The sequence below is a fragment of the Notechis scutatus genome, chromosome 1 (assembly GCF_049901735.1).
Source record: "Notechis scutatus isolate UNSWTSFEM ecotype Mainland chromosome 1, rNotScu1.2, whole genome shotgun sequence".
NCBI classification, from domain to species: Eukaryota; Metazoa; Chordata; class Lepidosauria; order Squamata; family Elapidae; genus Notechis; species Notechis scutatus.
This window is the reverse complement of record NC_142009.1, coordinates 48,629,013-48,857,091: the sequence shown is the minus strand read 5'-3', so window position 1 is coordinate 48,857,091 and position 228,079 is coordinate 48,629,013. Positions and strand designations below refer to the sequence as shown.

Below are 228,079 nucleotides of genomic sequence, written 5' to 3'. Positions count from 1 at the left end.
TATATTAAAGTATATCAGAATTTTGTGGTGAGGAGATGTAACTTTCTGTCAATTTGAACCCTGTAGCTCTTCAGAAATAAACCAACCGATCATTATGTTAGAAAGAATCCTTCACAGAGGAAGGGTGGATGAAATTAATGATGAAGAACATTGTAATCAGAGATTATTAATTATAAATATATTTAGAAGGCTACTGTCCTGACAACAAGCAAGCAAGAGTTCTACATAATATATTTTGGAATAAATCTACAATTTAGGAATTAAAATTGAGGAGCAATGCAAACTTTAAATTAGCATTTTTAATCTGCAACACCCCCTCTCCATTAAATATAAATGTTTTCCACCATAAGGAAACAAAATTGCATCATACTTCAATCATTTATTGCTCAATACTAAGTTAATTAAAATTGTTGATGTCAAAAAGGAGAAATTAATTTTCATTTAATTTTTTAAAAATCATTTTTATTTTTTAATATTCTTTAAAAAAAAAAAGTTAAGCCCACCTGGATAACAAACGTGCTCATTAGTCCAGTCCATTTAGTTTCTATTTACTAGGAACTGAACTGACCATAAAAATTGCTCTCCCCAAAAAAACCAAGAGTGAATGCTGCTGTCTCTTTTGTGTTTCCTAAAATTATTGCAAAAATTGTTTTAAGTTTTTAAAATGCAATGCTTTTAGGAAAGACCAAAACAGGATTGCAGTTTTAAAAGTTCTTTTTTGCTGCATTTACAATTATTTTAAAAATCTCAACAGAAAGTTGCTCCTTTGAACTATAATTCTTTATATAATCCTATAAACTCAGTATTTATTCAGTGATCAGAGATTGTAATGGAATGTGTGGATGACCTTGGGGAATGAGGAAAAGAGGAGACAAAAGAGGCAGGAACCTCTAGTGCAGGGGTGGGCAAACTTTTTGGCTCGGGGCCGCATTGACTTTTAAAATTTGACAGACGGGCCGGGTCAGCACAAGATTTTTTGGGAATCGTCCCCCCCACCCTTCCCCTCTTCTCCCCCTTTCCCTCCCCTCGGAGGCCCCCTGAGTCAGGAGTTGCTACCGCTGGCGCGCTCTGCTGCTCCAGTCCCGTGTTGCCTCGGGAAGGGAAAGGCAAAAAGGAAGAGCCGCGGCGGTGCTTTGCAATGGGAACAGTGGCACCGGAGGCTCATGCTCAGCGGCTCCTGGTTTTGCCTTTTCCTTCCCAAGGCAACGCGGAACTGGAGCCGCACGGGCTGTGCCGGGCGGTAGCAACTCCTGACAGCCCCAGCCGGACACCTGAGCGGAGCCCAGGCGAAACTGCCTGTTGCTGCTGCCGGAGCACCGCCGGTCGCTTACTCCAAGCAGCCCGCCCGCCCGCCGGGCTCCCCTCTGCTGCACGGCTCAGGGCCAGGCGCAGCGCCCGCGAGTTAAAAGGAAGCCGAAAAGCTGCTGGGAAGTTGCTCGGGTGCTAGGAGCAGGCTTTTAAAGTGCCGCCCGAGCAAAGTTTAAGCAGCCCGCCTGCCCACCGGGCGGAACCCTTCCTGCTCCTCGGGGAAGACGCTCCAGCCTGCAAACTTTGCCTTTGCAAAGTTTAAGCCTGGAAGCCCCGAGAAACCAAGCAACTTCCAGCAACTTTCGGCTTTGTTTTAACTCTGGCGCTCGCGCTGGCTGATGGAGGGGAAGCCCGGAGCCTCCTCCAAGCAGCCTGCCCGCCCGCCCGCCGGGCTTCCCTTCCACCGCGTGGCTCGGGGCCAGGCGCGAGCGCCCGCGAGTTAAAAGGAAGCTGAAAGTTGCTGGGAAGTTGTTCGAGTGCTGGGAGCAGGCTTTTAAAGTGCCGCCCGAGCAAAGTTTAAGCCTGGAAGCCCGGAAATCTGAGCAACTTCCCAGCAACTTTCGGCTTCCTTTTAACTCGCGGGCGCTGTGCACGCCCGAGCCACACGGCGGAGGGAAGCCCGGAGCGCCGCCGGTCGCCTCCTCAAGCAGCCCGCCCGCCCGCCGGGCTTCCCCTCCGCCGTGTGCTGGGCCAGGCGCGAGCGCCTGTGAGTTAAAACAAAGTGGAAAGTTGCTGGGAAGTTGCTCGGTGCTGGGAGCAGGCTTTAAAGTGCCGCCCAAGCAGGACCGCCGAGCCGGGAAACGGGCACCAAGGCAGGGCAAGGCTCCACCAGCAGAGGCCTAGCTTTAGGTGGCTCCAAGCAGCCACGCCCGCCCGCCGGGTGGAAGACACTCGGCGGGAAGACGCTCCAGCCTGCAAGCTTTGCCTTTGCAAAGTTTAAGCCTGGAAGCCCCGGAAAAAGGGGGATCGGGCGGGACTCACCTTCGGAGAGGTCGCACTCGAAGGTGATTTCAACTCCCAGCCGAGGCCTTTGCAAATTTCTTTTCTTTCCTACCCTAGATCGCTCCGCACTGTTTTGCAGCTGTGGGGGCCACGCAGCACAGGGCAATACGCCACGCCCAGCGATTTTTTTCAGGGGCGGGCCGGATTGGACAGACCAATGGCAGCGATTTTTTTCAGGGGCGGGCGCATTGGAGAGACCAACGGGCCGGATGTGGCCCGCGGGCCGTAGTTTGCCCACCCCTGCTCTAGTGGCTTAAAAATTAGAGAAAGTAACTTAGGAAGGCTCTGTCCTAATGGATCAAGCAGTTAAATCTGGTGGCAGGAAGTTTGTCCTTTCAGATTTGCAAAATTCTATTAATGTAGTCTTAAGGTAAATGCAGTTTTTTGTTTTTTTTGCTACTTTCAGAGAATTTTAAAACTACTCATCTCACCAGTAAGATGTGATTCTATTTCTTTGGGCCATTCTTCTATCAACACTATTTTTGAGAATTATCTATAACATCAGGACCATTATCACGGTCCTGATCAGTCATGTCAGTTACCACAATTCCGATATCTTCCAGCTTCTCAAGAAGCACATTCATCATTGTGTCATCAAAAATCTACAAAATGTTCTCTGACAGTCATCACTGGAAGGACATTTTCCCTAGTTTCTCTGGTTACGACATGTATCATTTTCCATATGACTGCTGTCAGATTTGTGATCCTGAAGATCAGAGTAGAATCTTGTTGACTTCAGATTTGTCACAAACTTCTGTTTAGTTTTTGTTGGTAGAAACTCCATGGTTTTACTTTGAATTTTTCCAAAATCAGTGTTAGGTGTAGATTTTAGCAGAGATGGTATTTCTAAATGTACTCTTGAAAAACAGCCATCAACAAGCATACTTTGAAGGATGTTGTGAACATATATTTTACTATCCCATCCAATTTACAATATTCTAAGTGCCCCACCAACCTTTTTTGCTACCTATCAAAGACCACTGATGTCTTTGACTTTTTCCTGCTTTTATACCCTCCCATCAATCTCCATTATTTCTGCCCAGAACAACCATGTCTGTATCTGAAAGTAAAAAGTGCTGCTTCACATCATGTCTACAAAACACTCATGTCTCTATTTAGATATAAATCACCAAAAACTAGCTATTTGTACAAGAAATGGGTCATGCACAAACCATTTTGCACAACTTAAACATTCGGCATACACTACCTATCTGTTTTGTCAGCAGCAGCCTAACTTGGGAATTTCACACTAATTTTATTAGATGCAAATTTCTATTTTTATTGTCCTGGGGAACATGAAGTTTTTCATTTGTGAAAATGAAAATGAAACCATGCAGTATAGCAAAGTCCTCCATTTCATTGGATCTAAGGATTTAAGGAATTAAACTTGGCAGTAGTTATTCCTTGTGTCTCTACCATGTTCTATTCTGTCTACACTTATAACTTATTTTAATATATGCTGATTAGTGTACATTCAAAGTGACAATAAAGTTACTCTCTAATTACATTTGAAGACCAGATATGGATTCTGTATTCACTGTATCTGCATTCTAACTGAACATCAAGTACAGTATTTTGTCATCATTTGCACCTTCACTGGGGTTTGAAAGCTCACCAAAAAAGCACAAGTCTATGTATCTCAGGACATCTATTCTTGTTCAGATACAGAAAGATACTTGTGTTTCTTTTCCTGAATGATGCCTCGGAGGTGATTTCCAATCCCACTCATGATCAATGTTCTCTATCAACAACAGTGGTTTAGTTAAAGCAACGTTTTAGTGAAGAAGATAACCTTAAGAACCCAACTCACCCCTACTGTCTCCTCTGTCTTTGACAGATGCTCATCAGTTGTCTCGAATAGATTTTGGGCAAGCAAGAGAAAGCTCCCTGAGAAGCTGGGGTTCATTGGTCCAGGCCCCTGACAATCCTGTAGACACACTACTTGCTGCTTTCTATTATTCCCTTTGCTCTTTTGTCTCACCTTGTTATATTTTTGTGCCCTTTTCCCTCCAGCAAAAGCAAATTACTATTTCTTGCTGGAAGAAATAGAGCATACAGAATACAAATACTCCTGTAACAGATGCAGCTCTCTGTATTCTAGATCATAATAACTCTTCTTCCACAGTCTGATTTTCATATGCTGGCATTCTTAGCATCACTTCAGGAGCTTGGCATAGATCTTAGCCACACACAATGTTAAAAGGAGGATTTGTTGCTACACTTCCCAACAGCAAAGCAGCAGGAAATAGCAGAGAAAAAGGCAAAAGCAAGAATAGAAGAATTATTTGCAGATGAGAACTTAAACTGGGCAAGGCGAATTCCAAGTCAAGCAGTCCAAAGCAAAACTGAAGATTTGCATTGCCAAGACAAGGGAGAGATAAAGTCTCAGTCAATTAGCCAGCCAGGATCATAAATAACTGGATTCTGGGCAAGAATCACAGAACATGAAGCCAGATGCTCAAGGTTCTTCTAACAAGGGAACACTGTTACTCTGAAGTTTAAATTCTCTCCCGGCTAAACATCAAGCCAGCAGAAAGTACTGCATTCAAATTACTAGTTTCTCCTTAATTTGTGCTATGAAAACATGATACACTGAACAGGCTCTGATATGACAAAAGTTTGCAGAATTTTCTAATCTTTGAAATGCATGATAAAAGTATAACATGATTTAAGCAGTGAGGTGCAAGAGTGGATGTCTCAAAACTCCTCCCCTATAAACCTGCTGGGTCTTCATTCCCTGGGGGTAGCCGCTTCACAGTTCCTGCTGCTGTCACATGTCTTCAAGGAGGTAACTCATCTAGTATCCACCACCAAACTTCAGTGTGTGACAGAGCAAAGTGACTTTCTTCTGACGATTAAAATGGCAAACATTTGATAATGTGACCTCTTAACTATGTAGAATAAATACATGGTCTACTGGATTCAGACATTCCTTCCTAATCTCACAAGAAATAAACAAAATACAACTTTATTTCAAAAAATGCAAAATGTATTCTTTTTCACTTTAAATTTTATTAGGCAAGCATTTGATACTGCAGGTTACAGAATTGCCTAGATTATGACCAATGTCTTACAAATAAATTAAAAGAAAAAGTCCAAAATAAAATGTAATGCTCTGGATAAATCACAAGATGGCTCCTGTCTGTTACAAATAGATATTTATCTAAAGCTCAGTGAAATGCTGCACACATTTCACTGCACATTATAAAAGCTAAACAAATATAATTCCATGCATGCAGTCTGAAGAATGGATGAAGGCTGAAGTTCTATAACAGAGATACAGAGGCTTTAGGTCTAGGAGAACACAATAAACATAATTTAAGCACAAATTCTTCACTACAAGAATTTCTACATAAATAATATTTTAGAAGCAAAAGCTTCTCTGATTTAAGTCTAGAGATTCTCAGACATCCAGGTCAAGGTGCTTTTTCAGGTGACAACTGGACTTTCTTGTTTTTTCCCCCCCTTTTGAAGACGTTTTGCTTCTGCTCCAAGAAGCTTCTTCAGCCCTGGCAGGATAGTGGGGAATGGAAGGATTTATATTAGTTGCAGACAGCTGCTCATTTGCATCCTTTTAGGGGGTCCTTGAAGCACTCTGTGTTCCCAGATCACCTGAGCAGTGTTCCTGGTTCCTGTAGTCTGCAATTTTTCCTCTGGAAATGCATTCATATTCCCACACCATTCAAAAGCATTTATCCCAAATTATATAGATAAAAATCTGTAGTCATCCAGGTCATTCTCTGCTTTATTTACCTGGACCTTCTCCGAATACCTGGAAGTGCAAAATTTTAATCAGAGATGATAGTTAATTTTGTACGGTATCTCTTCTAGCACCCATACACTTTAAAATAGCTTTGTTCCTTTATTTTACAACAGCCATTGCTTTTTTATAGCTGGAAGAAGGAGGGGTTCTGGTCACTTTTAGGTGAAATGGGTGGCATACAAGTCAAATAAATAAATTGAAATTGTATTCACAATAACAAATGTTGCTATAATATAAATATTTAAAATATAGCTACATTAACTAAGCTTGTTGCAGAGATATTTATCTAGAAAAATGATAAATAGGATGTGAGAAGTATGATTTTTTTCAAAATACTTTTATGATTCCCAAAACCTCCCAAACCTGAGAAGCAAAATTATGGAAGGGGGCTTGCAGGATTTAGAGGAAAAATAAATTCCTTCAGATGTTTCAGACAACATTTTAACCCTTAAATCCCTGAACCTCTTTTCTCAAGTAGGACTTATCTTCACCTACTTTTTAGAGAGCTGTCCCCAATTATCACACTAAACTGAAGTGGCCATCAAGCCTAGGTAAATGTTTAACCACGGGTGCAAATAAACTAAAGAGTACAAAAGGAGAGAGGAAAACATGGTTAATTCCAAGCAGTGTTTGCTGTGAGGTTGGAATGCATTGGGCACGGGAAAACTGACTGTGTGAAGCTGAAAAAGAAAGCTGCTGGGATCCTGGATCTGGGTCTTTGGACTGCTTCAGTTTTGGAACAATTTGATTTTAGAGAGAGATTTCTTTCATGTTCATTTGATGTTTCTGTGTAGGCTTTATTGGCTTAGATCCGTGGGAGAAGCCAAATACCAATAGCACTTAGACTTATATACTGCTTCACAGTGCTTTACAGCCCTCTCTAAGCAGTTTACAGAGTCAGCATATTGGCCCCAACAATCTGGGTCTTCATTTTACTGACATCAGAAAGATGCAAGGCTGAGTCAACCTTGAGCCTAGTGAGATTTGAGCCGCCAAAGAAGTAGCCTGCAGTACTGCACTCTAACCACTGCGCCACTGTGGCTCTTCTAGGACTTAGATGTACAGCTAATGGAAAGCATCTTTTAGGACATCAGATCACAATGGTGATGATGGCAGATAAAAAGACATGTTCATACAGATTCCTTGTGCGATTTCTTAATCACATTCCCACAACCTCACTGGTTTCAGAGTTGAAGATTTTATCTCTCTCCTGTTTCGAACTATCTGAAAAGAGACCAAAACAGTGTCGTCTTTTGTAAATCTGCAACTATGCAGACCTTGCAGGGGACTGGTTTCCGTATCATCCAAAATTAGAGGAGGTAATATTCCAGTTCCTAATGTGAAAAGGTGCCATGGATCTGACTGGCACAGGTGGCACATTCTGGTAGCTCTTGGCAACACTTTAAATGAAAATTCCAGTTTGAGCTAAGGGGCCCTAAAGAAAGCAACAGGGCAGTCATAAGAGCAATGAGGAATGCTCTTTTTAAATGCAAGAGAAAAACAGTCCTTTCTCAACTCTCCTTCCTTTGCTTATTGTAGTGAAGACTAACACCCAACACGTGGATTAGCAATGGGATGCTAGCAATGTATTTGATTTCTCTTTCATGGGGAATGATGGCATGTAGACTTTTGTCCCTTTGGAATCTGCGGTAGTTCAAAGAATTGATCTTTGCCCAGATAACTTTAAATATACCCCCCCTTGGTTATAGAAGTGAACTAATTGAGTCCTAATGTTCCTCGCACATTTGCAACATTACAAGATCTGCAGAAGCGAGGATGGAGGGATTTGGAGAAGAAACCACACGTTCCAGGCTATTTTAAAGGGTAAGCCCTTCGTGCTTAATTCGCACGTGAGCAATTATGCCTTTATTTTATTTTATTTATTTATTTTATTTGTCAATTGTTTACAAGATAATAAGTATAAGTGTATACATAGTTATGAATACATGAAATGGGTACATATAAGAAAAATAAAAGAAACAATAGGACAGGGACGGTAGGCATGTTGGTGCGCTTATGTACGCCCCCTAGAGACCTCTTAGGAAAGGGGTGAGGTCAATAGTAGACAGTCTAAGGTTAAAGTTTTTGGGGTTTGGGGAAGAAACTAGAGAGTCGGGTAGAGTATTCCAGACATTGACCACTCTGTTGCTGAAGTCGTATTTCCTTCAAGTTGAAGCAACCCCTGTCCAAATCAAAGGGATAGCGGCAGGAAGTTCAACTATTCTTGAGGAGGGAAGTAAACACAGGGTACCAATGCGTGCTGAGCACCAAGATCAATGCGTGCTGAGCACCACTGCTGGAAGTGCAGCAGTGGGGAAGCCACGTTTCCACTCCCGCCCCGCAATCCCGGGCGCTTTGGATTTCGGCGGGCGAAACAAGGCGGAGAGATCCAAAGGAAGGCGCTGCAGCCCACGGGTTTTACGAAGGTCCACAGAATCCCACCGGCCACCGAGCAGAGAGCGGCCCTTCGCCTCTCCGGTCCAGCGCAAAGCGTATTCGGTGAGGAGGACGCGGAACAGCAGAGGGCGCTGCCGGACAGGTCCAGGCCCGGTGGCGCGGAGCGGCAAAGAATGCAGCGCAAGGGAGGGTTGCTGACTGCTGGGCGAGCAAGAGGAGCTGATGCTGCAAAGCCGCCCGCCTTTCCCGGTGGGGACCATGAGGAGCGCTGAGCGGGAAGAAGAGTGGAGAGGCTGCGCTTAGCTTGGCCGACCCCGGTTAGCCAGCGCGCTTGACTATGGCTGGGGGAAGGAGAGGGCTGGTGGCTCCACAGAACACCTTCCTGGAGAATATCGTGCGGAGGTCCAACGGTAAGGAGGAAGCCAGCCGGGGTGCGAGGGCGGCTCGGCTGGGGTGGGGTGGGGAAGCAAGGACCCGCAGAGCGAAACCCGAAACTGGGGAGGGGATTCTCCAATGCGGGGCTGCACTCGTGGGCTCCTCCGGGCGGTTTTTTTGGGGGAGGGGGAGAAAGAGGATGGGCCAGGCTGGCTCCGAGCGGGGTGGGGACGCGGCGAGCTTTGGGCTGAAGTGATGCTGCCTTTGGATGAGAAAGCTTCCCCCAGCCAGGCATCGCCTCAAAAGTCCTGCAGAAGAAAGTGCCCGAAACGTTCTGGGAGGGAGAAACCCGCGAAACGTAGCTGAACCGAGGACAGGAGAGGCTTGCAGGTGCCTTTTGGGCAGGCTTCTTGCTCCGGGTCGGGTTGGAAACCCAAACCACCTCGGATCGGGTTTTGTGCCCCGGAGCAAGCGTTGGGGAGGGCTGCGCACACACAGACTGGTTGCAACGGGCTCTTGGCGCCCCCCCTTTTTTTCCCGCGGGGACCTCTTCCCGTTGCCCGAGCCTTTCCACTTTCCCCCAACCCGATTTCTCAAGGGCTTCCCCCTCCCTTAGCACCGAGATTTTGGCGCTATGCAGACCTGGGAAGTCTTTGCAGAGGCTGTGGTGAGATCCTCGGAGAAGAAGAGGAAAGCGAGGGGAGGGGAGGTGACGAGGATGGGGAGACCTTCTTTCAGTCTTCCTTTCAGACTTCACATCTCTTACAGACGGAAACTATCCGGAATGCTCTCCAGAATCCTAGCTAAAAACAAATTCATTAAAAAGTGCAGGACTGAAAACGATCTGGTGATGTTCTATTTCCCCACCCCACCCCATTGATTCAGTATAAAACCACTGATTTCTTGATTTGTTTTATGTCATTTAAACACTTCTGCAGTGTAAGAACATCTTGGAATACTGTTGAAGCTGAATACCAAGCATGTCTAATCTTGATGGACTTATGTTAATATCTTACTGGCCTTTCTTCCCTTTTCTATCTTTATTTCCTAAGTATCCATTCTTGTGCATGGTGAGACTTGCAGATTTCAAATGAAATTCTCTAAATCTGGACCATGTTAAAAGTCATATTTATTTGTTGGGTGGTGGTGGTGGTGTTGATGTTATTTTGAAGATGTGATACTATTCAGACACTTCAGGTGGGCTCTATAAAAAGAAATTAGATAGCTTTGGCCAAAAGAATTGTTGACATTCGATTAAAGTTAGCATCTAGAGATGTTAAAACATAGTTTAAAAAAACACATTTAATTATACAACACCAAATAACCACTGCATTTTAAATCTTTGGAAGCAGAACTAGAAGATGAAAGATTGGAATGATTTAAAAAAAACACCTGATTTGGGAATACATTTCCTCCCTCTCATTTATGTGTCATAGAGGATGGTCTACAATGCTTCATCTATTGAACCCTAGTTTAAAAACACCAAGCAAATCAGTTCTCAGCTTGACTGCTACAGTTAGGTGTGGCTATCTCTCTGCATAGGTCTGCTTTAAAAGATGGTTTATTTAAGATGGTTTATTTAAGATGGTTTATTTCCAATTTCCCACTTCCCCTCCCACATCAATACTTTATTGCAATTGTACTATAGTGTCTTAAACAGCTTTCAGAACTGGATGGAAAGTGGGAAGAGGAGGATAAAAATGCTGTACTGTACTTTTATTATATAATATGTATAAAAAGCTTCTTCCAATCCTGAATGATAAGCTGTTCAACATTTTCTTCCATCAATTTTTAAGGGTATTGTAGCCCTCAGCCTAAACATGAACTAGGTTCCTTCCTTCCTGTCTGATTAATTGCTGGTATATGAATGAATTGGGATTCTTGGCTCAGGTATTGATGAAACAGAGTCAGGGCTGGGCTCTATGTAAGAAGGCAGACTGCTTCTGAATTTGCTGGAAAATATTTAACAGTGGGGTAATCAAGCAGATGTACTACTTTAATAACTTCCAGAATTGCTTTGCCATGATTTTAAAAGAAGTTACTTTGTGGAAGAAATAGATTTGATTTTTCTGCACACAAACCATAACCAATAATGTTAGCAATTCCGTGTTCTTTTAAAATTCACAGTATTAGTCTCTACAATCATCTTCCCAAGTGAAAGTTTTCATATGATAGCAGAGGGGAAATAGAATTAGTCATTAACCCAACATTGGCAAGTATGTTAAATTTCTTCAGTTTATTTCATTGTTGTTAGATGGACATACCATTTAGCTAGTGCCAACTATTTTAAAAGGAACAACCTAGTGGCTGTCTTTGGTGTTTGAATAATATTGTCATTAAAATGCTATTTTGAAGAAAGCTCTTAGTAGAAATTGGCATGGCTATTTTTCTAATTTCCTTTTCCAATAAAAGGCTGGCTGGAAAACTATTGCCCTTAATCAACTTCTTCAATGGCCACCACAAAGTTCTTAAGTGGATTCTGGAGTTCTTTAATCTAGAAGGCTTTATTCCATTTAATTTTTTCTCCCAGCAGTCTGATATACTCATTTTTGCAATTTTGTTCAATTTCTCTCCACCCCAGTTTAGGATTTATTCACTGTAGCTGTTCTGTAGTTCTGAAAATAGTTGCATTCCCCCAAGCCAACTGATACTATCTCCTCCTTATGTTTGGGTTGTACCCTTTTAAGTCCCTAAGACTCCACACATCGAAAATAAGCCCCCAATTAATATATAAGATCATCAGGAGTCATTAAAGGACAGCCTGTTTCAGTATTCTCACATTTCCATCACTTAAGGAGTATCATCATTGGCCCTGCTGCAGAATCTTTAATCCTTGCATTAAAATTATTTTTATTAGATGATCAGATAAGTTTTGAAATTTTAACTGGGCTGATTAACTTATGAATATTGTTATTGTGCACTGAATATTTGTGATATGCGTGTAAGCAAAGTGTCCATTTTTCTTTATTTAGGGGATTGGGTCAGTGGAAAAGAGATCGATGAGAATGAGGACTTGGATGGGAGAACATTTGGATAACATCCAACTTATGGGCTATAGAGTCTTCATCTAATAACCCATTATATAAGCATTCCATATCCTTGATCTTAGATTTCTTTTATGGCATCCTCAGGTCATTAATTTCTTGGCTGTAACTGTAAGTCCTTCTAAACAAAGAGTGGAAACTATGATGGCAGTTGGTAAGGCTAGACAGCCATTTCTCTGAAATACTTTGATATTTTCCAGTAGGACAAGAGGGAGGGAGGTTGAAAAGCTGGAACTTGTTCAATTGATGGTGAAATAGTCTTTACTTGGAAATAGGGAATGTTGTGGTTCCTCTGAGGTAAAACAATGGTTCTGTTCACCTGAGTTCTGATTAGCATAAGATGAATGAAAGCAAACAACCTACCTATTTTCCCCACTTCAAAAGCTTTTTTTTAAAGACAGCCTCATAAAATCTCTAGTTGAGGGGACACCATTCACTGGCAATTCATGGGCAGTAGACAACTTCCAGATTCCCAAGACTCTTTGTAGTAATTTGATCTATGGAAAGAACATTCTGCCTTTCCTTCTGTTTGTATGAGGAAGGAAAGACAGTGCGAAGGAGGAAGGATATTGTGGGAAGAGAGAGAAAAGTGATTGTCCAACCCAATACTGGCTCTGAATTTGGGTTCTGTTCATTTTTGCCCACTATCCTAAAGGTGTTTTTTCAAAAAGCAACTGGACTTCCTTGGTTTTCCTTGAAGACATTTCACTTCTCATCCAAGAAGCTTCTTCAGTCAGAACTAAGGAAGTTTCTTGGATGAAAAGCAAAACTTCTTTAGGGCAAAACAAAAAAGTCCAATTTTCTTTTGAAAAAGCATTTTTGGCGCAATCATGACCTGGATGACTGAGAATCTCCATAGACCTTTTTGCCCACTGACATGTGACTTGACTTTCATCAGATTATTCCAGTAAGAATGCATCTTTGAACAAGATAACATTGATCATTCCCAATCAGAGTGTAGAATAGAATAGAATAGAATAGAATTCATTCTTGGCCAAGTGTGGTTGGACACACAAGGAATTTGTCTTGATGCAAATACTCTCAGTATACATAAAAGAAAAGATACATTCCTCAAGAATGTACAACACTTAATGGTACAACACTTAATGATAGTCATAGGGTACAATAAGCAATCAAATCATACTAAGAAACAGTCAATATAAATAGTAAGGATACAAGCGACAAAGTTACAGTCATACAATCACAAGTGGGAGGGGGTGGGTGATAAGGAGTGATGAGAAGATTAACAGTAATTGTAGTGCAGACTTTGTAATAGTTGATCAGTGTTGAGGGAATTACTTGTATAGCAGAGTGATGGCTTTCGGGGGAAAAACTGTTCTTGTGACTAGTTGTTCTGATGTGTAGTGCTCTATAGCGTCATTTTGAGGGAAGGAGCTGAAACAGTTTATGGATGTGAAGGGTCTGTAAATATTTTCACAACCCTCTTTTCGACTACTGCAGTATACAGGTCCCCGATTGAAGGCGGGTTGGTAGTAATTGTTTTTTCTGCAGTCCTCTGAAGTCTACTGTCTGTCCTGTTGGGTTGCAGTAAGTGTAAAAAGCTGACATATAAAGGGGGAAAAGTGCCTTCCTAATGCCTGCATTAATTAGGGTGGGACATGTTTTTCTAACAAATGGGAAAACAAGAGGAACCATCAGCTAAGGACCAATCCAATGGCAGTGAAGCTGGAATCACTGATTGGTGAGGTCAGATCCAATGAGAGTAGAAAGTGATGAAACTGGGTGGAGTTTGCAGCATTGCAGGACTGCATAGTTCTCTCTCCCCACCCTAGGCACAGAGTCTTAAAATGTAAATCCACGAAAAGATAAATTTTTGGATTCTTTTGTATTTCAGCGAAGTCTCTGGGAACTGATTGGTATCATAAAAATCTCCCTCGCAAGCTTTGATTTTTGACTCCTTGTCTCAAAAACCTTAATTCCAGATTTACTACATTTTTGTGCAGAAATGTTAATATGCCAAGGGACTGTAGGCAATCTTTTGCCTGAGTGCTTGAGTGCTTGTACTAATATTAAAAAGCCTAGGAATCAGTTTGAAGAATAAAGCAGCATTTGGGCTGGGGGGGCGTTTGTTCCCAGTGAGTAAAAAACCAGACCAAAAAAGGTGAGAGCTTGTACAAATGGCCACAAGACAGCCACCTGGTAGATATGGAAATTAGCTTGATTTTCAAATAAATAAATAAACCACTGAATTGTTAAATCCCAACTAAATGACTTGCTCTACCATTATTTTGAGATGAAACTGGACCCATCCTTGTGGAATACTGAAATATTGTTGCTATTATTTTGCACTGCTACTACCGTGTTTCTCATATAATAAGGCCGGGTCTTATTTTTTTGAGCCCGAAAAAATGGCTAGGCTGTCTTTTTGGGGGTGACTTAATTCCCCCTTGCATCTTCAGGCAGGCGGCGACGGCTTGGATTGACCTCGGTGTTGGTGGGGCACTTCGTATCGGGGTCAATGCAGGCAGCACCATATCCGGTGTGCAACAAAAGTACTTCCTAACGGCAAGCCCCCCACCATTCCCCCATTTCGCATGTTTTAATACAGGCCTTAATTTGGGGGAGGGGCTTAATTTCATTTCATGCCTATAAAACATGCTGGGACTTCCTATTGGGGAGGCCATATTGTTGGAGAAACAGGGTATAAGGTTTTACTTGCACTGTGGAACTTTCTACACAGTGAGGAAAAGTTAAATCAGTGGGCTGAGAATTAAGAGCAGCTTTTATTCTGCTAAAGTTCTGAGATATTTTTAGACAAAAAAATGAAATCATCCTAAAATAAGCACTTCCGTTGGCTGATTAAACCGTAAGTTTATTGGCCACTTGCTTCAAGATTTCAAAGAGATTTGAAGGTGTGTAGGTTTGTTTAAGTGGTATTGATTAATGTATTATACTGGCAGCTGTATGGGGCTGATATTCCCCAGATACTACCCAAAGAAGCCATAGCTTTTTTGCAACTGTGCCAAGATGCCCTCCCATCTGGAGAGCCAATGTTGCTTCTCCTTTACCAGATCTGTGGAGTTAAAGTTCCTGTATTTCTAGTTAAAAGGTAGTGTCAGGATTGGGAAATACCCTTTGACAATTGAAGGTCTAAAGTTAGTCTGAAAGTTCAGGTGAAGAGTCCAAAAGCATATGAGGAACTTACCTGTTTTTTAAAAAACAGAATTTGACACAGGGAAGCCAGAAGTTTAAAAGAGATGGGGGGACCCCCCCCCAGCTAAAGGTTTATTTTGGATTAGATGAAGTAACAATGTGATTTTATGAATACAGTTTTACAAGTTATATGAATTACCTAATTAGAAGACAGTCCTTGCAGAGAATTGTTGTCAGTGCACTGATGCTTATATTCCATAAAAATATCTTTGGGTTTTCCATGAGAGGAACAATTGTGTGTTTTGGAAGGCTTTGGTAAATCTTCGTAAGATTTAATATCCATCTGTCATCATTGTAGTCTTCTGAAGTACTGTGTCCCAACCTTGGCAACTTGTAGTGGTCTTCAACTCTCAGAATTCCTCAGCCAATCCATATATCTTCAAGCTGCCAAGGTTCAGAAATACTGTCTAAAGTATTTCCTTCTTTCACCACAGGCCTCAATATCTATTCCTGGGCTTATAAGGTAACTAGACTTTGGCTCCATAACCAGACCTCTTTGTAAGTTAGTTTTATGTATAGGCCCTGTTTGAGCTCAACATATGGTGAAATACTGTATTTGATCCTAGCTGTTACATTTTGCAAACAATGGATTAAGGATGATTGCAATGTATAAACATGATAATTATGATTTATTTAAAAATCATAGATAAGTAAATCATGAATTAATATTGTTAGGTTAGCCATATAATTTGAGAACTAGCATCTATTCCACACTGAAGAGACTGGACAGCCATTTATCTGAAATAATATAGAATCTCCTGCCATGGTCAGGGGGTTGGACTGTCAAGCTCCCTTCCAACCCAATTCCAATTCTATATTCTGTTCTACATAGAACAATAGACTTAAACAATTTAACTTATTTGCAACATACAAATGACATTTTGCAGTAGATTCCTAAATATCATACATCACTGACTAATTGCAGTATAAGTAAAATATTTCATATTTACAGTTGGAGGTCTGCCTAAATATAATAGTTTTTTAAAAAAATATTGGTATGATAGTTATTGGAATTGAATTTTTATTGCAAAGTTGGAGTAAAAGGCTAGTCCAAAAGAAAAATAATTGGTAAGCTGTCCAATCACTTGCTATACCAAAGTAGATCACATACTGATAGCAAAAATAAAAGAAATGCTTTAATAAGCTCTTACCACAAAGTACCTATTATTAGTGTATATATCTAGATTGCTTGACATCTTGAAAGCAGTCAAAGGGCAGAACCATAAGAAGAGTGCTGCGTTTATGATTAACTTAATTGTGTTATGCAAAAAAAACCAAACATGGATTATTTGTGACCTTGAGCTATTTATAGGACAGTCTGAATTTTTTTAAAAAAACCACAGCCTTTTACATCTAACATTTCTATTCTTCTTTCCATTAAAGTCATTGTTAGTGGCTTACATCTTAGCACCAAGAGCTTATAAAAATTCTTGGTATTAAATTCCATTAATTTTCATGTTTAAAGTTGTTATACTATTAGTCTGGAAGCTATGATGAACGAAGTTCAACTCATTTCTGAATGAACTAAGTTCCAGTATAATTTTTAGCATTCAGAGAAGCTAGGGTTTCCAGCAGTTCACAAATTTTAGTCTGGCTCAAATAAACCCTATGAAACTTAGTATGAATCCAGCCATTGTGGTTTACAAATCCTTAGGTCATCATCTACCATAGAGTGTAACTCCATCCAATGTTTGTTTATTTGTTTATTTATATCCCATCTTTGTTATTTTTAAATAACTCAAGGTGGTAAACATACCTAACATTTCTTTCTCCTATTTTTTTTCACAACAAGGTAATGTTGTGAGGTAATTTGAGCTGACTGAAAGCCAGGCCTGAAGTCACCCAGCTTGCTTTCATTCCTAAAGTGGGACTAGAACTCAGGCCTCCAGGTTTATAGCCTAGTGCAGGAGTGTCAACCTTGCGGCCCATGGGCCTGATGCGTCACACGCTGGCCACGTCCACCCATTTTAGCAAAAGGAAAAAAAGTTGCAATATGTCACATGACAACAACATGATGCTGCGAGTTTGACACCCCTGGCCTAGTACCTTAACCCTCAGACCAAATTATTTTGCAAATAATTAACAGTCCTATGTCCTCTGACTGAATGCTTTCACATTACTTGGGATCACAGAATTCTCAAAGTTGTAGTTTCAACGTATCTGGAAGATAATCCCTAAATTATATAGACAGGAAATGTTTTTTGTGACAACAGACTTATAGATTATCATTCAGTCGCTAATCACAATAAAAGCAATTTCCTTAATCAGTTTTGTATTTCTGCCTGTGAATCATCAATTTTAACTATTTTTGATACGTGCCAATAAATGATGTGATTGGGTAATCAGAACCTATTACTTTGTATAAAATTTTGGAGTAATTAAATCAAGGGATATACTAAAAGCCCTTTCCTTTCTTCTCCTTTTATCATTCAAGGGCATGGTTAAATTGAATTCAGATCACATTCAAGCCCAGACTAGACCTGACAACAACAAGCATGTTTTAAAAATGCAGATCATTTGTCTTGATCATTATTAGGATGTTGGTTGGAATGGGGGTTGGGGGGGGAGGTTAATTCTTTCAGGGTGGGGGTGGGAAATGGCTCCTTGGAAGCTTTTTGCTTCATTAGCCCATGTTCTGGGGCTTTAAGATTCTCCCTCTCCCCTCAAAATGTTTTCCATTTCCCTTATAAATAACCCCTTTGTACTTATTCCCTCCATCTCCCAATAAGCTTTATATTCCTTCTTACTTCAGACTGGCCTTTAGATGTTGAAATTGATGTTCAAGGAGAGCCACTATGGGTTTTCCTCCAAATGTATAAGATTTTGGAGATTCAGGATCATTTTTGACAAGGTATTGCTGAACGTTTCACTTAGAAAGAAAATGAACTATGTTTTCTGGTTGCAAAAAATGGATACAGTTTATACCTAGAAGTGTAGAGTTCCTGATGGTGCCAGCTGTCAACAAGAACCTGACCATCTGTGACTGAGGAGACTGGTATGTCTACCAAAATACATGTTCTGTAGCCATAGTATCCTGTTTTAGTTTTATTTCTAATATATAGAAGAGGATGTCCCCATGAAATTTGCTGCCTCAACTGTTTGCATTGCTTCAGAAAAAGTTCTTTATAGGTAAGAACTCAGATGAATAAATAACAGCACTACTGTTTTTCAGGGTATTATTTCCTGGGCAAAATCAACACTGGAACTTTTTTTTAAAAGAAAAGCTCAGTTTCTTCTATTGGTAAGCTTATATACAGGAATAGCCTTTTTTTTTTAAACCTTTAGAGAATTGCTGATCATTCTTTGATAAGTTCTTGTCCATTAATTGGAAATTAACTAATTGGAAATTAGTGGAATACAACACTAATTAAAATCTTTGCTTAAGTGCCTGGATGACTTGTGGATTTCTTTCATATGGGTCCTGAAATGGCTTTGTTTTATTCTGAACTCAAAACCAGAGTTTATTTATACATGCAACTGTTCCATGGTACACTTACTTTTCAACTTTCACTTTTTAAAAAAGAAATAAAAAGGCAAATTTAAATTATGGTATTTAAGAATCGATTGCATATCATATCTTAATTTGTTTTTGAAGGCTGCAGATTACTCTTATATGGCAATGTATGCTTTTGTAAATTCAGTGAAACTTTACTTAAAAAGAATTTTAAAAAAATAAGGTCTCCTGCTTGAAAGCTCCCTTTCAACTCTGTTATTCTGATACAGTTTTTCTAATAATGTAGCACAGCAGGCTTAACATGTATCTTGATAATGCAGACACCTGACACCAAACACTAGAGGGATCTGTTTCCATACTGTTTTACCAAGCACATTCTCTTTTATTCTTGTTGGAAAGGACTGAAAAGCAATGTACATTGTATTTTCTGAACATATTTTCTTTGGAACAGCAAAATCACATAACACATTTTAAAATGAAATCTTTCATTCCTATCTTTATTTAATTTTTTAAAAGACTTTTTATATAATTCTTTTAAGTTAACTCCATTTCAATTATCACTTCCCCCATTTTCTGTGTCAGATCTCATTAACCAATACTATAAAGGGAAAAGACTTCAAGGGGATTTTGTCAACTTGATATTTATTATCACTACTCCAGTTTCTCTCAGTTACTAAAGCATTAGTTATGGTCTACAATACATGGTATTAAAAGAAGGAAAGAGAAGCAGAAAGGCAAAACCCTTTAAGCTCTCCAGGTTCCCACTGTTTCTTCATCCTCCATGTCACATCATATTTTTCTTCCCCGCCTTTGATCTACTTGTGCCTCATGATCACTGTGTTTGTTTCAGCCCATGGGATGGAAATAGCTGCCATGTGTAGGAAATGTGAGCTGATGCCGTCATTATCACCCAGTTGATCTATTACAGAGGTCCCCAAACTTGGCAACTTTAAGACTTGTGGACTTCAGCTCCCAGAATTCTCCAGCCAGCATAGAATTCTGGGAATTGAAGTTCTCAAGTCTTAAAGTTGCCAAGTTTGGGGACCTCTGGTCTATTGCAATGTGCTCGGTTTCATTAAAGACCACTTGGAAATTACAGTGAGATAATCCAGAATATAGGAACCCTTTTACTAACTGGCATGTAATTCTGGAAAAGCAATGCAACAAGCTTTTTACTGGCTGTCAGATGCAGTTGAGAGTGCTGGCTTTCACCTCTATAGTCCTTTACGGCTTGACACCTGAGGGCCGACAGGACCATCTGCTCCCATGAGGAACCTATTAGATCATCTTGGAAGAAGATATTCTTAGTTCTCACTTTTGGCAAGTAAAGAAAGCTGTAGCAGGTAGTGCTATGTTTTTAGCTGTTTTGCAGAGTGTTCTATTTAGATTTGGACATCTTTTATTTTTCACATTTCTTACTGAATAATTCGCTCTTTGGGGCTTGGTTTTATTTTAATTGTTTTTAATTTTGAAATTTTACTACAAATGTTTTAAATCATGTATGTTAGATGAGCGTCCAGAGTTGATTTGGACTGCAGCAGGATATATAAATAAACAAGTTATTGGAGCCAGATGGTGAAAAGTAGCTCTATGGAACCAGGGACAGAAAGACCAATCGGCTTGCTGTGCTTCAAGTTTTATCATGATAGGGAAGCTGTTTAGCAAGAATGGGCTTCTTTGGAATTAGTAGGCATAAAGGATCTACTAACATACTCTGAATGTTCTCAGGATATGATTAATTTCTGGGTCTTGACCTGTTCTATTAGGAGTTGTGTTTGTAGCAAAACTATTTGTTGAGCTGGCCTATTTTTTGACTGGCCTGACAACAGACTCCAACCCACTATTAACAATTGACTAGCAAGGGAAGAACCAGGGTCTATTGCTATAGAAAAGGAAAGAACTGCAACAATAAAATCTAGTGCTTCTGGGATTGATATGAGTCCATATTCTTAATTCCAGGAAACTCAAGGACTCTTAATTTGGTCAGAGGTAGCCTGAAACAGCAACATTCAGGAGGTGCATTGTTATTGGGTCCTTCCATTTTTCATGCCCAACAGCTGACTGGCTTCAACAACACCTTTCTTGGTAGAGACGTGTGTGTATAAGTAAGAGAGAGAAGGACATCATCATGGTTTCCGCTACTGTGGTGTTCCCTGCTGAGAAGCAATTTAGGAGGAGAGAATCAATCCTCCTTGCCATCATTTCTCCCCCATCAAACTGTCTGCTTTGCAAAGAAAATAGAGGATGCAGCTGTTTCTCTCAGATACATAGCCACAGTGATCCAGGGATGGCCTATCTATTTGAGGACTATCTCAAATCATTTCTGCAAACACTCAGCCTTCATTTCTCATCTGATAAGAGAAAACGGGCAAGCCATGCAGATTGTAGGAGTTCTTGATTCCTTCGGTCAGATTTCATGTACATATTGGTAACTTTAACAGGGTTATTGATACTGTTCTGTACAGCTCTTTAGCATCATTCCCAATTCAGATTTCTTGGACTGTAAAGGTGAGAGGAGAGAGATGCACTTCCAGACTTTCAAGATTTTGTTACAGTAATGAAGCCTTACAATAAAGTTAAAGCTAGCAGTTCTGGGTGGTGCACCTTGTCTTTTGATTCAGCAAGGCTGACCTAGGGAGAAAAAAAGAAAGGATCATATTCAGTAATAGAGAAGTTGGGGGGGGGGGGATTTGTAAAGTCTTAAGGGCACCAGAATAAAAATTGTGTTGGCTTTTCTTGAAGGCCTTTTAGTTAGGCCATGGGTGTTGATTTTAAGCGACTATTTTAGCCAGAAGCTATCTGCGCCTAGTAAAATAAATGTTTCTCTTGTTTCTCTTCCTAAGACATATTCTCTTATAGGGCTTGAGTTTGCTTTCAATTGCCAGTTTTAGAATAACATAAGAATGATTTTCTTGGTCGAATTAATATATTTCTGAATATAGTGGATTTGGAAGGAGTTCAGGGAACCTTGATGCTTTTGTAGGTTATAAGAACTCCCTCAGCAAGTAAGACTTATAATGGGCGACATATGTGCAGGCCTCTTTGCTTACCATGTTTTTATGTTACTTTACAACACTGATGGGTTAATTTGGGGGCCCTTGAGATTTCTGAGTGTTCAGTATGTCCAAGGCTACAGTCCTGGGAGATAGTGTGACCCCCCAGCACCTAAGGTGGAAACAACTCTAGAAAATAACTCTTGGTGGTTGACTTTGGTGGTCCATGGCAGGCTTGAGCATTGGGCCACATCCAACATGATGCAGTTCAGTGGTGACAAAAGTAAAGTCCTGCATTTAGCCAGGAATAACCAAATACACAGGTACAGAATAGGCAGTACTTGGCTCAACAGTAGCAACTGTGAGAGGGATCTAGGTGTCCTGATGGACTACTGCTGCATCAACAGAGGGACAGCATCAAGATCACAAGGAGTGATAATACCATCATACTTGTTCTAGTTAAACAATATAAAAAAGATGCTGAGGCCCTAGAAAGAATGCAGAGAAGAGCAACAAAGTTGATAAGGGGTCTGGATGAATAGCTAAAGGTACTTGATATGTCTAGCCTAACAAAGAGAAGAATTAGGGATGCCATGATAGCTGTCTTTTAGTACATGAGGGGCGGCCACAGCGAGGCGAGGGTTGACTTATTCTCCAAAGTTCCTGAGAGTAGGACAAGAAGCAATGGGCAGAAGCTTGTTTAAGAGAGATCCAATCTGCAAGTGAGGAGAAATTTCCTGACACAACAATTCTGCCTCCCAGAATCTCTTCAAGAAAAGATTGGACAGCCCTTTCACCAAATTGGTATAATTATTGTCTTGAGTGGGTGATTAGACTAGAAGACTTCCAAAGCCCCTTTCAGCCCTATAATTCCATGATTCTAAGCCAAGGTATATCAGATAACAGATCATCAGAGTTGGAAGGGACTTTGTAGGTCATTTAGTCCAGCGGTCACCAACCGGTGGGCCGCGGCCCACTGGTGGGCTGTGAGAAAATTTTGGTGGGCTGCAGAGAAATCTCACCCCCAGAGCACCCTCCCCAAAGCAATTAATCCAGGCTGTGCAGAAACACAAGGCTGCGCCGCCCACATGGCCCGCAGAAACCCTCCCCGCCCACTCACTCCTTACCCAGTAAACTTGCCTGCTAAATTTTTATTTTTCCTTTTTCCAACCATCAGCTGTTCTGCTGTGCCCGGAGATTTAGATTAGCTAGGAAGCAGGAAATGGTTGGATTTCTTGCTTTCTAGCTAGTCTTTAGATCTTCGGCTCTGCTTTTAAGTACAGCCGAACCTCCCTTAGGACTGAAGGTTTGCTTGCAAGCAAATTCATTGCAGACTCACAGCAAGCAAATTTGAGAGACTCAGCTAGCCGATGGCAGATAGATCATTGAATGATTCTGTGAGCAGCTCAGTCTGCCTGCTTTGCCTGATTTTGGGAAAAAGTTGCTCTTTTTTTTTAAATAAAAAATTCATTTACATGCATGGTGTGTTGTGAATTAATTTTGTGAGTTTGCTTGCAAGCAAATTTTATGTGACAGACTGAGCTAGCCAATGGCAGATAGATAGATTTCTGAATGAATCTGTGATTCTGTGAGCAACTCAATCTGCCTGCCTGCTTTGCTTGATTTTGGGTAAAAGTTGCTATTTTTTAATAAAAAAATTCAATATTTATATAAATATTTATAATATTTACATACAAGCCATGCCCAGCCAGTCACATGACCATCAAGCCACATTCACAAATTAGACCACACCCACATAACCAGTTAGTGGTCCCTGAGATCTAAAATTATGAGTTTGGTGGTCCCTGAGGTCCAAAAGGTTGGCGATCCCTGATCTAGTCCAACCCCCTGTTCAAGCGTGAGACCCTACACTATTTCTGACAAATGGCAGTCCAATCTCTTCTTGAAAGTCTCAAGTGATGGCTCTCCCACAACTTCCGAGGGCAAGCTGTTCCTTTGGTTGATTGTTCTCACTGTCAGAAAGTTTCTCCTTATTTCCAGGTTAAATCTCTCCTTGTTCAGTTTCCATCCATTGTTCCTTGTCTCGCCTACAGGTGGTTTAGAAAATAGCTTGACCCCTTCCTCTCTATGGCAGCCCCTCAAAAATCACTTCATAAAGAATGGGTTTCCTAAAGAGGGAGATAATTTGAATGTCTGTGATTTATGACCTTGGGAGAATGATGAATTTATCTACTCCTATTATATAGCTGTTAAAGATAGCAGACATCACTATATCACATAACGTTAAATTTCCAGTTTAACTCTACACTATGGGAAAAGCTTCATTTCATTTCTCACCAGATGATGATGGTTTTAATATTGCAGTAAAAGGATAACAACTTCATAATCACTTTCTCCATACTATACTTCACATAATTTTAGACATTTTATCTGTCTATATATGTCAGTCTGTCCTATCTCTCTATCTCGTTATCTCGCTATCTAGCAAGATTGTGGAACAGGAAGGTAAAATGTGCTGTTCTAGAAGTGCACATAATTGTCCATGATGTTGCATTCTGTAGAATATACTTTTCAAGGGCAGCTCCATGTAGAACATGTTGCAGTAGTCCAATCTGGAGATGATTAGGGCATGAGTGACAATAAGCAGGGTCTAATAATCTAGAAATGGGCCAAATGGTTCACAAGATGGAGATTTCTATTATATTTCCTCTTTATTCTTACTTTCCTAAGATAAGTGCCTTGCTTAGCGTGTCAGCCTTCAAGATTTTCTCCCTTTGCTTTGTATCTTTTGGCTGTCATAAGTAACGGGGGGAGGAGGGGGGATATGGTTATGGGAAGTGAGCTGGAGGTGTTACAAAACAGAACTGTATAAGCTGGGGGGGGAAGGTTCTTGCTTAGGCTTCTATCCTATGCTATGCGCAGCCGCAACTCTTTATCAAAATATGTCAAGGTCAACGGACAGAGGCCTCATCACCACCTGGAGATGCCCACATGATGATATACACAACTTTTAATTGGATGAGCAAATTGAACTGTTGGGGGTGGGAACGTTGCTGTTACTTTGTATATGTGATTTACACACCCATTTTCTCAGATTCAGAATTCTTTTGTTGCTACCACTTGATTTCCAGTAAAAGATATCTTTTCTCTGATTAATGGAGTCTAAGTATTTTTTTCTTGGATTTTGAATGGGGCACCAGCTGACATTATTCTGAATGTCCATGTTACCAGCCCACCCGGAGAATTAATAAATTTTCTTCCAAGGGGGTCTGAACACAATGTCAAATCCAGCCAGTGACCAAGAAGACCTGGGAGCGACTGGAGGACAAGATTTCATGCTGTTAGAGGCGGCAGGGGAAGCTGACTTGTTAGCAGAATGAAGTCTTCACGAAAAACCAGCTGTAAAACCCAAATGGTCACTGGGAGTTGTCTGGAAGGATCCTGAGGAAAAGCCTCCTCCAGGAGTGACCACTACCCATTGGCGTGGAAGAGAGGAGCCATGGCAAGAGAAGGAAAGAAATAATTTTTTACTAACTCAAGCCATGCATCTTCTGAATGAAGCTATCGGAGAACCTCAAACTGATCAAAGGTATGAGGGAGAGGAGGGGGAGGCAGCCCCAGACAGAAGAATCAGAGCAGCCACCCCCTGGGCTGGCGCAAGAGGCAGCAGCAGCCCAGAGGCCCCCAGCAGGGGGAGTAATTGCCAGAAGACGTTGAACTCCAAAGGTGCCTCCATTGGAAGTAAAATATGGGGGGGATCCCAAGGAGTTAGGATTCTTCCTGGCACAAGTCTGGAGCCATATGGAGGAATATGGAGGGGATTTTTGCTCAGAAGCAGCCAAAGTTAGATGTGTTACAAGAGCTCTGGAGGGAACAGCTGCAAAGTGGATGGTGACTTTGCATAATGATAATACCCCTCAGCTGATGAATTATGACCTGTTCATGACTGCGCTGCGAGCCAGGTTTGAAGACCTACTTGCTGAACGTAAGGCCAGAATTGGGATGAAGACCATAAATCAGGGGCAGAGATTAGTGGCCGATTACACCCAGAAATTTAGAGAGCTGGCGTGTCATATTCGAGGCTGGTCCCAGGGAGCCCTGATAGAAGCTTTTAAAGATGGGTTGAATGAAGATGTATATCAAAGCTGTATTGCCAGAAGAGACCCCAGTGAGCTGCAGCTGTGGTACGTGCTGGCAGCAGAGGTGGAAATTGATCTGACCCGAAACAGACACTGGGAGGGTCTTGGTTGGAGCAAGTCCTACCCCACCAGCCCTCAAGAAGCCTTAAAACCTCAAAAGGGAGGAATGGCGGCAAAACCCAAGACCACTGCATGCTTCTGATGTGGGAAGGAAGTCTGAGCTGCAGACTGCCGTGCCAAGCTAGAGCCAAAGGGGGCACCAGGAGGAGGAAGAAAACCTGAAAAAAATCCCAGCAAAGCCTCGCGAAACGGCACTTAAAGCGGAGGAGGTCATAGAGATCACCCCTCTGAAAGGAGAGGAGCTGGGAACTCCAACCTCTTCTGAAGAGAGTGAATCCGAATCAGAAGACGACTCACTGGTAAGTCCAAACAAGGGCCCTATGACCATTCCAGTGAGATTAAGGGTACCCACGTCGGGAGCCAAAGGGGATATGCTAGCCTTGTTAGACTCTGGGTGCACAAGGTGCGTAATCAGCTCGGAGGTAGTAGAGAAAATGGGCTTAAGGCTAAAGACTTTAAAAACGCCCATAGCCTTTTGCCAACTGGATGGATCGGTAGCTTGGGGGCGGCCCTGCATATTTCATAACAGAACCAGTAGAAATGATGATGGGGAAGCATAGAGAGACTTTGTGTTTATGGTATCCTGGGATGGAGCACCCCCTAATACTGGGTTTGCCCTGGCTATGGAAATGGAACCCCAATGTTGACTGGAGGAGGGATCATTGCGCATACGTACTGACCAACCCCCAGAAGGGGAGGGACAATCTCAACCGAAACCCAAGAATCCCACAGACCTGGCCTCCACTGGCACTGAGAATCTGAGGGGGGAGGAGAAAATTCTAGAGGAATATTGGGACTTAAAGGGGGTATTCAGTGAGAAGGCCTCAGACAAGCTCCCCCCCATCGCTCAACAGATTGCAGCATTGAAATTTTACCAGGGGTGAAACTCCCAAAACCGAAACTGTACTCAATGACACTGTGGGAGCTAGAATAGCTGCGGTCATTTATCGATAAAAATTTGGAATGTGGTTTTATCCAACCTGCTAGACCCCGGGTAGCAGCCCCAGTATTGTTCCGTGAGAAGAAAGATGGCTCCCTTCATTTATGTGTTGACTATAGAAACCTCAACGCCATTTCGGTGGAGAACGTGTACCCCCTCCCCTTGATGAAGGATATGTTGGCCCACTTGGCCAAAGGGAAATTTTTTACGAAACTTGACCTGAGAGAAGCATACTATCGAGTTCGAATTAAGGAAGGGGATGAATGGAAAATTGCTTTTAACTGCCCAATGGGTTGTTTCCAATTCAACGTTCTTCCATTTGGCCTTCATGCAAATGATCAATCAGGTGTTGCATGAACATTTATACAAAGGGGTGTTGGTTTATCTTGATGATATTCTTATCTACACGGAGACTCGTGATGAACATGTGAAACTAATGCAGTCAGTTCTGGAAAAACTTTGAGCTGCTGAGCTGTACGCAAAGTTGTCCAAGTGTGAATTCCACCAGGAAAAAAATGACTATTTAGGCTATCGCATATCACATGATGGCATAGAAATGGATCTGGGGAAAGTTCATGCCATTTTGGAATGTGCCCCTCCCCATACCAGGAAGCAACTTCAAAGTTTCTTGGAATTTGCTAATTTTTACAGTCAATTTATCCCTGCTTTGGTGAAGATTGCAATGCCTATCACAAATCTCCTAAAAACCAAAGGGGTGGTGAAACCGAAGCCTAGTAAACCACTGGAATGGTCCATGGAATGTCAAGCCGCTTTTGAGAAGCTGAAACGACTGTTTGCTGCTGAACCAATATTCAAGCACCCGGACATGGATGCTCCTTTTGTAATCCAAGCCAATGAGAGTTACGTGGCAGTCGGGGCGGTGTTACTACAAGCAAACGAGACGGGGACTCTGCAGCCATGTGCATATACTTCCCGTAAACTTTTTAGTACTATCAAGAAAATATTTTGCTAAATGTTGTTCAGTTAATTAAAAAACTCCTATCCACCTCCAAATTAGTAATGAAGTTGCAAAAAATACTTAAGACAGAGATCCTGTAATCTTCCCACTGCTTGGATGTTTTGGAAGACAAAGTCTTCCAAAGACGCATGAGAAAGCTGCATGCAATTTGGACTAGGCTGATCATTCGAAAGAAGGCCTAGTACAACCAACAGCTGCTTTGCAAAGGGTGTGCCAGTTAGGTGTGCTTCATCAGCAGGAGGAGGAAGAAGATAGGGGTGGCAGGGCTAGAAGAATGCAGGACTGGCAGAGATGGTGAAAGCGGTCAAAAGGGGAAAATGGATGGTGGGATAGGTGGACAGGGAATTGAAGAGGAGGCAATCTCTTATTTTACTGCGGCTTGAGGCTGGGAGAGATCAATATGTGAATGACTTGGATCAGGGTGGGTCCTAGCCTAACAATTGGTGTGATTCAGATAGCAACAACAGCTGGGACTGCTGGGATTCCTGTTGCTAAATGATGTGATTATATGGCATTGTGTTTTATGACTGCATCACTTAGTGATGGAAATTCTGCTTTCAACTGCTGTTGGTTAACTCAAGGACCACCTGTAGTATTGCCTTTTTAGTATTCCAGTTCTTGCAGCCTAAATTAGTGGAACCATGTAAGCAGCTAATAGGAGTTTTATAGGATTTGGATTGCATGAAGACAATTTGGGAGAAATTGTTTGAAATACACTTTACTGTTAGTGAAAAATGCTGCAACAAACTAAGTAAAAGTGAAGAGATATAACAATGCAGGAGTGAAGTTATAATGTCTTGCTGTTATATTGTCATCATACATAAATGATGGGTACATAAAGTTATTTCTAACAGTTGTAAATGAATTTGACCACTGGATATACATCACTAAAGTTGTGTTTGATTGAAGTTTGCATGCTTCGTGCATGAGAAAAACTTTTCATGGGAAAAAGGGTATTCTTAGTTTATAAACCTGAATGTTCCAATTTCCCTGATTTGTGACTTTCTGTTGCTGATGATAGCAATAATGTCTCATCTGACTCCATATGAATAATATTTTTATTTTTCCAAAAATGAAATGTAGAAATAGCAACACAGAACTGTATAAAAATCTTATGGTGCATCTTTGTCATTATAAACATGTTAGGCCACCCCTAGGAAAGAATCTCAGCTCTTTTTATTTGGAAGCTTCTCTACATACTTAACAAGCCATTTGCTTTCAAATGTTTTATCTGCATGGAACACGATTGCTGTAGTAGTTGACTATTTGAAAAACATCTCCCTGATAAATCTATTCAAACTGCATGTTGATAGTGGGTAAAGCCCTGAGCTCAAGTGACCAGTGGTCCTCTTCCCCTTTCTTGGTTTCCTACTCATTTACCTCTTTCTCATCCTGATTTTTCCTTTCCTTCTTGACTTATTCTCATCCAAAATAGGCTTTGAGAGAGGAACATGTCACTGGCCAGAGGCTCAAGCCAACTTCTTGCAGGCAACATTTGGGATTTGGCTAAAGGCTATAAGTTGCTTGCCTACCCTTAGTTCATTAAATGAAAAGTATTATTGCTGGTCTTAGAGCTACTTTTTAGCAGATTTAAGTGGTTTTAAGATTTAAGTCCTACTGATCTTGGCTAAATATTCCTTATAGAGTTTCTCTATAGTATGATGCATTTATAGGCTCAAGAAGCTTTGACTGCTTTTTCTTCACTCATGGTTTGGGATCAGGGTTGAAAATGATTGAAAGAAATCCCCAGCAACTTTTTTTCCACACTGTCTATAAAGTTGGGAGGGGGGGACATCTCGAGTGTATTTGGGGAAAACTGTTTATAGAGCCAAATATATCTACTAGAAAAAAACCCAGCACCCTTTAGACAACTATTTTTTCTGATATTGCTGTACTTTGCTCCCCTTTGCTCCTTCTTGGTTTATTTCCCTAACTCATTTGCAGCTTTCAGGCAAGGAGATATTCTTGCAAGGAGTTGGAATGCCAGGAACTCCCACCTGGGGAGTTGATAACTGATACCAACTTATCAGCCAAAGACACATTAATGGCTTCTATAGTGATACACCAATGACCCTAGGTTCAATATATTGTGAACATCCTCATTTTGCTTGATATAAAACTCATTGCCAATCATAGACTGTCAACAATACTCAGATAAGTAGTTTGATGCAGCATAATGCAGCTTTTTGTATTCTTAAAACAATAGTCATTTACTGTAGTTATATCAATTTGTATGCTACCTCAAAAATAACTGTTGCATTGCAAGGATCTTGATGTTGCATATATTTACAAATATAACTCCTGGCATGCATACTGCACATATTGACTGCCACTGAAACATAATAAATTGTTACACAAGCCAAGATAGTTCTGAATGTTTATGTTTATCAAGTAATGTATCCACATTCAGTAACTATTTAAAAGAAAATAGATGAGCTTGTATTGATTAATTTCTGGAAGCAATATCAGCCTTGTGATATTGGGAAGCATTTTAACACATCAAAGTTATCACCTAACCATTGAACAGTGAACAAACCAAAGCAAAAAACGGTTTTATAAATCTTATTTGTGGGAAATGGTGATTTTGGGAAGAGTTTCATATCCTCTTCTAGTGTTGTGCTAAAATAATAAAAGATCACAATACAAGTAAAGTCTTTCTTTGCTTGTTTCTGTCCAGAACTAACAATTGCCTTGCTTTGTTAAGAATTTCCCATCTTTTCCACAGATTAATATAATTGTCTTTAGATTTTTTTTTAAATCTCAGGACTGTTTGATCTTCATTAATTATTGCTATTGGTTGGAATTAAGCTTGCAACAAAATATAAGAATAGTTATTTGGGCTTTAATCCAATTAGTAAGGTAGCCAATTATAATCCAAAATGAAAAATAAAAATAGTAGAGAGTAAAAAGCCCAATGGTAAAAAGCCCAATGATAGTAAAGGAAAAAGGAAAAGAAAAAATTCTTCAGGTTCTTCTGGACCTTAATCCAATTATGAAATAATCAATTATAATCCACAATAAATGATAAAAATAAGAAGAAGGAAAAAGCCCAATAATAATAAGAAAAAAAACCAAAAGAAAAGTGTCTTCAGGTTCTTCACACCTTAATCCAATTGAAAGATCTCAATAATAAAAAGAAACCAAAATAAACCAAGAACATGGATAGAAGAAGCAAAAATCCCAATGAAAAAAAAGAAAAGAAAAAGAAAAAAGAGAAATTCTGAGGCTTTCCCTTTAAAATAAAAAGCAAAAATAAAAATATTGCAAAAATAAAAGTTTACAGTAAAGCTGTTAAGGAGGGGTAACACAACTAAAAGAAAATAGAAGAAAACACACTGCATTTTATTTAATTATCCAAAGCTCTTATTATGACTCTCTTCTCCACAAACTTCAAAGCCAAGCTTCAATTCTATTAGGTAACACAACACTGAAAAAAGAAAAGAAAAAGAACTTATGCAGCCTAGCGTTTTCTTAAGTTATTAAAATATTTGGAAAACAGTAGTCTTCATTGAGAGGGGCTTCCTCCCCCCTCCCCCATTTGATCCTGTGAATAAAGAAACATTTCAGAAACACTTCATATGCATATATGAAAGGATATAGTGTGAGGACACACATTCTGTAATAATTTATAGGCTGTTATATAATGGTTCAATGACAGAAAACGATGTAGCCATAGAGAATGTGACATCATGTGCTACATTCTATCAATGACTTTTGAAATTCAAGATAATATCTTGAGAATGACATTGCTGGTTAATATTAGTTATGCTTGATGTACATTATATTGCCTTTGTTTCCTGAGAAGATCATGCTGCCAACACATGATTTTTCAGACTAGCTATAGAACAGGGCAAATCATCAGGGTGCTATTAGGTAACAGGCTGAGCTCAGTTGCTGACCATTGCTTCTTATGGTGATTATGGCTTTGTTAACACTCTTGCCATCATTTGGATTAAAATTTCTGGCAGTGCTTGCAAATATTTTGCAACAAATACATGGACTGCCAAATATTGAAATAGAATTGTACTATAATTGGGTTTAGAGGTGCAGCTGGGACTTCAGATGTTGTTAGGTGGTCTCTCATTTTATGAATATCTGCATATCCAAGACAAACCAGGTGCTGACATAAGGCCACTATGCTCCTGCCAGAGCCATCAAATTTTGCTACTCTCTGAATGGTGATTTAGAGCACTAGACTTTGAGCCTAAATCCCAGTCATAAAGGGTTGACTATGCAATATAAATTCATGCCAAATTTGGAAAAGAACTTGGATTCAAAAGTGGCCAATCTGCTAGTTTGGCTTCAGATTTATTTGACAAAATTGGCGGGGAATACAGTGGTTTGTGTTTGGGAAAAGAAATTGAAAATATACTGTACTTTCTAAGGTCAATGATTTACAAATATCAGAAATCCATTATAAGGTCAAGAAATGTAAGATTTTTTTTTTAAAAAAATAGTATTTTCATATTAATCCTACTACTCATTAATAACTGGTAAAAATGCTGTGATGATTATCATTGTTAAGTATCTTGTTTCACATATGCAAAATTAAATTGTAATACTTTATTGCAATAAAGTAATGAATAATTATATTAAATGATTACTAAGGAATTAAATCATGATATGTAAATTCATTGTTCCTTCTTTTATAGAACCTAGTTTTCTGTATGCTTCCTTTTTTCTAATATTGCCATTATTTTCCTACAAAAATGGACTTGGATAAATTTGTACTTATAATATCACTACACCTGCTACCCAGCCTCCTTTAATTCTTTTAAAATAAGATATACCCACATCTGCAATCAATCATGAGTAATTATGTGAATAGACAAAAAAGAAGATGGGTACACTTCAAAATATTAAGCCTACAAATTAGGCCAAGAGCACGGAAGCTCTTGCAGGAAGCTCCAGCTGGCCATGTGGCATGGGGTATTTTATGTCTTCGTGGGTCCTTATTTCATTTTGTAGAAAATAAAATAATTTCTGATTCCATGCTTCCTATAAGTTGTTGGTTATAGGAGAAGAGTGATTTTTTGTGGCCAGCTCTCTTTTAGAGAAATGTATTTTATTTATTCTTATTCCTATTATTCTTATTAATATTATTTACCAATCTTTCCACTGAGGAACCACTTCTTGGTTTCCACAGTAACCCAGGATCTCCTGGGACAGTTTATAAAGTCAGCTGTTGGGGAAAAGCTATGCTGTATAAGTCACTTTCTTGATGCATGCCCTCTTTGAGTCAACGGGCTGCTAAACTTAGGATAGGCTTTTAGCCTGTATCAGAATGGTTTACTCAGTCTCGGGTTTTCTCACTGCCCGTGCCTGCATAGCACCACGAAGTGGGGGAGAACTACGCAGGGGTGGGATTCTACCAGTTCACACCTATTTGTTAGAACCGGTTGTTAACATTCTAAGCAGTTTGGAGAACCGGTTGTTAGAATAAATTACTGGCCTAATCCTGTAAGGAAGGCAGGAAGGAAACATTCTGGTGTTGCTTACAGAAACTGCCTCTCCGTCAACCCTTATTACATTCTTGGCAGGACTAGACTTCCTGTCTCAGGAACCTCTCTGGAGTTTTTTTCCCCTCTCCTTTGCTGGTACTTTGCTTGCGTGGAGTGACCAATCAAAGTCACAATGGCACTGAAAAAAGTGACTTATGACCATTTTTCACACTTGCGACTGTTGCAGCATCCCCACAGTCATGAGAGGCTAGGCAAGGAGATGCGTGCCTTGATGTAAGTGATGTTGAGTTGGCCACACCCAGCCAATAACATAACCACAAAGCCACGCCCATCACCTAAGCCACGCCCAGAGAACCGGTTGTTAAAAATTTTCAATCCCACCCCTGGAACTACGTATCAATAATGCCCACAGTAAAGATGATGCCAGACAAGTGAAAGCACAGTGATAATGTCAAAATATTAATTCATTATCAGTTCAGTTTCCAACAAGGACAATTGAAACAGCATCTGAACTGCAGATGCAAAATAGCAATCTGATCAAGATAGGAATGAAAGGGATGAATCAATCTCTTTCTCCACTCTCTGCAGTTACTCTAATGTTCTTTTTAAAAAGAAACATACATAGACATTGTGGTGAGGCAATTAATGCCGTATCTAATTTAGCCATTCGTTGCTGGAATGAAAGCAAGTCTCTCAGTCCAAAGACTATTCTTAATCTCCAAGGTGGGGAACATATATAAGATTACCAGGTTTCTCTAACTCTTTTATAATATTTGACCTAGATAAGAGAACAAGGAAGAGTCTATTGTATAATCAATATGCCATGGAACTTCTTTATCTAACAGAACTGTTGTTTCAAACAGATACAAATTTTGTCCTGGGTAATGCGCAGATAGTGGATTGGCCGGTTGTATACAGCAATGATGGATTCTGCAAGCTGTCAGGATACCACCGAGCAGAAGTTATGCAAAAGAGCAGCACCTGCAGGTATTTCAGTACAGGCTTATTTACAGTTACAGGTTTGTATTTCTGTAAAGTGACTGGTAATATTTCTGTGTTCTTCATCAAGCAAAATGAGTCCCTTGGATTTTATGTGTGCTGTCGAGATCAGGGAAGGAGCAACATTCTGGATCTTTTCTATCTTCCAAGAAGCTTACATATAAGGTGTTCCCACCTAAAGGAAATTGCGTATGTATCTTCAAGTCAATCTTGATTCCTGGCAACTACTTCTTGACAAGATTTTGGAAGTCTTTTGACCTTGACTCCTTCCTGAGCTGAGAGAGAGTGATTGGCCCAAAATCACCTAGCTGGCTTTGTGCCTATGGCAGGACTAGAACTCACATTATCCTGGTGCCTTTACCACTACACCAAATTGGCTTTCATTTGCTCAGCCAGAGTTTTGTAACAAGTTACAGGGTTGAACTAGGATTTGGAACCAATTTTTCTTAAGGTACAATCTACAATGAGTCTTGATTTCCCACTGATAAGTCATACCTGTAGCCCTACCTTCAAAATGTAGTACTCATCATATGTTAAATTCACAATCCCCCTACATTCCCAGATTTTATGGCTCATACGTGTCATAAAGTTCTTAATGCATATGTATTGAGCTTATTCAGATGAACTTCTGACCTAGATTTCCTAACAGAATAGTCGTACTTTCTTTCTTTACTCTCCCATCTTTTACCATACTATTAAATGGTATAACTGTAATTAACTCCTATGTTAAATACTATTGAGGAGCAGATTATGCAGTTTTACATTCTTGTGCTTTGTAAAATGCCATGTGTATGCCCACAATGACATGTGTATGCCCACATACCCTCCTTCCCTTCCTATTTTCTCCTTCCCTTTTCAGTTTGTTGTGCAGCCATATTGTTCAGTCTAGCCCTTTACCAACTGGATTCAGATTTCACAGTGGAGTTGTTAATATTAAAAAAAAAGTTTCTCTCAACTTGCTTCAAAGTGGGCATATTCAAGTTGTTTTCTTGCAAAAGTCTGGAACTGGTTTACTCTTGCTTTCTTCCAAGATATTTTTAAATATCCAGACAGTGCTGTGGGACTCCTAGGTGTTTATTTTAACCAGAGTACTAACCATACTGAACTTGCTTTCGCTTTTTTGAGGTTATCTGAGGTTATTTAGGTGCTGCTGCTGTCAAAACTCTAAAATCAGTTTTCTGGGAAGAGGAGAAGATGGGATCTTTGCTACTCTTGAAGAAAGAGTGCAAAGTTAATTCCCTGTGCCTAAATAAAACACAGTATGAAATTGCTGTGCTAAACTCTTTGTCCTAGCTGACTCCTTATTTCTTTGATTCTTCCCACCCTTCTCCACAGTGGGTAATGTAGCACTACTGAGCTAAACAATTATTGAATCTCCCTTTTTACACCAATCAGGTTTTTATCTTTTCTCTTGCTATGAACTTAATGTAGTTTTGTAGCACGTTAATTGCCACTACTGGTTGCCAAGAATCTTGGGGAATTACACTTTTGGGAATTGTCAATAATCTTCTATTTGAGCATTCCATAGTCTTTTGTCTTGAAAATTGAATTCCTTAGTTCCCCAGGAAGAAATGGCTTCTAAGGAGTGCACATGGAGTTGCAAATACACACAGAGAGAGATGGCCCAGCTAAAGGAAGCACATAATATGTAGAGTCAGTATTTATTGTGAAATTCTCGTCATATAATGGCTTTCAGAGAGGAGTCTCTTCTTCTAGTTCAGCTGTATCCAAAGACACCCAAGGAGACTTCTACTCAGGATAGGATTTCATCATAACCTTCCCTCCACACTATCTATATCTCTTCTGAAATGTCATCTAACCTCTACAACAGATTTGGGAAATTATAGGAGGAAAGGGGAATTGGTCCCACCAACAGAATGAGGTTTTGTAGCAGACAAATATCATTTAATAACCTCACTTAACAACAAATTGTTATTATGGTTCTTATATTTTTAAAAAATATTATTGAGCCTCTCAGTGTCAATTGTTGATTGGAGTGGCATGTAAAACAAACCAGCCAATCCTATTCTCTGTGAAAGTGAGTTCGGAAAGAGTACTCAAAGAACATTTAATACAATTTAAGTCTGTTGTGCCTTGAAGTCTTGCTTGTGATTTTCATCTGCCTTATTTTGTTTATTTCCTTGCAGTTTCATGTATGGAGAGCTGACAGATAAAGACACAATTGATAAGGTTCGGCAAACTTTTGAGAACTATGAGGTGAACTCATTTGAAATCCTGATGTACAAGAAAAATAGTAAGTTAACTTTCTGGCTTCTTTTTCAACAATGTTTCCTGAAATGGGTTTTGCCACTGTTGCAGGAATGGCTCTTGTAGGTATTTCTCTCCCTGTTCTTTTTCATGAATAGTTTCCCAATGACAGGTGTAGTTCTGTCCTATTAAGAAAACAAGCAGGTTACATTGGAATGATTTTTGCAGTGCTAATTGATTTTTCTACTTTTCACTCCAAGATGAATACATTTTTTTCACATGGAACACCCTTCATATCCAATGATAAACTGGAAGATCGAGTAACATTGGTAAGGCATATGCTAAGACCTGGGCTACCTGGAACTTAGAAGTTCATCCTAAGATTTCCCAAACAGCTTTTACTTAGGGAAAAAGATGTATAAAACAAACTGAATTCTTTCCCCCAAGAAAGTAGCTTAATCATTCATTTCTCACATTAATTCTCTAATACAGGGGTCTTCAAACTTGACAGCTTTAGGACTTGTTGACTTCAACTTCCAGAATTCCTCCTCTAGTCATGTTAGCTCAGGAATTCTGAGAGTTGAAGTCAACACGTTTTAAACTTGAAGACCCTTGCTCTAATATAATTATCCAATCTCATATTTTTCATACTCATTCTGTACCTGCCTCTCCCCAACCCCCAGTTGTCTAGTAGAGATATCAAAGATACTTGCCATGGAAACAGTTTCCCAGAGGGATCAGTGGTGGTATATATTCCAATCTCTTCGTGTCTACTTCCAGTTAAAAATCTACACAAAAAGCCTCTTCCTTGGGAAGGCCACATTTGGAAAAAGAATCCATAAGTTTTTGAAAGTTGTCCTGCATTATACTAAAAAAAGAAAAAGAACTTACATATGTATATGTATATTTAAAATGTTTATACAGATAATTTTTGTAGCAAATGATATTGGAACATTTCATGTAAAACTAAATATATCTTATGAGATTTACATTGATAACCAAGTACGTTAGGAAAAGCAATTTCCATTTGGAATTTCCCATGATGGAAAAAAATAGTTGATTCCAGTTCATCTAACATTCTGATACTGCACGAGTCAAAAAGAGGGCTGTGAAAATATTTACAGACCCCTCACATCCCGGACATAAACTGTTTCAACTCAAAACAACGTTATAGAGCACTACACAAACACAAGAGCAGTTTTTTTCCCGAAAGCCATCACTCTGCTAAACAAATAATTCCCTCAAAACTGTTCAACTATTGCAAAGTTTGCACTACTATTACTCTTAATCTTCTCATCACTCCTTATCACCCATCCCCTCCCACTTGTGATTGTACCTTACGATTTATATTGACTGTTTCCTAGTATGATTTGATTGCTAATTGTACCCTATGACTATCATTAAGTGTTGTACGTTATGATTCTTGATTCTTAACGAATGTATCTTTTCTTTTATGTATACTGAGAGTATTTACACCAAGACAAATTCCTTATGTGTCCAATCACACTTGGCCAATAAAGTATTTTATTATATTCTATATCACCTTTTGCTAAGAAAAAGAACCAGTGAATCCTGGTCTGTTGTGCCTCTTTACTTCTCTCCATAAACTGGTAACAGAGTTGATTATTTCCATGGCTGTTTATTTTAGCAGAAGGTTTATCCTCTCAGGCAAGTTGTCTTTCACAGTAGTATAACCACTGTGTCTAATCTTTTGACTGAAGAACCCGAAAGAAACTACCAGAGGTTCCTGGCATTTGCTAGCATAAGAACTACAAATTAAAAAAACTGCTTAGGGATAGAAAGAATGAGAGTATATCAGCCTTCCAACTTAATTAGCCCTGACTTCCCTGCAGTGATCACCATAAAGTCTCAGCTGTAATGTACTTATGTGAGGAACTTCAAAATAAGTTACACATCACATTGACTAGTAGTGGCAATCTGGATACCCTGTTAGATTTGCTTGGCCGTTTTCGAAGATTCAGCACAACTCTTACAAGAACTGTGTAAATACTCAGCATTGTACCATTGCCAGCCCTATTGTTATTTTTATTTAATTTTTTTCTCTTTCTAGCCTATCAGGTTATAGCAAGAGATGTTGCCAACTCTGAGACAGCATTCTGGAGTCCTATTGCACGAACCTGTTCATTGTCAATCTGTAAGAAAGTCCAGGAGTATCAAGAGAAGGATTTATTTGTACTCTACAATAATCTTCCACATCATACTTAGCATTAAAAGCTGCTATAAACTAAATCAGAGCAAGTGAATTGGGGTTATTGGCAGATCAGAAGCCTAACAAAAACATCGCATTAAAAGTGGTTGTTGGACCACATCAAAGAATATCTAGTTCCATATTATTTTGCCAGAGTCTCAGTAGCTGCACAAAACATATACATTGTTCTGATCATATTTCCTCACAATTGATTTCATTAACTAGAAGTATGTGGCTTCAAGTTTGCAATCTATCCAAGTTGGTGACCATCATATGGAGTAGAAAAATGTAGTCATGTGGAATACTTCTTTTTATCTGACTTGCTTTTTGTACCATTGAGTTTTATCAGAAGATGCCATATTGTTACATTTTTCATCCAACCATACAAAGTTTTAACCCCATTATCACATAGAGTTAGAGCCAGTGGATAAGGTGGGAGTGTGTATGGTTATAGTTTTTCTTGTTGGCCATTGCAAGTTGTATTTGGATACAAATGCTGAAAAGTACAAATGCTGAAAAGAACAAAGAATAAATTAGGCCAGGACAAAAGCTTCCACTGAAACTGAAGTTTAAAATGAAATAAAAACAAATGCAATTAATTACTTCCCATGTATATAAAAATATATTTTTGTTTAGGTATTCAATTTCTATAACCTCCCAACTCAACAAACTGACTCCTATCCCATCATATTAAAACTTGCAATTTAGTGGCAGCTTTTGGAAGAGCTATGGACTTAATAATAGGTTTATGCATTTTGTTATGCATTGGACAGAGCTAGGGAAACTAGGGAAATTACCTACCCAATACATACCTAACTGTGGAAATTCAGTTTCCACAGTTACATATGTATTTAGACTAGTCATTTTTTCTCAGCCCACCTATCTCATAGGATAATCATTCTGAACAATAACCTGGCAGAAGAGAAAGTACTATGACTGAGCAGAATATATATGAATATATATCTTGCTCAGGTCATCTGGTGGGCTTTAAATTGAATATGGAATAGAAGGGAGACGATACCCAGAGGCATCCTAAAAACATAAGCCTGGAGTTATTATAGCTCACAACAAGGAATGACGTACTAAGAAAGAAGAATTTATCAGGAATACACCAGGAGAGTTATTAAGTAATGGAACAAACTGCGTCTTGGACTCATGACTGTTCCATACTTGCAGGTGTTCAAGCAAGGACAGGAGAACCAATTTTCTGGGATGGTATGAAGACTTCAGCCGTAGCATTGGATAAGAAGAACTCCAAAGACTTCAATCCTACAATGAGTTCCTTAAGCCCTGTACCAGCTACCCCACAAAATGGATTCAATGGCAAAACTCATAACATCTTTTAAGATGTCCAAAATGATATTCAGGGGGCTGAAGACATGTCAAATACTAATCCCAAGAAGCCCCATATCATAGTTTTAGTCTTTCCCTAGAGCGGTTAATCCCTAATTTATATTCCTGTGCCTTAAACACATTCAGTTGTAAAGGATTTAGGTAGGTAGGTAAGTAGATAGAGATAGATGATAGATAGATAGATAGATAGATAGATAGATAGATAGATAACAGTATGATGTACAACATATCCCAAATGCAAATACCATATATGGGATCTCACATTGGATGCAGTTAACAACATTAAAATTGAACAGTGCTTTACTTTGAGTGTTTCAAAAGGCAATTCTATCTCTTATGTTAGCAGCATTCAGTATTGTGCTTTACTATGCCAATATAATTAAGAGAAGTATTATACACTTTTAAGCAATTTCTGTCAACTAAAAAAAAATACTCATTTTTAGTAGCCTGAGCAGTCTAGATAATGGTGTCTCAATAACTAAGCCTGGAACACCCCAAGGCTGAGAAGCATAGATTAGTATAAATGTATCCTATTTTATTGTCCATATTAATGGTATAGTATTTCAATCTGCTGGGGATAGGGAAACTAATAGATAGGTTGATGAATACTTTCCTTTTAGAAAGATCAATACAGAATATTGTTACCAACTTTGGTTATAATTTTCTTTAATACACAAAGGGCTTTTTTAACATAACTTTTTCTCTCTCTCCTCATCACAACTTTGACTACTTTATATATGTTTTTAATGTAAATTTTTTGTAATCTTTTTTAGCATAATTCCTCTTAAGTTCTTTGTTGCATAAATTTTCCCAGTTTAAGGCTGATTTAAATTTGTAATACCCTCTTTTGGTACATGACTTACCCATTCTTTTTCAGATGTATTTCTTTCATGTTATTTTTTTGTTTGTGGATTTTGGATCAGAGCAAGATGGAGAGTAGTGCACTTTAGTCAGTGCTGATGTATCTATTTGGGCAGATTTTTCAAACTGTTCCTCTTAGAATTCTATGACAGAAAATGTTAAGGATGTGTGTAAACTGAAAAAGCATAATAAAAATATTAATTTTTAAAAATTACATGGCAGGTTTTATGTTTAACCATTCCCACGAATGGATAATGTCCATTATACTTAGCGCGTAGTAGGTTTGGGCATTGGAGTGTGACTTCTAAACCCAGCATTCCTGGCTTATGCCTAGTATTTTGGAGCTTTCATTTTTGGGGGTCCAAAATAGCTTAGAACAAAGTTGTTTCGTCAAAAATTAGAAATATCTTGGTTTATTTCAGGTGCCCCTGGTTCCCAAACACAGCAATGATCTATCATAGAACTGAAAAATATAATTTAAGTCAAAGAGCTTGAAGATGAGGCAGATTTATGAATCAACAAGACAGAAGTTTATACTGGGTGTGGATCTTAATCCAATCCAGAAAAAAGATCATTCTTGGCCTCTTTCTAGAGGATTTTTGTTAAGCTCTCTGAGTTCATCTTCAATCCAATGTTTTTTTCTGGCAGATCTCAGCTCTGTAACTAGAAAAACAATGCCAGGTATATAGAATCAGTGACCTAATTTACACGTTATTCAGAATTAGGATAGTCTCAGTGAAGAAATCCCACTTGTTTACCACAGAATATACATAGCCCTCTCAGTGTGTCTGTTTGACCCCAAAATCTTTTTAACAGTTGTATTTCAGCGGTGGTCTTTTATGACGTGAATTTCTGCAGTCTATGATTGTGACTGAAAATCAGTTTTAAAAGTGCCATGACAGAAATGTAATTTCCCTTAATGAGCATTCCTTTTCCTTACTCCCTGTTTTAGTCTCAAACAAAATTTGAACATTTTTGAAACCCTACAAAAATTTTAACCTTTCTTCTGTATTTAGGCTACTTTTATAATCATAGAATGTGGGAAGAGCCTATTTCTTTGTGTTCTGATTCCTCTGTTGATCATCTGAAGGGCAGGAGTATGATTCTGTTGAAAGGTTGTGCCATTGGAAAAATCTTTATATGTAGTATCTTCAAGCAAATGATGTAGTGTGGGACAACTCTGTTCAGTATGGAGTCAGGGCAACTGAATGGAGTTGAGTGTTTACTGGCTGGATGCCCTTCCTATTGCCAATGCAGAGTTTGCAGCTGATATTTACTCGTTGTGCCCAGACTTTCCGCTACCTAGAATTGAACTCACAGCCTCCTGATTGTGAGGTGAGAGCTCTACCTCTAGGACACTGCACCACTCCCACTAGAAATGGAAGAGGAAGTATGAGTATTTCAGGGAGAAATCAAACCCTCAGCTACTTTGTTTAAAAGAATAGAATAGAATCGAATACTTTATTGGCCAAGTGTGATTGGACACACAAGGAATTTGTCATGGTGTAAATATTCTCTCAGTATACTGAGAGTATACTGAGCGTATCAAATTAAAATATTAATTTGTTATATGAAGATATATTTTTCTTCATGCAGAGATACATTTTCCATGGAAAGAAATGTCCAGACACTCTTCCCTTGGCTTTCAGTCTAAACTAGTACCATTCACAAAAACAGTGCTTTGTCTGCCTTAGCCTTTTCTCCAGGTCTGTGCTGTATGGCTATCCAGCTTCTTTGGGATATGTGTATTTCTTCCATGAAAACAAAATTCTTATGCTGAGAGTGATTTTAGAAATTGTTTTGAATCAGTTTCCCGTTTCTCTTTGATTTTATCCAGTGGAGAAAAGATATGTAAAACATTAATTATCCTTTTTTTTCCAAAGCAGTTTTTCTTGCACATTACATCTATGTAAATATCTTCACAACCTTAATGTAATATCTGTAAATATCTTCATAAGCTTAATGTTTTAAAAAAACTGTACTCATGCACAACTGCACATGAAACTATGCTTTTTTAAAAAAATAACTTGAAATGACAGCCAAAGTGGAGAGGAAATTAAAACTCTGGAATCATTAAATCCCTTTGCAGGCTGAATTTATGAAAAATCAAACCACACTAAACTACTTGAAATTGCAGAATTTCATTTATTATTCTGCCAACTTTTGAACACGACTTCTATTGTAGTTTTACTGGTTGTAAGAATATGTGCTTATGGTAAATAAATATATGACTTTTCTAGCTTTGCCTATTTCCTCTCTAGTGAAAACTAATGTCACACAGCATTGGTTTTTCTTTGCAAACACTCTTTTATTTCTTTTGTTTGCAAAAACAATGCTATAGTAAGATGCTGTTCAGTTTTTATGTTGTTGACCAGTTTTTTTACATTGCTGTCTCTCCAGGGACTCCTGTTTGGTTCTTTGTGAAAATTGCTCCGATTCGAAATGAACAGGACAAAGTTGTTTTGCTTCTTTGCACTTTCAGTGACATCACAGCTTTTAAACAGCCTATTGAGGATGACTCATGCAAAGGTTTGCTATTTACTTTCTCTGTTGCATATGAAATATAATTTGCTTTGTGTAGAGTTGTAATTGCAGGAATGCTCTTATCTTGATGGCAAACCTCAGGTAATGAAGGTTCCAAAGCAAATACAACTCAGGCAAACAAAATCACTAATGCAAAGAAGGATTAGAGAGAGGAAGTAAACATTTGTTAGACTTTAACTAGAGATAATTAATTGTGTTAATTACTATGCTAAACAGTAACGAAAGCTAAACAGAAACTAAAGTTAACTAATGTTAGAGGAATACTAAAAATGTGTATAAATGTAAGACTAGACTCCAATAAAGTTCATCATGATTCATTTGATCATGATCAAACACCTCGACTGCCTCGTCATTACAACAGCTTTGCATTTCAAAATGGAATAGTTCTCTTTCAAAGATGTTTTGGTTTTAGAAGATCTGTTAAGAATACGAGTGAAGCTAGTGAAGCTAGTGCAATCTGACTCTGAAGGTTAAACGTTTTTTGAAATACACAGAAAACTACTGCTTCTGGCCTATACTCTTAATAATAATAATAATAATAACAACAACAACAACAACAACAACAACAACAACAACAACATGTCAAGGCTATGCCAACAAGGCCTCCGACAGTTCTTTCTTTTCTTTCAGATGTTAACAATTGATGGAACCAATGGCAAAGCCATGAAAATTTTCTGATGATATTTCTTGCAGATCAAGGCACTTGCAGCCGTGATCAGCAGGTTCAAAAGCTATCAGCTAAGGCAACATTATCCTTTCAAGTTACATCTCCATGTCTTGGACCTTGAGATTGTTTTTGAGATTGAAGAATTACATTTCCTGGTCATTCCCTAGAACAGATCATATCCCAATCCAATGCACTTCCCTTGTGACTATCTTTGTGTTTCTGTTAGGCTATACAGTCTTTGAAACCTCATATAATATTCCTTTTTTTCTTGCGTTTTTTGTTTGTAATGTAAGCAGGATCAATTGTGAGATTACTGAAAACAACTGAGATCATTATTAGGTAATTTGCGATGTAGACTAGAAACTGGGAGAGTTCTAATCCTGCCTTTAGCATTAAAGTCAGCTGAGTGACTCTGGGTCAGTCACTCTTTCTCAGCCCAACTCATTTCACAGAGTTGTTGTTGTGGGGCAGGGGGTGGGGGGAAGGAGGAAGAAGGAGTATTAGGTATATTTACCACCTTGAGTTATTCTTAAAGTAATAAATTCATGAGGGGTCTGCTCTCTGAGCTTGCTTGTTTTCTTGCAGGCTAACTAGATAACATCATCATAGTTAGGGTAATAAAATGTCTGTAAGAAAACAAGCAAGCTCAGAGAGCACCAAGGACCCCTTATTTCAACCCTGAACTGCAAATATTCTCCTTTATTAATCAATTCATTTTGTAAACGCAACCCTTCTATTCTGAAAAAAATAGTTTCTAAAGACTATGCCCTCCTCACACCTCCCAGCAATGAGTAATCCAGGTCAAATTACACAATACTAAAATAGGGCTATCCCCAAATATTTAATCTTGTTTTCTTCTGTCACACTTTGTGAATCGTATGGGGCTTAGATTGGGGTGTGCCCTACCAGTAAGACTTAGGCTACAATCAGTAGGGTTAGGTCTTTCTGTTGCACTTTGATGGAATTATCAGTGGCAGTTAGCATAAATCTGTAATTTCCATACAACATTGTTGTATGCTATATAATAAATGCTATTGTCAAAGTAGAAACTGTTTTTGTTGCATATATAGATCACAAAAGTTAGATGTGATATTTGACAGAAAATGACAGTAACCTATTATTTAGAAATGGCATGAGAAAGCAAAGGATGAAATTAGATTGCCTCCCCCATAAACAATCTGCTTGTTTGTTCTAAGGCATTATCCATTCCAGACATAATAAAAAGTCTAACATTTAAATAAATCATATGTTTCTATTTATAGTTTCTGTTGTTGTTACATAAAACATGAATTGGTTGGCTTTAAAAAGCTACCTGATGCTATTTATTCATTTAAAACATTTATATTGCTGTTCATCTTTCACACAACTCTGGACAGTTCCCAATAAAATAATTTTAAAAACTCTAAAATAAACTCAATTGAAAGAGTAAGCACAAAAACCTGGTACCAATCCATGCAAACATATCACTGTTTAAACTCCCAACACTTGGGAGATTATATAAGCTAATTAATTCAATCAACTATAAATTGAAGAAATTTACTTTTATATTATTAGCCAAAGAAAACCATGATAAATGAGAAAATATTGGGACATTTCCAGCAAGAATACTGAACTCTAAGAAGATTTGGCAAGACCTTGGGAAATTTTGGCACACATTAATTAAAAAAATAATAATATGGAGAATTACCATACTGTATATACCAAGTAAACTAGAGGTGCCATATTATCGATTCCTGGTTCAGTATCCCACAATTTAGGTTGAGCTGTCTGCTTCATACAAGACAAAAACATGCCAAAATCTCCTCTATAAATACCTTAAGGACATTCTAGAGTATTTCAGGTTTGCTTGAATTGTTTACTGCTATCTATAGTGCCACTTCCTGAAGGCTGAGTAATGAACATAGTTTGCTGAGTGCTGGCAGTATTATTGAGCTGAAGATGCAATGGCTGAACCCTAACAACTTAAACACATACTAATTCCAGTATTTGGATTAATGGTTGACGAGTTTAAGATGAATTCCTATAGTCAGAGCTGGGTTCTGAACTAATCTTTGTCCAAAAGACCAAATTCAATCTGCATTGAATGGCAGTTCATGAATGGCTGTTTAGTGTTAAGTCTGCTTAGATCAACCGCTAAATTTCTAATTAGCCACTTAGGGTAAACATGCAGCCATAGTGACACTGCAGAAAAAGACGTTTACTTAAGATATTTTGGTTTAAGGTTGTTTATTGTCCTATTTATAAGTTTGATTTTTAGACATTTTTCCCTCCCTTCAATTATGTATGATTCCCAGGGAATGCATGGAGTTCAGTTTTCATGACAAGATTTTTCAGAAGTGGTTTGCTATTGCCTCCTTTGTAGGGCTGAGAGAAGATGACTGACCCAAGATCACCAGCTGTCTCTGTGTCTAAGATGAGCCCAGAACTCATATTCTCCCAATTTCTAGTCTGATGCCTTAACTACTATACCAAAATGGATATTTTAATCTTATTATTTATTCTTCGTAAACCACCAAGAATCTTTTGGATTATGGCAGGATAGAAATGAATAAACAAACAAATAAATACCCGATTAACATCTAAAATGTCAACATTTTTGGAAATAAGGGGACTAGGAACATGGTCTTCAAGTGAACCAAGATCCTTCCCTATTGATTAGAATTTTTAAAGGAATTATTGAAAACAGCTGTTTCATAGAGTTATGAATGGAAAATCTGGGAATAGATTTTTAATTTTACAAAACAATATGCTATATTTTGATACTGAAGTGTTATGTCTCACCTGTACAAACAAAGTAATGTCCAAATTTCCAACTGAAACACAAATAAGCAGGCAAGTCCGGTAATTACAGGGTTAAATTCCTTAAGCCGATAACATTCTTGGCAGTCTCACGCAAGCTGTCTGCCAAGTCTGATAAGGAAGCAGGAACATAAATCACAAGCTGTCGCCACACACAGGATAATTCTGAAGCTTCTCTCACTAAATAACACGTTGTCCTGAACAAGAACCCAGAGCTAACACACCCACTTTTATTCCCTGTGGGGCGTGTCAGTCCCTCATCTCATTCTCTGATTTGTCCTTTCTTTCTGCGTTGCATCTCATGCTTTTGCCTGCGTCTTTGCCTCACATCAAACCAACATTCCTCAGCTTGATCCTCAGTCAGAGGCTTTGATATGCCCTCCTGGTTATCTGCCGACACCTGAGGCACAACCAGGGAGGAAGGTCTTGCTGAAGAGGAAAGTCCTGGGGAGGAAGGCAATTCCAAATCCTCTAACAAAGCAGGCTCAAACCTCAGAGCCAAATCCTCCTCTTCCTCATTGTCCAAGTCTGTGTCCTCTAACAAAGCAGGCTCAAACCTCAGAGCCAAATCCTCATCTTCCTCATTATCCAAGTCTGTGTCCTCTAACAGAGCAGGCTCAAACCTCCGAGTCACAATATTGAAGTGTAGCTGAGATTCACACAATGGATTCATGTTTACTTCCCATAATTTCAGGCCATCTTTTATCATCAACTACCTTGAACTGCACCTAAAGCATGTTATAATCTGATCTTGAAACTTCAGGTTCAAAACCAGCTTTTGTATAACATGGATGTGAAAGCCTTTTTTTTTTATTAAGGAAAAGATGTCCATTACACTGGACATTTACTGACAAGTCCTGTAAAACCTTGGCAGGATTTACTTCAGAATAAATATGGCCAGGATCAGGCTGCAAAGTGCCCTGAAGTGCATTGAAGAACCGAGTTCCATAGTTGTTTAGAACAGGGGTACACTCTGTAACACGAACTCATGGACCAAATCACATTTTAATGTCATCTTTCTTGAAATTTTTGCTTTTAATATCGTATCGATTCAATAAAATAAATTTGAAAAAGAAGTGTTTTCTTGACATTGGCTTTTCGTGTCACAGAAAAAGTTCATTGCATTTTTCATCTTGCCTGGACGATGTGAATAATCAGTCCCTGTCTACTTTCTATAGAAGAGAGATAGCTCTGTCTCTCCTTAGGATTCTTTCCTGGTGTGTTACAATAAGATTAAGTGGATGTAAACAAGAATTCTGCATTCTAGGATGAAGTGGAACATCCTCAGTTCTAGTTCGATTATAAATGTTTCTGATTCTGGCCTCCCTTTTGAATTTCCTTTATTCATTATTGCTGTTTTATATCCATGATAAAAATGTCTATTTCTGTTCTTCTGCAATATCTCTTATCTGGACCAAACAATGCTTTTCAAGGACTTAGTCAGATGAAAGTACAAAGATACTAGGCTGCCACAGGGGAGCTCTTACTTTAAATATTGTCTTATATTTGCAACCCTCCTAACAATTAAAGAGCAAGAAGATCCTTTTAAAAATTAAACAGGAATGCCCCCCTCCACAGCCACTTTGTGTGTGTTTGTGTGTGTGTTGTGCATAAATAAAATATTAGTAATAAAATAGACTTATTTTCACTCTACTCTTTCCAAAACATAATAAAACAAAATATAATCTCTCCAAAACAAAACAGACACAATAAAAAATACCATTCAAGTAAGCTGGTTTGTAAAATAAAATATATAGTATATATAAAAACAATTTACTCACAACAATGAAAACAGTGCATAACAAGTGACAATGCTTAAAACAAAATAGCAACAACAAAACAAAAACAAAAAACCTCACAAGGAAATAATAGAATTAATATAAGGGAGCAAAAAGAACAGTACAGGAATTTCTTTTTTTAAAAAAAACCCTGCATATGCTATTCAGTACCATGGTCAGCGCCAACAGTTAGTACTCCTGTAGCATCTCAGACAGCAACATTTTATTCTAATGAGCGATCTTACTTATTTACTGGTGTTTGTAGATATGTAACCAGTTTGTAAACACTGTACACTCACATATGTCCAAATGTGTGGCAGTAGAAGCATGCTCACAGGATAATTGCTAAAGTGAGTTTTTTTACATAGTAGGAGGACAATTTGAAATAAAACTTTATAACTTTTCTGCATTCGAATAATGAATTATTCATTTTAATTATGCAAAAGGTAGCTGCATGAGAATGCCTAGGACCAGATCTTCACACTCAAAATTCATTGCTTATTACTGCTTATTATTGCCCCAAGGGGATGAGGGATAAGCTATTTGGCCTTTGTTGTTAGTACTTTTCTTAATTCAGTGTAAATTCACTGCATTGTTTTAGGTCAAAGCCTTTTTTTGTTCAAATTCTGTCGAACTGAAGTGGTGGTAACTATTGTGTAATTTCTTTAGGTTGGGGAAAGTTTGCTCGTTTGACACGTGCACTAACAAGTAGCCGAGGAGTCCTGCAGCAGCTTGCCCCCAGTGTGCAGAAAGGAGAGAATGTTCACAAGCATTCCCGTCTAGCAGAGGTAAAGTCTTGGTTTCGTGTTTCTACTCCATCTGAATGTTATGAATGTTGTGATAACTTAAAGAGCATCCACTCTGTTGGAACCAATAGCTTCCCTTCAGAAGTGTTACCTGCTGTTGGGGAATCATCTGAGAGTTAACATTCCAAATCAAGGAGATTTAAAGGTCCATGGTCCCATAACACGGATCCAATCGTGAACTGTCTGTTAAAGGCAAGATGAACAGTTTTACACTTTACCTTGGAGCTTCAGTTGGAGCTGGGCTGCTTTGGAAGACAGGTTTGAATTCTGGGGCTCTTTAAATCAGGGGTTGCCAACCTTTTGGACCTCAGGGACCACCAAACTCATAATTTTAAATCCCGCAGACCAGAGACCTTGGGAAAATCCCCTCAAAAGTCTGCAGGAAAATTCCCCACCCTGTTTTCCTACCGATCAATCATTCTTTATTTGGGATTGCAGGATACCTTCTCCAGCTCCGTTCTCAGGGGGGGTGGAGAGAGAGAGAGAGAGAGAGAGAGAGAGAGAGAGAGAGAGAGAGAGAGAGAGAGAGAGAGAGAGAGACTTACTTACTTACTTACTTTTTGGCTTCATCCAAGGAAAGCAGCAGAAGCAGCAGAAGTCTTCCTTTCTCTTCCCCAAACTCCGCCAGAAATGAGTCTTTGCTGGTGCAGCCTCTTGGAGCAGGATGCCTTGCACAATCCCAAAGACTCATTTCTGGGTGAGTTTGGGGGAGAGAAAGAAATACTTTTGCTGCTTTCCTTGCATGCAGCCAAAAGCAGAAGAAGAAAGAAACAGAAAGAAGCAGCCCAGTGGCCTGGTGAGGCGTGTGGGGCAAGTTCCCCCTCCACCCTTTTCCCCCTCCCCTCACTACCTCATGTTGTTTGCAATGCAAGGGACGCAAGCCTTGTGTTCCCACAGGCCATGTGGGCAGCACAGCCTTGTGTTCCTGCACAGCCTGGATTAATTGCTTTGGGGGTACTTGGGGGTGACACTTCTCTGCAGACCACCAAAATTTTCTCACGGACCACCACTGGTCCACGGTCCACTGGTTGGTGACCACTGGTCTAAATGATACTAAGCCCTCTGTAACTAAGAAACATTTTTTCCCCTCTCCAGCTTAAGACTCGGTTGATTGTCTTTTCCTTCTATACCAGTTTGGAGCTGAAGATGAGAGTGGGCAGTTTTCTCTTACCATAGATTTAGGCTGCGTCCCAATGTTCAGTACCCCCTGGTTCATTAAACTGATGTTTTAAAATGCTTCAATAAAAGAACTGCTTAAACTTATTCAGTGAATAAAAACAATTCAGATACAAATTGGATGCTCTTATACAGTAATTCAAACATATTGGTGTATTAATCAATGCATTCTATAGGAGTGTAATTTAAAGTAACAGATCATGTGCCCCACATGCTATTTGCACTATAAGAGTGAAAGAAACCTACTGTAAAAAATCTAGATTTAATTTAGTTTTGCCATGTACGAATGCTGCTGTTTCCACCATTGAACTCACATGTTAACCTTTGGATTATCTGATAGAGAATACAATTGAATCAAAATTTCACAGGTAGGTACAATTCCCTGTTAGGCCAGAATATTACATTTATGAGGCTGTAGTGGTATTCCATTGCGTTCCTTTTTATTATCAAATGAACAGGCAAGCTGCACTGATTCTTCCCATAAAAGCTGTTTTATGTACAATCTTCCACAGCTAATCTCTTTCTACATACTTGTTTTTTTCCCAACACTGGAAGCAGGTTATAAAATTTTTGCATGCAGAATCACTATCCTGTCTTTGTAGACTCCTTTCAAAATCCTAGTAGTGCCCTACTGATTAGTTCTGTGCCAAGACTGTTAATCACTGGAATTACAGTTGAGATTGGAGTTATAATTCTTTTTGCTTCATTCCTAGTTATTCCCTTTGCAGTTTTATTTCTTGTTATTTTGGATTCATTCTGCCTAAGCTTGTGAACTGAGACTGGATTGTGTTATAGCATAAACTGTGTTATGAGCTGTATTTGGGGCACTTAATAGAAATATGATACTGCCATTTTGTGTGGGAGAACATATAGGCTGTCTTCCCTGATGTCATCTTGGCATTCTGTTTTTGGCATATGTTAATTGATGTTTCCTGTTTTGGAAAAATGTGGGTGTTATTTAGTGAGCAACTTATGAATAACAACAGATTTTGGGGGAGTATTGCAACATTGCCTCCCCTTCCCCATGATGCTTCAGCTATGCTTTTCATGCTATTACTAGAAAAAAAGTTCAGACAAAACAGTAGCCTACTTAGCTGGAAAAATTGATTAACATGGCTACAATATTTCTTTGCCTGAAATTGGTGATATATATAGCATAGCTTTTAATAAACATAGAATTCCCTTACATGCAAACTTGGGCATATATATGGGTTTTGGAACTGGGCTTATTTGCTTAGTTCAATCTGAATGCAATAAGTGTTAAGATCTGGTATAAATTGTTTTTGTATGTGACACCTCACTTGAAGGGGCCTTTTGGTTTTTGTTTGACAACTATGTACTAACTGGTGGTGCATCTGACAAGACTTCATATGAAATTAAATTAGGACATCTGGTGAGTTAATTATAAACAATAAAGGTCAAGATTATGTTTCTGCACATATTAATTGCCAGTTAAATATTGCACTCATTATTTCAACACCACTGAGCCAAATTCTATTAGAATTCATCAGGAATCAACAGATGTTGCAAAGAAAACCCAATGGGGAAGAGGGAATCAAAAGAAATATGATTAATAACAGTAATAGCAGTAATAATAATATGTATCCATCTTGCAATTCCCTTTTTTGGAGAAAATAAATTTATGTAAAATACAGACATGAAATAAGATATAGTAAGCAAAAGAAATTAAAGGCATAAATTAATGAACATATACATAAATTTAGTTTATAATTATTATACTATAATCTAGTTTACATCATTCAGTATGTTTATCCATACTTTTTTATCCTTCAAATCTTCTTTGATTTTACTAGATTCATTTCTTGCCTTTGCCTTCAAATTTCCCACTTTACTTTTCTTTTATTTGCAAATCTCATCAACTTTATCCATCCATAATTTTCCGAATGATTCCCTTTCCCTTGATGCTATTCACTCTCCCTTCATATTTTTGTTTTGCAACTTGATCCTTGTTCATACTTTTTATATGGTCTAACTAAGTCAACTACTTCTTTCCATCTGGTTGTTCACATTTCTATTTAATCCATATTCATTCCATACTCAGTCATCCTTAACTCTTTCTCTTTTTGTTTTCTCATACCCACTGCTTAAGTTACTCTTTCCCATTGTTTCCATAACCCTGAATTAAGGTCCAACTTCAGACCAAACGTATCTAGCTTCTACCACCTTTGTAAGACCAAATTTCTTTATTAGTAATCATTTTCTTTGCCTTGCCTTTAATGTATCTGTTTCTTCTTTCGTTCTTGTTAAAAAGTAGCATCCAAACTGGAGAGAGAATGATTTATACATGCTAATGTAATTTTTAAAAAAGTTTTGCAAACTGCTCTGCAATTTTTTCTAAAAAAGATTTTTCCTTAAATCAAGCTTAATTCCTGATGTCTTCATCTATCTATCCATTGTTTTTGGTAACAGAGCTTATAGTATTTATATTTAATCTTCTATCCAAGCACTACGTGAGAACAATTCTGCTTAGCTTCCAAGTCCAAATAAATTAGCCAGGTGCTATTACCTACTCAGGTCCTATTAACATACTTTGGAAATGACTTGAAAGAAGTGCTTCAGATCTCACAAAGATGTGAACACTTCTTCTCTAGTCATCAAAGCCACCCATTTTTTCTGGCTTTTAAGCAAGTTATGGCTATTTTAAGAGTCAAATTATTATTCAACTCCTTAAAGCAGCAACAGCATCAGAAACCTGAACAAAATAGTGTTTTGTAATGAATAGCAAAGAAGTGCTGTGCCTGTGTGAAGTCCAAAGGACTTTTGCATAATTTTCAAACAGTGTACATTTTCAAGCAGCGTGCAATTCAGCAACAGTGTATAATGTTGCTCAATTGGGCCACCTGGCAATATTCTTTCATAGAAACTTTCAGATGCAGAGCTGTCGTTCTTACAGATGTTATTTAACTTCACTCCTACTTGGATTCAAGTTCATGTATTCATATTTGTGGGAAAATGAAATACATCCATACGTGACTTGCTCCGCTTTATAGTTCAGCTTGTAAAAAGAATGCTAATATAAGAATAATGCCCACACATAGAATTGGAAAATAAACTACAAATCTATTTGTAATAGATTTATGAAATTCAGTGTAACCTTCAATAGATGGCTGCCAACATTCCCAGGAACAAGAAGGAACCCTGCTTGCATTGCTATACCCATTCATGTTTCATTATTTTGGACAGTTTTAATTATTATTGTTTAATGATATGATTTTTTCAGAATTAATACAACAATACCCAGTATACAAAAAGCCAGAAATATATAACCAACATCTTGGTTCTTCTTCTTCTTTTGAAATACATTTAGTATTGTTCTGGATTTTAAATGCAAAAGAGGATGCTTAGAATATCTGATTCCCTGAAACAGCTGCACTGAATCAGAGCAGGCCTGGGAAACGGCAACCAATGTTCATGCCCCAAATCTTAGGTTGTATGTCAGTATGCAATTTCCACACAAACCGCATCCCCATGACCTAATGCCACTGACAGGCAGTGAGGCCCAGGTTGAAGAAGAAATGGTCATTCCTGCCTCAGTGGATACTTCTGGTGTAGCAGCCATGAACAAGGGAGATTGGAGGGGGGGGGGGCAGGAATCCTCTGGCTCTTTTTTTATCAGACATCAATAGAACTGGGCAAACTGCTGAGTCTACCTGGTGGGTGGGAGGTATAATTCTCTTATGACTTGCCTGGCCCATCCTTGACAGTGGGAGAGAGTTATTCTAGCAGAGTAAGTGATGTACAGGAATTTAGTTCTAACCTTGGAAAAGGATTCCTCCTCTTCCTCTTCCTCTTCCCCTTCCTTCCTTCCTTCCTTCCTTCTTCCCTCCCTCCCTCCCTCCCTTTTTTCTTCCATCTCATATGAAAGTAACTCTGGGCAGTGTACAACACTGTATAAATACATAAAAACAGTCATAATTAGAGAACAACTATAAATTACACAGGCACACAAAACTGGAGAGAATAATGCTAATTACAGTAAGAGAGCCATTGCATATTTTCCCCAGTCTCCTGGTAGTCGCAGTTCTGATAACCTAGCCAGGTCTTGAGAGAACTGTGAAATGTTTAGAGGAATGGGCTAATCTGACTTCAAGAGAGAGAAGATACCTCTATCTCTTCTCTGAGGCAGAGAAGGCCCATTTCCTGTGACCTGCCAAATTTAATTCTCTGGCGAACCACAGTATACTGTCTCTGTCAAATTTAATAGGGTGGGGCAGATGAAATAGGGAAGAGGCAGTCTCTCAGATAACCCAGCCCCATGCCATGAAGGTCATCTCAAAGGACTGACAGTCCAACTGTTTTTTCCTCAAAATGTATCTCTTTCTCACTGTGACATATAGGTGTTCCCTGTGTTGTGACCTAGGTGCATTGCCCAAAAGGGATTTATGAGAGCATACAGACTTTAATGTATGTGTTTTATATACATAGATAATATCAAGGTTAGATATTAGTTTCGACACATGTTCCTGCATTCTTATTTTGATCTTATTTTGATCTTCTCCCTCCTGTAAACTTCCTGGAGTTGCTCAACTAGATAGATTCAACTAGATAGATTCGGCATAGATACGTTGGAGGTAATTAGGTAAGTAACTAATATATAAATAGCTTCCCACAGGTTCTAGTCCTCTAAAGATATTTGAACAGCGCATTTCACTGGCTTAAAAATAGCAGTGCTGATGATATATCAGGCAAACCTTAAAGGGAAAGTAACTTTTTAGGAAAGATGGTCCATGTAAGTTAATATGAAAATGTTTTGGGTTTTAGATTTCAATTGAAAATTGAGTTTACTCTTTATTTATTTATCTCCCCCCCACCCCAAATTTCTATAGGTCTTGCAGTTGGGCTCTGAAATCCTCCCGCAATACAAGCAAGAAGCACCAAAGACCCCACCTCATATCATTTTACATTATTGTGTTTTCAAGACTACTTGGGATTGGGTGATTCTGATTTTAACTTTCTACACTGCAATTTTAGTCCCTTACAACGTCTCATTTAAAACCAAACAGAACAATGTGGCCTGGCTGGTAGTGGACAGCATTGTAGATGTCATTTTTCTAGTAGACATTGTGCTTAATTTTCACACCACATTTGTTGGGCCTGCTGGAGAGGTGATCTCTGATCCAAAGCTGATCCGCATGAATTACTTGAAGACCTGGTTTGTAATTGACCTTCTCTCCTGTTTGCCATATGATGTGATCAATGCATTTGAGAATGTTGATGAGGTGAGTCTATAAATTTTGTTTTAATGTTATTTTAAACCATGATCCAAAACAAAATGAAAAGAGACCAGTTTTCTGGATTTATACCAGCTGTTCTTTGTTCACATATATGATTACATTAATTCTGTTTTGCCATCCTATACTACAACTATAAATTTATAAGAACTTCAAATATAATCTATGTTTCACGTGAAATTTATTTTTAGGCTCAATTGTTTTCTTTAGGTATTTTGAAATAAAGTTGTAAGATATATAGGCAACTTGAAACTCATACGTAGGTGAAAGAATATGGGAATGTTTATGGTGCAAGAGAGTATCATCCATTTTGCTAGAATGTGATTGAAAAAGGAAACCTTTGCATGTGTGTGTGTATGTGTGTGTGTGTTTGTCAAGTCTTAAAAATAAGATAAAAACTATTAGTCTATAAACTAATAAAGAAGAGAAAAAAAACCCAAAAGAAGGCTAAAAGTGAGCAGGTTTTTTTTCTGTTTTCCTTTCAATGTTAAATTCGACTTTGAATTATTTTAGTGTTTGTAATATTGATATCCTAAATTGTAATTAATATTGGTAGAATATTTTTTTTCTATATTTTCTATATTTTCAAAACCCTTAAGCTATCTGAATAAGAGAATGCCAGTTATCTTTGTATGACTGTATTGATATATTACAGTGTATCAAAATTTATAATAACATAGTAAAAAGGATATATAAAAAAGAATTTTTAAAAATCTATCCTGGAGCTCTCCAGAGATTGTTGAAGGTGTGGGAGGCCTGGAATGAGTGAAAGTCTGTAGAATATTTTCAATTTCACCCATTATGTCTAAAATATATTTTTCTATTGTATGTCCAACATGTGCTAACTAATTTATAGCTTTTTCACAATTGGCTAATCCTCCCACCAAATTATTTAAGTAATATTAAATAATCTTTTCTATTAGCCTATAATATTTGTTCTTGTTCTTAAAATTCTAACAATATATTATATAACCTTTCTGAACATAGTTTGAATAATTTATCAATATATTTAAAGGTATTTATGTTTTGGCTCTAAGAATCTTGTTTAAATAGGGTAATGATAGTGGTCTCTTGCTTGAAGAAGGGTGTGGACTAGAAGACCTCCAAGGTCCCCCCCAGCTCCATTCTGAATTGAAAAATATTATTTAAGCTAAAATTTAAATACTTCAGAATACTACTGTGTCAGGTTCATAAATTCTATGCTTTTGTTGCCTTTCAATATTCTTTCTGTTTATCCTGCTTCTAAACATTCTTGTCACAATATTTTGTGCTCCTAAGGATAAGGTGAGTTGCATTTAAACTTACAAAAAGTGGCATGTTAAAAATTTGAGACAATAAAAGAAAAAAACAATAAAAGAAAATCTTGGTTTGCTATCAAATGAGTAGCTTTCAAAAAAATCTTCCAGGAAATCAGGAAATACTGAAATAAGCTCTGGAAACATCACCAATTCAGCTTTGGTAATTTCATGGAGCACAAGGTCTATATGGGTATTGCCTTCCTCTATTCTTTATAAGCTCTCTACATGAAAGGAAAAAATCCAGAATAGTCTTTATCGATCTCAATGAAGACAACTACAGAAGTTTTATTTTTTAAATGTATCATCTCTTCCAATCTACTTGCATACTGCTCAGCTAATGCCCAAGACTATACAGTGAGAATATTAAAATCACTGCATCAAACATATAAACATAGTGCTTGAAAGATACTGTATGGCTGATGATGTTTAGGACACATATCCTAAAACTAGATGCAGCAGAAAACTAACAAAAACCCTGATAGTTACCTGGGAAGCATAAAACCTTGATAAACAGAGTTCATTGCACCTCTGCCACTGATAACAGAACAAGCTGAATGAGAATGTAAAATTGCTAGATCAATGCTAGATGTCCTCAGGCCAAGTCAGAACATGTTTGTGTTCTTAAGTCCTCTACTAGAGGGGAAAATTAAATGTCTAACTCTTCCCATAGGATGCATCCTTATGGAAGCTTCAGCAAAAAAATGTAGCCCTGGGAAAACAAAACACAATTGCTGTAGCTACATGATGTGTATCTGAAGCACTAAAGAGCTGTGGCTGTTCAGGAATATGTTTGGGGGTGTGGAAGATCAGTGTTTCTTGGTGATGCAATTATGTTCATGTATTTTTATAGGAGTTTCTTTTTGGGCTGATCATGCTTTTTATTCAAAGCTAATTGCAGATGTGGCTGCTCAGAGACTTTGGGAATTGGCTGGTGTAGAAGCTGTAGTAAATGAATAAATGCGTTGAAACAAATAAATCATTATATGGCATATTGGAATAGTCTAGTACATAGAACTAAACCATGGTAATATTTCCCATGACATGCTAAATCACAGATTAGATTAACTGGTTGTTTGAATTCAGGCTTGTTTGAATTCAAGTATATAACTAGTGTGGACTGTAAAAAAGACTCAAGTTGCCATAATCCACTCCAATGCTTTGAAGGAAATATCACTCTGAAAGATGTAGAAAATTGCAGATTGAAAAAAAACATAGATTTCAGTCTTTTAAAGGGTATGACAGAAGTCCTGAGGAGAATTTTCTGTGGAAAATGATTAGAAGAGCAGCTGCTCAAATCCTGCATTCAATGTTTGTGCATTCATGTGGGATGAAAGCAGTGAATTTATTATTTTGAATTTTTGAGCAGATTTTGCTACTCCCAGTTTCTTCTTCCTAGAAGCTTCATGTTCCAGTTCCTGTACAATTGCTAGAACCAGTGCCAACAGACTTTTGAGACAAAATAATCAGATAATTAAATTAAAAATATGGTTTATTGGCAAGTAAGTAGGGAGAGGAGAAAAATGTCCTTAAAAAATAAATCTGGAGGCTGCTTCTTTTAGCTGTATTGTGTAATACTTTTATGTTACAAAAAAAGAAGATAGAATATAATATGACTAGAGGTAGAACTGAAATGGTTTCAATCATACTAATCAAATGAGCTAAGGACCTTAAAATCACACTCTGTTCCTTTTGGCTTTTTTCTTTTGTATTGTAAGGGAACAGCAGGTGTAAGCTGAGTAATTTAGTTTGGATATAATCATTCCCTACTCAGAATGGATGTTAGTACAATCTTTGCCAGTTGCCTTGTTTTTAGAAATGCTTCACTATTTATAAAGTCTGCAAGAATACTGGAATAATAAAGCCTATGGGATGTGTGTATGTGTGTGTGTGTGGGAGAGACCTTACGAGTTATTATATATTATGTAATTTGCAAACTTGGCCTCATTATCCAGAACAATGAGTCCAGCACTCAGAAAGGTTGATGCTCAGTAAGACTGATCCCTATTGAGAGGATCTTTTTTCCTACTTTCTTGGTAGCATACAGTTCAGTCAGAAAAATGAGCACTATACAAAAAAATGAGCACTACAATGATTCATCACTTTTGAGACAGTTTGGGCCCTGTTGAGCACTGTAAAAAGCTGTACCTATTAAAGGGACAGTTCTTTCAAATTCTTATCTAGAATGGTATGGGGTATGCTGCTTGTGTAGTGGGTTGGACTAGAAGACAACTCTTATTCTGTTAAATGTGCCCCATTAACCTGAGAAGTGTCTTCAGCTTACTTCTGTAATCTTTGAGTTGCTGACCTGAAAAATTACAATTCTTTGTGTAGGCATTCAACAGGCAGTCATGGCATCTAGCCTAGTTGATTCACACATTGGCCATTCATGCCAGATGAAGGCTGCAGAACATGGGTTTGCAGCCTTCTTTTACATAGCTCATCTTTTTTTCCAACCTTACACTAACTGCTCATTAATTCACTTAGACATGGCTTAGCTGCCTTCACATCCCCTTCTCTATCCAGTGCAGTACCTGCCTCCTGGTTGTTGAATTTCTTGGTTATGTCACATGGGATACATCCTAAGTATAACTACATCCAGATTGAGCCAAGATGTAATTTTAAAATTGTAGTTTTCCTTTATTTGTCCTGGCATGAGCAACACTATTTGTTGGCCTGCTGAAGTTGCTAAATTGAGCATCATCTTTCATTCTTATTAGATTTAGTGGCAGATAACATTTTCTTGCCCAGACAAATCAGAGAAATAATAATGGGCTCAGAAGGATTATTAATTCATTTATAAACTTCCTCAAATGTGAAAGCAACTCTGGATGAAATACCATGCTCTTCTCATTACAGCAGAAGGAAACAATGGATATGATTCCATGCTCACTTAAACAAATAATTTAGAACATTAATGGCTTATAGATAAGGACTGGTTTTTGTGTGGCTGGTGTAAGCATCTGGTGTGAACTGAGAAAATTGGTTAAATCCAATAGTTTAAATTAAGTACATTGAGTAAATACTACTGGTTGCATTTACTATTTCTTCATTAATTGATATGATTCCTTTCCCTTGAAAGAATATGCTTGTCATGATTAACCACATGGTAGAATAAAGATAAGCAGCCTATATAACTTTTACAGACTGTTTAAAGCTGAATAAATTAAGGATTAAAATTATATCCTGGGGATAATACTATACAGTATATGGTAACATCAATTGTCAAAGAAGTGCAGTTGATCTTGTTAAATTGTATATTATTGTACTTTGAAAACTCACTACCAAAGCAGCACTTTATACAACTAAGAGCCTTCTTGTTGTGACATTGAATCAACCACAATGATCTGAGAGCCTACTGTGTAGCGCACATAAGCCACTGTACCTATAGCACTGATCCAGAAATGGACAGTGTTTGCCTCTGGATTGAGGAAAACATAAAATTTTTGGGAACTGCAAAGAAAGGCTTATAGTTTTAGTAACTGGGTAGCCAATCTTGTATTATAGCTCAGGTCAATGAAAACAAATCCTCAGAAAAACAACATAACTGAAAAGTTTAAAACAAACCTATGAAAAGTCATTTACAATTTTGCTTATAAATATGATGGGAATCTAGCAACTGACCAAATACAGTATCAATACATAAGTAGGCTATTGGCTTCCAAGATTTGCAGCAAATCATTACATAATTATCTTTGAAACGATAATGCATCCTCATATTATCTTTGTAAGCTGCCCAGAGTCACTGAGAGTGAATTGGGCGGCTGTATAAATTTTCTTAAATAAAAATAAATTTAAAAAATTATGAATGGTCAACGAAGTGATGGCATGAAGCCAACCAGCAATCAGTTGAGTCACTAAATGACTGAGAGAAGTTTGACATTAAGATTTAGGTTCAACACCTGCTTAGTCCTGTAATGATGCTATGGGGGAGTCCCTCAGGGGTTTTGCTGGCAAATGTGAGAGATGAGTGACAACAAGGAAAGCAAAAGGATGAAACAGCTTCTGTTAAGTGTTGCTAATAGCCAAAGGAGAACAACTAAGTCCAAGCGGAAGATGCCAGTGGAAAGCATTAGGATGAGAAACATGTATTTCTGTATTTGGTTTGTACAAAAAGTTCTTTGAGAATGTGAACTTTGAAATGTATCATGGGCTTGACACTTTTAATTTGATTCAGTAAATATATAGTCCCTGCTTTTTATGCTATCTTAAAATTGCTCCCATCATGTCAAGTGCAGAACGTATTAGATGAAGCTCTTTGTTTTGCATTTTATACGTATAAGATTTATGCTTTTTAAAAAAGGCCACCTTGCACAACAATTGCTTTTGGAGTGATTCCTTTTTTTCATTACATTTGTATGTTCACCTATCTTGTGAAAATGACTGAGCAGAGAGTTTAAAGTGTGAATGTAACAATAAAATATAGAGATATAAACAGAACAAAAGCCACACAAGCAAAACAGTGGCAACCGAAGATAATCTATAAACAATTTATGCCTACCAGTTGCCTGACAATAGGAGATGTCATCTCTTTAGTGTGTGTGTTTGTGTCTCTGTGTGTGTCTCTGTGTGTGTGATACAAACAAATCAAAATCTAACTGCAGCTAAGCATAAATTTCTGCAGCAAGCAAAGCATTTTACAGTATATTGCTTTGGTTGGCACTAGAATAGAGCACAAGCACCTCAGGCAAGTTAATAAAAGTTAGGCAGCACAAATAATCAACCCAGCTGAGTGGATTCTGGGTCTGAAGGCAGAGTTACGTCTGAATAAGAAGCAGCAGTAATGCCATTAGAACCCACTGTGCTGTCAGAATGAAGTCACATGGATCATGACTTCACAGTGCAAACAATGCAGTTATATAATTTGCATCAGTTGGATCATGGCAACCTTGTGCAAATTACATGATCCCATATGAGATAGCATTTTTCCCTTTCACCCACCTGCAGATGTCCATGGCTGGAAGGTGCATAATCTCTCTTCTAACTATGGACAAAGCTATCCTCAATTCATTCCTGTCATTTCCATCTCTGTTGGTAACTTCTTTTAAAAAAATGCACATAATTCATTTATGTTGTTTTGTTCATGGAGTCCTTGTTCATTGAACGGATGGAGTCAGCTTGGTACATGTTTTTGCTTAATCTTTACCTTCTTACAATCAGTTTTTAAATGATAGTTTAAATGCTCTTTCTGCTTGTTTGTGTGCATTTTTTCCTCTTGAAAATTACCTTGAAACAGTCTGAGAAGTACAAATGCTGAAAGATAAGTGCAGATGAATAAATGCAGTTGTCAGGCAAAGCAAGGCAAATGATGCCCAGCAATCAGTAAAACAATTAGCTGCTATATTTGAAAAAAGAGTCCCATTTTGGTATTTGAGGCTTGCACGCACAACATCTCAGCAGAGGACGGGCTCCAGCAGGGAGAGCAAGTGTAGTGGTGTAGCAATTAAGGTGTAAGGCTAGAAACTGGGTGACTATGAATTCTAGGCACGAATGGCACCTTGGACCAGTTACTTTCCCTTAAACTGCACAAGGAGGCACTAGCAGAGTCTAGTCCAGGTAGTCAAAACAAGTCACACACTTGACTTGAAAGCACACACATACATCTAAGTAACCAGAGTAAGTTCACCTTGAGGTTGTCTGCCACGTTCATCCACAACTCATCTTCACATGCTGACCTGTTCCTACCCATCATGGTGACTTAGATAAATGATTGAGTTCTTCTATGGATGCATGACAGAAGAACATGACTAGATTGGTTTAATAATTGAAAGCCACGTTGAGGCTCTTTGGGCCTTCAGCCCATAGTACTTGAGGCCACAGTATTTGAGTATACCACTAGATAACTATAAGGCATTAAAGGAGAAGTTAAATTTGCAAGATTTCATAATGGTCAAAAATAGTGAGATGAAAAGTGTCTATATATTCAGAAGCAAGAATCTACCATCAAAGATTTTTAATGCTTGTTTATAGTTTTATTCTCTGAATACATAAACCATTTATACTTCATCAAATACAGAATTTGTAAAATTCCCTGTAGATTCAGATTCACTCAGGGCTTCAAAATATATGACACCGCCAAAATCAGTGATAAGAGAGTAATAGGAAAAATCAAATTATGATACTGAACAAGGGTATAGTAAATTAATTCATAGTTAATTCTCAGATGCTCCCATTTTGAACGTGCGTGTAAATGATTTCTTAGCAATCCAGGCTTGGATTATTTACAGCATTTGCTTGTAAAATGCCTATCAAATCCACATCGATGGAAGAAGATGAATATGGTTTTAAAACCAGAGCAAGAAACATCAATAAACTGCATTATGCTGATGAAACTATTCTGCTGAATGAAAATGAAAATGATTTTCAAGCTTTAGTAATGAAAGTCAAGGAAGACAGTGAAGAAATGGGATTAAAATTAAATATGAAAAAGACCAAAATAATGACAACAGATACAGCAACCAATCCTGGATTGATAGTGAAGATACCAAAAGAGGGAGATAATTTTTGTCTTTTTTTCAATCGACTATCCATAGTAACTGGGACGCGGTGGCTCAGGGGCTAAGGCACTGAGCTTGTCTATCAGAAAGGTCAGCAGTTTGGCGGTTTGAATCCCTAGCGCCGTATAACGGAGTGAGCTCCCATTACTTGTCCCAGCTTCTGCCAACCTAGCAGTTCGAAAGCATGTAAAAATGTAAGTAAAAAAATAGGGACCACTTTGGTGGGAAGGTAACAGCGTTCTGTGCGCCTTTGGCATTTAGTCATACCAGCCACATGACCACGGAGATGTCTTCGGATAGCGCTGGCTCTTCGGCTTTGTAACGGAGATGAGCACCGCCCCCTAGAACCGGAAACAACTAGCACATATGTGCAAGGGGAACCTTTACCTTTACCTTTATCCATAGTAAAGGAAGTAGTTATCAAGAAATATTCCATAAGTAGAAAGCAAATAACGCCTCGGAGAAAATATTCAGGTGCCATGATTTGTAGAATACCTACCAAGATAAGAATTTTGCAGCCAATGATTTTCCATGTAACATTCTGTATAGAAAGAAAATTGATCCTTTTGAATTCTGATGGTGGAAAAGACTTCAGAAAATACCATGGATTGTCAAAAATACAAATGGATTGTAGAGCAAATCACTCCAGAACTTTTGATCGAAACACAAACGATGATGCTTAAATTACCCTACTTTGAATAATTATATAAACAACCTGCTTTTTTTTTAAAGAAGTCCTTCACAGTGGGAAAAGTGGAAGGAGAATAAGAAGAGGATTGTTGGCAAGATGGGTAGACTCAATTACATTGGACGATCCAGAGGAGTAGAATGGGAGACATCAACCTGGAGAAAGGCTATTTTAGTGGCTGCTAAGTGTTGAAAGTAACTTGACAGCGTACACTCAATCAGTCAAATCCACACATATATCATAGTAGATTCAGAGAAAGGAAGTTTAATAGGTCAATTTTACTCAAAATCTCTTGAAACAAGGATACACTGTGCATCTGTTTTACTTTCTGCTGGCTAATTGGATTCTGCTGGCTCCCACATCTGAAGATTTGGCTGAGGAGACAGAGAGTTAAGGCAAAGGCTACTTTTAATCATCCAGAACAGGAGTGCTGTTTTCCAGGAGGTGGATTTTCTATTTGACAGCCATTCCACCTCCTAGTTAGAAATCCAATTATAAATCTTGCCCAGCAGTAATCTATGGAAAATCTCCCCTGTCTCACAGAGTTACATTACTCTCATTGAATGTTGAAGGACTTCATCTTTCCTGGAGTTACATCATGTTTATTTGGTGAGGAATCCAGGGATTGATGCTATACAGTCCCACTTACATCAATTTGCCACATCAGGACCAGCAGAAGGGGCATATTGCAGGTCCCATCAACCAAGGAATTTCATTTGAATCCAGAGAGAGACAGCCTTTTCTGCTTTTGTACCTACCCTCTAGAACCGTGATGGCAAACCTATGGCACACATGCTGGAAGTGGCATGCAGAGCCACTTCTGCCGGCATGTGAGAGGTTGCCTGGAAGAGCCCCACTGTGCATGTGCGTGTCCCCCCGCTAGCCAGCTGATCATTGGGTATCTGCTGCGCATGCGCGGGGGAGACGCGTGTGTGGGAGATGTTTGCGCAGTGTGCAGAAGCATGCAGTGTGCGGGGGGGTGTCGTGTGCACATGCACAGAGGTGTGTGGTGTGTGGGGGTCATGCACGCATGCACAGACGTGTGTGGTGCATGCGCAGGGGTCATACACGCATGCGCAGGGGGTGGGGGAGTCACGCACACATTGCATCATGAGTGCAGGCACACGAGCGTACACATGTGCGTGCACTTTTGGCATGTAACGTGGAAAAGGTTAGCCATCACTGCTCTAGAACCTCATTTCTCCTAAGGTGGGATTGATCCCAGCCCTTCTGGCCTTCCAGAAGGCCCTTAAAACTTGGGCCAAGATGCCACTGGACTGCGAGGTCCCAAGGAAATATGCATGACATTAAATGGTTATATTGTCTCTGTCTTTTTATTACTGAATTTTAAATGTAATTTTTTAAATTTTTAATTGTTTTTAATGGTAGAAGATTATGATCTTACCTGTGGTTTAACTGTATGCCACCCATGCAAGTGAGATGAGTGGCCATATAAAACAAGTGAATAAACAAATAGTTGTAGTAAGCTTTGCGATAACTGGTAATTGCTAGATCTGCCCTGATTTTTGTGCCATTTGGTATACAGTTACCTGCTTCCGATGTTTGGTTTTGTATGTCTGCTGCTGAAGGAAAGTATTAGTGACCTGTTCAGTGATCACTAGGTCAGTAGAAGTGTTTGTGGCCATGGTTTAAAATACAGAAAACATAAAATTTGTCTCCAATATAGTGGAAGTAAGGAGTCACCAGAATTAATTGTCCTTTTTTTTTTTTTTGCTGACATGGCAAATATTGCCAGAAATTATTTCCCAGGACATGAAGAGTCTGATAGATTAACTGTTGCGAAACTGTGAAGCAATTAGAAAGAATTCGAGTGACTGCCATGGATCAAATACAAGCTATGATCTGGGTTCTTTTTTTTTTTTTTTTTTGCACCTCTTGCTTAATTTTCTGAACTTCATTCTCCTCTCATTTCTGTTAATATGCCAGAACCAAGCAAATACAATGCTTGGCTGTTAACAGTGGGAATAAAATTTCCCATAGCAAATGATGCAATTTACCTTAGATAATTAGGATTCTCTTATTTTTTCCAGTGGCTTGCTTTTCCTGCTGCACTCAAAATGCTTAATGCCTGTAAACTGCTAAAACAGGTGTTAATGAAATAATGTAGATAAATAGTTTGCTTTCCTTCTGCTGTGTGTGTGTATGTGAGTGTGTTGGTGTGTTGACTGAGCATTTATTTAATTTAATTAACCGAAGGCTGACTCTCTGTTCAGAACCTTAGGGAAGGAAAGCATTCTGATTCATTTTGACTGGGTTCTTTCCTGTGAGTATTTTTGTGGTTTCAAAATTGTTTTAAATTTTGGAATGGATGATTTTTCCAAAAAGTGATTGAATGGTAGCAATTAGCATGGACTGCTACCTTTCCTACTCTAACAACGGAATAAGAGATTCATAACTCATACTGAGTTCTGACTGTTTCCAGTGGCTAGAAAATGCATTTCATTTTGACTTTTGTTTCTGATTAAATATTCAGATGTTGGGATGCAAAGAGAAAGCTGGAATTTGTGATCTGATCTTATTCTGTGTGTGCCATTGTGAGTACACATGGCAAGTAGAGAATAGAATAGAATATAATTCTTTATTGGCCAAGTGTAATTGGACACACAAGGAATTAGTCTTGGTACAAAATTTGCACCAAGTAGAGTCAGTAAAACTAGCTGTGATATAGGATATGTTTTAGTTATGGACTGGGCTGTTTATTTTTATGTTTCGACTAATGTGATATTTGGGTCTGAATAGAGTAGCAAAAATCAACTTCTTTAGAAAGCAATTTTCATTCCTTTTTCTTTATCTATAAGAAATAAAGATTAACATTTTTTAGTGAGCCAATATAACAGTCTCAATCTGGAAGAGAGATTTAGCCATTAATACACACATTCCCACCAAAATGTGGAAAGAACTTAGCATCTCTCCAGTACTGTAAGTCAGAGGAAAAACAAATTTATCCAGAGTCAAATGGCTAGTGATAATAAACCTAGTCAGCTCTTCCCAAGAGTTGTAGACAGGAGTGAATTATATGGTAGAAGAGAGATTTGGAATTAACAGGACTTAAGTCATCATATCCCATATATACATACTATAAAACTATTAAAGTTGGATATAAAGTTTAGTGAATGAGCTATATATATTTACCCACTGCCCAAAATATAACATCTTGTAGTCTATATCCATTGAATATGTAGCTCTGCTTTTCACCATTTCTAATTTTAATTAGTAAATAGCAATCTTATGATAAAAAATTAAGAATTCAAGATACATGTTTGTAGAAGGCCATCTACTAAGCCTAGTTTCAAGCCATAATAATGGCATATTAGAATTCAACTTATCACCAGAGTCACTCGTATTTATAGATACAGATTGCTAGGTAGTGTCTAAAATAATTGTGGTACAGATTTCCAGTACAAGTAGACTTACGGTCATAATTGAGTCCAACATTTGTGTTGCTAAGTGAGACATTTAAGTGAGTTTTGCCCCATTTTATGACTTTTCTTGCCATGGTTGTTAAGTAAATCACTGCAGTTGTTAAGTGAATCTGGCTTTCCCTCTTGACTTTGCTTTTCCGAAGGTCACAAACAGTGATCACATGACCCTGAAACACTGCAACCATCATAACCCAAACCGGTGGCCAAGCATCCAGACCACAGGCATGTTGCAATAGTTGTAAGTGTGTAAACAGTCACAAATCACTTTTTCCGGTGTCGTCGTAACTTTGGTCACTAAATGAACTGTTGTAAGTTGAACACTACCTGTACTGACCAATGGTATTAAAAGTTTGACGTAAGATGGTATCTTCTCCTAGATAGGTTTTGATTAGACAAGCACTTGTAGATTTCTTCAACACTGGCCCTGGAATTAGCTTTGCTCGAAGACCACAAGGTAGCTTAGGATGCACAAAGAACACTTGGTCTGCAGCACTTGTTGCTATTCCCTACATAGGACACCTGGGGAAATCAACTCAAAATGCTTAATGAACAGCCTGGTCCTGACCTATGGATATTTAATGTCTTCCTTTTTTGAAATTCACTTAGAATTCAACCCAGGCCCTCTGACCTCTTGGCTTGATTCTTAATGATTTTATTTCTACTATCTCCACCTGTATATCTCCATGACCATATGGAAATTTTTCCCTTTCCTCATTTACCAAGATACCACTATCGCTTCCTTCAGGCCTCAGTGTAGTTATCTATTGAAATAACCCAGTAAGAGCAGTTTGGTGAACTTCACAGCAAAGAGAAGGTAGATAGCTTTCCCTGACTGAAGATATTTCAGTTATATTTTTATAATTTTACTTTATTAAGTTTGAATTACAGCTTTCCTGCAAACAACTCATGGCAGCATACATTATTCACAAAGGGGCCTGTGGGGTAAGTTAGGCTGATGAGAAATAATGATACCCTCAAACCACACAATAAAGCCTTGCGGTTCAATGGAAATTGACTTCTCCAGGCTGACTATTTAACAAGTAACGTCAACTTGGAATGATTGAATAAGTCATATCAGCAGTAGTGAGAAATTAGAATTACCCGCATCAGGAAAGGCTATTAATCAGGAGAAACTCTTCAGTGATTTAGTGCCTGCTTTTTTTACTTTTGGATTCACCAGAATATTTTATTGCTGGAATTCATTTCATTTTTATAGCATGGCAGCAGATTCAATTTCAGGATTTGAGAGCAGTTGAATTCAGGAATCTCCATCACACTTATCCGAAAGATGGTTTGTCCAAATAACTTTTTTGGTTATTTGGTTATTATCCTTGGAAACATTTCACTTCTCAGCCAAGAAGCATCTTCAGTTCTGTTTAGTTGTGACATGAACTGAAGAAGCTTCTTGGATGAGAAGCGAAATGTTTTTAAGGAAAAAAAAAACACCAAGATAGTCCAATTGCCTTTTAGAAAACCATCTTTGGGACAACCATGACCTGGGTGATTGAGAATCTCCATAGACATTATGATAATGTTTAATTTAGACAGTGCAATAGGGGAAGTGCTACTTAATATTTCTTGACACACTGATACAAGATTGCTAGCTTAAAACTTTTCTCTTACCCTTATAGAAGTGACAGATCTGGTATTTTGATACTGCTTTTCCAGAGCATGATGCATTCCACTGAACAAGCATTTCAACTTCATTGCAATAAATATGGCTTCCTCTAGCTGAGAAATGTTCATGTGAATGGAATCTCCACTTACAAATTATTTTCTAGGGGTTAAGTATTGCAAGCCATGTAATGACATCACTGGAAGGGTTGAGATTGGAATTCTAGACTTATTTTTTCCAACATTTTAATGGTGGAATGAAGAGTGGTTTAGTTAAAGAGATCCATTAAGTTACCGGAAGCTTAGCACATCTTTTTCTTTTAGGGTCCTGTGAAAATCTTGCAGGAGCAGAATGAAGCAATAGGTTGCCCAGTCCATGCAAGTAATAGTTCAGCTGCTAGTTGCAAGCATTAAGACAGGGGTCCCCAAACTTGGCAACTTTAAGACTTGTGTACTTCAACTCTATGGTAGGTAACCCAGAAGCACAGTCAGAATAACCAGGATATAACAGGCTTATATATAAAGTGAGAGTTTGTGTAGTTACACAATACTGTAAACAGACAGCTGTGTTTTATTAATTATAGTTTAATATCCAGAAAAAGATGGCACAAGTCAATTTACAAAGTTTGTCTCTAATATCCAAACTGGATGGAACAAACTATGTTTCATGGTCTATGAAATGCAGCCTACTTCTACGAAGAGAAGGTTTGTGGAGTATAATTCAAAACCCACCAGAGGTAGATGCATGGGATCCGGAGGATGAGGATGATGCCCAGAAAATACAAGAATATCAACTGAAGAATGAGCAAGCTCTCTGTATAATAGGACTGACACTCTCTGACCAGCAGCTTGTCCATATTCGTGGAGAAGAAACAGCTGCGAAATGTTGGGAGAATTTAAAGAAGATTTATGTTCGAGACAGTGTAGGAGCACATATAAATCTTACACGAAAGCTGTTTAGAACACATCTTCAAAAGAATGGAGACATGCTGAGTCATATAAACACTATGAAGAGAATTTTTCAGGAACTGCATGAAAAAGAACTTATCTTCACAGAACTACATCAAGTTTATATAATTTTGTCTTCGTTAGATGAGAGCTATGACGACTATGTAACTTCACTTGAAGTTCTGCCAAAAGATAACTTCACATTAACTGACATTACTGGCAGATTAATTGAAGAAGCCAGGAGAAGGCTTGAAAGGGATCAACTCAGAAGGGAACAACCCCAAGAAGAAGAGAAAATATCTTCGTCAGCATATACAATTAGAAAATGTTTTAATTGTGGAGGAAAAGGACATTTGGCTAGATTCTGCAAGAAAGCAAAAAGCCAAAATGCCAGCCAGAATGCTAAAAGGCATCAAAAGGATAAAAAATGCATAGAGTTAGCCATGTATAGCAACGAAAATGTGAATAATAATTTATGGGTTGTAGATAGTGGAGCATCGCACTGCATAACGAATGATAAGAAAAGGTTTGTTAAGATGTCCACGAGTTCACAGCAGATATCGTTAGCTAATGGCTGGAAACTGAAGGCTAAAGGTGAAGGTATAGCACATTGTTCTTGCATAAAAGAAAATGTAAAAATGTTATATGTACCACAACTTAAGTTTAATTTGCTTTCGGTTAGAGTTTTGGTTAAACTAGGTTATGTAATTACCTTTAGGGGAGAAAGTTGCATAATAGAAAAAGAAGGTTAAAAAGTGACTGCAACTTTAAAAGGTGAATTGTATGTGTTAAATGATAATTCATTAGAGGTAGCTAACACAGTTTATAATAATGCTAAACCTCATGATGAGTGCATACATTTGTTACACAGACGTTTAGGGCATATAAATTTTAAAATGCTCAAACAAACGGTTGAACTATCTAAAGGTATAAAAGTGAAGCCTTGCAGTAAGTATTTGCACTGCAATACTTGTAGTCAAGAAAAAGGCAAGGTAATACCAGCAAATAGATTAAATGGATTTAAGACAAAGGAGCCTCTAGAGGTCGTATTTGCTGATATTATAGGTCCTAAAAAACCAAGTGTGGGAGGTGCTCGTTATATACTAAGTATAATGGACCATTATTCCAGATATGGTTTCTGTTATCTAATGAAGAGCAAAACGGAAACATATCAAAATTTCTTTAATTGGCTTAAATTTGCAGAAAGAAAAACTAAAAGGAAATTAGTAACTCTTATAACTGATAATGGTACGGAATTTATAAACAATAAATTCAAAAACAGACTGAAGATGGCAGGTGTTGAACATAAAAAGTCTGCACAATATAGGCCACAACATAATGCCTTTATAGAAAGACGAGGCCAAACAATACAAGCAATGGCTCATACTATGCTGTCAGATTCAGGATTACCTGAAACTTTGTGGGGAGAAGCAATAATGTGTGGTAATCATATATTGAATAATGTTGTTAACTCAACAACGGGTGAATTACCATTCACACGGTGGCATGGCAGAAAACCTGACCTAAGCTACATGCATACATTTGGAGCACCAGCATGGGTGCATATCCCTACACAACTGAGACACAAGGGGCAGCATAGGGCTAAAAAGTTATTCTTTGTAGGTTATGAATCTAATCACAAATCATACAGATTCTGGGAAAAGGGTACATCTAGAGTTTACTGTAGTGCTAGTGCACAATTCCTGGAACATGTAGGATGGGAAAAACTGGAGCAAGATTCAAGTAAGGAAGTAATTATAGAAACCTACAAAAGACTAAAACCACATATCAGTAATAAGAAGAGTACAATTAAAGAGGAAGTACAGGAAGAGCATATAGGACCAGAACAGGAAGAAATACTAGAAGAGAAAGAAATAGCTAACCAGGAACAGGTAGTACATGAAAGTCCACCTGTAAGCCCTGTAATACCTAGACGGTCAACACGTGTAACCAGACCACCTGACAGGTACCAAGCAAGTGTAGTTTGCCAAGTTAGTAAAGTTCCAACTACTGTTGAAGAACTTAGGATGTATCCTGCAAAGGAACAGGAAAATTGGCATAAGCCAATGGAGAAGGAACTAAATTCATTAAAGGAAATGAAAGTTTATGAAAATGCCAAATTACCTCCAGGTGAAAAGTCCATTGGCTGCAAATGGATATTTAAATTAAAAACTGGTAAAAATGGGACTGTTACCCATAAGGCTAGGTTGGTAGCTCAAGGATTTAATCAAACTACATATGATTATGATGAAGTATTTGCACCGAATTTAAAGGCAACAACCTTGAGAGCAGCTTTAGTGTGGGCAGCTAAGAAGAATTATATTATAAATCACTTAGATGTAGAAACTGCCTATCTGCATGCACCATTACAGCACACTATATATTTAAGGAAACCAGTAGGACTTAAGGATGATAAAAATAATAATGACTGTTGGAAACTTAAAAAGAGTCTCTATGGATTAAAGCAATCTGGTTATGAATGGAACCAATATATTGTTAAGGAGTTAAACAATATAGGGTTTAAAGCAGGTTTAGCTGATCCATGTTTATTTAAGAAAGAGACAAATGGAACGGTGTCATTATTATTGTTGTTTACAGATGATATTGCTTTAATTACAAGGACTAATAATGAAGCTACTGAAATAATATCATTATTAAGTAAGAGGATAAAATTAAAGCAATTAGGAGAAATAAGACAGTATTTAGGATTGACAATAAGTAAAACCAAGAGTGGCTTTAAGATATCTCAAGAAGATAAAATTTACCAATTGCTAAAAACGTATAAAATGGAACTTTGTAAGCCGGCAAAAACTCCAATGAGTCAGGAATTTTGCCGAACTGATGCTCAAAGTTCAAAATTCGATAAGACTATTTATCAGTCATTAATTGGTAGTTTATCGTATATTAGCAATTGGTCAAGGCCAGACATTACATATGGCGTTAATCAATTGGCAATATTCAACGCTGAACCCACTGAACGTCACTGGCAAGCACTAAAGCGTATATTAAGGTATCTTAAAAGGACAATGCACTATGCATTGTATTTGGAGCCAAAAGATGATCTGATTTTAAGTGCATATGTTGATGCAAGTTTTGCAATAGACAAAAACACTAGGAAATCAACTTCAGGTACGGCTATACTATTAGGAAAAGCACTGATTGGTTGGAGGTCAATTAGACAGCAACACATAAGTATGTCCACAATGGAAGCAGAATTTTCATGTCTATCTTTATTATGTACTGATTTAATTCTGTATAAACAGTTGTTAATAGATATGGGAATAACTTTTAATGATGCCATTGTAGTGTATGAGGACAATCAAGCAGCCATACGGTTGGCTACAAATATTGCTGTAAAACGAGATCTAAGCATACAGATCTTAGATATCTGAATGTAAGACAATCTGTAAAAAATGGTTTAATAAGATTGGAATATTGCATGACTGAGGAAAATATTGCTGATCAGTTTACAAAAGCCCAAGGTGCAGTAAAATATAAAGAAAGTTGTGACAACTATGGTTTGAGGATGTAAATAGATATACCGTGTTTCTCCAACAATACGGCCTCCACCAATAGGAAGCCCCAGCATGATTTATTGGCATAAAATCAAATTAAGCCCCTCCCCCCAAATTAAGGCCCATATTAAACATGCGAAATGGGGGGAATGGCGGGGGGCTTGCCGTTAGGAAGTACTTTGTTGCATGCCCGGATATGGTGCTGCCTGCGTTGGTGGAGCACTTCATATCGGAGACCTTCCGCCACCGTTAATTTCCCTTCTCCCTTGCTGCCGTGGCGTTACAGCAACGCGCGGCGTTTGGCGCAGCCACGTGCAGCCAGTCAGGGCTCCTCCCTGCAACCGGAGCCCTGAGGAGACACTTAGCTTCAGCGTTCCTGTGGCGCCTTCCCTTTGCCTTCGATGGTAAAGTGAATTATTTTAAAAACCTCCGCTCATCCTATCAGGGCCGTGCGAGCTGAGCAGAGCCGGGAAAGCAAGCCGCGGGTGTTTCCTGGTTCTGCCCAGCCCGCACGGCTCTGCGCGGCCCTGGCGGGATGAGCGGAGGTTTTAAAATAATTCACTTTACCTTCTAAGGCAAAAGGAAGCGGCCCACAGAGCGCTAAGCCAAGTATACCAACAACAAAAGGCAGATCCTCAAGGTGGGCTGGAGGGAGGTGGCTACGTGCCCCCCAGGCTGCTTCAATGCAAGGTCCTGACTTGCAGCATCCTGCCGTTGCCGCCGCGTCCTCCCTCTCCGACTGCGAAACTCGTGTGCTTCGCCAACGCTCCGAGCGAGGCGAGCTCTTTCATACATAGAGAGAGAGGAAAGACGCCGGCGTGCTCCGAGAGGCTGGCTCTTTTCTCTAGCCGAGGCTGACAGGAAGTGCCTCCAGGGCCGTGGCAGGCAAGCCGCGGGTGTTTCCTGGTTCTCCCCAGCGCGCGCGGCTCTGCCACGGCCCTGGCGGGATGAGCGGAGGGCCCGGCGGGGAGGCACTCGTTGCCTTGGTGACATTTCGGGTGCCTCCGCCGCCTCCTCGCCCATTGCAGGTGGCGGCGGCAAGCGGCGGCGCTTCGCTGAGGGAAAAAGAAGACAGCGCAGCCACCTTGCTTGCTTTCCCACCTGCCCGCCCCAGATGGCCTCAGGAGCTGCCGACCCCTTTTCTCTAGCCGATTCTGACTGAATCTCTATCCCACTCCTTTATCCTCACGACGGGGTCGGCAGTGACGCTCTCTGGTGCGGCCACCTCAGCTTGCCAGCCTTGCCCCGCTATGAGACGATACTGTGACAGCCGCTGCTGCCGCACTCCCTTCTCTTTCCTCGCCTCTCCTCCCTTCGCCGGCAGGAGTGTGCGCGCCTGCTGCCACTGCCGCCGCTCCTGAGGCCATCTGGGGCGGGCAGGTGGGAAAGCAAGCAAGGTGGCTGCGCTGTCTTCTTTTTCCCTCAGCGAAGCGCCGCCGCTTGCCGCCGCCACCGCCACCTGCGATGGGCGAGGAGGCGGCGGAGGCACCCGAAATGTCACCAAGGCAACGAGTGCCTCCCCGCCGGGCCCTCCGCTCATCCCGCCAGGGCCGTGGCAGAGCCGCGCGCGCTGGGGAGAACCAGGAAACACCGCGGCTTGCCTGCCACGGCCCTGGAGGCACTTCCTGTCAGCCTCGGCTAGAGAAAAGAGCCAGCCTCTCGGAGCACGCCGGCGTCTTTCCCTCTCTCTCTATGTATGAAAGAGCTCGCCTCGCTCGGAGCGTTTGGCGAAGCACACGAGTTTCGCAGTCGGAGAGGGAGGACGCGGTGGCAACGGCAGGATGCTGCAAGTCAGGACCTTGCATTGAAGCAGCCTGGGGGGCACGTAGCCACCTCCCTCCAGCCCACCTTGAGGATCTGCCTTTTGTTGTTGGTATACTTGGCTTCAGGCGCTCCTGTGGCCGCCTTCCCTTTGCCTTAGAAGGTAAAGTGAATTATTTTAAAAACCTCCGCTCATCCCGCCAGGGCCACGGCAGAGCCCTACGGGCTGGGCAGAACCAGGAAACACCCGCGGCTTGCTTTCCCGGCTCTGCTCAGCTCGCACGGCCCTGATAGGATGAGCGGAGGTTTTTAAAATAATTCACTTTACCATCGAAGGCAAAGGGAAGGCGGCCACAGGAACGCTTGAAGCTAAGTGTCTCCTCAGGGCTCCGGTTGCAGGGAGGAGCCCTGACTGGCTGCACGTGGCTGCGCCAAACGCCGCGGCGTTGCTGTAACGCTACGGCAGCAAGGGAGAAGGAAATTAACGGTGGCGGAAGGTCTCCCGAACATCCAAGCTGTCGCCGCCCGCCCACCCGAGGATGCAAGGGGGAAATTAAGTCACCCCCCGAAAAGACGTCCTAGCCGTTTTTTCGGGGGTCAAAAAAAAATAAGGCCCGGCCTTATTATGTGAGAAACACGGTATATATTATTATATTACCCAAAAGGGGAGAATGTTAGGAATAACATAGGTTACCTAACTTAGTTTGGGTAAAATAATATATATAGACTATGATAGTGTGTGTCACTTTAAATGCAAAGCATGTAATTTTGGGTGCGGCTGTAAATCGCCATAAGAGGGAGCAAGAGAACCTGAACTGTATTGCTGGTTTACTGGATTCCTTGCTGACGATGATGGATTGTTAACTGCGTGTTTTTCTGCTACTGTTGCTAAAGAAGAAAGGAGTTTTTACTTCTTCTTATCTCATACTGCGAAGAGATAAATTACTGGACTGATATTTTGTAAGTTTAATGACCTCTTTTTCGACACTGGACTTTGCAACTGATTAATCCCCAGACGGACTGAACTAAGTGTATGATATATGGACTGTTTGACTATGCTAACAATCTTACTGGAATAAACTATTTAACTAGCACATTGTATCTGTTTTACTGAGTGTAAACTACAACAACGTTTATCTCATATATTTGCCTGCCTGCCTGACTGCCGTGCAGGTTCTGCTAGGGTGTATATCCCTAACAGCTATGCTGTGCTGGCTGGAGAATTCTGGGAGTTGAAGTCCACAAGCCTTAAAGTTGCCAAGTTTGGAGACTTCTGCATTAGGAGAACAAAGCCACCTCTTATATTATTTCTACTACTGCCCACAGGAAGGATTAAATAAAAGTTTGGAATATGTTTGAATGGACCTAGTGTATTATAGACAATCCATCACTGTCATGTGATTAGTTCTTAGACCTAAAGTGTTTCTATGATTTGAACCTCCCTTGAAGGATTAACCTCAAGTGGTAACCTGAATCTCATTTGTAACAAAAATATTAGCCACAGTCTTTGGGAATAAATAAGATTGTGTATGTGTCAAGATGTGCCTGAAAAATAGTTATCCTGGTGATGCTAGGCAACATTTAGAATTGCAAATAAGCCAGGATATTCATGAACAGGAATTGCACCTGCTGGAAACCACTTTTCCCAGCTTGATTATTCCCTTTTGGCTTTCACGTCCTTGTCCTGTCTTAAAAAGACCTCTGCGTAACACCTACAACCTGCTGTGACAAGTTTGCAAAACATTTTAATGATAAAAATAGTTTGCATGTGTTCTGACTCATCCTGTAAACCTGAGCATAACCTGAAAGCAGGTTTGGACAGTGGAAACTGACATAGCTAGCTGTCCAATATAATGGATGAGTTTCACCTTGACCTGTAGACATGGACAAGCTGCTTGGAAGAACTTCTTGTCTTTTGCAGTGACAGACTGATGAGCTAAATTATGATGATGATTAATGCTTTCTTGCAAAAGGCTGTCTAATCCTTTAAACAGGAATGTAATAATGCAATTTTCATGGGTGGTAGTGGGGGGAAGAAATAATTGTTATTCTAAGATTTTATTTTTTATTCAGGGCTGTCAAGAAAATGGCAACCATGTAATTATAAGTTTTGGAAGCTGATCATCTGGCTCTTTTGCAAACCAGTTTACTTTAGGGCAGGGGACAATTGACAGGCTTGATGAAAAAAGTAATTTTAATCTTTCATTGATTGATATATTATGTTCTATCAGTATCAACTTTTAGCAACCTGTATTGGACAGAAGAATGGTCTTGAGGGACAGGAGAAGAACCACTCTCAAGATAATGGTTAGATAAAAGAGGATTGAGTCAGGGCTGGGATGCTACCAGTTCTGCCCGGTTCAAAAGAACCAGTAGCTCTGAAGAGCAGCAAACTCTGAACCAGTTCTGTGTTTGCTGCTGTTTGGCCCACCCGCCCTCCTGGGCTCTTACCTGTCCTTTATTTCCTGCTTTTTCAACCTCAGCTGCTTTCCGTGGCACAGCTGAGGTTGAAAAAGCAGGAAAAAAGAGGTTTTTCAAATGCTGTGCACCTGTGCGCAGCGCTTTTCAGCTGTCCGTGAAGCGCACGCAAAACATAGTCACCGAACCAGTAATAACACCGGTTGAATCCCACCCCTGGATTAAGTCCAGGACAAAAATGTAAGCTGAATAAATGTCTCAGACAGAACTCTCCCTAATTCTCATGAAGATAAGGGGGTGGAGGGAGAGGAGGATTAAATGCATTCAGTCTTGCAAAATTCTGTTATTATAACTTTTCACTATTATAAACATCTCCAAAGAACTAGGTCTTTGCATAATGTATCTGAAATATGATAATGTGATCCTGGTCATCTGTGCCTTAAGTGAGAACTCTGGATTGATTTATTCATTGAACTGTTTGTTTGTTTTCTTGGTTGTCCATGGGATTCTCAGGAGTCTTCTCCAACACCAAAGTTCAAAAGCATCAATCTTCTTTCAATCTTGCTTTTTTAAAGTCCCAACTTTTGCTTCCCGAGATGCCACCGGGATAACCATTGCTTGAACAATTCTGATCTTTGTCTATAGCTATCATGGCATCTGAATATCTTTTTCATCTCCTTCATGGCTACTTTATTAAGTGCTAGTTTGCAGTGTATTTTTGACTGCTGGTTCTTCTATTGATAGATGATCTTCAAAGGCAGAAGCTACCCATCATTTCAATATTTTCATTGTCTATTCTGGGACTGTGTCTGTTGTGATTATTTTGATTTTTACATTTAATCCTTGTCCCATTTACCACTGTGCCCTTTGACTTTCATTACTAGAACTTGCCGATTATTTGCATTTTTAGCTATCAGAATAATTTCATTATCATAGTGCACATTATTGATTTCTTCTTCCAATTTTCTTCTTTCAATTTTAAATACATACTCATTTTCTTCCTATCCAGCTTCCCTTGATATATATTCTGCATGTAGGCTAAATAAGTAAAGGGAGGTTATACAGGCTTGTCTCATTCCTTCGGATTACTTCTTTGTATAGGCTTCCTGCTTTATAGATGCTTCCTATCAGACTTCTCAGCTGGCAAGGCAAAATACTGCAAGATTTTTCAGGACATGAAGACTGAGACAAGCAGATTTATTGTAGCAGAACCATGAAACCATTATGAAAGAATTCCAGTTCCATTTATACTGCAATGAAAATCCAATTTATTTTGCTTCTTTGTCCTGCATCCTCTATGTAAATGGCCAGATGCAATTATATTTTCTGTGAAAGTGCACTTTCTGTCCATTCCTTTTTAAATAGTGCCTTGATCCAGGACTGGGTTGTTTACTTTTGACCTGCTAACTTTCACACCTCCATGCGACCTACCACTATGAAAAGTTAGATTGGTGGAACATGGAAGGCCCTACATTGGGTAGCTCTTCAGTTACAAACTTCTTCCCGAAGAGATGTCCTGACACATTTCTTAGTTTGAGAAATGCCATTAAACATTTTTGTTTTACTGTTAGTGATAGCTTTTATGCAGTTGTATGTATTATTTCTTTTGGCTGTTTTGAATAACTACTTTTTCTCTGAATCCTAACTGATGCATGAAAAAAGAAAGACTTGATTTGCACAAACCTTGTGTAGCCCTATTTCACTTCAGTACCACAATTAATGCATGCTTTAAGACAGGGCTGTCAAACTCCCAGTTCTTGGGCCAGATGCATCATGCACTGGCCACCCCACACCCAGTTTAGCGAAGGAGAAAAAAGTTCTGATACGTCATGTGACGCTGACATGACAACGTGAGTTTGACACCCCTGCTTTAAGCCAATGTTGTTTAATACAATTTTGGCTGACTTTAGGACTGTACCTTTTAAGTGGTGGCATCATTATTTTATTTAGTTCTTTATTAAATATATATGCCACATATATAAGTCACCGGGAAGGTGAATTGGGGTGGCTTAAAAATAGTAAAAAGATGAACATAAAAACAGTTAAAACTAGGAAGACTTAAATAAGAACTAAAACCAAGGGGATGGATGGCCCATGGTGAAGTTTTCTTACCCTGTCAACCACATCCAGTGAAGATGGATCCCCATCAGGTCCCAAGCCTTAAGACCTCTCTGGAAGGCCAGAAGGGTGGTGGGTAGATCTCACCTCTGGTGTCAGAATGTTTAACAAGGCTGGGACCATACTGGAAAAGGCTGTTCTTCGGCTGAAATTCCTTGGTAGATTGAGTTCACAGCAAGCCCCTTTTCCTGGAATGGCCGGCATTCTGTACCAGCTGTAGCTTCTGAATGCTTTTGAAGAGGAGCCACATGTAGCCCTTTAGCACAAATCCACCCTGTGTTGAATTTAACAATAAGGTGAAGGTAGAATAAGCATTTGCAGAAGGGATAGTAACTTTGAAAAATGTTAAGACTGTGCTGATGTGTTAGATTGAATTGCTATTATAATTTAGTTTTTCATACATTGTGGTGTGTGTGTCTGTGTGTGTGTGTGTGTATGTGTGTTTCCATCTGTTTGAGATTATAGTGCTCTTGCAGAATATGTCCCATGGGTCACAGGGGAATCTACTTTTTCATCAGTATATATAGAAATATGTATAGATGCTTCTAAATCTTATATTTTAGTGATATATTAAATATTCTAAAGAATTTTTGATTCTATGGCATGTATCCTGTTTCTCCAACAATACGGCCTCCCTCAATAGGAAGTCCCAGCATGATTTATAGGCATGAAATGAAATTAAGCCCCTCCCCCCAAATTAAGGCCTATATTAAAACATGCGAAATGGGGGGGAATGGTGGGGGGGCTTGCCGTTAGGAAGTACTTTTGTTGCACACCCGGATATGGTGCTGCCTGCGTTGACCTTGATGCAAAGTGCCCCACCAATGCTGAGGTCAACATCCAAGCTGTCGCTGCCCACCTGCCTGAAGATGCAAGCGGGGGGAATTAAATCACCCCCGAAAATATGGCCTAGCCATTTTTTCAGGGCTCAAAAAAATAAATAAGACCCAGCCTTATTATATGAGAAACACGGTATTTCCTTAAGAACAATTAATGAAGAAATGAAGAAGCAAACTACAGTGATGATTTCTTAAAAGTGCTCAGTTCTATTTTTGTTTGCCAGATCCCCTTTCACCTAAATTAAAAAAGGGGCTGATAGAAGAACCCAAAAAGGAATTTTGTTCAAAGAATTGCTGGCATCACTGAAACTTCTTTATATACTTAATTTGTTGTTCCTTTGGTTAAGCTTGCTTTAATCATTTAATTGAAATTGTTAGGTTGTTGTTTGTTTGGCAGAAGTATATTGAGTTTTGAAATATGGTGCGGAAGTAATTTCAATTAGTCCAAATAGCATTGTCTTCCTTTAATGTACAAATTATTGATTATAAGGCTATAAAGCAGATTTCTTCAATCTGGCATCAACCATCAATTTGTATGTACAGTGAAAGTGCTGCTTAGAAATACTGAGACTTATGCAAAATAGCTGGAGCATTACAGGTATACTAGGTTGCAGAAAGGTAATGTATTATTAGTAACTTTTATTATGGAATTATTTGATTCAGTGAAATCAAATGCATTTTAATTATTTGATTCAATGAAATCAAATGCATAGTTTTTGTTGAAAACTATTTCTAAGAGAAATTGAGGAATATTTTTATGATAGTGATCAAAGAAAAGTCTTATTAAATAAATACTTAAAACTTTTGTCGTTAGGATATTTTAGGATGTTTTCAAAATTGAAAAGGTACATAGGAGATCCTAATATGAGGATAACTCCATGATTTGTAGAACAACGTTGACTACATAACTGTATAATTGTTCAGCATCTTGTGTTCCAATCCAAACTAAACATTCTTTTTAAGTTCTGCTGAAACAACTGAAACCATTTAATTGCCAAGGAAATTAAGTCATGTCAGATGTCTTAATTCCCTAAACAATCTAATTTTCTGACATTTGGGATCTAACTCTTCATCCTTCTCACTTATAGGATGTATCAAGGATAAAGCTGACTTTAGGTAAATTACTTATTTGATCTCCATAAATTTAATTTTGCAACTGTAATGGGACTTTGAACCTACGTAAATATGTAGTCCACTTATTCTTCACAAAAATAGTAAATTATAAAATAATACTAAATACTAATGGGTTGTTTTGCTTTGTTCTTTTAGGGCATCAGTAGTCTGTTCAGTTCCCTTAAAGTAGTCAGGCTGCTTCGACTGGGTCGTGTGGCTCGAAAATTGGATCACTATATTGAATATGGAGCAGCTGTCTTGGTTCTTTTGGTGTGTGTTTTTGGCCTTGCAGCCCATTGGCTGGCCTGCATTTGGTACAGTATTGGGGACTATGAAGTTATCAATGAGGATAAAAACACAATTCGAAACGAAAGCTGGCTCTACCAGCTAGGGGAATCCATAGGATCGCCCTATCAATTGAACACAACAACTGGAAAATGGGAAGGCGGACCAAGCAAGGATTCTGTTTATATCTCTTCATTATACTTTACAATGACTAGTCTGACCAGTGTTGGATTTGGGAACATTGCACCTACGACAGATGGAGAGAAGATCTTTGCTGTTGCTATGATGATGATTGGCTGTAAGTATCAATGTATTAATTCTTAACTTAGTCTTTCAAAATGCATGATTTTCTGTAAACTGGGCTAACTGTTCACAGTTGTAGTCCTCTCCCCTAGGTCTGCTGGGGGAATCCCCTGGAATAACAAGACATTGAAGTTATAGGAAAGATTTAAATTTTCCCTTTTCCTTCCCCCTGGATCTTATTCACTTCAGTAAGATGAAGGAATGATTATTCATCTTTTTTTTTTTTTTTACTATCAGCTCTTCATGATAAATCAGAATCCCCTCCCCAATTTATTTTTGTAACAAACAAGGAAAAGTTAAACTTCAATATTTTATTTGGCTGCATGATGAATGCACCATCTTTTGCAACCAAGAGGAGAGTAATGAGGAACAATTCATTCCTTCAGTCACCTGCTTTGTCACCTGTTCATTCCAAGCTGTGACAAGACTGGGCTGTATAGCAGAGTTTCAGGGGGAAAAAAACCCAAGCTTCCTCTGAAACTGCATTGCAGCTTCCTAGGGTGGGTCAGTCAAATAGGCACCCACCACAGGAAGCTGCAATGCATTTTGGAGAGCTCTAGGGCCAATACAGAATGGTCCAATTTTATATCTTTATATAAAGATGACGATCAAGAAAAAAACAACAGATAATTTGTTTATGTTTTGCAACTGCAACCTACCATGTGGCAGGCTGATAGTTGATTACATAGAATGTGAATCTAGTAAGCATTCAGCAAATAGTGAGAGGGAAGATTGGAACAAGAGTAAGTTGACTTTGGAATAGAATTAATTCTAGTAACCACTTTCCAACAGCATTTATTTCCTGCTGAAATAGCAGGAAATATGGCTTTTTATGATAAAAAGGTCTGGCGGATAGATATTAGAATTAATCATGCCCATGATGGCACTGAAGGCTCATTATATACCATGAAGCAACCTCCTCAGACACGTACTGTATGACGTTTCCTGAAAAAAAAGTAAATTTATTAATTGAGGTTATACTGGCAGGATAGCGAGGCTTTTGTGGCTATCAAACATTTTAATTGGAGTGATTTCTAAATGAATTGGGACAGTCTTAATTTACTGGCATTAATTTACAGTAAATCTTAAATATTCTTAAACAAATCTATAAGTGTAAACATTTAGTGCACTTGTATATTATCTTATTTGAAATGATAATGGTGGTGGAAATGTGTGCCCAGAAGGGAGCATTTTTCATTTAAAATATTAAATACAAATGCCCAAATTGTCCTGTTAAAACAGACTGTGGTTGCAGTAGAAATTCTGGCCTGTTGGTTCCTGTATTGTGCCCTAGGACATATGCAATAGTCCAGGGGTGTCAAACTCAAGGCCTGGGGGCCGAATCCGACCTGTGGGGTGCTTAGATCTGGCCCACAGGGACGCCCTGGAAACAGTGAAGGACTAGCCCATAGTGCCTTTGCCAGTGAAAATGGAGCTCAGGAGGGCTGCATGCAAGCTCCATTTTCACTGGCAGAGGGTTGCAGGAGCCGTCGCAGCCAAAAATGGAGCTCAGGAGCCCGTTTTCTCTGACAGAGTACTCGGACCACCACAGGTACCCCCAACACAAGTGATGTTGAGCTGGCCATGCCCACCTTAGACACGCCCACCCCATCCCCCTGAAGTCGAACACAATCCTGATGCGGCCCTCAATGAAATCGAGTTTGACACCCCTGCAATAGTCTGTTCAACAAATAGTGCCATATATAAAACAACAAGGCACACATCTGTCTCAGTGAAGTGTGATTACTTTAATTCATAATTACCCTGACCTTTTCAATTTTCTGTAGCAGTGTTCTGTGCCTGACAACTCCTTACAGTATCAACTCCAGTCTTTTAATCAGCATTGACAAGAAAAATAACACGACTCTCAAATAATTCACTGGAGTCCAGTGAAGTTTTGTTGTTTGTGCAGATGTTTTTGTTCAGGGAAGATTCTGCAGTTTTTAATCCATCTAGCAGAAAATCAAATACAATAATATCACATAAAATATTTCCAGTGAAATCAAGGCACTTAACTAATAATATATACATCTTTGTATATTATTCATGGTTTTTTTTAATAGAACTTAACTAAATGGGCATAAAACTTAATCAAAAACTTCAAAGCATTTAGTATGTGTGGCCAGAGTAACCTGCATAATGTATCATCTGTTATGGATACATTTTGATGGTTGGGAGGAATATGAAGGGAATAGTTGTAACGAATGGAAATTGTGACATTCTACTGTGAAAACAAGTTCCCTTTGTCTAGTGTGCAAAACAGTAGTGTGTAAAAAATTATTTAAGTATTTTTCTCTCATTCATTGCAAATGCAGTAATAGCCTATCTGCATAAGCTACTTTGTAAAATGAAGCTCATGACTCACTGAGAGAGGAAAGGGGGTATTAGCAGATAATGCTAGAGGCATCATGAAAGAATTTATGCTGAAAATTAATTTAATGCTTCAGTACTGGAACAGAATAAAAAAAAACTTGTAGAAAATTTCTAGATCACTGAAACTAAAAGTGCTTAACTTGAATCTGTAGTAGGCATATCTGTCCTATAATGCTGTATGGATTTTTGGATTGAAGGCTGTATTGGTTCCAATATTTTATGAAAGTTTTAGGAAACTTGACAGAGAACTGACCAGCTTATGTAGTGCTGTATTATCATTTCTTAGAAATTTTTTACTAAAGTTGAATACATTTTTGTACAATGGAGTCCTCAGTGCCCTCCAGAATTTGATTGTTTGCTTGCAGATGTTTCATTACTCAACTAGGTAACATCATTAATATTAGTGATTGTGGGTTTTGCTCCCTATTTATATACAGTAGCTTGCACTGCCTATGTTGATAGGGATGTGGTTTCTCTTTGGTAGTTCCTTGATTAGGGTATTGTTTTCTGCTTGATTATTTGTTCTAGTGTTGTTAATTCCTGCTTATCTGGATGTTGTTGCTGGAGATAATACATTCTGGTCTTTTTGTTTCCTTGTTAGCTTTTTTATTGTCTTTTTAAAATGGCAAATAAATACAGCTTATCTCTCTGTGTCTGTTGAGGATTGATTTATCTGAATGCCAAGTTTCTAGGAATTCCCCAAATCCAAGCAATTTGGATTTAGGTTGGCCTAAGATGCTCATGATTTCCCAACTGAAATTATGGTTTAATCTGTGCATGTGTTATGAAATTAAGGAGCTTTCATTATGTCTTCTGACTGCTAGTTGGTGTTCATGGATGTGCTCTGCTGCTTTTCTGCCTGCCTGTCCTACATAGTGGCTGTACGCTGTAAATGACTCTTTTTTTCTTTAGCAATTTGGTCTTTTGGTTTACTAAATGTATTTTGGATGGCTACAGTTTTGTGTGCTATGCTGATGCTGTGTGATTGTAATAGGGTGTTGGTTGTTTCTGAGACATTTTTGATGTATGGTGGTATTATTCTTTTCATAGGATTGGTTGATTGTGCTATAGTGGGTTGAATGCACAGCATTTTTTTTTATAAAATTGCATGGGTACCCATTTTTGTTGGAAGAGGTTGAATAGATGATCTGGATGCTGCAGTGCAATTTATTGATTTATTTTATTATATTTTATACTTCTTAACCACCCATCTCCCTCAGAGGACTCTGGGTAATGAACATCTGAATAATATTCTTAAGATCACCTCTTATGGGAGGTTGGATTGTTACTTTCATAATGGAACACTTGGTTGTATGGGTTGTTTTTCATAGACTTGCATTAATCATTGTTTCCTCTGCTGATTAAGATACCCAGGAAGATTAGTGTAGTGTTCTTCATCTCTTCCCTTGTAAATTTTATTCCTTTGAAGATGCTGTCAATTGTTTAATATGTCTTGTCTAGTTGTTCTACATACCAGATCAATATTTTTGGTTGTATAAGTGTAGGTGATATAGTTTTTAGATTCTACCTACTCTACCTACTACCTACTATAATACTTACAAGTGGTGATAGCATGGGTATTCTTCTGATTTGTTGTTATATTTGTCCATCAAACTGAAAGTAGGTAGGTAGTGAGGCAGAGATTGATGAGGTCCATGATTCAGGATGTTTCAATTTTGGTATATTTGGCTAGATCAGGTGCGTTGTATAGTACTGCTACCATTGATTGTATGCAATGTATACAATCTCAGAAGGCTGTGATTTCTTAGAATGATACATTCTTTTTGTGATGTTAACTTTTTATATCACTTAATTAAATAAACATATTGAGTAAACTGGGGATTTTTCTGTAACTGAAGTCTTTTCTTACTTCAGTTACAGAAAAATAACAATAGCAATAGCACTGAGACTTATATACTGCTTCACAGTGCTTTTACAGAGTCAGCATATTGCCCTAAAAATCCCAAATCCTTCAGTCCACTCAATATCTTGCAGATATTCCATTGAAACAGGAGAAATGAGAGACTGTACTCGAATGCATACTTTTTTGATAGTATTGAATACAGTGGGCCTTCCATCCAAGCCAAATAGTAAGCAGATTGCATTTTTAATATTCATTCAGAATAACTGAGGTCTATATGGTTTATCTTACTTTCCCAGTTACTTATGTGTTTCATCTCATATTTATCTTAAATTGTTCACCATCAAAGTAAAAATGGGAGACCAACAGAGAAATGAATATTTGTTCAAATATTACAGTTTAGAAGAAAGAATGCAACAGCCAAAAATGACTAACTTTTCAACTTTAGGTACATTGGTGGTACATGTAGATGAATTTTACCAGAGCTAGGATGAGGGTGGAGTTGGGGCTCCATGATTTCTTGGTGGCTTTCAATATCATTGACCATGATGTCCTCCTGGACCAGCTGCAGTGGTTGGGAGTGGGATGCACTGTGTTGCAGTGGTTTGCTTCCTACCTCAGTGGTTGTTTGGGTCTGGATGCAGCAGAATAGACTTTGGCTCCATCCTGATAAGACTGAGTGGCTGTATCCCACGCCCACCCTTCAATCAGGGTTGTTTTCATTGTTGATCTTGGATGGAGTAACACTTCTCCATTTAAAACTGGTAGGCACTTTGAAATTCCTTTGCAGCTTCTGCTGGGAGAGTAGGTGGCAGTTGTGGCCAGGAAGGTTTTTGTACAGGTTCCTCTTCTGCACCAGCTGTGTCCTTTCCTCAACCAGGAGACCCTATAGATAATTGCTTATGCACTGGTCACCTCTTGATTGTAATATTGCTGTGCACTCTAGATGGAACTTCCCTTGAAGAGCATCCCAACGTACAAAATACAGACAGCTTCCTGGTATGTCCATGTGTCACCACTGCTACATGAGCTGGGCTGGTTGCCAATTGGCTTCCATATGTGCAGTGAGTCAAAATGCTGGTCATTACCTTTAAAGCTCTTCATGGCATAAGGCCTGGATACCTGAGAAATTGCCTATGTCCATTTATTTCTGGCTGCCCAATACATTCAGACAAGGTAGATGTGCTTCAAGTCCTCTTTATTAAATGTTGTCATTTTATGGGACCAAGGAAGAGTGACTTCTCTATAATGGTCCCTGCCTATTCCCCCAGAGATATGGATGGTACCTTTTCTCCCAGAGTTCCAAAATGGTAGAGGGATAAGATATTTCATATTTTCCATCCCTATATAATGCATAAAGCAAAGAGATGGATGAAAAATAAATGATGTTACTTGAAAATATTTTATTCTGCTTTTCTTTTGTTGCTGAAGCAAGGAATTTTTCTGGAACAACAATCAGGTAATATAAAATTCATCCCCACACTTTTTCAGGGATAAAGTACCTAATTTCTCTGCCTGAATTCATATAATATATCCATATATTGTTAGTACTGAAGAAATGGGGCAAATAATAGTGAATGACAAAACTTAAGTCTAGTTAGACTCATTCAGTATCTCTATAAGAGAACAAGAAGCAGAAAGAAGAAAATTAAAGCGGCATTAACTTTGGGAAAATCTTAATTATGTTTTGCCAGTCTATAAGATCATGCAGTTGCAGTGAGTGAGCAGGACTGGTGAGTGAAGGAATGATTGTGACTCCAGGCTAAGGTACAATTCTATGCTTTCTTTTGTGATAATAAATTCTGCTGAACAAAATGACATGTGCAGCATAGTAGAGTAAATAACCATGGCTAATGTTAATGAAATTATTAATGGATTTATTCATGGTGCTCAGCCATATCTGTTTTAATTATGATTTATTAAATAAAACACTGTTACTGAATTAATACAACACTCTAAAACATAAATTGCAAGCATTTGCGGACGACATGATTTTCTTCATTGAAGAACCAATAGATAGGGGACTAAAATTGATGAAAGAACTAGAGAAATTTGGAGCAGTAGCAGGACTTAAAATAAACAGGAAAAAAACCAAATTAATGACTAAAAATTTAACAGAAAAACAGAAAATAGAATTAGAAGAAACAATGGAAATACAAGTGACAAAGAAAGTGAAATATCTAGGAATTTGGCTAACACCACACTGTAAGTCACTTAAAGAAAATAATTATGACAAAATGTTACATCAGGTAAAGAAAGATTTAGAATCATGGAGTAAACTTCAAATTTCACTATTAGGTCAGATTGCCACCATTAAAATGAACATTCTCCCCAAATTCCTATACATATTCCAAACGATCCCAATTAAATTACACAAAAAGTTCTTCGAAGAACTTAACAAAATAACCCTCAAATTTATTTGGCAAGGGAAAAAAACCAGAATAAATGTAAAAGCAATGCAAGATATGAAGAGCAGAGGAGGGTTAGCAGTCCCAAACTGGGAGTTATATTATATGGCCACCTCGTTAGTTTGGTTGAAGGACTGGGTGAATTTAACTAATAAAAGAATATTATTTCTAGAAGGCCACGACTTACAAAGGGGGTGGCACGCTTTCTTATGGGATATAGGGAAAACCAGTCAAAAATATTTTCATAGACATTTAATTAGAGACGCACTACTAACAATTTGGAAGAAAATATGGAAAAAACATTACATAAAAATACCAATATGGATTTCAACAATGGAGGCGATGATTCACCCAAACAATCTGGAAATTACTAAAATGATTAAATATAAAGACTTATTGGACCCACAAGGAAATTTGAAATTGAGGCAGGAAATTCAGGACCAGGGACAAAAAATTGATCAATGGGTTTACCTTCAGATTCAAAGTAGGTACAAACAAGACAAGAAAGAATTTGGAATTAACAACAAACTTCAACAATTAGATAAAATTTTATTAGGACCGGACAAAAAAAAACATAACAAAATTTTACAATTATTTACTAAGAACAGAATTAGAAGAAGAAATTGTAAAAGGAAATATGATTGCGTGGAGTCGGAACGTAGGACGTAGTATTACACTAGCGGAATGGGAAAAAGTTTGGGGCAGGAATAATAAGATCAAAAAATCGGTAGCATACAAGGAAAATCTTTATAAAATGTTTTATAGATGGCATCTCCCTCCTTCGAGACTAGCAAAGATGCACCCCAACATGAGTCCGTATTGTTGGAAATGCAAGAAAAAAGAAGGAACCTTTTTCCATATGTGGTGGACATGTACAGAAACCCAAAATTACTGGAAGAAAATCAAAATGTGGTTGGAAGAAATTACAAAAGAGCAGATCGAATATAAACCAGAGTCCTTCCTACTAGGGATCTTTGACAAACAAATTTCCAAAAAAGCTAAATACATAACAATACACATCTTAACCGCGGCCAGATTAGCCTTCGCTCAATACTGGAAACAACATCAAATTCCACCAGATGAAGTGATTATTGATAAAATTTCAAAATGTGCAGAAATGGACAAACTGACTTTGGCACTAAAAAACAAAGATACTTCACTATATTATGATAGTTGGAATTGTTGGTATAATTGGATTGATCAAAGATAAATTATATACCATAAAGCATAAGAGGAAATATTAATCTATAATAATGAGATAGCGATATATGTATAGAATAGGTGTGTGTAGATGACATAAATAAAAGGTTATGAAAAAAGATCTTACAAACTGTAAAAATAAGAATGCTTTTAACCTTTCTTCCCTCTTTTTCTTTCTTTTTTCTTTCTTTTCAATCTTTTCTTTTCTTTCTTTCCTTCCTTCTTTTTTTCCTCTCGTTTATTTGTGTATGTATCGTTGGTTGTTTTTAATTGTAAAAACTAATAAACTGTTTAAAAAAAAAGAATTAATACAACACTCTAAAACATAAATCATGGTTTAACAGAATAACAGAGTTGAAAGGGACCCTGTTCAGGCAGGAAACCCTATAAACATTTCAGACAAACGGTTGTCCAATCTTTTCTTAAAAACTTCCAGTGTTGGAGCATTCACAACTTCTGGAGGTTTCCACTGACTAATTGTTCTAACTTAAAGGAAAGTTCTCCTTAGTTCTAGGCTTCTCTCCTTGCTTAGTTTCCATCCATTGCTTCTTGTCCTGTATTCAGGTGCTTTGGAGAATAGATTGACCCCTTCTTCTTTGTGGCAGCCCCTGAGATATTGGAGGACTGCTATCATGTCACCCTTAGTTCTTCTCTTCATTAAACTAGGCATATCCCATTCCAGCAACCGTTCTTTATATGTTTTACTCTGCAGTCCCCTAATCATCTTTGTTGCTCTTCTCTGCACTCTTGCTAGAGTTTCAACATCTTTTTTACGTTACGGCAACCAAAACTGGATGCAGTATTCCATGTGTGATCTTTATAAAACATTTCTGGATTCATACGTGGACACTACTGAACCCATTCATTATACAGACTTATTAATATGAGTGATTATGTAACATCAGGTTAGTGTTGATTTAGCAATCCCATGGATATATTTTCTTCACAGCGATCTGTTCCCAACCTATAGCTACTGTAACTGCTTGTAGTCTTCTCCTTCTTTCCATCCTTGCTAGCTCAGGCCTTCTCTAGAGAGCTAGGTTGTTTTTGTTTTTGTTTTGCATTAGTACTAACCTGTAGTACTAACCTTGCTTTTGCAGTAACCTAATGTCTACTTAGATATATTACTACATAGAAACTTTTTGTTAAATCTCTTAAGTTTTTCCACTGGAAAAATGAACTGGGAAGGCAAGTCATTTATTAGGCTTCTACTTGCAAAGGCTGAAATGGAAAGAATGTAGATTTTCTCCCTGCTTCAGAATGGAGGTATAAGAAAATTGGTCTCAAGTGAAAAAAACATGCACCTGAAATCTTGAACTAAAATAAGAATAGCCGGAAGGACTGAAGCTGCAGATTTTTTTTCTCATCTTCTCAAAGTCCTGAATGTCCATAGTGAGATACAAGCCTTCTGAATACCTATCGAGTATGAATGGAAGTTTCCCTGTGGAAGCATAAAACTGGGGAGGGGGCAATTTTCCCTGGGATTGTGAAGCAGGAAAATGATGGGTTGTACTACCTCCATACTGCAGTCCTATGCACAATCTCTTTACCCATAACTTTTATTTTCAAATAAAGACCATCCATCCATGGTAAGAACTGCTGAACAGCCCTTTGTCTGATGAAGGGGAAAACTACATCTTTTCAGAGAAGAATAAAGGACTATGTACAGATTCTTAGCAAATAATATTTCAGATTCCACACACGGGGTGGCTACTAGTTCTTTAGGATAAAACGTTTATTATTTTGCAACAGAATCTTCTTTGACATTTTGTGCTGGAATTGTGACTTGTTTTAAGCTTTAGTTCTGATTTTCTACCTTCTGTTGGTTGCTGTTTAATTTTAATTTCAGTTTCCCAAGTTTTGACTTGTCCAGATTGTGGTCCAGGGCCCAGCTGTGCATTTAATGAATCTCAGGTGGAGAAGAAGAAGAATATCAGGCTTGGCTATTACTCTGATATTAATAACACTGTTGATAGAACTGCCAAGGGTTAGTAGTGAGATGCTCAGGTTTCAGGGACTGATACCTGCCAGCTGTCAAAAGCACAGGGCCAGGCTGAGAAAGAGATTGCAGTACAAAGATCAGGCCTAGTTTTGTTAGTTGTGGGATCCAGGTGAGACCAAAATATGGATGGGCCGGGAAACACTGGTCTTGAGTTTCAAAGGCAAAAAGGATGAGTTTAGGGAAGAAGTTTACAGATGAAAGTAGGAACTTGTACCCATACAAGACAGGCAGGCAAGAAAGGAAGGAAGGAAGGAAGGAAGGAAGGAAGGAAGGAAGGAAGGAAGGAAGGAAGGAAGGAAGGAAGGAAGGAAATAAAATTGGCTATTTTGTTGCTGGCATTTTCATCTCAGGTTGTCAACCTGGCCACTTTTCTCTCATCTTTTTCTCTTTCTTGCTTTTAACTTACCAGACTTTCTTGACTTTGCTGACCCTGCCTAATTATTGGAGAAAAGTGTTTGATCTTTCCTGGGTTTTGCCGGAGGATTGAAAGCAGTGTGCAGTTAATTGTAAGCATTGCAACTGTTGGATGCACAGGGTTGGCAGCTCTGAGTTAATTGTTGATGCTGGCATGCTGCAATTAACCTCATTAAGATTTGAATTACATCTAATTAAATTCTTGTCTCTGACAAGAGCCATGTAATTTTTTTTCTTGTTGTGCTTTTTTTCAGAGAGGGGTTGTTCTGAAACCTGCTGCTTTTTTGAGGGTAAATTAAGAATGGAAAAAGGGGGCTTGCTTGCCAGATAATCAAGACTAAAAGTGCCACTGACTTAATAGGTTTTTTTTTTTAAAGGAATATTTCCCAGTTTGTGCTAAGGATTTTGTAGAAGATTTTGTTGATGCTACCTAATATCTGAAATAAATAAATCATGTTATAGTACATTGTATTAGGTATGACTTTTAAAAGGTACAATGTATAGTGGCTGTGAAAAACTCAATTTTTGGAAGGAATATAGACCAGTTTCACACAGTAGTGAGTTTGGTTGGTATTAATATAGCACAATTAACTATACAAATTAAATCAGTAAATAAAATGATGCATGAATTGACCCATTGTGTCTTAGCAGGATGGGTAAACTAGGCCATATGGGTTATTCAGCAACAATGATTTAAAAATTCTGGTTTATACCTCTAGAAGTAAACATCAGCTACAATTCTGGGGACTGAAGTTCAGTACATCCAGGAAAGAGTCCTTCAGCACCCAGATTAAAGTACTTTGGAGATAATTTTGAGATTAAATCGAATGAACATTCTAAATTGGGTTTTGATCAATTAGTTTGTATTTGAGGCAAAATCAAGTTTATGTAAGTCATGAAACTTGGAACTTGATTTTAAAATATAAGTGTTTAAGAGTGTCAGATGGTGCTCCATTCAAAATCCAAGAAAAAAATACTAAGACTCCATTAATTAGAGAAAAGATATTTTTTACTGGAAGTCAAGTGGTAGCAACAAAAGAATTCTGAATCTGAGAAAATGAGCGCATAAATCACATATGCAAAGTGATGGCAACGTTCCCACCCCCAATAGTTCAATTGGCTCATCCAATTAAAAGTTGTGTATAGCATCATGTGGGCATCTCCAAGTGGTGATGAGGTCTCTGTCCATTGACCTTGACATATTTTTATAAAGAGTTGCGGCTGCGCATAGCATAGGGTAGAAGCCTAAGCAAGAACCTTCCCCCCCAACTTATACAGTTCTGTTTTGGAACACCTCCAGCTCGCTTCTCATAACCATGTCCCCCCTCCTCCCCGCATTACTTATGACAGCCAAAAGATGCAAAGCAAAGGAAGAAAATCTTGAAGGCTGACATTCGGCCCTCCTGCAAAAGAGGCGTTAGTCCTATAAAAGATAAAAAATAGAAAATAACAGAAAATATACACCATAATACTATATTTTAGGGTTTATCAGGATATTTAGTACGAAATGCCTTGACAAGCTTAGGAGCTCTAACATCCTTCTCATACACCCATTCGGACTGGGAAGGAGGAAAATGTTTCCAAACAACCAAATATTGGAGTCAACTCCTTTGTTTTCGAGAATCCAAAATTTCTTTAACTTCAAAATGTTGTTCACCTTCAATTAGCAATGGCACGTGGAATCGACCTGAGTTGGTCTCAAGTCAGGGGTATGTTCAGGTTTTAATAAACTAAATGGCAGACAGGGTGGATCCGTCAGAGGGTTTTAGGTAATTTCAGTTGGACTGCCTCAGGATTCACAATTCATTCAATTGGGGAAAGATCCAACATACTTAGGTCCAAGCTTTTTTGACTTTTGTGTGGTCTGCAAATATCTGGTGGATAAAAAGACCTTGTCACCAACTTGATATGGTTTTTGTGGAGTTCTCTTTTTGTCTGCAAATTTTTTATGGGCTTGATGAGCATCATCTAATGCTTTACAGGTAACCGGCCAGGTAAGTTGGACCTGTGTTATCCATTCATCTAATGACTGAATGTTAGGTTTCTCCTGTGGAAGCTTGAGTATGGGTACAAAGTCTTGTCCTCCACTTTAAATGGAGTAAACCCAGTACTATTATGTACCGAATTGTTATATGCCACCTCAGCGAATGGCAGTAGGTCAGCCCAATCATCTTGCTGATAATTTATATAACATCTAAGATACTGTTCCAATACCAAGTTAGTTCTCTCACAAGCCCCATTGGTTTGTGGGTGGTGGGTGGAGCTTAAGCCCTGGGCAGAGCCCAATAACTTCAGGAATGCCTTCCAAAAGTTTGAGGTAAACTGGACACCCCGTCTGAGATTATGCGTTCAGAAACCCCATATAACCTGTAGATATGTAAAATAAACAGTTTAGCCAACATTTTCACAGATGGAATTTTCGCACAAGGTATGAAATGTACCTGTTTGGAAAACAAATCTGTTACTACCCAAATAACTGTATTTCCCCCACTTTCAGGTAATTCCACTATAAAATCCATACAGATTTCCTTCCATGGAGCAGTTGGTTGAGCCACATTTTGTAGTCCTGGTAAACCAGCAGGCCGTTTGGCTGAGGCACAGATAGGACAGCTAGCCACATAAATCTCAATGTCCTTTTTCAAGGTAGGCCACCAAAATTGCCTTTTAACCAAGTGTAAGATCTTCACGAATCCAAAATGTTCGGCAGCTTTAGAGTCATGAGCTTGCTGTAATATTTGGTTTCTCAGTTTTGCTGGCACATATAATTTGGCCCCCACCCATGCCAATCCATCTCTAACCGTACAGTTATTTGAGTGAGCAAGGAACCAACCATCAAGTTTTAGAGCCTCTTTTAATTGTGCAGATAAATCATTTGATAAATCAACTTCCTTCTTTTTCTGGGCTCTGGTAACCACTGGAGTCGCCAACTGTTTGGTTGGGACAATAGGCCATACCATTTCTTGGCGAGCACTATTATAGTGAGGTAATCTAGATAAAGCATCCGCCATGAAGTTCTTCCCCCCTGGAATGTACTTCAATGAAAAATTAAAGCATTTAAAGTACTGTGCCCAGCGAACTTGCTTGGGAGACAGCTTCCGAGGCATTTTCAAAGCCTCCAAATTTTTATGATCTGTCCACACCTCAAATGGGTGTTTTGCCCCTTCTAGGAAATGCCTCCAGGTTAACAGAGCCCAGTGAACTGCAAAAGCTTTTTTTTCCCAGATGGCCCATCTTCTTTCAGTTTCAGTTAGTTTACGGGAAGTATATGCACACGGTTGCAGAGTCCCCGTCTCGTTTGCTTGTAGTAACACCGCCCCGACTGCTACATCACTTGCACAGGCTTGGATTACAAAAGGGGCATCCATGTCCAGGTGCTTGAATATTGGTTCAGCAGCAAACAGTCATTTCAGCTTCTCAAAAGCGGCTTGGCATTCCATGGACCACTCCAGTGGTTTACTAGGATTCGGCTTCACCTCCCCTTTGGTTTTTAGGAGATTTGTGATAGGCATTGCAATCATCGCAAAAGCAGGGATAAATTGACGGTAAAAATTAGCAAATCCCAAGATACTTTGAAGTTGTTTCCTGGTACGGGGAGGGGCCCATTCCAAAATGGCACGAACTTTCCCTGGATCCATTTCTATGCCATCATGTGATATGCGATAGCCTAAATAGTCAATTTTTTCCTGGTGGAATTCACACTTGGACAACTTTGCGTACAGTTCAGCAGCTTGAAGTTTTTCCAGAACTGACCGCACTAGTTTCACATGTTCATCATGAGTCTCCATGTAGATAAGAATATCATCAAGATAAACCAACACCCCCTTGTTCATGCAACACCTGATTTATCATTTGCATGAATACTGCAAGGCCCCCCTGTAGCCCAAACAGAAGAACATTGAATTGGAAACAGCCCATTGGGCAGTTAAAAGCAGTTTTCCATTCATCCCCTTCCTTAATTCGAACTTGGTAGTATGCTTCTCTCAGGTCAAGTTTCGTAAAAATTTTCCCTTTGGCCAAGTGGGCCAACATATCTTTCATCAAGGGGAGGGGGTACACGTTCTCCACCGAAATGGCGGTGAGGTTCCTATAGTCAACACATAAATGCAGAGAGCCATCTTTCTTCTCATGGAACAATACTGGAGCCGCTACTTGGGGCCTAGCAGGCTGGATGAAACCACATTCCAAATTTTTATCAATAAATGACCGCAGCTCTTCTAGCTCCCGTGGTGTCATCGAGTATAGTTTCGGTTTTGGGAGTTTCACCCCTGGTAAAATTTCAATACTGCAATCTGTTGAGCGATGGTGGGGAGCTTGTCTGAGGCCTTCTCACTGATTACCTCCTTTAAGTCCCAATATTCCTCTGGAATTTTCTCCTCCCCCCTCAGATTCTTGGTGCCAGTGGAGGCCAGCTCTGTGGGATTCTTGGGTTTCGGTTGAGATTGTCCCTCCCCTTCTGGGGGTTGGTCAGTATGTATGTGCAATGATCCCCTCCTCCAGTCAACATTGGGGTTCCATTTCCATAGCCAGGGCAAACCCAGTATTAGGGGGCGCTCCATCCCAGGAGCCACAATAAAACACAAAGTCTCTCTATGCTTCCCCATCGTCATTTCTACTGGTTCCATTATGAAATATGCAGGGCCACCCCCAGCTACCAATCCATCCAGTTGGCAAAAGGCTATGGGTGTTTTTAAAGTCTTTAGCTGTAAGCCCATTTTCTCTACTACCTTCGAGCTGATTACGCACCTTGTGCACCCAGAGTCTAACAAGGCCAACACTTCCCATTTGGCTCCCAATGTGGGTACCCTTAATCTCACTGGAATGGTCATAGGGCCCTTGTTTGGACTTACCAGTGAGTCGTCCTCTGATTCGGATTCACTCTCTTCAGAAGAGGTTGGAGTTCCCAGCTCCTCTCCTTTTGGAGGGGCGATCTATACAACCTCCTCCGCTTTAAGCGCTGTTTCATGAGGCTTTGCTGGGTTTTTTTTAGTTTTCTTCCTCCTCCTGGCGCCCCCTTTGGCTCTAGCTTGGCATGGCAGCCTGCAGCCCAGTGACCTTCCTTCCCACATCGGAACCATGCAGTGGTCTTGGGTTTTGCCACCATCCCTCCCTTTTGAGGTTTTAAGGTTTCTCGAGGGCTGGTGGGGTAGGACTTTCTCCAACCAAGGTCCCCCCGGCGTCTGTTTCAGGTCAGATCAATTTCCACCTCTGCTGCCAGCATGTATCACAGCTGCAGCTCACTGGGGTCTCTTCTGGCAATAAAGCTTTGATAAACATCTTCATTCAACCCATCTTTAAAAGCTTCTATCAGGGCTCCCTGGGACCAGCCTCGAATATGACACACCAGCTCTCTAAATTCCTGGGTGTAATCGGCCACTAATCTCTGCCCCTGATCTCTGTCTTCATCCCAATTCTAGCCTTATGTTCAGCAAGTGGGTCTTCAAACCTGGCCCACAGCGCAGTCATGAACAGGTCATAATTAATCAGCTGAGGGGTATTATCATTATGCAAAGTCACCATTCACTTTGCAGCTGTTCCCTCAAGAACCCTGGTAACACATATAACTTTGGCTGCTTCTGAGGAAAAATCCTCTCCATATTCCTCCATATGGCTCCAGACTTGTGCCAGGAAGAATCCTAACTTCTTGGGATCCCCCCCCCCCATATTTTACTTCCAACTGAGGCATCTTTGGAGTTCTATGTCTTCTGGCAATTACTCCCCCCCTGCTGCTGCTGCCTGTTGCGCCAGCCGAGGTTGATTATTGGGTGGCTGCTCTGATTCTTCTGGTGGGCTGCCTCCCCCTCCTCTCCCTCATACTTGATCAGTTTGAGGTTCTCTGATAGCTTCATTTAGAAGATGCAGGGCTTGAGCTGCCATGGCTTCTCTTCCACGCCAATGGGTAGTGGTCACTCCTGGAGGAGGCTTTTCCTCAGGATCCTTCCAGCTGACCTTTGGGTTTTACAGATGGTTTTTGCCAAGACTTATTCTTCTAACAAGTCGGCTTCCCTGGCCTCTGAATCTGTCCTCAGTCGCTCCCAGGTCTTCTTGTCTGGCTAGAGTTTTCAGACCCCTTGGAAAAAATTTTTATTAATTCTCTGTGATGCTGGTAATCTGAGATTCAGAATAATGTCAGATGGTGCTCCATTCAAAATCCAAGAAAGAAATACTTAGACTCCATTAATCAGAGAAAAGATATCTTTTACTGGAAGTCAAATGGTAGCAACAAAAAAGAATTCTGAATCTGAGAAAATGAGCATGTAAATCACATGTACAAAGTGATGGCAACGTTCCCACTTCCAATAGTTCAATTGGCTCATCCAATTAAAAGTTGTGTATAGCATCATGTGGGCTTCTCCAGGTGGTGGTGAGGTCTCTGTCTGTTGACCTTGACATATTTTGATAAAGAGTTGCAGCTGTGCATAGCATTGGATAGAAGCCTAAGCAAAAACCTTCCCCCTCAACTTATACAGTTCTGTTTTGTAACGCCTCCAGCTCGCTTCCCATAACCATGTCCCTCCTCCTCCCTCCATTACTTATGACAGCCAAAAGATGCAAAGCAAAGGAAGAAAATCTTGAAAGCTGACAAAGAGGCTGCATTTGTTGAGTCAGAATATTGGTCTATGGAATTATTTACTTGAGTGGGCAGCAGCTTTCCATGATTTCAGACTGAAATCTATTGCCAGGGATTTAAAGTTCTAAAGTACTGGCAACTTAAATCATGTTTTTAATATGTAGCAAATATATTTAGCAGCCTTTCTTCTCACATATTATGAATAACAATAATGATGGAAATAGAAATATTAAATCAAGCACAGATTTTTGCAGACAGAAATGTACCTACACTTGTGCTGACAACCTGGAACATTCTTTTAGAGTGTCTGTGTTGAAAAGCATAGACAATTCACTGTTAGAAGTGCTTGTGGGGAGAGGAGACATTCAGGACAGAATTTATTTTTCCTTAAAAAGGGACTATAGCCCTTATGAAACTCCTATGAAACAATATCATGGGGAATAATTCAGATTATTATATTTGTTGATGCAAGAGACACAGCAATTCAGCGTGCACCTCACTCCAGTTCAAAAATTGATAAAGAACATTTACTGATGTATTGCCCATGAGAAAAAATATATTCCAAATCCATTATTGGAAAATACCTTAATTTGATGAATGGTCAGTATATAACCTAATTGCAATTGGTCAACTTCTCAAGAATACTCTCTTAGTTGAGATAGTTAAAACATCCTGGAAAAATACGATAAGGATGATTAAAAAAAATGTTGGCTTATGTTTAAACCACACTTCCCCTAATTGTGAGCACTTTTTGTGGAGTATTGAGTGGAAAGTAGAATCTCTAAAGGACAAAGCTGTATTAGATTGAACTATAGATTAGTCCAAAGCTACTCAGGAAGAAGGGAAAAGCAACCAAGTAGTAATTTGTTCTTTCTACCTCTTGTGAAATACATAAATCCCTTGAGATGAAAGGTGTTCTACTCACTGTTTCTTTTTTATTAGCAAGACAAAATATGAAGCAACTCTGAAGAGGTTTGAGCAATGGGGCATTTCTTCTCAGGAAAAGAGAAATGCCGAACATTACAGGGTGCTGTTCAAGTGATTTCAGATGAATTTTGCACACAAGGTCAAAAAACCAACATAAAGGTTTTCTGCAGATGATTGCCAAAACCATGCTGAAATTATACTGAGTGTCCAAATGTGGAATTGTGTGGGGGGTTTCCCCCCAAAGGGGGTTCTTTTTGTTATTGTTGCAGTTGATTTGTTTCTGACAGTAACATTTGCCCGATGTAGTGTAACTCTTACTGTTAGCCTCTCTTGTTCTTACATGTCACTCCAAGGGTGTGAGTTGGGGCTGAACTATAAATAAAGAACTAAACAGCTTGTGGCTAACAGTTCACAGAGCACCAAAGCATCAGGTCTGGAAACAATACTGCTACCAGTAAGGAAAGGATTATCTATCTGCAAATAATTATTTCTTGCCTGCCTTTTGCTTGGATGGCCTAAAAAAGATAGCTGCATTTGTCCTTTGAGAGATAATCAGTGTCTTGGGGAATTGAAATCCCTGTATCAAATGAAAGAATTCTGCATTAGATCCAATGCACAAAGAGAATTTTCAAGTATATCTGTTTAAGTCTCAGAATGCCTATGCATCAATGAGGTAGAGTCTAAATTCTGAAAAAAATAATACTTCATTTTCTCATTCTTCTCTGCAGGTATGTAACCAAAAAGTCATTCATGCAGAATTTAAAAGATCATGCCCATCTCTGCTTTTCAGCAGACATCGGATTGGAAGTGAGATCTTGCCCAATTATATGCCTTTGGAAAAACTTGTTTACAGAACCTGGGTTTTACAATATGTTACAGCAGCTCTTGGATTCAAGTTAGAAGAATATCAGATCATGAAGGCTAGTGATAATTAGGGATCAAAAAGCCTAATTGAACAACTTTCATAAAACAGATTCCTGGAAAAATGGCTCTTTCTCTCTTTGTTTCATCTTAGCTTGGTTCTTAATAACAAGTAGGAACCTGGAATACATAATATCCTTCCATCTTTAGCTAACATGCTTTATCCAGTGAGGGAGAATTGCAATTGTGAAGTAAATCGAGAATAGTGCTAATAGAACAGTGTCTAGAATGTGTTTCTATTGATCTTGTGAGTCGTTAATTAAATCTGGACAAGTGTTAGCCATCATTGCTTTATAAGTCACTTTCTATTGTTGAGCAAGAAGTAAGTGTATAAAGAGAAGCCTGGCAAAATTGGTGGTGGTTGGGATCCTCTGACAATCGGCTTCAAGGAATCTTTGGTTGGCTGCATCATTTGTTCAGCCTGACCGATCTTTGTGACAATGGGATGCGATTGTGACAACTTCAGTAAGGGTCCTAACCATAAAATCCACAAGTTCAAGGATTATTGAAATTCCCAAGCTTGGAAAGTCCTGTGGTGGATGATCATGGTTTGGAGATCTGCTGTAATATCATCAATAGCCACTTGTTGCCAGATTCAGGTTAGTTCAACATTTGCAAAGGCTTTCCTTCTGACAAGAACATCGAACAGTTGATGGACCTCCGTCTATATATATGGATATTCTTTTCATAGCACACTTATGTTCTCCATGTATTTCTTGTTAGATTTCAGAACTGGTACAGTTTTTGATTCGAGAAGTCCTTGTTTGACAAAATTTTCAACTTCTTCAGTTTTTTCCCCCCCAATGCTGTGCAAAAGGCATATTTTTGGCTTTGACACAGATTGTTGCAACAGATGAATCCAATTAGAATGCCAATGGCTTCCCTTTTTAAGTTCCTAGTTCCCCAGAAAGTACTTTGGGAATTTTGTCAATAACATGTGTAAGCTAGAAAGTAGTAATGAGAAGAACCCCTGGGATTATGAACCAATTTCTCCCTAAAGCATTTCTGAGTTTCCTTTCTGAATGATGATGATTGAAAGTTTCCCCTGGAGGAAAAAAAATATATAACAGTCTTTTCTTTTTCATTGTAGTCCTGAAAAAACATGGTAGCAAAGCAACAATTAGATAGGAGGAAACTCCTGAAAAGATGCAGTAGAAACTATTCTTGTTTATTATGAATACTGCAGCTCCAGAATTTACATAGGCCCGTGATGGCGAACCTATGGCATGCATGCCGGAAGTGGCATGCAGAGCCATCTCTCCAGGCACACCAGCCGTCACTTGTTGCTCTTCAAAGTTCCAGTACATGCTTGCGTGCCAGCCAGCTGGTCTTCACGCACATGGGAGCACCAGAAACTTGAAGAGCAGCTCCCCAGCATGCATGTGCTAGCTGGCCAGCTGGTCTTCATATGCTCATGCACTTTAGAAACTAGAAGACCAGGTGGCCAGCGTGCATGCATGCTCCAGGGAGCTGCTCTTCTGGTTTCTGGCACACATGTGTTTTGGCACTTGGTGCCTTTTTGGCGCATGTGCATACCCGTTTTGGCACTTGGTGCCAAAAAGGTTAACCACCACTGTCATAGACAATCAATGAATACTGTTGCAGAGGTTTCTTGTCACAGAGATTGTGCATGTTATATACCTGCTGTTCTTCATCATCAGTAAAGTTCATGTAAGACCTCTTTTTGAACAAAATCTGCATTCCATCTCTCTAAATCTCTTCACAGAGCAGCGATCATCCAACCCATTGTAACCTAAAGAGGCTTAGTACACGGGTCCTCGACTTACAACCACAATTGAGCCTCCAATTATTATTTTTTTTGCAAAATGAACTTTAGTTAAGTGAATTTCCCCCCCATTTTACGACCATTCTTGCCATAGTTGTTAAATTAATCACTGAAGTTGTTAAGTTAGTAAAAAGATTGTTACGGGAATCTGGCTTCCCCATTAACTTTGCTTGTCAGAAAGTCGCAAAAGGGGATCACCAGATCCTGGGACACTGCAACTGTCATAAACATGAGACAGGTTCCAGGCATCTGAATTTTGACCACATGACCAAGAGGATGCTGCAGTAGTCATAGATGGGAAAAACAGTCATAAGTCACATATGGCCAGGGGTGGGATTCAACATTTTTAACAACTGGTTCTGTGGGCATGGCTTAGGTAATAGGCATGGCTTGGTGATCATGTGACTGGGTGGACGTGGCTTGGTGGTCATGTTATTGGCTGGGTGTGGCCAACTCAATATCACTCACATCGAGGCACGCATCTCCTCGCCTGGCCTCTCATGACTGTGGAGAGGCTGCAACAGTCGTAAGTGTGAAAAGTGGTCATAAGTCACTTTTCTCAGTGACATTGTAACTTTGAATGGTCACTCCACACAAGCAAAGTACCAGCAAAGGAGGGGAAAAGAACTCCAGAGATGTTCCTGAGACAGGAAGTCTAGTCCTGCCAAGAATGTAATAAGGGTTAATGGAGAGGCAGTTTCTGTAAGCAACACCAGAATGTTTCCTTCCTGCCTTCCTTACAGGATTAGGCCAGTAATTACTGGTTCTCCGAACTGCTTAGAATGTTAACAACCGGTTCTAGTGAATAGGTGTGAACTGATAGAATCCCACCCCTGCATATGGCCTGATATTGTGGATTGCCATTCAGCAGGGTGTGGAGACAGAAAGAGCCTTGATAGAGGACTGCTGTGATCTTACTTTGGTCTTGCCTGATGTTGTTGTAAACTTGCTTTGGGTAGGGTCTGTGGTGAAAGGCTGTCTGTAATTGTAATGGTATGGTGAGACTAACAATAGTGGATGACCATATAGTAAGAGCCCAGGTGACACAGTGGTTAAAATGCAGTACTGTAGGCTACTTATATTACATTATAATGGTAATTTATAGCTCCCATATTTTTCCATTTTCAGACAGACCTTGTTAGAAGTACTATTGTCATCTTAAAATGCAATGAATGGATACAAGATTTATTACATTGAGACGTATATCTGAACATTTTCCCTCCCACCAACACAATCAAAATGAAGCAGTTTGAGAAAATACTGTACCTTTAAGACTTAGCTAATTTAACCAAGGTTAATATAGCAATAGCAGTACCACATAGACTTATATACTTCTCTGTAGTGCTTTAGAGCAATCTCTGGGTGGTTTACAATGTCAGCATATTGATGTCAACAATCTGGGTCCTCATTTTACCAACCTCAAAAGGATGGAAGGCTGAGTCAATGTTGAACTCAGTCAGAATCAAACTCCAGGCTGTGGGCAGAGTTTTTCTCAGCTGTTCAGCCGAAGTCCAGAAAGAAAAGGAAATAAAACTCCATGGCAAGTTGAAAAGTCTTTATTCGTCCATATATTGCTCCAGGTTCAGGTAACAACAAGCATCAAAAATGATAGTAAAGTCAGCTCTGGCGTACCTCGCAGCCAGAGCTGTATTTATCCACCAGATAATAATGTAATGGGTTTATCCACCATCTGGTGATCGCTACTGCTTAATTTCTGGTCACTATGTAACCCTCAATACCGTGCATTCTTCTATTAATTATCCACCCCCCTTTACCATCTCCTCGCCACAGCCCACTTTCCATATTACACCAACTCCCCTGTGCCCTCCCAGTGTAGTTCCCCTGAGGTCATTGTTTTAACGGCCAGCATGTTCATCGCTCTGCTGATAGCCGCCCGCAACTTGTGTTAGTTCAACATCTGATGTCATCGGGGCTCATCGTTCATCTCCATCGGCAATTCCGACCTGATGTCGGTTGGCCGGCAGGTGCTTCCTACTGCGGTAGAATACTCAGACGCAGCGGAACGCTTGATGTCACGGCTCCAGCATGCCATGGGGACGTGACAGTTTTCCTGCAGTACTCCATTCTAACCACTCTACCACCAGGACTCCTTAATACTCAGGAGTAACCTGCATTCGTGGTATAGGTCTGCTTTTATGATATGTGGCAATAGACACCTTGATCAGGATGTGGATAGAAACTATAAAATGGATGAATGATGTGCAACATAGGGTAGAGGATAGGAAAAGAACAAACATGTTTTAGATTTCAAACCAACCAGGAGGCCAGTGAGAAAGCATGGTGGAAGCTGAGCAAAATATATGAAGGGCATCTGGTCACTTATTCTTAAAGTGAAGCTACTTAGGGAAGCCCTTGTTAACTTTGGAAATAACAGTAATATAGGAATTCCTACTCTTCTTGCCCAAGAGGATTAAGTAACTTTTTAGACAAGATGTAAGAATGGCAGGAGAGAGTAAGATCTTGTTTGCTATTGAACAATCATTCTGCATGCCTGACAGGCATTTTTAAAGTGTGCTGTGCATTGGGGTATGAAACACGAGATCAAAACTAATCAGTTTCTTATTAATTCAGAACAAGTTTAATTCTCCTGCTTTGGGCCAATTACCTAGCTGATTTTTCCAAGATATGTAGTGCAGAATGTAATTTGTTCATTATGCAGAACTGAATGGACAAAGTGTTTGCATGCATGAGCTTGTAAATCTTTCCCTAAGATCTGTGATAACGATAGTGGGCACAAGAGTTTACATTTTAATGGAATCAACAGTATTTTGCCTCTTAATAGAGTCAGTATTCTGCTTTTATTTATTGCATTTGACCTATATAACTGGAAATAGAACAAAAGATCTCTCATACGTAAGATTTTTTTTAAAAACGTGCTGATACATAGGATAGTTTATAGACAAAACTGTCAGAAGTTCAAGAAGCGAGTATTATTTAATAATTGTCTCATTAGGTGTTTTCAGAATATTTTTTCATCACTGTTTTTTTTAAAAAAATAGTTTTTTCTGGAGAAAGAAGCAAAGAGACATATTTAATAAATTTGTTAATCTGTAGTTTCTTCAGAAATTTTTGTACTTAAGATAAACATAAGAAAACTGAGTAAAAGACAGCCCTTTTTACTCTACAATTTGTACTGTATGTTATTCCTTTACAGCCCCTATTCGCTGCTAATCTCCACTGAAGACCCCTGAAATTATTGTCTTGTTTTCTGTTAAGCTGCTTGTTTAAAATAATATTATTTTTATTATATTGAATATTTCTCTATTAAAGTCTCAAATATTCTACTATATAAGGTCTGAAATTCATCTCCTGATATGGTGACACATCACATGATGAGATACAAGACAAAAGGACATTAACGTTAATATATTGGAACGTCCTGAGGTAACTGAGAGTAACACATAACAAGGTAGAGGAATAATTCTATTTCTAGCTGCTATTTGATTATAATATCATATATGATCTAGATTATTTAGACTCAGTTTTTAGCAAATGCATACACATAATTAAGTAAGAGAAAACATTTCTTACCAGTCAATGGAATTCTTCATCTGTTGTTCTAAAAGTTTTTTTTTAAATGAAATAAAATTTAGGACATATGATTTATAACAAATTATAACCTCTTGGCTCTTGAGTTGCAGGTATTACTGTTATCACATATTTCATTTTTTAAATTGTTTTATAATTTGTTAACTTTTAAACCAGGAAATGCTATGCTGATAAACTGTTGTGTTTTTAACTTGTTTTGGGTTCTATTTTTGGTGAATTAAGCATAGGATCTTGGTTTTCCAAGTGACTTACAGTTTTGTTAAAGATATTTTTTAAAGAATAATAGTAAAATACAATTACTAAATAACACAGGAAAAATAGAAACACAATAAAAACCAGTACTCTGCCATACAGCCCTCATTAGTTATATCATGCTGATATCTACTAAATCTTGAGTGATGTTCCAATTACTATATTTTGAAATATCAAAGGTCATAAAGAACCTGGGTCTTAGATCTCACACCAAAGCAAAAGTAAGAGCAAGAAAAAATATTAAATTGTGATGTTATGCAGTATTATCCAGGTATTCAATGAAACAATACAGTTATAAGAAAAATCCATTATTATACTGCTAAGAAAAAAAGTTTCTGGACTTTTTTAAAAAAATTCTTCAGTAAAATGGGTGAAGGGAGGAAAATATAAGAAGCTTAAAACAAATGAAGTCCAAGAGGGGTATAACAATAGAATGGAAAATATAGTTATTTTTAACTTAATGTCATGTATGGTCTTAGCCATAGCTTAGCAATATATGTAAACTACACTACTCTTATTTATCAACAGATCATAGTTTAAAAGAGTTTTGGGACACCCTTGGGTAGTTTGAGATTTTAAAAATCTTTTATGAGAGTACAAAAGTTACAGTAGGTGTGGAAATGATGTGAAGTAGTTGAGACCTTGTCACTTATGTGTCTGGGCCCAAGATACTATTTTTCTGAATTTGTGAGGAGGTTTTGGAGTGCTCTTTTTGGTTAGCTTTTTTTTTTAAAATGACACCTGTTTAAATATTATTACAATATTTTCTTTAAAACATCCAGCTTTTCAGACAGCTCTTTGTGCAATCATGCTAGTCTCATCAGGTGTTTCTGGTTTTTCTTTTTTAATGGTATTGTTTCTGTTTGGGCCTTTAGCATCCCATTTTCAGAGTTTCCCAAGCTTCCTGAATGGTTTTCTCCAGTGGTGGGATTCAAATTTTTTTTACTACCAGTTCTGTGGGTGTGGCTTGGTAGGCGTGGCTTGGTGGGCGTGGCAGGGAAGTGGAATACCACCTCTGCTCTCCATGGTCATGTGATGAAAATTCAGAACAATTGGCAACTGACTCATATTTGTGATCGCTGTAGTGTCCTAGGTCACCTAACAAGCAAAGTCAATGGAAGGAAGCCAGATTCACTTAACAACTGGGTACCTAATTTAACAACTGCAGTGATTCACTTAACAACTATGGCAAGAAAGCTAAAATGGGGCAAAACTCACTAATGTCTCACTTAACAACAGAAAGTTTGGGCTCAATTGTGGTCATAAACCAAGGACTACCTGTATACTCATTCACATAGACATACACATATGCATGCCATTTAGATATGGGGCACCCAATTTTAGGACAGTGCAAAATTAAAATAGAATCACAGCTCCCAAGATTCCTTAATATGGGATAATGACATTAAGGATGATTAATTATAACTGAACTTTTCTCGCTAGGATTTCCATCCATAGAATCTTTCCTATTCTTTCTCCTAGTTTGTTGAAGTCAGCTCTCTTAAAATCTAGAACACTAATCTGACTGGGTAAAGTTACCCTTACTGTCTCTTATGACATGGTCACTCTCTCAGAGTTCTTACAACTTCTACTCTCATCCCTATTAGCAAGCATCAAGTCCAATATAGCTGACCCTCTACGTCTCTCTTCCCCCTTTTCGATAATAAAATTGTCAGCTAGGAAACTATTCAATCTACCAGTTGCTGCAGAGTTTCTTTCCCAATTGATGTCAGGGTAATGAAATTTCTCCATGATCACAGTGGTGTGTTTTCTGCACATCTCAGCTAACCGCTCTGCAAACAGTTTACCTATTTCCTCTGTTTGGTTCAGTGACCCGTAGTATACACTTAAAACAATGCTATTTCTTTTTGCCTTAATTTCACCCATATACTTTCAAGAAGGCTTTTTCATCCTTGGAGCAAGGCAAAGTTTATGGGGAACTGTAGTAAATCTCTGTCAATACTCAAAACCATTCTGCTTTTCTAGAAAATTCTGTATCCAAGGGCTTCAATGGCTAACCAAAACCTCCTTCAAGAATTCCTGAATGTGCATTTCACACTATCCCTTTAATTTTGCAGTTTGGGAAAAGCAACAACTGGAAAGGAAAAACTAGAGTTGTTGGCACAAATGATCAAAACAGCATCTCATTGGAGATTTAATTTCAGCAATGTAATTGAAAATGGTCCATGCATTACTGTCTATAAACTGCAAAAGGAAAATGATACTCTTAAATGACTCTGGCTTCATTTAAGTAGTGACCTGTTCATTAGCACTGTGAAATAGAAAAGGAAATCCATTTTAATGTTCAAGATGATTTAATTTTGTAATACATAAAATGCTGCAAGTCATACATCTATTGTGCCACTATTTTTGATATTTTGAATTTTACTGCCACCTTCCCTTCGTGGTGAATCTGCATAACTCTGCAACAGCCAGCTTTCTCCATGGCTTTGGATAAACTCAACTGCAAATGTTATCACACTGATGATAATGATAATCCTGTTGATGCTAGATCAGGAAGGATTAAACATGCCAAAGAAAAAAGGCACCATGAGTTTTCAATGGGAAAAATGCTTTTCTACAGCTATAGTTTTCTAAGCTGTAGTTTTTTCTAAGCTATAGTTTTTCATTTTAGAATGGAATGGAATGGAATGGAATAGAATAGAATAGAATAGAATAGAATAGAATAGCAGAGTTGGAGGGGACCTTGGAGGTCTTCTAGTCCAGCTCCCTGCTTAGGCAGGAAACCCTACACCACTTTTCTGTAGAAGTGGACAATTGTTTACTTATGCATTACATTATTCATATGAAAGCATGTACTCTTTTGTGGTGTCTTAGTTGGTCCTTGGATGGAACAGGACCAGGAAATTTCAGGGCTATCAATAGATTGGGAAGTAATAAAACAACAACAACAACAACAACAACAACCACCCAGAAGAAGGCAATGGAAAGAAAAATGCCTGGCCATGCTAGAGTATTCAGATTTACTGAATGAAGGGGCCTTGGAAGTCTTCTAGTCCAAAAAGCAGGAGATCCTATACCATTCCAGTGGCTGTCCAGTCTCTTCTCAAAAGCCTACAGTGATGGAGCACCTACAACTTCTGACGGCAAGCTATTCCATGGATTAATTGTTTAACTGTCAGGAAATTTATCCTTAGTTCTAAGATGCTTCTCTCCTTGATCAGTTTCCATCTACTGTTTCTTGTCTAGTGCTTGGAAAATAGATTGACCCCTTCTTCTTTGTGGCAGCCCTTCAAATATTGGAACACTGCTATCATTGCCACCCCTAGTCCTTCTTTTCACCAGACAAGACAAACCCAATTCCTGCACTGTTCCTTGTATGTTTTGGCTTCTATTCCATTAATCTTCACATTCATCCAAGTTGATTTAGATTTGAGGGAATGATTGTCATCACTACTTTATTCAACTTTTTTCAATTTGTATAGTTTGGCAATCTCAGTTTGCTTTTATCATTGAAACTGTAGATGAAAATTGTAGTTGTTGATCCCAGTTATGGCTCTGGAGTGTTATTTGTATTGTATTGTATTAGTTTTTTTAAAATAATTCATTATTTCTACTATGTGTGTAGCCCTAGATTTTCAGGTAGGGAAAAGAATATAGAAAATGTTCTAAAGCAGGGGTCCCCAACCACCGGTCCGCGGAACAAGTCCTACCGGGCCGCTGGCTTGCTGGGTGCCGCCATCTTTTTTTGATGAAAAAGTGCTTCCGGTGAGCTTTTCCAGATAGAAAGCTCACCGGAAGCATGTTTTCATCAAAAAAAGATGGTGGCGCCCAGCTGATGCCGGTACCGGGCCTCGGCGCCCAGCTGATGCTGTTACCGGGCCACGGCGTAAAAAAGGTTGGGGATCACTGTTCTAAAGGAAAAAAAAGAAAATAAATAAAATAAAAACCAACAATAATTCTCCTCCTCCTTCTGCTCCTCTCCCACCCCCAACCTGGAGTCCTTCAGAAGCATGGCTCTATTACGTGCAGAAATGCCAGGTCAGGAGAGGCTGATCTCGTTTTCAGATCAAAATGCTTGCAGAATGATGGGGTGTCTTACCAGATATTTTTCCTGCATAGTACACCCAGACGAAACACCTAACTAGGCAGAGGCATTCGCTATCAGGTGGCTATCCTCCTTAAGCCATGAATGCAGTTCCAAGCTCATCCAAAAATTCTGCTGAAGTATAATATTTAACAAGTGGATTGAAATGATTAAATATATATTAATTTAATTTAATAAAAGTAATTTGAGTTTTTGGCCTACTTAAACAACCTATAAGAGTGTCCTTCCCAATGTGGGTGATTTTCAGAAGTCAGACCTGGTAGTACATGGATGTCAGTAGCATCAGGAAGTCTCAGACTGTAATCTAGATTGAGAAGTGGGAAATCATCCCAATAGGATTTGCATTGACAAATGATTTGCGAATTCTTGCCAAGAACATAATGTGGAGGCACCCATGAAGCCACAAAAGGTAATGCTTAGTTGAAGGAAAACATATATTTATTTTTTTTGCCTTCCAGGGTGACACAGGATTATCTGTTTAACTACTTTGTAAAAATGGGTGAGATGATAAATAATTTAATTTTGGAGGATTACATTTCTGAGTTGGTACTATCAGAAGATATTTTGTGAATCATCAATGATATTCCAGGTCCGTTATTAGAAACAGCTGTGTGGTTAGGTAATATATATGGGTTTAATGGAGTCAAGCTGGAGTATGCTTTTCTGAGATGGCTTAGGTATTAGATGCCATTTGGAATTGTAAACTGTAACTATAATTTGAAAGATAAGCATAATTCCTTCAAACCCGCTGTTGAAGCATTGTTGTGGCAGATCGTTCTAGCTAGATGTATATGTGATGGGTGCATTCTAATTTAACCTTTTTTTATAGTTGTGATATCACCACCAGAATTAGAACTACAGATTGATTGTGTCCTTTTGGATTGTCAATCATGTTTTTTATTACATTGATATGACACAATGATGAATGGCAGTTCTAATATTGCATATTTAACATTCTCTACATTAATTTTTAACACTCCTGTTAAAACTGGAAGGAAGGGTAATTTAAAATCTTAGTAGCAAAATCTTCCCTGTTTATGCTTGGCTGTTACAAGTTAGACTGAACCTCCCAATCTCCCCTTCTCTGGCTAGGTGAGGAATTCTTAGCCTTTAACCAAGGATTTTTCTTACGATAAGATTAATCTAATGATAAGAAAATAGAAAGGAAGCTGTTTTAGATCTTTCTGGTTAAAGCTCAGAGATACAGAAGTTAGAGAAGCTTTTGCAAAGCCTGATATTCAGGGAACAGCTGTGCAACCAAAAATCAGTCCAAAAGAAATCAAGTTACTTTTAAAAGTCAGCCTACTTTTAAACCAGATGCTGGGTTTCAACACACATTCAAAGTTTATTGCAGGAAGATGCTTTGAAAGAATTCAATTATATTAGATCTAACATATTACTATGCTGGAATGGCCCTTTGGTTTGGTCACATGTTTTACACACAGAACTTTGTCACAGACGAACACAATACAGAAGCCTGATGATGGCAGATGAGATTCTGCCAAAACGTTGCTACAACTTTAAAAGCACAACTATAATGACGTGGGAAAATACCTGAACAAAGCTGAATACCATACATACATACATACATACATACATACATACATACATACATATATATATATATGGTATTCAGCTTTGTTCAGGTATTTTCTCACGTCATTATAGTTGTGCTTTTAAAGTTGTAGCAACGTTTCAGCAGAATCTCATCTGTCATCATCAGGCTTCTGTATTCTGTTCGCCTGTGAGTCAGACTTTTACAGTTGTTTCAGTTTTAAATTTGGGGCTAGCCTACTGCTGTGCCAGAATGGTTTTTTCTTCATCCTGATTGGTTGGGAGTCTTGGTCTGTGTTTATTGATCTTGGAGTTTGCTGTGTTCTGCTTGATTGGTGTTTCTAATATCTTCTGTCTGTTTTGTCTTGGTTGGCTGGCAACATTGTGTTCCTGTATTGGAGGCTTTTAGTGCAGCTTGGCTCCGAATAAATGGACGGCTATCATTTGTTAGGAAGCTAGGTTTCATCTGGGTGCCTGGTTAGGGTGTGTTTGAGCTTGATGTATCAGGGGGGATCTATTTGTGCCCAGGTGTTTGCCTGGCTTGTGGTGTGGAGATTTTTTTTGTTTGTGAGTGCAGGCTTCCAAATAACTGACAGTCTGGTGGAATCATCTCTTCTATTCATGCTTTCAGGTCTTTTTTCAATCTCTATGGCTTCTCTGATAATTCTGTGGCTGGGGTTTTCTATAGTGGCTAGGGTTTTGGTGCCACTGAAGTTGATGCTATGACCTGTGGCTTTCATGTGTTGGACTAGTGAGGAAGTGTGTTCCAGCTTTTTTACTGCATTTTTGTGTTTATCCAGGCGGGTACTTATTCTTCTATTGGTCTGTCCAATGTATGTGGCTATGGAACAGCTGTCCTGCCCTACATAAGAGGTACTACAGACAAAATCAATACTTTTTTCCCCCTCCCCCCCCCCCCCCCCCCCAAAACCCACCCCCAACCTAAGATACTACACAGGCATCACATCAAGACTGCCTTCAAAACAGACAGAAAAATAGCAGCCATCCTTAGAAACCCGAAAGATAAAATTGACCTGGAAAACCAAGGCATATATGAAGTCCCCTGTGCATCATGCCCGGCCACATACATAGAACAGACCAATAGAAGAAAAAGTACTCGCCTGGATGAACACAAAAATGCAGTAAAAAAGCTGGAACACACTTCCTCACTAGTCCAGGTTGATAACAATTGTTTTTTCCTCAGGTCTAATTATCCATTGAAGTCTGTGTCTGTCAAGAAGGCATCAGTAATAGGGAGGCAGATGATCCCTTTAGAGGCATTGGCAAAGACATCAATTCATACTGTACAGGAGTATGCAGCAGTCTTCAAAAAGATCCCATTTGTTAGCTTTTTTAGACAGAAGACTAGCAAACACAATCATTATGAAAGGTCCCATTTGCTAACTTTGTAGCTGTGCCTCACATCAGCTGAGTGCCAGATGGATCGTGGTTAAATTAAGCTTTTTTGATTAGAGAGGAAAAAAAACCATCTGTATTTATGGGTGACTGGAAACTCCTTATAGACTTTTTGCATGAAACAGAAAAAATACATTTATTATTTTGATTTTTGGGAAAAAAAATGGATAAAAGAAAAATTGAGCTGTTTTCTAATTATAGAGTAAGATACAATATTGTAATTATATTTGTATTTGCTGCAGCAGAAATTGGAAGCTTCTTTCTATTTTTGGGTCTCTTTTTTGTACTTTCCTTTCCTTCCTTCCATTTTAAAATCCTTTATTAGTTTGTGTTAGTGTTTATGTTTTTTGTAATACCTTTAATAAAAATATTTATATACAAAAAGAAAGAGTTTGGTACAGTATACATTTCAATACCAAAAAAAAAAAAAAAAAGAGAGAGAGATTTAACAAAATGTGTAAACTATTGTACCATATACTTAATTTCACATGCTAGCAAAATAATGCTTAGGATCATCCAGCACAGGTTAGAGTCCTCTATGGAAAAAGAGATGCCAGATGTTCAAACTGGCTTTAGAAAAAGCCAAGGAACTTGAGATATTATTGCTGACGCACACTGGATAATTGAGAAAGACGAAGAATATAAAGAAGTCACAGTGTGCTTCATCAATTGTAGAAAGACCTTTGATTGTGCCAATCATGTCAAGCTGTGGAAAGTGTTCAGAAAAAATTGGAATCCCATAACATTGACCATTGACAACATCACAAACTTAGATACAAATCAAGAAACCACATTATGAACAGAACTTGGTGAAATACTCTGGCTCCAGGTTAATTAAGGAGTGATCAAGGCTCTATAGTTTCCCCTGATATATTCACCAATACACTGAACATAGGGATGCTGGATTGGAAGAAGATGAGCATGGTTTGTGATGACCCGGGGCATGGCACATAGGCAACACAGTCACATAAGTAAGAAAAGTCCCTTTAATACCTCCAACTTTGCCCCCAATGTCCAGTTATCTTCGGCTGGAGAAAAACCTCTCCCAAGAAGAGTCTTTAAGTGGAGGAAATTCAGTCCTAAAACAAAGTACATATAAACTGTAAATAAAAATCCACACAAATCACGCTGCAGCAATTAACTGGACAGGGCAGGATAAGGAATTGCAGATTTCAAAGGCCAACAAAACACATACAGTTGGGAAGGCGCCAGGAACCCAGATAAGCCTCAACAGAACAAGATAATACACGATTTGTTTCCAACAACTTGCTGTGCGCAAACTCCCTTTTTAAACACTGTGTTCCCAGCTGCAGCTAATGAAGGGAATCAGGGCCCTTTCCTTCCCCGTAAGCCACGCAACTCACATTGATCCCTTCTTTGTTCCTCCCTGCGTGCCCTAGGATGAAGAGGGGGTGGGCCTGGATCTTCCTCTGAATTCCCTCTGCCTTGCTCTACCTCTCTCCTGCTTTGCCCAGCCAAAATGTGCCCTTCCCCAGTTTCTTCCACAGCCAACGGAGCCACACTCCTACTCTCTGTCAGCTGCTTGGCCTCGCCCTCGGAATCAGATTCCAACAGGGCCATGACAGTTTTAACATTGGAGGAGGAAATATGTATAACCTTAGCTATGCTGATTACCCTATCCTGATAACTGAAAATGCAAAGGATCTGCAAGTCCTAGTTATAAAAGTCAGGAGCAAAATGAAAAATATGGGACTGAAATTAAATACAAAACAGACTAAACTAATGACAAGATGTACAACACAGGTAGTCCTTGACTTATGACCACAAATTAATATTTGGTGCAGCAGCCATGGTGGAGGTTTTTGAAAAGGTACTAAAATGCTGTGATGATGTATCATACAGCGAATGTTCATAAAAAGATTCCTAAGATAAATGATTGCTCAGTGTCCTGCTTGTTCAGATGGTGGTGGCTTCATTATCAGGCCACTCTGATAAATATTTCAGACATTGTTATTCCTCCCTCTATTCTGAACATTTCCTGAGAAAGTAATAAATATTTTTAAAAAGTGACAGTATCTTTACTGAGATCTGGATTGAAACTGAGATCACATTGAATTGGTCTTTCTTTGCTCATCCTTTCCAAAGGATCCTGATTCAGGCTTTCTCAATTTTGCTTTCTCTTAGGTAGTTGTTAGGAGGTGCTGTTAGGTAGTTCTCTCGCTTTCTCTTAGGTAGTTTCTACCTGAGAATCATTTCTTAAAATTTGCATCTTTTATGTTTTCCTGTTCTGAATCTCCATCACGTGAATGCATGTGTACAGCACCTATCAATTATTTTATCTTTTATCTTCAATTCTGCTATGATTTTTTTGATATCTGTATAAATAATTGGCTGCTGAGCCTAAATCAAGACCATCTACCACTTTTCAGTTAATGATGCCTTCTTATTGTTGCCAAGTCATAATGCAATTATTTCTGCTCCATTGCTATCTATTTAGTATCCAGAGACAGGATACTCTAATTTAGAGATCCATGCCCTCACAGTTAGATTACTGAACTGACACTGCATGCTACATCTTCTACCTTTAAAAATGGTCCAAGAGTTGCATTTGAATGCTGCTGTCTGGTGGTTGTTTGGCCAAATATATTCTCAAATTTCAGATGTGTCAAAAAGATTGAAAATGCTCATCTACTTGTTTGATGTATTTTTTGGCACTTTTAAATTTATCCTTTTATTTCCTTTTTCCCTTCATGATAATTTGTATTTTAATGTTTCTTTTTGAAATTGAATAAAGATATTTTTTTTAAAAAAAGAAACTTTCACTAACCAGAAAGATTCCCTGGGAGTTGGGTGGCATATAAATTTAATAATAAAAGTATTAATAAATTGATATACGTATTAAATACTTGAAAGATTGTCTTCCCTAAAATTCTTTACTATGATAAATTGGGGAAGACTTGTTTATGGGTCTCACTTGGTTATGGGTACATAAAAAATAAAATCATTGCTGTTAGTACTATTCTGTGATTTTGGCTTGTAGCATGCTGACTCAAAGAAAGCTATATTGGGAAGTGCTGTCCTGTCTATTAAATTCTCTTCCAGGAGAAGCATAGTTGGCTTTTAGGTTTAAAAATAATTTACAATACTGTTACTAAGACACGTGCAGAACTTTAACTGCTTCACAATCAAACTGGCTTCAAATGAACTGCATTCATGAACTATTTGTTTGTTTGTTTGTTTGTTTGACAAATTTATACAGCCGCTCAACTCATACAAAGGTGACTGCAGTCGGCTTATTGTGGCAATAATATACCTAATGTCACATTTTTAAACATTTTATCAGCCATTGGGCCATTTTCCTTACAATTTATGGCAATTTTTCTCTGCATTATGCTATTCTCTTTCAGAGAAAAGAGCACTGTACAAATAATGTCCCAATTTAATCCTTTTTCCATAAGCAGTTTGCTGTTTTCTCTGCTGAATGTACAAAAATCACACGGTCCCAATAATACAACTAAAAGTATGAAACACTGAGATGAGATCATGTACCTAAAATCTAAAAAAACTTGGTAGGAAGTAACAGTGGGCTGACTTTGGCAGAAACTTAGCAGGGTTGACATTGTTTAATATAGAATGGGGGACCACCTAGGTCTATTGACTAGAGTGGGATATAAAATTATTATCATCACCACAGCTGTGGATAAAAATAAAATATCTTCAATCACTTTGCCAAGAAGAATACATGGATGCTGGCACCAAGAGCTAAGTGCATTCAAGGCCTTCTTTTACCTTCAGCCATAATAAAGTTGGTAGATGCTTGATTTCAAGAGAGAACCTTGTTATGTAGAGAAACCTCACAAACAAAACCTTTTCTTTCTGATTAATGTTAAATGAAATTCCATAGGATGTCCCAAAGTTAAGATAACCGTTACTTAGTCTCAGAGGAATTGGACAATTCTATATGGGGAGGAGACATGTTGTTGGTTTAAAAAAACAAGATTTCTAGAATGATTGGCCATTTGGATCTATCCGTTTCTATTGAGATAATATTTAAATGCTGGTCATTCATTCTTGATTATTTTTATCTCAGGGATTAATCTTATTTTCAAGAACCTATTGCCTGTGATCCTTTCAACTCTATCAAAAAGAAAGATTCAAGATATTTTGATGCCAACTGCTGCACTTTAAATTGTCTAGATGGTTGCTATATAATAAATCATCTCTGTATTAATGCTGATGCACATCATATGACAACATCTTAGAGATACTTAAAAATGGCCTAATATTGGCATAAGAAATTGGTCAATGGGCATTTCCTCATGGAACTATTTCCACTCTCCACCTCCTTGTAAGCATTTCAAGGTGAACTTTGCAATCCACTTCATTCTTCCTGCCAACAAGGAATTCTGGATTGAGGACTACAAAGATGACTTTTGAAGGAATTTACAGTTAGTAAAACTGAATTTAAGCCCAGGAAAAGAAACAAATGTTGCAAAGAAATAAAAAACTTGATTCTGTGGGCTCCCTGATGCTCTCCGAGCTTAGTGGCTTTTTTGCAGATGTTTCATTATCAAACTAGGTAACATCATCAGAAAATTGATTCTCTGATATAAGAGAGGCTTTTAGGCTTTCGGGATTCTGTTACTATAGCCTGTATTAAAAAATAAAGCTTCAACATGTCCTCTGGAGTCTATTTCCTGACTTGTCCGAATTTGAAGGGCTAAACATTGAGAACCCTGAACCACTCAGTGTGGTCTCCAGTAGGAGACTACAAAATTATAGGTGGGATTCAAACACTTGAATTCCCTACAGAAAGGTACAAAATAAATAACTGGCTCCCCCTTGTGCTTTCAGCATATATTGTTTGTCTTTGGCCAATCCACAAAATATCTGAGCGGTTGACATGAGGGGAAAGTTGTCTGGTTGTCTGGTTTTTCTTGCATATAAATTTCTGTTAAAGGCTGTGAGGATGGCATGACACCATAAATTTGCAACCCCGAGTAGGAACTTTGTCCAACATTTTAACTATGGTTCCAGAATCTCTCTGTGTGGAGAAAGCATGTTTAAAGGCTTGTATTCAGAGATTGGATTGATACAAGAGTTGGATCTGTGCATAAGCAGAGATGGTCAGGGCCCAGTACATTTTTACAGGCATTGTAAAACTGACTAGAGGGATCAAGAGGTGATTTGCCAATAAAGTTGCCTGTGAAATCTACCAGGAAGCTCAGGTGGTAGGGAATAGGGAGAGACAATAGTTCTCACAACTGAAAAATCAGCCTCCTCCCAGTCAAGATCCTACATGGAGTTAAAGCACACCTGAGTAAAAAGAAAATGGCTTCAGCTTCCCTTGGAAGAAACTACAGACACAGCACCAATGCTGGCTTGGCTCAAATAATTGTAGTGGTCAGGCCCTAAATATACTTGTAGGTATAATGCAGAGGTGGTATTCAGCAAGTTCTGACCAGTTCTGGAGAACCGATAGTGGAAATTTTGAGTAGTTCAGAGAACTGGCAAATACCACCTCTGACTGGAGATTTTACATTATCCTTCCCCCGACATGCCAACCAAGCCACGCCCACAGAACCGGTAGTAAAAGAATTGAATCCCACCACTGGTATAATGCAATCCAGGAATAAACCCATTGGGGTTCAAGTCCTAATGTCTCCTAATATAGGTTGAAAAGGATGAACTAACAAGCATGAACTAAAAACCCTACCTTCTCATCTTTCAGCAAAGTGATGACTACCTCTCTTATCATAGCCATTTTGTAAATTGGCAGACTTCTGGGCAATTATTTTGTGAAAGCATTCAAGACCTGCTTTCAGAATTTCAAGTTTGCCTATCAGTCCCTGCCCATCCCCAATCCCCAATGGTTGGACTTAGCTTAACAGTTTCACGTGAGCTTTGAACTGCACAGCTGGCTGCAATATTTCAAAATCTTTGGCAGAATTTTCCACAGCAATACTTCCTGAGATTCCTTTTTAGATGGAATTCCATCTCTTGCATGAAAGAATCAGACGTTGTTGTATAAGGAGGCTTGTTTCTGGATCTGACATCTTCCTGAGTCCCACCTTCTCCTGTTGTGGCTGCTCAACTGTAACACTCTCTCTAAGCACATTTATTTGACTTTTATTTAAAATAATCTGATCTTCCAAGTGGGAAAAAAATCAGAGACTTTTCATGCTCAAGCCTACTGAAAGGCTTTCGTTGAGTTGGTTTTTGTTGAATTTCTGTCCATTTTTTGTACCAGACATTTTAAACTTTTGTAAGACTCCATGAATTTCTGTTTGGGAAAGGCAAGCTTACAAAGGTTAATAAATATATGCATTATTATTTACAGCATTGAAAGAAGCCTGTGCCTGTGTATAGTTTAGTGAATGGGAGGAAGTGATTTAAGGTGACATCAAGCCTGGATTGAATGAGCAGCCTCCAGGGTTAGAAAATGTCTCCCTAATTGCACAGCTGTGAAGTTACTCAGTCAGTCATTTAACATAAAACAAATTGAAAATGGCACTCTTAATTGAAACAAGACAATTTTTATCAAGACGAGGCATCCTTCTTTTATATAATACATGTAATTTTGAAAGGACATCTCTAAAGGCTTATACCAATAGGCAATAAATGGCATCAGTGCTTAGGGTTGTAACAATTAAGATAATTTTTACTGCAACTAATGGAATTGATGCTATTTTCTCCCACAAATACTGCAATGAAGTACTGCAGTTGGCAAACCATCTGCCTCTTTCAGAGAAGGCCCACCTTCATTTTGTTTTCCCTTCCCCACCTTCTTCTATTTGCAGCTCTGTTATATGCAACCATTTTTGGGAATGTGACAACTATCTTCCAGCAAATGTATGCTAATACAAATCGATATCACGAAATGTTAAACAGTGTCCGGGACTTCCTGAAGCTCTATCAAGTGCCCAAAGGCTTGAGTGAACGTGTGATGGATTACATTGTTTCTACCTGGTCAATGTCCAGGGGCATTGATACTGAAAAGGTGAGGTCCCTTGAGAAATCTAGCATTACTTAGCTTTTCACTGCTCTTTACTAATATGGTATATTTTTACTACCACCCTGATTTCTTGTCTTATAGAACAGGGTTCTCTAGTCTTGGCAACTTTAAGACTTGTGGACTGTTGATAAGTAGAACAATTGGTTGATAAATACAGATCTTGAGCCAGCTTCTCAAAACATACAATACAAAAATTGAAAAATGTTACAAAATGAATAACAAGTGTGCATTGTACTCTGTAGTTAGTGCTAGTGGTTATGTTACATACTTATCTGGGCAAATCTGTTCAAATTTCATATATCCCTTGAATCTCTAAACCCCAAGATTTTATTTTATCTACTGCACTTAAGAATGTAAACTAAAGCTAATAAAGAGAAAGATTAAGTCTGACCTTTTTATGGTTGTGAATTAATTTTTGAAATATAATAGTTAACAGGTTCAAAATATCAGTTGGAAGAGACTGTGATGATCAGTTATATAGCAACAAGCTTATTGGTCAAATGAAACAGAGTAAGAGTTTTAGTGCCGTTTTATTATACTTATTTGTATTTATAACAAGTAAATATTTTATTAATTCGTTCTCTTTTTATAGTTAATCTGAAAATAAGTTTGACTTAAATCACTGTTTTCTTTCTGGCCTTGTAAAACTATAATATTCTGAAGTTACTTTAATTTATTGTTAAGCAAAATGTGGGAAAACCCAAATCAAACAGGCTTTGTTTCTTTAATTTGCCTCTAAATCCTTTGACAATCCTTTGCTTAACATTTACAGTAATCAACAGAAGAGAATAAGCTTTCAGTTCTAGCTAGAACTAACTGATTGTAAAAAAGAAAGAATAAATTTGTTGGCAAATACACTAAGGATTAATTAATATAAAGATAAATCTCACAGAGGGTTTAACAGGTTCTTTGAGGCTTGTACACACTTATTTTTGGTCCTGTTGTCCTAGGTTTTACAGATCTGTCCTAAGGACATGAGAGCAGATATCTGTGTACATCTGAACCGAAAAGTTTTTAAAGAGCACCCAGCATTCAGACTGGCTAGTGATGGGTGCCTGCGAGCTCTTGCAATGGAATTTCAGACTGTGCATTGTGCACCAGGAGATCTCATTTACCATGCGGGTGAGAGCGTGGACAATCTGTGCTTTGTGGTTTCAGGATCCTTGGAGGTGATCCAAGATGATGAAGTTGTTGCAATTTTGGGTAAGTTGTACTATATTCTATTTGTGCTTATATCTGTGTTGAGATACAAATTGTAATTCTGCTGGTAGAAGGTTCACAATATCTTAGCAATGTGTACATAGATTACACAGCAATAATTAGTTTTGGAACTGAAGTATAAGACAAAATGTCTGCTTGTTAGATTTGGCCAGAGCATCCGTCCACGCTCTTTCACACAGCAACGTTTCTTTAATGAATGATAAAAGAATAATGGAAAGCTAAACTTATTGACAATTTTTTTTTTATGGGGATACTCTATTTATGAAATATCCTCTATAGAAAAACTTACATGGCACCTATGCTAACTTCTCTTTTGGCCCTTTAGTTTTCTGAGCACTTTAATAACTATAGTAATGTTTTTGGACTTTTATTGTTTTGGTGCTAATTTTATTATAGGTAGTCCTCAAGTTACAACCAAAATTGAGCCCAAAATTTAAGTTGCTAAGTGAGAAATTTATTAATTGAGTTTTGCCCCATTTTATGACTTTTCTTGCCACATTTTTAAACTGAATCGCTGCAGTTGTTAAATTAGTAACCTGGTTGTTAAGTGAATCTAGTTTCCCCATTTACTATCTATCTATCTATCATCTATCTATCTATCTATCTATCTATCTATCTATCTATCTATCTATCTATTTATTTATATGCTTACAATATAATAGAAATAAGAATAATATAAATATTTAAATATTTAAATAAGTTTAAATATAAGAAATAGGAACTAATAATTGGGGACAATAGGACAGGACGATAGGCATGATTGTGCATTTATGCACGCCCCTTACAGACCTCTAAGGAATGAGACGAGGTCAATAGAGGTTAGTTTGAGGGTAAAGGAGTGGGGTTTGTGCAGGTGACAACAGAATCAGGTTGTGAGTTCCAGGCATTGACTACTCTGTTGCTGAAATCATGCTTCCTGCAATCAAGTTTGGAGTGGTTTACATTAAGTTTATATCTGTTGTGTGCTCTTGTGTTGTTGTGGTTAAAGCTGAAATATTCATTAACTGGTAAGACGTTGTAACATATGATTTTATGTACTATGCTTAAGTCCAGTCTTAGCTTAGTTCAAGGCTGTCTAAGCCTAGAATCTCAAGTCTGGTGCTGTAGGGTATTCTGTTGTGAACAGAGGAATGGAGTATTCTTCTGGTAAAATACTTCTGGACTCACTCAGTTGTATTTATGTCTGATATACAGTGCGGATTCAAGACAACAGAGCTAGAATTCAAGTATTGGTCTAGCAAAGGTTTTGAATGCCCTAGTTTGCAAATCAGTACTACCAGAGGAGAAGCTTCATAAGATTAGATTTACAACTCTTAAAGCCTTTTTTTGAATCATGTGACCATGGGAAAACTGGAACGATCATGTCTTTTTTATTTTTAATGGTCACTAGGTGAACTGTGGTAAGTTGAGGACTACCTGTATTAAGCTTTTCATTTATTGCTATTACTCCCTTTGTTAAAATTTATTTATTTTTCATTGTGATATCTTCTGACATGGTTTTGGTCTTGTTTTAGTCTAGTGCACACAAGTGCATCCGTTGACTGGAGGCACTAACAAAAGCTGGAAAGACATGACACACCTCCCCAACTCCTGTCAGTTGCTCAAATCCACTTACGTAGTCCTCCAAAGTCAATAAATGGACAGGCACCACAAAACTTACGATCTCTGTTAAATAGTTAACTGACAAAATACTGACATACAACCCATGCACGTGCACAACATATGCATGAACAGAGCCTCAGTCAGTGTATTTTGATGCAATCAAAGTGCTAATAGAATATTTGAAGCTCAGGGTTGAACTGTGGACTCCTTGGTACTCTCTAACTTTGGTTGTCTTCTTGCAGAAGTTTCATTTCTTAGTTAGATAATGAAACATCTGCAAGAAAACAATCAAGCTCAGAGAGCACCAAGGACTCCACACTCATAATGCTAATAGGAAGGGAGTGATGTCTACATTGAAAACATTTGCCACATTTCCGCATGCTTCCAAATATAGACAAACAACATTACTTGGTAGAATTACTGGCACTCCAGCATAAGTGATTCAGGGATGCTTTGTCTGCCATGCAGTTTTCTGGACCCAATAATCCCTGGCTGTTGATTTTATTATGGTAAGGAAAAAACAATTACTAATAACTTGCCTTCAATTGAGGACCTGTATATTGCATGAGTCAAAAAGAGGGCTGTGAAAATATTTACAGACCCCTCACATCCCGGACATAAACTGTTTCAACTCCTTCCCTCAAAACAACGCTATGGAGCACTGCACACCAGAACAACTAGACACAAGAACAGTTTTTTCCCAAAAGCCATCACTCTGCTAAACAAATAAATCCCTCAACACTGATCAACTATTACAAAGTCTGTACTACTATTACTGTTAATCTTCTCACCACTCCTTATCACCCATCTCCTCCCACTTGTGACTATATGACTGTAACTTTGTCACTTGTATCCTTATGATTTATGTTGACTGTTTCCTAGTATGATTTGATTGCTTACTGCAACTCTATGACTATCATTAAGTATTGTACCTTATGATTCTTGACTCTTGACGAATGTATCTTTTCTTTTATGTATACTGAGAGTATTTGCACCAAGACAAATTCCTTGTGTGTCCAACCACACTTGGCCAATAAATAATTCTTTTCTATTCCAATCTATTCTATTCTTTGAGCTACTGGTATATATCTACTTGCCTTTTTGGATCAGAATGGGACAACTTGCCATGACCAACTTGTGGCCAACTCACTGCTGCCAATTTGCCATGGCCCATTTGCTCTGGCCAGCTTGCCATGGGCAACTCGTTATGGGACAATTTGCTGCGGCCAATTCGCCATGGGAAAACTCATGGCAGGATAATTCAACAATTTAATTTCATTATTTAAAATAATTAAAAAATATTTTATTTTTTGTCATTCATATTTCATTGTGTCCCTCCTTTTGCATCCTTTCTTTAAAGGTTTTATTTCACCATTTCTTGTATTGAAATTTTTGTAATGTATGTAATTTTTGTCCACAGCAAGTTATCCCATAGCGAGTTGGCTGTGGCAGTTGGGTTGTTTGTTGGGTTTGTAATTGGGGGGTTGTTCCTCTGGTTTTTGATATCACAGAAAGTTTTGTGGCTACCTTAATAATAGAGGAGAATTATGAGGCTTTGGGGAGGGAGGGTTGGTAACTTTTCTTCTGTTTCCCCTGTAAACCTGTGAATTGAAGGTATATTTTTCCTCAGCCTTTGGACAAACTTGATTTATAGTAAGTTTATTATACAAGGGAACAAAATGTATTCAGTTAGCCAAGAAGAATAACCTAACCAAATGAAATATTGTTTTAGGAGGCACAGCTTCTTACTTTCAATATAAAGTTGGTTGCAGTGGCATCTATTTCATGTGAGGTGACCTGTCCTTTGTATTTTAAAGATATATATTTTCACAGATAATAAAGCTAGAGTAATTAAAATGCAGTTCTTTTCGCTGTTGCAAGGAGGAACTGTAGACATAATTCCTAACAAAAATGATATTAAGTTAAAATAAAACTAAAGGAAAGATTGTGCTTTTATGAACACTGTGCACAGTCACACTTCCTCCTAACTTTATATTGTGGTCTGCTGGAGGCTTGCGATCTGGCAGCAGAGTCGGACAGTGGGGAGGAACATGGGCCAGTTCTGAGTCTGGGGAGGACTTGGACGAGGGATCTGCATCCAACACAGAGATGGGGCCAGGGACTTCTGAGAGTAATGTGCTGACTCTGGAGACTCTAGAATCTGACATAAGCGAGGCAGTGGAACAGGGGGAGCCTGTTCCCAGTGTGCGCTTGCTCAGAGCTGCCAGAAGGCAAGAACAATTAAGACAAAAGGGGCGACTTGGGATAAGGCTTGGACATGATTGTCCCCTCCCATAAGACAAAAAGGAGGAGCAAAGGGACATAAGCCTTTGCAGGAAGCAACTTTGTTCATTCTGATTGGTTTAAACTCTGAAGTTCTGTGTTGACTTTGTGCTCTGTTTGGCCTTGTACAGCTAATTGGCAATTTAGTCGTTGGCAGCATTTCAAGGGAGAAAAAGGTGAGTGCTTATCAGCCTTATCCCGAAAAGACTGTGGCAGATTTCTATTGGATTATTCACAAACTGTTTGGGACTCATTATGGGCTGTGAATGAATATAATTCACAGCCATTGAAATAAAAAGAGGGGTTTTGGGACTAAGCTTGTGGTTGTTACTGTCTAAGGAAGCCTTAGTCAGAACACCTTAGCTTAAAGGTACCAGGCTAATAGTTTTTGATGAGCATCTACTCATGCAACCTTTGTATCATAGCCAGTACTGAGGCCATGGGTTTTCCTAAACCATTTTCTCCTGAAAGAACCCTTCTAATAATGTGGCCCCTTTGTGGTGACTGAGCTGAGACACAGTAGGAGTGGGATCTCCTAGCTTCTGTTAGCTGCTTTCAGCTGGGGTACACATACTCCTTCCTTCTGAACATCTGCATTGGGTGGTGACATTGGCATTGGGTGGTGGCTTGAGGTTAGCCAAGAGCCTGAAATAGGATGATAGGTCATCTATCAAAAAGTCACCTCTGCCCTCTTCCATCACATTATGAATTAGATCCATTGTTGAAACCAGATGATGGTTGGCAGCTCAGCATATGGAGAGATAAGATCTGAAGCAGCAAGTGACCTCTCATTAGTTTTCAGCGCTCATGGGTTGGTGGAGCTGATGTGGTGAGTGAGCTTTGTGCCATAATGTGGGACTGCTGAGGCAGACCAACAGGCAGACTTTCCTGAATCACACTTTGATATCCCCTATAAAAACATGGGAGATGGAGTATGGATGAGCTTTGGGAAACCACAGCTGTGCTTACTTACTTACTTCAGCTTCCCTTTGGTTTACAGACCTGTGAAAGTCATATATGTGAGAACTGGTCACAAAGTCACTTTTCCATTACCACCATAACTGCAAATAGCTGCTAAACAAGGCAATCATTCATTGAGGACTACCTCTAATATCTTGCTACCTACCTTTACATAGAATCATACAACTAAATTTGCTAAAAGCTGGGTTCTTTAGTCTCTATACTCTCAAGCTGCTGTGATTTTAAATGCCTGCTGGAATTTTGTAATGAATTTTGGTAGGTTACTGACTCTGCTATGAGTTAATAGCCTTCAATGCTATTTTAAAGTAGTTATTAAGTTGCTTGTGCTACAACCCAGCTGCGCAGTCAAGTAGACTTGCCTGGAAAAAAAAACTGAGTGCTAAACAGATGTCAAGATGTACCAAGGGCTACTGAGACAGAAGAAAAAACATGACAATTTTCTCTTAGACAAGAGGCAGCAGTATAATTTGAGTCTGCCTCTAGCACTAATTAAAACACACAGTTCCCTGCAACAGAAGGACCCCCAAAAAGAAAACCCAAACCCACCCAAGAGCTGAATTTGTAGGTAGTCCATGGTACTTTGTCTCCATGGTACTTTGATTCGTGTTGATTTTTTAAAAAATTGTGAATGAACTTATTAGTGGCTTTTAAATTAAAGGGCTTTTTATCCCACTGTATATATAAACACTGCGTAAGAATTGGCCAGGAAGCACCACTTAAGAGAAAATTCTGGCATTTTTGAGAGACTTTTTGTTAATGATATTGAACCTGTTAGTGGGAGACATCCTGAGATTGAAGGAAATGTGGATAGAGAAAAGGTGAAATGCTACTTTTTTAGGTACTTGTGTCAAACATCAGCAAACATCCATAGAAGATTATTTTTTTCTTCCTTTTCTTTAACAGGGAGGTTATTAATCAATAGTTCTAATATAAACAGGATTTCTGTTAATCTGTTTAAAACTAGAATAAAATAAATAGTGTAACAATGATAACTCTCCATTGTTAGAATATAAGCTCCTGCTGGTCTATTTTCACACTGACACTATCCTGGACAGTGTGACATTTATTTTAATAAACATTGGCTTTGATCCTAAGATAAATCAAGGAAGTTCAGAGAAGACTTTTCATCCTGTCTTTCACGTACAGTCCCCTGAAAGCTTCTCCCAACATGAAACAGCTTTTAAATAACATGAGATAAGCCTGGGAGAAGTAACTGGGGGAAAGAGGATAAAAGCCCAGTCATAAGTCCCGTGAACTTCAGTAAGGCTTAGTCCCAAATATGTGTGCCTAGTATTACAGCCTGGATTAGATTCAAAGGGCTGCTGGCTTTGTGTGATCGCATGTTCCTTGCACCCCTCCACATTCTCTACATAAACTTCATAAACTTTTCTTTCTTTCTTTCTTTCTTTCTTTCTTTCTTTCTTTCTTTCTTTCTTTCTTTCTTCCTTTCTTTCTTTCTTTCTTTCTTTCTTCCTTCCTTCCTTCCTTCCTTCCTTCCTTCCTTCCTTCCTTCCTTCCTTCCTTCCTTCCTTCCTTCCTTCTTTCTTTCTTTCTTTCTTTCTTTCTTTCTTTCTTTCTTTCTTTCTTTCTTTCTTTCTTCCGAAAGGCTCTCTGAGGCCAAGACAGATAGAATTCTTTTCCTTCTTATGAAATTGATTTATCTGAGGAGCCAAGGCCCAGTTTCTCACGTGCTATCCTGAAATTTGGCTAGAGCTGAACCAGTTGTGCCGGATTGAGAAATGTCTCTTAATATAAAACATTATGAATGAAAGGGTTGTTATGACTGTGGCATCAACATGTATAAAAATCCTACTTTTGTGACGCAAATCTGAATGTTTTAATTTGTTTACCATCACCAGGGGATGGGTGGTTTCATTTATTTACTCTGAATAAGATAACACTTTGCACTGAAGTTGCAAGCGTGGTTCTTGTGTCCTCAGCTCTCCAGAGTAAGTTATTATTTACATAACCATAATCCCTGAGGAAGAATTTAAAGAAAATAATGTTATTCCTATGGAGAACTTTGTGTATCTTTTGTTCTGTATGAGAAGGGTGTTAAATGGTCCATTTGCTTCAGGGAAGGAAAATCCTGCTGCTTTAATTTTATCTAATTGCCATCTTAACGTGTTCAGATAGAGTTGTTCTTGTAATGTTTATCTGAAATGGCTTTGCTTTATTGCTTTACCTCATTTATATAGAGGTGCCAGAAATGCTAGTTGTATCCCAGAGGAATAGATTTATAGAGAAGCACAAAAATATCTCAACCTTGCCCAGAAAAGTAAGGAATCTTACTCTGCAAATCTACAAACAGCACTTGGAATTTTGTCAAATCAAGAGCAAATGATTAAACAGCAATTAAATGGAAATCCTAGCTGGGTATCCTGAGAATTGAAGATTAACATATCTGGAAGGTTGGGGAAAACAGACCATGGGGAATATAGAATCCACCTGAATGTTATTTTTCAGTTATATGTTGTATAATTTTATATTAAAATATTGACTGATGTTTCTATTATATCATGAAATGAGTAGTGCATGGCCAGTTAACAATGTATTGGAATTCTGTCATTCTTCCTTGAGAGCAGAAGATTGTTCTAACCATAGACATACTTTTCTGGAAGTAAGCCCACTAACCATATAAGTACACAGTATACTGTAAATTAGCATCGAACTTGTCTGTTGCAATAGTCCAACTCAGTAATTTCAATTGAATAATGTACATTAATCCATTCTAGCTTCACAACATAGGCTATTATCCTAATCCATGTAAAATATACCCTTCCACCATTTTTAACTGGAAAAAATGTTCAGGTTGCAGGAAATCCCCGCATACAAATATTATATCCATTATATGTCTTGGAGTGATTGATATCATGGATACTTTCTGGATGCCTTATATACAGCTCACGGTACTTTAACGTGATCAACAAATTGTAGCTCTAATAATCCAATCTTTACTTAGCATCTGCAGACTGAGGCAGCTCGCTCACTGTGTCCAGCAATAAGACTGGTTGCTATGATTTGATTTCAAAGAGGATAGCTGGCATCTTGAAGCATTAGACTTACAATTGCCTTTCTGATTTTCCCTTTCCAGGCAAGTAGACTGGAATTTTCCTTTTCCTGGCAAATAGTTATTGTCCAACTTTCTTTTCCATGGGTTTGTAAATATGGAGAAAATTGGTGTTAACTAGTTTTCACTTCCATTTTAAATTAAGGCAAATATCAGGACTAGTGTAATTATAAAGCTATAGGATGCTTCAAATTTCTAAAAAGGGATTTTTTTTTCTAGTCTTCATTTTCTGGGTGTTTCCAGAGGCTTTTTAGTACAGTAACCATCTTACTTTGTTCATGGAATTTGTTCAAGATAGAATAGAATAACAGAGTTGGAAAGGACCTTGGAGGTGTTCTAGTTCAACCCCCTTAAAAACTTCCAGTGTTGGAGCATTTACAACTTCTGGAGGCAAGTTGTTCCACTGATTAATTGTTCTAACTGCCAGGAAATTTCTTCTCTCCTTGATTAGTTTCCACCCATTGCTTCTTGTCCTACCCTCAGGTACTTTAAAGAATAGCTTGACTCCCTCCTGTTAGTGGCAGCCCCTGAGATAAATCAGACTACACATACCCAGTTCCAGCAACTGTTCTTTATATGTTTTAGTCTCCAGTCCCATAATCATCTGTTTTGCTCTTGACTGCACTCTTTCTAGAGTCTCAATGGTTTTTTTTTTTACATCATGGCAACCAAAACTGGATGCAGTATTCCAAGTGTGGCATTATAAAGTGGTATTAACACTTCACGTGATCTTGATTCTATCCCTCTGTTTTTGCAGTGCAGAACTGTGTTGGCTTTTTTGGCAGCTGCAGCATACTGCTGCCTCATATTTAATTGATTGTCCACTAGGACTCCAAGATCCCTCTACTATCCAGCAAGGTACCACATATATTGTACCTGTGCATTTTGTCTTTCTTGCCTAAATATAGAACCTTACTTTTTTCACCACTTTTTTCATTTTGTTAGATAGCGCTTAATGTTCAAGTTTGTCAAGATCCTTCTGTATCTTAAGCCTATCTTCTGGAGTGTTGGCTATTCCTTCTAGCTTGGTGTCATCTGCAAATTTGATGAGTTCCCCATCTATCCCCTCATCCAGATCATTGATGAAGATGTTGAAGAGTAATGGGCCTAAAACAAAACCTGGGTACCCCACTGCATACTTTTACCCATGTAGATGCAGTTCCATTGAGGAATACACATTGAGTGTGGCTGGTCAGCCAGTTACAAATCCATCTGGTGGTGATGCTGTCTAAGCCACAATTTTTTATTTTATCAAGTAGTAGGTTATGGTCTACTTTATCAAATGCCTCACTGAAGTCCAAGTAAATTACATCCACAGCATTCCTTCGGTCCACTAGTTTTGTCACTTTGTCAAAGAATGCAATAATATTGGTCTGGCATAATCTGTTTTTGACAAACCCATGTTGGCTTTTGGTTATTACTTTGTTTGCTTCTAGGTGTTTGATGATTAGTTGCTTGATTATTTTTTCCATAATTTTACCTGGTTTTGAGGTCAGAGTGATAGGTCTGTAGTTTCCTGGATCTAAGATGGTTCTCTCCTTTTTGTATCTTTAACCCTTTTGTGTTTTGTGTTTCTGTCTTTTTCCGTAAAATATCTTTTAACACAGAGAAAAATGGAATAGTTGAATAATGTATTTTGAATGATAACAGTAAGACCTCTCCCTCTGAAAACACCATCTATTTGTGTAGGATTTTTTTTTAATGAGATCAAATTTGGTACTTTCCATTAGAAAACAAAAGAGCTCTCCCTCTGAAAACACCATCTATTTGTGTAGTATTAAAAAAACGGAGGTCAAATTTGGTATTTTCCATTAGAAAAAGGAAAGAAGAAAGGAACTCAATGTAGGTCTAAGAAAGTGCTGTTCACTTTTAATATGGTTCCTGCTTGTGATTTCTTCAAGTTTTGTTAATCCAGAATTAAACCCAGATGGATAACAATTCCTAACCTCATAGGCATAGCTGTAGCACCATTCAGACATTGGTTACCATTCAGACATTGGTTACCTGAATCTTCAACCCATAAGTGCTCCAATAAATCTTCAGCTATTCATCTATATCCTCAAATCTCAGCAATGTTGGTCTTCATGTAGCCAAACTGGCTTCTTTGTAACTAGCAATCTAATAATGAGGGTCTGTGCTTCCATATAAAATAATAATGCACTACTATACCAAGTTTGAGTGCAATATTGAAGTGATACAGCAAAGATCTATAGAAATTTCTTGGTTTAAAACAAAAACTAACAAAAACCCTTTCTAGGTTGCAATTATTTTGAACATTTTCAGTTAGACCTACCGTATATACTCGAGTATAAGTCGACCCGAATATAAGCCGAGGCACCTAATTTTACACAAAAACTGGGAAAACTTATTGACTCGAGTATAAGCCGAGGGTGGGAAATGCAGCAGCTACTGGTAAATTTCAAAAATAAAAATAATTAATTTGGGAAACGATCTCACTATCATGAAAGGTTTAATTGATTCACTAACCCAAAAGAAGAAGATGATTATGACAGCGGAGGCAGGAGTCACTCTCTTCCCCTCCCTCGGAGGCCCCTGAGTCAGGAGTCACTACCGCCGGCGCGGCCCCAGTCCCGCCGCCTCGGGAAGGGAAAGGCAAAGCGCTTTTGCCTTTCCCTTCCCGGCTGGGGCTGTTGGGAGTCGCTGCCGCCGGAGGCCGCGACTCCACACCATTTTTTTTCAGAGGGAATCTGACTCGAGTATAAGCCGAGGGGATTTTTCAGCACAAAAATGGGCTGAAAAACTAGGCTTATACTCGAGTATATACAGTAATTTCTTATTAATCTAAACTGATTCCAAAAAGAGAGCCAGTTTGGTTTACTGATTAAGGTGCCAGATTAAAAAGTGGGTTCTCATGAGTTCAATCCTGCCTTAGCCATGAAAGGCAGCTCGGTGACTTTGAATCATCATTCTCTCTCATCCCAACTCACAGGATGGGTATTGTAGGGAAAATAGGAGGCGATAAGAGTATTGTGTGTATTGCCACCTTGAGTTATTTGTAAAAAAATAAATAAATGCAGGAAATAAATAAATATTAAAAAGGGGTTAAGATTTTGTTTTGTTTTGGAGCTGGTGAACATATGGGGAGGTGGAGGGAGCTGGATGGGGAGCAACGGGTTGAAACTAAACTCTTGCAAGACCGAGTAGCTCTGGGTTTGTGGTTCGTTGGCTCAGGGAGAATTGCCACCTTTGGTCTTGGGTGGGGTGGCACTACCCCAAACAGACCCTGTGTGTAATCTAGGGGTTTTCCTCGATTCACAACTCCTGCTCAAAGAGCAGGTGGCAGTTGTGGCCAGGAGGGCCTTTGTGCAACTGCGGGTTGTGCACCAGTTACGCCCTTTCCTGGACCAATGCCCTTTCCTGGACCTACTCACAGTCACTCATGCCCTAGTCTCTTCCCATCTTGATTATTGCAATGCACTCTACATGGGGCTGCCCTTGAAGAACATCCAGAAGCTCCAGTTGGTGCAAAATGCAGCAGCCTGCTTGATTTTGTGCAGACCCCGGTGTGCACATGTGTCACTTCTCCTGCAGGAGCTGTTGGTTGCTGATTTGTTTCCAGGTGCAATTCAAAGTGCTGGTTGTCACCTTTAAAGCCCTTCATGGCTTGAGACCAGGTTATCTGAGGAAACATCTCTTGCCTGTCACATCTACCCGACTCATTAGAGCGAGGAGGCAGGGAATGTTGCGGGTCCCATCCCTAAGGGAGGTACACCTGGTAGGACCCAGAAGAAGGGCCTTCTCCATGGTGGCTCCCTCTCTCTGGAATATCATTCCCACAGAGATAAGAATGGCCCCCACTCTAGCACTCTTCCGAAAAGCACTGAAGACCTGGTTCTGTCAGCGGGCCTAGGGAACCCAGAGCAGGATGGAGCCCATCAAATGGCTAGTGTGATCTGCTATTGTCGGGGCGGGGGTTGGGAGTTGAGGGGTGATTTCCCCCCGCCCCCAGATTTTGTTCTATTGTACTTTATTAATTTATTTGATTCTTTTTGTTAGTTTTTATTGTTTTTTTATTTTTATTTTTTGTTTTAAATATGGTTTTACATTGTGTAAGCTGCCTTGAGTTGCCATGGGCAAACTAGGTGGCAATATAAATTAAATAAATAAATAAAATAAAATATCTGTCTACAGGTAGTCCTTGACTTACAACAGTTCATTTAGTGATCATTTGAAATTACAATGGTCTGAAAAAGTGGTTTATGACAGTTTTTTTACATTTATGACCATTGTGATTAAAATTTGGACACTTCTTGGATGAAATGTCTTCAAAGAAAAAAACAGAAAGTCCACTTGCCTCTTAAAAAAAGCACCTTTAGGACAGCCATGACCTGGATGACTGAGAATCACCATAGACATTCAATTGGACTTAAAACCAAACAAAGCTATGGTTGAAGAGAATAAGTCTGAGACAAGAATCTCGGATGACACTTCTTTGTTTTGCCTTTTGTGCTGTGAAGTCCAGTAAAAGAAAAGAAATTAAGCTGTTAGATAGGATTTATAACTTTTGTCATATATCCATAGATGCCTTTGTCAAAATTATTATACTGAAGAGTGAGTTCAATATAAATATCTTGATATATAGTCTATTACTTAATAAGGCTTGATATTTGGATCTCCTCACCAGCTGGGTTCAACCTGTCCACGGTGTCTTTTTCAGGAGAAGTGTTTCCAGGAAATGAAGGGTGTGGGGTCTGGAACAGAGGTGGTATTCAGCAGGTTCTGGAGAACCGGTAGCAGAAATTTTGTGTAGTTCAGATAACTGGCAAATACCACCTCTGACTGGAGATTTTACAGTATCCTTCCCCTGCCGGGCCCACCAAGCCACGCCCACAGAACCGGTAATAAAAAAAAATTGAATCCCACTACTGGTCTGGAAGTGTTATTTCTCTGAGATGATCTTAGTCCTGGAGATGACATTGGCTGCACTGAGGATTATAGACCTTCTGAAAACTACTACAAACTCCAGTGCACTTTGTTCTTCTGTTTCAGATCAATTCATTTGGGTGAATTAAGATATTGGCAGGGTTGTGCTATGTAACTTTAAATTTAACTTTATTTTAATATACTGTGGCTGTTTTATTGCAATACTTTAGAATTGCTGTGAAGTTCCAAGGTTCATACAATAGAGCTGTAAATAAATAGTTTTTTTAAAAAAGAACTGTACAATTGTTTTAATAATGAATCTTACCGATTGAATCTATATAAATTTTTCAGTCTTGATTAGACTTGATAGTGCTGACAAAAAATGATATTCATTGGCTGCTTATTGCTACAAAGATGAAAGGTTGGATCCAGTCTCTCATTATAATTAAAGGTTTCCTTTGTGTTTAATATGTTGCATAAAATAAGGCATGTACTTTTAATAATAGTGGAAATTATTATGGAATTATTTTTGGAATTATTATGGTTACATTTTGATAATTTTTTTAACAAGTAAGCAATTAATTGATTGCAGATCTTTTTCCCCCCTAGGCAAAGGGGATGTCTTTGGTGATGTCTTCTGGAAAGAAACAACTCTTGCCCAGTCGTGTGCGAATGTAAGGGCTTTGACTTACTGTGACCTTCATGTAATTAAAAGGGATGCCTTACAGAAAGTGCTGGAGTTCTACACAGCCTTTTCACATTCTTTCTCCAGGAACCTCATCCTGACCTACAATTTGCGAAAAAGGGTAAGGTATTATGGAATGGATGGAAAGAAGAGCTAACAGCTTATTGGAATTGTACTTTTAAATAATAAACGGTATGGATGGAAAATTCTTAGCATGCTAAGTGTACTACATCACACTATAGTTTCCAAGTGTTCTTGCAAGAAGAAATTATTTATTTATTTAGATTTGTATGGTTGCCCAACATGAATGATTGGCATACTTTACATTAGTAAAACCAACGTACAGCCAAAATCAGTGACATCAACAGGAACCAAGCACCACTGTACATTAGTAAAACCCAAATTACAGCCAAAACCAGTGATGTCAACAGGAACCAAGCAAAAATCAGCATTCAGATTAGTCAACTTTCTGTAATCACACCATTTGAGTGGAAAGCCAAAAGGTGTACAATTATGATCTCAGTGCAGCAGCCATCTGAAATTATATATTGAAATTCTTGGTAAGAACTCTGAACTTCATGAACTAGGGAAAAATATTACTTTTAACTTAATTGTTTATTTGATGTGAAAAGCCTCTGACCTTTTCATGGTTCATTGATTCTTGATTCCAGCCTCTGTCTTGCTCTTTGAAAATATAAACAAATCAGAGGCATGGTATTTTTTTTGTTCCAATTGTGTCCTACCAATTTGCATGGTGGCAAAAGACAGAGCATCGGTTGAAGGCGAGAATTACTGGGAAACATCTAGAATATGTTCCTAACTGCTCCTTGGAAAACTGTTTCATGTGGTTAGATGTACACAGCAAAATACGCAAAATTATTACCTATCTCTTTAATTAATAACTCAGCACATCAGGATTTATTTTTGTCTAAACATGCACATAAGCTGAGCTGAAAGGGATTCTTTTCTGTTCAATAGCATCAAAAATCCTTTCATCTTTGGGTAACTTATTTTCTTCTTTATGGAGAATTATGTTAATTTATGTTAGGAAAAAAATCAGGCATCATCTAGGTGTTTAAGTGTATTAAAACACAGGCATTTTTGTGAGCAGCTCACACCTACACTCCTTCTAATTGTTTCTGTTTTTGACAAGAGAGAGCTAGAATGCTGATGAGATTGATGTATGGAGAAATACATCCTTTTAGAGTCACTTCATCAAGATCACTCTGTAATTCATAATGAACTGGGATCACTCATGTCACCAATTCCAAGAAGCGTTGTTCCCATTCTTAAAGGATTTATTTTTTTGCTTTTCCATCCTGTCTTATATGTTTTCTCTGATTATTTGGGATTATCAGTAAGAAACATCTAAATACGGTATTTAGAAACAAATAGTAAAACTCATTGAAATAAGAACTGTTAGGGTTTTGGAATTAACCCCTAGCAGAGTATTGCAGCAGTAGTCAAGCCAGGCAACCAAAGGAGAGCGGAAGGGCCCCAGAGTATACACACACTGAACACAAACACTGTTTGTAGTTTAAATAGTTTTTTAATCCAGTTAGAGTTTAAGCATTGTCATTCAGTCCATTAAGTCATTCACAGTATTTCCATCCAGTAAGACTCACTAGTATAGTCCAAGTTAAGAGTCCTTGCAATATCTTTATCAGCCGATAAAGATATCTTTCCTCCTCCGGTTTCACTCTCCAGAGAAACAAACGCTGGATATTCAGTAGACTTACGCAGTAAATCAGCAAACAGTAGCAAACAATAACAGTTCAGTCACAGGCACTCACAGTCAGTAATCACAGTTAGTCGCAGCAGCACACAGTTACAGTCAGACAGCAGACAGTAGTCTTTCCAGCTTCTAATGCTTCCTTATATTGTAACTTCTAACCGCACCCTTAATCGGCTAATTGCCTGCTGCATTGTGCTTAAAGTGATAAGCACTTAAACCATGATATCTAAGTTTTATATATTTATTCACCCAAACCATATTTGGTATCAATGTTATACCTAACATACTCCCTTTTGGGTGAAATAAATATATAATACCTTTACAATCTAATCCCATATTTTTCACAACTCTCCTGGTGCTTACTGGCACCTTGGGCTTTAGTAAAATTATCAGCTAAATTGTCCTCTGACATACAGTACTCTAGCTGAATCATCTTACTTCTTACAGATTGTCTTACGTTTAGGTATCTTAGATCTGTATGCTTGCTCCTTGTTTTTACTCCAATATTTGTGGCCATTTGAATTGCTGCCTGATTATCTTCATGTATAATTATAGGATAATCTACAGTTATACCTATATCAATTAACATTTGTTTATACATTATTAATTCTGTACATAACAATGATAAACAGGAGAATTCTGCCTCCATAGTAGACAAACTTATATGCTGTTGTCTTATTGACTTCCAGCCTATTAATGTCTTACCCAGCATTATGGCTGTTCCTGAAGTCGACTTTCTAGTGTCTCTTTCTGATGCAAAGCTAGCATCTGCATAAGCACTCAAAATTAAATCACCCTTTGGTTCTAAATACAATGAATAATTCATTGTCTTTTTAAGATATCTTAATATCCTCTTAGCTGCAATCCAGTGTCTTTCACATGGTGCAGAATTGAATCTAGCCAACTGATTCACGCAGTACGATATATCTGGTCTAGACCAATTACTAATATAACTCAAACTACCAATTAAAGATTGATAAATCACCTTATCAAACTCCGGCTTTGTACATCAGTGTTGCTAAACTCCTGACTCATTGGAGTCTTAGCCGCTTACAAAGCTCCATCTTGTAATCTTTTAGCAATTTGCTTATCTTATCTTCCTGAGATATCTTAAAACCTTTCCTTGTTTTCTTTATATTCAAACCTAGATACTTCTTTATCTCCCTAATTGCTTGATCTTTATTCTCTTTCCTAATGATGCTATTATTTTATTTGCTTCATCATTAGTTTCAGTTATCAATGCAATGTCATCTGTGAATAGTAATAATAATGATACTTTCCCATTTGTCTCCCTCTTAAACAGACATGGATCAGCTAAACCAGCTTTAAATCCTATATTGTTAAGTTCCTTTACAATATACTGGTTCCATTCATAGCCTGATTGTTTAAGACCATAGAGACTTTTCTTTAACAACCAACAATCATTATTATCCTTATTTTCACCTTTAATACCAACAGGTTTTTCATATAAATAATATGTTTTAATGGGGCGTGCAAGTAAGCAGTTTCCACATCTAGATGGTTAACTATATAGTTTTTACTAGCTGCCCACACTAAAGCTGCCCTCAAGGTTGCTGCCTTAAGACTAGGTGCAAACACCTCATCATAGTCATTAGCATTCTGCCTAAAACCTTGGGCTACTAACCTTGCCTTATGGATTAAATTACCATCTTTATCTATTTTTACCTTAAATATCCATTTGCAGCCAATGGATTTCTTTCCTACAGGTAATTTAGCATTCTTATACACCTTCATATCACTTAATGAATTGAGTTCCTTATTCATTGCTGCATACCATTTTTCTTTTTCCTTATTAGGATACTTTTTAATTTCTTCTACAGAATTAGGAACTTGATTAATCTGGCACACTGTGTTAGCCTGGTACCTATCAGGCGGTCTAGATATACGTGTAGTTCTTCTGGGAATTACAGGGCTTACAGGAGGACTTTCTGGAACTACTACCTGTTCATCTTCCTCATCCTGTTCAGCTATTGAATCTGTTTCTTCCTTTATGGGCACTATTTCATCCTGTATTTGTCTCTTTACTTTATTTTTAAAGTTACAGGGATAACTAATGGGATTTCTATAGGATTCAATAATTACATCTTTATTGGCATCCTGTTCTAATTTCTCCCATCCTTCATGTTCTAGAAATTGGGCACTAGCACTACATAACACCTTAGTTGTGCCTTTCTCCCAAAATCTATATGCCCTATGGTTTGCCTGATAACCAACGAAGAAAAATCTTTTAGCTCTATGTTGCCCTTTTTTTCTGAGTTGTGCAGGAATATGCACCCATGCTGGTGCACCAAATGTGTGCAGGTAACTTAGATCAGGTTTCCTGCCATGCCACCTAGTGAATGGAATTTCACCTGTTGTTGTATTAACAACGTTGTTCAATATGTTATTAGCACACATTGTAGCCTCCCCACAAAGAATCAGGTAACCCAGAATCATTTAACATTGTTCTAACCATTGCCTGTAGTGTTTGGCCTCTTCTTTCAATAAAAGCGTTATGTTCTGGCCTGTATGGAGCAGACTTCTTATGCTCTATTCCAGCTACCTTAAGTCTGTTCTGGAATTTGTTATTAATAAATTCGTGCCATTATCTGTCACCAGGGTTATCAGTTTACGTTTAGACTTTCTTTCAGCAAACCTAAGCCAATTGAAAAAATGTTGATATGTTTCAGTTTTGCTTTTCATTAAATAGCAAAACCCATATCTAGAATAATGGTCCATAATGCTCAGTATATATCTAGCACCCCCATACTGGGTTTCTTTGGACCTATTATGTCTGCAAATACTACTTCTAAAGGTTCTTTTTGTTTTGAAACCATTTAGCCTATTTGCAGGCAATACTTTGCTCTTATCTTCACAGCAAACATTACAACGCAAATATTTATCACAAGGTTTTAACCTTATTCCTTCAGATAACTCAACTGTACGTTTTAGCATTTTAAAATTTACATGCCCCAAACGCCTATGCAATAAATGGATACATTCATCATGAGGCTTAATATTATTAAATACAGTATGTGCCTCCCCTTTCTTACTATTATCTAAGACATATAATGTTCCATTTAAAGCTGCAGTTACCCTTTTGTTATCTTTTCAATTATGCAATTATTATCCTTAAAAGTAATTACATAACCTAATTTATCTAATACCCTTACTGAAAGCAAATTAAACTTTAGTTGCGGTACATACAACATTTTTATATCCTGGTTTATGTACGGACAACGTGCAAAACCTTGACCTTTCGCTTTCAGGTTCCAGCCGTTAGCAAGAGATATATGTTGAGAACTTGTAGACATTTTTATAAATTTTGTCTTATCTCTTGTGATGCAGTGGGATGCGCCACTGTCAACCACCCATAAATTATTCTTCACATCAGAGTTGCTAAACGTGGCTAGTTCAAATGCTTTCTTTGGCTTTTTTACATTCTGACTTTTTCTTTTTGCAGAACCTTGCCAAATGTCCTCTGCCTCCACAATTAAAACACTTTTTAATTGTGTATGCTGTTGAAGATAAATTCTCTTCTTCCAGGTGCTTTACTTTGCTTTGCTGGTTTCTTTCAAGCTTTGAAGATAATTTCTCTTCTTCCTTATCTTCTCTCAGCTCGTCACGCTCACGCCTTCTTCTGGCTTCTTCTAGTAGCCTGCCTGTAATCTCGGTTAATGAGAGACTTTCTTTTGGCAATACCTCTAACGAAGTCACATAGTCATCATAGCTTTGATCTAATGAAGATAATATTATGTAGACTTGTTGCAGTTCATTAAATATAAGCTCTTTTTCTTGCAAATCTTGAAAAATGCTCTTCATACAGTTTAAATGAACTAACATATCTCCATTCCTCTGAAGATGCGTTCAAAAGCTTCCGTGTAAGATTTATATGTGCTCCTACACTGTCCCGAACATAAATCTTCCTGAGGTTCTCCCAGCAGTTTGCAGCATTTTCTTCTCCACGAATATGGACAAGCTGCTGATCACAGAGAGTCAGTCCTATGATGCATAAAGCCTGCTCATTCTTCAGTTTAAAGTCCTGTAACTTTTCTTTATCATCATCATTAGCAGGATCCCAGCTACTCACATCTGGTGGGTTTACTATAATGTCCCACAATCCTTCTTTACGTAGAAGTAAACTACATTTCATTGACCATGAAACATAGTTTGTTCCATCCAGCCTGGATATCATGGACAGTTGTGACAAATTTACTTGTGCCATTACTCTTCAGATATTTTGACTATTTTAAACTAATTAAAACAGTTTGTTTTTACAGTAATGTGCAACTCACACCAACTCTCTCTGCTATATCCTGGTTAGTTAGACTATGCTGCTGGGCCCATAACCAATGTTAGGGTTTTGGAATTAACCCCTAGCAGAGTATTGCAGCAGTAGTCAAGCCAGGCAACCAAAGGAGAGCGGAAGGGCCCCAGAGTATACACACACTGAACACAAACACTGTTTGTAGTTTAAATAGTTTTTTAATCCAGTTAGAGTTTAAGCATTGTCATTCAGTCCATTAAGTCATTCACAGTATTTCCATCCAGTAAGACTCACTAGTATAGTCCAAGTTAAGAGTCTCTTGCAATATCTTTATCAGCCGATAAAGATATCTTCTCCTCCTCCGGTTTCACTCTCCAGAGAAACAAACGCTGGATATTCAGTAGACTTACGCAGTAAATCAGCAAACAGTAGCAAACAATAACAGTTCAGTCACAGGCACTCACAGTCAGTAATCACAGTTAGTCGCAGCAGCACACAGTTACAGTCAGACAGCAGACAGTAGTCTTTCCAGCTTCTAATGCTTCCTTATATTGTAACTTCATAACCGCACCCTTAATCGGCTAATTGCCTGCTGCATTGTGCTTAAAGTGATAAGCACTTAAACCATGATATCTAAGTTTTATATATTTATTCACCCAAACCATATTTGGTATCAATGTTATACCTAACAAGAACAAATACCAGTGAACAGAAAATTTAATGATCTCCCAAGTTGGGAGCTGTGGAAAATAGTTTATACTTAATCTTCCCCAACGTATTTATTTTTAACACCCAAATTAAGTATATAAACATTCAGGATAGTTTTAGCAAGTTTCAGAAGAGCAAGCCATTTAACAAATGCAACTAAAATAAAGTGTACATATCTTTTATTTAACATGCTATTCAATATGTGGACCATGCACCAATGTTTCTGTTAATACTCCATGACAAAATGACTACAAAATTTTAGAGTATTTACAAAATTTTGTAGCAATTTGAAATTTTACAACATGCAAGCATGTGATTACTGGACTCATCTTATTGGAGAAAGCTATAGACTGGTTTGGGTGTTGTTCAACATGTGCAATAAGTCATGTGACACAAACTACATGCTCATGTTATGGTATTTTACAAAAGAATCAGTCCATAATGGATTAGCCTTCACCACTAATAGTTTGAGATGTACTACCCTATGCCTTTGTATATATATTTATTTTTCTGTAACTTTCTGAAAAATTCTTATGAGTAGAGATGGCTTGTGCCAATATTGACATGGTTGTATTCTGTTAGGTCTGAAACTGTTCTTACAAATTGGAAAATACATTTTCAAAATGTATGTTTTTGTTTTATGAAACAAAATACCTGACAAAACAAAATATCTGACAAAATTGTTGCAGCCATTTTTATCCACCAGAATGGTAGATGTATATAAACTGGGGGGGACCAATTCCAAAAGTAAAACTTTTGATTAGCAATGTGCACATTTTTTTACAATAACTTCAAATTCAGCATGGAATTACTTTGTTTACAAGTTAATTAATTTGTTTACAAGTTTGAGTGAAACAAAATCATTATATACAGTATATTTTAGGCTCTTGCCAGAGAAAAGCTAACATTTATTAAAACTAAGTTAGTAGCAAACGGATTTAATAATGTCATTATTTAGCCTTCTGGAAAGAATGAGCACTAAATTGAGCATGGAATAGAGTAGAGTTGAATTCTGACACATTTCAAATAAAGTTGTTTGCTATAACATCAGATAAACATTTTTTCAAGGCTCAAGCACATTTCAGAAGAAGATGTATGGAATAAATCAGCCCACATATTGCGTCTTCCCTTTTCTCTCCTAAAATATATTGCAAAACTGTTTCAATATATTTCTGTGCGTACTTTGTTGGGTGCAAAGCAATGCAGTATTTTCACTAATATTTTTCCTTACTTTATATATTTGCACCTGGGGCACATTTGGTGGCATCCACATATCTTGTTTATGATATTGCTTGGATCTATGAATCCAGTTCTTTGTAGTCTGATGGGTTTCTTATGTGCTTATAAGTTAAAATAGTCTAGGTTTGTTCCATTGTTTGGAAATAATATTGTTAAAAACTATTTTTGTAGCATAATAGCGGGTAGACAAAATGGTCACATATCAGGTGATGAATGAATTGGAAATAATCTGGATGCAACCGTTTAATTATTGCACGGGAACTTGTGGCACTCAGCATAAAGTTGGCAATTTAGTGCCCTTTTTCAGTACAATGCATAGATAAGCAGAAGTTAAGTAGACATTTGTCAAGATGTTTTAAATTTCATTCGTGGGCCAAGCAATAAACTAGATTCAGTGCCTAAATAATCTTTTCCAACTCTTTTGATTGTGCTTGAATTAAATAAATTAAATAAATGACAATAAGATAAAAAGACACCAAAAAAAGGACAAGTGAATTAGTGAAAAGAACAAATAACAAGTTTGCAGACTAATTGCTTCTGAGCAGCAAGACAAAAAAAAAGGTCAAATCAAATTGCCAAATCATCACTAGCTTTATGCTTATCCACTGAAGAACCTTTGTGTTTTGTGTTCAGACTGTTGTATGTAGTATATAGCAGGGGTCACCAATCTTTTGGAACTCAGGGACAACCAAACTCATAATTTTAAATCCCAGGGACCACTAACCGTTTCTGTGGGCATGGCCTAATTTGTGGGTGTGGCTTGGTGGTCATGGGACTGGCTGGGCATGGCTTGTATGTAAATATTATAAATATTTATATAAATATTGAATTTTTTTTAAAAAAGAGCAACTTTTACCCCAAATCAGGCAAAGCAGGCAGGCAGGCTGATTGAGTTGCTCACAGAATCATTCATTGATCTATCTATCTGCCATTGGCTACCTGAGTCCGTCACATAAAATTTGCTTGCCGTGAGTCTGCACTGAATAATAGAACCTTCAGTCCTAATGGAGGTTTGACAGTGCTTAAAAGCAGAGCTGAAGATCTAAAGACTAGCTAGAAAGCAAGAAATGTAACCATTTCCTGCTTCCTGGGTAACAGCTGATGGTCAAAAAAAAAAAAAGAAAGGAAAAATAGCAACTTAGCAGGCAAGTTTGCTGGGTAAGGAGTGTGTGGGCAGGGAGGGTTCCCGCGGGCCATGTGGGTGGCGCAGACTTGTGTTCCTGCACAGCCTGGATTAATTGATTTGGGGGGGTGCTCTGGGGATGACATTTCTCTGTGGCCCACCAAAATTTTCTTGCAGTCCACCAGTGCGATTAGTGACTGCTGGTATATAGCAATAGCACTTAGACTTATATACTGCTTTATAGTGCTTTACATATTGTAAACACTGTAACAATTGAAAGAGACAAAATCATTGGGGGGTTGATGTTATAGCTACAAAATATGGATGAAATAAAGAAATATACGAAAGTAGGAAAAAGTCATACTGTATTTTGCACTTTTACTTTATTGTAAAAATATGTAGGGAAGACTTAGCTTTATTTTTTTCTCCTTTGGTTTCATATCATGACAACTTTTTCTACTACTCCACTATTTCTTCCCTAGAGCCTCAGAGCTGCTGCTCCTGCACTCTGGAACACACTTTGCCCCCCTCCCCCCGATGTAAGGTTGGCCCCAAATTCTTCCTATCTTTCCATAAGGGCCTAAAGACATGATTTGGCCAGTAGTCTTGGGTCCCCAGTGGGGGAACAGCCCAATGGAGGTGGTTGATTGAGTAATAACAGGTCCTACCTCCCCTCCACTCAGCCCCTGTTCTCCTCATGTGTTTCTGGTTTTAATGTCTGATTTTAACTTTTTATGTTTTAACCAAAATTACTATAAACAAACAAACAAACAAATTCCAGATTGATATTAACAAGTTGATTCTGGAGCAGTTTGGGGAATGGAGGGCTTTGGAGTTACCAGAAGTAGAATAATTATTGAAGCACTCTGTTTTAGAGCTACAACTGCTGAGAATGCTTTTGGGTTTTTTTTTTAAACCTTAGAGACAGATGGCCTGTAGACTACATTGTGTTGATGGCCTCACAATCTGGATACCACTGGTGAATATCTCTGGCAAATTGCCAAACAACAAAGCATGGATTTTTGTTGATTTTTAATAGGAAAGCAAAATAGATGTTTTAATTCTCCAACAGGCTTAATATATCTACAGATTTTTTTCTGTTTCTTTTTTTTTTTATGATGGGGGGCAGAATTGTGAGAGTAAAGCCATCTGAAAAATTCTAGCCTCCCTTCCTTTTATATCATTATTATGCCTCTGTAGCTTTTGGTTGTCCCTGACCAGTGTTGGGATTCAATTTTTTTTACTACCGGTTCTGTGGGTGTGGTTAGGTAGGTGTGGACATATGACTGGGTGGACGTGGCCTTTTTTTTTTTTGCTTTTTTGCAACCAGCCCCACCCATTTTTGGAGCCTTCTGGGCCTCAGAGGAGCCTCTAGGGGGGCGTTTTTGCTCCCAGAAAGCTCCTCTGGGACTCAGGAAGAAAAAAATGGAGCCTGGAGGGTTAGCTCCGTTTTGGGACCATCCTGGCCTCAGAGGAGCCTCTGGGGGATTTTGCTCCCAGAAGGCTTCTCTGTGAGGCTCAGGAAGAAAAAATGGAACCTGGAGGGGGCACACAGCACCCCCCTAGCTCCATTTTGGGACCTTCCTGGCCTCAGAGGAGCCTCTGGGGGGGGGGCTTTTTGCTCCCAGAAGGCTTCTGTCAGCCTTCAAGATTTTCTTCCTTTGCTTTTGCATCTTTCGGCTGTCATAAGTAATGGGGGGAGGAGGGGGGAAAAGTATGGGAAGTGAGCTGGAGGTGTTGCAAACTACTACTGTATAAATTGAGAAGGGGGGGGAGCACATTCTTGCTTAGATTTCTATTTCTTGCTTAGCTTTCTCTTCTCTGCGCAGCTGCAAACCTTTATCAAAGTATGCCAAGGTCAACGGGCAGAAGCCTCATCACCACCTGAAGATGTCCACATGATGACATCCACAACTTTTAATTGGAAGAACCATTTGAACTATTGGGGGTGGGAACATTGCCATCACTTTGTATATGTGATTTACGTGCCTATTTTCTCAGATTCAGAATTCTTTTGTTGCTACCGCTTGACTTCCAGTAAAAGATATCTTTTATCTAATTAAAAGAGTCTAAGTATTTCTTTCTTGGATTTCGAATGGAGCACCAGCTGACAGCTTCTCTGGGGTTCAGGAAGGCAAAAAATGGAGGGGGGGGCTGAGCCCCTCCCTCCATTTTTCACCTTCCTGGGCCTCAGCAAGGGGAATCTCGGCACAGCTGATCATATGAAAAGCTGATTGTCGGGAGGGGAAAAAAGGAATACTTTAAGGGGCAAGCATCAGGCGGGCGGGATGAGCAAGCATTGGGCAGGTGGGGGCATGGCCAGCCAGAACTTACTACCGGTTTGGCGAACCATGCCAAATCCTTGTTACCCTAACTATAACCTGATCCGGTGCGAACCAGCGCGAACTGGCTAAATACCACCACTGTCCCCGAGGACCTAAAAAGAATACATAACAGCACCCACCAAAAAAATGGTTGTTTTTGCTCTATAAAGATGTAGCCACCTGTGTAACCCAAATCCACCCATGACTGGCAAATGAGTCTTTCTTCCCCTTCCCAGTCTTTTGGATTATGTATCTAAACTTAATACAAGGAGTAATAATGTCAGTCCTATAAATATAATCTTCTGTGAAAAGCTAAGAGCATCTTAATGCCTGAGAAGAAATACAGAAGTCCATTTTACATAGATGTGTCCTACGCTTCAAGAGCTCAATAAACAAGGAAATATGCAAAGTAAAACTGGCATTTTAAGTTTACAGTGGAACAGTGATTGAAAGGAGAAATAAAGCTTCTTTAAAGCTCAAAAAGTATCTCAGGGGACTGATTTGAGAAGATATTTTAAGCAGGGTAATTTTCCTCTTTTCTTGTATTGCTGATAAAACATTTATTACAGAGAGAAGAGTCTGTAATAACAATTTTTACCTTATTATTGAGATAATTATATTAATTGCCTTGTGGTTAATGATGCTGGTGTATAATGAACATAGTCAAATCTGATTGATATTGAGTATTTATTTATGTGGAAAAAAAGTTGTTTGCAAATTGAAATCAGTTATCCAGATTCACCTTGGCATGTTTTGGGAAAAGTAAATAGGAGAAAATGGAAATGTTTTGTTAAGAATCTGGATGAAGCATACCAGATGGGACCTTTTTGGGGAAAAATGGTTTTGTTTTATAAAAAAGTGCTCAACTAATTGTCCTGTCGGAAACAGTAATGTACTCTTATAAACATTTAGTTTCTCATGGTTTGAAATCTAAAATGTTTTGCTTTGAGGACAAAAGAACAGGAATATTGACTTGAGGTATCATTTAAGAAGACAAAGCCATACCTGGTGTCAGAAAAGGCCTACATAAGAGGAACTGGAAGAAGAAACAAGCAACCATCTTAAGTCTTCCTTATTTCATAGTTGGGTTAAATTGCTAGACAGTTCCTATGAATGAAGAAAGTAGTATGGGAAGTTATTCTGAATGACTCCCAATATATCAAATTTATCTGAAATGTCAAGCACTATAAAACAGTTTATAATTAGGAAATCCAGCATGCCATACTGTAATTAAACTAAAAATTAAAATGACTTATTTATTTCTATTGTACTTTCACTGATTCCAAAGTATTTTAAGGATTGTGAGGAAACCATGTACCATCATATAAAATTAAGATGATTTCCTGTTCTCTTGATTTGGGCTAACTTTGATTTAGCAATTACATGAATTAATTAAACCACCTTCAAACTGATTAGTTGACGCAATAATGTTTTTGTATTTTTTTAAAATAAATAAGGTGTATTTAACTTATATAAAATTAAAACAAAGTCAGTTCCAGTTCTAGTCCCTGTAAGATCTCACTCTGCATATCTTGAGAATGGCATATTTATTCCTTCTTTCTGTTTCCTGCCTTTTAACCAATTGCCAATCCCTAAAGCACCTGTTCACTTATCTCATTGCAATTGTTTGCACAGGAAGACTTTGCCAAATGCAGTTTAAACATCATAGTGTACATCATAGTGTACAATATTTATTGGATTTCTTCTCCATATTGACCCCCCCAAATAAAGAAATCTTGGTACCTTTTCTGTAAGGCTGTTTTTTTTAATGTATTTGCTTCTTTCCCTTTTAATAATCATTTTTGCAAGACTAGATGTTCAGCTTACTTGGTCTATAGGGTTTTTTTTGTCACCCCTTGATTCATTTTTAAAAACTGGGTTCACATTTTCAGTTATTGAGTTATCAGACTTAAATAGAAAATGCATATAATAATGAAAACTTTAAGTTCTTTTAAGAAGTCTTGATGGCTATCACTTGGACTGAGAAATGTATTTTTAGTTTGTCTGTTTGGTTTACAACAGTGTTTTTCAAATGTGACAATTTTAAGATGTGTGGACTTCAACTGTTATAATTCTCCAGCCCACATTTTAAAGTTGCCATGTTTGAAAAAGACTGGTTTATAATAACATTGCTTGTCACTTATATTTGTGTCATCCATACGATGTGTTACCCTAGACAGTTGTGGATTATCTATCAAACTTACATTTAAACAAGTACTGGTGTCATGCCGCTGTTGGATTCTGATTCCGAGGGGGAGGTCAAGCAGCTGACAGGAGTGGAAGTGTGGATCTGGTGGCTGTGGAAGAAACTGGGGAAGGGCACAGTCCGGCTGGGCCTTCAGAGGAAGCCCCAGGGCCACCTCTTCTTCATCTTAGGGCATGCAGGGAGGAACAGAGAAGGGAGCAATTTGGGTTACAGGGGAGAAAAGGGCCCCGATTCCCTGCATTAGCTGCAGCTGGGAAAACAGGATTTAAAAAGGGCGTTTGCGCACAGCACCTTGCTGGAAGCAAAGCATGAATTATCTTTGTCAAGTCTTATCTGGGTTCCAGCGTCCTCCCAACTGTGTGCATTTTGTTATCTTTTGAAGTCTGCAATTCCTTATCCTGCCCTGCCTCGTTAATTGCTGCACGTGGTTTGTGTTGATTTTTATTTATAATCTATTTGTACTTTGGGTTCGGACTGAATTTCTTCCCTTTAAAATCTGTTCTGGGGAGAGTTTTTTCTTCAGCTGATGATAACTGGACATTAGGGGCCAAGTTGGAGGTATTAAAGGGACTTTACCTACTTTTGTGACTTTGTTGCTTTTGTGCCATGCCCCGGGTCATCACAACTGATTTAGGATGACGCATAAATCCAGATCAAGTGCAGGGCTAATGTACCCTTTTGCAAATCGACTATAATACTGTAGCCTTCATCAGAGCTGTGGGGGCACTGTGGTTAGAGTGCAGTATTACAGGCTACTTCTTCTGACTGCTGGCTGCCTGCAATTTGGCAGTTTGAATCTCACCAGGCTTGGCGTTGACTCACCCTTCCATCCTTCTGAGGTCAGTAAAATGAGGACCAAGATTGTTGGGGGCAATATGCTGACTCTGTAAATCAGTTAGAGAAGGCTGTAAAGCACTGTGAAGTGGTATATAAGTCTAAATGCTATTGCTACTTTTTTTTCCTTTCAGTCATGCCCCATTCTTGGACACTTTCTGGACATGTCCTGGTAGTTTTCTTGGCAAGGTTTTTCAGAAATGGTTTGCCACAGCTTTAATTAACCGAACTTAATTCCCATTGATTTCAACAGCACTTTTTAAATTGAAGGACAATTAACAGTGTTTGTAGAAACAAGTGATCATGGTCTAGTGATTAAGGCATCAGGCTAGAAAGTAGGAGACTGTGAGTTCTAGTTCTACCTTAGCAATGAAAGCCAGTTGGGTGACTTTGGGCTAGTTACTCTCTCTCTCAGCACAACTCATCTCACAGGGTTGTCCATTGTGGGGGGGAAAGGGAGAAGTAGTAGTGTTGCATATGTTTGCCACCTGGAGTTATTTGCAAAAACAATAGAGGTGAGAAATAAATAAATAAATAAATGAGAGATTATACCCTTATACCTCTCACTAATAAAATTATAAGCACTAATATAGTGGCTCTTGGGGAGGAAGGGAATTTCCTAAATATATGTAAGCATGCTTTTATTTATTTGTTTATCGCATTTCTACACTGCCTATCTCAGCTAAATGATTTTGAGAGGTTTACAGTAAAAATGTAAAAAATGGTATGAAAGTGTAGAAATAAAGATAAAACAGAGTTTTAAAAAGTTAAAACGATTATAGATTTAAAAAGGTGAAGGGAGTTTCCTCATATCACCAACCATCCCCAGGATCACACAGCACTCTTCAACCTTCAAGTCAATTGGCAGAGTCTGGTTTTAACACTGTTTTGGAAAACTAGAATAATGGGGACCCATGTCACTTTGGGGATAAGATTTTCCAAAGGGCAGGTGCAACAGCAGAGAAGTTTGTCTTCCTGGAATTTACCAGTAAGTTAAATTTAACAGGATCTGAAATATATCCTCCCTGCCTGATTAGATGTCAGCTTGTTTATATTTTTCAAGAAAGCCTATTCTTATTACTATTTTACATTTTCTGCATAGCTTCTCCCCTCTTTTAATCTTCTCAATTTTATTTTAATTATCTCATCTCAATTCAAATCATTGTATTTATATTTTTTGTCTGTCCTGTTTCAATTATCTATTATCTTTTCTCATTAAACAAAATTTCTCCTGTAGTTACTGATTGGAGTATGATGCCTTTATATCTTTTCCCTAAAGTTGTAACATTCAATATAATACATAACTTCCATTCGGATTCTGCTTGGTACATTCTTGAAATACACACTGTATTCTTAAAAAAAGAAAAAATTATAAATGTATAATATAATTAAAACAACATTCCATTCCAATTCAATTCTATCATTAATATTAATATTCATTAAAGTCTTAACATCTTTAACATTACTTTTCAATTAAATATCATACTTCTATGGGAACAATTATAAGCTTTCCATAGTTAATTCCCCCCTCCTCTTCACTTATATTTTATAAAACATTAACTAATTAAAATGTTCCCGTGCCTTCCTAATTCAATTTTCTCATTTATTTTATTTCACTTATTTTATTCACAAACATTTCGCTAAATTACACTAATTATTTTATCCCTCATTTTAATCATATGTTGTTTCCAATTTTCTAAAGTTATTTCTATTACTAATATAACAATACAATCTTATGTACCTTTACAGAATCCCCTTTTCAGTTAGATTTTCACCCATCATCTCTAAATAGGTCCTGTTTCTCTTTATCTTGCTCCAGTCCTTTGTAACTTCTTTTCCTTTCCTTCTTCCCTCTCTTCTTCTCTCTCCCCTTTTTACCCCCTTGTCTCTCTACCTCTATTTCTCTCTTCTGTATTCCCCTTTTCTGTTGCTTTCCAGTATTATACTTACTTTTCGAATTATTTTTCTTTTCTTTGGTTGTTTTTTTAAGTCTTAAATTCTCCATTCTCTTTCCCCCCCTTTCCTTTTTCTTCCCCACATAAAATTGCTTGTTCATTAAAGATGGCTTCTTCTTTGTCCCAGTCTTCTTGTTTTGCAGTCTTTTCTTGTTGTTTCTCATTCCAAATCTCCATTTCTAAGAATTGAAAAACGAAGCCAAAAGAACCCTTCCCTTCTTGTGCATCTTCTTTGTACTTTTTAAGTTCCATTTTCAATTCATCCAGAAGTGGTGCCATTGTATAAATTTTTAAACAACCATCCAATTGATTTTAGTCATTCAAATATAATAACCAAGAATCCAAAGATCACCAAATAATCCAAATACACGCAAGCTGTTTCTTTTTTGCTCTTTTTTTCCACTTTCTCTTCCTGGGGCTACTATTTAGTTGCAAAGTTTCAGTTAAAATGTATCTTTTAGAAGTCTTGTTGAAGTTTTACTGTAGATTCTTTTTAATTCCAGGCAGTCTCCTCCCTCTTCCAGATCCTGCCCTTATTCTTTTTCTCTCCCTTCCTGCTTATGAAAAAGAAAATTTTTAATGTCCAGAAATCTTTATTATCCCTTTGGCATTTTGTTTTATTTTCAGGTTAATTGCCTATTGATGTCAAAGCGGATTTTTCCGATTTCTTATTTAAGTCTCTTAGTTGTCAGTATAGGGAAGGAGAGAGAAGAAAAAAAAAGCCAAACCTTTCCCTTTTCACTTTCCTTTGCTGCTTCTGACTCTTCTTTGGGAGCGATGTTATTTTTTGTAAGTTTAAATTTTAGGGTACCTTAGATGTTGCTTTTACAATTTAACCCAGTCAGCCAAAACTTTCTCTTCTTATCTTCCTCCTGCACATTCTTTTCCGGTCGAGTTCTCCTTTGAGGTGGTCATTTCTGACCACCGCTGCAACCGCCTTCGGGAAAGGGAGTAATGGCCATCTGAGGAGGAGAGATGCGGCTCTCCTCAACCCTGCTGGCAGTCTTCCCCCTCTTCATCACCTCTACAGGGTGGCTTAGCCCCGAAACGAGGAGGGTCGGGGCGCTCCAGCGGCAAGCCCAGACAGAAACCGCGCACGATCGCGGATTTCTGTCTGTCGCCGAAGCCCTTCAAACCGGAAGTCCATATTTTAATGTTTTAATGTGAAATTTTTTGAATGAGTAAATATTATTTCACAAAGTCATGGTAAACTGTAGTTACCATCCCCAACACTAACTCTGGCTGGGGGTTGCTTGGAAATCCACCCTTTACAGACCCCTGCCTGCCCACCTATACACTAATCACACACATTGTTTAAAAAACAGTTTTAGAACTAAAATGGCAACTACATTAATTGCTGTTATGAAAAAAGCTATGAGACAAGATTATTGACCCAATTAAAGATAATGCCCAAGGCACAAAAGATTGCTTGATCAGATGGTTTGGTCATATAGTACCCATCAATCCGTGTGAATGTCAGCAAAAACTTTTGACCAAGTATGTACAAAGCAGCAGACTTCATGCTTATAGCAGTCAGCTGAAACTTCAGTGGGAGTAAACAACTGACATAAAGGAACTTTTGTATCTGCAAAAGCAGCTGATTTTAGGGGCTTGGGATGCTGAGTGCTAATTATGGATCTTGTCTGACTTTCTTAGCAAAACATCTGGTGAAATGACATCCCATTTACAATTCAGACTGAGTGTTGCAAGCCGGATGTAATTATATACCAGAAACCAGGTAATAGCTAATTATTGCCTCACTGCTGGTGCAACCTGTGACAATAAGGGAATGATTTAGTGCTTTTGATGACTTGTCTTTCTGCAATGGTGAAAATATTTCTTTGTCTGGGTATATACCAGAAAACTTAAATATATTTATTCTGAGTATAATTACTGCTCTTCCTGCCAATGCACCTGGTTCTTACAGAGCACACGAGGAAGTAAAGGAGAGAAGACAAAGGAAGCAGACATTGAATGATATGCCACTGTTTGAGATATATCTTTGTTTTGATTGCAGGCTTAGTGCAAACTCATGATGGGATTTCAGCTACCACTGTGCAGAAAGCTTTTCCTTGATTTTCTGTGTGAAAAAGAAAACATATCAGAGGAGAAGCAGATGTCTGTGAAATTCTCAGCAGTGATGTGTATTGGACTATCTTGTACATTATTAGTTAAGAGATAGGCAACAGTTGCAATTGGCCCATCCTTCTCTGTACAGTCATTTCTTCAGTGCTCTGAAACCTCTCTGCTTTCTCCAACTTCAATTAAAACTGAAGGGAAGCCATTGGAGAAAAGTCTTTTCATTGGACTTTTTCAAATGTAGTAGTAGAGGTGGCCAGGGAGGTTTCAGATTGGTGGAAGAAACAATGTAAAATAATATGCCACCAACCTTTTTTTTTTTTAAAGCAACAGGAGTGGTGTCTTTCTTTACCTTCAACATTAAAATAAGTAGGAAGGCACCATGAAGAATTATTGGAAAGCAATTCTCAAATTCTCTGTGAATAAAATAGAAAGGGTAGATTCTTTCATAAAGGAAAACAGCATCAAGGTAAGTACAGATACAGTTGTTGTAGAGAACATGGCAGTTAAGCATTGAGTAAGAAAAATGTGGGCCTTGAAACAGCTACCCTGCTAAAGGGATGTGTGTGTCCAATGGATAAATTCTGGAATCTTTCTTAGATATGCTTTCTGAGGTAAATCCAGAAATTTTATTAAATAAAATTTCACTTCTCTCCTTTACTTTCTTGTGTACTCTGTAAAGAACCTGATGCATTGGCAGTAAGAATATATCTAAGTTTTCTGGTATATACCAGACAAAGAAATATTTTCACCATTGCAGAAAGACAAGTCATCAAAAGCACTAAATCATTCCCTTATTGTCACGGGTTGCACCAGCAGTGAGGCAATAATTAGTTATTACCTGGTTTCTGGTATGTAATTATATCCGTTGGAAGAATTCTTAGAAGTATACAGAGGTTTCTGTGAGAAACTGCACAATTGTTAGCCTACTTCCTTCCTTTGCTTTTTCTGATTTGGAACCTTAATAGCCTCCTTGACAATCATTAGTGGAATGCCCCTAATTGGCTCATTGGCAAAGGCCTTGTCTCTTTTGTTTTAGCAAATATTTGCTTTGGTGTAATGTGCACACTTCTCGTACTCAATTCCTCTCAATTTACTTTCTCTAGCCCTGGCTGGGTGCATTTGCTTTCTCTTAAGCAGATGCAAGTCATAGCACACACGATCCTATTAAAAGATTGTTCATGTCCTAGCAGAAAAAGTGTCTGCTTACTTACTAGGACCGCACTACCTCCTTTAAGAACCATTTATTCCTTAACATTTTACTCCATCATTTAAAATGTAAGCCTTTTAGGCTGTATCAGAGACTAAATTGGCTTGGAATATTGGAAAAAGGAGCTAATGGTTGTATATTTGAGAAAGGAGAAAGCTGTAGGGTTGCTGGTTTTTTTGAGTGAAGGGCAGGAATTTGTCTATAAAATACCTGATGTAATCAACTTGAGTACGCATAAAACACTATTACATGGAATGAGTATCTGATTAAGTTAATTGATTAAAAAAATCTGGGAGGGAAACTTCTATATGTGAATATAGCATGAGAATAAGTATCTACATCTCTTATATTTACAGTAAAAAGTTATATTGGTTAGATCCTCATGCTAAATATACACTTAATGACAAACTGAGATTTGATTATATCTAAAGTGTAAGCTCTATGCTGAAAAATCTTGTTTCACTATTCACAGAATATCCGGAACTGAAACAAAATCTTATTAGGAGAAATATTTTCAGACTTTTGCTTTTCAGGGAATTTCAGAGACCCTTGTAGACAGAGAAGTGAAATACATAAGAGAAAACAAACATCAGAGTCTCCAAAGGCGGAGAGAACCTAGTGATGTTTATTCTCCCCAAAACGTGGAGAATTTTTGGACAGGATTTGAGGACAAAAACAGATTCTTTGGAACCTAAGCTATCCAAATTAATAATTCAGAGTCATGTTCAAAATAAAATTCCTGACCAAGAATGCAAATTCTTCTGGCAGTAGCATATAGGAGCTTCCTTTCTCACCAAGAGTCCCAATGAAGCTTCCAATGAGCATATAAGCAAGTTCTTATTTCTGTAGTCTCTGGTTTCCATTCTTTCCTTTTGGTTAAGACAGGGGTCCTCAAACTTGGCAACTTTAAGACTTGTGGACTTCAGCTCCCATAATTCTCCAGCCAGCTGTGCTGGAGCTATGCTATGAAGTCCACAAGTCTTAAAGTTGCCAAGTTTAGAGATCTCTAGATTAAGACATTCCAGCTTCAGCAACCAGTTCTATTATCTTTCTAGACCAGGAATTCCCTGGTCCATGGATCAGCACCAGACCATGGTATGCCAGAAACGGGTCCATGCAAACAAGCAAAGTCCCATCCACAGGATGCAGGCAGCACATGAAACCACACCCCTTCTGATCTGCAGAAAGACCTCTCTCCATGGAAATGGTCCCTGGTCTAGACTATATCAATGCTAGACAACATAGAAAGATTGGGGGAATGTAATTGTACATAATTTATATGTCTGTCAGGTGCATTGTTTCTAAGTTTCTCTTTGTCATCCTCCAACGTTTACCATTCCCCTCCAGCCCCTGAATCTGCTTCATTATCATGGTAGCTTTTAAGCTTAAGTGTGTCAATACTCATTCTCTGATATTGTGGCTTACTCTTTGTTGTTGTGGCTTACTTAGGGGAGGCTGGGATTTTTCCTTTACCATACCACTCACCTCACTTAGCTTTTAACATTCACCAAAAGTGTTCAATTTTATCATTGTTCCTATAAACTTGAATTTTGAGAGTGATGCAATGTTTGCTTCCAAGGCATTCAGTGAAATGTAGCTTCCAAAAAGTAACATGAGATTAACTTTTATAAATGGAGCAAGATCAACATGCAAATCATCCTGCAAACTCATATGTGATTTGTGAAACCAATCCAATATTCTCTTTCTTTTCAAGTCTCGCTCCATTTCATAGCTAACATGAAATACCTTTTTCATGTATCACAGTTCCAATCCAGTTATTGCTTTTGAAATATAGACCATTTCTTCTAGGCATTGCTGTACTAAGGTTCATATAAAAACCCAGGACAAAACAAGAGGGTCCTCAATGTTGTGTCATATCCTTAGCCTAGTGTGAGTTTAAGTCACTACAGCAGAGCTTTGTATGTCTCCAGCTCTTGTATAAAATATAAAGCATTTCATTTTTTGATAATCTATTAGAATCTGTGTCATAGATTATTTGAGATATCGTGTGGTCAATAGAGGAGGCACTTTAGCATTCTTTGTCTATCACATCCAACACAGTAATTTTCTTCTGACAACCATGTCATGATTTACAAAAAACTTTTTACTTCAAGTCCTATTTTTACTATAATCTTGCTGTACTGTAATTATATTCCCTTGCATTTGACAAACAAACAATGAGGCTGCATTTCTGGGTTTTAACACAATCCATTTATTGTCCTATCATGCTTTCATGTCATGTTTATTCTTTAAAGTTGGCAGATGACATGGTAAATTAAATATTTGTATAGTATTATGTCATTTTGACATTCTTTCATGTTGTAGTATTCATCCTGAAAATTTTGGCCAGATTATAACATACTATCTTCTGCTTCAAGAACTCTGTGTGTGCACTGATTTATTTCTTTTGTTCTTTTTTTTTTAAGTTTCAGCAAGAGATTCTGATATTATAGAAGGTGGCTAGTATTTACAAGCCATTATATCATTACAATAACGATCAGGAAATTAGCAAGAGTACCAAACAAATCAAGATCCAATCACTAGCAGATAGAGTGCTTAAAAATCATACAGCTTTTTAACATTTAAACATTTCTAATTAAAACATGGAAGAACTGAAAGATATTGTAAAAAATGGTTTTGCTAGAGAAAAAAAAAATAGATGTGCCAGTGAATTAATTTGGTGTGTTTCTAAATACACATTTAAGAGTTCCATATATACATTTGATTGTAATAGTAATATTTAATACAAATTAAACTTAAAGGAAGAAAAGGGAAGTAAAAAGTGCATGGAAAAAGAAGAGAGAGAAAAATCATAATAAAAAGAAATGTAGCATTCAAAGAAGTGATTTCCAACCTTTATCACAAATTTACACAAAGTTAGTAACTAATTACCACCACTAAAGTTATGTCACATTCCATCGCTTATCTATAAATACATTCATAAAATATGAAAACAGGTTCAATCTTGATGTCTGCAGAAAGTCCATAAAGGATAGCCAGAAGTAACAACTCTTGTTTTAACATTGATTAAATAAACCAAATTTATATTCATCCCTTTTATTTCAGTCTTAATCTTTAGTTCATTCAAATATTATTGTAGGATTTGATTTCTCTTCATTTCTTCTTTGTCTCATTGCAGAGAGTTCTTCAAAATGTTATCCTCTTTTGCAAATTAAATAAGGAAAAAATATATCTTGGTTTGTCATTTGCATTTCCCTTTTAAATTTCAAAATGTCAGCTAGTTTCTTTTATAGATCCAGTGATCTACATCTTACCCTTGGCCTGTCCATTGTAAATCTGTTTTTTGTACTATCTCTATCTTGTCACATAACATTTATACCAGGGGTCCCCAACCACCGGTCCGTGGACCGGTACCGGTCCGTGGAACAAGTCCTACCGGGCCGCTGGCTTGCTGGGCACCGCCATCTTGTTTTGATGAAAAAGTGCTTCCGGTGAGCTTTTCCGGGTAGAAAGCTCACCGGAAGCACTTTTCATCAAAACAAGATGGCGGCGCCAGCGCTTGTGAGCTTTTCCGGTAGAAAGCCATTTCTACCCGGAAAAGCTCACCAGCGCAGGCGCCGCCATCTTGTTTTGATGAAAAAGTGCTTCCGGTGAGCTCACCGGAAGCACTTTTTCATCAAAACAAGATGGCGGCGCCAGCTGATGTCGGTACCGGGCCGCGCCATAAAAAAGGTTGGGGATACCGGGCCGCGGCGTAAAAAAGGTTGGGGATCACTGATTTATACTACATCTACCATTAGTATCATTTTTTCAATAACAATATTTCTTTTTGACATAATCTATCCATAGAAGCAGACGCTATTTCTAACATTGTGATAGCATGACTACTACTTTCAAAAGAATAGAATCAGTCTTCAGTCTTTTTCTGTTGCAACGATTTCCTGCTTTCTAGCTAATCCAAATCTCCTGGCACAGCAGAACAGCTGATGGTTAGTAAAAGGAAACATAGCAACTTAGCAGGCAAGTTTGCCAAGTTTGAGTGGGTGGGGAGGGTTGCCACGGGCTATGTGGGCAGTGCAGCCTTGTGTTCCCGCACAGCCTGGATTAATTGCTTTTGGGGGGTGCTCTGGGGGTGATATTTCTCTGCAGCCCACCAAAATTTTCTCACGGACCACCAGTGGGCTGCAGCCCACCGGTTGGCGACCGCTGGGCTAAAAGGTCCATAGTCGTCTAACAAGTGTTTCAGCTGAGTGGAAATTTGAGTGAAAGTTTCCCTAGTCTAATTCTCAATTTTCCTCAAGTTGTTTCCATGCAAAAATGCACTGCAAAAGAAATATACAATATTTCTCAACCAGCATACTGCTTAGATTTAATTTGAGAAACTAAATGAGTACTGTTATCTCTGTTGGCCATTTAAATGTGTAGGAGAGAAGAACCATTTGATTTCTATACACTTCTTAAAATTGAGTGACTGGCTTCTTCAGGGTCACAAATATAGGGTTTTAAAAATAAGTCAAGTTTTATATTTTGAAGGTAAAATAAAATGAAAAAATCACTCTACCCCAAATTGATGGGTTTATAAATGGATAGGCTGGAGATTGGCACTTTGCTTTGCACCAAATCATCCAGCTTCTCCTCTTTTTATTAAAAGAACCAAAGGGAAAGAGATTTACAGTAGGCAGTTTCAATACTTCAAGAGAAATGCCTGAAGTATCTTTGTCCACACAGAGATAATTTTGCCTATCTGCAGTCTAAACATTTGACACATATTGGGTTTTATTTGCTACTTTAAGGTGTGTGTTCTAAACTCTTGGGTGACTAAATCACAACTTGTCATTTAAGATACAAAACATATATTATTGCCCGTTGTCCCAGTTGTGACAGCATTCCTCAGAAGTGTTCAGCTTCTGCTAGCAGTAGCAAAGAATCTCCTGTGAGATCTTACAAAAGCTGGAGGATTAATTTCCATTAGGGAGCTGGGCAATGACCAGCCCCTGTATCTTCTGTTTTTTAGCCTTTGCAAATAGAGCCTTAAGTGCCAGAAGTGATGGAAGGTATAGATTGGAAACAATCCTTGACTATCATTCCCTGAAATGGGGTACAAGCATGTGTGTGTGTGTGTGTGTGTGTGTGTGTGTGTGTGTGTATGTGTGTGTGTGTGTCTATATTTCAAAGCTATCACAACTCTTTCTACACAAAAAGCATATAATTCTCTCTCGTGCCCAAAGCATTAAATTATGTTGCTCAATTCTATTACTGTGATTGCATTGACTAGTCTGCCACCTACTGGCAAACAGGTTGGAACTGGGAAAATCCTATAAGTGTTTCTCAAATTTGGCAATTTTCAAGGGTGAGTACTTTAATTCCCAGAATTCTCATAAATGGCTGTGGAATTCGGGGATCTGAAAACTATACATCAGAAACAATGCATTAGTTGTTTCCATTTTCCATCATTCGGTTGTATATTTTCATTTTCCCCCAGCAACTTAATTTAGAAAAGCTAGTGGTGCTGCTATTTATGAATTAAACAAGATAATACTTCTCACAGCATGTCCATAGTACATTTAAACTGTACCCCACTTTTCATATTTAAGTCACCTTCTCGTCATTCTTTAACCTTTACCTTATCAATCTTTTTCCTGGAGTGTAAATTTGCAAATGTACTGAAAGTCACTTTAACTCAGTTTGACACTTATAAAATATCATTCTTCCTGAATGCTCCCTATTATAGTGAGGCACTTTTACATACTCATCACATAGTTCCATTCTGGAGTGTTATCTAAAGCACAGCAAAGGAATAAACAATAGTAAGCTAAATAAGTGAAAGCATGAGATAAGGATAGGAAAGGAAATACAACTAAATCTACTTTAGGCAAAACTGTTCCTTCTACCTTTCTATGTTTTTCTATCCTTGCAAACCATCCTGACTTCTAGGTATAAGCAGCTATTGAGATGTGAAGTGGAAAAAGCAGAATGAATGTCAAATGAAGCTAAATTGGCTGTATAGAACAGCTTACTACATATTATGTACATGTTTGATTTCTCAAGAGAAACATGAAGGGAAGTTGAATGCAGTGGGAAGGAGGTATTGAATGTAATGAAAATAAGAAGAAAAAGTGTCAAGAATGAGAGGATATTAAATTAATCTGGATTGAATTCAAAACTGAGGGGGCAATAACAGTAGAGTGGTCATTGCTATCATTAAATTCTTCCTCCAGAATTTTGAGATTTAATTACATTCCTACCAAAGATGAAAAAAACCCTTTTTTGATTACATAGTATCATCTTGCATAGCAATTATGTATTTTATTTGAAATTTGTAGAAGGGTTAAATGCCAGTGATATAATATTCCTGCACTAAGTCAGATAAGAATTCTGCAGATCTCCACAAGGGTGGCCATATTGTGTTGTCCAATTGCTTATCTAAATTTGACTTACCAACTTATGTAAATCTTGCACACAAATATGTGCAAGGTTTTCCAGCAAGTACAATTTCCAGGAAATAGCAATAACAATGGCACTTAGACTTATATACCACTTTACAGTCCTTTTACAGTGCTCTCTAAGCAGTTTACCGAGTCAGCATATTGCCCCCAACAATCTGGGTCCTCATTTTACCCACCTCAGAAGGATGGCAGGCTGAGTTAACCTTGAGTTGGTGAGAATTGAACTGTCAAACTGCAGCCAGCAGTCAGCAGAAATAGCTTGCAGTACTGCATTCTAACCACTGCACCACTGCGGCTCTACTATGAATAAATATTTGATAACCCTTAGGATTTTGCAAAATATTTAACCATGACTTTATTAGAATAGGACGGTGGGGAGTTAAGAACACCTCTCTACTTCTTGCTACCTAACAAATGATATTTAAAGGTGTGTTTAAATATAAACACATAAAGGAAAATTTTACTTATTCCCATGAAGATGAAAAGCTTTATTGTTATATCTGATAACTTAGCATGATGAATGTATTTGGTTATATTTAAAATCATCTGAGTGACTAATCTGGTTTCTCTGGATATTATTCTAGCTGTAATGTTGCTAGAATCATTATAAATAACTTAGAAAAAGAAACAGGGAAATTATTGGACCAGGACCAACTTATTCAACCAACCAGGATTTACTATAGTTTTAACAGTACAGGACAAATTTCCCCCAAATAAAAGTAGGTAAATTTTTGCATTTAGGTAGGAAGAATCTCTTTCATAAATACAGGATAGATGATGCGTTGCTTGACAACACTACAGATAAAAATAATCTAGTAGTTTTAGTTGATTTAACAGAACATGAGTCAGCAGGGCTGCTACTACAACTACAGTCATAACAGGAGCCCTGAAGTGCTTCCAGGTTGAAAGGATTAGCCAATGACATTAACTGGGGGGGATGCCCATTTGGGGGCTCCTTTCATGTCCCTGTTAAGCTGTCCACCAAAGTGGTATCTATCTATCTATCTACTCACAGTTACCTGCTTTCAAACTACTGGGTCAACATGAGCCAGAGCAGGTAACAAGAACTCATCCCATCCTGCAGCAACAACTAGATCTTGAATGTGAGACTGCTGATTGTCAGCCCAGTATCCTAACCATGTGAGCCACCATGCTCCTTGTCAGCAGCAATGGATATCAGTTTAAAAGGATAATGCAGTTCCCAGCTATATGTACAGAATATATGTTCAACTTGTTAGAAGTTACAATTACACTCTTTTCTGGACTGGTTACACTTCATGTGAAATATCATGACCCCTATAGTTTAAGAAGGATCAAAAAACATGAATGGAAGAAAGGTATTGGAGATGGTGAGAATTGTACACATCAAGAACAAGGCAGAAACAAAGATAACAGTAAAGGTATTTAAAAATCATCTTAAAATATATAGTTCAGTGCCACCAAGATAACTGAACTCATTTATTGTGCTCTGAAAAATAGAAAAGAAAAGGATTATAGGTTAGACTGTTATATTTTTTTTCTGTTGATATAAATTCTTCAGCTGTAGCATAAAGATTTCAGAATGCCTCTCTTGTTCTAGGTCTCTTAGCAGAGCTGAAAGAGTACCAATCAAAGACATAGCAGATTTCCAACGAAATCAGGGGTTAGTCTGGATGAACTTTGCATTTCCTTCTAACTCTGTGATTCCATGATTCAAGCAGCTATGCAGTGATCTACAAATGCACTGATTTTGTACATTGATATTCATTTTAAGATTACTACCATAGCAGCTAGATTTAAACTAGGTTTTGCCAACGTAATCAATATAGAAAGGGAACAGTGCCATCTAAAAATGGAAGAGCATGTATTCCATTGAGGAACAGAAAATTTAACTTTTGTTTTATTGCTGCTCTACTCTCTCCAAGTATTTAAGTGCCAAACTTTGTAGTAATTAATGACAGTGAATAAAAATCTTTACGCCTACATTTTAGTATAAAAATACTCTTCTATTGATCACTAATCCCATTGCCAAAAATCAGTTTGGAAGATCATTCTTTTGTTTAAAAAGTTACTGGTATTTCATAATATATTCTTTCTATGAGAAGATGAATGCTCAGATAAATTGACTTGTAAATCAGATCAAAGTTTCTTCCATACGAATAGTCTTTCTCCAGAGTGTGGGCAACTAGTAGACATCAATAATCAGTATTAACTGTTTGTGTTTGGATATAATATTCACATTTTTTATGTATTGTAACTTCAAAGCTAAAATTATCTTTCTGTTTAACAATTACTTCTTATGTGTTTCCCTATAAAAAATTAGCTACAATATCTTTCCTTGTGCTGAAAAATCTTACAAGAAAACTTCAGGCCTTTTAGATGTTGTTTTTAGATGTTGCATCAAGCATGAGATTGAAATTTTTTTTTCCTAAAACTGACATCTCAATAATTTTAGAGGTGCTTCAATATATTAAATTCTGAACAGCAAATATTGATTTGCAAAAAATCTTTTCCTAAAAAAATTGGCTTCATAATACTGCAGAATTGTTATGTTGGCTATGATAGAAGTTCTTCTTAGGAAAGATACTATTTCCCCCTTGCTATTTAATTTGTAACTATCATTTTTATGAGGTCCTTTTGTACATATAGTTTCAAGAATTACCTGTCATAGCCTAAGTATAATTGATAAAGTCTTCAGGAACGGCTCAATTATCTCCTGGTGACTTTATGGATATATCCATGTTGTTTTCTTAAGAGCAGGACTGAAATGGTCTACTTCATGTCATTTTCTGAGATACGTTTTCATCTTTCAGTGTAGCTTATAGCCCTGGTATTCCTCCAAAGTCTCTCATTCAACTGTTAACCAGGCCCAATTCTCCTTTGTTTTGATTCCAGAAGAAGTTGGCTACCTGCTGAGACTGAATGGGCTATAAACTATTGTTTATTTATAAGGTTGATATATTGCTTCTAACAAGAGGTCTTTTAACAGGTGTAAAATGAAATTACACAATAAATAATAAATATAATCAGTCTGTCAGCTTTGGAAGCCATATTTTGATGCTTCCACGCTGCCACAAGCCTGAGAAAGTGGGAGGGGGGGATTCAATTGAGTATCTCTAAGTAGACAAAATAAAATTCTTTTGTTAGTTCAAGGTCACTGAGTATGGCGCAGAATGAAATAAGAATCTTACTTTAGGACGGATCGTGATTGGGCCAAGTGATGTGATGACGGCCAAGGGGGGATGGATTTGTAGTTTTGAATATTGCAAGGAAGCCCAAAAACTGTCAGATTCGGGATTCCACAGATGTGCCAGTTTCTATCCAAATAAAGGTATCTTTGAGATATGTCTGTCTCGCAGTTATTGATTGGAATGGAGGTTTGCTGGAACGTTGACACAGTCATTAAACCAAAATAGGTAACATCAGATGAACAATATAAATCTGGCACCATACCTCAGTCAGACAAAGAGCAACCTCAAAGGTTTCTCAGAGAAGCCATTTCTCAGTAAATCTCCATAGGACCATGAAGTAGGAGAGAAATTCCACAGAGAATGCCCACCTCAAGATAGAGAGGATTTTTTATCAGCCATTTTTCACTTGACCATATTTGCCATGTACAATCTACCGCACGAGTGTCAAGCTCATGGTGTCATGTGATGTTCTGCAATGTTTTTTCCCTTCGCAGCATGGGGTGGGCGTGGCCTGCATGTGATGTCTCTGGTCTGCGGGCTGCCAGTTGGACACTCCTGATCTATCAGGAAAAGCATCTTCAGAGATACAAAAGCACCAAGCTGTAGTGAGCTTTGATGTTTATTTATATTATATAAATAACCATGGAGCCACCCACAAGTGATTATAGGTGTTCCATACTAGCAGGCTTGTAGGCCTGCATTCCTATTGGTCCGGAAAAGCCGGGCCATGATTGGACAAAACTAAGCGTTCTGGTTGGTTCTTATTCGGCTGCCGCGATTGGGTAAAACCAAGCGCGGCAAGCTCAAATGCATGTCATAGGCTGCCTAGCCGCAGCCAGCTCTATAAAAGGAGCTGCCTCGGCTGGGAGTCTTGTCTCAGTATCTGGTTTCCTAATAAAGAGCTGTTGTCACTATTTCGAGTCTCGTCTCTCCTTGGGACCCACCACCCAGACATAACAATAGGCAGCTTGCAAAGATTAAACTATAGAAAAACTCACTGTATGGAACGCCCAGTGCCTAAGGATAAATAATAACTTCATTCTCTGAAAAAATACATCAATATGAAGACACATCTTCTACCCTGTCCCAACACCTCCTGACCCAAATCCCTTGCAAAAAGCTAATAGGGTAATAACCAACACCTTGAATTGCACTTGGAAATATATTGGTAGCAGAGGTGGTATTCAGCAGGTTCTGACCACTTCTGGAGAACCGATAGTGGAAATTTTCAGTAGTTTGGAAAACCGGCAAATACTACCTCTGACTGGCTCCACCCCCATCTATTCTCTGCCTCCTGAGTCCCAGCTAATCTGCTGGGTCTTCTTTTGTTGCCCTGCACAGGAGAACAGAGCTGGAAAGCAGGTTAGTGGGGTGGGGAGGGAATGGGATTTTGCAGTAACCTTCCCCCAGGAGTGGGGAGGGAATGGAGATTTTACAGTATCCTTTCCCTGCCATGCCTACCAAGCCATGTCATGCCCACCAAGTCATGCCCAAAGAACCAGTAGTAAAAAAAATTTGAATCCCACCACTGATTGGTGGTCACTGCAGCTCTCAAAGAAGAGATGTCACAAAGTAATATTGAGTCTGATCAGTAAAGATATGTGCAGCCGCATTAACCCCAGCCAATGTTTACTAGTAATTTTCAACAGCAGCTCCACACAGAATAAATTATTGCAATCCAATTAGAGAACCTGTGGAGGACAGGAATGTTTTATCCTGTTTGTGCTACCTTGTATTGCTTCATCTTCCAATCTGAGAGCTTTTGACTGCCTGCTTAACACTCTACCACACTTAGTAATTATCAACGTTTACAAGGCTATCTACTGGAGCATCAAATTAGGTATATGAAATATTCCCTATCCATTTTTTAAGGCCAAAGGCAGCTTTGGAAGGTAGTAATTAGAAGTGGAAGAGTGATGGAATGATTTTTTTTTTTCTAATCCCAATCAGACTTCAAATAGGCTCTTCTCTTAGTTCTAAGGAGGCAGTCATTTCCCATGTTTCCAAATTAGCAGGTAGCCTCACTGGAGAAGGAGAATATTAGTAGTTCCTACTGCCACTTTCCAGAAGCTGCTCCCAAATTTGCTTAAGCATTTCCCCAGATGACAACTCAACCTTCTCCCTCCCAGCACCAATGGACTATTGATTTTTTTCCATATTAGCCTATCTGAGTCATTTATTTCCAAAAACTTCTACATTCTAGCAATTAAAATAACCTCTACAACCACAATGATTCCCTAGGCCAGGATGAAGGAAGTTGTTCTGGACAATTTAGATATAAACGAAGTACAACAATCCTGAAATCGTTTTTACAATCCTGTCTTTCTATTTCTGATTGTGATGTGATCGGTTAAAGAGCTGATCTTTTTGTTGGCTCCTACAAAACGTTTCCTTTTACTCTAACAAAACTATATTTATTTAAGAGCCTTTGGCAGAGGACTTGATCAAAGCCTCAGTATACCAACCCCTTGTATACCAAACCCATTTAACAGCTGGGCAATTATTTAGGCATTTCTCAAGTATTGGGGCCATTATGTATTTTATACAACCTTAGTAACAGCAAATACTTTTTCATTTGAATCTCAAATGAGAGAGTCTCTTTAATATTTGATTTAATATTTATCTTGTTTGGATAAGGCAGGGGTATGGAACCTTGGCCCTTTTATGACTTGTAGACTTCGATTCCCAGAATTCCTGAGCTGGCTGGTTCAGGACTTCTGGGAGTTGAAGTCACAAGTCATAAAAGAGCCAAGGTGCCCCACCCCTGGGGTAAGGCATTAACACTGGAAAAAATGGCCTCTTCCACTTTTCTACACCTTCATCTTAAGCTTTCACTACAAAAAATCATTTTGTAATACATTTTTTCTTTAATCCTGATGTAGTTTCTCAAATGTGTGACTGACAAGTTTCCTTCTGCAGAATTAGCATGAGTTAGATATATGCAGCTCTGATAAATAGCTCTGAAAGTCTGTCCTGAACCATTAGACAGCCACACCTTTCCATTAGCACACATTCCTTCTCCCAAAAGTACATTTTTAGACCACAAAAGCCAATTGCTTAAGAATGCACAAAACCTTGATGGAATTTTGTTAAATCTGCTTTTTACATATTTTGTACTATTAGAAGCAATCATCTTGATTCTTGTAGTGTTTTCATTTTGTTGTTTGGTTTTTGAAAAATGGCCTACAGGTGTGTTTTTCAAATTAAGAAATAGTACGTTATCATACTTGAATATTTGACTAAGACAAATTCAAAGTCACAGTCATAAAGCACCAGCTATTACTCCTTATGCTGGCCTATCTCATAGAAAGTGGTGTTTTATATTTGGCTCCTGAAAGAAAAGTAGAATATAAATGTAACACATAAATAAAATACCCCTTCCTAGTCTTTTTGTAAAAAATCTATTCATTGGTTTATTTAATCCAAAACAAATGCATGGCACGTGCAAAAAGGTATATTTGAAACACAGATGCACACAAATTTAAAGTAGTTTAGGATCCCTGATTTGGACACAAATTGTGTGTTTGTGTGATATATGTATTACACATGACTATTAAAATTTGAGTCAGAACTGAAGAAGCTTCTTGGATGTGAAGCAAAACCTCTTCAATGAAAAACAAAGTCCAGTTACCTTTTGAAAAAAACATCTTTGGCATTACTATGACCTGGATGACTGAGATTCTCCATTGACATAGTAAATTATGGCTCCTTAATCTCACATTATCTAAGATGAATTCTTACTCCTGAATATCTAGAAAAATACCTTAAGAGCTAAAATAATAGTCAAATTTTGCTCAGTGTTACACTGTCCTTTTCTTGTATCTTGAGAGTTTGCAAAAAGTGTAAAGATATTTTATGAAGCCTATAATTTTTTTCCTTTAATGCTGGGTTTTATTTTTGCTTGGGGGAATGAGAAATTGCTCAGTAATAGCAGAATACAATATCAGTCTCAGTAGAGGTAGAGGATAACCATGGCCCTTGACATCATACCATTTCATGCTGGAGTCTAGCAAACAGTCTAGCAAATTAATCAAATTGCTCTCTTATTCTTTTTAATGAATATGAACTTTACAATATGACAAGAGTTTTCTCATTCCAATATAGACTGAAACATAAAGAATATACTAAATGATTATATTTTTGTCTATATATATATATATATATATTGTTAATAGATATGCATGTAGTCAAGGAGAAAGCTTGTGAGGCTGCACTGTGAATAACCTCAGATCTAAACATCCAAAGGATTGAGCTACCAATTTCATAGAAGCAAGTTATGGTTAAGTTCATTTTTTTATATGCAACAGGATTTAATTAGTAGGACTCTTGATTAAAATGCTACAATTTTATGCAGTTTGTTGACAACTATCAATGGTTCTGTTCATTGGGTGGAAATCTCACTGGATAAGATCAAATCATTGTTACTTCGTCAATACAAAGACTTCACTAGAGCAGTTTGCTTGGATATTGGATATTGTTTTTTTTGCCGTTTGTTGAAGAATGACTAATTCAGACCTTGACAAAAAAACGTCAAGAAACCATAGTTTCAAATTACATTTAACTTCTCAATTTTATGTCATAAATCTTTTGGCCAGCTTCCATATGTGTAATATCTGCAATTATTGATGTATGGTTAGATTCCAATTACTGGGGACAAAGTCAAACAAAACGTATATATACTTAAACAGCAGTGATTTAAAGTTACATTAACAATCCTATTAATGTTAATGTTCTAATTTCTGAATTGCATCTGCAGTAGCAAAGATGGTTGCATCAAACCTTTATTAAACATTCTGTGAGGTGTCCAATATGTACACAGCAACACTTTCTGTTATATTAACCTCACTTTAAGATCAGATGAAACTAATCTCCTTTAAAACGAATAGTCTATTGTTGTACAAGATGAGAACAATCAGATGTATTATTCCAGTGATTGTGAAATAACACATTTTAGTTGCATCTGATTCCTTCAACCTGTTATAAAATACATTACTGACTTTGGGCCTTGGAGTTTTTCAAGTTGGTCCAAAATACTATAAATGGAACACTTTATCCTCCAAACTTATTTTACACATTTGGAGTAATATATAATGTGATATTTTGGGGAGTTAAAAATTGTATCTACAAACCATTAAGGGGAGAATATATAGACTTGTGTTGCACTCCTTTGCCAATTTGAGCCAACCTGTTTCTCAATGTTCTGTCCATATTGTGGCTTCCTGACTTGTATATAAGTTTTTCATGAGGACAATGATATGTTCTGGGATTCCTATTTTTTTCTGAGCACATTCCAAGCCTTGGCATGATCAAAAAAAATCTTTCTATAACCAATAAAACACACAAAGAATGTTTGAATTCTTTGATTTTTCTCAATTATTCATGTGCATCAACAACAACTCTTATTTTTCAGTCTTTTCTAAAGCCAGGCTGAACATCTGGCATCACTTTTTCCATGTAGGGCTCTAACCTGCATTGGATGATCCTAAGCATTATTTTGCAAGCGTGTGAAATTAAGGGTATTATATCATAGTTTACAAATTCTTTTTTGGATTTGAATGATTTAAATCTTCCAATCTGTTGTCCATGGTGTTGTTTTTCATATTTGCTGGAATAGCTTGGTTAGAATCTTGACTGATTCTTTTGTTGCTTGCCATATTTCAGGGAATAGTCCATTAACGCCTCTGACTAGAGTGCAGATTTAACTTCATCTTATAATTCTAAAGTTACTTATAAGTACAGAATATCTTCTAACATATCCTGGATACTAACAATCATACGGAACCATAATTCAGAATATGCCTTCTATCTTAGTTTACTCTTTTGAATTGGTTTCAATTCAATATTTGTATACTTTCATCTTCCTTTCATGTTCTTTGAATCTGTCCATTGGTGTCCTATAGTATACCAATTAGAGGTTGGGATCCTCCTTCTGAGTTTTAAATATCTTTTGAAAGATTCTTCTTGTTTTTCCATGACTAGAAGTAGAATTGCAACAACATCAGTAAAAACATTGACTGTGGAAACCCATAGTCAATGTTTTTACAGATGTTGCAATATTACTTCTAGTCTCTGAAATTCTTTTTAAAGTTCCTTTTTGAGATTTTCACCTTTCTTGGCTTTGATTTCTATTATGTTCTTGGCAATTGCTGTGGTTTATTCTTACATCAAATTTTCTGTCTCCTCTTTCTTCATTTTTGGGAATCTCTTTTCACATTCATTCTTAACAAATTTATTTAAATTAATAAGTGCATCAATATGTAGAATACATAATAATGTATAATAAATGCAATAATATAACAATATGAAATAATACAGTCAGTTTGATTTCCCTATGTATTTCATCTGGTGATGTCCATGTATAAAGGCACTGTTTTGGTTGTTTGAAATATTAGCTGTGGTAAAATCATTGAAATGGCAAAAACTGATATCAAGAGCAATAGCAGAATTATATACCGCTCCATTGTGCTTTATAGCACTCTCTGAGAGGTTTACAATGTCAGCATATTGTCCCAACAATCCTGGCTCCTCATTTTACCAACTCAGAAGGATGGAAGGCTAAATCAGTCTCGAGCTCCATCAGGATCGTACTTCAGACTGTGGGCAGAGTTAGCCTGCAATACTGCATTCTAACTACTGCACCATCAGGGCTTCTGACTGATACGTTGGTCTCCTGCTTCATTTCAGTTTCCTAAACCCTATAATCCAACTAAATTTTCCTCTTTCCTTTTTCCAATTATATAATCATCAAGGGTAAATATATTAAGAGGACAGAATCAAATCTGGATGGTGTTAATGAAAGCCGGAAAAAGTTAGGCATAAAGGTTTAAAGAACAAAAGACAATGTGTGAAGGATATGAATTTATGAAATTCATCAGGGATAATTTGCCAATTTAGAAAGTATGGAGTGAATGGTGTTAGCATAAAATAGATTTTCTTTTCTTACCACATGCCATTTTTTTGCTTCCTCCTTCTTACTAATTTCATGCTTTGCATGCTATTTCTTACCTAAAAGGGAATTTGCATGATGGGGAGGATGGAAGGAATAGATATTAAAAGAGCTTCTAGGCCATCTAGCTGGAGTAAATATAATTGTTTCTTAAGAAATATATGAGCAGAATTATGCATACAGCTTTTGAAAGCATATATTCATAACTGGCATTCTTATATAATCCTAAAATGTTAGGCTTATTTACAGTATATTCCCATAGTATATAAACATTTGCAGTTTTCTCTGTAAACTTTGGCTAAGCTTGTCATTTTCTACATCATATTAATGTCTCTGCAGCTCCAATATCCCTCTATCTTTATATTATAACATCTTATAATTTGATGACAATAGCCACAGCATGCACATATTTCCAAATATATATAAAAAAATCTGTGTCAAAACCATTCACACTTACACTTTGGGAATTCTGTACTTGTCAGCAGTGGTGGGATTCAAATTTTTTTACTACTGGTTCTGTGGGCGTGGCTTGGTGGGCATGGTGTGGCTTGGTGGGCGTGGCAGGGGAAGGATACTGCAAAATTTCCATTCCCACTGCACTCCAGGGGAAGGATACTGTAAAACCGCATTTCCTCCCCACCCCACTAACTTGCTTTCCAGCTCCGTTGTCCTGTGCAGGGCAACAAAAGAAGCCCCAGCCAATCAGCTGGGACTCAATGGGAGGCAGAGAATAGATGGGGGCGGGGCCAGTCAAAGGTGGTATTCCAAACTACTCAAAATTTCCGCTACTGGTTCTCCGAACTACTTAAAGTTTCCACTACTGGTTCTCCAGAAGTGGTTAGAACCTGCTGAATACCACCTCTGCTTGTCAGGTTGCATGATACATACACTGCTCAAAAAAATAAAAAGAACACTTAAACAACACAATGTAACTCCAAGTCAATCACACTTCTGTGAAATCAAACTGCCCACTTAGGTAGCAACACTGATTGACAATCAATTTCACATGCTGTTGTGCAAATGGAATAGACAACAGGTGGAAAGCATAGGCAGTTAGCAAGACATCCCCAATAAAGGAGTGGTTCTGCAGGTGGTGACCACAGACCACTTCTCAGTTCCTATGCTTTCTGGCTGATGGTTTGGTCACTTTTGGATGCTGGCGGTGCTTTCACTCTAGTGATAGCATGAGACGAAGTCTACAACCCACACAAGTGGCTCAGGTAGTGCAGCTCATCCAGGATGGCACATCAATGCGAGCTGTGGCAAGAAGGTTTGCTGTGTCTGTCAGCGTAGTGTCCAGAGCATGGAGGCGCTACCAGGAGACAGGCCAGTACATCAGGAGACGTGGAGGAGGCCATAGGAGGGCAACAACCCAGCATCAGGACTGCTACCTCCGCCTTTGTACAAGGAGGGACAGGAGGAGCACTGCCAGAGCCCTGCAAAATGACCTCCAGCGGGCCACAAATGTGCATGTGGCTTCTCAAACGGTCAGAAACAGACTCCATGAGGGTGGTATGAGGGCCCGATATCCACAGGTGGGGGTTGTGCTTACAGCCCAACACTGTGCAGGACGTTTGGCATTTGCCAGAGAACACCAAGATTGGGAAATTTGCCACTGGTGCCCTGTGCTCTTCACAGATGAAAGCAGGTTCACACTGAGCACATGTGACAGACGTGACAGGGTTTGGAAATGCCATGGAGAATGTTTTGCTGCCTGCAGCATCCTCCTGCATAACCGGTTTGGCAGTGGGTCAGTAATGGTGTGGGGTGGCATTTCTTTAGGGGGTCGCACAGCCCTCCATGTGCTCACCAAAGGTAGCCTGACTGCCATTAGGTACCGAGATGAGATCCTCAGACCCCTTGTGAGACCATATGCTGGTGCGGTTGGCCCTGGGTTCCTCCTAATGCACGACAATGCTAGACCTCATGTGGCTGGAGTGTGTTAGCAGTTCCTGCAAGATGAAGGCATTGATGCTATGGACTGGCCCGCCTGTTCCCCAGACCTGAATCCAATTGAGCACATCTGGGACATCATGTCTCGCTCCATCCACCGATGCCACGTTGCACCACAGACTGTTCAGGAGTTGGGGGATGCTTTAGTCCAGGTGTGGGAGGAGATCCCTCAGGAGACCATCTGCCACCTCATCAGGAGCATTCCCAGGCATTGTAGGCACGTGGAGGCCACACACATTACTGAGCCTCATTTTGACTTGTTTTAAGGACATTACATCAAAGTTGGATCAGCCTATAGTGTTTTTTTCCACTTTAATTTTGAGTGTAACTCCAAATCCAGACCTCCATGGGTTGCTAAATTTGATTTCCATTGATAATTTTTGTGTGATTTTGTTGTCAGCACATTCAACTATGTAATGAACAAAGTATTTAATAAGAATATTTCATTCATTCAGATCTAGGATGTCTTATTTTTGTGTTCCCTTTATTTTTTTGAGCAGTGTATAAATAGTTTATGATTTTAAGGATATCATTAAACTGTAAAAATCTTACTGTTACCACATTGTGATTACAAACTGTGAAGTTCAAATCCATTCTGTTGTGCACGTTTTGGGCTTTGGGTGTGTTATTTAACTTCTTTCAAATATACAATGGTGGTATTCTATCGGTTCGGCCCAGTTCTGCTGAGCCAGTAGCGGTGATGAGCAGTGGAGACTGAACTACCCTGTTTCTCCAACAATACGGCCTCCCCCAATAGGAAGTCCCAGCATGTTTTATAGGCATGAAATGAAATTAAGCCCCTCCCCCCAAATTAAGGCCTATATTAAAACATGCAAAATGGGGGGGAATGGTGGGGGGGGCCTTGCCGTTAGGAAGTACTTTTGTTGCACACCCAATATGGTGCTGCCTGCATTGACCCCGATACGAAGTGCCCCACCAACGCCGAGGTCAACATCCAAGCTGTCGCCGCCCGCCCACCTGAAGATGCAAGGGGGGGGGAAATTAAGTCACCCCCGAAAAGACGGCCTAGCCATTTTTTCGGGGCTCAAAAAAAAAAAGAGAGCTGGCCTTATTATATGAGAAACATGGTAGTTCTGTCCACCCCTCTGCTGTTGGTCCCACCTGCCCACCTGGGCTCTCATACTCACCTTTATCTTCTGAATTTGAAGTACAGCTGCTTTGCGCGGCACAGAAGAGTGCCGCGTGGTAGCTGCTGAAGCGACCGGGAGAATGCAGGCTGGCAGGAGGTGAGTTGGAATGCCTCTGCAATACACAAAGTGTGTATTGGCGCACGCACACACAAAGTGCTTGCATGCATGCAAAGCATGCCCTCCAAGCCACGCCCACCGAACCAGTGGTAAAAATATTTGAATCCCACCACTGATACACAATGTACTTAGATCAATCAGTTGATCTACCTTCCTGGAATATCCAGAATTTATCAGAGCCTGTCAGTCATGCCTACTTCTGTGAAGTTACCTCAGGCCCTCAGGATTTCCCACATTTAGCTACCAAAGTCTGTCTATTAGTTCAATATACCAGATGCAATTTTTCAGTACCGAGAAGACCTGCATTATTAGAGGTTTGTCACTCTGTGTTATGGATCAGTCTTGAGTCTTCAGTTTCAGAAGAGCTTGACCCTGTACCAAGAATTAGGTTAAGAGATTTTGCTCAGGAAGGCATAAGTCTGATCCAGAGCCTGAACTATGTTGTCTTCTCTACTTAATTGGATAAGGCAAGAGCGCTGGAACATGTCATGAACTGAGAAGAGCAAAGGAAATCCAAACATCCACTTGAAAGGAAGAGGCACGACTCAATAAATTCGCCAAACTGATAATAAAGGAAACAGTGGCTTCATTAATTGTTTGTGACAATCACCGTTCCACCTCTGTCTGCCTATGATCCTCTCCATATGCTGCTTTGGATTAGGTCACTTTTGGGTAATTTTTGAAAAAGTATTTTGTTTTTCAGGACAATCTGGGGAAAAAAGCTCATTGTCTATGCAGAAAAATTGAAATTTGCCACAAGTTTATGTTACTAAAGGATTTACTGCAATAATAAATACTTTGAGTTTGATCAGATGCTCGCTCCATATATGTAACTGGCATCCCAGAACAATTTACACTGTATTGATGTGGAATCTTTATTTATTTATTTTATTTGGTTTGTCAATTGCTTACAAGATAATAGGTATAAGTAAAAACATAGTTATGAATACATGGATACATATAAGAAAAATAAAAGAAACAATAGGACAGGGATGGTAGGCACATTGGTGCGCTTATGCACGCCCCCTACAGACCTCTTAGGAAAGGGGTGAGGTCAATAGTAGACAGTCTAAGGTTAAAGTTTTTGGGGTTTGGGAAAGAAACCACAGAGTCAGGTAGAGTATTCCAGACATTGACCACTCTATTACTGAAGTCGTATTTCCTGCAATCAAGTTTAGTGCGATTAACCTTGAGTTTGTATCTATTGTTTGCTCTTGTATTGTTATGGTTGAAGCTGAAGTATTCATTGACAGGTAGGACATTGCAATGTATGATTTTATATACTATACTTAGATAGGACTGAAGGCGGCGTAGTTCTAGGTTTTCTAGGTCTAGAATTTCAAGTCTGGTGGCATAAGGTATTCTGCAACAAGTAGAGGAATGGAGAACTCTTCTTGTGAAATATTTCTGGACTTTCTCAACTGTGTTAATATCAGATACGTAATGTGGGTTCCAGACTGTTGAGCTGTATTCGAGTATTGGTCTAGCAAATGTTTTGTATGCTCTAGTTAGTAGTATGATATTACCAGAGAAAAAGCTATGTAAGATTAGGTTAACAACTCTTAATGCTTTTTTGGCTATGTAGTTACAGTGGGCTCTAGCACTTAGATCATTAGAGATGAGTACTCCAAGATCCTTGATAGAGTTTGGATCATCAACAAGATCTTGACTATTCAGGCTGTATTTTATTTTCTGATTTTTTTTGCCAATATGCAATTGGCAAAAAGCATTTATTTGTTGAGATTTGAAGTTGCCATTTGTTTGACCATTCTGATACATAGTCGAGGTCTTTTTGAAGGGTAGCAGTATTGTCTGTGGTGTTGAATAGCTTTATATCGTCAGCGAAGAGAATGCAATTGTTCTTAATATGATCACAGAGGCCATTTATGTAGAGTATGAAGAGAGTTGGTCCTAGAACACTGCCTTGGGGGACACCACTGTTGACAGGTACAGAATTTGATAGGACGCTTCCAATTTTGACCATTTGTTATCTGTTTGGCAGGAATGCTTCTATCCAGTTATGCAGTTGTCCAGAGATACCATAAGATTTTAGTTTTAGGAGTAGTTTGTCGTGTACCACTGAATCAAAGGCTTTACAGAAGTCTATGTAGATTGTGTCTATTGCTTTGCCCTGATCGAGTTGTGTAGTCCATATGTTTTTGCAGTGTAAGAGTTTCAGATTGCAGGATAGTTTTTTTCTGAAACCAAATTGTTTGTTAGAAAGTAGGTTGTTTGTCTCTAAGTGGAGGATAATGGATTGGTTAATAATTGATTCCATGACTTTACAGGTGATGCAGCATAAAGAGATTGGTCTGTAATTTTCAACTAGGCTGGGGTCTCCCTTTTTGAAGATGGGGATGACTGTGGCTTGTGACCATAGTTTTGGCAAGGAGCTGGTCCTGAAAGATTTTTCAAAGATTATGCTCGGCTATGGCAGTGGATAGCTTTTTTAAGAAGTAGGCACATATTCTGTCCGGTCCAATAGATAGAGATGGTTTTAGATTGTGTAGTGCTTTTTCAACATTGTCTACTGTAAAATCGATATGTATTAGATCATTGTAGTTGTCTGTGGTTCGACTAAGAAATACTGGGCATGATCCGTTGCTGTTTACAAATACTGAGCCAAAGAATGTCTTAAAGAGGTTGGCTTTAATAGTGTCGTTGTTGCAGTATATCTTTGCTGAGAGATCCTGTATTCACTTTATTTCTTATGTAATCATATGATTCATATCCACATTACATGTTTTCTTGGCTTTCTGAGTAAATTGTGAGAATTAGGAATCAAACCAGATTTGGCACTTTGTTCTTTGGCAGGATAAAAGCTTACAAGATTGGGTGTTAGAAGTTTCATAAACGTTTATAAAACTCAGCATCATAATTTGAGAGAGGTCAAGTAAAAGTTTATGTTTGCGAAGGTATGTCTAAGGTGAACTGTTTTTCTGCATTTGGAAGTTCTGGTGTTCTGAGTTCTCACTGTTCATTTATACTTCATTGATTTCTCAGAGGTAGAGAACAGAGGCTCAGGGATGCTAGAACTAATGGGCCAGATCAACCTGGGAGACCAGGAGTTTTCCTCCTTTCTTCCCCTTATTAAGCTTTCTTTTGGGTTATAGTGCTATGCTACAAGCCCATTCTTCTCATTGGTCTTCTATCCTACTCCTTTCTATATGGAGTGAAATCTTGTCTTAATTCAAAACTCCATTTTCTTCTTTTATCAGCACGTCCTATTTTCTTTCTGAGAAAGCAGCTCTCCTAACAATGGTTTGTGGTCAGCTATTTCCTGCTTTATTGTGGTCAGATAACATTTTGTAATATACCTGCACAATCTATAGGAGGATTTGAAGATGGGCAAAAATTGGTCATAGGTTTTTGTTGTGGCTCCAGGTCTGGTTTCTGCTCCTGTGGCTGATATGAGTTCAAGTGAGGAGGACATGGCAGAAAAATATGAGCCGGCATGGCTCAGTGATTGGAATAGTAACCAGGATGAGGAGATGGATGTAACAAAGGAAGACAGACCTGAAGTATTAGAATTGTCAGGACCTTTGACCTCCTCTGGTTCTTTATCTGATCAGCAGCCGGGAATGGCTGACAGGAAAGGCATGAGAGAGTCTTCTAGTGGAGATGAGAATTTGGAAAACTTGTGGTTAAACGTAAGGAACAGAAGGAGACTAAGGAGACAAACCCAGTTAGAAAGAAGGAGGAGAGCGAGCCAATAATTAGGGAAATTAGCACGTTGCCTGAGTGAATAAAAGGACACAGCTGGACTGCTAGAATTCGCCAGAAGCAAAGTGACCAATTGAGAGTGAAGACGTTACAGCAGAAGCTCTGAGGCTTGAGATTTATTGCCACAACAGGTTTGCCCGGACAGAGTAAAGATTTATGCTGTGGATTGGGATTTATGCCAGCCGTTATCTTGTGGGACTTTGTTTTGTTTGAATTACTTCTGAAACGGCTGCTTTTTGTTTTGCTCGCTTGAATTTGAAGGGGAGTCATAACAGGTTTTATATACTTTTGGAAAAAATTATGTCAAAGCAACTACTGTAAATAATGATTGTTGAGCTGCATGTATCAGTTCAACTCCTATTTTCTGTGCTTTCTTATGTAATAGTATGAAAATACTTTAAACCTGATATAGGGGATTTTAAGTCTCGATCACTTTCAATTCTGTTTTCTTGTGACACAAAATGTGCCAAGATTTTCAATCAGAAGAAGAGCAACGGAATTCCAGCCTTTCTTCTTTGTAAATTTGTATTGTATAACAAAGAATAAAAATGGGGTTATTCATTTTTATGACAAATTCTTTTTGGATATAAAATTCAAAGCTCAAAATCTGATGTATACCATTTGATATACAACTGAAGCTTTGGGCTTCCATATTCCAAAGGAGTTTTCTTCATTTCTTTTTCGTGAGCAGGCAACTCACCCATACAAGTGATTCCTTTTACCGGCTTCTCAACATTTCTTCACAGCCCTGTCAAATTAATATGAGCAGTTGCTGACCAGGGTAAAGGAAACATAATGTCTTCAACTGAGGAGTTTTGTAAAATTATTCAGTATCATTCCTAGGCTGAATGTCTGCCTGACTCATTTGAACTTTAGGATATAAGTATTTGGATATTACCATATGAAATTGGATTTTGAACAATATATAGACACAGAAGTGTTTTGCTGCATAATTTTGAGACTTCTTTAACTTTTTTTTGCACCAACTCCTGTATTCATACTTCTTTGATAACCATAATGTTTCCTATAACCAGGCAATTTCTCAAGCGTTTTCATTTTGTGGATGAGACATATCATGTACTGTAGGTTCATATAAATCATACTAAACAGATATCTTCATATTGTATATTGAAAAACAGAGATGTACCTTTTCCTATAAAATGTGCAACTTCTTACTAATTTATACCATGGTTATTTTAATGATGCATGCAAGACAACACAAACAATGTTTGATTATGATAACTTTAGTATTAGTATTCTTGAAGTTTACTGCATGCTTGAGATTAAGAAACCAGGATCTATCAGTTTGGGATTAGGTTTTAAATTACATTATCAGTGCATAGCTGTTCCATTTAACTTTAGTATCCAGGATCATCTTTGTTTTGGTACTCTGTCTCCTTGTCTATATGTATTAGTTTAGCTGAGATCCACCTCATAAAATGTAGACAAACTTGCAGTCTCAGGGACTACATAAATTTTTGTCTGTGCTGCTTAATTTGTAATGTTTATCGATTTTATGTATACCATTTTTTAAAAAAAACCTGCTCTTCCGAATACATCTTTCAACTCACTTTTGGCATAAATAAAGGCAATAATCAAAATGTATAGCCTTTTAACCAATCATCAGTTCTGAGTTTTCCTATTCAATGCACTGTATTTTGCTTCTTGAACAGCTACTTTCTATTCTGCTATTTCTGGAACTAGTCAATGTTCTGCTTAGGACTAATATGCCATTCAAGCTGTCAGCAAATGTCCCACCTGAATTCAGCAGGAGTTTTATAAAATGAATCCCCCATGAATACAAAAAAAAAACAAAAAAAAACCCCAACAACCCTGAATACACCGTGAGGACTGGCAGCTATGGAACATTGGAAGGATTGCTTTGAATAGATTAATAATGTGTAACTGGAAATATATTTTCTCATAGTGTTTTCCCTGTCTATTTTGTTGTATCAAGTTTGTGATAGAAGTTTGTTGAAACTAGATAATTGTGTAGCCATTATGTGCGTTATTAGATGCATTATGTTTTCCATGCATCTCAGTACACGACAACAGCTGGCTATCCTTCTCTGGGTTCTGTAGCTAAGGAAGCAAACTCTTGTCATACTATTGCTAGGAAAGCTGAGTCAATATGGCCATTTAGTTATTGTATTTGCTGCAAATAATATATTCAAGATGTATATTTCTTTCAGATTGCATTCATGGCATAAATTTAGAATCATAATTTAGAAACGAGTTGCTATAAAAACTCTTCATTTCAAATCTTCTGGATTATACTGTTCTTAAGGTATGCATTTTGCTACTCCAGACAAAGAAGATCAAAATGTTCTAAAGAGATAGGTTTTCTATGTTTGGTTAATACCTTTAATAGTAGAAATTGGAGTGCATTAAAAATTCTTAATAACCTATGCATTGAAAACAGCATTCTACCAGTTCTAACTTCACAGTGCTAACCTTCCCTTCACTATATCTTAATTTTTTCCAGATTCAGTATTCAGCACAAATCCTCCTAGGCAGTGTTCTCAAGCTTGGGAGCTTTAAGATGTGCAGACTTCAATTCCCAGAATTCCACTGACCAGTATGTTCTTACAGTACATCTTAGTTCCCAAGGTTGAGAAACATTTCTCCTAGCTGTGAAATATCTGTTGGATTCCCATGGTAGCCATACAGAATGCAGAATAATAGAGTTGGAAAGAATATTGGAGGTCTTCTAGTCCAACCCCCTGCTTAAGCAGGAAACCTTGTAATAGGAAACCCTATATGAAGCCTCCAACTGATCTAGGACTTCATGTAATTGGGACACTGTTCCAATTTCATATCATGTGGCCCTATGTAATTTCATTTAGCCATCGTGATATATTTGTGTAAGAAAATAGTACACAATTGTTTGGCAGTAGACTTTCAAACCTCTATAGTTGACTAAAATGTCCAGTTGGGCAAATGTAATTAGGCTCCAGGAGAACCAAATAAATCTCTGCATTAGTTAGAAAGCACATAATTAATTTGCAACCTGCAGTGATCTTAAGAACTTCACTGTTTATATTTTTCACTGCCAGCCTCAAACAAAAATAAGGCAAACTTCTAGTTAGAAAGGAGTAGTATTAGTTTGCAAACATATTTTGGGATCATTAGTTGATGGCAGCAAAAGGATTTTTGCTTGGTAATTATGTTCTAAAGATAATCTCCATAATTTTTCCTTTCCTAAGTTTTATTATAAGGGTAGAGCAGCTGTTGCTAATTGGTGAGCAAACATGGCATTGCGATGGCAGATGGACTTTTGAAATTAAAGGATAGTTCCTTGTTGTATCTAATCATCAGATTTGGTATGATAAAAACAGCAGACTGTCATTTGATGTGACTTGGTCATGAAGTTCGTATCATTTATCTACCATTACTACAAAAAGAAATACTTGAGCACAAAAATTCTACTGTATAACAAGTAAAACAGATTATTTAGATGGTAGAATTTTGGAGTGGTGGAAAATAATTGAAAACTGGAGCTGATATCTACATAATGCAGCAATACTTTTTAGAATGTTTGTCCATCAGCATTAAAAGGGGACACACATTGTGCATTTCATCGGGCAGCAAAGTATCTTGAGCCAAGATTTTTGAGAGTGGAATTATATGCTTGGAAGCTATAAAAGCTCTCCAGCTGTTTGCCTTTACATGCAGCCCAATAGTGAAGAGGAAATTGGTGAGACAAAATTTATGAAATACTTTATGAAATGGTCCTTTTGAGTGCTGTGCTCGGTCTTAGTGCTTTATCTATTTACCTAAAAGCTGGTTTTCCTCTGTGACTCCACTTGTCAATCTCTTCTTCTGACTTCACCTGGAACCCTAAGATCAAATCTTCACGAGAATGGGTGCTTAAAGAAGGAAAGTTGATTGGAAGACACCTCTTCCACTTAAGCCCTCAATATGATGGGAGTAATGTTAGTCTCTAACCCCACTACACCCAAATAAATATTAGACTAACTTCTGGTATGTTGACATGCCTTTCCCATTTTAGAATTTTTATTATTGGGATAAAATTGAAGCAGTTGAACCAGAATGGGTTTTTATGGTGGGATATGGAACACTGTTGCTTAAATACAGTGATAATTTGTAGCGTCTACAAATAGTGAACTAATTGTGTATTTTTTCCATAAGTACAGCTCAGTTTCTAGACTGAACTTAACATATCTTTATAGAAGGCAAAAGCATTATCAGGAAATCCAGTTGACATATGTAGAAATATCCTGTGTATGAAAGAGTCCAAAGAATGTGACCCACCCTGATAAAAATATATACAGATTTATGGCCAATAAGCACCAACTCTATTCCTGTTTGTCCCTTAACTTTTTAATCACTGACACCTAGATATCATAGGATATACAGTCCACACATAATCTGGCCAATTCTTTCTCACAAACTATTTAAAAGAAAGCATAAAGCTGTTTTTCATTCCTGATAAATGGGAAATGAGACCATAGTGGAGTCAAGAGGTCAAACTACGAATTGCCATATTCATTCTGGATAAAAATTAGTCCCACTGAGCAATATTTGAAATATTTTTTGAGGCAAATAGCCGTTAGATAGGACACTTTTGATGGGAAATGTAGAAGTCTATCTGAATCTCTGGTCACCTTTTATTCCTTCAAAATACAAATAGTGCTAAAATTTCAAGTATGCTATTGAAAGAATGTGGGTAACAAGGTATTTCAGCTTTAAATGTACAGAGTGATAATTGAGGTACCATATGTCTAGAGATAGACTAATACATTTTGAGTTAAATTGTACTTTGGGTGATATTTAATACAATTTGATACATATTTCCCCCTAGAAGAAAGCTTAGCTATCCTACTTTATGCTCTGTAATTTGTTTTCTTTTAGTCCAAAGATTAAAGCAAAATTATTATCTTTGACTTTGCAAAAAAAATCCTGAAAGATCCTTTAAATGACTTTCCCACTTGTAGCCTAATGGGAAATGAACTGTGATAGTTTAAACACATGTTTACCTGCTGTGCAGTTGACTTAAAACCTTTAAACAAACATCTTAGTGTCACATTTCTGTTTCTTTGTTTCTAACCTCCATGACTGTTTTGAGAAACACATTATCACCAAATTTAATATTCAACCACCTGTAGTTGTGTGTTGGAATTCCCAAAGGAAGTCCCAAAGGAAGTCTTGCTATTGCAAGATTTCAATCTTCCTTCCTTGGAGGTGGCTCAGGAATTTATGGTCACTATGCTGTGGACCTAAAACAAACCTTTGTCACTGTCACATATTACATCTGTTTTTTTTAAAATCTCAAGGTAATGGTGAGGTGATCTGAACTGGGGAATGTTGGCATTGCTCCATGTCAGATTACTCCTTGTTAGCCTTGGAGTTCCCAGTGGCTCTTCTTTGCTGCAGGGAGTAAGACTAATTTGATTAGCCTGCCTCAGGCAACCTATTGCCTATTGATCCTATTGGGTTCAAGAGATACTCTGAGGCTGTCTCTGAGGTTCTCATAAATGATTTGACCAAAGACTTACTTGCTCCATGAAAAGGAAGGTCAACTTGAATTGTCTTTATGGATGTATGTGGACCTCAGAGAAAACCAGGTAGTGAAGAGCCGTAAGTAACACCTAGAGTGCTGCCCTCAGAAAATGAAGAGTGCACTTGATTGAATAATGTAAGAGCCTTTCTTAAGGATTACCTTGCAATGATAAAAGTGACAGAATGCCTACTTTTAGATCAGGAGGTCCTACTCACAGCCACTCATGCCTTAGTTATCTCTTGTTTGAACTACTATAATGCACTCTGCATATAAAGCTTTTGGTTGGCCCAAATTTAACAGATAACAGATAATCAGAGTTGGAAGGGACCTTGGAGGTCATCTAGTCCAATCCCTTGCCCAGGCGGGAGACCCTACACCATTTCTGACAAATGGAAGTCCAATCTCTTCTTGAAAGTCTCAAGTGATGGCGCTCCCACAACTTCTGAGGACAAGCTATTCCATTGGTTGATTGTTCTCACTGTCAGAAAGTTTCTTCTTATTTCCAGGTTAAATCTCTCCTTGTTCAGTTTCCATCCATTATTCCTTGTCTGGCCTACAGGTGCTTTAGAAAATAGCTTGACCCCTTCCTCCCTGTGGCAGCCCCTCAAATATTGGAAGACTGCTTATCATGTCTCCCCTGGTTCTTCTTTTTACTAGACTAGCCAAGCCCAGTTCCTGCAACCATTCATTGTATGTTTTAACCTCCAGTCCCCTAATCATCCTGGTTGCTCTTCTCTGTACTTTTTCTAGAGTTTCAACAACTTTTTAATAATGTGGTGAACAAAACTGGATGCAGTACTCTAGGTGTGGTCTTACTAAGGCTTTATAGAGTGGTATTAGTACTTCCCTTGATCTTGATTGTATTCCTCTGTTAATGCAACTTAGGATTGCATTAGCTTTTTTGGCTGCTGCTGCACACTGCTGGCTCATATTTAGCTGGTTGTCCACCAGGACTCCAAGATCCTTCTCACAGTTACTGCTTTTGAGCCTGGTTTCACCCAGTCTATATGTGTACTTTTGGTTTTTCTTGCCTAAGTTTTGGAATCCGCAACTGGTCTAGAATTAGGCAGCACAGGCCTTTGGGGCTTGTCATGATGTGCTGCTCATGTAACATCACTGGTTGACAAACTGCATTGGCTCCCAGTAAGTTTCTGTATAGGTTATTGCCTATAAAGTCCTACCTGGTATAGAACCAGATTTTTTCATTATGCAGAGTGCATTTTTTCCCATTGCAAATTCAAGATACAGAGTATCAAATGCCAGTTATTGGGTATTATGTTCTAAGGATAATTTTGAATCTATTAAATGTATGCACTCAGGTTTGTAGAACAGATGCATCCACTTGTTCTGTGAATCTAGCTCTGAATTGCCCCATTACATATTGCCCCTGATCATAGAGTAATTTTATAGTCTCTTATAATAAATTAGTAGGATTTTCTTACTTGTTTCATTTTGTCAGAGTCCTTTATAAATAAGATATGATAAAAATGATTTACGTAAACAGAAAATAATAAATTCTGCACTGATTTTTTTATCCTTGTTTTAAAATGTTCCTGTTTAAACATGTCAATTTTGTTTAATTATTACTATTAGGTTGTATTTACCAATTAGGCTAAGCCATAGTTGAATAAACCACACTTGTCTTGTTTCATAACATATTAAGTTATAAATGATAATTGCCAAACTCCAAAGATTGCTTTTGGCACTAATATTTAATCTAAAATAAAGCAAACCAATTATGGAATATCAAATTGTATTAGCTACTATAAGTATTATTATTTCATACCACTGGGTATATATGAGTTGGTTGTAATGTTCTGTTAATAGGGAAATGCTGATTTTTAAATACATATATTCCATGTGCTGATTAACTGAGAATGAATCAAAATTCAACCCCACTTTCAAATTAAACATCTTAGATACAACATATACCTTTTATTTGATCACAAAGTACACAAATGATGAATTTGTCCAATTTACAACCTGACTAAATGTAATTAGGTTTTTAAAATAGCTCTGCAAATTGACTTGCTTTTCCACTTCATGGTTGTGAAAAGCAACAATTGTGACTACAGGTGTCTTTATTAAAGTTTTTCTGAACAGTATATTGCTCATCGTTCAACATTAGCTTCATCACAAACATAAGCAGAATTTTATCACCATCCAGAGTTGGGACCTTGACAAATGCAAGTGTCTCAGCAAAGGCTCAGCAGCAAGTATTTTGCTTTGCAGTCACTGCCACTTGCCTGATTATTGCAGAGAACAGGAAGTTTGAAGCCTGATGCTTGATTGGCTCTGAGTAGGCTGTAGTTTACAGTAGATCTTTTCTTATTGTTAAGTCTAGCCATCAGACTTGTTGAAAATCTAAACATCTGCCAGGATTTCTTCCCTTTGGCATATATATATTTCAGTGGTGGGATTCAAATTTTTTTACTATTGGCTCTGTGGGTGTGGCTTGGTGGCCGTGGCAGGGGAAGGATACTGTAAAATCTCCAGTCAGAGGTGGTATTTGCCAGTTCTCAGAACTACTCAAAATTTGTGCTACCGGTTCTCCAGAACTGGTCAGAACCTGCTGAAAACTACCTCTGATCTATCTGAGTTATTAGATTCAACTCTGGCAATTTAACAGTGTCAATAAACATGAAAACCAGGAATTAAAAATGAAATGTAATATAAAATATAATATAGTTTCCAAACATAAAAAACCAGATAATGTACATAACAATAACAAGAGCAATCAAGGCCAACCAACATATACATAGGCACTGAAGGCAGATCCATCTTGATCATGAACTCCTGAGCTGTCCATGAATCCCTGCCTGAGGAAGGCACATTAAGGTCATATTCCAGATATGGCTTCAAGGGGCTCAAGTATTGAAGCCACTAAACAGCTGGGAGATTGCTGTAGCGGCAGCAGTCCAATCTAATCCGTACAGCCTCATGAGCAGAGGCTCACAACTGGCTATCTGTGGAATGCCGCATCTTAAAGCTTACAAGATCTATCCATTAATTATAGCTACCTTACTGTCCCTGCCCTGGGTCATGGCTGGTGCCATACTTGAAGCTCAGGTGGCTCTATTTCTGAGAGGGGGAATTTCCTGTGCTCAGAGTGGATACCACAGGTCTTGGTAATACAGTACAAACCAAGTCAGGTCTCTCATTATAATGGTGGAAAGCAGAACGAAGATAAAACATTAAGTACACCTTTCCCAAATGTATCTCTTTCTCCCAGCATCTTTCCTCCTGTCCATCACTATACAATTCAACCCTTGGTAGTTGTGTGTTGGAATTCCGAAATGTTATGATATTGTAAGACTTTAAACTTCCTTTCTTGGAGGTGGCTCAGGAGTTCTTGGTCATCATGCTGTGGACCTAACACAAATCCAGGTAACTGTCACAATTTACACCTTTTTTTAAAAAAAAAAAAATCTCAGGGTAACGGTGAGCTGATCTGAACTTAGGAGTGTTGCCATTGCTTCATGTTAGCCTTGGGGTTCTCCACTTTCCCATCCCATTTGCCTGCCTCTGGGCACTTTACAAATAAAACAGTAAAATCTTATAGAAGCTATTTAAAAACAAAGTTAAAAGGAACAAATGCAAGAGTTAAAATGCAGAGGATACAACTTCAGCCCACTAATCACTTCCAGGGTTACATGGCACTTTTGGATCCTCCAGCCCAATTGGCAGAGCCAGATCTTAACACAGTTTTGGAATGCCATGTATGAAGGACCTAAAAGAACAGAGGTTTAGGTTCCAAGAAAAGAAGCTCTAGATCCGTGATGGCAAACCTATGGCCCGAATGCCACAGGTGGCATGCAGAGCCGTTTATGCGGGCATGCAAGCCCCACCCAAACTTACCTGCACTGTGCATGAGCAGCTGATTTTTGGACAATTTGAGGCCATTTTTGCCCTCCTGGAGGCTTGAAGGAAGCCTCTGCAGCCTTGGGAGGCTGAAAAACAGGCCTTCCAGAAATACTAGAAGTGCCAAAAAGGGCCTGTTTTCAGCCTCCTGGTGCTGCAGAGGCTTCCCTCGAGCCTCAAGCCTCAAACGGGCCGAAAATCAGCTGGGAGGTGCATGCATGCGCAGTGTAGGTGGGGTGGGTGTTGTGTGTGCATGCGCAGGGGGTGTGGGGCACATTTCATTGTGGATGCCAGCATGTATGTGCGCGCTCTTTCGTCACACCACAACAAAACGGTTCGCCATCACTGTTCTAGGTTCTGATGAAAGGTTGTGAGCATACTGATAACACAAAACATCTACACAGTTTTAGTGTAGCCATAGTTCTATACAATGCCATTTCCCCCCCAGTAACTCTTTCTATCCAAAGGAATGAATGCCACAGTAACTGAGTTCTTAGTTTGGAGATCAATTCTCCTTTGCTGCTTCATTTCCTGTCTAATTTAAGAAAGTAACTGAGATCTTTACAAGCACATTTAATTATTTTTGTTTAGATGTGGCCATATTCTCAAGGCTCAAAACTACAGTGACTGACAAGAGGGTTTGGGTTTTTTTTGGCCACAAATCATTCACAGTTTAGAATGCTTGATTAAGCATGAAATAGACTGTGGTCTCCAAAGCACAGACACACGCATTTCCACAATGAACATAGTGGGTCTTTATTTTTGTTTTTTGAGATTGGATATATCTCCAAGCATATTACTTTTCTTGCTTCCAGGACACTTTTACACAGGGATAATTGAAGAATACAATTTGCAATCACCTGCAGCCTGAAATTGCAAAACAATATTTACTATATGATAAACACTGTGTATGAAACTAGGCTAGGCCCTCAAAAACTATTACTTAACAGCACTCACAGGAAAGACAGGGATTTTATATCTCTAAATCAGGCCATAGAGAAATACAAAATCAAGCATTATTATGGTCTGTCTTTATAAATAAATGATGAAAAAGAAAAATATTTTATTTTTATTTATTTATTTATTTATTTTTGTCAATTGCTTACAAGATAATAGGTATAAGTAAAAACATAGTTATGAATACATGGATACATATAAGAAAAATAAAAAAAATGAAAGAAACAATAGGACGGGGACGGTAGGCACTTTGGTGTGCTTATGCACGCCCCCTACAGACCTCTTAGGAAAGGGGTGAGGTCATATACTTTGAAATAGAGGTATAGCAGAGCTAAAGATAAAAATATACTTTTAATTCCTCACTAATCATTCTTTTGCCAGGGCAAACTTAATTCAGAGCAGAGCATATTCCTTACAGGCAAAAGAAACCAGTTTTATTCCCCAGCTCCTCCAGTTGAGAAAGATTTTCTGTCCACAAATTCACACTGACAATAGTGAACTTAATAAAATAGAAGTCTGAGTAATAAAGTAATAAGGGATGTTTCTATATTGTATGGCCTCTGGTAAAGCTACTGAACCCTCCCCAGGAGAATCTCACTGCAAATAAATTGGGTTCCTTGCTGTGTGTGTGTATTTGTGACAGTGTATCTCAGGTCCTATGATTATCCAATACTTTTTTACTTTAAGAAACCAGTGTGTATATTGTACCTTTTCAGAAGCTGCCAGAACTTTCAACTTCCTTTAAATGTGTACTAGCTGGAGCAAAGCTATCACTGTTTCTTCTTTATTGTTTTAGGGAATTATTATATATTATCCTCTTCATAATAATTATGTAATTTATGAAGAACCAGAAAGCTACTTTACATAAAGTATCACCATCAGTTATTCTGTCATCCAGCTCCAATTTATCTCAAGGGAGTTGTAGCTGTTCTACCACTGGGTCATCATATAGAATTGCAAACAGGAAATAACGCTATTTCCATGCTTGGACCTATTGTTGATTAATGTCTAGTTGGGTTGACTCATGTACAGCTTGCTCGTTATCATATGCAGCTTGAACTTTTCTCAGTTAAAAACCTCAACATCTTTTGCACAGAATTAGTATCAAAATGCAAACTGGAAAATGATTAAGCTTCTTAGATCAAAGTGTGTTCTTTGTATGCATTTCCTGAAAATGTTAGGTAACAACTGACATTTTCAATTCACTTTCCTACAAATGAAATGTGATGCTCATAACAAAGGCAATTGGTATATTTTCAGGGATGTTGATTATATCTGTTACAAGATATCTGACTACTTTACTACTGGTAAATGCTGTCACTGTCATAAAAAGGGAGATACTGACATTCAATTAGTGCTGAATAAAAAAGCACTGTAGACTTGCTACCAGAAGCAGCTTCTCCTACATCCTCCTGAAACCTGGTACATTCCAGATATGTTCACTGAGATTTCTCTAAAATCCAGTGCCAACACATCTGGAGATATGTGGAGTAGGACTGTCAAACTCCCAGCTCGCATGCCGGATGCATTACGTGCTGGCCACGCCCATGCCCGGTTTACTGAAGGGAAAAAAGTCCCGATATGTCATGTGACACTGCCAAGATGATGTGAATTTGACATCCCTGGTGTTTATTTATTATTTATTTATTTATTTATTTGATTTGCCAATTGTTTACAAGATAATAAGTATAAGTGTATACATAGTTGTGAATACATGAAATGGGTACATATAAGAAAAATAAAAGAATAAGAGAAACAATAGGACAGGGACGGTAGGCACGTTGGTGCGCTTATGCACGCCCCCTACAGACCTCTAGGAAAGGGGTGAGGTCAATAGTAGACAGTCTAAGGTTAAAGTTTTTGGGGTTTGGGGAAGAAACTACAGAGTCGGGTAGAGTATTCCAGACATTGACCACTCTATTGCTGAAGTCGTATTTCCTGCAATCAAGTTTGGTGCGGTTTACTTTGAGTTTGTATCTATTGTGTGCTCTTGTGTTGTTATGGTTGAAGCTGAAGTATTCACTGACAGGTAGGACATTGCAATGTATGATTTTATATACCATGCTTAAGTCAGACCGAAGACGGCATAATTCAAGGTTTTCTAGTTCTAGAATTTCAAGTCTGGTGGCATAAGGTATTCTACAACGAGTAGAGGAGTGGAGAACTCTTCTTGTGAAATATTTCTGGACTTTCTCAATTGTGCTAATATCAGATACGTAATGTGGGTTCCAGACTGATGAACTGTATTCGAGTATTGGTCTAGCAAATGTTTTGTATGCTCTGGTTAGTAGTGTGATATTACCAGAGAAAAAGCTACGTAGGATTAGGTTAACAACTCTTAATGCCTTTTTGGCTATGTAGTTGCAGTGGGCTCTAGCACTTAGATCATTAGAGGTGAGTATTCCAAGGTCCTTTACAGAGCTTGGGTCATCAACAAGTTCTTGACTATTCAGCTTGTATTTTATTTTCTGATTTTTTTTGCCAATATGTAAGACAGAGCATTTATTTGTTGAGATTTGAACAAGTGTTGAGTAAGACTATTTCAGCATTTCTCTTCCTTGATTTGCTTAAAGGGAGAAATTGTATTGACTATGTTAAATGTTGAATATTGTCTTGTTAGTACATGAAATTTTGTTGAGGGCTGACCCAAGGTTAATTAAAACATCTGCCATTGTATTACTTGGTCTACCTTGTATTCTGGCCCCTATTGTTTGTCTATCTATCACAAACTCACATAGCTGGAAATTTTCTGGAAATTTTGAGATAATTTTTGGATAATCCATTTCTGGATAATTATACCACTTTCACAGGGCTCAAAATGTTATTTTTAGCATATATCATTATACTGGAGATGTTGATACTTTTATCAGTTTCCCACAATTATATTTGCCACCACAATTGTTATGATATCTAATTTGTAATACCTTCATGAAATAAAATCCATTTCCATGGATCACCATTCCTCCTAATCAGACATATGGACATTAGTTATTATATAGGCAGTTATGTAAATCTGTTTGGGAGTCATTACAAAGCTGAACACAATGTTAGCGTGGGTCAAGGTTGCTGGCAGCTTTGTAAGTGAAAACAAACTGATTTATGCTACTTTGATTTCAGCTGCTACATAGACAGTTGAATAGATATCTGATAAGTATTTCTTTTTTTTTTTAACAAACTTTATTCAGTTTTTCACATTAAAAACAAAAATCTCTTTTTAGTGGACAACATGTTTCCAGGTCATCACCTTTACATACAAATATGACAGCAATTATACATTGACATATGCATACTTAATTCTATTATTACCTTTTCCATTCCAAATTTTCAGTAAGGAGAGAAACAAACACATTAATTCTAGCCTCTTTCATTAATCTCAATCGAAACATCTTTTTGTTTCATTTCAATTATTTCAAATATAATCCTTTAATATTTACTTTAAAAATAAAGATAAACAATATGTGTTTGCCTAATAATAATAATGATGATGATGATGATGATAATAATAATAATAATAATAATAATAATAATAATAATAATAATAATAATAATAATAATAATAATAATAATAATAATAATAATAAAGTTACCAATGTCTCTCCTTGCTTTTAATAGTCTATATTAACTTATTAATTTAGTTGGTTCTTTAGTGTGTCATATTCCCTTTCCATTACACATTCTTTTTATAAATTCTAGATTAATACAAATTTTAACACTAAAAAAAAAAAAAAACAAGTATAGGTTTTCCCCCTTTTACTGTTTTGAGTGTGACACCTCAATGATTAAAATATACCTTTATTCCCTCATCTTAATTCCCAATAAACCATTATTTTTAAGAAGTTACAATAATAATGATTACATCTTTTCACTTGGATTCCACAGCATATTTCCCCCCCCCCTTGATTTTTTAATAAGAGTTATCAGTATCTATATTACCCTATTTTCTAAATATTTTAATTGCAGAAATATTCTTATTACCCCTTGTCACCCTGCAGAATCCCCTTTTTAATTCATCAACCATTATCTCTGAAAAAAACATTTCTTTTCAACATTTTACTATTTCTGTATTTCTTTATTTCATGCACCTATTTCTTACTGCTTCTCCTCCCCCTCTTTTCCCCATATCTTTTCTCATTCCAATTTATATCCCTCTCTTTCTTAATATCTTCCTTTCCCCTTTTCTGCTGGGTCTTTCTGCCTTTCCTGACTTCACAGGTATTCCCCCTTTTGATTGCCTTCTTAAATCTCAACTTTTTAACCTTCCTTCTTTCCCCATTTCTTTGTAGTGTTCTTTGTGTTAATTGTCTATTTAAAATGCCTTCTCCTTGAATCAACTCCTCCTCCTCTGAAGCTTTTTCTTCTTGTTCTTCAATCACCATTTCCATTTTTTCTAACACAGAACAAAGTGATTCGCCTCTTTCCTTTAATTCTCTCATATTTTTAAGTTCCATTTTTAATTCCCGAAGAGATATCATCATTACATACTCTTATATTTTTTGATCATTAAAGTCCACAAAAGAAACACTTTTACTTTCCTTCTTTCTTCTTTCAATTTTCTAAAGTTCTCAATTATTCCAGCCCAGGGTCTATACCAAAAACACCAATCAATCCCATAGTCAGTCTTTCCTTGCTTTTTTCTTTATTCTGGTTCTGCTTTCACTTTCTAAGTTTCTTACTTTGTTTCAATATTTCTTTAATGTTATATCCACACAAGTTCATTCAAAAACAGGATGCTTTCCCTTTTTGTCAAAAGGTGGCACTCTCCATTATACAAAGTCTTCACCTTTCCCCCCTATTTTTTTATTTAGGGTTTTTCGAACCTCAATATTCCAGCACAGTCCAGTCTCCAATTTGTAAACTTTATTATTATTATATTTTGACAATCTTAAGTCCAGCTATATTTTTTGCCTGTTTATTCCCAAAATATTTTAGTCCAATTTAATTAAATCTTTAGTTCCAGCTTCTTCCTTTCCCGGTTAGAAGCTCTGCTTAGCTGTCAAAAATATTTTCTTTTTTTTTCCTGTCCCTTTGTAATTTCGCTGCTCACTTTTCTTTTCTTAAAAATTCCATGTTACCTTAATCCTGGGGTATTTTTGTTTAGTTGTATTTCCCAGTTGTCCCAGTTCAGATGTTATCCACCTCTTTCTTCCCTCCTGCACAAATTTTAAACCCCCGCTGCAGTCGTCTTCAGGGGCAAAAAGACCAAGCCCGGGTGGGGGGGAGATGCGGCTCCCCTCAACCTGGCTTGTGGCTTCCTCTTACTCCGCCGCCCCTCCAAGGCAGCTTCAGCCACTAATCGTAATGATCGGGGCTCTCCAACAAAAGAGCATGGACCATAGCCTCAGAGAGTCGTGATCTATGGTCTGTCAGTGAGGAGGCTCCACCTTCTTCCTGATAATAAGTATTTCTCTTGAACCCATTACGGGCTGTGCACAGAAAAGGCAGGATCAAATGTGTCTAAATGGCAGGTGTGACTGGGATTAAGTCTTATCCCTCTGCAGATGCCTACCTTCAATTTGGCCCTTTGTATAGATCAGTGATTCTTAATCTCAGCAATTTCTGGACTTTAACTTCCAGGCTGGCTGAAAAATTCTGGGAGTTGATGTCCACAAATTTTAAAGTTGCTGAGATTAAGAAATAATGATACAGAGTTTCAAGTGAGTTGTCTTTCTTTCTTTATCCTACCTGAATCCCACACCTGTTCCATTTCTGCGGCCTAGGTTAGTCTCTTTCCCCACCTTACATTGCTATTAAAATTCAATGAGAAATCATCAGTGTTCAACCATGGAGTTATTCAGGAAAGATTTAACTCAATTTTAAAGCCCTACGTGTGGAAAGCCTCAAGGAGACTTAGATTTTTTTAACTTCAGTATAGCTGTTCTAAACTGGGTGTGTGAGGTAAAGCCAAAAATTTCATACAGTCAGTCCTCATATGGCTCTTGGAATGTGAGAAAGAAAGAAAGAAAGAAAGAAAGAAAGAAAGAAAGAAAGAAAGAAAGAAAGAAAGAAAGAAAGAAAGAAAGAAAGAAAGAAAGAAAGAAAGAAAGAAAGAAAGAAAGAAAGAAAATTTCTGATTATGAAAATATTGCCTAGCTTGATTTGCACTATTCTTTTTTGTTGGGACATATGTGGTCTATTTTGATTAATGTTTATATGAAATAATATTCCCATAGGTGTTATTTTTAAAATAGTTCAATTTGATGAAAAAGGAGACATTTTAATTGGGGGCGGGGGGGGCTTTAAAAGTTAGCCTTGATTCTTGGCAATTGTTTGAATTAGTCCCTACAGTTTTCTTGGCAAGATTCCAGAAAATAAAGTGACTGGCCCAAGGTCATCTAACTGGTTTTGTGTCTAAAGTGCAACTAGAACTCATGATCTAAGTTTCTAGTCTGGTACCTTAGCCAGCAGACCAAACTAGTTCTAATATTAAGGGGAACAATAGAGAGAGAAATTCCCTGAAGATGGGCTCCAGCACAAGTCTGAAGGCTCAAAAGACAAAACCTCTGGTCTCAGTGATTAACCCAGATTGGATTCTGCAAAAAAAAAAAAAAAAAAAATCAGAAGCTTGCAGAGAATATATGGTTCTCATGCTGCTGTTAAAATAGAAAGTGACCTGTCATAGATATTGACTCTTTATACACTGTAAGTCAAGATAAAGTGGCAAGCTTAATGTTTTCAGCCAGTATCAGTGATGTACTATTTTGTTGGTCTCTGGTTGTTGCTTTTCCTGCAATATCCTTCATAATTATTAATTTTCTTCTAGAGATCAGTACTGGCAGCACTGGTAATGGCAAACTGTATGAAATTACAGAGCCTGACAGTCAACAGAGAATTGTCATAGCATAGAGCTTGAAGATAGTGAAGTGCTTTGCAAACTGCTCTGAAGCCACAAAGAATGGTGTGTGTGTGTGTGTGTGTGTGTGTGTGTGTGTGTGTGTGTGTGTGTATGTAAGATGGCTACAGAGAAGAAATTGAGCACATTAACTATTGGGTGTAAGAAAAAAAAAACCCTCTCTGTTGTAAACTTTTCTATTCAAAATGTGGATTTCCTTGATAGTTAAATTGTCTACAACACACCCTTGAATGTTAATCTCTTTAGCTAATTTAGTAGCTTCATATGGAAGCTTAATCTTTGCTATTACTTTTCAAGTTCTTAATTGCTTTCATTTAGATATGGCACTGAAGCTGTATTTTCTTTCTTTACAGCAATCATAATTAACTGTTTTCAATGGATTCTTTTTTTAAAAAAAAATGATGCAGAGAAAATATTGTCATTTAGAAAAAAATACTACTGATCAAAATTGGGTTTTTGAAAATTAAATACTAAAGCCGAACTGGGTGGTGGTGGTATTTTATATTCCCTATGTTCTCAACTATATTATAGCCCTAGACCTTCTTCTGATCATGCCCTGAAATTGGGTGACACTTCATTACTGGTTTTTGATATTGAGATTTCTCGCCAATAATGTAGATGGAATTTTCTGTCACTTGATGTAAAGTATATAAAACAGTTTCTTTAGTGGAAACTCCTAAAGAAATGAAAGCTTGGAAATAACATATAGCCCAGGATAATATTGAATTTCACAATTCCAGCCATTTGTAACATACATGTATTTTTTTTTTTTGCATCTTCATCTTACTCAATGCAATAGTTCCTTTCCTTCCCCTCCCAAAAAATTGAATACAGTTTCTAGCAAACCCCCCCCCCCAAATCCCCGATATAAAACTATTTGTGCAACTTCCAGGAGCATGATGCAGTTAAGACATGGATGATGGGAATTGTAGCCATGCTCTTGATGTGCTGTACCAAGGCCTCCTTTATTTGTGCTTACAACCTAGGTGGCTGCCAATAAAAACAAATCTTGGCAGACAGGTGACATGCCTTTGCGTAAGACTGTTGACATAAATTAATAATGCCAAGGTCTAGTTGGTTGATGCCAGATGGCAAGTTTTAGATGATTCCAGCCAACTTCTAGGTCAAATTTTAGTCCTTTGCTAAAATTGAAAGGTGACATCATAGCAGTGTTTCTCAAACTTGGCCACTTTTAGATAACATGCTGTCTGTGGAATTCTGGGAGTTGAAGTCCACATGTCTTAAAGTTGTATAAACACAGATATAAGAGGATATCAAGAGTATGCAGTCAAGCACTGTTCATTTATAAGTGCAAACTTTGTAAGTGCACACTACATCTGCATAGGATCAAGTTCAGTGGTGGGATTAAATTTTTTTAAACTACCAGTTCTGTGGGCGTGGCTTGGTGGGCATGGCAGGGGAAGGATACTGTAAAATCTCCAGTCAGAGGTGGTATTTGCCAGTTCTCTGAACTACTCAAAATTTCCACTACCGGTTCTCCAGAACTGGTCAGAACCTGCTGAATACCACCTCTAATCAGCTTGTATCTTCAGGAAGTTCTCAAATGTGTAGAACCTATAGTTTCACATTATCTGTGGAAATTCATACTTTTTCGTTATGAGAGCTTCTCATTTGATTAGAAAAACTTTTATTATGCTTTGTTCTGAAGTTTACTTTCTGAGGAAAGATAAGAACTATTTTTATTTCTGATTAATTATTTTGCAGTCTCATCATTGCCTCCACTGGTTCCCATTGCTTACAGATAACAGATAACAGATAATCAGAGTTGGAAGGGACCTTGTAGGTCATCTAGTCCAACCCCCAGCCCAAGTGGGAGACCCTACACCATTTCTGACAAATGGCAGTCCAATCTCTCCTTAAAAGTCTCAAGTGATGGCACTCCCACAATTTCCGAGGGCAAGTTTGTTCCATTGGTTGATTGTTCTCACTGTCAGAAAGTTTCTCCTTATTTCCAGGTGAAATCTCACCTTCCTTCTTTCAGAGGATACAGGTGAAACTCAAAAAATTAGAATATCGTGCAAAAGTTCATTTATTTCAGTAATGCAACTTAAAAGGTGAAACTAATATATGAGATAGACTCATTACATGGAAAGCAAGATAGTTCAAGCTGTGATTTGTCATAATTGTGATGATGATGTCTTACAGCTCATGAAAACCCCAAATCCACAATCTCAGAAAATTAGAATATTGTGAAAAGGTTCAATATTCTAGGCTCAAAGTGTCCCACTCTAATCAGCGAATTAAGCCATAACACCTGCAAAGGGTTCCTGAGCCTTTAAATGGTCTCTTCAGTCTGGTTCAGTAGGAATCACAATCATGGGAAAGATGCTGACCTGACAGTTGTGCAGAAAACCATCATTGACACCCTCCATAAGGAGGGAAAGCCTCAAAAGGTAATTGCAAAAGAAGTTGGATGTTCCCAAAGTGCTGTATCAAAGCACATTAATAGAAAGTTATGTGGAAGGGAAAAGTGTGGAAGAAAAAGGTGCACAAGTAACAGGGATGACTGCAGCCTGGAGAGGATTGTCAGGAAAAGGCCATTCAAAAGTGTTGGGGACTTTCACAAGGAGTGGACTGAGGCTGGAGTCAGTGCATCAAGAGCCACACACAGATGGATCCTGGATATGGGCTTCAAATGTTGTATTCCTCTTGTCAAGCCACTCCTGAACAACAAACAACATCAGAAGCATCTTACCTGGGCTAAAGAAAAACAGAACTGGTCTGTTGCTCAGTGGTCCAAAGTCCTCTTTTCTAATGAGAGCAACTTTTGCATCTCATTTGGAAACCAAGGACCCAGAGTCTGGAGGAAGAATGGAGAGGCACACACTGCAAGATGCTTGAAGTCCAGTGTGAAGTTTCCACAGTCTGTGTTGATTTGGGGAGCCATGTCATCTGTGCTTCATTAAGTCCAGGGTCAACACAGCCGTCTACCAGGAGATTTTGGAGCACTTCATGCTTCCTTCCACAGACAAGCTTTATGGGGATACTGACTTCATTTTCCAGCAGGACTTGGCACCTGCCCACACTGCCAAAAGCACCAAAACCTGGTTCAATGACTGAGGCATTACTGTGCTTGATTGGCCAGCAAACTCACCTGACCTATACCCCATAGAGAACCTATGGGGCATTGCCAAGAGAAAGATGAGAGACATGAGACCAAACAATGCAGAAGAGCTGAAGGCCACTATTGAAGCATCCTGGTCTTCCATAACACCTCAGCAGTGCCACAGGCTGATAGCTTCCATGCCATGCCGCATTGAGGCAGTAATTGCTGCAAAAGGGGCTCAAACCAAGTACTAAGTACATATGCATGCTTATACTTTTCAGAGGTCTGATATTGTTCTCTGTACAATCCTTGTTTTATTGATTGCATGTAATATTCTAATTTTCTGAGATTGTGGATTTGGGGTTTTCATGAGCTGTAAGCCATCATCCTCACAATTATGACAAATCACGGCTTGAACTATCTTGCTTTGCATGTAATGAGTCTAACTCATATATTAGTTTCACCTTTTAAGTTGCATTACTGAAATAAATGAACTTTTGCATGATATTCTAATTTTTTGAGTTTCATCTGTATGTAGCCTTAGCAGGTGGCAATTCCTAACAAACCTAAGCTAAGCAGCACCAGCCCTAGTTGATACTTCAAAAAGAGGAAATTTCAGAGAACTGAGAAATTGAAAAAGAAACCATGAAAATGGGAGTGGCAAACTGCTTGTTGCTAAAAGAAAAAAAAAGTACACAGATAGGTTTACATAGACACCAGGAAGTGAGCTTGAATGAGTCTTTGCTACATAAATCTGTCTATGCTGGATTAAGTTATCTGGAGGAGCTTAATATCTGCTGGATCCTTTGTTTGATTGGCAAACAGCAGATTTTATTGCATTTTCATGTGAAAACAGCATGCAGTCAATGTTTATCATGTTTACAATTGCTTTTTTAAAATCTCCCTTGAAAGGTTTTCCAAAGAAATCTGTCAGCTGCTTTTCTCCCACTGACATTTATCTAGCCCAATGTCTCTCAAACCCAGCAACTTTAAGATGTGTGGATTTCAAGAATTCCCCAGCCAGGGGAAATGCCACCAGGGAAAAGGATGGCTGGGGAATTCTTGGAATTGAAATACACATGTCTTAAAGTTGCCAAGTTTGAAAAATATCAGTCTAACCCTTCCACCCACCATCCCAAAGCACCAGGCTCACTTACTCCCCCTTTCTCTCTGTGTGGGTGCTTGGAATGTGTAGAAGACCACCCAATTTGTGCATCAATTATAATTCAGGCACCCCAAAAATGTTCCCACTTAATGTATTCCTGGCATACAGAATGAAAAAGTATATAATTCTCCATAATCTCACATGGAATAAATACAAATAGATGTTTACTTGTTTTCAACAGAATTGGAATGCATTTGCTATCCCATAAACGTTTGGACGTTTTTTGTTTTGTGTAAATTATTGTTTCAATGATTTTTTTAAATAAAAGTTTTATTTAAGTTGTCACAAAACATACAAATACAAATAAAATGTCTTTTTTTGAGAACAGCGTGGCCCTGGGTTATCATTTCTCCATACAGACATAAACTCAATACATATTTATCTTATACATTCTAATCCATATCTTATAACTATTTTCACAATTTTTTCAACAGCTTTTCCCTTTCTTTACTTCCTATAGCCTTATTTTAAATTATCTCATTCCTTTCTTAATTCAACTACATATCTTTTTCTAATTTTTAAAATCTTTCTAATCAATGTTTTTATATTTTCGTCTGTCCTGATTACAATTTCATATTATCTTTTCACATAAAACAAATTTTCCCCTGTAATTACTAGACTGGAGTGTAACACCTTTGTATCTTTTTTCAAATCTTATTTAAAAATTTAAGTTACATCTTTACAGTTATAACATTCATTTTCTAACCTCTATTTTATAACACATACCTATTTTCAATCGAATTCTGCTTGGTACATTCCCTTAAAGTACACACTAAATTCTTAAAAGAAAAAAGTATATATGTATATATATATCTGTGTATATATGTATAACAATAGTCAATGATTTTTAATTGAAGTGCATAATATGAAATTTTCTAAAAACAAGTCATTGGTAAACAAACAGCACCCCCCTTAAGTTGATGTAGAATGAATCCATAGGAGTCCAATGAAAAAGCTCACTGGAGAAAGGAAAAAAGAGAGATGGCAACAGCACTGAGAAGGACAACAGAGAGCAAAAGCTGAGAATGGCAATGAAAGTCCTCTCTGTAGAGCAGAGAGGTGAGGAACTACATCCCCTTTATGGCTTATGGACTTCAACTCCCAGAATTCCTGAGCCAGCTAATTCTAGGAGTTGAGGTCCACAGGTCATAAAAGGGCCATACTTCCCCACCCCTGCTGTAGAGCTATATCAAGATCATTTCCACCATGAACGTGATAAAATTGCACACTGAAGAAGAGCAGGGGTGACTGCTTTGAGAACTGGGAAGGGTTGCCAAAGGACAAGATAGACATGCTGCAGTCACCAATTTTATCAGGTATGGCAAAATGAAGAGCAAGCAGAACAAACAGGGAACTCAAAATAAAGCCATTTATCTGGACATGCAGTTCAGCAAGAAACTGTGAAATTTTCACTTAGTGCTGGGAAATACAAGAATTGGATGTCCTTGAAGAAAGATCACACCTATACCAAATTTCAGACTAGTATCTGGTGAGTGACCTTTCTCAGGACATAGATAAGGCAATGCATTCCTCTTATGCCTCTCGGTAGCATTCAGTGACACTGGCTGTGGCATTCTCTTGGCCCACTTGTCAGGGAAGGGAGTGGTGGTTCTGCCTCTACTTGTGAGGACAATACCAGTTGGTGCTGCATTGGTTCTTGGTTACTTCAGTGCAAAGTTGCTCAGGGTTCTTATTTTTTTTATTTTTTTATAAATGTCAATTTAATGAAATTACTGATGGGGATCATTTGCTGACTGGGATGAGATTCTCTGATGTAGAGATGACACCCAGTATGATATACATTATGATACTGAGCTAAGTTGGAGATGTTATGAATGTTATGAAACAGTGCATGGAGGGGCTGAGAATCTGAATGGGGTGAAACATGTTTCATTTTCAACATAAAGTTGATGTTCAACAAATAACTGTGGTACCCAAACAACAATGGTTCCTGTTGTCACTCTCACCTTAAAGATTTGGTTTGTGATTTATGAATCTTTCTGAATTTATGACTCCTGTTTACATAGTATATGAAAGCTGGTATGGGCCATGTTTACCCAGCTTCATTTGAAGCACCAGCTATGGCCATATTTAGGTTACAATGCCCTGACAATAATAACTGAAACCTTAATAACAGTGGTGGGATTCAAATAATTTAACCACCGGTTCTCTGCCCTAATGATTTCTTCCAACAACCAGTTCACCAAACTGCTCAGAAAGTTAACAATCGGTTCTCCAGAAGTGGTGCGAACTGGGTGAATCCCACCACTGCTTAAATAACCACTTGCCTGAACTAAAGCAACATGTAGATGGGGTTGTCTTTGGAAATGACCAGAAGCTTCTAGACTCAGTTTAAACTACTGGTTATTATCAGTGGTGATAGATCAGGTGATGCCTTGCCACAGTCAAAATTGCCAATCTGAGTCAGTCATCATGGGAGGATCTTGTGAGAGTTCTCTGCCTTTCTGAGGAACCTATTATGTGATAAATGCAGCTTATATCCATTATGTCCCTTACTATGGTTAGAATGCAGTATTGCAGGCTAACTCTACCCACATACAATACCAGGAGTTCGATCCTGACCCGGTCAAAGTTGACTCAGCTTTCTATCCTTTCAAGGTCAGTAAAATGACAATCCAGATTGTTGGGGGCAGTATGTTGACTCTCTAAACCACCCAGAGAATGCTGTAAAGTACTGTAGGGTGGAATATAAGTCTAAATGCTATTGCTATATTGATTTAATTGCAAAGTAAATGTACTAGTGATGGTTGTTTTAATTGTACTATTTATTCTTTGTGATTCAGAGTAGACTGGGATGGAGCGGTCTAGCAAATATTCATAAGTAACTTAAGAACTTCTTTTACTTTCAAATTAATCAGACAAAATTGATGAATATCCAGGTGTTTTAAGAGCATAAAAAAAAGGCTTGTTAGTTCTAGTTTTGCCTTAGGCACAAAGCCAACTGGGTGACCTTGGGCCAGTCATTCTGTCTCAGATTCAGGAAAGAAGCAATGAAAAACTGCTTCCAAAAATCTCCCCAAGAAAACTGCAAGGACAGCAGTTGCCAGGCATCAATGCTAACTTGAAGGTCCAATTTGTTTCCTCAATAAGTAGTAACTGTTGATAATGTTATTCCCCAGAGATTTCTCATCTTTTGAAGTTGTTGAAGTTATTGCTATCTATATAGTTTGTCATAGTTAAATCCAAAATTTGATAATATCAAATGATCATTTCTGTAGATCAGAAAGCCCTGGAAAAATGGTTGGTTGGCAGTTTGTTGACAGATTTGGCTTTGAGGTGAACAGAATTTGGGAGGCAGTACTGGGAGAGAGTAATGGTGTACAGGTAATTGTTGACTTATGACCATTTGTTCAGCAACCAAAGTTACAAATGAATGTTGGTGTTCCATACTATCAGGCTCGAAACCCTGCGTTCCTATTGGTCCAGACAAGCCGGATCGTGATTGGATGGCTTGAACGTTCCTGATTGGCTCATACAGGGTTTGCCGTGATTGGCTGAAACCAAGCACAGCAAACTCAAAGAATTGTCATTGGCTGCCTAGCCGTGGCCAGCTCTATAAGAAGAGCTGCCACGCACTAGGGTTTTTGTCTCAGAATCTAGCTACTTAATAAAGAGCTGTTGTTCACTACTCAAGCCTTGTCTATTTATGGGACCCACCGACCGAACATAACAGTTGGTTACAATCAATCCTCAGAGTTTCAGTTGTCCCAGTACCCTCACAGAGTCAAGATCATAATCTGGAATCTTGGCAACTGGTTTTCACTTAGGACCAGAAAGTCAATGGGAAAGCTGGCAAGGAAGGGCCATCATCCTCCCCCAGTCTCTCTGCTGGCTTCCCAAATGACTATGGTTTGTAGGAAGCTGGTAGGAAGTTGCTTCACCTAATGACGATAGGATTTGGTTAATAATGGCAACTGGGAATGCAAGATTGCTGTTGCTAAGCATACAGTCACACTTTTTGGCCTCAGGGCCTCGTTTTTGGGATTCTGCCCTTTTTAATAGTGCGTGAGCTGGGTTTTTAGATAGTTAATCTTTATATTTTTCTCCTTGTCCTGGTGAATTATGAATCAAGAAAACAGTATGAAGTATTTTTGCTTCTTGACTCAACCAGTGATGCTATTTTGCAGTTGTAATTTAACTAAGCTCAAGATAATGGAATAATGAATTAATAATTAAAATGAATTAATATTAATTAGGCATTTGTCAAGGAACAAAAGTTCAGCAACTCTGAATTTGTAAGAAAAAGATCTGGTTAGAAGGAAGACGTAATATAAAGATTTGACTCTGGGTAGATAAAATAGTCTTACAAGAATAAAGAAGTTAGTATGTGTATAGAAGGAGAGGTGTGAAATTAATGAAAATTTCATGAGGCTTGTCCAATTTTCACTAGGAAATATTCAGTGCAAGTAAATTAGAGACAAGGTAGATGCTTACATTTTAGTCAATGATCTACATTCTTTACAACTATTCTTGTTAACTATTGAACCATCATTAAATAAGCTCAATTTAAGAACCCATGTTCATGTTTTTTAGTGACTCACAAGGTTTTTTCAATTGATAGATCATTAAAGACTCTCTGTTAGACATTAAAGTCACAAGAAGAGAGAACCATAATTTGCAACTTCTCTGTTACGTCTATCCATTACAGTTTAAGACCATTTATTCTGCCCAAATGCAAAATAATGATTATCAATCTCTGCCCTTAATATTACTGAAGGGCTGAAGGAAATGTCTTCATTTTCTTCAGTAGCTTCATAGATATTTTTTTCCTCTAAAAAACTTTTGTCTAGTTTCTGATCAAACTGAGATTTCATTTCATTCACCACAAGAGAAGACTTTACACATGTAATAAAGAACCCAGGCCCAGAGTTTTTATTTTACTGAAGTGATCAGTAGAGTATTTCAAAGTGGCAAAGTCCATGTGCATCCATGCTTGCAGCAAATTACTGCACCAGAATGGTATAACTGCTTTTGGCCAGTGTGAATTCCTAGTTATAAACTGAAAGCATAATGGAGCTGGTGGGGAGGGGTTTGTTTAGAACACCGTTGAAGGCAAGGTCTCATCATAAACAAACAAACTCCAGTCATTAAGCACCTATTAAATTCACAGATTTTTTATGCTGCCTAGAATCTAACTGCTAACCTGGTGAGACCTGTCAACATCCAGAAAAACTATGTGCATGGGGCTAGATGCTGACCGTATTCAGATCTGCCTCCTGAAGCAGCTGGGAGAAGGCGAGCAGCATTAGTGCGTTCCACTTCACTAAACAGCAGTGTAAAGACAGCTACAGGCAAAGAGCTTTGAAGAAGCAGAAGCTATCTAAAGCATCACTTTATTTCAATTCTTGATGCCTCGCCCAATATGTCCCCAGACAGAATTTTTCAAGTGCAGATAAACCATGTCTCTGACAGGAAACAACTAGAATTCTTAACAATAATATGACAGGTATGGGTCTGACACAAAAAGTGGCACCATAATGCCAGTGTCTAAATGGAAAATTCCTGGGGAGGAGCCTTGCACTGCTATTAAAGCCAACAGGGCAAGGAGGCATTTTAGAGGATATTTTTAATGTAGATCCTACAGAAGGAAAAAGTCAAGAGCAATGTCTAGGCTCACAACACACATCCCTATTTAGGTCCTTCTTTTCAAGCCTTTGCTAGTTATTAAGAGGTGAAGCAGGCTGATTCTCTCTCTCCTTCTCTCTCTCTCTCTCTCTCTCTCCCCCTCCCCCCTCTCCTCCCCAATTTTTTTGTAACCGATGAACCCTTAATGGGTGGTATAACACACTCCACATGGGGCTGCCCTTGAATGGTATCTGGAAGTGTCAGTTTGTATAAAATGCAAACTTCTGTTCTATCACTTATATTAATTACCAGTTTGCTTCTGGGAGCAATTCCAGCTGCTAATTTTGAACTTCGTAACCTGGGGCAAGATTATTGGAGGGACTGCCTCTCCAAATGACATCAACCTGTCCATCAGATTTGACAGGAGAGGCGTGCTATGGGTCCTATAATTTGCTAAGGAGTTCCATCTGATGGGATCTAGGAGACAAGTCTTTTCTCCTGTGACATCTGCCCGTTGTAGCTGACCCCTCCCCCTCAGGTGAATTCAGCCCCCAACCCTTATGACAGTCTAGAAAGCTCTCAAAAAGGTGTCATTTTTCCACCAGGTCTGGGACTCCCCTGGCAGCAGGGAGGCTGCACATTTGGCTGGACCCTGTAGTGCAGTGATCCCCAACCTTTTTTATGCCGCGGCCCGGTACCGGCATCAACTGGGTGCCGCCATCTTTTTTTGATGAAAAAGTGCTTCCGGTGACCTCACTGGAAGCACTTTTTCATCAAAAGATGGCGGCGCGCTTCGTGAGCTTTTCCGGTAGAAATGGCTTTCTACCCGGAAAAGCTCACCGAGCGTAGCGCCGCCATCTTTTTGATGAAAAAGTGCTCCCGGTGAGCTTTCTACCCGAAAAGCTCACCGGAAGCACTTTTTTATCAAAAAAAGATGGCGGCACCCAGCAACCAGCGGCCTGGTAAGACTTGTTCCGCGGACCGGTACTGGTCCGCGGACCGGTGGTTGGGGACCCCTGCTGTAGTGTATAACATTTTGAATTTGCATTCTGAATTTATATTCAAATTTGATTTGAACCCCCTTGTTATCTTCTGCTTATTCCTCAAGCGTTTTAAGTAGTTTTATATGTTTTATGTTGGTTTTATTATACGCAACTCAGAGTCATCTTGTATCAGATAGATGGTCATATAAAGTTGAAAAATAAAACAAACAAAAATAATCCCATGGGTTCTTCTTGAGCTGTTTTAAAGTTTCACTTATTTGTTAAATTGTTCCTTTAATTTACAAATGCTTAATCGTGACTTCACTACATCTAACAAAGTTGCTACCTACTTGATGGTTCTTCTTTGCCCCCAAACTGATTTTTCATCTATCATTAGAGAAACATTATCCTTTATCTGAGATAATATATGTCCTGCTATTTAAGGAGAATTATCCTTTATTACTGGCTTTGCTTCTTTTAAATAAATTGAACCAAGGAAACATTATTAAATCATAACTTGTTTTGATATTTGACAATATAATTGGAGGGATATGATTTTGTGTTTGTGTATCACAAAAGCAACAAGTTGGGATTTACTATTATCTTTCTATCAATTATCTTTCTTAGTTTTTGGTCAGGATTCAGGAAGCAACTGCTGGAAAGAAAATCTAACTTGGCATAATTAGCATAGACTTCTTTTTTTATTGATAGCTTGCTGCAAATCACTGAAGCTGACAAGTTGGTGAAGTTGGTGAAAAATAATTGGAGGAAATACATTTTTAAACAGTTTTCTTGATAGTTATGCATTGCTGAAGTACTGAAGTTGATGAGACAATGCTACAGGTTTTGCTGTCTTTAGATCAAATATATGATGGCCAATGAAAAATACAGGTAGTTGTCATTTGGCAACTGCCTTAGACACTGATCATTTGCAATAATGATGATAGAGAAGTAACTCCACAACCAATGCCCCCATTTACAACCTTTGTAGTATCTCTAAGTCATGTGTTTGTTATTACATTCAATTAGTAAATGCGTTCCTCTGTCTGGCTCACTTTTTTTCCCTGCTCCCACCTCACAAAGTGGATTGCAAACAAGCTATCACTTCCTGAGCTCTTTTCTCCACAGCACAGCATTCCTTAAAATAATGTCAGTTGCAAGTCAACAATATCAGTTATGACCTTAATTAGTTCATTAGAATTCTCTCACCAACTCCCACTGCTCCCTACACTGACAAGACCCTGATCAGTTTTACACTCACTTGATCTTGATTGTATCCCTCTGTTAATGCAAAATTGCATTAGCTTTTTGGGCTGCTGCTGCACACTGCTGGCTCATATTTAGCTGGTTGTCCACTAAAATTCCAAGATCCCTCTCACAGTTACTGCTGTTAAGTCAAAGTTAAGTCACAGTTACTGCTGTTAAGGTTCACTACTACATTTTCATTCTGCCCTAGTACTTTGCAATTTCTTGGTGAACTACACATGGATTGTTGCTGAACAAGAATGAAACAAAATAGGAGTTGGGTAGCTCTGCCTTTGCTTTGCTACCTATCAGCATTTTCTGTTCTTTATTGAGCACTGCGATGGGAATGTTTTATTTTTATTTTGAAAGGAAATAAAGCCTTTCCTCTTATTCTTGGTGTTTTTTGTTACCCTCAGCTCATTCTGACATTAATGGTACAGTTTCAACTTGAAAGAAAGAAGGAGGGGAGTGGTCTGTTTGAAGGATGGATTGCAGGATATCGTACCATTAGAAGGAGTTATAAAAGGTTTTAGCTAAAACATCAGAGGTTTGATTAGAAAGCTTTAAATGGAATCCTGGGGGGATTGAAGACAAAAATCCTGATCAAACAAAGCTTTGTGTACTATAGCAGAGATGTAGCTTTAATGGGCTATATTAAACTGTTAGAGGAAAAATCAGAAATACAATTATTTAATGAGGTTTGTGGCCTTTTTTGCCTTTACTCTAATGCTCAGCAAATGAAAATAAACAAGAGATTGAACTCTCAGCCTAGGAAAGCAAATATTAAAGGTGCTTCATAAAGTACATTGGAGCAAATAAAACACAACTCCTCCAACTGAGACTTGCATTGTCTAGAAGTCTAACTGTTTTCCAAGTCCCCAGTTACCTGCCCATTCACAGTTGACTAGTGCAGAAAACTAGCAAAGTCAGTATAGTTGGGTTTGCAGATGTGATTTAAAAAGCTGTTTTATCATTTCAAGCACCCTATCTTGCATAGATGAAGCTCAAATACTTTGGCCACCTAATGAGAAGGAAGGACTCACTGGAGAAGAGCCTAATGCTGGGAAAGATTAAGGGCAAAAGAAGAAGGGGACAGCAGAGAATGAGGTGGCTGGATGGAGTCACTGAAGCAGTCGGCGGCGTGAGCTTAAATGGACTCCGGGGGATGGTAGAGGACAGGAAGGCCTGGAGGAATGTTGTCCATGGGGTCGTGAGGGGTCGGATACTACTTCACAACTAACAACAACAATCTTGCATAGACCCAGGTCTTCGGTAACTGGTGCTCCATGTGAGAGCAGAATCAAATGGAGGAGCTCTTATTGGGATGGGGAAGAATCAACAGGTACCTGACTCCTAGCACATTTGCTTCAAGAAAGAAGAAGGATCAATTTTTTTTTTTACAAGAAGAGACTTTTACCAAAATGACTATGCTGTCACAAATGTGCAAACTGCCAAAACCTATCATTAGACTATTTCACATCTGATTGCTTTTGATTTCCTAACCTGAGGGGCCAGGTTTATAAAGAAGTTTTGCAGATCTTTAATGATGTGGATGCAAATCTCATGCATTCTGCGTTTCAAATGGGTCCATACTACTTGCTAGTCATCCGTCATCTCTCTCAGCCATCTTTGTATTTGGCTCCAGAAATTGTGTTTCCTAGCTAGAAGGCTCGCTTGTGTTTGAATAGCTTCTGAATTTGCCAGTTATTTAAAACCAAATTAATTGACAGACTATATTGGGAGCATGACTGTTAATGAACTAAAGCCATTCTGTACTTAGCTAGAATAACTAAATAAGAAAGATTGGGGACTGCGGGTGAGTTTTACAAGGAGCCCACGAAATGGGAAACTCAGATTTCAAATAGTATGGAAAACATAGGTGAGAGTTAGAATGAAAAAGCTTCTGTATGGAAAAGAATAGGGTCACCAGTGCCATTTTTTTTTTGAATAAGCCTCAGCGATATGACATGGAAATTTGCAAAAAACTGACAAGAAGATTATAAATACATAAAATGAAATATTTCATTTAGTGAAAATGAAAAAACTAACAAAGAGGAATTAAAAGTATTAGCTTTAAAAAAAAACCTCCCCCTTGCTTTCACAGGAAGAAAAATCTGATTTAAAATTGCTGTCAGAATATAAATACATAAAAAGGCAGAATGTATAAATTAAGCATACATAATGGAAAAGAAAATAAGGGCAGAATCAGCAGAAAACGTAGCTGTGTCTTTTAAGGATATTGCACAAGAAGGAAACACAAAGATGAATAATGAAGAGGAAAATGAGATTATGCAAACAGTGTATGCATATGTTTTCAGAGAAAACCAGACTTTTTAAGGTTTCATTAAATTGGTTTTTATTTTTTATTTTGGGTTTAGGCTTTTATTATCACTATTTTTGCCTTGCCCCAAATCTCACATGACAAATGAGATATGGTGAGTCACTGCATTGCCATTGGCATTCTTTTTGGTCAGTTAGAACGACTGCTGGATGGTTCTGGTCAATATGCATAATATTTCTGATAACACAATTGTTAAGTCATTGTAAAATTGAATTTAACTGGATGTACTAAGGCCCTCGTGATATCCTCTACATTTCTGCTCATGCAACAGTACTATCCTATTGTCCACACATGGATCCAGATCAATGGTGGGATTCAAAATTTTTTACTATAGGTTCTGTGGGTGTGGCTTAGTGGGCGTGGCAGGGGAAGGATACTGTAAAATCTCCAGTCAGAAGTGGCATTTGCTGGTTCTCTGAACTACTCAAAATTGCCACTACCTGTTCTCCAGAACTGGTCAGAACCTGCTGAATACCACCTCTGATCCAGATCCTGCTCTGTGGATTATTCTACTACTATATGAAGCTGATAACAGGAAGGGCTGGTGAGCTTCATGAACAAACCTATTCTGTTGATAGAAAGCATTCTGACTGTGCCCCCTTTTTTCTATAATACTTAAACTCAGATTCAAAGTCTAGGCTGGTGAAGAATGGCATTAGAATAGACAAACTTAAATATTTCTTTATTACCATGTAGCTCTAAAAGTTATGATGGTGGACAGGGTTAAAGATCACAGAAAATATGGTGACACATAAAGTCAGCTATCTAAATTTCAAAATCCAAATCAAATAAAATCACTGTAACTAATTGAAGGCTAATAAAAAAGTGCTAAGAAAATATCTGGGGCCAAGATATTCCAAAGCATGGTGGCCATTATAGAAATAATTGCCTTCAGGTTCACCTTATTTTGTATTCATGCAGGGAAGGATGCTTTATATAGGGATGAAAGCAGTTTCTCCTAAAATGGTATTGTTGAACATACTATCAATCTTTAGCTATTTAATTTTGCCAGATGTTTGGTTTGTGCTGAAACCCATTCTTCCTCTGTGATGTTTATGGGTTTAATATTCTATCTACTGGCTGTATTTACTTTGCCATTTCAATTATAAATCTGTAAATATGTGATCAGCTGTTCTAAGAGCTTTATCAGGATCAAAAAGTGAAATTTTGCATTAAAACATGAAAACAGTTGACATTAAAGTTATTTATGTATTGTAATTGAGGTATTATTTACTAATAATAAATAACTTAAGTGCCACAAACAGTGATGATGGCTCTGATGTAGATATGTATAAAAGTGGATTACATAAATTAAGGAAGCAAATTGTAGGTTATTCATCTTAGACAGAGTGGTCTGAAACCATATGTGATGATGTGGATCAGCTTGGGAGAAGGCTTTTTCTTCTGCTTCAGGGAATTATGATAGAGTCTTGATCTGATTCAATAAAATTATTAGACTCATATTAAAGACTTTGCCAATCCAAGCACAACATAAAATACGTATTTGTGGAATAACACCATTGCCTACTACTTACCAGTATTTTGTTAAAAGTGTCCTGAAATTTCAAAAAGGTAAAATATAATTATTGGGGGTAAAACAATAAGATATTGTTTGCAATAATCTTCAAATCAATGATGGCAACCATTTATTTTGTCACGTAACTAGAAGAAATATACAATATATTTGTCATCCAATCATGCTTTGCTTTATATTTTTAATTGAAGTAAAGGTGAAACTTGAAAAATTAGAATATTGTGCAAAAGTTCATTTATTTCAGTAATGCAACTTAAAAGGTGAATCTAATATTTTATTTATTTTTTATTTATTTATTTGATTTGCCAATTGTTTACAAGATAATAAGTATAAGTGTATACATAGTTGTCAATACATGAAATGGGTACATATAAGAAAAATAAAAGAAGAATAAGAGAAACAATAGGACAGGGACGGTAGGCACGTTGGTGCGCTTATGCACGCCCCTACAGACCTCTTAGGAAAGGGGTGAGGTCAATAGTAGACAGTCTAAGGTTAAAGTTTTTGGGGTTTGGGGAAGAAACTACAGAGTCGGGTAGAGTATTCCAGACATTGACCACTCTATTGCTGAAGTCGTATTTCCTGCAATCAAGTTTGGTGTGGTTAACTTTGAGTTTGTATCTATTGTGTGCTCTTGTGTTGTTATGGTTGAAGCTGAAGTATTCATTGACAGGTAGGACATTGCAATGTATGATTTTATATACCATGCTTAAATCAGACCGAAGACGGCGTAATTCAAGGTTTTCTAGTTCTAGAATTTCAAGTCTGGTGGCATAAGGTATTCTACAACGAGTAGAGGAGTATATTTCTTCTTGTGAAATATTTCTGGACTTTCTCAATTGTGCTAATATCAGATACGTAATGTGGGTTCCAGACTGATGAACTGTATTCGAGTATTGGTCTAGCAAATGTTTTGTATGCTCTGGTTAGTAGTGTGATATTACCAGAGAAAAAGCTACGTAGGATTAGGTTAACAACTCTTAATGCCTTTTTGGCTATGTAGTTGCAGTGGGCTCTAGCACTTAGATCATTAGAGGTGAGTATTCCAAGGTCCTTTACAGAGCTTGGGTCATCAACAAGATCTTGACTATTCAGCTTGTATTTTATTTTCTGATATATATTTTTTTGCCAATATGTAAGACAGAGCATTTATTTGTTGAGATTTGAAGTTGCCATTTGTTTGACCATTCTGATACATAGTCAAGATCTTTTTGTAGGGTAGCAGTATTGTCTGTGGTATTGAACAGCTTTACATCATCAGCTAAAAAAATGCAATTGCTCTTAATATGATCACAGAGGTCATTTATGTAGAGTATGAAGAGAGTTGGTCCTAGAACACTGCCTTGGGGGACACCACTATTGACAGGTACAGAATTTGATAGGACGCTCCCAATTTTGACCATTTGTTGTCTGTTTGCCAGGAATGCTTCTATCCAGTTATGCAGTTGTCCAGAGATACCATAGGATTTTATTTTTAGGAGTAGTTTGTCGTGGTACCACTGAATCAAAGGCTTTACAGAAGCCTATGTAGATTGCGTCTATTGCTTTGCCCTGGTCGAGTTGTGTCGTCCATATGTTTTTGCAGTGTAAGAGTTGCAGATTACAGGATAGTTTTTTTCTGAAACCAAATTGTTTATTGAGAGTAGGTTGTTTGTCTCTAAGTGGAGGATGATGGATTGGTTAATAATTGATTCCATGACTTTACAGGTGACGCAGCATAAGGAGATTGGTCTGTAATTTTCAACTAGGCTTGGGTCTCCCTTTTTGAAGATGGGGATGACTGTGGCTTGTGACCATAGGTTAGGCAAGGAGCTGGTCCTGAAAGATTTTTCAAAGATTATGCTTAGAGGTTTGGCTATGGCAGTGGATAGCTTTTTTAAGAAGTAGGCACATATTCCATCCGGTCCAATAGATAGAGATGGTTTTAGATTGCGTAGTGCTTTTTCAACATTGTCTTCTGTAAAATCGATATGTATTAGATCATTGTTGTTATCTGTGGTACGGCTAGGAAATACTGGGCATGATCCATTGCTGTTTACAAATACTGAGCCAAGAATGTGTTAAAGATGTTGGCTTTAATGGTGTCGTCGTTGCAGTCTTTACCATCAGGTCCTATCAAGGGTGGGATAGACCTTGAGTCTTTTAGTTTGTTGTTTACAAAATTGTAAAAAGCACGGTGGAATTGGTGCTTAGAAGGTTTTCCTCTTGTTTAATGTGATAATTGATGCATTCGGTCTTTATCTGGTGGCATAAATTTTTGTATCGGCTTTTGAAATTGGCAACGTGACCAGATTTGTTTTTCCGCCAGAGTGATCTCTTTTTGGATTGAAGTTTCCTTATTGTTATGGGTAATCTGCTTTTTTGTTTTGTTTTGGGAGTTGTTGTTGGTACATATAGTTTGATGACTCTTTTGACTTCAAGTAAAAATATGTTATAATGGTCTTCAACGGTATTGCATCCAGTGAATAGAGATTGCCAATCAAGGGATGAGAGATCGTTGTCTATAAGATCATAGTTGCCTTTTTTGAAGTTACAATTGGGGATTACATCATTGTGGTGATTTTTGTGTGGGCGTATGTTGAGACAAAAGTCAATCATATTGTGGTCACTGCTGAAAAGGGTTCTTTAGTTTGTATTCCGTAAATTAAATTCAAACTATTGCAGAAGATGAGATCGAGGCAGTTGTTTAGTCTAGTGTTGTTGGTTACTAGTTGTTCCAGTCCCAGATTTGTAATAGTATTGTAGAAGGTTGTGTGTATGATTTCAGTTGTACAATCGTTTAGGGTCCAGTCAATATGAGTTAGATTGAAATCACCAAGAAAGATAAAAGGGTATGGGCAGGATGCAACCCATGTTAGTAATGTATTTAGCTTGTTTACATGTTCGATGTCATAATCAGGTGCTCTGTAACATAGTAAGAATCGAATTGTGATATTTAAGGATAGTTCACAGATGATGGTCTCAGGAAGAGCAAGCTCCTGGGTAACTTGGATATTTTTTAGATGTAAGGACTTTTTATAGAAGATAGCAACACCACCTCCTCTACGAATTTCACGATCTGATCGGTAAACATGATAGTCTCTTACTGTGGTAATGGAGTCAGGGAGAGATGCATTGAGCCATGTTTCACAGACAAATATAATGTCGAATTTAGCCATATTTAGTAGGAGGAAAAATATATGAGATAGACTCATTACATGCAAAGCAAGATAGTTCAAGCCATGATTTGTCATAATTGAGATGATTATGGCTTACAGCTCATGAAAACCCCAAATCCACAATCTCAAAAAATTAAATATTTTTCTTCAATTTTTTTACTCCTTTCTGTTCTCTTTTTCTCTTTAAGTTAGTTTACATTAGATTTTACTATTATAACAAAAATTATTCATAGAAAATATATATATATAATAAATGAAGTATATTTCTGGATCAGTGCAATATCAAAAAGAGTTCGAGGATAAAGCATCTGACTCCATTTAGTATCTTCTGTTTACTCTGCTGCAGTCTCCTTTAATGAATGTATCCTGAAGCCAGTATCATAGAGCTGAAAAACCAGGATTTGTGGAGATTACATAGTGTTTCCATCTCTTTCATTAAAATAGGCTTTGGCACTGGGAAGGTAGATAACATTATTGAGAACAAAAGGCATTATTGCAATGGATTTATCTAGCGTGAAAGTTTATGAGCCAGATGTTTTCCATCTGAATATACAGCCCATCTTGCAACATTTCTGCAAATGCAGTATTCGTGCATTACCTATTTTTGTCTATAATATTTTCTTTATATTTTTGAACTTTTCTCGAGTTAATCTATTCTTTTTGATTTGATTTCACACTGGGTTAGCTACGTACTAGTAATTCAATCAAAAACTAATATCAATCGATATTATTGCATTTAGATTTTAAAGAATCACTGGCGTGAGTCTATCCATTCATTCAACAGATGAAGAGTTTATAACATAGAATATTAATAGAGTTGGAAGGGACTTTGGAGATCTCCTAGCCCAATCCCCTACTCAAGCAGGAGACCCTATTTCATTTCAGACAAATGGTTGTCCAGTCTCTTTTTGAAAGATTTCAGTGATGAAGCAGCCACAACTTCTGATGGCAAGTTATTCCATTAATTAATTCACATGAATGTGGCAAATATCTCAGTTCAAAGAGCAATATTTTCATGTTGTCTTATATCAGTGCAGTCTTCATTAGAAATTCTTTATCTTGGTGAGCCATGTGGGGAAGCATATAGGATGGCTCTTTTGGGCGAACACAGACATTTTGCATCTTTTCTCCGGTGAGACAATAAATCAACAAGAATGCCTTCTATTAACAATAGCCATAGTTTCCCATTTCATTTGAATTCAGAAATTATAGATAACAATCTTCAAGGTCTAAGCTTCACATGCTGGTGTCAGCTTCTAGCAGCTAAATACTCAGTCTTCAAACCTTAAAATCCCCTTTTTCTTTTCCTCTTTTTCCTCCTCCCCCAAAAAGAACCCATTGTTCATCAAAGATGGCTTCTTCTTCTTCTTTGTCCCAGTCGTCCTGCTGCGTAGTCAATTTTTCATAAGTGCATACCGCCATTTCTAGAAATTGAAAAAGAGTGCCCAAAGTATCTTTTCCATCTTGTTCTTCTTTTTTATATTTTTTATATTCAATTTTTAGTTCATCCACAAGCAATGCCATCATGAAGAGAAAAACTTTTTCCAAAACAACCACCCAAGTATTTTTAATCAAGAATAATTCCAAAAAGTTCCAAAGTGACCAAAGAATCCAAATAAACTATTTCTTTTAATACTTTTCTTTCTTTCTTCTCTTTCTCTTTCTGGGGTTACTGTTTAATCAAAGAGTTCCAATTAATATATATCTTTCTTTAAAGTTCTAGGCAATCTCCTCCTTTTTCAAATTCTGCTCCAATTTTTTTTTCCTCTCCCTTCCCACTTACAACAACAATTTTCCTTTAAATGTTCAGAAATCCATACCTCCAATACGGGTTTTCCGATTTCTTAAATTGTTAAGTCCAATGTCCAGGAATCCTTTATCCCTTGGCTTTAACTTTCAAATTGAGTTACCTTCGGTGCCCAAATAGATTTTCCAGATCTCCGTCTGCTATTTCTATGGGGTGGGAGAGTGAAGAAAAAAAAACTTTCCCTTGACAGCTTTCTCCGCCGCTTTCCAGTCTTCTTAGGGATACAATGTATCTTTCAGGCAATTCAAGCAATTCAGTTTCCAGGGTATTTAAGAGTTGTTATTGTCCCGGCTCAGCCAGCACTTTCACTTCTCCTGCTTCCTCTTTCTCCTTCTTCCTCCAGCACGATCTTGTCCAGCTGCCGGCTTCTTTGTGGCGGCCATTACTGACCGCCGCTCCACTGCCTTGAGAAAAGGAGGTTATGCCGGGTGGGGAGGGGGTCTGCGATACCCCCAAACCCCTATCCGGATCCTCCCTATCTTCGGCTGCCTCTACGGGGCAGCCTTATCCTCCAGACCCGTCAGGATCGGAGGCACCAAGACGGCTAGCGCAACAGGGATCGCGCAGGATCGTGAATCCCCGCCGCCGCCGAAGCCTGGCAAACCGGAAGTCATCAGCTAAATACTCAGTCTTGAGGAGTCCTTGGTGCTCTCTGAGCTTGGTTGTTTTCTTGCAGAACTAGACTAGCATTGATGATGTTACCTAGGTAATGAAACATCTGCAAGAAAGCAACCACGTTCAGAGAGCAACCCTGAATTTATTTCAACCCTCAAATATTCTCTTTTACTGGTACTAAGTATTTACTGTATCCTCTATATATCATAGTATCAGATTGGTAAAAATTGCTGTGTTCTCTTGGCATACTGTATGTAACTGCTTTTAAAATCAAGGGGATTGTGTGACGTTGGGAGTCAGCCTTATTAAAAGTATCCATCAATTTTTGCAACTCTTCAAGTTAAAAAAATCCAGAAACCCATAATCTTGTTTTAAGAAAACTAATACACGAAGTGTTGGTCCTGATCTTGTATATTATGTGCTATTTCTTTTCTGCCACTGTTTCCTCTACGAAAATTGACTTTTTCCTGCAAAAATCCTTTTTTGTCCTTTTAAGACTAATTCATATTGGTTTTGTCAATAGACTATGCAGGAAATGCTATGAGGATTAATTAAATATTTTCAATTCTTGGATATAATAAGGTGTTAGAAGTATACACCTGCTCACTCTATTCATTCATATTCTTTTATCACCATGGTGTTTCATTTTATGAAGTAAAGGAATCAATAGTACTTCTAAAATTACATCTATTAAAAAAAAAGTTTTTGGAAAGGAAGTTTCTTTATCTGGGATAAAAAAAATTATTCTCGTTCGTCCAGTTGTGGCATTGACACAGTATTCTGAATGGAAGTTAGCTTTTTTGATGTTCACCATAAAACTGAGCACATTCTGCTGAAAAAGGTATTATTTCCCAAGCTGCTGATTAAGAATTCCTTTAAACTGTGGCAGCTCTAGTTTTGTAGAATGTAGTTTGGATCTATTTCCCTATCTGCCAGCAATTTTATAGCAGACTTGTTGCCCTCTGAGTTTGTTTTCTTCTAGTTAATTCTGTCTATTCTTTTTTTTAATATTTGTTTTGTCCTCTCCTATTTAATGACTGTTGTCTAAATTTGTCTAGTGAGTTTTAATGGTTAGTTTCAGTGTTGCTTTATTGTTAGCCATCATTAGAGTTTGTTTCAACTAGAAAGACTGTTGTTTGTTTAAGAAAACAGCAAGACTATTAGAAAACCTTAGCTGAGAGGCTGAATAATTTGCAGTGGATGTTAAATAAACTGTATGATGCAACAAGGGCTTTTGAACTGAAAATTGGTGTTTCCAAGACCAATAGCAGAGGACTTACATTCCATAGGAAAAAAAGTGATCCATGTTATACATAAATGCAGCAAAGGTACAGCGGGTAGATATCTTTGTATGATTTAGTAGATATTTATTGAAGCTGAGGAAATGGAGACATTTGAAGACATGCAAATGTTGGCAGAAGGGCAATGAATAAGATGTAATCTGTTGCAAGGAATAAATGTTTGTTGAAAGAACAATTAAGCATAATTTTCAAGAACAACATCCCCCTATCCCTGAAGAGAAAAGTGTTTAATCAGTGTTTGCTACCTGTTCTAACATATGTCAGAGAAAAATGGACACCAGCCTCACAACCTATACAAAAGATATGAGTAGTGCAAAGAGCCATGGAAAGATACATGCTCAGCATCATAAGACAAAATAGAAAGACTGCACCTAGATTCGAAAACAAACAAAAATATACAATGCCATAAACAGAGTAAAAGAAGCCATAGAATGGATTCCACTTGATAAAAAGTGTCCACAAAAGATGGAGCAATGACATCAAGTATTGCGGGCCTCACTGGCAAAGGAAAGCTCAAGACCGTATTGGTTGGAAACATGCAGAATAAGCCTTCATCCTGCAGTGGATAGATAATGGCTACAATGATGATGGCAAATGTGATGGAGAAGAAGAAGAAGAAGAAGAAGAAGAAGAAGAAGGAGAAGGAGAAGGAGAAGGAGAAGGAGAAGAAGAAGAAGAAGAAGAAGAAGAAGAAGAAGAAGAAGAAGAAGAAGAAGAAGAAGAAGAAGAAGAAGAAGAAGAAGAAGAAGAAGAAGAAGAAGAAGAAGAAGAAGAAGAAGAAGAAGAAGAAGAAGAAGAAGAAGAAAGATCAAGTGAGTAGCAGAGCAAGTTTTTGCCCCGTATGTTAGGCAATGTTGAGTTAGAGACATTAGGTTAAACTTGAAAACAAGTTGAATGCATTGGGAATCAGATACTGAGTATGTCATAAAGAAGAAGAGATAGAGTCTTAAATGGTATAGGGTTTCCTTTCCTGCCTGAGCAAAGGGTTGGACTAGAAGTTATCCAAGGTCTCTTCCAATTCTGTTATATGAGTGCTCAGTTAATGTGGATTGAATACAAATGTGAATTAACAATATGAAAGAAGTACTTTAAAGTACTTTAAAGAGAATGAGACATGAAACAAATACATAGAGGAAGAATTAATGGGTTGAGGGAAAGGAAAAGACTGAGAAAGCAGAGACAGGGCAGGGCTGGGCAGAATTGATGAGAACATGAAAAATGGGGGAGGTGAGAAGTTCAAAGAACAAAAAGCAATGTGTGAAGTAATATCTGGTAGAAACAAAAAAGGTGTGGATGGAGAAAAAAAGTTTGGTGAGAAATCTACTGTATCAATATTGGTAGGTCCAGAAAGTTTAAGAGAAAAATAAGCCCTGATAAATTAAAATACTGTGGAGGAAATGAAAAGATTCACATGGGGAAAAAATGGCACATCCAGTTGACATTTTACATTTTTCCCTCTGTGTCAGCTCTTCAAGGTAGATCAGATTAAGGTAGATCAGCTAAAGTTATAAATGATTATTTTATATCATATATCATCATATATCATGTCATATTAATTATATTAATTTATTATGTTATATTTAAGTCTGAATATATTTCCTCCTTTCCTTTATCTTCAAGGCCATTGAGCCAGTGCTGTCTGAAGATATTTCCATGGTCATGTGGCCAGCATGACATCATGGAGCACTGTTACATTCCTACTGAAGTGGTACCTATTTAACTTCTACTTGCATATGCATGCTTTTGAACTGCTAGGTTGGCAGGAGCTGGGGCAAGGATGGGAGCTCACCTCATCTCATGGCAGTCAGGTCTCAAACCTGGTCTGCCAGCTTTCCAGCCAACAAGCCCATCATCTTGACCACTGAGCCACCATGCAGCCATATGTTTGATATAATATGAAGTTATTCCTATTTTTTATGTGTGAGCAATAAAATTATGTAATGTAACTTTTTTAAAATAAAGTTGAGCACTATCCAATCATGAAAAAAAGCTTCAATAATTTATCAGTGATTTATGCCTTAACTGAATTTGGGTGAATTCATTTCAGAAATCTGATTTTTCAGGCTGAGTGAAAAGTTATTTTGGCACCCAGTTAAGATTGTGTAAATCAAGCAATAAATGCCCCTTTTGTGGGTCATGCCTTCGTCAGAGCCTGAATCTGCAAGGGAAGATGAGCTGGAACAGGAGCCGCACATCCTTTATTCCATTGATTTTTAGCTCAGATGATTCATGTGGCTGAGTGGACTGCTCCGCCTCAGATGAGCTAAAAAACAGCTCAGGCGATCTTTGACTGCTGTGCAAGGGCGATCTTTGAGTAGTGTGCAGAACCGACAGCGCGCAATTTGGAATCTCATTGCTGAATAAAGGGGAGTTTGGCCTGTTCTCTGGCTGTGTTGCTTTTGTGCCACGCCATCACACTACTATTCATACACTACTATTATGAAATAATCTACTGCATCCTAGCTATTGTTGGTATGTAGATCCCAATGGAGTGAAAATCCCGGCTACCTGTAGTGAAAAAACTATATAAGTAATCTTTTTATTTTCTTTCTGCTCTCTTTGTCGTTTTATTGTTTCATGTATCACTGAAAAAAAAATATGTTAATGACTCATCCCCTTTTAAAAAAATTAAGCAACATTAAATGCATCTTTGTTTGAGTATTTCAAATGAGCCAGATCTGTTCCTAAAATAAGTGCAAGCAGCAGATGCCAGATTGATTGGAGATGGAATTTTGACATCATTCTTTCTATAATCAGGACAGTCTTATGAGGAAAAAAAAGATGAATACAGATGAAAAAAAAAGATGAATACAGATAGAATATTTTAAATGAATAAGATTCCTGGAATATGAACTTCGAATAAATAAAAGATGTAAAAATACCTCACCAAGTTACAACTAAATGTGAACAAACTAGCATCCTCCTGAAATCTTTCCTGATGTCACACATTGAGATGGCCAGTGTCTTGAGAAAGAGGATTTTTCTGGGTTCTGTTTCTTTCCATGTTGTATTATCTTCTGACTGGCTCCAATTTAGGGTATCTCCACTTGATCTTCTTGTCATTCAGTCTTCTATTGGGCTAGTGAATAGCTTCACTATTACAGCCTCATTTTATAGCCTTTCTTTTATTCTTTTCACTCTTATCTGCAGGTTTTTTTAATGCTTCCAAATTCCCTTCAGCAATTTTTAAATGCCTCCAAATAAATTTATGATAAAGTATATATATTCTTAAGGGAAATATCAAATAAAATTATCTCCTGGCTCATACCCACCTTAATCAATCATTAGATTTGTAAGCGATGATGTAAGATTTTGATAGAATGGTTTTCTTTTCTTTTTTAGAATTTTTTAAATCCTGCCTTTATTATTTTATTTATTTTTTATAAATAAGGTAGCAGATACATCTAATATTCCTTCTCCCATTTATTTCCCCCACAACAACAAACTTCTCATGTGGGCTGGGCTGAGAGTGAATGGCGTATAGTCACCCAGCCAGCTTTCATGTGTAAGGCAGGGCTAGAACTCACCGTCTCCTGGTATGAAACCTGGTGCCTTAACCACTAGACCAAACTGGCTCTTCAAACATTTTGTTGCAAAGGGACATCTGGAGGAGGTTAGAGAATGGTGGATGAAGGCAAATGGCAGAATGTACAATGTGACATTACAATTAAATTCTCTCTCTTTCATATGTCGATTACAATATCAAACTTACATACAAATGGGGCTGGTCTTGCTCATGTCACCCATTTAGATGAAACATTTGCTTCCTATGGATGCACTAAGTAGGATGAAAACTTTACAGAACTTACTATTTGTATTAGCTCTAAAATGGCTTCTCTTTTTCTATTTTAATGCTTCTTTTTCATTTAAATGTAAAACCTTTCTCTCAGTGCCCTGTATTTCTTGTTGTTTGTTCTATACCTGATGTTCATTTGATTTGTGTCATTGGCTACAATAAAGGGAAGACATGGGGGTGGCAAAGAACATAATATTCCATGTTCCTTGTTCCTTTACAAGCACAATATATTTCTGTCTTGTAAAAAGAGACTTTTCTTTTGTAAGCTACATAAACCATTTTCTGCTGGGGTATATAATAAAGTACAAGGTCCTTTAAAGAGTGGAAAATTGGTAAGGAATACTGATGAGAGAATTTTAGAGTCTTCAATCCTAACATGTTTGCTCAAATCTGGTTAAAACTGCTATTCATACAATATAAAAATATAAGAGGAAACACAACGAATGGCGTATAAAAGCTTTAATATTTAAGGATGTATTTATTAGGAAGGTATCACCCATCTTAAAATGCCTGAACCAGTTAATGTATATTTACCACACACAACAAATTGCAAAAACAAAATAAGAAAAGATGGTTCAGAAAAGAAAGAAAACTTTATTCCATTTAATGTCATGGAATTTGCTTGCAAACAAATTTACACTGAAAAATAATTTTTAATAGCAGCTCACTTGAAGCGTTACTGTACTTGCATGCAGACTTTAAAGAATCTTTAGAGCAGTTTTGAGATATATGGACTTCAACTCCCAGAATTCCCAAGCCAGCTTGCTGACTGGGGGTTTCTGGGAGTTGAAGTCAACACATCTTAAAAGTTGATAATGTTGAGAAACACTGGCATAGAAAATGTGCCCACACCAGATTGGAAGCAGCCCTTTCCTCATGCTAGATCCAAATGCTTGTGGGTCCCTTCCCCTCACACAGAATGTACTTCAGATATGTATATTCATAGAATGATAGATTTAAATCAGATCTTGCACATTTTCTAGTTCAACCCCCACCCAAAGTAGCAATTCTAATACCATCCAGATGAACAGGTGTCCAAGCAATGCTTGAAAACCAGTGATGGAGCGCTCACAGCTCCAGGAGGCAAGCTGTTCCACTACTTATTAGTCAGGAAATTTCTCCTCCTTTCAACTTGGGATCTTCCCCTGATTCTTGTTTTATTCTCAGCTTGTATGGAAAATAAATCCACACCTTTTCCTTATGAGAGTCCCTCAAGCTACTGGAGAACTACTGTCAAGTTTCTGCTGAAAAGGGATATCGTTGTCCATTTCTGATCTTTTTTCCTGTACATAAAACTTACCATTTAAAAAAATGAGAAAGGCAGCCTGTTAAAAACAGGCTACCAGTAGCAAAAAACATGCTACTGAATAAAGGGTATCATTTTACTCTTTGGGACTGAGAATCAATTGGAATTTCAAGATTTGTTTCTAATGCTTTAATTTATATTATCTCCACAGAGTCTTCTCAAAATTCAAGATATCATCATTATCATTAATTAAAATGGTTTTGTTTAGTGTTTCACATACTCCATCCATGAGCTTTATTAAAAGCTTCTATTTATTTCTGTAACTCTGATGATTTACTCATGGATATTACGCATAGAAAAATGGTGTCTAGCTCAGGATTGCTTGGCTGATTATGTAGGGAATGGGAGGTGCCGGAATGGCATTTACTGATCACCTGGAAGGCCTAAAATTCCCATAGCTTTGGTTGCAACCCCATTCTTTGGTTACAATAAGAGCCATCGTGGTGCAGGATTGTAGGCTAATTCTGCTGATTGCCAGAGTTCAATTCCCACTGGCTCAGGGTTGACTAAGCCTTCCATCCTTGTGTTGTGGTTAGCCGGCAGCAGGTGCAGATGGCTGCAGGAGAGCGAGGACTCAGATGAGGGGCCAGGACCATCAGGGAGTGGACTACTGCCTTTAGAGATTGTGGGGGCTGGCAGCAGTGATGAGGAGGTTCCCGAGGAGCCTGTGCCAAGTGTGTGTGCATGCAGGATTGCTTATAGGAAAGAACAGCTGCAACAGCATGGGTGGCTCGGGAGTAAGGCTGCAAGGTAATGGCCCCTCCTTCAAGAAGATAAAATCCAACTGTGAAACTTTCTTTGCAGAAGGCAAAGACGTTTTGAAACTACAGCCTTGTGGACATTCTAGTATCCTGAGTTTGTATTTGAAGATTCTTATTTTGCCAATTATTTCTTGTCTGTTATCTTTTGGCAGGTCTCACACAGTTGTGCTTATCACAGCTAATTATTTTGTAAAAGCATTACAAGGTTTCTGTTCTTTTTGAATTGTGTTTGATTTGTCGGAAAAGGTCGTGGGTCAGAACACCTTCTGAGGTTGGTAAAATGAAGACCCAGATTGTTGGAGGCAATATGCTGACATTGTAAACTGCTTAAAGAGGGATATAAAGCACTGTGAAGCAGTATATAAGTCTAAGTGCTAGGTGCTATCAGTATTCTTAGTGAGCTGTGGTGGAGACAGTGGAGACCAACAGAGATGTGGGATCAAGCAACTATTATGGAAGTCAACACGAAGACTGATGTAATGTAAAGAAGCCTGTTGCTCAGCATATCATGTTTCCTTTACACCTGGATGCAGTGAGGTTTGTGGCCTGGTGTGAACTTCCCCCATTCCAGTTATCCTGGATCAGCGTGGAGTTTTGGGTGTAATGGTTGATGACTATTTCTTAACCCTTGAAATAAAGGGGGTGTATTGGGTAGCAAAGGAGCAGAGGCAATATCAGACCAGAGTTTGCTCACTTTGATCAGACTACTACAGCTGCTGTGGCTTGTTGCTCTCTATATTTTGGGCTTGATTGGCACTGTTGTGTTGGATTTGGACCTGGTGTTGTCAGTCTGCCAACCATCTGGCTTTTGAACTCATTGAAATTGGATGACAACAGGGTGAATAAGGAATGGTGATTATATTCGGTAGAACTTGCCAAAATCTCAAAGAACCATACAGACAGCCCAATCTCTTGAAGCAAGCCTGGGAGGTTGTTGGGTGTGGCTGTGAGGGGCAAGGGTGGATGGAAGCTGGCGCAAGTATGAATTGCATGAGTGGGGTGCATGAGTGCCTTATCTTGGAAGAGACAGCTATGGGTACAATGGAACTGGATTAAAAAGTGAGGACAGATGGTACCATCAAAGTCATGACAGGTAGAGAAGGTCTGACGGGGAGGCTGTTTGAAGACTATTCATCACAGTTGTGACATGTACTTGGTTTGGAAATACCTGAATATGGTTAAATGGGAAACAAATAAAACATGGTTGCTGAATTGATTCAGTAAAGATTTGTGAAATTAGATTAGATGAATGTACTTCTCAACTAGACTGGTCTTAAGTGCATCAGGTAATCAGACTTAGGCACACCCCTGAATATTTTCATCCTAGGGGACCAGGTGTTCAATAGCTCCTTTTCAAGCTGCCTCACCCACAGTCCATTACATGCCAAATGTTTGAGGAGTCTGTGGGGTTAGAGGCAATGCATTAGTGCATTTAAAGTGAAAGATATAAATAATACATGCCGTGTAGCTATTTCCAACCACATAATAGCTTCAGTCTTTGCTACACTGTGATGCTTGTGCCAAGTGAAAGTGTCAGAGCGTAGCTGCAAGCTAAATGATATCCCCCTGAGGATGTGGCAGGGCAGGGGGGGATGGCTCAGGGAGGCTACAAATGAACTTACAAATCTTTATATTTTTCTGCTCAACACATTTTAATTTTGAGATTTTAAAGCATGCCACAGTTTCAGTCTAGAATCTGCTATTTAAAATAGTTGTTGTAATGCAGACAACAATCTACAATGTAAATGATTTAATATTTCACACTGAAGTTCTATGCATGTATGCTTTTGAGGGTGCATGAGCACACAAAACAATTTTAATGAATACAACATATCACAATAAATGTGCCATTATAAGACCGTAGTCTCTGGATTCTGGACTTGGAAACCTTCTGTAAATCTAAAATCTATAAATGTAAAAGCTGTCAGGCTGGGCCCTGAAAATTGTATATGGCTGTTGTTAACAAGCTCAGCTCCCAGGTCTGATATTAACCATCAGAGCTTCTATAGAAAATAAGAGAACTACATATGTTCATTCACCCTCAGGAGTTCTAGAATTCAGTGTATGTAGGAGAAAGGTAGGATAAATAACAGTCCCTATTCATATGATTATACTTAAGGGGTTGTGGGTTTTTCTCTACCACAAACCCCTGGAAATAAATTATTGACTATTTGTTCCAAATGTTTTTCCCCCCAATCCACTCCTACCTTTATTTCTATAGGTCATTTTATCAAATTGGTCCACTAGGATCTAAATATATCTTATATAAAATCATTTCCCCTTTTTTCAACATTTTTTGTTATATGCCTTTCATGGCTATTTAAGCCCTTTTACTTCCAGCTATTTTTTTCTACTCAAGACTTTCATTTAGGCAGGATTTTTGAGGGGTTGTTCTTTTGTTTTTGTTTTGCCTGATGTTATGTGGCATTTTAGCAACTCTCAGAACAAGAAAGCTATAAATAATCACAGTGTCATATGACACTAAATTCCATTAATGCATTTACATAGAAAAAGGTTTCATTCCAGCATTCTTGTCCTCTTCTTTTTCCCTTTCAGTTTTCTTCTACTTTTCAGGGAATTTCAGAGTGGCCAGGAAGATACTCAGTATCCGTTGGATGACTGATTATTTGGATCTAAAACTTAACAATTTCACCATGTTGGTTGTATTTTTTTTTTATTTGCTCCATCATCCTGAATTTGAGATTGATCAGAAGAAAGTGAGGCAGACCAATTTCTCAAGAAGTTTGATTCTGTCAGTTTGGATTAGAATCAAGAGGAAAGATTCATATTCCACAAGCATTGAATAAGGGTATTTCACTCAACAATGCTCAGACAACCAGTTATTGTAGTATATCTTTGCTTAATTTATGTTAAACTTGCTTATTTTAAATTTCTTGTAGAAGAAAAAATTAAAATCCATCATTATATGATTACAAAGCTGTCTATATACATGTGCACACAAACAAGTTAGCCAATTTAGGATTTCATATCCATGAAAATTGTCCCTTAATCTGTCTGTTTGTTGCAACGCCAGGTTCTTTTTGAAGAAGACTTACCGCTTTTTAATCTAAGCCAGTTACCTCTTTTTATCTAAGTTACTTGCATTATCTATACTTTCTGTCAAGAAGTTCCATCATTAATCCATTACTTATGAAACAGAAACATATTTTTCTTTGAGTATGTGATTTGGATGAAGTGGTGACACAACAGTAGTACTAGTAGGTAATGTTTTAATTAATGAAGTCTCTGAGCTAAACATATTTTGTCTCATCCTTTCAAAAGTACCAATTAGCTGGCATCTGGTTTGAGCTTCTTTGGCGACAGACCAAAATCCGCGATTGTGCGGGGTTTTGATCTGTGCTGACCGCTGGAGCGCCCCGAGCCGGCTGGCTTTGGGGCTAAGCTACCCCATAGAGGTGGTGAAGAGGGGGGAGACTGCCAGCAGGGTTGAG

General features: G+C 38.1%; 1 protein-coding gene across 1 annotated transcript; it reads left to right on the top strand.

Moving 5' to 3' along the window:
- Positions 1-8,712: 8,712 nt before the first annotated feature.
- Positions 8,713-135,780, top strand: KCNH1 (potassium voltage-gated channel subfamily H member 1). The gene is made up of 10 exons (XM_026683017.2): positions 8,713-8,880; positions 33,975-34,098; positions 36,258-36,364; positions 43,142-43,270; positions 49,199-49,317; positions 55,359-55,751; positions 82,169-82,595; positions 120,683-120,882; positions 121,848-122,100; positions 135,548-135,780. Exons 1-10 carry the CDS (start codon positions 8,808-8,810, stop codon positions 135,778-135,780), a joined length of 2,058 nt encoding a protein of 685 aa, XP_026538802.2. The 5' UTR covers positions 8,713-8,807.
- The last annotated feature ends 92,299 nt before the right edge of the window (positions 135,781-228,079 follow it).

Coding starts and splice junctions, on each gene's coding strand:
- KCNH1 (XM_026683017.2), top strand. CDS start 8,808: ATGGCTGGGGGAAGGAGAGGGCTGGTGGCTCCACAGAACACCTTCCTG. Junction 43,271..49,198: donor TGAGGATGACTCATGCAAAG/GTTTGCTATTTA, acceptor TAATTTCTTTAG/GTTGGGGAAAGTTTGCTCGT. Junction 82,596..120,682: donor TGCTATGATGATGATTGGCT/GTAAGTATCAAT, acceptor TTCTATTTGCAG/CTCTGTTATATGCAACCATT.